Here is a 279,532-nt window from a genome sequence, read left to right on the forward strand (position 1 = left end):
GAATTTTTGCACTCTGCTGGTCATATTCTAAAATTCCTTAGATTTTTTTACTACTTTAGGACTGTTTCTGTAGAAAAACAAATTTTTCATTTGTTATTCAGACTATAAGTCCCTCCTCCCACTCTACTTAAAATTATTTAGCGTGGATAAATTTTCTGTAAATGATTACGTATACAATATTATTACACTATACATAAAAATTGAAACGAGTTTTTGTTCATTTCTTTACTCGTATTATAACTCTGTGTAATAAGGATAGTAGGTAATATAAAGGAATTGTTGTGATTTGAAAATAATTACTGTAGCAATAAATATTTAAATACTAATTATATAGGTACTGAATAATTTTTAAAAAAAAATTGTCAGTATAGATTCCTACTAGGTTTTATATTACATATATTATTTTATATGTTTGCTAAATATTTTTAATGACAATTTATCTTTGGCATAAGCAATTTAATTAGTAATTAATGAAAAAACTAACTTTTTCGAATTTTAAGTTTAATAGGTACATCAAGATTTTAAAAAAAAAAAATAGTAAAAATAAATAGTAGTTTGTGTCTACACAGGACTAAATTATTTATGAAAGAAAAAAATGAGAGCGAGTATTCATGGTAAATCACCGTGTATATCAAACTATAGTATATAAAAATATTTTATCAAAAAAATACCTGTACTTGTAGAAAAAACGCCTACACATAGGCGGCCTGTCCGCTTCAGAACTTTTTACGTCTACTCGTGCAGATATATAGGTCATTCTAGCTAAAACCGAAACGAGTTAACATTTTATTATTTTACAAGCTCGAAAAACATTTACGATACACACCTACGGTAATATAATGTCATATTGGGAAAATTTGTTTTGTGTACCATATACAACTCGATGGAGTCTCATCGTTTTGGTCCACCACGTCATTAAAGGTGTTTTTTTTACATACCTATAGTCGTCAAATTCAATGCTCGCCCACGTGACAAATGTTACTTCTTCCCTTTTCTCCGCGTTTTCCATTATTGCCGTCATCAATATATTATGTTATGTACAAGAGTGTGTGTATGTGTATATAAGTCACGACGTATAACCTTTTTTTCCTCCCTTCGCTCTTACACGCTTATACACCCTTAAATTACTTTATTTTTACCACTTGGTGGCAAACGCCCACGCAAATATTATTTTTCACTCTAAGTTATATACAGCGCGCGGTGTATTGTGTCGTAACTTTTAAATCACTTTTCGTCTATACTCACTCTCTCTCTCTCTTTCACACGTACATACAATTAATCTATATACTTATATATTATATATAAAGAGTGATTTTTCAAGAATACTTATTTTTAATTTTACTTAAATAAAACATGGATTTGAATTCTGATTCAGGGAATTTTTTATTATTATTATTAATAATACCCTGGACAACATGGGCCATTGGGCTTACATTGAGAAAATTATAAATTACAAAAATTATATATATATATATATATATAAGTTAGGTACATTAAATTTTGGATATAAGATTGGCAGCTGTGATGAATTTAATGATGTTGGTAACGAATTGAGGGTGATCGCATAGAGTTTCTGATAGTAATTCGGGTAGGTTGTGGCTTCTTTGGGTACTGTCGTAGGATCGGCATTCCGTGAGTATGTGCAGGTTGATAGGGACTTGGACACCGCAGGTTGTGCATATTGGGAGTTCTTCTTTGGACATTAGGAAACTGTGAAAGATTTTCGTGTGTCAAATTCTTAGTCATCTGGTTATCATTACTTCGAATTTTCTGTGAATTTCAAAGGGAAATGTGCATTATGAGCATTCGTATGTCACTGGAGGAAATTATTTGTGTGGACGATGATAGTGAAAATGTGATACCATTTTTGGCTGCAAGATTAGCGAGTTCATTTTCTTTTATGTTAGAATGTCCAAGGATCCAATAGAGTTTGATTTTGAAGTCATTATGGTATTGTAAGGTGTAGATTTTATTTTGAATATATAGGCCAATGTCTGAAGGATTATATGTGTTTTTATATTGTTGATCGAACTAAGGGAGTTGGTAAAGATAATAGCGTCTTGTAAGTGATAATCGGATATTAGCTCGAGCGCTTTTAATATGGCAATTGACTCAGCTGTGAATACTGAGCAGGAGTAGGGAAGTTTATACATGAATTTCGCATTATTCCAAATTACTGCAGCGCTGACACGCCGTTTTGGCTTTTGGAAGCCTCTGTGTACATTTTTTCACTTGTGATGTTTTGCATTATGTGAAAATATTGATTTTTTTTGTAGATATAAGAGGGTGTGTCATCTTTTTTGGATATGGAAAGTCCAGTGCTGGTCTCGATGAGATTTTTCCATGGGGGGGGGGGAGTCAGGGAGGGTGTAATGTAAGTATTTTGGACATATCAAGATAGTTCTCATGGAGTAGTGATGGTAGTATTTGAAATATTAGTTTGAAGTCGAGAGTGAGAAGAGTAGTATTTGCTAATTTTATTCTTTGAATTTTTAACATACGTAATGAAGTTATTTCTAAATAAGCACTTACATTTTGTATATTATTATAAGTGTTCTGTTTTTTTTTTTTGTGGCGATACAAACTTTTTTTTTAAAATGACAATCATAATATTTTTTGTACATTATTAAGTAAATGATTTTTTTGAAAATATTGATGTATCTATTCAAATCGAAATTCGTATGAGTAGTTTTTGCGATATTTTGAATAACTTTGTGTACACAAGAATTATTTTAGACCCATGACGATTTGAAAATTAGAGTACCTTATTAATATAAATCAAATATCAAAATTGTATATTTTTCAAAGTTGTCAGCAAAGGTGGATTAGGCAGTGTAGGGGCCCCTGTTACCTAGGGTAGCAAAATGTAGAGCCTGCAAATTTTGTAGAACTTTATTCAAATATATATATATAAATATAACAATATAACAAAAATGGAAAATTAATTATTACTGAATATTTACAAAAAAATAAATTTATAATATATTTTTGTATATATATTAATTGTATGTATATTGTTATGGTATATATATATATATATATTGATTCCTTATAATTTACAGTTGTAATAATTCGTAAAAATAATCCACAAGCCGTATGTGCATTGTACACATAGAAATGGGATAGTTGTCTTAACTACCTACAAACCATGTTCTCAAGCATTATAATTGAAGTAACCTGCAGTTGTTAGTTAAATCAACTGCAATAGAGCGTTGATATAAATGTAAAATTTCAACTATTTGAAGGTATTGAAATAACTCATTAAAATTGTTATTTTGAGAATCCAGGTTATTCAATTTAACATGTTTTGAGGATTATAATGAAGGTTAGTTATTAATGAGTTATTCTGAATTATTCTTACTCTGAAAATAAATATCAATGAACGTTGTTGTGACTAGCCATCTAGTTGATTTGACTGCTATGGTTTGAAGTTATTTTTACTATTTACGTTTATCAATATTATTATTATATTATATTATTTTAATACCTTTATATTTTTCAATCAATATCACAAACCCGACAACAATTATGTCAAATATAGCCATATAAGTATGAGAATATCACATGTTTATGTGTTGGTATCGATATTATCAACCGATTGCCACACGGATGAAAAGTCTAAAAATATATGTTAACATGGATCAGACAAACAAGCCCCCTAAAATATGATCAATAATTATCTACCTATGTTCATTACTCATTATTGAATTACCTGCATCAATTTTTTTTATAATATCTTATAATTTACACGGGTAAATTGTTGATATTTTTCTATTTAGATAACAGTGTTTCTACTAACATCATCAAGTTAGGTAGTGGCTAAGTAGGTTAGGCGTTAGGTTAGGAAACAGTAGGTAAATCCCGAATGATGTTTAAATCCTTCACTGGTACTAATATTTTTTGCATTTTAAATGTGTAAAATAAAATTGATTATAACTCCTTAAAATAGTTGAGATAACATTAATGATGTAGTTATACTGATAATTATTAGGAAGAAAATTAGAACTGAAACTCGAGTTGTATTAACTAACCAGATAGTTGAATTAACATATAATGATATAGTTGTAACGATATTTTTATGAAATGAATTTAAACTACAACTTTAAGTTGTATTAACTAACATAGATAAGTTAAACCAAGTGGTTATTATTAACTATACATAGATACATAGTGTAGTCAAATCAATACTTTTTCATCCCTAGCGAAATCTAACGCTCGAATGTGCACGGAATTGACTTATTTGGTGATCAAAACAACTCCACAGTTTTTTTAAATATATATTTAAAGCAGTTTTTGATGATAACTAAATTTAACACTTTGACTGCTATAACTTATAAGGGTCATTTTTGACCATCAGTAGAATTTTTAAGTGAGCCAGAGGAGTGATTTTTGCCTTTCATTGCTATGTTGCCTTTGTGGATTCATGTGGCCAAATAGCACTTCAGTAACCGTTTATATAAATACCATATTATCAGATTCTTTGTTATCTGTTGATAAAAACACTTAAATTAACATTCAAATATTTGCATTATTTTATTATAAGTGATTTATTAAATTAATGTTTGGTTATAATTATTTTTTATAAATATTAATGTAAAATTTATATAATATTTTTTTGGATATAATTATAGTAATATAATATTATTGATAAATATAATACATCAGCTGAATCTTCTTACTACATTTGCTATCAAAATTATATGTTATCAATAATATTTTGATGTTTTAAGTAGATATAAGTATAATTAAAAGTCTGTATATTTGATTAAGTTTATTATTAAAGGAAAAATAGGATTGAGAATGTTTTGTGAATCACTCTGTATAATGACGGGTATTCGCGAATATTTATTTCAAACCTTTGTTTACCTTAATGGCTTATATTATATAAATCGATGATTGATTTGACATTTCATCCTCTACACCTTAACATCAAACTTGTACCTAAATTTAAAACAAAAAGTTTTGTGCAATACAGCTGCTACTATTTTCTACTCTACGAACTCTTATCGGCCAAAGTAGGTTAACTGCGTCTGTGTAGTGTGTGGTAAGGTTTGTGATCGTTTAGTCATGACGTTCACCATATAATATCGTACCTGCCTACACGAGTATCATATCCGTCGTACCTCAAAATAAAAAACGAATAAATCAATTTCTGCAGTTTTGTTGGCGATTATAAATAAAAAATGAAAAAGTTACCTTAAAGGTAAATTCAAAATTGACAGTTTTCGTACCAGTGCACGTGCGATTTACGTCTGCAAAGTTTCTGGGTTTTTATTTGTATTCCTTATTTAACCATCTACAATAGCATTACATCATTTTACATATTCAACGAACTCCATTATATTAAGCATGTATCAGTGGCGTAACACGTGGAGATGGAAATAAGGGGATGCATCTTCCCAGAAATCTAAAGAAAATTTAAAAATACTTTCATTGTTCTGTAATATTCTATTGCATGAGACATAACTAAACGTGTTAAAATTGTATGAAAATTGCTGCAAAATTCCAAAATTTCAAATGGCTACATCATCGCAAAGTAGCAAGTTCTATTTAAGTCTCTCCGATAGTTCTATTTGCATCTCTAATGTAATAAAATGATAATATGTATTATTATAAAGTGTCAGCACGCCACTAAATTATAAATTATAATAATATGTAGATATTCATGACTTAAATCTTCTTGTTATCTATATTTTGAATAACTTAATTATCCAACATTAAGTCTAGAGATGTTTTCAATTTGTCTAAGTCTAACGCTCAATTGACGAAATGTGGTCAGTTCCTAGCGAGCAGTTGATAAATACCTACCTACTTGAATTGGTGTAAAATAATAATAATGAAAACCACGCAAGGCTCGCCATATCATGTCTTTGTAGTCTTTGTAGTTTCAATTTTAAAATGCAGTTGATGTGGTCGTCTTTGCTGTTTGGGAAAGCGTACTTAAAAGTCAATTTTATTGAAGTGGAAATTTTGTTTACATTTGTTTTAGTAGAGATGCAGTTACCCACTGATATTCTGGTATTTTTGTAGAGAAAAACTATCATTGTTGTTTAATTAAAATAAAAAAAACATATAAACGAATTATTAATATTCATACACATGTAATTAGATAGGTAGGATGTGTTATAAATTATATTACCTACCTACCTACATACACTACTTATATACATAATACAATATTATAAATTATTTCTGTATTGAATGTATAAAAAAAAACAAAAGGTTTTATTTCACAATATCAAATTGTTTCAGAAAGAAATATAAACTATTTTTAATTTGAAATTGCATTATATTTTTTCGAAATAAACGATTTTTAATATTAAGCACGTATAATAATTATTCAAATAGTTGTTCTGGATATAAACACTAGGAATTCGTTTGTGTTTGTTTACCTTGTCAAAATTTAATGTAAGAACAAAACAAAAATGTTTTACATTTCCGATGAGAGCCAAAAAGTCCTTCAGATAGAACCTTTTGGTTGTTAATACATTTTACTTCACTTAGTGAGAAGTATTCCGTTTTGAATTAAATCTATGTTTTTACAAAGACATTACTAACATCAAAATAATAATTAATTTACCGTTGACTTTTCATTTAAATGGAAACCTTATTATAAGACAGAACCCGGAGAGAGTGTAACTAAATGGATCAACCGACCCCTTACCCGAAATTTTCTCGGATGATGTAATCTTATCGATAATTATTGGGTATACTGGTATACATTTAAGCAATCAAATATTCGTATTAAAGTTATATGGTTTTAATATTCATCACCCCCTTACTAAAATTTGTTCTGACTTTCTGAGAATGGATATTTGAAAAAAGGCTTTTTTAAATCTTTGTTTTGTTGATAACTGTACAGTAATTAATAATATTGTACCCTCATTATTGTTGCATAGTTGATATAATGTATATGATATAGTACTTTTTGGTTTTCACTAATTTATTTTTTCATGTATAGTGTTAAAACCAAACGATACTGTTTAGGTTGCTATCAAATAAAAAATGTGTAAATCTGATTTATTTAGCCTCTTTTAGTTTTAGATAACTATTTAAATAATAGACGTACAAGGTTGGATGTGAGTTCGGACTATAATATTATATTGATCATTAAACCAATGTGTATTATATAAAATTAGATTTTCAACAAAATCGACTTAGCTCATTTTCGTTTTGAGCCCACGAATTTATTTGTCTGTATGAATAGATGTAACTATATAAGACTATATTTATAGTATAAATTAAAAATAAACATTTTTTATGAAGAAATGTCATATATATATATATATATATATATATAGAACTGCATGTGTGATTATGACTACGGTATACAGATCAGTGTTGTGAATTTGAGTGAAATATAGTAATCAAATATTGTGGCTTGGCGTGGGGCGTTGGCTGCTACCAATCGCGGAATGTGACTAGGAGTAAGTAACAGCCACAGCTACTAGCTCTCGGATTGGTGACCACCCGGGTTCATTGTAGTTAAAAACCTTATCAAACATACACGTGTTTGCTACCTACCGTAACAACCGTAAAAACAACCTACTGTACCAAAAACTTACCCCTAGTCCCTACCACAGTTCATAACTCCTACAACAGCCAATGGCCTTAGTCGCCGAGCTTAAGATCAATAAAAAAAAAAGCAATCAAATACTTAAAAAAAAAAACTTTCAGCGTCGATTCGATAAAAGTATTTTAAATATATTTTTTACAACACTTCCACAAAAATACACATACCTACTATAAATGTGCTTGTAAAATATTAATATACGAGTAGAACGTGTTACGTCAGAACTACCCATATAATTTATCAGATTTTTGGACGTTGGTTATTGCACCACGAATGTTGCACCTTGGAGTCCTTGATTATACTTGGACGTCTACATCTTCACATATTAAAATGGTTCCATCATTATGTATTTGTTGTGTATGTATTTGAATTTTAAGTTCAACGTCACAACCAAACTTTGAGACATTTCATATTACGAGTAAAATAACTCGTCCAATATTCTGCAAGAGCCAGTGAGTGTGCGGCGGAGCATCGAGGTCATCGTGTAATCCTAGTCGAAATAATGATATCATTTTGGCAGCCGTTCGTAAAAGGTGTGTTATTTACACACGTCTTTCGAATTACGAGTTTAAGTATATACAGCGAGCGGCAACATATCGGGTAGACGGTGGAAAATAAATCTTCGAAATGTTATTGGAAATGTTGGAAAAACACGTACTTATTACTTATGGGGTTTTATTCGAATTTCCCATCACGTATTTGGCCACCAATATAGTTCACACGGATACACGTAAATGCTGTAAATGTATACAAACAAACACAATGTGGTCTGTTGTTAACACGCTGAAACATATAATAATATATTATGTAATACCACCGTGCTGCTGCTGTCCAAAGAAATACGAACAATATTACATCATTAGTCTGTGCATTTTAATTTTTGTTTTGTTTTACTGGAATATAATAATGATAATTATTGTTATTATCTGCCTGATAGAAATGCGTTCGGATTACCGCGGTCCGTCAGTCATATACTTATGTCGTTTTATACACATGATAATAACTGTGTGTGTGTGATTTGTTATAATATTTAAGTTACTATGTATTATAATAACACGTCTAATTTGTTTCCTTTATTAACGATCAAATTTGGATTTTTAAAATATTACACTAAGAAAAATATTTTCAAATTGTTGAAATTTGTTGTACTTCTAATGTACTGTGGTGAATGGCGATACAAACTTTTGATTTTCAAACAAGAATAACGATTAATAATATTGTTACTTTAAATTATTTAGACATAGATTTATAGACCTAATTCACAAATTGAACGAGTAACTTATAGTTATTAAAATGTTTGTACTAGAATGATTGTTGTTCTTAAGAATTTTTGAAAAAATATAATCTAGACGTAATTTTTAACGTGTAATATTTATTATACTTGGACCATTTTACATAATATAAATTTTGTTTAACTTACTAATTTCCAAATTATCATAACTCTCATAACATCTAAATCAATTATAATGGACCTATCATTTATAAAAACAAAAATTTAAACAACTCAAAAACTACCAATTGATTTGCACTTTCATTTTGCTTCGATAATAATTTAAAAAAAAGTATCTTTTAAATAATTTATTGCTGAAAGAGGAGAGGGTTCTCGCTTGAAAAACACAGTCTGTATCTCTATGCAGGATACTCTTTAAGTAGTTTAAAACATCGCAAGAATTTTTAAATATTATGGTCTAATTTAAAATTCAAAAAATAAAATAATTATAGATAATTTAACTAAATTTAACGTGTATTATCAGAATTTACAGTGATTAAAAGCTTATCACAAGTAAACTAAATTTAGTACATACTAGACATCATTAAATTTTTCAATTATTTATATGCATACGATTATATCGGTTGAAATATCAGATATATCATCGTAGAGTATTTTAGATTAGCACCTAACCTAACCTAAGCGAACACTACGATTTGCTTGTTGTTTGACTGTAGTGTGTGTTTGTGGGTTTAATTTATGTTCGTCGTTTATGTATAATACAAAACGTATTAGTGATGCTGAAAATATAATGCAATTTCACGATATGATCAATGAACCATTAAATTTGAAAATTAAAAAAATGCATGGTATTATAAATTTCAATTCAGATATTTACCATCGTTTTTATTACAATTTATCAAAATATTAATTTTTCTTTTTGTTGATACAATGAGAACACATTTCGAAATTTTTAGCACATATTTTTATTGTGTGAATACATACTTTGGTTATAGATATGCGTATAAACCAGAGCTTTTAAACTTACCACTTATAAAGTTCATAAGACAATCCGGATTTTCAATAATATATTAAGCTCAAATATAATTTATAACGTAATTCAATTAGTGTTTTTATAATAATATAATTTAAACTTAATAATTTCATTTTCGATAATGCTGATGAATTCAGTTTTAGGTTTTCTTCCTCTATTTTCACCTGTCATTTCTAGTAAACAAACTACTTACTAAACATGCATATTTAATAAGTAATATTTTGATGTAATTGACAATTAACTTACTTTTTAAATTAAAACTGCAACAAGGAAAAATAATAAAAACGATTTTATAAAAATACTGTTGTCAGTATGCACAATATTTCACTGTAAGCTAAGCTATACTAAACCAAAAATAAATAGTTTTTATAAAAATCATGATGTGCGGTGGAAATCACAAATATTTAATACTATACAGTTATATATATATACATAATATATAACTGGTATAAAAATAAACATCGGTTAATATTATATTCTATATATGATATACCTAGGTATATGGTATTCGTATGATGATAATAATCTGTATTTCAATAATAAGCTATTCTTAATAATCTATAAATACCAAAGACATGGTCAAATGATCATTGATTAAGGAGTGCATAATAAAGGTTGAGGAATGTTTCAAAACTAATAATTGCATAAAATTATTATGACTATTAAGTAGGTAAAAGGTACCTATCAAAAATCTCCAATTTTCTCGGAGAACAAATAACTAAGTTTACGACGACCTATAAAACAGTATCACTCAGCCAAAACCATTACAAAATGTTTTTAAATAATATACACTTTAAAAATATCAATAATACAATTTTTATACTTATAAATAGACCATATTATTCAAAAGCAACGAAAACAAATAATAAACATTTATTTTCGAAAAGTGTAAAATATATTTAATAACATTAATTACCATTTACCATTGTACACATTTTGTAGACTAAATGTGAATATTGGTTTTTGCAGTGAATAATTATTTTACCTACAGCAAAACCTACTTACTTTATTGTAGCACGGACATGGTAAAATCGCGTTTTCTCGGGTTCGGGGAGGTGTACAAAATTTAATTTTGGTTGTACAAAATTGTACAAAATAAAGTACATAATACTGAATAAGTTTGAATTTCAATTTCAAACATGGCAGTGCTGGGGTAACGGAGCTGTTAATGTTTTGTTTTTCATGATGGACGTCTAACAAACAATGTGTTATTTGACGTAGTAGATGGTTCAGAATTGTCGTCTTCGGTCGCTAGTAAGGCAAACCAATTTAGTGAGCAAAAACTGTTAGGTTTTTTTGTCCACATGAGTTGGAATCATTGGCGAGTTTGATGATCAAAACAATCGTTTGTTTAAACAGAGAATGGCAACCAGTCTGAGACGCACCGTGACTTTTATTAACACTCGGCATGACCTTATATAACACTTGTTATAAACGTATGTAGCGCACACTAATAATATAGAAATGATTTAAGAAATGACGTTATAACGAAATTTGAAATAACGGAACGTTTACTGTGGTCGAACATGCAATCACGCAGAAAGTCAACGCTGAACTATAAATTGAGTACAATTTAACATTATGTACTCGTTTAGTTATTAGATAATACTACATAATTTTTCATACTTTTGTAATGATGTGCGCTTAAGCCATCATATCTTTTTAAATTTAATATATATATATAATAAAATAATTATAATAATTGTTAGTCATTAAGAATAAGATAAAATAGATAATACACACGCATGCGCGCACACACACACACACACAAAATTAGATATAAGGAGCTCCGTCTTTAGTCACTGCACAGACGCGTTATTATTGTCTATTTGTATCGACGGTCAAAAGCGAGCATTAAAAGACTACGCAGATTGTTTATACAAAAAGATATATTAGTTGTAAATGTATAAAATATATGTACGTTAATGTATGTTAAAAAGGTTTAATTAATTAATAAGTATTATTGTAAATTAAAGAAAAAAGTGTTTTTATTGGTCATCTCATTTAATACCTCAGATATTGACTACGGTTTCAACAGGCAAGGATCAGAGAAGTAATATCATTTAATTTATAATATAATAGTTAATGAGTAATTGATTTAAGGACATATAACAATCCACAGTTATTTAAGACTTTAAGAGTCTGTTAAATTCATTACACTTTATATTAGGACTAGAGGTCTTAACTATTTAATATTCATTTTAGCTCATCGTCACACAGGTTGCTGAAAATAAAAAGTCTACGCATAACTTACTTTAAAATGTATTAATAATTATAGATTAATTAATAAATATAGTTGATTAACTAATTTAACTAAATTAAACTATTAAAAAACATATTTTTGTAAGTAATAATTTATATATTTTGAGTATTTTAAACGATATGCACTTATTCGTCGAAAAGTGTAAAGTATTTGATAATATTAATTTTTTTCGTATAATCTAAAAACATGTTAAGAAGACATTAATAATACATTTTAAGTAGTTACTTACTTTTTTGGTGACACATTTTTAATTTCTAATGCAGTGTACTTCTTGAACATATTGATTGGTATTTCAAAATTGGATTTCAAAACAGTATTTAATTTGTTATAGCCATAATAGTGGTTAAATTAACTCGGCAAATTATGGAACAAAAAATCATACTTATTTTAATTTTAATGTATGTTTATAGATTTTATTAATAAATATATCGACGAATACAAGATATTAATAAACATGGCATTTTTAATTACCAAATTTTAGCGTGTAAGTCTCGCAGTATTTGAACACAATATTACACAATATTTTTCTCATTATGAGATACTATGAAAATAAACGACGACCTGGGTGTAGCCGAATTGCCTATGCAGGAAGCCGTGTCATAATATACATTATATTATTATAGTTTTATTTCGTTTGAGGAGACAATTAATTATTAAGTCTAAGACAAATCGTTTTTAACACGTATTATACAAACCTATAAGTTCGAAAAATTTAATGTCGACTGTTGAGTACATGTTTCTTCTCGTTCAGGACATCCATAATCATGTTACCACTAAACTGTTGGAAAATAATTAATAGTAAAATACTTTTTTTTCGGTCGTGTGTTGACAGATATATCCGCATGTGTCATTTATAATAATGAAATATCGTAAATATTATACATTAAATATCTAAACAAACCTTTAATGATAATTGTATTATTCCCATTTCCTATAAAAAAATTAATCTTTAGTTAAAATAATTTTTATATAAGTGATTTAAAGCACTAGTCGATAATATTATAGAACGCGATCGCCCGCTACTTATTATACAAAAATAAAAAAGTCAGCTCCATAGTTGACTAATTCATTAACACATATCTTTTAATTCCGGAAATATTATGGCGTGCCATTGTGTCTTGTGTAGGTGAAGGTTTGTACGGTTAGGTCTCATATTTTTATGTAGGGAAAGGATTCTTCACAATGAACCCGTTTGGTCAAGTCTCCGGGATTTTTGGAGCCAACCACCACGCCAAACTAGGAGAGTTTTAAATATTATTTATGCAACATTGATGTCAATCAATAAATACCTAGCATGTATTTTGTAGTCCTATACCTCTAGGTTTACAATAATTTGTAATTCATGCTACACGAGAGTACGAGACCATCCCGCAATATGCACCCGCAATTTTATAATAATTATACAGTACGCATTTGTTTCAACATTAACAAATTATATACTTAAATTTTTTTTTTTTACTTAAGTGGTAGTTTTAAGGACTAACAAGTTTTTTCTGCATCTAAATACACGCTAAATACAGGTAGTTGATGCATAGTATATGACGTTCAGTGCCACCCTTTGAAAATATCGTAGGAGTGACCTTACGCCTTATTGTTATAAAATTGTTGGGTGGGTTGGTCGTAAGTTTAAGGTCAGTTGTGTTGTAGTATCATATGAGGTATTGAGGTCATACCAATTAATCCAGACGATATAATTAAAAGTATTGTATCGTAACATGGTACCAAATCTAAATTGCTTAAAGTTTAAGTATAATAAATGTATATGATATATTTTATTTACGTCTTGAATACATATCAAATATCAATCTTTATATGTATTGACCAGACATTGTAGAGATTATATACTATATATAATGACCGTAAATTTTGGGAAATTTGAAAATTATTCAAGAATTTTTTGTTTGGGCATTATTTTAATGACCAATTCATAAAAAGCCCGATTGACTATATATATAGTGGATATTCTGGAATAACCACACAGCGAATATAAATATTTCATTTTATTGTATCAATATTATTTAAAAAAAAATATGTTTTACGTAGACCATTAATATTACAGAAACATGATATGAATTGGCGTATGTATTATTGAATATTTTTACAACTTTTGGTATGCCTTCAATTTTACAAAGTGATATTGGCCGAGCATTAATTGTGAATAAAGTGGCGACTGAACTTTGTGCCATATTATGGCCAGAACACAGCAAGTTCATGATCATGATAAAACAAATCATTCACAAAGCCAAAGTTCAATCGAAAAAGCCTACCAAAATGTATAAAATATCTTAGTTATTCGATGGTTACAGGATAACCTTATTACCAAAAAATGATAGGAAGGAATGAAGTTTGTGCAGTTTATGAAGAACCGTGAATTACATCAGACAATAAAATGTTCATCTTATGAAGCCATGTTTGGTATTCCAGCTAAAATTTTACAAAAAAGTGCAATTTTACCGGGTAATATAATTTGTAGTTTAAAAAATGAAGAAGACTTAGAAATAGCTTTTAATTCTATTACAATTACAGATGACTGAAATGATAATGAAATAGAAAATGATAAAAGTGAAATACAATATTATTATTTTGTATAAATAATATTAAAAATAATAATAATAAGTTTATTACATGTCTTCTATAATATTAGATTTTATTTTTAGCATATTTTTAAGCATACCGGAAGAAATACAAAGTATTAAAAACAAGAAAAATAAATCCGTCAAAAACTTGAAATTTCAAGCGTCAAAAATGAAACCAGGCTTCGGAAAATTGTTTTAGTGGAGTTAAACCGTATATGATCAATGTTCATGTTTAAAAAATGCTAGAAAACAAATAAAATTAAAATGCAAAGCTGCAGAAAAACTTTTTACATCAAAATACAATGGTAGTAATCCATGATCTAAATATCTAATAAATTATAATAAAATATAAAATCTTTTTTGTTTTTAAGAAATATGTTAAATGTATATGATAATTTTGTTTTTATAAATTATAGTTATCTTTACATAAAACACAAAACATTGCATATTTCATATTGCCTGCTAACTAAAGTTCATTGTATAGAACGTTCAGACCAAGCATAGTATTATCTATATTGCCTGGACATTTAATAAAATATTATATTTCCTACATTACCCGTAACATGTATAATATAAGGTAGGTAGGTATAATGATTATTATATAAAAATATGCGTCTTATAACGCCCTGCATATTTTTAATATGTGTGATATTTAAATACAAAGTAATTTTTAACATTATCTTGCCTAGAAAAAGGTTTAATATGAAACTAAATATATACCTCTATAGATAGTGCATTAGGTACCATATTCTGGTATATTCATTGTATAAAATAAAAAAAAAGGTACAAGGAAATCGTTTTTAATGAATAAACTGAATAAGTTTGATGCTTGTCAGAAATTATCTACTTATTCACCATACGACATGAATCAGTAACATACACGAATTATTTTGTATATATTATAGTTCTAGTTTTGAACTTTTCATAATTACCTAACTAATATCAATTACTGAGTGATGCTAACTTTTTTTTAGTAATTTACAAAATAAAACAATATATCATCTACTCATAGTATATATTGTATACATTGTTAAATTTTCCATAATAAATCATCTAAATTGTCCATATTATAATACATGCAATTAATTACGAATAATTAGATAACTATTAAAAAAAGTTGATAATGATTTTTATATAGGATGCTATAAAAAAAACATTGCATTGTAAATAGGCCGTTGTTTTAACTTTAATTTGTATACGAAAATTTTAAACATTGTACATAAAACACATTACACTATATTTTGACTAAACAATACTAGCAATGCGATCTCGAAGTAGTCTCTCATTTAGGTGACACAGAAAGTCCTGCGGAGCCAAAGACTGACACTAATGTTGTGTACAATAGAGTGCGTGAGCGAACGTCAGGCTTTCGGAACACCGGTCACGCCCAAAAAAAACATCATCGTAAGAACAAAGGTTGTAATATTGTTGACGAGATTCACGTGTCTGTAATTTTTATTCTAAAGCCATTCTAATACGAGCAGGCACAAACGCACATAGCTAACATTTTTGTAGTGCAACAAACAACGAATCTTAAATTACGACTGGTTCGCAACAAACGTCTATTGCAACCCCGGGAACATAATATAAAACGGCACCACTAATCAGACCATTCAAATCCTAGTATCGCCCCCGAGCCCACGACATCCGAATGGGTGGGCTGCGTCGCGGAATACACGAGTCACGACTAGTTTAAGCCCCGTCGTATAATAATATACTACTGTGGGATACGGTAAAGCTGAGGCCAGTGTTGTAGGTAGCGTATACGACTCGATTGTCTTCCGAGATCGCCAGATCACAGCTAGTATCGTAGTTAAAAAAGTAGAGTTGTTGGTAAAATTATTGTATATCATAAGTTTAACCTTTGTCTCGGGTCATTTGACCAACACCATCTGCCCAGCTACTACTGATACTGTCTCCGTTGCGGTTACAACCAGTCGAGGACAACATAATATATCACTACGAGCACATATAATGATATATTATGGACTCAAAGTGTATATTATATATATTTAATATTATAATATGTATTATTTATTTATGATTATTTTTTTTTTTATTGGTACAGCACCAACATCGTGGTTATTAGCTTACAATTGATTAGGTTACATATTATATGGATTTTTTACATGATTGTTAAGAGAAGCAAGAAAGAGAGCATTATTCATTGTAAATATGAAATTGTCGTTTTTATTGTAAGCTCCAAGAGCATTAATATATTAAAGGAAAATAATGGATTTTTAATTGAATAATTTAAATTTAAATAGAGTAATAAATTATAACTACTAGTGTTGGCCAACGATACGTTTTTATTAAGCAATATCGTATTTATTTTTCCGATATCGTATCGCGATAAGATTTTTTTTTAGTCAGTTAACATTTATATGTAGTCAATTTTATACACAAATAAAATAATTATACATACATGACATTTTAATTGAATATTTATATTAGTATTATTCTATACATGATATTGTTTTAGTAGGTTCAAAAGTAAATTTAGTAATTTTTTTGTAATTCAAAGATATGATACTTGAAACTTTTAAAATAAATAAATATATAAATACCATTATATAGGCATTATAGCTGAGTTGTACTCACCTACCCACTTTTTTTTATACGAATTAAATTCGTTACTAAACAATATACTAATATATAAATAATTTATTTTTATTAATTTTCATTAAATTTTGTCTAAAACTGTTATACTATCAAGTATCATAATTTTCTATTTAATATTAACTATAATCATAACTTAAATTATTAATAATTTAAATAGGAATAAACACTAGGTTTATACATAATATATTCAAATTCGATTAAATAATAACCTAATAATTAAAAAAATCAATGTAAAACTTTACTTAATTTAAAATGAACATGAACAACATTATTCCATTATTTTTTTTATATAATTTATTAAAACAGGAATAACTGAATAGCAATTACTCGTGGTGGATGATAAAAAAAAAAAAAAAATAAATAAATAGGTAATTATTTTGTAAAAACCTATATATCTTTTTTCTAGTTGCTCATGAAATAATTTAAAAATGTAATTCATTTTTTTAAATATATATTTATGTGCATAGGAAAAATAAAAAAAGTACTTATTACTCATCCACTCTCTCTCTTTTAGCCATTATATCGATGTCGTAAAGGTCGTGCTCTAAAGGTTCTAAGTTTTGATAATCGTAATAGAAATCTTTTCTTCTCCTTTAATTGTCTCCGTTCATTGTATTTTGCTCTTGTTTGACCCATACTCGATTATGTGATAATTGTCTGGCACCTTCATTTTGCTAAGGATCAATTACTTACTTCATTTCATAATAATGTTGAACATATTTATCGTACACTGCTTTTATACTTACCTTCTCTGATTCATGAATATTCCGATATTAGCCACATCCTGAATACACCTTCCTTATCTTCACAACGTAATAAATTATTCTGATTCTCAGATTATTTATGCACCTGACCTTTTATCTCAAGTTTGATTTGAAGTGGCGTCACACAATATTCATAATCATAATCCTTTATATATTCCACTCACTCAATTTCATTCTGCAACAACCACCCAAAACACAGAATGTTTAGGCCTAACAATTAGGTTTGATCTTTGTCCTCAATTGATATTGCTTTAACTCGTTATATATACTTATATATTTATATTAATACTAGTTATCTATATTTTCACTCTGCTATAAAAGATAGTCAGCGTATATAAAATAAAATAAATAAATATAAGCATTTTTCTACTGTAAAAACATCAATCTGTGTGACGTAAGGGTTCATTTTGAGATCCTATAGATGTTAATTCTATTTTCGTCTTTATAACCTACTAACCTAGTAGCTATTGTGAAAAAATAAAAAAAAGGAAACATGAACACAAAAGATCAAACAAAAGAATCAAAAATCCACAATAATTTGAAAATGTGAATTATCCGTTCAGAGGGGTACATTATACAAGTCTTTCTAAAGTTTTATGAATTAAGTCAATAGACACTTAAACCGTCGCTATAAATATTATAAATATATTATTATCCGATAAAATTATAAAAATTTGTAAAGAAAAAAAAATGGAAATGGAATCCACGTATCTAAAGTCGATGTCAACAAATGTGATAATATTATAAAAAATTATTTTAATAGTTATATATTATTATATTCTACCAACTAAAACCTAAAGAAGACACGCCAATCTCAGATTCTGACCTACAGTTATAACTTTATAAGCTAACAAAAATTAAAAAAATCATTGTAATAATGTAAATATTGTTGTAACCATAATAGTGTATAATCATATTAATCGTATATATAGTAGGTACCTACCTAACATTGTAAAAATACCTGGTGTATTGACACAATTGAATTAATAAATAATTATATGGTGCACTTCGTGATGAAATGTATTGCACTTGTCCCAATAAATTATTTATTGAACTTCATTTAAATTTGAATAAAGCAATTAAATAGTAGATACCATCATGCGTACCTACTTACAAATAATTAAGACATTATTCTACATTCACAATTATTGCATGATTAGGTACCTGAAACGATTACCTGATATATGTATGTCATGAGTGCAGCAATGTTTAATAAATCATCATAAATGGTATCCAATTAGTGATGGTCAAAACAAGATCAAGAGCGAAACTTTTAAAATCTTGGTCTTGGTCTTGCGCAAAACTCTTGTAAGACTCTTTCAATTTCCACAAATTTTATAAGAAAAAAATAAATACCTGTTATAGATGTGTGTGAGTTTTTTGTTAAAAACCACTAACATGAAACTTAAGTCCAACATATATAATATATTAATAATTTAAAAATTAACATAAAAGTTAATGAAATCTCTAGATATACTAATAAGTTTACGGTTTAATGGTCTTGTTTTGGTCTTGATCTTGGAGCAAAAGTCTTACGAAAAAACAAGATTTATTTTGATTCACAATTCAGAAAGGTTTATGCTGTAAAAGATGGCATGCAACGATTCAAATTATATTAATTTATTTAGCATATATTTCAGATGCACCGGCTTAAAAATGTACAGCCGACTCTTTTTCATATTGTTGATTTTTTTTTTTTATATAAATACGTTTGCAGTGAGACAGTTATTTATTGTTAATACATACAATTAACAAACAAAAGGTATAGATGTCCACAGTATAAATATTAAAATTACGATTATATAATTTAAGAGTACCGAACACGAAATAACGAGAATAAACAGTAAAAATACTGCGGAATATTTGATTTACTTTCATGGCAATAAATATTTTAAGCTTTAACCATCATGTACAAGTAGGTCGAAGAGTTCCACAGTCACAGAAGATTCAAACGAACAGCAAGGTGGACAGTATTACACTCGTCGAACTCGCAATTGAAGATAATTCAACTGAGGTGCACAACCATATTTTCTATATTATCAACATAATATTATTTGTTTCTCATTTAACATTTTAGTACAATAAAAATTTTTTTTTTTTGATGGATATTCGACACAAGGAAAACTACGTTTCAAATACAATATTGGAAAAACTTATATGCTTATATACAGTTTGGAAACCAGCAATTACTACAATATGTCGTGGGAAAAGCGTCTATCACATTTTTGTCGCAATCGTTGTGATCTATTCGTTTATAATTACGACGATGTTGACCGTTAGCGGTGTGTACTATGGGACGGACAATATGATGTTAAGTATAGATTATTATTGGAAAAGTTTCTACACTTGGAACATTTTCTGCCAGTTGTGTGTTCTAGTCTACCACTCCAACGGCATATGGAACTGTTTAACTATCACTCGGTACGGTTTTACATGTCACAGCCACCGGAACCGACACATACTGGATCGTTGGAGAAAACTTTCTACGAGGTTAACTACTGCAATTTTAGTGACGTATTTTATTTCACTGATAATTTACGTCGGTAGTTCCATAGTACTGTCGAACGATATTTTACTGATCAAAAATCACAATGGTTCGGTTAGCAATTACCGACAAAATTTAATAAATTTGTATTTATTTGTATCTGATGAAACATACAATGCACACTACAATGGGTTTTACATTGTCGAGGCATTATGTATCTTCATTTCCTTACTGACAAAAATCGTATTTGACATTTTTCTGATTACATTATGCTTAGCTATAAGGTGTCAGATGCAAATGATTTGCCACGCATTATCGAATCGGTCGGACATAAATCGCCTCAAGACTCTCATTTCCTAATTATTGGTGAGTACAAACTTTTAGGTATATGCCTACTTAGGCACATTGTGTAATGCATTGATACATTTTATATCTACATAAAAAACTAAAAAATTACCCGAGGAAGAGTTCCTACACTACCAATAACAAATTGGGAGGGAATATCCGCGATTCATTTATAATATTAAATGAGCTGCGCCTGAATGAAGTAGAGAAGTAAGAGGTGAGACCACCTATTACATACAATCCACACACATCCATGTGTATAATTGTCATCATCATGTACAGTCAAGTTAACTACCAGTTTAACTATTTACTTACTAAACTTACCAAATCTTGTTTTTTTTTTTACTCGTCACTCGCTTTAAAATAAAAATAGAATACAAATTCCAAGATATTCTCTTGATAATAATATTACCTTTAATTCTTATGAGAGGTCAGTTCAGTCTAAATTTTAAATTAACAGAAGTAAACGTAAGTCGTAAATGCTGAGCGTAAAATTTGCTGTCATGCACTTGTTATACGGACACAGCACTTGCGGGAATGTGGAGTTCTCTTAAAGATATACTATTAAGACAAACTTTTATTTTAATTTTATAATTATAAATTATTTAATTAACCTTATAAGGAACCTCATATTACATTTTGAAGGTTTTGTAATGAAAAATTTAGTATCAACAATAATTTAAAAATAAAATTAGTTTTACGTAAAAATTACAATTTTGCTTGACATTTTTTGTTTTTCCTGACGCTTATGAGAATTTCAATTTTAACCTTTTGAGCGTACCAAATAGATTCTGTTAAAGAAAACCGGAGCTTGTGGCATCAGCTTCTGATGATAAACTAAACAATTTTAAATTCCTTTCGTATACAACCATACAAATTGAAATGTACACAATTATTTTTTAAATGAAAACAATATTGAATATTGTTCTGTTTACTTGTAGATCAAACAAGTGAAAAAATAAATAAATGTAATAACGAACACAGTTTAATATTTTATGAAGAATTAAAAACAATTATAATGGATCATCAAGCAGTTATGAAGTAAGAGCAAACACCTATGAATAACAAACTATTAAAAAAACCAATTTTAAAAAATATTTCAGTAATGAAATCTTTTATGTGATGGGGGACATCATCAAATATTACCCCAGATTTCTCAAGTTTTCCAAATTTACACTTAAATGGTTACCACAAATTCTGAAAATCACCCAAATTAGTTTTAATATCAAAATGATTGTTTGAAATACAAAATAAATAAAGATAAATGTACTTTTTCTGAAACGTGGGAGTTTACAATAATTCGCCTCTCAAAACACGAAATATAATATTGATATTGAGGAGAGGGGGTGATTCTCAATGTCTTCACATATACATAAAATGATTATTTTATTTTATTTTTTTTTTTTCAGAAAATACGTTGAATTTTTAACTATATTCAAACCAGCTGTGTTGTTACATGTTGTCATCATGTCGATTTCGGTTATCGTACTTTGTTTTTGTTCCATAATAGTAAGACAATTGCGTAATAATATTAAATTTGATTTTGTCCGCTTTCATAAAGAATTAATATCATGTTCAATTCACGTGTGCTTAGTATTATTTGTAACCTAACTTAGGTACTTATGAAATGTTTACTTATCTAGAATAAAATGGTTTCAGAGTTTCTCCGACGATGTTAAAATTAAGACTTCCGAAGCTTCTACGTTAAAAATATTTTGTGCAATTCCTATAACCTTGTTTCAAATATTTATGGTGTGTTATTTATTTGGAAATTTACACGATCAAGTAATTTATTATGCATTATTTTTATATTATTATAAATTATAATACATATTTCGCATCAGACATGTTGGTACCTTTAAGCTTATTTTAGTATTGAATGCAATTATTTTTTTTTTCAAATGATCATATTTGAGATTTGAATTGCATTGTTCAATTAAGTATAAATAAAAAATAAGTGAAAGTCATAATTATGCAGGTATTATGAACTTGCGTGTAATGTTATCTATACTTACATACTTTTTAAAGTTTAAACATTTTGCTAGCTCTACAAAAATGAATAATATATTATACTGAGCAAAAAATAATTGAATTCAACGATTAATACAGTTATAGGTTTACAAGTATGTTAGGTAGTGAATTTGACTGTCCAACACTTTCCCCCATAATTCATATTTGGTCATTATTCAGTAAGTAAGTTATTTCAGTTACTTGTAACTACTGACCAAAACGAAAAACTAAGAAAACACATAATTGTAATATAATATTACAATGTGTTCATTGCATGGCTTTGAATCTATAAAAACATATAATCTATCTACACGCCAAATAACCATAGCGTCCATAGGTGAATCTAGGAATTCATAGCGGGGTGTACCTTTAAATCAAAAAGGCCTTCTGTAGTTCAAAATACCTCTCAGTTATCACACGTTTAAAATATGTTTCCCATATGAAATAAAATTAATAATATTATTAAGATTAATTTTTATGCCCTAGTTTAGATCTTAGATGCTATTTTTCATGCTGTAAAATACACATGTAATGTTTCAAAATTATTCAATTTAATAAACTACAATTATTGCAAAGTTTAATATATTATGTTAATCATTATTTTTTTTTGGACATACCTACTTACAACCAACGATTAAATTGTTCGCATGTAGTTATCATAATTCATAATACTTTATATTATCATAGATATACATATACCTGGTTTGAAGATAAATCGTTATCATTACGCGATTTCATAAAAATTTAAAACTCAAACGCTCAAAACATTTTTCCTATAATGACGCTTCAAATTTTCTCTATAGCTATTTGAAGCAAAACTTGTGGAAAACTTGGTGTTAAATTTTATGACCTTAGATATAAATACAAACAATATTATGAATTTTGACTACAAAATAATTTGCAAATATTCATTGTTTTGACGAATTTTTGTCAATATGTTCAAATGCTAATAAAAATTTAATTTGAATTTCCGGTGGACATTTTTTTTGTGATAAAGATTGACAAATTTGTAAGGAATCTTGTATTAAATTTTCAAATCTTAGATTTAAAAAGAAAATTTTTTATGAATTCCTAGCTTAAAACAATTTGCGAATTTTTGTGATTATTACGTATTATGTCAAAATTCAAAATTGGAATGCTTAAAAAAAAAAATTGTGACTATGAATTTATTTTATTTTTCAACTGCTATTGTAACAATATATTAAGAGCCTTAATAAAATAAAATTACATCGGTGTATTGATGGCACGCCTTAGATATAAACACAAAGTTTTCTAATCTGAAACTCTGAACAAAACTAATTTTTACCAATATCTCGAACGCTGGGTATATATCTACCTTTTCTCAACATTTGTTTCCTTGTGGAATCACTGCAATTTTTCGACGTCTACTTTTATCAATTTATGTACCAAACACACACGATTACAGTCATCGGGCGTAACTAGAAATTCATCATAGAGGGGGGCAAGCTTATTTAATTGTTCCTCAATTTTAGATTTCATTAAACATTGATATATTTGTTAGCTATTTACGGGAGGGGACAATCCGTTCCCCTCATTGGCTATTGAAATGCTTCAACTGAATGAAATACCCACAAAGTTATGTATTGACGTATGTTTACAGACAGGACGTAGATTAGCGTGTTTACGCAAAAAAATAAAGCAATACTAATATATTGAATTGGCGATAAACGTTGTTCGCATAGGCGTGTCCACGGGGGGTGTAGGGTATGCACCTGCACCCTCTGCGATTTCAAATGGCACCATGAATTAAGAAAAATTGTTCAAAAAAGAGGACAAAGGCCCATTATAGTCCCTTGGGTTCGCACCAGGTTGCACCCTCTGCGTCAAAGGTCTAGACACGCCTATGGTTGTTCGACATGCGATTTAGCTCATTTTATATTGACGTGTGACTTAACAAAAAACAATATATGTCTGACAAGTTACACCCGCATGTTCATCATATTACATCGTTAGATGAGACATAGATGTAAAATAATTTATAATTACCGATTTTAAATAGTTAAACTTTAATTTTAATGACACTTAGTGTGAGATAAATACTGATAATAATTGACAATGATTCGGACATCTGGTGAAACTGAAGAGTAGGTAGGGGGCATGAGTGTTATATGATAAACTTTTGTTCTTTATTTAATTTTCGCAAAACCGGTACAGTAAATTAATTCCCTTTTTTCACTTTTTATTAGATACGCATGTAACGACAGATAACATGTGATCATAATTATATGATAATTAGTAAAAAAATATTTGTATATTAAAAACATGTTTAAAAAAACAACAGTTTACCACATGCCTGAAATAAAATTATACAAATTAATCAATATACATATTTATATTGTGATAGAGATATGTCCAAACATACCTAACCACCTAACAACCTAACCAAACAATTTAAATGTTTTTCACAGTAGATATGTCATAAAATATATATTTTCGAAAACTTTATGTGATATTTAAAGCCTTAAAGTTTTGTTTGCATTATCTAAACACACGACTATTTTCAAAGTATCTATATTATAGTACTTAATAAAATAAAAATTGTTTTTTTCAAGAACTTTACTTGAAAAGGGTTTGTATCAGTGTATACTTGTCTAATGTCTAAGATTTCGGTTGCATATTCTTTATTAATTTATTTTTAATGCTAACTTAGAGGCAACATTTTTTAACAAGTCAAAATCATCAATTTCTAATAAATTGTAGGTACTAAAGAACAATGTTTTTCAAAAACTAATTGTCATACAAATGTTTCTAATTATACTCATTTATGCATAGATTTTAGGTAATATTTCTTTTGTTGTAGTTTATACGAAAACCGTGACTTTCACAAACCCTGTATTATCATAAGTTATTACAAATTATCACCACTCATATGTACGAATAATTTCATCGTATGGATAAAGTTATGCATCAACCATAACCGTTTAAAGTTTTCGTATATACAAATGATGTTACAAAGTATGCCGAATTAGAATTTCATGCAAAAAATGTCCAATTTGTCATATACGAAATACATTATTTTACCGTATACAATATACAAAACCTGTAGAATATAGACAATATTTTCACAAACCGCATACATTAATGCTGTAATAGTTTGACGCGTATATCAATAATACACATAGGTAATATCATAAAATAAATACCAATCAAATAACACAACGAATCGTTTATTCGTCTAAACGTACATTGAACTCCTACGAGTAATGTGGTATAGACATTTTATTATTTAGAGGTATAATTGTTTTACTAAGACTTGTCCTCAAAAATATTATCTGTTAATAATAAAATGGCTATACTGCATTAATTCCAGGAATTCTATGAACATTTATACGAATAACCGATTATTTGTATGTTATTTAATTGGTTTTAATTTAAATACTACTTATGTATCGTTAATAAACTCGGCAAACTGGAATATATGTATGTGATTTGTGAAAATATTGTATATATTTTACAGGTAGTCTATTTTGTATTCGGTACATAAATTTTGATATGAAATTCTAATAATTTTATTGTCTTTTTTTTAAATTAATGTTTAGTAATATCTTTCGTATATGAACACTTTAAAAATGTATAGTTAATTTTTAACTTAAATCATACTATGAAATTATTGAAATTATTCGTAATAATTGCAACGTATGATAGTACAGGGTTTGTGAAAGTCACGGTTTTCGTATAAACTACAACAGAAGAAATATTACCTAGAATCTATGCATAAATGAGTATAATTAGAAACATTTGTATGACAATTAGTTTTTGAAAAACATTGTTCTTTAGTACCTACAATTTATTAGAAATTGATGATTTTGACTTGTTAAAAAATGTTGCCTCTAAGTTAGCATTAAAAATAAATTAATAAAGAATATACAACCGAAATCTTAGACATTAGACAAGTATACACTGATGCAAATCCTTTTCAAGTGAAGTTCTTGAAAAAAAACAATTTTTATTAAGTACTATAATATAGATACTTTGAAAATAGTCGTGTGTTTAGATAATGCAAACAAAACTTTAAGGCTTTAAATATCACATAAAGTTTTCGAAAATATATATTTTATGACATATCTCTATCACAATATAAATATGTATATTGATTAATTTATGATAATAATAAAAAAAAATGTTTTAACGATTAAATTGATAATATTATTAAAATATACATTGAATCATATATTATGATGTAAAATAATTAACATTTAATTAAGGGGCATATTACTAGAGCCACAACAAATCATTAGTAAGAAGAATTTTTTTGTCCTACTCCATAATGATTTACGTCGCCTTGCAATAACCGGGGTTATCGTTGGCTCCTTTCCAGCACCATCACTACCACCGACGTCGGTTATCAGTTCCAAGGAACTAACCGATTCAGACCGTTTTGACAAGCCGCCTACAGATTCCGAGTCGACCTCACCAAACTGTATAGCAATGTTGGGCATCGATACTGCTCGAATGCCTCGAGTGCGAGGTATCAAATCCTCGAGACCATCGATCTCAGACGGCTGAACCAATAGCGTAGACGGGGCAAGTTCGATCTCGTATTTTTCTGAAATAACAGGCGTTATTATTTTCGTATTCATCAATGGAGTATCGTAACAAAACGTCGTACTCTCATAGAATATCGGGATTGGTCCTGCAAGTGGCTCGCCTGCAGTCGAGACTGAATCCTCCACCGTCGTCCACGAGTCACTGGACAGTGTATCCATCGCGACATCCTCGGGGTGGTCCTCGGTGACAGAAGATTTATGCATCACTGGCATATTGGGCATTGAGTTACATCTTCTGCTTAGCGATAAATCCACGGGTCCATGACTTTCCACTATTTTTGGCTGATTTGTACGGAGATCTGAGAAGACCTGCGACATACGATCGGTCGTGGATAGCACGAGCGGATCGCCGGCTGAAGATCTCTCCATCTCCGGAACTGAGCTAAGAGTTCCGGACGTCTGCAAATCATCTATACTTTCCAAAATGTTCTGTTTAATTCCCCGAAGATCGTCGAAAACTTGTTGCATCACATCATTTTTGGACGATGCAATTTCCGAATTATCTCCTTTCAACATCTTCAATTCGCTGATAATTGACATGATCGTTATATATTAATCAAAATGTACGTTTATTTTTGATTAATAAAATTAAGTAACACTTAATGAAGCTCGATAGTTCTATAAGTACAAGAATATAAATAGACTTTATAACTTTTAATTGCAAAAGAACGATATATGTATAATATGACGTGACCGTTACAATACTATAATAAATTATGAATGACGAACATTTTGAATGTTTATATTTCAACACTTATTTTTACCATGACAACAATATTTTTATTTATTATATAAATAAAATAAATAAATAAATACTAAAACTAAATAAATAAATACTAAAATTAAATAAATAAATACTAAAACTCTTTTTAATTTTAAAATGATTAGGCTCGTATCAGTATTTATATAATATTGTTTCTAGAATATTTTGTCGTACTTTTTACATTTTTTTTTTTCAATTTGTCTTTATTTTTAATCGTTTTAATGTCTTTAGGGCGTTTTAAAGTGCATATTTTAGTTATATTTAGTGCTTTAAAAGCTAAACCCTACTGATAACACATGTCTTAAATATTTAGGAATGAATGTTAAACATTTTATTTAAAATTAATAAAAATTAATACCTACATTGATTATATGATACTTGTATAAATCAAAAATTTCCATTTAAGGAGATGTGCAATCAATTATCACTTGTAATTATACTTAAATGTTTGCCTTATTTCATCAAGAGACCTACATTGATTATATGATACTTGTATAAATCAAAAATTTCCATTTAAGGAGATGTGCAATCAATTATCACTTGTAATTATACTTAAATGTTTGCCTTATTTCATCAAGAGAATGTCGTAACAGCATGTGTTATCTCCGTTTTACAAATGTACTATACATATCAAATTGTCATTCACTAGTTTCAATATTGTGCTGTTTATTATGATATTTGAGCGATTATTTTAGCATTATTGAACTCTTATAGGTAAGAAAATTATCTAGTTTCTGTTGTTGATTGTTTACAATATATTAATTTTTAAGTGAGTTACGGAACTCATGTGCAATTTTCAATTATTATTAATTTACATACTCATAACTCATTTAAAAATAAGAATATTGTAAAAAACCAACGAGAGAACACAGATAATGTTCTTACTTAAATGTTCAACAATGGGTCAATTTGCTTTATCAAAATTACAGCACATTATTGAAACTAGTAAACGAAACTTTGTTATCTAGTAGATGTGTACATACACAAGATGGAGACAACACATGTGGATGAGACGTCCTCTTAAAACTTCGACATAATACTATAAAAACCCTTAAGGTCTATTCACACTACAACGGAACGGAGACGGACCGGAATCCGTCCGGAACCCGTCCGTGCCTGGAAAAAATATTGTTCCTGTATTTTTAAATATAAACGTTCATATTAGTCCGGAGCGACGACGGAACGGGGAAACGGGCCGTAGACGGGCGCTAAAAATATTCTTCTCGACGATTCTTTCACGGGTATCCGTCCGGGTTTTTCTTTGAATCGTTGTAGTGGGAATGTGTGGCCGGGCCGGATATGGGTAGAATCACATTTTGTTTTCGCATTTTGCTAAATATTACTTCAGTTATTAGTTCAGTTACTACACTACAGATCAGTAACCAAGTGCAGTACTTGAGGTTAAAAGGTGTGTATCAGTTGTCAGTTTTTTACTATAAATTTAAAATGAACGCTGAAAAATTAATTGAATGTGTGCGAGCACACTCTGGGCTGTACGATCTTGGTGATAAAAAATATAGCGATAGCAGTTGGAAAGATCGTACTTGGAGAATTATAGGCGAAGAATTAAACCAACCAGGTATATTTAAAACATTTATATAAACAGTTATAATGCATACACTATACCTATGTCCTATATAGTAATAGTTAAGTACCTACCTATTTATTTCATATAACTTAATACCAATACTGTGCTGAAATAACGTATATTATTACAAAATGACATTTTTAAATTTTAAAACAAATTATTAAATTGTTTTCCTAATTTTATTATTAATAACAAACTGTAGTTTTTCTAAGTCTATAGATTTTTAATATATAATATAATAATATACTTAGGAGGTATCTGCTTAGTTAGTTACCTATATTAAATATATACATAATAATTAATTATAATAACTACAAGTCTTTATTTATATTTAAGATAAAAATTAAAATTAAATGTACTCATTTTGCCACGAAACTGTTCCACTAGGTGAATTGAAAAAATCTGTAAAAAGCTCCCTCACATGAAATGCTTCTTGAGTCGCATTTCCGCCTTGAGATTGTATAGTATTTAGCGTAGTTTCATTTAACGGTGTACCTTCAGTAACGTTCCGACTATACGAAGATTTACCATCGTATATTTTTATAAAGTTATGTAAGACACATGATGCTAGCACAATAAGATCGGCGTTTTCTGGGTTAGCTTGTATTCTCCTATTAAATATTCGAAATTTTTAAGTTAAAATCCCAAACGCATTTTCAACAACTCTTCTCGTGCGGCAATGTCGATAATTATAAATCCTCTTTTTTTCACAATCCAATTGTTTTCCGGGATAGGGTCGGAGTAAGTAGCTTTTAAGAGGAAATGCTTCATCGCCTAATATTACAAATGGCGCAGTATATGATGTTCCTGGAAGTGTAGAGCTGGATGGTACATTCATATTGTTTGTATCAAGCATTTTACCTAACTTTGAGTTTATAAGTATTCAATGTAAACGAAAAATGATTCTGAGCAAAGACTGTCAGTCAGCCTATGATATTACTAGGCTAAGTATGTATATGTTATATGATATTATTGTGATTAAAATAATTTATTTTACTACTTATGAAGCATTAATACTTCAGTAGGTTAAATTAGTTTTAGCAGAAAAAAATTTAATTTAAAAATGACATAGTGTCTATAAAATATACTAATACATTTTAAAAGTTCCAAGTACCCAGGAATAATATTTTGAAAATATACAACAAAACAACTATAATCGCTTATCTTCATCCAAATTTGAACTTTAAATAATTATAAAAAGTAAATGGTGTCAATGTGCCTATTTTAAATATTTTTAAACTGATGCTAATGTAACAATGTGTGAAGAGCTTTAAATTATATTTTCAAAGTTTTTTTTCCAACAAATGAATTTGTATCGACATTTATAAAAAAAAATAAATGAAAATTTAAAATGTTACTTGCTATTGATTTGATGGTTTTTGATTATTTACTGAATCAAAACGTTTCCAGGTTCTATTAAAATAACTAAATAACATGTAACAACCAAACCGTTTTGAAATTAATTATTTATTTGTATTATGTATTAATTATAAATCAGACTATGCCACCGAAATCACAAACTAATAAACTATAATACCTATCTATTCTATGAACATTTCACTTTTTTACCAAAAAAAGTAACACTATAAGTTAGAACTGCACTTTTTCACATCATTCCATATTTTCATACGATAATCAATAAAATCAATCTATAAAAGCTTCTTAGTTCTGATGACATTCATATTTATACATTTTGTCATTTTATATTACATAATGGTTATGATAATTGACCCCGAAAAAAATTCAGGGGCTCTTGCCCCTAATCCCCGTTGTGTAAGCCCTGGAATATATATAATATATATGTATAATTGAATTATAGAATAAAGAGTGTAATACAGTGGTTATAAAATCCGTTCCGCTAAGTGTGAACAGTTGACGCCAACGGATAAAATTCCGACCCGGGTCCGTCCCGTCACCGTTCCGTCGTAGTGTGAATAGACCTTTACTGTGCAACGTTGTTTTCAATTTTTCGATATCACAAATAGAAAAAAAGTTCTTATTGTTTCAAAATGCATTATTTTTGCATTTTTCAAAATCGAATAACTTTTTTTTCAGTTCTAATATCAAAAAAATAAAAACAACGTTGCACAGTCGAAATTCCCTTTTATCTGTGGTGAGAATTTCGTTTTTTAGTTATGACTGTAGCCTTCTCGGTTCTTTCCCGCGCGAAACAGTTTTTGCAATGTTACGTACTTGTAAGACGGAGAAAACACATGCGGGTGTAGCGTCCTCTTTAGCAAAGTATAATTTGTGTTTTGTCTGATGCTTGTTTTTAATGTGTAAAATTTTATATTAGACCTACTTATATTATACTTATATTTATCAGTAATCTAATCGCGGGTTTTCTGATGATTAGCCTCCGATAGAATATTATGATCGTTTGTCGCCCGTATCCGGACCGGTCGTATATTATTATTATTATTATTATTAGAGTAATATCTTGTTTTGTATTGTGTGTGTGTGTGTGTCTGTACACCGATCGAACGGACGACATGCGTATTCATTTTTGTCAGTCGTTCAGTAGTATAATTTACGTGGTAGCGGTGACTCTGTCTCGCGACGCCAAAGAGAAAATAAAGATATTGTCATAACGAAGATTAGCATTTTTTTGTTTTACCATGGTTTCTCCCCTTACAAATGTTTGTAATTTAATCATTTTATAACTAAGAAAGTATAAGTTGGATATTTAAAAATCAAAATCAAAAATAATGGATAAAAGAAGAATAGAGTTGCTCCGGCAGCGTCAACTCATAATATTATTTGCAACATCGACGTATGCATTCCATTATGGTTCATATACTGCATATAACAGAGATGACGAACCTATGATACGCGCGTGTTACTCTGTGAGACTGTGACACTATTTTATTGACATACACAACAATGATGCCCTTATATTTATTTGATTTTTGTTAAATGTTAGATATAAGAGAAAATAAAGAATGACAAAAATAAAATATTCAATTTTCGTCATTAATCAAAATATAAATACTTAAACTTTATTTAAACATTATTTAAATATTATTTAAACAATGTTTTATAGTGATTTATTAACATTTAAAAACGTATAAAATGTTAAAAAAAAAAACAAATATTAATAATTTTTCAGCAATCGATTTGGAATTCGTGAACTATGATATTTTAATTTTATTAGTATTATACCATGGCATCTGTCAATACATATATACGCAAGGTATGCACAAATTTAATGTTTCTCATTATAGTGAAAGTTTGAATTAAAAACTATTTAATGCTGCAGTTTCTGAATTACCAAATTCTCATCCCTCTTTCTCATGTTTGTCATCCATAAATTAAAATGAATTTCAGCTGCAGTATATTTTATCGTATTCAATTATGTACGTAAGCTTAAAAGATCACAGTACCTGCCTTATAAAATACAATCGAATTAAATGCTATTTATTCGACAACACCTTGTTTTTCACATTCTATTAAAACCTCCACACAGAATGGTGTAATTATTTTCTCATAGGCAATAAGACCAGGTGTTCTTCAAGAAGATTTCTACGTTTAAGAGCAATAACATTTCTTCATCGGTTGTACTGTAAATAATCGCACTGCACAATTTAATCGTGGAAATTAATTTAACTTGGTTTTGTTTAATTTCATAATCTAATTATTAAGTATTTGTACAAAACTGAGCTGCGTCCATTGCGCTCATACCATATAATAATATGATCTAGCGAAATGCGAATCTCATAAGATTGCTATATAGGTACCTAGTAATTAGTATGATAATAACTCTTTTGTTGGAAACTTTTGAATGCACCAGATTCAATTCATCACATATTATAATTGATTTATTAAAATGCGATATCGACCTTATGCGTTAAAGAAGTAAAGGCATAGGTCTTTTGGAAGAACCGTTTCGTTGAAATTGCCTAATCTATGAAGTCTTGTGCCAATCAACGTCCAGCGAGGTTGTGTCTTCGGATTCTATGAAAAAGCTTTTTTTCAAATACATACCCAATGACCAATGGTTGAGTTATTTATGGTCACGAATAGTTGGTGTCTATATAATACGATTATACCTACTTGTTTTTCGTTAAATTTTTATCTAATATTCTAATTATTTATGCATATATATGCAATTGTTTTGAAAGTGTCATGCGGGTATCATGTCCTTGTAAAGATTTTTAATTAATATCTTAAATGTCATTATATCTTTAATTACCTACACCTACTTGTTTCACTACACTAATACTCACCTATATACGTATAAGTCATTTGGATTACTGGCATCTTCTTGTGTTTACAGTAAGTGAAAGGAAAATTTTTTTGAATAATGTATAATTTTTAATAATAAATAAGAATATTTTTACATGCCAACCTAAATAAAACAATATACATTCATACTTTTGAGTTAAATTAAATTTAAGTAAACATACATGTAGTTATAACTACATAACTTAATACTTACAATAACATAAGTTAACAATGGCGATAAAACGGTTGTTCCGATATCGGATATGCTGCTGCTACATTATATATTCTATTGCATAGTAAAATAATTTATGGTGGACATTTTAAATACTCTTTTTGATCCGTTATAGAAGGTTAGGTATAGAAGATTATAAAATTACCAATTGATGAAAATTTAAAGTATCTACGGCTATTGAATTATGCCGAAAACTGATTTAATTATACGAGTGCATCCCCTTTTATCGTTTTTATGATTATTTTAGAGTTTTGTGAATTTTAAATTGATATATTTTAAAAGTGCAATCTAGATTCAATTATCTTTATCAGAAACCATGCTCAAAGTTGAAAATCGTATTAAATAGTAAACTTTGTTTTCAAAGATATATAATATACATTTACAAGAAATACTGAAGTTGTAAGTATTTGTAAGCACACTATCAGATAATATCAGATATCAGATTTAAAGAATTTAGACTTATCTTTGAAAGTTTGATTAGCTGTGCTACTTTTAATTTTCCATCAAATTCGTAAGTGTTTGTAAATAAAATTTGAAACATTAAAGTTGATATTTTCAAAGTTTCGGTAGGTAGCTTACAGTGTTTACGTATGAATGTGAAGATGGCCATCCCATTTTCTCTCAAATCAATCTATACCATATTAAAATTTAGTATAGAATTAGCAAGAATTAGCCAGTATCTAAGATTTTAAAATTCACAAGTAATTATTTTCATAACAAAAATAAACAAAGGCGGTCAAACTTTACTTAAACTACCCATTTTAATCCACACGTTCAAAACTGGTATCGTCCGATTCCTTATAATTAACAAGTAATTGCAAGGCCACCCTACCATCTTTGCAAATCTTACAAGTTTTCAGCTGGCCAATTTTGTCCAGTCGGTTAAAAAAGTATTCTAATATTTATAAAATTAATTGCAAAATTGCATTAGGATAATTAATTCTAATTAGAGCAAAAAATTCTAAGGTCAGGTGAATAAAAGATTCTAAATTGAATGAAAAATAGCCAATTTGAATGAAAAGAGATAATTTGAATAAAAAATTGAAATTGAATAGTTAAGCAATAGGCTTTTTTTAATTTATTTTGGAATTTTTATCCAATTAAGATTTTTTATTCAATTTTATTCTTTTTCTATTTATATTTTTTTATTCAAATTAGATTTATATCTGAAACCCGTTTTGAAATTAATTTGCACAATTTCGGGGAGCTGGTAAGAAATACTCGTAAAACTCACTCAGTTTTTATTTTTGTTCAGACATGAAAATGACTAGAAAATTTAGGTACGTGCTAATCCTGTTCTAAATATTCATAGGATTGGTTGACAATCTTTACAGCCATAAACACTTTGGTACTGAAAATTTATTATAAAATATGGTTTTTAAAGTTTCGAATTTGATCTTACAAATACTTATAAAACACAATACAGGAATGGAATAAAAATCCAGAAAAGTAAAAATGGCTTGGCTCAGCCAAGTTGGCTGACTAAACTTTCTAAATTTTCTGGGATAAGTCAAATGTTGTTGATTCACAGTAGGTATCTGATATTGTGTTAACAAATACTTACAAGTAATTTACTAAACTTAGGTTTTTTCAGATGCGGAGGTAAAAAAGAACGCCCAACTTTCGAGAACTTAGCCGGAGTTAAATGTTTCTTGGATAATCTCAGTAGTGTATACTTAAAAATTACTAACTAGATTATAACCAAATATAAATTGTGGATAACAATGTTAGACAGCCAAATTCACAGACATTTAAAATTTCTTAACGAATGTTCATATTTTCACATTTTTTTTTTAAAGAATGATTCAGTAATATTCGCATTGTATAGTAGCAATTGGACCGAAATGGACATGAAGTGCAAAAAATTGATATTGTTAACAATGAGAATGAATAATGCTAACCAGAAAAAATTAAAATTTACTGGAACGAATATTGTGAACTTAGAAATGTTTTTTAAGGTGAGTTATTAAAAAAGTTATCTACTATTTTACCAATATTATAACAATTTAGTCAAATATAGTAGTTATTGGTTAAATATTGACATTAATCCTAACTAGTTGATTTAAAAATCTGATGATTAATAATTTAAAGTTTATTTTTACATTTTAAATATGTTGGAATCTTAATCAATTAATTGGTTTTGAAGATACCTATTAATTATTATCTTTTCATTGAGTAGACAACTACCTACATGTTAAACTATAAATCAACACTAAATCGTTATTAAAAAAAACTATTAGAGTAAACAGAGGTCACTAGTCACCTACTATTTCTGTAGACATTTTATACCACATTCAGGAATCTAATTTGATATTATCATTTATCAATATTGGATACTTTACATATTATGTGAAATGTTACATACAAGTGTACATACATTACTTTTAAATATTTGTTTTACATGTACAAAATTAATATGAAAATATAAATTTTATTGAAAATTTTATTATAATTATTACTAATTTATTGATTAATGTTTCAACTTTTTGTAAACCTAGAGTACAGGTCCTATATTGAAAGGACTACAAATCTTTGAGTGAAATCTGCAGTATTTGAACTTCAAAAGTTTTTAAGAATATAAATTATAATATAATAAATATTTTTGATTTTTGTCGATTGCAATAAGAAAAACATATACCTGGTATAGAAGTGTGGCGCTGTGTTTGACGCCAGTAATTAATGTATTCTGAAATCAAGCATTAACCGGTGTCACTAGTTCCAGGATGGGTGACCACCGTGTTTTAAATCTTCGCCATATAGACTCGTGTTATCACTAACCGTAACTTCTCTCATAATAATGAACATACTAAAATAAACCCATGCTCAAGACATAAAATGCATTTTACTTGAACTTTAAAGCCTTAATTCAATACATAAGAAAAAAACTTATACCTACTAATTTCATGTAGTTTTGAAAAAATTATCAAATTCTCATGATCGTTTAAAAATCACAATATATACACACAAAACAATTATGAATTTTAATTTTTAATTTTTGTTACAGAATATGCGTGATTGCTACACAGTTATATCGGTTTTAATAAATTATACGAAATCAAGGTTTGAATAACCTTATATGATTTTATTAAATTTAGTGAGATTATACTTTGATTGCACTAATTCAATTGTCGACTGATCGACTGATGTCTACACGACTCTAAATAAATTAGTATAAACGTACTTAAAAACAGATTCAGAGTGTTACTAAGCTTCTTACCCTCAACCGCTTAATGACATAATATGAGCGATATGTCTATAAATGGATGCTATCAATTACTATAAATACTATACAGTATACATATTGTACATACTGTATTTATAAGCGATGTACCTATATATTATATTTGTGCTGTAAAAATGATTGTCCTCCCCTTCCCAAAATCCAATATTATGTGCTCTGGATCCGTGGCTGAACATAATATTATAGTTAATCTATGCCAGATGAATAAATTACTCTCAACCAATGACACATTAATATACATAATTATGTTAGTTTAACACTTAATATAGATCATATTATTAATTTTTAAAATAAAATAGTAATTACTTATTACTTTATTAGTATAATTTATTGTTTTTAATTAACTATGTTTAATCATGAGAAAAAAAAATGTTTTCAAAAACGTTAGAACTACACAGTTTTTTTTATTAACTAACCTAGTTTGTTGAATTAAGTTCATACTTCAGTTAATTAAAACGGTTTTTTGTTGATAATGTTAGTAGTATTTAATTGGTTATCAATGAAAACAGATGATAACGAATCAATTTTGTATGCTACATAAGTCAACAATTTTGAGAAAATTCCGCGTCCTCGAGTCGACTAAAACAGATTCAAGATGACCGTGCAGTATGAATAACTATACAAACATACCTACACTAGTATAGTGTTATTACAGTGATGTGAATTAATGTTTCAAGTTAATTTGTTGACTTGTCATTAAGGATCAATAATATAGATTTGTAGATTGAAGTGTATTCATAAACAATCTTCTTTTTTTAAATTCAAAATATTGATAAGCCATTAGGTAGGTACTTTTAAACACGACTATTCTTCACAGTGTAATTATAGCAGAAAAAAAACCATATGATAATTCATGAACAGCTTTAAGAGAGTATGTTGGAAGTAATTCTATAAATAAAAATGACTATTTTCCCTTCATTAAATTACGGTAATACCAGTAGTATATATTATCGGGAGGCTAGAAATAATAGTGTTAGGTACATTACAAATAAGTTGCCATTAAAAAGATGATGAATTATGTATCTACAAAAATAATTATAAATTAAACATTACACCAAAATTAAGTGGATTTGGATCATTTGAAAAATTGACGCTTCAGTGCATTTGTCTACATGCTAATTCACTTCTGGAGGTATATGTCATATGATTATATATACAGGGTGTCCCGCGAGAATTTACCCATTGCGATATCTCACGAAATAATGGAGATATCAAAACTCTGGTTTTATAATAAGATTCACAGGGATAAGAACTACAATTATTTCATTTTTAGATTTATTTTAATGTTTTTGTAAAAAAATTTAAAAAATATATTTATTTATTTAATTTTTTCCAAAAAAAATAAAGATAGCCATTTTGTAGTTTGTTTTTATGAGAATATTGACGTTTCAAAATGTTATTTTCATTAATTTTCTGATTTTTAAATATTTTTTCTAGTTTTGAAGAAATAAAATATTATGATTATAACTATTAGGAACACGGAAAGTATTTTTCCGGTCGTATGGGAATGTACGCAGCGCGGTGGGTGATATATTTAATAACATTACGGTGTTAAATAATTCGCAATTTTTCTCAAAACGAAAAAAAAAAATTAAAAATCAAGAAATTAATGAAGATAACATTTTGAAACGTCAATATTTTCAGAAAAATAAACTACAAAATTGCTATGGTTAATTTTGTTGGAAATAATCAAATTAAAAAATATATTTTTTAACTTTTTTAGCAAAACATTAGAATAAATTAAAATTTGAAATAATTGTAGATCTCTGTGAGTCTTAAATACAAAACCAGAATTTCTATATCACCATTATTTCGGGAGATATCGCAATGGGTAAATCCTCATGGGACACCCTGTATATACAACACAATGGCCTTAAAGAGTCTTTGAGTGTACTGTACAAATTATATTTACACTTAGACATAGGCCAATTTATCATACTATGTTCTCAACAACTTCCAAAATAATGATGAATGATAATAATCATAAAAAATTAAATACCTGATTATTGAAATGATGGCCTCTTGTGGTCTGTTTAATTCTGCAATTTTAACCAATGTGTGAATGTCCATAATAAACATAGCATATACATTGTGTATCGACATAGATTAAACAAACATATGTTTAATCTATGGTATTGTTAAAGTCAATGAAAAGTATACTGATATGTTCGATTTTATGCAATATACTAATAATCTTTGTTAATTCATAGGTAATATTCTAAACACAAAAATACAATACTAATAGCACAACGTTTTCGTTTATTAGAGTAAAAATGTGATGTTTAGTCTGTTAAGCACAAAAAAACAAAACAAAATAGTTTTGTTTTCATTAAAAATATATATATAAAAAAAAAAAAAAACAATTACATAGATACAATAAACTTTGGGATGAAATAAACTTGTGAACATCCATAATTAGAAATCAAAATTAGTTTGGCGGATAAAAAATAAACAAGAATAAAAATGAAAACAGTAAAATTTTTTTTAAGGAGGCATTCAAAATGAAAAATTGAACACATTTCTTATCAGACTCCAATTTGTATAAATTCGAATTGTAACAACTTATTAAAATGAAAATAATGAATTGTTACAGGATAAAATGGTGTTTTATAATTAATATACATGCTAAAAGGGGCTGCAAACCCTGCTAATAATGGCAGTCGGCTATCAATGGCCACATAAGTACCTCATCGAGACAATAAAATTAATTTTTCATTCATTTATTTTTTTAACAATATTAATTGGATTTTGTACAACCACTTGGTAACATAATTTTCAGGCTAATTTTATATAATATTATAACACCTAAAGTTACTAGTCTTTTGCATTCGTGCGTATTCAACGAGTATTTGCTAAAAATTAAACTTTGTAAATTGATGGCATTATAAGCCCAAATTAAAATACTTAAATAAAAAAAAAATAGTTATGTTATATTAGCATTAAATTAAGACCGTAAATAATGAAATGTATTTCATTTTATAATAATATAGTAGATATATTGTTATATTGTATGGACCCCGTAGTGCAAGCACAACGAATAATAGTGTGGCACATAATAATTCAAATGCTATGAATATATTTATTGTCATGAGTCAATACGCTTCTTAATTTGTGAATCATTTCTATGCAATTGATGGTCTGGGGTAGCTTTTAATATGTCAGGCTGCATATTGCGACTAAGTGTTCCACTAAGTGATGCACCATTTTGAGCTAATGCATTCATGTAGTCAGCAATCAACAATGTTATTTCGAGGATCTATGAATCGTAAAGTACTTATTAAAAAACAATTTACAATTAAGGATTTTGAATTTACCTTTGGTTTGCTTAGAGAAAATAAAAGTTTATGGGATTCTATGATAGCAGAATCAGATGCTATAACCAACATGAAATCGTCTTGACAACCACCAAATGTTAGAACTTGCCCAAACATATATGTTTCAATAAGTTGCATTGAACGCAATTCCAACAAGCTAATACTGTCTTCAGATACAGCTAACCATACAACAGTGCCTGGCAATACAGTATTCTCTCCATGCTTCATCTGTTGGGAAAAAAATGTAGTATGGATAATAAGAATCCATTCTGTGGTAATTTCAGTAATTTGTTATCATTCAATACTTACTTTGGCTTGGAAAAGAGTGCATCCAAAATATGGCCACTTTCTGGTACAAGTCAAGTATATTCTAACACAATCAACTAAATTTCGTCCTTTTAGAGACATCCATTTATCTTGAAGACCAGTTTGGAGGTGTCTAAAATAATAATATAATAATATAATAATATAATAATATAATAATAATTACAATTTATTTGAATTAAAACAAAAAAAAAAAAATGTTATTCAACATATTGTATTTAGTTTAAAATATTAGTTAATTTGTATACTTTATTGCTTCTTGGGAAGCCCCATCACGGTACCGGAGTGGATAAAATTTGTCAAGCGCTTGAAGTACTTGTAATTCTTTAGTAGTACCGCCACTACCACGATTTTTATCACAATTGAACTCACCAAAATCGATCTAAATTCATAAAAGTAGATACCGTTTTTTAAGTTGTTTAAGAAATATATTAACTTCAAGTATCTTGTTGATGCGTCATACCTGCGCCATTAAAGCAGCTAGCTCCAATGCAAGCTCTTTAGTAAGTGGGAATCTGCCTTGGACCACCTGTTGATTTACTTGATAACAAAGCAATAATCTCTCTCGATCAGTTTCCTTTTTCACAAATGATTTGAAGTACAGTCTGTTCTTGAAAATCAGTCGTATGACTCTAGTGTTTTCAAATTTTCCAGAACCCTTTTCACGCAATGCTGTTTCCCACTTGGATATCACATCACACAACTATAAAATAATAGATAATTGTATATTTATTACTTAAGTGACTCAAATAATAGTATCTAACCTTGGCTTGGGATTCAATATAGTGTTCCAGGTCTTTTTCAATAGGATCATCGCTAAACAATGTGAAACCTGAATGTTGACTATCTCGGCATCCAGTTTCTTGATTAAGCGTGCACAAAAACTCTTCAATAGTTGTTGATCCATCGAAACCAACAACCTTCAAAACCAAAATAATTATTAATAAAATACTGAGGTAATAAAAATGCATTACTATTTGATCATAATTCATTCGTTTTCTATACCTGGTAAGTCCCATTGAGCATATGAACGGGTATGGAGTGGGGCAATGAATGGTGATAAGGATTTTTCAATAAAATTGACAGTACTTCCATTCTGGATGGTTTCACTTCTCGTGTGCCATTCAATATTGTTCGTTCAAGGGCGCGTTCACAGTATGCAGCATATTTTCCACATTCAGTCCTAGACAAGATAAATAATCATTCCAACTCCACGCCACTATTATTAAATGTTTACATACTTGTTATCAATATTGCGTTTCAGATGCAATTTGAGAAACCAAAGAAGTTTGGTGTTTTTTGGTACAAATAGAGACACAGCCAATGCTAATAATTGCCAACCCTGAACAAATACGTAGGTAGGAGGATTGGCTTTGCAGTGGTCTAGTAATGATGAAGTGGCTGGACTTGAGGGTGCAGTAATGCTGTGGTTTGGTGATCCAGGCACCACTGACTGAGTTGTGCTGATGGTGGGAGACGATGCCAGGGCAGCATCACACGTGAACAGCGACTGTGTGGCGCACAATAAAAGTTGCTGAAAAAACAGTGGACACGCGGTGCCTAAATGCCTAAACCTCTAAACTAGTGTATGTTTGCAATAATAATAAATCCCCCTCCACAATTTAAGAAATAACCCACAAACTGCAGCTTTCGTTTGAGTTAGTTATCATAATTTTTAGTCAGATCACATATTAAACAATGTGTGTTTCGAAATCATGCGATTACATGCATATTAATAAAAAAATATAAAAAATAAAATAAAAATTAGGATATCGCAAATAAACTTTTAAATTGAGCAAATACAAATACAAAATACAAATTACATTTGAAATATAAATTGATATGATACTGCTTTATTAATGGAAAATTTAAAGGGTTTGAAACAGGTTAAGAACTGAAGGATAATTAAATAATATTACATTATTTAATAATGAATTATTAAAATAAAATAATAAAATATATAACTAATGTTCAAACTAAATATAACAATAAAAACCAATATAAAATACAGTTATCTGCTCAAACTAGATAACTGTGAATTGCGATAAAACTAAATAAACAACAAAAATTCAAACAAATTTGCAACAGCACATTGAAAATAAAATATTGATTTATTGCTTGTTATACAGTTAATCCATACAATACATTTTTTATGTTTAATTAATTAATTATTTGTATTATTATTGTAAATAAAAGAAAATTTAATTTTAATGATGTTTTCCCTTTAAGTTTAGACAATATCTCAAGGGTTGAAGAATAATAAAATAGACTTATAATCAAACCAGTTTCAAAACCCTGTGGTACAAATATTAGATATAAATGTTTTATGAGTGGACACCACGTATGCAATGTTTTTCATTTAATTACAATTTAAAATGATGGTTGACTGCAGAAGTAGTTTAATAGCTATGCTGGGTTGCATAAAATAGTTAGTTATTGGTCTTTTAAACATGATTCAGAGGTCAATGATTGGTCCATTAAATTTTAGCGAACCATTAAATTAATCACTTTAGTACACAACCCAGCATTAGTCACAATATCACATAACTAAATTTGTGTTAATAAATATAAATTTTTAATTTATACAATTTTTTTAGTGAATCAGACCATGAAAAGTATATTAAAATTATAGAAAATAATGTTATTACATTATTAGAGATTATAGTTATTTAAGAATATTTATAGCCTTGGAGTAATACTGCGATCTACAGTAGCCATCATTAAAAATACATAGCAAATAAACATACACTGAGTAGTTAAAAATAAGTAAATAATAATATTTATAAAAGCTAGAAATTAAAAAAACAGCCAATGAACATAGTATAATTATGATGTTTATGTATAAATTTTAATTATTTAATAAATGCACTATGCACTAAAATTATTGGCAATTTGAAAGGTTTGAATAAAAAAATTATGATCACATGACTGGTTTTTCAATTTCAAAAAAAGCAATGGGAAGGGGAACTTACACGATGCCGCAGTTTGGAGAATACCTGGACTCCATGTTTGTGGGACGCGTGCCTAGATGTCTGTTTGACTAGGGCACATAATAACTCAGCCTGCAGTTCCCAGTTGTCCAAGCACAACTGTAATGCGTTTTGTGCTAATACTACATGATAATCAATACCAGCGTTTTCGATTGCTACTGACATGAATAACTGACAACTCTAATAGAAACAAAAATCATAAAATAATGTTAAAACGATGACATGGATACTGGATTATTTATTTACACATACCTTGAATAATTTAATAGCTTCGTATTGTAACGATTCAATAGATAAAGTAGTCAATGGCGTACTAATTGCTTCCTTGGAGTGTAAAAGAGTCGGATGTTTCCACAGCACACAATCTGTAAGAAATGATTTATTATTAATGATGAACTTTTGTTCTAGAAAAAATTATAAATTAATAATCATGAATTTACTTGGATCCCCTGAGGCTTCCATTAGTTTTTGAATGAGTTGTTCAAACTGTGATCCAGATTGTGATCCACTTCCCGAAACTACTGTAAGGTGGTATAACCATGAATCCTGTAATCACAAGAATATTAAAAACCATGCTAATATTAACTGAGTAAATAAAAATTAAAATAAATATAAACAATATTTATTTTAATCAAACCTTTTCTTGTTTAGAAGACATCAATAAATAAGTCGGAGGACCTTGATGTGATGGGTGCAAAGCTATTGTCGGTGGCTGATTGGAATCTCTCTCTTCACTATCAGAGTCTGAAACATGGTCAACGGTTTCTACACGGCAATCACGCATGTTTATTTGTCCAAATGCACTCTAAAATGGTTTTTTTGTTAAAGTGTAAAATAATTAAACAATTAAACAAAACACTATTTATTAGTATTTAATTTACCGTATCTGTAGATGATTTGAAATATAAAAATGTCTTTCCTACGAGTACACACCAGCACCGTTTGGCATGTCCATTTCTCACTTTGGTTAACCACCCTTGTATAGTAGGTTTATTGTTTTCGTTGTTCAGTAGCAACTTGGTAGCATTGTGTCTTTGAACATTCTACATGAAATGTGACAAATATGGATTAATAATCATTATACCTAAATGCTGAGATTGAAAATCAAATGGAAATTACTTGTAAAACTTTAACCCAATCTTCCATGGCTGCAATTGAATCTGCTGTTAGATAAAATGTCTTTTTGGCTGTCGATATTTCGAATGTAGCAGCTCCATCCGCTCGGGTTATACGACATAGATCATCGATCGTGATTTCACGTTGTGGTTTTCGTGCTACATCGTTCTGTAGAGGAAAATTCAATTTGCAAACTCAAAATCAAACCATCGATAAAAATATGATTTAAGCATTAGCTGTTGCCTATAGCTTATAACAGTGGTGGCGAACTCACAGCACGCGTGTCAAAAGTGGCACGTTTGTCATATTTTAATGGCATGCGAAAAAATCAGAATTGTAAAAAATTATGCAGTTCATAAAATTGATTATGTTTCTATAATATTATTATCATACTATATTTATTATGTTCAATTTGGTATTTACAATTCAAACCTTTGACTAAAAAAAATTGGCACCATATCCAAAAAAGGTTTGTCATCTCTAGCATATAACGTTAAAATAAACAACGAAAGCCATACGAGGGTAATATAGCGCCTAGTCAAAACTCGGATTGAGGTTAGGTTAGGTTATATATTTACTTGTGTTTTCCAATAACGCAGTTTGCCGTTGCTCAGCACGAAGAATCGTCGTCTCCAGGTCTTCAACTTGCCACCGAGCTTGGCTAAATGTCCGGATTTGTCGAGTATACCCGTTTTGGCACACCTGTTCGGGCTGTCGGCCACAATCGCGGCACCGTTCAAGTTCAACCTGAGCACCAACGACGACCACTCCGTCGAATCTTCGCCGCACGACATGGCGTCGGGCGGGATCGCGTAGTCGTCCGATATTCCCGACTCCATCGAAGTATCTGCGGCAAACGTGGAACCGTTATTAATTACACAAGTCTCAAGTACATCACCCCCCCCCCTCCCATCGCCAGGATATGTTTTGGCGTTAAACGTGTATTCGAACACGTACTTTTCGATGGCGACCCGGAAGAGTTGTGTTTGACCGGCGAGAATGTCGACGCGGTCTTGTGACTCTTGCTGGGACTGGAACTGGACAGCGAGGTGTCCGTGTTGTCGGTGCTACTGCTGTTCGTGATCCTGGTGGCCACGCTGTGCGTGTTCACCGTGTTGGTGTGCTCCCCTTCGCCGTCACTCGAGTCGTCCGACGAGTCACCGGTGAACGGGCTAGACCTGATCTGACTGGCTCTCTGCACACACACACACACACACACACACACATAGAAACAAATCATAAAATAAACCAAACGACCGATTGCCGACTGCAAATCGAAAATATTCTTATAAAAATATACGAATTGCACATGTGAGTTACCATATCTTCCACCGCCAAAATAAAAAAAAAGTAGGAAATATCGTGAATAAAAATTAGACATTGTTTATTGGGTGAACAATTTTAGGAAATTTTATCTCATTAGAAATCATCCCTTTCTCAGACGTTGACCCGTAGACCCCGTTGAGCGATTGATGATGAGTAGTGAGAAATGAAAGGCACTCTAGAACACTGATCGCAGCAGGTTAATGCTAGATTCATATCACTCCTCTATAAACATTTAAAGGCACATATAATGGCATAAAGAGACAACAACTGAATGTTCGACAAAACATTTTTAGTCTTCGCAAGTTGTATTTTACCATGCATCGACCTGTGATTTGTTTCCTATTTGCTTCTATCTTTTAGGTGAAGTATACGGTGACACACTGCACAAGTACTTGTCATACGAATTTATACTCACGCCTTTCACAGTGGCGTACACCGGGACGCTTATATCGCAATACCCTTGCGACGTCACCACTCGGGTCGGATGTACAACGGTGGCGCCGGTGGAGGAGGCAGCGGCTACAGCGTTCAAGGTCGGTTCCGCGGGCGCCGCCGAAAGGCCTTCGTTGGCCACTTGGTAGATCCGAGATTCCCAGGACGGGAACCTGTGCAAAGGCGGCGTCGGTGGCTTGTTGCACGCCTTGTCCCACGGCAGGTTTTCGCGGCTAGGCGTGTAAATCTCCGCGTAGTCGTGAGCGATGTCCGACTCGATGCACACGGATTTCGCTGTAAACATGAAATCGCCAAAACCGGTGTCACTAACGTGTAGTTATATATTTACACATTACATTATGGTAATATTATCAGTCACTTATAGAACGCGCACATTATTCGCAGAGGCGCCGAATGTGGTTTAAACCCACGGAACAAACGTGTCATATCTATAGAAACACAAGTTTTCCTACACCAACTATCATATTCTAATACTATTTTATATACATCAAAACCGTTCAATAACATACGTTGGACGTTCACGGGGAATACACACATCCCATCACAAGTCAGACTGATCAAACCACGTTAACAGCCCCCCCCCTCCGTGGTTTGAATGCAAATATGTTGCAACGCTCCAATCATGCCCCATTGACCTGAGAAACAGTAAAAAAATTACCTATAAAAAAATTCTATTCAGCAAAACTCCTTTAATTTAACTTTGCAGAACACATCAGTAACCTCGGTCCTTCTATAGAAAATCACACGGAAAATAAGAATACATGACCTGTGTGGAGTACAAGCCAAAACTCTAACAAGCAATTGCTGTAACAATTTGAAATATGGCAACACCTAAAAAACCTTTTTGCTGCACGTTGTAAGGTTTTGGCGGTCGTGTTGATAATATGTTTCTATCTGGTCAGATAGTGCAGGTAAACGTTGTTATCTTTTATGTTTTCTCAAAACATGTGTTATGTGTATCTACATAATTTTAGGAAGTTGGTGGGCGCCTCAGCTCGTACTCATGATTTTGTGGTTTTATACTTGGGAAAATTTAACACACAGTTCAACGCGATTAAAAATCACCAAAAGTATATAGGTAGACGTGAAAAAATAACATACCCAATACTCAAATTAACGTGAACTGACTTAACAAATGTTCAGTTGTTCGACTTGAAAAATCAGTTTAAAAACAAAAGAAAATTAAGTTTTGGATTAAGTAGGTAATAACTGTATTCATATATTTTTCATATAAGTAATAATAATATAAAAATAATAAAAATCAAAGTTATAATTAATTGAGTATATAAAAATCAAATTTAAAATTTAAAGTTCTGAGTTGATCATATGGTAATTCTCTACCAGTCCAAGTATACTACGGGTTTTAATATTATACCCAAAGATTTCACGCTTTTTCTCCCCTTGCAGTTAAGGCAGTTAAGGCATAAAAGTGAAAATCAGCTTTTCGATTTCGGGCACGATCATCCTCGGTAATATAAGTACCACTGATAGTGACTAATATGAAAATATTCGTCGTGTAAACATACAAAATAATATATTAGGTATATCAAATCGTATTTTATGGAACTCACGTCTAATCGCGGAGTTGAGGTTGAGCGAATCGGCGGCGGAAGTCAAATCGTTGACCAACTGTTCGTGGACAGGCATGTCCGGGCCGTCGGCGGACTCGGTGGTCGGCACTTGGACGCAAGCGGACATGTGTCGGCGGTGGGTCCGCTGCGACCGTTCGGGCGTCCGGCTTTTTTGGTGCCGGTCCACCTGAGCGTAAACCGGTTCGTTGTCGGACAGGGCGCTAAATACACGGAAGACAGGCACTATTATTATTATATACAGCAATCTAATCGCACAAGAATCATTAATAAACATTTTTGAAGGGCCCCTTGACGAATTCAAGAAGTTATTGAGGGCCGTAAAAATTGGATGTATATTATATTATTATGATTATCCAAAGAAAGGAAAAAGAAAAGACTAAGTTTAAAAAAAAAAAATTCTCGAATACGGGCCAGACAAAGTTCGTCCACAGGCAGCCATTGGGTGGCCCCTGACATGACATATTACATTATGTTGTTATTAATTAGTGGCGGACGCTTTTCACTCACTGTGTCGAGCCAGTACTGTTGGCCCTGTGCAAGGACGACGTGCTGGTGCGCGGCGACGACGTCCCAGCGCAAGCACTCATGGCCATTTTGTCAGCGCTCAGTTGGGCCATGTGCCGCCTGAGCAACTCCAGCTGCTGGTTGCACTTGTGATTCTGCTCTCTAAGGTGCTGGTTTTGAGCCTCCAGGTCTCTCAGCTTGTTGGTCACCCATTCCTTGATGCGTGCCGCTTTTGCTTCGACCATTTTGGCATCCTGGAGCCTCAGCTGACGCTATATAAGCACAATTGTCAATCATACGGTATTAATAATACTAAAATTATTAATTTTTGGTACCAAATCATACCTGTTCCTCAACCTGGGTCGCCAGCTTGCTAATGGCTTGTTCCTTTTCCGCCTGATCGGGTTGATGAGTAGTCCATTCGGCTTGTAGCCGTTCCTCCATAACACGCACCTGAAAGCAGAAAAACGCAAATAATTATGAATGAAACCAAAAATGTGTCTCGAAATTAACACACGTCCCGCCACCATCTCCCACCCAACGAAAACTGATAACACCGTGTGGTGCATAGTATAGGTATTAATATAAGGTACCTGCACCAGTAGTAGAGTTCATTGGCTGCAATGACGACGATAACTATTATATCAGAAACGTATACGGCGAGAGGTTAGACCGAAATGACGAATATTGTGTATAATAGTATAGTATTAGGTATTAAAAACTATGACGAAGCTGACTCATGCATACGACGCAACGGCGACACAATGCATTGTGTAGTCGAATAGACTAGCCGTCTGGCGTGCGTATATCCCTCCCCACCGCAGACGCAGTTCCCATGAACACTTCACACACCCCTAACCAGGTCAATACAAATAGGGGGTACACTGCACAAATACACACACACACACACACACACACACACACACACACACACACACAATGTCACAATGGATCAGGGTCATGCACCCCTCGCGTCCAGTATAAACGATATATCTATAATATACATTATACGTTTATCGATTTGTTGAATAACGAAATGATTACATATATATATATATATATATATGCATCGTAAACTATGAAACTATATGGTCATATTATTTTGTTGATTCCATTGAACTTTCCCAGCAAAAATAACAGCAATTTTATATTTATAATACGCCTATCGGCTGTCGTCTCTAAAATCTGCGTAGTCAGAAAGTATAGGTAAGCACGAGAGGGGGTAAGCTGGTTGGCTGAGACCTTGCAGCAGTATTATAATCCTCGGGGACAGAAGAAATAAAACAAAATTCTTTATACATTTCGTCGAGATGAAAAGCTACAGCGATTAATATAAATATATATATAGTTAGGCATAGAATATATATTATATACCCAATATAATATATATACAAGACATGTAATATATTCATGATGTAAACAGTGCCTCTACGTATAAAATAATATATAAAACCATGTACGCGTATTGCGTCGAGGATTAGCCACGCGCTGCACGATGACTTAAAGACTATTTTTTTAATGTATTCATTCACGTATATATAGAGGTTTATATACAATAGACAGTAAGAACCCGATATTACATAATATTATTGATTTTACCATAAATGTACATGATATATGATATATTAATATTATGTTTAAGAATGTTCAGGCGCCGTAATATGATACCGAGTAAAAATATATATATATATGATCACCGACCCCGATGCTGCAGAACGCATAAAATTGACGAGCGGAAAACGAGTGTACATACGATAGTGTGTACCTTCCGGCTGAAATATACCGTCTAATACACGCTGTGTGCATCCGACTTGCAACATAGATCCGTTCGTAATGAAATTATATATAATATATGTAGGTATATATGAACCGCGGTAGGAACAAAAAAGAAAACCTATAAACACCGCCTAGGTATATTTTGGACGTGCGCCAGTGCATTTTTTCCATTTCGATCGGATCACGCGTTCGCCGTTCGTAATTAATTTTTCGATTATACACATAATATTGTCACTACGGAACAGCCACAGTGTCGTCATCCTAGTGAAACGTGTTTAATGTACCCACCGTATTTTATTACGTGCATAGTCTCGCATTGTTTCCTCCGCTGTAATAGTTTTTCGCAAGGAATCGGCCGGTGTACAGGTAATGATTTAACACATTTAAATTAAATATATGGGTAATATGAACACGTTACGGATTGACTATCTACAAATATATTCGTCACGAGAACTATATATGCCACATTCGTACGATATAAATTATTATAACGTTCGATTATCAAACATAATGCATGTCGATACTTCACGCCGCTGCTGTTCTACAATAATATTATTATCGATCGATATTCGCGAAACAGTCGTGCGCACAAGCGTAAATAGGAGGGGGGCTAGGGATTAGAAGGTATTAGCATCCCGTTAGTGCTTATGTGCAGTCAAAAACTAAAAATGAGAAAATTCATTGCTCTTAATTTTTTTTTTTTTTTTTTTTGAAATCGCGCCTGTGGTCGTGCGATCTACGACTCGCGGGTATTCTTCACACTATTGCGAATACCTATATCATCTAATACCATCATATTATTATATGCAAGGTACACATGATATATCACGATTACATCATCTGGACGTGCACGTGCGTATCATCATATCATATGTATAATAATATTATTATATTACAACTACGCGTATAATATAGAGTGATGCGTATAATACATGCTGCAGCAGAACGTGCAGGTAAAGCACAAAAAAATTCGCCTACCTTATCGTTTCGTGCGGCGGTGGCGGCTATGACGTGTGGCTGTCGGTAAACGGACGACGTCAGAGCGGGACGAGACGAGCGACCGCGGCCGGCGATCGGACATGCGACGAAAATCGAGCGCTGCCGTCGGGGGTGGCGACACGACGCGACACGCGACGTTAGCGGTATACAGACGACGCGAAAAAATTGGATAAAACGCCGGAAAAAAATTTTGAAAAAAAAAAAATAATAATAATAATTACTACGCGCGCGATAACAGAGGCGCGCCACATGAGATATCACATGATGTGTATATCGTAACGAATATATTATGATAGAGAGATACGTTTTCGGGGGTTGGTGCGCAGGCGCGACCGCCGGAGCGGCGCATGTCGCGTGTGCGGAAGAGGGGCGGCGGCGGCAGGTTCTGTAGTACGGAAACATGTGACCGGACGAGGAAAGGGGTGGCCGCCCCCCCACCCCAACGATAGTGTACGCGCCATATACCTACTGCACACTACGTGGGGTTGGATGTGGATGAGGTGCGCGAGAGGAATTAAAAAATCAATGCCCCCCTCGGAAACCCGCCACGTTGCCAACGGCAACACGCGCGCCGTCTGTGCCAAAACCATACACGTAATGTTACATATTATTACGATATAATTGCTATATTATTATTAAAATTATTACTATTATATTGTTGTTGACTTTTTTTTATAGCAGGTAGGTTATGTATAAAAAACAATATAGAATTGCATTCATAATTTAACGTGCACGCGGATTTGTGTATGCGCACACGTAATACATATGAGATACAATATATATATATATATAGTATGCACGTCCACACGTGTTTGCGTTGTTGGATACAATACGACATTTATTTATATGGGAGGCAGCCACAAACGAGTTGTGTCCGGTAATTGTTCTTGGGTTACAACTCTACAAGAGTAAATTGTGTCCAGTATTTAATTCTCAGGATTTCATACATTTTGTCAGCTAACAGGTAGTTTTTTTCAGTCTTGTATTTTTTACCAGAACTCCTCAATATTATGAAATTCATTTTGTTCATTATCTTTTTTTATAACCTATGTATATTATACTCTAATTTTGAAAATTTATTTTTATTTGTATTACTATTAATATTAATATAAGCCAATAAATATAGATAATTATTAAAACAAAAATGGTCATATGTAATTAACAATATAATTATGTAGATATACTAAAAATTAAAAAAATCATATTAAATTATATTATAAAAACGGATATGCAATTTTGTTTTATGAGTCGTTTTTTTTTTTTTTTTTAATAAAATTTGTTCTTTAGCAGAATTGTTTAACCATTTTCAAACTAGAGATAGTTAGAAATACATTTTTGTATGATTATGATTGTTAAGTGATGTTTAAAATAATTCCGAAATTCTAAAATTTTCGACTTCTCTTAATGAATAACTCGTGTTATGTTTTCGTCAGAACACGATTTGTGTATCCAATTTTTTTTTGTGGGGACACAACTATTAACAGCGGTAGATACGAAGAGGTTAGTGTTCACACCCTCCTCTCATCCCATACAAGGGTCCGTTTACCGGTATCGCGTTTAATCACTTCTCCCTTCAGTAATAGTTTTTGCAATAAATAATGATATTATTACATCGTAAACCAAACGGTTTAAAACCGGCTTGGTGTCTCCTCGTCCTGATTTCATAGGGATTATAAATAATAATCTACAGACAAAATACACAACCCCGTCGCATAAGACACGCGATTATAGACTGCAGCGGCTCAGAGGATATAATGTTATGGAATATTAGAGGCCGCCTAAACGTGCGCATAGTCTACATACAGTGAGTTAAATACGACGTGGACATTGAATTTCTGAATACAAAAATCAGAATGACCAAGGCATGTCGGGGGGTCATACGGGAAATCCGGAATATTTCTGTTCGTGATATTATATACAATCAGACATTATATATTTATACTAAACATTCATGGATAAGAAATAATATATAAATTTTTATCGGACTCGGTGCATACACATACCATTAGAAAAGTCACGAATCGCGTCTATATCGCGACCCCTGCAGCGATGATCTATGGGGCGCAAGTTCAGTGGAATATTATGTATCTATAGTTTACCACACGCCGTGATTCAGTATCCCCCCCCCCCCAAAAAAAAAAAAAAATCATAAGTCCATAGACCACCATTATAGTAAAATATAATAAGAAACAATAAATCATTTTTTCGTCTGTACCGATTTCCACGAATATTAATTCTATGCAGAACTGCATGTCTGAAATGCGCGACCAGGTGTCTACGAGGATTTTGCACAATTGGGATGCGACCACCGTGGTCGACGTGTAGATGCCGCTGCAGTATTGATACCAAGTCTATCGTCGTATTTTCGTGGTATAATACGCGTCATATTATATTATAATATTATTTACACGCAGGATATTTTCCTACACTGACGATAAAATATACGTCGTCGTCGAGGTAGTAACATGTCAGTAGCGATCGTGGTATAGTTTAGTTGTGCACGGCTATTTTGCAATGGCAGATGGAGGGGGCGAAGGGGTTGAATACATTTATAGAGATAACAACAAATATGATGATAATATAACTATAATGCGGGGATCTCTTTTTTTTTTTTTGAACTCATCAAATAGTTTTTAGGACGGGAAAATCTCGGGAGTCATCGCACTACAAGTAAACCGATAACGAAGAGATGATGACCAATATGTATTATATAGGTATAGCCAAATAGATAGCATATTTATGTACACAATACACATAATACACGCGACTACACGTAATTCGTTTTTCGTCGGGTGACAGCAGCCCGTTGTCAAAACTGCGCAAATCGATAAACGGAAGAACAAAATGTAAATGCGATTTTATTATTATAAAATAAAATTCAACAAACCCCTTTTCATCCCAACTGCTGTCGAGGTGTAAGAGTATATATATATATATATATATTTGCATATAATTATTTACGGATTTCACACAATAAAGCGCAAAGACTTTTTAATACTTTAACCTAAATCTGGGTACGGGTATAACAGTGTCTACATGTGTATTGTTTTTGTGTTTCAACAAACAAAAAGGATTTGATGCAACACATCTCGTTTTGGGAAATTAAAAGGTGGTGTGACAACTGATAAGTACACCGCATACACATCCGGCACTAATTGCCAATTACTTCTTAATAACTTCTATACGTGGCTACGCATTGGAATTCGTATCAGAAATGTTTTTAGGGTGACTGGAGGAGGGTTGAAGGTGATTGTATACTATACTGTTTTATATAGACATAGTAATCGCGTTTATCGTTATTAAATTCCGTTCAGGCCAAAGAAAAATTTTAAAACGTGTTTCCGACAATGTGGTCGACTATGTTTCTGATTTTTAGTTTTAAGCGGTAACATAAATATTTATTGACGATAATGAGATAATGTTGAGGAATAATGAGTGTTTCCGACAAATGTTTTTTGGTCTGGGTCGGGTTTTTAGACTTTAAAAGTTAAAATAAAAGCTACCTATAACAATTATTTGACCATTGTTTTGATCAGAGGTTACTTTCTAATTTTTAAAAATTAATAATTAATACATATTATGTATTGAAAATAGAATTTATATTTTATATTTAGTAATTAGTAACAGTTGAATTTCTTTGTCTAGATTGTTTTACTATTCAATTATTCAACAATAAATACAATTTGTGTTTATTTATTATATTTCGAATGTACATAGTGACATTTATCATTAAGAGGCGGTGCAAAAACATTTTTTTTTTTTAAATAAGCACTTGATTACGAAAATGCATTAGTTATCGTAACCGGTTACAGCAGTTTACAATGTTTACATGCGCTAGTTCTCCATATCTATTTATATAATAGGAACATAATATACGGTGAATAATATATTATAATATCTTCACATAGTATAATAATGTATAGGACGTATAGGTATTATGCGTCTTATACATTGACGTACTGTCATCGGATCGTAGTCTGTATGTTACCCTCGGGAAATGGGCCACGCAAGAATGTCTGCAACACCGTGGACCGAAAACCACTAACGATCATCATCATGCACCACGTTCCGATTGAATTTCAGAACTCTATAACACACCAATATTATATCAATACGCCAACTCGCGGATTACGACGCGAAAACGCTGTTTGATCGAAACGTGGGCTGACATGATGACTGATGATGGAAAATATCACAGTCATCCGATTGCGAGAGTATATATTTTTATTATGTGTTATACCGTTTATAAAGAGGACGACCACGGTAACCCAATTTTCACCACTATCGAGTTTAACCATACTATTTGAAACTCACGAACGGGTAACCACGATATACGTATACATATATACAGTGGCGTATCCCGGGAGGCCACAGGGACATGGCCTTCCTCTTTGACCGTATTTACTATTTTTTTCTTTTTTTTTTTTTTTTACATTTATTCGTCTACACGAACGCATAGCAAAATATGTCTTACCAATGAATATTCCGTGCTTATACCAGTATTCACTATTTTAGCACTAGTTTTATACAATTACTATTTCATATTTGTATACCCTTATAATTTTTTAATATAACTGAAACATCCGTTTTTATAATTAAATTACTACTAAATGACTGACTAAAAATATAAATAAATTATTTTCATTAAAAACATCAAATATAGTAGGTGGATTTAATTGTTGGTAGAAGGTAGTGTGAATACAATTTAGACAATGCCCCTCCCTGAATACATAAATATGCATTTGTACACTTGTACAGTCTAAATGCGGAAAACTTTGGCCGTCAATCGTTTTATCAACGTCTGCAGTCGTCTAGGGCAAATCATTTTCCCGTGGCCACATTTGCGAGTGCGTAAAGTGCACTGCAACACGATGACATTTCGGTGAAACGAGTTTTGGCATCATCACATCCGGTCAGGCAAAACGTGTAGCACGTTTCCTGAAGATTATACGAAGTACATGCAGGGATGTGCGTCAAAGTAAGACATATATAGCTAGGCGGTACCTACATCAGTCATCTAAATGTATTATATCGTTCACTATAGTTTCTCATCGTACCTAAAAGGATGATGACTCTACGACCGTTATTTAGAATTTATTACAGTCGCATTATATTATAATGCAGTGCGCGTTAACATATATAATTTGGTAAGATCTAAATAAAACCCCTACATACCTATTAAATAATATAGTAGTCGTGCGTATAGGTCACAAAATCTCTAAATGCACCTCCACCATTCATATACCACTGACAACATTAAAATTTAAACACATATGTTTATGCCATGCATAAGTTAACTTTAAAGTTATAATATTTATGCTGTTTTTTAAAAATGCTAACGTAAGTAAATTTATGCACACCACATTGAAATTATTATTAAAAAATAATTTATTGGGCATAGAATGTGAAGCATACAGGTATTTGTTAATATAAAGTGTCATCTATACTATATAATATATGCATATATTATTACCTTCACCGTTCGACTACCTATATATGTAAATTGTAAAATACTCGACATTTCCGTATAGTGCAAAAACGTCATCACAAAATATACACAATACCATTGATGATACTATTGATATTTGAAATATCATACGTATTTTGTATGCGTGGGTACTGTGCAACTGTGAATGCAAATGTCGATTGAAATTAAAGTGATATTTTAAATTAACAATTTATACGCAACCAATATGAGCGATGGCTGCTTCAGTCGATCGCATAATAATATATATACGATCTATATACCTACCATAGAATAAGTTATAATCGCATAGATTCGTAGTAAGACATCGATACAATAATTTTAAAAGCTCGTGTTCTCATTTATGAATATGGTTCAATATTTATTTATTTTATATTTTTTATACAAAAAAATATGATTGGGTTATAGAAATTAACAGTATATCATTTGACAGTGGTTTCTTTCACTAGGTACTCGGGGAGTTTATTTGTTTAAATTATATGAAATGTTGGATGATAAATTTAAAAGTAATGACGAAAGTTAATCATTGCAACCCTATGGTATTTTTTCAAACTTTAAACGTTCACAAGGTAGTTTTGAGATGAGAAATCAAAAAGTATATATTGCTATATAGATTCTTATTTCAGCTTATCAGCATTACATTTTTCTAATCTTTAAAATCAATATATAAAGTATAAACTTTATTAATTTTTTTCGTATCGTAATCTAAATTATTAATATTCATAAATTAAAATACAAAATATCATCGTAAAAGTTAAAAGTCTAAAATGTCAAACTGCAGATAAATATAATATACACGCAAGCTTAAAAAAAATAGTATTTCTATATAGGAAGACAGACAAATAGCAGCTAAAATAAGTTTGTATTAACATTTGCATTTCTAAGAATTATCTATTCGAAGGAAAAAACAGACTCAGATTTATAAAGGGGTTATATTCGGGTCAACAGTCTGTAATCGAAAGAACTTAAATTTAATACCCTTCGTTATTTTCAACTAATTTACAATTCCCTCTATATACATTTACAATCCCTCTAGGTTTTCAGTGTATAATTTAACGAACCTTTCACAACTATAATAAAAGCTTTAACCAATTTAATTAACAACTAAATCTTTAGAAAATGAATTTCAGTTTGAATGGTAGCTAGTGAAACGAAAATTTAAAGAGTTCAAATTCAAATGAAAAATGTAATTAATTTATCATACTTGCTACAAATAATACATTTCTATTTGAGCAGTTTTGTTCAGAAATATTACATTTAGCTTCAATAGAGATACTTAAAAGTATTGTACAAAGCACTATAAAAGGTATAACGTTTAAAAAAATATAAAAGAAATATAACTCTATATCTACTTATACTTACAATAAACAGGGAGAAACCACGAAAATACGACACCGCAGTGTTTTTTTCAGTTAAATAAAAAAAAAAATAATAATTCCACCCTTATTTGGTTTTGGGTTTCAGTGAAATAGGAATGGTGTACCAACGCAGATATTTTGTATTTTGTACGTAATAAAATACCATCTAACAATAGAAGAGAAACTATTACAGCATACCCATAAAAATTAAAATTTAAAATGTATACAAATTAGTTTCTGTACGTATTATGAGATTATATACATATGTACAAAAACAAATATATACATATATATTTTAAACAAATTAGAATCGAATAAATCAATGTGAAAAATCTAATTATAGTTAGAAGTACACGATATACAGAGAAAAATAACAATCAGCGGATACAGTTTGAGCAAACGTATCACATACACTTTTATGTATGTAATACATAACCCACGTAAATGTACATTAAAGGTGTTGTAATCAACTATAAATAAATATACATTCTATAAACCATAATATATTATACATTATAAATAATCAGACGAAATCAAAATAATATTAACAATACTAATTTTTAAGTATCCGGACAATTTCCCCCCGGACATTCCCCCCCTCGGACTGTTTTTGGCGTAGTAGGACATTTTCCCCTCAATGTATTTTCGATGCGGACATTTCCCCCCCTTTTTTTTAAGTTTATTATTGAATAATATAATATTATTTATTATTTAATAAGAAATTATTTTTTTTCATAAATATAATCAATTATACTATGATTATATTTATGAAAAAAATAATATTTTATTAAAAAAAAAAAATTGGGAGGAAAATGTCAGCATCGAAAATATATTGGTGGGAAAATGTCCTACTACGCCAAAAACAGTCGGGGGGGAAATTGTCCACCATTCTAATTTTTACGCATAATTCAGAATGCATTTTTTGAATGTACCTATATATTATCCTCAATTTTAATAAATATAGGTACTTATATTTCGTTAAAAATGTTTAGTCACTGACAGTGACACTTCTTAGTGACAAGGCCAAGTATCACTTTCTACCATAGTTTAATAAAACAGGTAAAAATAATATAATAATTATTATGTAATATAAGTATCTATATTGATATAATATCATTCTTAGATAAATCGCTGTTTAATGATTTGCGATTAGGTGGGAAATTTGTTGAAATACAGCTGACACGAATTAATATACTTAGTTTCTAAATTTTTAAATCAGTTATATGCTTATTGAAATTTGATATTGTTGATTAAAAATGTAAAAAAAAAAAAATTAAATTATAACAAAATGAAAGTAAATTCGTGGACATTGTATGAAAATAACATTATGAGATATGTACGTATATAAAGTTTAGGTACTCTATACGGATACTGGGTATTGGCCAATCATATAGCTTATTTTACCTTGGTGTTCCATTATTATAGTTTAATATAATCAGATAAAATGATATAACTTTATAATTCTGTTAAAGTAATAAAATGTCATTAATATAACCAGTGAAAATGTAGAGCTTTTTTAATGAAGTAGCAGTTTTTATAACCTGATATGTGTTTTAATTGTTGGGGTTAAGATGTTCGTTTTTAAAAATCATCAATTTAGAAAATTTCAATAATTATCTGAATATGAAAGTTCATTGACAATAATTATAAATCAAAACATTTTATGGAAGTGTTCAACAAAGCGAGTTTGGATTAAATCTATCAATTTGTATAATGTAGATATACATTATGCATTAAGTATCTAGGTCGAGGATTACATATTTAATATATGTCCTAGCTAATCCATTTAATACAAGGAAAATAGGAAATCACAACGCGGCAGATCCACTCTGTGCATGTCAGACGGGAGTAATTTTAATCAAACATGTCCCAATTTATTTATTTATTTATTTATAGATATAAACGCCTTTGTAGGCTCAAGTACAGTATAGATAACTTTAATAATACAAAGTAATTTAACAAGTAATGGGCAAGTACGGAACTCTACTATCATAACTATTAAAAAAAAAAGTTAAAAAACCGTGAAATTGAGCGTATACCTATTACATAATTATATTATATTATTAAGTTCAATAAATGTTATTGAATTTAACTTAAGCAACAAATTTATGAAGGTGTATGCATAATAATTATTTAAGCACATAGGTAATTTGAATTTTAATACGGTGTACAATATATAAAATAAACATTAATATAATATATATACACAGATTTTTGTAACTGCTTTTCTGCTCGTTATTTGTGCAATAATTATAATGAATAAATGATGGACGGAAAATGAATTATTTATACTACCAATTATTGAAACATATTAGTATAAAATGGTATTTCAAAATCAGATTAAGTACTATATGGTAGACGGTAGTACAGAATCCGCTAGTATTGCGTTCAGACATTCTTATAATAAGCCAATCAATGAAATGTCATCAAACTGTAATTACAGCAGAATACGGACAAACTGGGTTTATGGCCCGAGGGGATCGAGGGTATGGAAACAGGGTTTTGTATAGAATTATATACGGGATAGAGCTTATATATTTGAATAAAATATAAAAACGGTAGCATGCAATATAGATAAACATATATAATATTATATACAAAGTAGTAGTAATCATTAAAAGTATGGAAGACAGAAGCGAAATAGAATATGATGAGAACAAATTGTTTGGTAAAAGTTTTTTATTTTTTTAAAAGCATTCAAATGTCTTTTCCTCTTACTAAGTATTGTTTACTTATTGTTCACATATTTTATATTCGCGGGTAACAAACCCAATATTTTTTTATACAATCCAGTTATGAATGAAATTTAAAAATACGTAGAGTAATAAGTGGGTACCTAAGCTATATAATTATTATTTTGTACAATATCTACAAACTATAAAAAGAAAAAGAATAAGAATATTACAGCGTAGGTAGTATTAAAGTATAAAACGGATAAATATTCCGTACAAAGAGAAATATTAAATAATATTCAGACCTTTTTTTTTCTCCCGTCGATAATTTCAAACGAACCCACAAACTAAATAAAAATGTTTAAACCGTCAATACAATGAGAAACCGTATAATATAATAATCGCCGTATGACCTAGATCGAAAAATACAATTTTTTTTTTAATAATGTAGGTAATTTTATATGGTTTGCATAATTGTATGCTGTGAGTGGCACGTGAAAAGCATCTCACACTTTTATGATATCTTAGCAATTATAATGGCGACTTTAAATTGTTATGTTAAACTGTCATATTATGTTCGAGATACTGCGGTGATATGATATCGACTGTAGCAGGTATAAGCTGAAAATGACCAATTAGGTATAACTATGTGGAGACGCAGTACCGATATACGCGAGTCATAAAATATACGTATATTGTTTTATCACCGAATTCCACGCAAAAATCAAATTGCAATTTGTTTATTTATCGTATACGATAAAAAAAAAAAAAAAACTATTAGCGGATTTAGATAAATAGATTGGGACGATTGGGTTACTCCTTACATATAGCCCATATAGGTACCATCATACAGGCATTTTATTTTTTCATCCATACCTATGCACTGTATAAAATATGGTTTAAATTTAAGGCAATGATTTATTAAGTCTCGCTGTTTCGTTACTTAAAAAGTTTTATGCTTTTTATTTTAAATTATCTGATGTTCATTGCAAAACAAAATTGTTGAAAAAAATATATTATATTTATACATTTTCTAATTTTATATTCCGAAGTAGAATATTTTTTGTAGCACCTACTAATAATAAATATAATTAAGTATCTGTAAATTTAACAACCAGTTAATTAATTAATAAGGGAATAACCGTTAAAACAAATAATATTTGTCAATTATTTTTATACTAATTTCGTGTAACAATAATATGCACTATTGGAGTCTTAAATCAATATAATATCACTTTCTAAAATATATGAATTAAACTACCTGACCATTAAATTTTACTAGTTTGTAAAATTAAATTACTGATAGAAAGTATTAGGGTATCCGAATATTTATTATACATTTTTTATTTACCAAATTATTTCATCTAATTTTTACTTAACATAATTCGTATTTATATATTTTAACGAACTAAATATGATTTATTATGAGTCTTATTATTATGCGTATTGTGTATAATGTATTGCACTACACCTACCAAACATATAACAAAGTTATTTGATTATATGGACTTAAAAAAGATTTTTTAAAATAGGTATAAATCCAGTTATAGGAAATTTTGAAGTCATAATATTTCATTTAATGTATCATTTAAAATCAAGTCTATATTATTAAAGGTGGAACGTTTTACGTCGGGACTTTTTTTTCCTAGTGTGGGACTTTTTTTTCCGTTTACCTATTTTCCCTAGTACTACCTACATAGAAATACGTAGGCGGTTCCATTTTTCTCCAAAAACAAGTTGTCGTTTTCCACCGCTATCCTTTTTCCTCCACAATATTTTCGACTTAAATTATGTCTATTTTCCTCCAATATTTTAGCTACTGTTTTAGTATTAAGTTCCGAATTATAAAGATAGAGATGAAGGCTAGGATCACATTTTTTGCCTATCGGTTGATGATTATACATTTTGGTATCGGCTTTATAAATCAGCTATCGAAAAACGCAAGCCCGAGTGATTACAAAAAAATATAATATATTAATATTATTATTATCATTATATCTAATTTTTCTTTTCTTAAAACGGGTATTTATTTATTGCTGAAATGTCTAATAATTATAAAAAAATATAATCAATTTATTATTATTATTATTATTATTATTATTTTGTTATGCATTAATTATTCATATTAACTATTTTATTATTTATTGGAGGAAAATGGCCAAATATGTATTATTGCAGTTAAAAAGAATGCATATATTTTTATCGTTTGTTTATGTGCTCTTTGTTCATCGGTTATAGTTCATTAAGATTTTATAACAATTACTGTTGATTGTGTTATTTATTTGTTTACAATTTATTAGTCATTACTCATAACTAATAAATTATTAATTAAAAACAACAAAGTTAACGATTAATTAAAACGATAAATCAATGGAAATTTTATAATCTTAAACATTTAAATAAAATGGATGTTATGATAATATGCAGTATTGATATGCAATTTTAAATACACTGCAGTGTACCTAACTAAATAGTATATGAGTAAGAGGGTTGCATATCTGTTAATTCAACTACTCGTATTCTATGAATAGTATGAATAAATCATAATGGCTATACAATATACATATATATTATTCATATAGCTTTTGAGTTATATAGCATAATTAAAAAGACATTAAAAAAAAATCGATAAAGAATCGTAAATTAGCCCTGCGTACACGCCTTTAATAAAGATACTTTTTTTAAAGCAGAAACAATCAATTGTAGATCACGATTCAAATTTTCGCATGATACTCTACAAAATGTATACCCACGCACCATAATCTCTCATTTAAAAACGATCTTATCCGATGTGGTACTTAACAAATAAACCTATTATACGGCAATTACAAAATAAATAGATTAAAACACGTATTATCCTTAGAATGAAACCTGGCTGCGATCGCTAAACGATACGTGATCGTAATAAATATCGTATACGGTATTACGGTTTCAATGGAATCGGTTCTTATGTTCATGTGGATTGTGGATGTATTATATATGTAGTTTTATGACGACCTATTAACCTGAAAATGAGAGTTGAGTAGCAGATAATATAATATCATGTTACAACTTTGACGATCTATATACGTATACCTAATACAAAGTAAAGTATGACATGACTAAACGCGTCGTCAATCGCCCATAAACAGGAGTGCTTACGTATGATGGAAAACTATAACTGCGTCGGTCCATCATCAATTATATAATGCCATCGTCTATTGCGGTTCACCATGTTGAAAACGATAGTTTTGTAACTATATAATAATATATAATATTTTAAAACTATATATATATATATATATATTATATTCAGAGAGAAAGAGAGATAGCAGGGCTTTAGTATTGATTTTATAATAAACTCATATTGTGGCCAACCCAGATAACAAAGTTGAGTTTAATATTAATACATGGTTGAAGTCTCATTGCGTTAAAATGTGATACAAATAATATTACATACATTTTATTTTATTGTAGTGTACTTTTTTTTTACCAAAGGGTTGTCCGAAAAACTACATAGAAAAAGCGACAATTTAAAATAGAATAAAAAAAAAAAAAATAATAAGTATAATAATAATGTTTGTTTGGTTTTATTTGTATGTTTTTTCCGACTTGCTTGTTCTATATAGTATGAATTATATTATACACACCTAATGGAAATTTCATCATAAAATAATAATAGTAATACGAACATTATAATATCAGGCTTTAACCTATACGTTGTTATTTTACTGAGTAGAAATAATATTTGGTTTGTATATTTGACATGGGAAAACGTCGAGGGACGATATATATATATACATTTCGGAAACGTCGACCCAACTATATAACATGACGTTGGCACCGACGACCCACGCCGCCGTATATTACGGAATTAAATAAATATCACATAAGTACTCCACGCTGTAGCTGCACGAATCGAACCTAATTATATAATTAATAACTATATATATAAACGTTGGATGTTTTCGACATAAATTGTGTACCCGCCAAATATAATAATAATACACGTTCAGTAAAACAAAATAAATCGCTGTCTCGCAAACCTATTGGAAGACACATATATATATATGTATATATTATAATTTATATTTTGGTCTACTCTTCGCTACATAATATTATTATCGAACTCGGAAAACTGACCGGGAACATAAATGGCGTAATCGTAGAAGTCTCCATAGATTTATGAAAAAATTACAAGTATATAGGTATCTACTTATATTGTATTATGATAATGATGTACACGATAAGTGTTCGGTCGTAGAAAAATGGGAAATCATGCATATTATATAGGTATTTAAATCCAATATAACACATGGGCAGTTTTTGCGTGTACTTTTAAATCAAACTCGTTTGATAATGCACCATATAATAATATACAGAATAAGTAAGGTGCCTATACAATATACATCGATAACAGAGATAAACACTTTGTCTGTTTATTATATTAATCAAGTTTGACTGCGCAACTCACTTTTCCTTCCGCTTCCACGGCTCTCGTTTCCGCTTCCAGCACACGTTTTTCCAACTCCGACAACTGAAAACAATAATAATACATTTTTATTTCTATATGAACAACATCAATACATATCATATTAATTGTATTACGGTTATCAAAGTGTATATTTTCGTGTACACGACACATCTGAAAAATGTTATTTCCAGGTTCTCCTGCAATATTATATGCTTTACCGTGATTTATCAATTATTATATGGTTTTTATTATATAACTGAAAATAATCTTTATTAAATTATGAATATGCGTTTAAACTTATTGGGATGTATTATGTTTTGAATATAAAAAACCCTTTTTACTCGTTATCAACAATAATATAATACGCAACAAAACATAAAAGCGTATTGTACGATTTCACAGGAGCTGGAAATGCAGTGGTAACTCACTGTGGTCTGTCACACATCAAACAATCATTAACTCAGAAAATAAATTCAAAGAAAATTACGTACATGGCGATGACAAAGCGTCAAAGCATGACTACGCAATGTATATAGGTTCATAATAATATTAATAATAATAATAAAAAAAAATAAAAAACATTTTCATCGTTAAAAATATCGATTTGACAATTGAATGTATAGTATACTATATAATATAAATATATATTATATAACATGTCATGGTAGTAAAAAAAGGAAAAATGATCTAAAATGATTTTTAATAATAAATTCCATGAAAACGTTTATTGAATATTTAATAGCAAAATAAAAATATCGTGAAATAAAAAAACTGTGAAATAATATATAGGGCATGATATCTATACATTGACGATTATAATTATATCTTAATTTGACGGTTTTGTCAGAAGTGTAAATGTAGCAAATTAAGTATTTCTAACGACATATACTATTATATAAATTAATATTGTTGTCAAATGTCAAAAAGAAATATCTATTTTTAAATGACAATTGTTTATAATTGGCAATGGGCGAATAATTGTTTTAAGTAGTTTACCACAGAAATACTTCAGAAAGTGAGGGGAAATTAAAATGACTTTTTAATGGAATAAATAAACGTTGTAATACACACAATATCTTGAAAATAACTCTACAGAAAACTTTCAATATAAAAAAAACTCTACTCGGACAAAAACATTTTACATAATATATATACATATATATAGATAGATATTCAAAGTTTAAAAAATAATGTCTCTTTTTCCCTCAATGGTTGAATCATGTAAATTAAACTTTTTCTCGATAAAGATCTACTTATTCAGGGTAAATAAAGTTAAAAGTCGTTTACTAAGATGAATAAAATTATGTTAATAATATAGATACATATTTGCAGATGAATAATAAAAAGTGTAAATCTTGGATAACTTAAATAAAAAATTGTAGTAGTACGGCGTAATAACGTTTCGCATTTGTAATGAGATAAAAACCTTAAAAACTACGGTGGCGGGATAACATCATTTAAAAATGACGTTTCAATGAGTTAAATAAAAAAAAAATTAAGTATAATAATAACAACAATTTTCTTCTAGTCCAGCAACTGTGTTGTCCACATTGGTACTGTCACACACCACTATCCGAGTTCTGGAATATTGATTATTATTTTTAACACTGTGGTTTATTACGAGCTCGCGGGGTTCTCATTAATAATGCGCTTAATGAACAATGTAAAGGTTTGGGTAAACACAAAATAAAAAATGAAATAAACTACAGAAATTTATTATTATATTGTACGTCATAATAAACGCAAGGCAGCTATTCGATTATATCACGGCGTACTTGTATTATCAATTAATTATTAATTATATTTAATTTCCTGTACGCACATACTGTATTTTGATAAAATATTTTAAATTTAATTATTAATAATTATTCACAAAATAATAAACAATGATTAAAATAGTATTACAAGTGCACTCCAAAATGAAAACTAAAAAGGTTTTCGGCTAAGTGTGCAGTCGCAAGCTTGCAGTTAATATATTATAATATTAACAATAAAATGTATCGACAGTCGAACGTATACGATAACATAATTTTGTTTTGTATCGGCTTTTTTTTTTTTTTGGGGGGGGGGGGAGTGATTGTTGTAAGTGAGTTTAGTGGGTTAAGAAATATATTGCATTAAACTATCGCCTCGGGTGCCTTTACACCACCACACAACACATAATATATAATAAATAATAATAATAATAAATGCATGTAGCGTCGCTCCGACTCGCGTCGTTTAACCGGAAGATGGGGTTGGTGTATTGCATACAAATCTCGGATGGTAAAAACAATATTTTATCCTCTTTGTGTTTTTGTTTTTACAATTTACTCTCACAGTTTTCGTACGATTACCTCACAATAATATATTGGAGTATACACGTATTGAGATACCACTCTACCGTGCGATAAATATCAATATGCCAATCACGTAACCTACTTGGAAATCTGTTAAAACCTCTTTTTTATTTAATGTATATATTCGTTTTAGGTCCTTGTATAATCCAGTATATAAGTGTATACATCTAAGGCAGGCAATAATATATAAATATATTACGTATGTGTTCACGACGAGTTTCTGTGGTACGGTGTCGACACAGTGGCTAAAACCCCCTTCCCCCATCCCGCGAAACACAAAGCAAAATTCGAGACTGGTCGTTTACTGACAATTAAACACGGTCCATATTACAATAACGTATTTGTTTCAGTTAATTTGAGTTCCTATTATTATTTTTTGTTTCTGTTTTTCGTGCTTTTCCGAGACAGATGTAACACACAAAAAATAAACATCCACTCGGTTTCATTCGGCGCCACTAATTGGACCGCCGAAAATAAAATATTACCCTTCGCATCACGAGAAAAAACCCATATATATATATATATATACATATACAAAGTTTATGAAAAAAACCAAGTGGTGGTTCTATATAATTTAATTGCCAGTTTTTCGTCGCTATTCGGCCGTGTTTTCTATCCAGCGCGCGGTGACGGGGTGACGGAATTAAAAACGAAAATTACAACAAAAAAAAAAAAAAGAATAACTATTATATGCAAGCGGAGAAAGGGAAATGTCTAAATGATGCTGTATACGAATTTCCGGTAAACCGTACGACTACCACGGCGTCTGTTAAAAAAAAAATGTATATTTTTTTAATTTACAAATTAACAGTAAAAAAATCACGTCCAACGAGTCACGCGCGCGCTGCAAACTGATGTTTATGTGCCAGGATGACGAGGAAAGTATATAAGGTATATTTTACTTGGGATGTAAAGGCGAAGAACGTGTGTCAAAAATAAGAAATAAGTGCGGGACTATCGTATGTGTGTGTGTGTATACATATAGTGGCAATGAACTAAAGAGAGAGAGATTTACATTGTATATATATATATATATATAGTATGAGTGTGTGTGTGTTTATGGGAATGGGACGTTCCGAGAAGAACGAAAAACACATACGAAATGATAAATTACTAGGCGATTTTTGGGCTATTTGCCAGTTTTTCACTGCCGTCCGAGATGGACGACGGCGGCGGTAGCCCTATAATCACATTGTTATTTTTAGTTTATGTACCTGCACGTCACACGTGTAATATATAATTATTATAATGTGGGTAATAGTGTATGTGTTTTTTATTATTATTTTTTAAATGTGCTCTGCGTCCGTATCGTCACCCACCGCGAAAACGACGACGATGATCTAATAGTCATAAAATATTACAATAGGAGATGTAAGATACACATTACACGCAGAGATATTATATTATTCTAAGTAGGTAGGTTTAATACACCGCGAGTTGTGGCGAGGGAACGGATTTCCTTAAAACAAGTCGTCATCGTCACCGTCACCGTCATCGTCGCACAACCGACTCGACAGTTTGATTTCCCCCTCGACTTCCGCCACCACCGGATCGATTGCCGTATCGCGCACCGCCTTCGAATATTATTATAATATTACTATGCTCAGGTGTTATGCACGCTTGTTAGTTGTGGGTAGTAAATAATTATCCCCAATATTCCCATAGTAATACTCGTATATATAATATATTGTAATAAATTGTTGCAGTTGTGTCGTCAACATTCGCAGGAACAAACGTTTTTTTTTTTTTTTATTATCATTATTATTCGATGGGAACGACATGTGGGAAACCTGCAACTACTTATATATTGTAATGTTATTTATAGAAAACTCGACCATCGTGTCACGAACCGATCGAATTAATAAGTCTTATAAGCCACGCGCGTGTATACAGGGTGTTTTTCCGGTTTCGAGCATATTACGAGAAAAATCGAGAAATTGCTGTAAAAATGCCTAAAATCTAACCGAAATATAAATATACTACTTGAGAAACACATCACAGACGAACATCGGGAGAAAGTTCTCGGTTTGTTTGGATTCAACAAATTTTAACTCAATACGTCACATAATATTGCATTTTATTAAAAAAATCTGTTTTCAATATAAAGTGTAAATAATAAAAATACTAAAATGGCCGTTATGTTACACGAACTTTAATTTCAGCGAAATGTGTTTATTGTAAAAGGACATTAGAGTTATCGTTAAAACCAAAACTGAAAGTGGTAACTCGTTTATCCCGCCACAAGCTTAATAGTTATATTGGGGCAAATTAAAAAAATCTGCAAACGCATTCTAGTTTAATGTACACACAATACGCACATACTACATGCAGCTACTTAATAATTATAATATATAATGAGGAAGTGTTAATTGCTCGGTTTTGTATATAAATTCATCGAGACACGTGTAGATACGTGTGAGACAAGGCCTTGACACGGTCTCAGGTCCCGACGAGGGGCGGTCGGTGGCTGAGAACGAGGACGGGAAATGGGGCAAGTGTAAAGTGTATTCGGTGGCGGTGGTGTACGGCAGTATGACGTATATAAAAGCGAAAAACCTGACGGCCACCCGAACGCACTCATCAGTCCGTGGTCACGCGCAATCCGTCATCATCCAGGCCGCCGCACGATGGACGCCGTAAACGTCATGTTCGTCGGCATGACGTTTGTGTTTGTGGCCGTGCCGCTGGTGCTCAAGTCGATGGACGCGACTCGGTTGCCGGTCGCCGTGGCCCAGTTTTACGCGTACGGCAAGATCACGGGCGGCGCGAAGCCGACGGGTGTGCTGAGCGTGCCGAAGCGGTGGTACAAGCACTTTTACGCGTTCTCGTTAGCCCTGTCGCTGATGGCAGCGCTGGCCCTGTCAGATGAGTACGCGGCGAGCACCCCGTGGCCGTCGGCCGCCGCGTGGTGCCGCCGGTGGCTGTGGGACCCTGTCCGGCGGCCGGAGTCGTCGTACAGCTCGGCCGCCGCGTCCACGGCCGTCGGCATGTTCGTGCTCCAGTGCGCCAAGCGGACGTACGAAACGTACCGCGTAAACGTGTTCTCGGACACGGCGATCGGGCTGTGGTACTACGCGTCCGGTTACATGCACTACGCAGGCGCCATCGTCACCGTGCTGGCCGAGGCGCCGGTCGCAGCGACGGCGGGCAAGCAACAGTCCAGCGCCTTGGAGTCTGTCCGGCTGGTTGGGGCCCTGCTGGTATTCGCCTGGGCGTACCGCGAACAGTGGAGGGCCAACGTGGCGCTGGCCGAGGCCAGGAAGCGCGGCGGTCGGGTGGTTACGCACGAGCACATCATGATCACCGGTGGACTGTTCGACCTCGTCTCTAGTCCACAGATGCTCACCGAGGTGGTCATGTACGGCGCCTGGTACGTCGTGCTGTGGGGCGGCACCGGATGGAAGTACGTGATTGCGTTCGTGTGGGGCAATCAGTTCGAGATAGCGCTTATCAGCCACCGGTGGTATCAAGAAAAGTTCCGGGACTACCCCCGAGAAAGGAAAGCCATCATACCGTACGTGCTGTGATCGATGCAGTTGCATCGACGTGCACAGGACGAAGCGCATTGTCCGCTCATTAGAACCTCATAATATGATATTTATATGTATATAGGAAATTTGCATACATTTGCGTTGTATAATATTAAAATCTTTCGTTGATTTTTACATGATTTTTTTGACCTATATTAATACCTATATATTATTAACCCATTTAATAATGTCACGCGAGTACCTATAAGCTATATGAACAATAACCATTTTTTACGTATTATTGTCTATATACCTATATAGATAAAATAAAATTTACAATGCTTAAAAATAATAATAAATTTCATATAAAGTTTCATGATAAAAAATTGTATAAACAAAAATCAGAAACAAGGGCCGATGAAAGTTCGATTTTTTAATTAAATCGATAAGGACAGCAAAGCCTTAAAATATATGAATAGAGGTGAAATTGATCAGATATAATTAGAGAAAGATGCAGGGACATGAAAAAGAGGAGTGTTTCTGCAGGTTAGGTCAGGTTAGGCATGTTATTGGAACCCTGAAAAATATATTATTATGTAACAATGCGATATATAGCATCTAGCAACATTGGTTTGGGGCAATCAGTTGGAGATAACATATATAGTTCATTAGGTATCGCCGGGACCACCACAAGTTTAGGGGACTTATATATCTATACAACATGTGACAGAAGTTTCATAGTCGTGTATAGCAGCTGCATATCGTACTCTTAGAGTTGCATAATATCAAATAATATGATATATACGCATACATAAAAGCAATGTATTTACAATGTATACAGAATCATTCTTTAATATAAATACGTTTCGTTGGTTTTGACGGATTTTTTATTCTATTATTTTCATATTATTATTATGTAATAATATACAATGTATAGCTTTTGTCCCTCGGATAGTATATATGACATCTAGTTAAGGATTTTTCATTTTTAAAATACTTATTTTTCTCTTTTTAATATCTGTATGAAACACATAACAATAGGTACTTGAATCATTATTACTATACACAATAAAACGAATAAATATTATATTGCTTAGATGCATAAGGAGACGTCAAGTTTATTTCACATGAAGGCAAAATACTTTTTCTGAATATAATAATACATTTAAATCTCAATATTAATTTAAGACAAAAATAACACATTTGTTTTGGTTACATAGATACATAAAAAAAAATATCACTTCGAAATAACGAATAACAAAATTAAATCCTACTTAATGCGACTTTTATACTCTTACTAACAGACTAAACCCAAATAGACGGCGTGAAAGTGTATTAAGAGCAATTAAACATATTGTAAAAATAAATTCAATGCAAATGGACGGTAAACTACGACACATCACGAGATTAAATCCGTCGACTACCCGAAAAAAAAAAAAGAAATCGGTTCCCAAAATTCGACGAGGAAAAATTAATATTACGATAGCGTTTGCACAGAGCTCACCGCTGCCGCCGGTGGCGACAGCTTTTCGGAATTCCATTACGCGCACATAACGAATAGCTTTTTGCGTTTTAATAAATTACGTTTTAATCATTTTTCCCGTTTTATTTACCCATTTCATTATTTTCCGCGCGAGCATAATGTTACGCGAGTGTTTTGTAGGTCCTTTGCGGGCGCCGTTCGATTTTTTACGAAAATATATTATATACCACACTGCATGATGGCGAACGGAGCATAATATTAGTATATAACCGTGGCGAACAGGATGTATAATAATAATACCTACTGCGTTGGCCCGGCCTGTCGTATCTGTTTGGCGCTGCTTTTATACACTAAATTGATATATACAAGATCATTTTTTTTTCCTAAGTAAGATTACACTCATATTTTCTCGGTCAATTTATTATATCTCTTTTTGGAAGAACAAAAATGTTTTCAAACAACTTGAAGTATATCCACTATTATTCATAATTAAAACTCTGAGTAATCGCAAAATTGTTTACTATATGTAAATATTTTTAAACATGGTACATTTTTAGGTTTTATAATTATTTTAAAATGCTGCCCACATTTTAATTTTCTATTCAGTGACAAAATATTTTTATCTTTAGATAGATTAAAATTAATTTAAATATCAATCATATCAATCGATACTACTTTGGTATAACTAACCATGTAATATCATCGGTTAAACATATAGTATATTAGCATTTAAATTTTTGATACCGAAAAAATTATACGTTAGGTACTAATCCTTACATTCTATTTCAATAGACTTGTGATTTATAAAATATTTCAGAGGTTTTCCAAAATTAATTAACTCGTAGCGTTTTTTATCAATATTAAATATGGCCCATTTTAATCAAAATTTGAATAATATAACAACAATAATAATATGAAGCTACCGTCATATTTAGGTTTCCGATTAATTTTTAGACTTAAATAATGTCCTACGGAACCACCGTAAAGACAAAGCGGTTACTCAGGACCCTGCAGGGCACCCAGGGAGCCCACTTTGGAACCCACTATTTTACATGATATCAATCAATATTTTCAGAAAAAATATATTGTTTAAATTAAAAGCGTGTACTGCAGTGATAGAGAGTAAAGATTTTTTTAAAAATATTTTCACGTTGATAGTTGTAATCAGACAGCTTAGACATACAGATATACTACTCAAATTGTAAGCATAAATATGTTCTTAAAGACTACCATTCAAAGAACAGTGTCTCACTCACGTTACAATATCACGTGTTAAATACATAATATTTATTCGATTTCCTAAGTCTCAACTCGTATTAAACTTCAATGACATGTCGTTGGTCACATTAGGTATTAACTGACAACGCACCGTGTCGTCAAATATTACCAACCATCACTATCTTACACATCACTGCCGTACAACAAAATCTAATATAACATATACATACATATATATATATATTATATAAAAGGTTTACACATGACAGCGGCTGTGTCAAAATATATTTTGAAAACGTGTAAAAAAAAAAACACTATATATGCAGTTACCATTATTAGATTTTGAAATCGACAAAATACATTTTATGTAGGTACATAATATATAACCCACTTAAAGAACGTGGATTTAGAAAAATTCGATGGTAAAAAATTATATAAAAATAAATAATTATTATTGATACTAACACGATATTTAACAACTAATAGTATATATTTTAGGAACACAAATTAATTATTCTGATAGTTTAAATCAATACCTATATATTAAGTAACCCTTTTTGTTTTAACATTCAGTACATAAATTACCATTTTATCGTATAAAAAGGCTTTAATTAATTAATCAAGTGGGAATGAATGTAATTTAGTCTAAAAAAGATTTCAGCTTATTTTCGTATAAAATAAAATTTATTATTAATCGCACCATCAAGCAGCATTTTCGAAAATGATTATAAATAATAACGAATAATATTACATGTGCCTATATTATTATATTATATATTATAACAAAGAAAAGGTATAGGACCATGGCTGTCTGCTAATTAAAAATAAAAAGATTAGAAAAATATAAATATATTTTTGCCTTTGAATATTCAAGCCACAAAATGTAGTATCCCATTGCAGTAATCCAGAGGTGATCAGACGCTGGATATTTATTGTTAAGACATTTATTGGAAATGCATTTTCGTAAAGAATATTAGTATATTACCAAATATATTTTAATGTTTGCGTTGCGGCACATAACACCATTCGTCGATCATTTTCACCGTAAAGCTGCAAAGGGGACGAACACTTAAAAACATTTTTTAAGCTGACTTTTGAACAAAATATTTGCTGCCGGTCGATTACCGAAAAAAAATCAACCCTCCCACGCTGCTGTAAGCGATAAAATATTTATATATATTATACAGGTGTACATGAATAAGAATAAAACCCTATTCTAACGTTATTTATTCTTATCTACTTCTTGGTGAATGCGGACAGACTTTCAAATATATATATATATATATATATATATATATGTATTATACATACATATACACTGTTCGGTAATCGAATAGTCAACACCGATTTGTTGATACGCTTCTATAAAAAATTGTCACCACATTGTAACGGTTACAATAATAATAATAAAAAAAAAAAAAACTATATCTACGTTACACCTTCTAAATTTGTGTGCTTTTCTGAAGAAGGTAAAAAAATATAGGACTACTATTATGGGTGAATGGTTTTTTCTTTTCCTTTACGTTTAGCCGGCATGTCTCGAGAGGCCCATTGGTATTTACGAGAACGGGGAGGATTTGAATACACATTCCTGAAAGCATAACTTATTATTACTGTTATATAAGCTGGGGGAAAAAATCGGTTGAGCGACTGGAAAAAAACTTTGTCACCGAATATTTTGATTATAAACGCAATATCATTTAATATATAATTTCATACACATAAACATACGAATATGTGTATGATGGCGACGCGTTAGCATAAAACATTCATTTTCCACTTTCTTTATTATGCTGGAACCCATAAAACCCGTCAACTACACACTTTATATACTTAGTATATAGTTGGATTGATACTTATTATGTATATAAGTCATATGTGTATATAAGACACAATGTACTGTAGGTTGATTCACGCTCACTACCATGTTTTCCTGTGATTCATTGATTTATTGAAATTTTACTTGAGAATCTTAATTATTTCAATAAAATACTTTTTACGCCATTATTAAGGAGTGTCCAGTGACACGGGATAAACTATCATTAACGGGCTTTCCTATGTACAAACAATGAAACAGACGATTTTATTGAAAATATTCACGAATATTTAAATCAAAATGCAAACGAATAGTTTCAGAAATATTTTAACTATACACTAAAGGACTAAAAATTGGTTTTTCTAACATTTTCAAATTATAAAATATTCATAAATTCATGTTAATCACTATAAACGTATGTATGTAATTGTAAAACCATCATTGCGCCCTCCCCCCGCCATATTTTCTAAAAGTCTTCCATATTATGGACCTATTATAATACTTTTACAACACGACGTAACTCTGAAACTATAAGTTCAAATTTTGATTTAGTTACAGGAAGTTTAATGAAAATCAGTCCGATTAACAATTTACAGAAAAAAATTAGTCTGTATATTGTTCTCATATGACGCTCCTTATATCTAAGATGATTTTTGATAAAAATAGTTAAGTATAAGTATAGGTGTGTATACGTACTTAAAAATTTCAAAAAATTAATAATTTAAGGCAAAGATATGAGGATAAGCATGCTTGATGTATCACTTTGTATATACTTAAGTATACCAAATACATACTCTTGAACCAATAGCGGTATTGTCGAATACTGCTGAACAATAAGGCGATGCCGATCGAAAACAAATGCCTTTGTAATTAAAATAATGTTTAAGTATTTTCTCAATAGCGACGTTCCTCTCTAGTAAACTTGTCCAAGAACAACTTTCCAAAGAAACATTTATCTCTATAAGTTTTCGATTCTATCTAAAGTTTACATCTATTATTTAACATAGTATAGCAGCAGAAGCGTGTGTGTGTGTGTGTGCGGGGGCGCGCGCGCGCGTTTCCAATATTTACTCATTTATTTTCTTCAATCAATGTCAAAATAAATTAATTTTCAAAACTCCAACATCATCAAATATATATTTTTTATTTTTTTATACTTATACACCACTGCGAGTGAGAGAAAAAATACCAGTTATTACAGTAGTTATACGCTTGTACCGTGAGGCCGAAACGAGTGAATACAAATTAGTAAATTTGTGTAATCACCTGAAAATTTAATCAAGCACCTAAGCAACATATAATTAAAACACAGGTAGTAGGTACTACCAGTTAAACAATTTAAAACAGAAAAAATAACAAAAACGCATAAAACGTATTTTAATTACAGTTTATATAGGTGCACGTTTCACGATAAACTTTTATTATGATTATTAAATTTAAAAAATAATCGTATTGTAGATAGAGTCTAATGGGTTGTTTTTCTACGGTTTTATTATTATTTTTAACGACACGTTTAGTTCACTTTTTATTTTTTATGGATAATATCACTTATTACCATAATAATACGATAACATTGAGCATAAGTGACAATTGACAGACCTGTTCTCGAAAACAAATGCAAACTAAATTATTGAATTTTTTAAAACACTCCAAATTGTACAATCATATATTTTAAAAATGTACGTTCCATTTTATTTATAACTCATCTTTGTAAATATCGTTGTAAACACTTATTCATACATATCTTTTAACTTTCTGTAACTAATGGCCTTTGCTGTCGATGTTTTTTTGTGATCAATAAAAAAAAAAAAAAATTACTAAACCTATCATATATTCATAACTATAACTATTCCAAAGAAATTTATTTCAACCAAAATATAATAATACGTAAGTCGCACTGAACGATTACAAAAAACAATATTTTTATAATATTTTATTGTAATGAATATACCTATTAAATATACATAAAAGTTCATTATTTTTTAGTAAGACTAGAATATTTTTAAATTATTTATTAATATTCATTTTAACTGAAGTAAAATTGAAGAGAATTACAGAAATCGGTAAATTTTCTTTTGCAATAAAAAGAAAATTCTTTAGATAAGTAAATACATTTTTGTTTAATTTAAATACATTTTTAGTCTCATTTATAAAATAACTTCGATGCATAATGTTATATTAAGTAAATAATTGTAATGCTAAGTAAAATAATAAAGTAAAACGCTTTCATAATTTCAGTAATTTAAAATACTTTTTATGCTGAAAAAATATCCCTTTGTACAAATTAAAACAGAAAAACAAACACGTTTTATACTAGGGTCATTTTTATAAATATGTGTACTTTATCTAAATATTTAAAAAAAAAATTGAAATCTGAGTGTCATTTTTTCGAAACATAAAACACAAAACAACAATGACTAAAATCGATCGATATTTACTGCAATAAATAATATGCGATCGTCACGTGCCTCTTGCGAATAGCAGCTAAAACGCCCGCGGTCGTTTTCCGACCGTAATATTATTCCGAATAACTGTTTTCGTCCCGCAAACAAAACGTTTCGTTCGCAGGCATGCTCACACTCCCTTTAAAACGAAAAACAAATTATGTACGTCTTGTTATAATATTTACAAGAGCCGTCGACGGTTAAAAAATGCCGTTCGTTTATGATACATTTCGATTATTGTATTTTTCTTTTAGCCGAGTATAGAAATTTCGTATATCTAGTATATATAAAAAAAAACAATAATAATAATATATCAACGCGTTTCATTGTGTTATATATAACGAAAGTTCCATTATAGAACGCGACTCGCTCGCAATATCATCATCAGTTCAGGTGTTTTATTTTGAAAAGCCGCAAAATAATAATAAGAATAAAAAAAAAGATGATGAAAAAGAGCTACAAAAAGATAAATAAAATACGACTGCACCACAGTCGTGGTGACGTATTTCGCCATGACCGTATAATAATAATATTACGGTCGCAGACCGCTGTCGCATCCGAACACACACATACATATATATATTGTATAGTATTTTATATATATATATATAATATATTTTGTCACACGCGCGCGTTACAGCCGGTACAGCGTTGACGCCATTCCGGTATTTATAGATCCGGACGACACGCGCTAGAGTACAGCAATATATATATGATATCTACTTCCGGCTAAGTCTAAAACCGACATCTCATATAATAATTATTCTGGGCGTTAAGTAGTGTAGTCGTATACCAGACAGCAAACGGAGACAGTTATATATATTAATATATTTAAACTGCATTACGACCTACTGCTACGATTCGACCAAAGACAGATCATAAGGTACTCATTGAGTAAAGACATAATACATAATTATAGAATCGATTACAGTTAATTTTAAACATTTAGAAGTTTTACCTGCAGTCTACCTGCAGAGGTAATGTGTAAAAAAAAATAGTTACCTCTTATATTAAGTGCAATATATATGGAAAAATATTATGAATTATGATTACGTAGACGATAAAAATAAATAAAGCTATAAAAGAGAAAACCACAGGGCTCATTATTCGAAAATAAATTACTAATAAAAACATTTGGTCAAAAATTCGATGAATATCTCGATTATAAGTTTACAGTTCTATGCTAAAAAGAAATTTTCATATTAAATTAACATTGTAGAGACCGCGTAATTTGACGGGTAAAATATTTACATAATATTAGTACTTACAATTGTAATTGATTATAAATACTAGTATTATAAAACGTTGTTAATTTGTTTTAGATCGTTTAAGAATTATTATAAGGATTAAGAATGTTTTGATTAAAAAAAAAAAATAAAAAATATATAGGTTATAGAACATAAAACCCAGACTCTAGGCACCGTCGTAAAAGTGTCATCGCCAACGGTTGAAAAATATAAAAATATATATGTAATACAATAATAAATGTACCTATACGGGCTATACGCGTGAGAGAACAAAATACTATATATTAAAATATTGTTTCCTCTTTATACAAACGCCTATATTTTTTGTATATGAGTCACAAATTATCAGGAATAAAAAAAATTGATTGCACAAATGAGATCTTTTAAAGGAGTCAAAGGGGAGGGGGGTAATTCGTTTTGATTTTCGATAAATTTGACACACTTTAACAGGGAATTTTTGGATCTGGAGTCCACCACTTCAGAGCATCACTAACACTTTTCATTGAGCTAATTGTCCGATTAAAAATGTCGAACAAATCTGTAAACCTTAACAACTTATACTCGATAATACGTCTCATTCTTATTATTTTTGGCAAAAACACGACTATATAATTCTACACAGACGCACAATTATAATTAAATGACAGTTGACATTATCCATGTTAAACCAACACGATCTTTGATGTTACTTAATTGTTCGTTACTTAGACGGGGAAAAATACTAAACAACATTAGAGCAGAATGCGTATAGACAAATAACACAGGCGTATACATTGTATACAAATGTTGGTTTTGTTTCATATAATATATTATCAAATACTATAACTTGTGTAAGTACGAGATATTTTATACGTCCATGTAATCATAGAATTTCAATTTACAAGAACTTTTGTCGTACCTAAAAATTATTATTACCTTTTATAGTTCTTTATACGTGTGCCTGTGATTTATGAAATCTTTAAGCACATTTTTACATTTATCAGCACGACAAATATTATATGGTGTTTGTAATAATATTCAGTTATTTTTTATTATACGAAAGAAAATTTATTGAAAAAATCTAGACACATTGTGTGTTTGAATTCGAAGTATGATAAATATAAGATAAGCTGCTATAAAAATGTTTTGCGTGAATTTGTCATTTTATTAATTTAACTCAATGGTAGATGCGATCTGGAGTTGACATGCACATTTCGTGGAATAATAATATAAAAAGAGAGAGAAAATATAACAAGAAATAGCAAGTTAATAATATATATATGTATATGTATGTCGATTAAAATATTGTTTTACAAATATTTTTCGACACGAACACGCGCCTGTAACGCGTTTATAAAAAGTTTTGCTAATTCTAACGTTGAAACGCTGCAGCACCGGCACGCACAAATGTAGACCAACTAGCTATAATACATATATAATATACCGACGGTGTTCGACAGTTGCTCGAAATGTCAAAACTATACTGCACCTATGTATAGTGGCAGGGAAATAAATATGACAACACAGGCAGCTGTTGCGAATAAGCATATCGGAAGTGAATTTTGCTAATAGCATTGTGTGCGCATTATAAATCCCGTTTCACGCGGGCCAGGATCATGCGATTGAAATCCAAAAGATTCGAGTCCTGGCCGGGTATATATGGGTGGGTAAGTAAAGAAAGTGTGCGGTTGCTATGGAAATCACTAAGATCCGGAAAGGTCGGAAAAATGAGAATGTATAAACAAAAAGGTATAAATGGGAGTTGCGGAAAGAACGGTGTATAACTATATTATTATTATTTTAACACTGTGAGCACTGATGACGAACTCTTATAATAATATGTAATAACACGTAGACGCTTGGTGTTCAATGTTCAACAGGTAAGTTTATTTCCAGAATATTCTGAAACCTCGCTTTGTATTATATGTTCTGTCGGAATAAGTTGCCAAAAAACCTTGAGAAAATTGTTGTTCTAGTAACATTAAAAAAAAAAAAAAAAACAAAACAAAAATTAGGTATAGCAGAGGCACAATATATATATATTATATTTTTATACCTAATAATATAACGATATACTGTTTATTTTCGTTTGGCCGGACTTCAAATAATAAATATTGCAATGAAATGAATTGTGAACCTTCTTAAGAAATATTGTGACGTTGAGAGTATAATTTATATAATTTTACGTTCAAAATTTTCAAAGAGAATACAACACATGTAATCAAGTAAAAAACAACTATTATTAATAACCGAATAAACCATATTATATACTTTACTAAATGAAACTTGACTACAAGAAATAAACACAACATTAATACAAAATAGTCAAATGATAAAAAATCAATAAAAGTTATAACGTAATATGTTAATAGAATATGATGAAATCAAATTAAAAAAAAAAAAAATTATGTTGGTAAAATGCATGAAATCAGATTATTTTTGAAAACGGAATATCGTTGCGGAATGATTGTTAAAGGTAAAACAAAACAAACTTGTAAGTTGATAAACATCATTCAAGAGATTTATATGACCAAAAAAAAAATTTTAACACCGAGAAAATAATGTTATAATCTTACCGATGTGTACTTACCTATATAGCACATATTTTGTTACAGAAGTTAATTAAAAAGGAACTCTGCGCAGTTTGTGTTTATCGATGCAACGGGACCGTATAAATAAACGCGTTGAACGTATTTTTCGTTAAATTTTGTCGCTCGACATAAAAGCTTTTGCAAAACATCCGAGGGCATCCACCCCCTCTATTGATTCAGAGCCTTTTGTAGATAGGAGATGCATTCGAGTAGAGGTGGGTTGAAAAAACACACACACACTAAGGTAAAGGTACACCAAGGACAATCTACTTTTAATCAAGTTTCCGCCTGAATTCGAGCTTTCAATTTTTGGACGCACCTTTATCAAACGAAAACGTTTTTTATATAAACTCATAAATAATAATAAATTAATAAAAAAAATTTAAAAAAAAATTGAAGGTGTGTTGAAGGTGAAAATAAGAAAGAAAGGCATGACAATCATAATCCGTAATTCAAAGAAACTTGGGATGTGGGCTAAGTCTTTTAAAGTATTTTTAAAGCACTATCAAATATTCCAATTGAAAAAAAAAGAATGGTCACGAAAACTATTCGGAAAAAAATTTGCTAAGAACGACGAGTATGCTGAATGAATACTATTTCTAAGATTTGGCTATCCTTCATATTGAAATAAATAGATGTTGTCAATTTATTAAAGATACACGATTTACTGAAAATAAATTTAAAAAAATATAAAATTGTAATTTGTATATTATAGTGTAAATAATAAAATATTAATGTAAATTCATATCTATAATAAGCCACTTGTGACTATAATGTACAAACTATATGGAGAACGTGTGCGTAGAGGAAATTATCACACCAATAATTATGCCCTAGTGGCCTAGTAACACCTTAGATGATAAGTTGGAGGTAAATATCCGACATACATGTAATAAATTTATTGCAATACGCCAGGTCGATATGTCAATATTCGTAGATCGAAAACATTAATTTTCAAAGCTCGAATCAGATAACAACAGATATTTTATTCTCAATGTATCGTGCAGGTACGCGAGGGACGACAAAACAACGAACAAGAACTTTATAGTTCATAACAGTTTTGACAGTTGTTATCTCATAAATCGTACCCATCAGTGTCATCGGTTCAAGATCATGCGACCGTAAAAGAAAATCGTTATAAACTATATGACTCTCAAACGACAAAAAATGTTAAACGAAATATGCACGCAAAATTATATTTATTATCTAACCTACCCATTCATTTTCAACATATCCCGTGATTATAGTGAGTGGTAACTGGTAAATGGTAAATAATAGTTTTTTTTTTTTTAATCATTCTATTAATGCCGTATTATCCTTATGAATAAAACACAAATTGTATAGTGTATTAAATTTATCTACCGTATTGAGTACAAACTTTCCGATAAAGTAATAATACAGAGTGACAAGAACAAAATAATCATTAAACCAAGAAAAAGGGTACCAACAACGATAAATAATTTTACAAGATAATTAAAAAAAATTCACTTCGATGTAAGGCGGTCATTTACACAAAACAAATAAATAATATTTCTGTATAATGCACAGCAGCTATTGCAATCGATAAGATTCAAACATGAAAAACTATGGAAGCTATACAATATGCATTTCCTCCGATTCGTGCGCAGAAAACGTTACGATCAAAGAGTTATGTTGTGCACAACGCGTTTATGAAAATTACATTGCTAGTTATAAACTATCTCCGACACATGAAACCACGATGATAAACCAAATTAAATTACACATCGATCATTCTGCATCGCGTTAATTCAATCACTCGCACACAACCACAGACGCACGACCACCCAAATCAGTCAAAACAAAATGTTACCAGCGTGCAAATAGTCTGAAATTCCACCCTCAATATGTATTGTGAGGGTGGCAATGTTCTGGGGTTGAGGACTGTATGGAAGTGGAAAAACAACACTCAAATTATACATCTATATATCTATATATACATCTATATATCTATATACATACATATATATATATATATATATATGTATACATGTTCATCAACCCATCCCCATAGGGACGATCGGTCATAACGACCATCATTGAACAATAGCAAATTTAACGACTATATATATAATATATACCTATATATAATATGAGTACACTTTTGTACAATATACAAACATTGTATTATTTCACGCCGAATTCGTATTGTTTCTCGGAAACAATAATGCATAAAGAAAACTTCTAAGTTCACAATTATCTATTAAAATTAATTCTGCGGTTGAAACGTATAAATAGATACTCTGTTAGAACACGGCAATTTCAAAACGGTTAAACTACCACTAAGTTTTAATGCACATGATAGGTATATATTAATAAGTTATCATATCAAAACGTGGCGATATAGCGCGGAATAATCCATAGTTTTTAATAGAATTCTCGATACGTCCAAAACAAACTTTGAAACATAAACTCACGAACGAGTAATTAAATTTATTCTTTTGTGCGAAAACCATTGACGATGAATTGATACCATACGCCTATCGACGTGTAACGACTTCACAAAATTATGATTCCTTTTGTCTACCACCCCAATATAGGGATGATAGCAGGCTTTCATGGTGTCTGTGTATATGTTTCTATATAAATATTGCCGTGTAACACGGAAAATCCGAAATTCACTAGCACATCCAATATAATATCAGTTCCTCTCTGCATGTCCATTCTCTTCTCGCTCTGTTCACACTCTTTCGTCTTGTCCGCTCACCCGCTCCCTCCTCGATAAAAGCTCTACGTTTATTGTGCGTGTGTGGAAAACAAAAGCTATCGTACCAGAGCCACTACCTACCGTCCTCCTATGTCAATACTGCGATGGGGATTATTTATATCCCGTGTAAAACACGACTTTCCTTCTAAGGGATTATTGCTATTGTGGCAAAGCAATACGACGAACAGAAAAAAAATAATAACATGTATGTATATACATACATATGGGTATAAGTATGAATGTAAATATAAATCATATACAGTGACGATTTCAGTATATAAATCAAGTGGCGTGCAATTATAGTTAAGGGTCCCTCATATCAGTAGTATAATAGTTACGGAAGAAACGCTTGCACGCAGAAGAACTTATTATATATATATATATATATATAGGTAACAGAAACAGTTATTTCAAATGCGCTTCACTTAAAGTAAAATTATTTAAATGCGTTCATTAAAATATACAATTATGAAAATTAGGCACTATATTAAGTATATTTGCATTATAATATGAAAATAAATTATGATTATTTCATGCACTGTTATTTTAATAATTTATTATTTCTAGTTAGTAAAAATATATGGCATCAGCCAAATGTACACAATTTCAATCACTATAAGTACAAATGATTGATTTAATACAATATTTTTGATTAGGTTAATATTTATAATTTATCATTATTTAACTACCACTAATTACAATCATAATTTATATCTGTATTTTAGCAATAATTACATGCATCAATGGATAATATAATTATATTGGTACGTATAGAAACTATAACTTATCCGTTTATTTGATAAAAATTTTATTTAACATATTTATCGCAGCGACACATATAAGCTGTCACATAAAACAAATAATTTAAACATTATATCGACATTATATCGACATTAAATATTTCATTTAAAATACCTTTGTAAATACAGAATAGAATTTAAGAGTAACTAACCTACCTAATCATTTAAAAGGTTAAAAGGTATAATATATTATTAATAATGATTTTAATGCTTGAAAACAACAAAAACTGATTAATAAATTATTCTTTTATTATGCCCTTGTATTTTGAAGTTAAGTGCAATTAAGTTAACAGATTTATACGTGAGCAATAGTGTTTGCGTTTGTTCTTAAAATTTTATTTTTTGAGCAACAGCAAATAGAGAAAACAAAAATAATAGCACGGCGACACGGTTACTAAGAATAGTACCAGATCATACATAGCTGTTATGGGTTTTATATTTTTAAAAATATATATGTAAAATAAAATCTTAATTTAATCATTCCTTAAAATGCACAAATTTTTATTACTGCAGTCATTATTTAAGATTTGCATGTTCATTATCTTTTACGCTTAAACTTTGCGCTGTAATTTTCGATTATTGCAGTGAAAAGAAAAAAAATTACACGAACTTTATCGGTATATTATCATGGCAGGATTAAGAATAAAACGATGTCACAAGATCTGATGATTAAAAATACGGCATCTCATCTACCATACAAAGTTTACGACAAAATACTGGATTATAATAATACACATAATATGGTCACAGTTTGGTTTTGAAGTATCCACCACCGACCCAGACACGCGGCGGGGTGGTTGATTCTTCTTTTTTTTTAAAGTCTTCCGTTGAGGAAACTTTTTCGAACTTTATCGTTCAAAAAGTTTCACAAACGCGTACATCTTTTTATACAGTGCCGCGAAGCCGACAGACGGCGATACACGGCCTACGAGTAAATATAATTTAATATGCCATCGAGTGGTGTTTAAAATTGATACGTTGGTATACATTACAATATTATGTGATATATATATATATACAGGGTGATTATTTTATTAAACAACACTCATTATTTCAAAAACTATTGACTTTTTTTTTTCAAAATTTTAAATCCATCTTGTTCAAGAACTATATATATTTTTAAATATTTTCACCCTTATATTTATCAGGTAAACAATTATCAACTTTTGATTTTCAAATGACAGCCTATACTTACTTAAAATTTCATAAACTAAAAAGGCTATTTTTTTCAATGAATTTTGACATTTCATTTTTCATTTTTCGTTCATCCGTTTACAAGATATAGCCTCCCAAAATTGGGCGGTTTTGAGTGGTGTTTGTGTATTATAGTTGTATGTTAGGTGGTATTTACTATTTACACACAAACACCATACGAGTATTGAAAAGAATCACCCTGTATATATATATTATATATAGTATAGTTGACGGCAGTGGCAATATCTGAATTGCACTTACAACATAATGTGGGCGAGGGGACTGAATATACGAGTGGTATATTATAGAAGTATATCACACATTACAACTACGGCGAAACGGCTGATTTGAAAAATAAGTTTTCAAATGGTTTATAAACAATATATTGTATCAACTAAAAATCAAATTTGATACAAAATCATCTTTAACTAAGTGATAAACCGTGTAGTGAAAAACAAACGAGGAATATGTGCTTAAGGTGAGATTGCGGCCCTCAAGCAAAAATAATTTTTTAAATATAAACGAAATGTTAAGTAGAACCAAGATATACCTCATTCTAATAATTTGCCATCGTTTTTTTTATTTTATAGTAAAACTTTTAAAAAACATTAATTCTTTAGTGTCCTTACCGTATAACGGCGAGTTCAATCTGAAGTAAGGCTCTCATTACTTCAAGAAACACTAACTTTAAAAAATACTTATTTTATATAAATATAAAAGCCATTATAAGACTAAATTTTTGGAATACAATAATTATATATTTTATTGGTTTTAATGGATATCATTTTTAATTTCCTACTCTGGAGCAGAATATATTATTTGGAGTACTCGATTTTCAAAAATTTAATTTCAAAAAATAATAGTTAATTAGCTATATGTATAAGTATTTAAAGCTTTAGACGAGCCGAGTTGTAGACCAACTTTTTGCTTTGCAAGGTTCTTAGAAACTACTCCACTTCACTCCGGTCTTCAAAACTAAACTTAAGTAAATACTCATTACTCAAAAACAATTCGTCCAAAATTTGTATGTGCCCAAAAAAATTCTGTACTGGAATGTTATAATTAAAAAATGTATAATGTTTTTGAAATATGAGTGTCTTATGTTAAACGGATCATCTTTAATATATACACTATACATACATATACAAACGGACACTATCAAAACGTTCGGTTCGTACTTTATTTATGCTCCGGAACTGTATACGCGACGGGTGGGTGGTTTTTGTTTATTAGCACTCTCTGGGCAGGTGGTTTACAATTGCGGTCAGTCGGTTACGACAACAACGATACATAATTTGTGGAGGGGTGATGGTGGAGGGTGGAGTTCATCCGGAAGAAGACCGAAAAAACCCACGACGGTCCACAAAAAGTCCGCCTAGGGTTACTCCCCTCTTACCTTAAGAAACAGAATTTGGTCTTCTGCGGACGACGCATCGTGTTCGGCTGCTGCAGCGACTGTGGACACGGATACTGTGCCGCTGCAGCTTTCGCTATCGTCGTCCGTGACGTTTGCGCTAGACATCGCACTAACAATCATCACCACCGCCAACACCATCGAGGCGAAGCCACGCAGTCCGTCGTCGACATTTCGGTGGCAGCGGCTGCGGCACAACGATTCTTTAAAACGCATGTACAATACGATATGATAAAAAAATATTAGTATTCGCCGACCAAGAGAAACTCTTATATAGAAATATAGTATATGAGTTATTATATTAAAATGTTTATACACTCTCAGACGAACGACCTTTGCCAAGATGCTTCACGCCATTATATTATTTTATAGAAAAACGGCTTGGTTGTATAAATATATATATATATACGCGGCTATATCATGGTAAACATAACGCGTCACTATTAATTATTAAACAAAAAACGCAAAGTTGCAAAAAAAAGATTAAAAAAAAAAGAAGCAATGTAGGTATACGCCACTGAAGCGCAGCTGGTCGAATAATAAATTACACGGAATTAGTTTAAATTATTCATTTATAAGTATATAGTTTCCACTGAATGACCGCAAATTACTTTTTATCTTTTCAAATATTAAAACAGTTTCTATATATATATATAAGAATAACTTTAAAAATATATATATAAAAAAAAAATATGTAGTCCATGATAGAATATATATACACATAGTTAGTGAAAATAACACAAACCAAACATCAACATTTATTTATATTGTAATATTTTCGATCGCCGTCGTTATTATAACACATAAAAATATATCAGTATTATGATCAAACTTACATCTTGAATCTATAAAATATGTACACTCGCATATACACAATGCATCATAGATAAACACAAAGGTAGTAGGTATAAATTTATTTACAAAACAAATTTCTATAACACAATAACAAAAAGGACGCTGCGAGTACTATACCAATATTTATTTACTATTTATTTCACATAAAACAATACACACGATGAATTTGAAAAAAGTTTTTTTTTCTTTTGCATCCTAAAAGAAACATACAACAAACCGTGTCATAAAATATTTCACAAGATAAATAATCTAAAGATTTACACGTTTGAGAAACTATTCTGCGAGAAAAATTACAAAAGACGTGTCCGAAAGAAAACACACATATCTATCTCGAGTTTATTTTAACATTTTTTCCCAGAAGGTTTAAAAAGTGTATCACGCATTCAATCATACAAAAAAAAAAATTAAAAAACGTCAACAGTCAACATTGATAATCGATTGCAAGTTGTAATTTATAGAAACAACGTCCACATAGTATACTAACAATCGACCATTACAAGTTTCAAAATTTTACATCCAAGTAATTTTATTAATCTGATTTTGATATTTAAGTATAAGAAAAAAGAACTTTGAAAATAATTTTAAAACCCACAAAGTTGATATTTTAATTAAAACTGGGATTAAAGCCATTATTCACCAAAAAGTTTAAAAAAAGTTATGTAAACATACAGCATATTTTTAATACTACCATGACATGGTCGACTCGATTTATTTGAATCAATTTCACTATGGAACTATTGTCATATTTCTGAATTTCTGACAGGTATAAAACATTTTAATTAATGATATTATTATGGCATACCTACCAGATAAAAATTAATATTACAATGATTAAAAAGTTTAAATAGAATACATAAAATCGTACTCTTGTTGAATTATTATTTATTTATTAACATTTTATATTTTTATTCAACCCATAAATAGAAAGAAAGATTTGTTTTGCTTTGTTCTTATATAAAATTCACTATATACAGGGTGATTTATCAAGCATGCTCACCCCTTTTTTAATTTTTCTTTAATAATGAAGTTATTCAAAATCTGATATTTGGAATCTTTAAATATACTCAAAGACTATATTTTCAAATGCATGTGATTTTTGTACCACTTAAGGAGTTTCCGGCAGCGATACTCACTTTTGTTTTTCAAATGAGAATCTCATTTTTTACTGTAAATTATTTAGCGGATAACTGTTTTTAGAATTTTGATGTATTGAGCAGTTTCCAATTTATTGTACTAAGAATAATAGTTCTTAAAAATTGTTTTACAAAAGTGTAAAATACATTTACTATTGGAACTAGTATTTATGACACTTAGATCGTTTTTACAAATTTATTTATGTTGATGGATTAATATTAATGACAATTTCTTTCATATTCACCATAGTCCACATATCTCATAAGAGCCTAAGCCATGGACCTTTTATCCATAGAATACAATGTTAAATACCTCAAAAACTACCGATTAGAATTTTGATTTATTGAAATAAAAATTATCCACTAAATAATTTACAGTAAAAAATTGGGGTTCTCATTTGAAATACAAAAGTTTGTATCGCCACAGGACACTCTTTAGGTGATAATAAAATCTCAAGAATTTTAAAATATGGTCTTTGAGTATATTTGAAGAATCCAAAAATCAGATTTTGAACAGCTTCATTATTAAAGAAAGGGGGTGAGTATAAATCGCCCTGTATACTGTATGCGTGTACAAAAACTTAAGTTTGACATTTAATAACATTTGTATTTATTTTAATTGACATTTCCGTAGAAAAGGAACAATAGTCAAACACGTAAGACGATAAAAATAATAATATTGAATTATAGTAGCAGAGTTGAATTCACATGTAATATTCAAACAAATTACTACTGTTTGTGTTGAATTTAAAATTAGGTAGATAGGTACTTTAATTATTATACGAACGCAATGATGATTAAGGGACACGATGGAAAGATTTAACAATACGTTCAGTAATTGTGTTTTCTTAAAAAATAAAAATGAAAAAGAGTAGGGAGCGGAAAATCTTGTTTAAGGGACATTAGTCCAAGGTGTCACCCTCACCGATCTACCACAACCAACACAGTCATCTCTCTCTCTCTCTATATATATATATATATATATATATATATATATATAAATATATATGTACAGTGATAGAGAGTGGAGTGAAACGAAAAGAGGAAAAATGTTCGGTTCGTTTCTCCGATTGTTTTTCACGTCACGACCGGCGAAAGGGAAGAGCAGACACACAGGCGAAATATGGTGTCCGTTCAAAGTGGATTACTGCACCGCATCGACCAATTTCGCTGTCTATTTATCAAACAGATGGTCCTCCTGTATTTATATATATAACGCACATTCACTGTGCCCAGGACGTCGATACGACGGTAGAATACTATAATGAAACGAGGGGTAGTTTTCCAGTGTTTTTTAATCCTCGCGCAGATACGTGCGAGACATCTCTCTCTATATATAATATACACATTACATATAGACACAAACAAACATATTGAGTTTATATATGTGTAAATACGCTCGTATAGGTATATAAATCGAAGTTCACGAAGTGTTTGGACATACCCCCTTCGGGATGTAATCCTGACACGCAATCTATATATATATATATATATATATATATATATACATCTATATTTATATTATATACAACTATATACGGGACGATATTTCGAGAAGATGAGTTTTGCACACGGAATCCGTTTTCGCGGCTTAGCGCCTTTTATTAAGTAATCTGCAGCCCCCGCAACAGACAAGGCAGTGCTGCAACTGCTTCAGGGTTGATTTACACGGACTTGAGCAATGCGCGAAGCTGCAGCAATGAGCGGATAGATACATGCGGAAAGGTCGCAACGTGTTGTTTGCCAAACGCCAAGTGTTCGCACGTGGAACGCATACAAATTAGGACTTTTGCAACAGTCCCGCGCTGTCCAAATGTCCTGACTTCATTGCAAATGCGCACGGGATGGGTTAGGATGGGGGGTAGGCGTGGCGGACGAATAAGGGATGAAATGACCGTCGCGTGTGGGACGTGCGTTAAGCTCATTGAAACGGACGTAACTTCTCCACCGGATCGTCAGCGTGCGGCCGACCTGCGAAGCGTCTTAAATGAAACCCGCGGTAAACACGGTGATAATGATATTACCCACCGAAATTGAACGACCGTTACCGGCAACAGTGACGATGAGCGCAGATCGTATACCGTTCCAATTAAAAGAAGGTCGTAACCTACCTCGTATAATGTAGGTACCTATATATAGTGCAGCACTACACGCCCGCAACTTTATATTCTATATATAGAGGTATACAATGTCATGCAACTATATATATATATATACTTTATAATATAATACATACTACACAATTCAAGTAGGTATGGTTCACATTTATATAATACTATGTTTGCCAAAGGTACTCCAAAAACAGCGCGTCAAGTTTGAGCGTTTTAAGAGTAAGGTATACACAAAACTCGTTGCATGTTTGCGATACGAGTTTTTCTTTGTTTTTCACTCAATTGTATACAACTAGGTAGTAAATATATAACTTCACTTCACATCACATACTGGTTAACATTATATCTTGAGAACTCATAATAGTTACAATATGTCCATACTTTTTTTATATTCATTAACTGCCAGAAATCAGGGGTACGATCAATATCTGAGTTGCTGGTAATTAAGACATTAAAAAAATTATCTGAAACAACTTTGGTAGGTAGTGACGAAAAAAAATATGATTTTCTAACAAAGGGAAAATACAATTTATTGTATTATTTTAAACTCAGCAATGAAAAATTACAAATATAAGTTTGACATGAAAATATATAAATCAATTATAGGTTAACTGTTAACATATTATTTATAATAGTATGTAGGTACATGAAGAATAATACACAATAAATATGTATGTATGTAATAACTAATATATAGATAATTATACAAAGTGGTATGATATACGTATTTAAATTACCATGAAAAATTGTTCACGTTTTTAAACAATTACAAAGCATTAAAACATATTCATAACATTATAGGCAACAGTGACAGTGTTAAAATAATTGGTTTGACGTAAAGATAAATTTAAAAACATAACCAATTTCCATCGTCGATCAATATGAACGTACGTTTCTAACAATACTTAATCACAATCATTCTAAAACACTAAGTTAAATTATATTATCCACATCTATTATTTTATTTCATATTTTTTGTCAATTCACAATGTGATCACTAAGGCATGGATGTTGTAGCATGAAAAAGCTACTAAAATTTATCGTAGTACTACACAAAAAAATATAACAACGTGTTGTTATAATTATAAGCACTGTTATAAATTGAAATATAAAATTCTACAATAATAATAATAATAATAAAACATATAATGTGTATATCGATGACACGCATTTAATACGTACTTAGCAATAAATTGGAACTATAGAAGAAAAGTTGTAAATGCAACAATACCCGCGCCCTAATCATCACATCAAAAACGTTACTTTTATGATACTAATATTGTACTAATACAGTACAGTAGCTTTAGTAGTAATGTTATTATTGTCGTTTATTACATTTTCAAACGAAAAACACACGGGAGCAGGTGAATTGCCTATACGACACGCCGTGGAATAACATCCAACGGCTACAAAGTGTCCCATTTATATAAATTCCCCACACAATATCCTTCAATATACCCAATACCACGCTCAGATCTAATAATAATGACAAACAATATGACTATTTTTGTTACGCCATATACATTTCAGTTGGTATCTATTTCAACATTGCAAACCGGAGTATTGTACTCCATAAGGCCAGCCCTCGACAATAAATTCTTACACCAGTATTATAGCACCAAAGGTATTATATTAGTGGTATAATTCTGCAATATTGAAACAATATTTATAATATTTATTAAGATCAATCAAAAAAAAAAAAAAGTTTGTTATTAATAAATAAAGTTTATTTTAATTATTGTTACGCATATAAACAACTGACATTTAAATAATTATACATGTTAAGGATGAAAATCATATTTGATTGAATAACTAATAACTACATGTACAGAATAACAGATGTCGTAAACACATTTGCATTAACAATCAAAAAGAAAAAGAGTTAAAAAAAATTGGCGTGGTTATAGTAAATAATAAAAGTATATTAATGCAAAAAAAAAACTTAAAACTACTATCATTCCTGCAAAAGCAAGTTTTTGGAATTTCAACGCTAACTTAATTTGTCTTTTAAACATCCATGTAACAAAATAAAAAAAATTATAAATCAAACACAGCCATTTTAATTCAAATTTTAATTTTAATTTCTTGTAAGAAAAATAATGATCATACAACAATTATATTTATATGCTTCGAATATACAGTGTCCCACGGAGATCTGACATTATGACAAATTAAATAACTTTTGTTCTAATCAATATTTAAAAAAGTCTTTTTAAATATAATTACATTTTTAAATTTTTTTTTTAATACCTTAAAAATTGATTTTAAAAAATGTAGCTCAAGTGTCTATGCATTATGTTAAAAAACGAAAATGTTTAAAAATATTGATTAGAACAAAAGTTATTTCATTTGTTGGTATGCCAGATCTTCGTGGGTCATCCCATATATATATATATATAATAATTATACAAGTATTTTCAAGTTGAAATAGTTACTATTTCTCTGTCAACCATTTACGATTTTTCAGATTAAGAATTTTAGTATCAGACGTGTTTATCTAACTCACTTATATCATACGCTACACTTATTGGGTTCTTTACACAACACACAGTCGTAGTAGGAAATTCAATACATCCACAACGTTAATTAAACTTGAAAAACCGTAAAAAATTTTACAGCGAAAACTTTTACCAGTGTAGAAAAACCCTTTAAGTTCCTTTGGTAATAAACCTCCCTACGACAGTCAACCCATAAATCAATGCATCCCCTGGAAACCCGTATAAAAACCCTAAGGCTAACCCAGTGAGAGAATACTTTTATCATATTATTATCTTCTGGAGTTTTTTTAGTTATTTACCGAAAAAGATTATATGGAATAAAAAAATAATCTTAAAATATTACATTTATCAGTTTAAGTACACAAGCATAATATTGTATATAAAATGTACAGACTTACACCCAAAGCCATTTTTATTATATAAATTATTAACTTCTTTATTTTAATTAGAATTGGTGATAATAAATAAATAAAAATAGATGTGGAATGTAATTAATATGATTAATTTCCACCGAGCAATGATTTAAAACTTGAGAAGTTTCTTAATGTGTATACGATCACAAAAGATTTTACGATATTGAACTAAAAATATTTACAATATATTGAAACATAGTTTATGTTTATTAAATTAATTAAATTGAATTTGGATATTTTTATCATTTATATTTTTACTTTTAACTACATCAATTACGCCAATTTATTGTATATTAAAAAAAAATACTTCAATTTATAAACTTTAAGATATTTTTGATTGCATCAAAATCAAATACCTACTATAAAGCAACACATTTGTAATTTGAAAAAAAATAGCATACCTATATAGTATTATAATAATACCTACTTTTTCAAAAAAATATCACAAGATAAATAAAGGATTAACCAGAATATTAATTAAGTTATTTTTTACCGATGAATTCGATTTTTGGCGACTTCCAAGTATTAATTTTCTGACGTATGTGCATACATTATGTCTAATAATAATTAAAGTATATTAAATTTAAGATTTGACGAATTTTACAGTGCCTAAGCTTCTCTCTGTTACTTTATGTAAAATGTTATATTATAAAACGTATCCAATGTATATGGAAAATACAAATTACATACTGACATACTTGTACCATCGTTGTTGTTATTGTTGGGATCAAATATAAAATGATACATTTTAGTTCAGTTAATTTTTTTTATGAAAACAATGAGCTAATTCTATTAAAATTCAATAAACGTAAAATTTTTAAAATAATATTTTTGTTTTTGTGGAAATTTTTTTCAGAACCAAATTAAAGGTTACCGGTGAACAATTGGTTTTACCATCTAATAAGTGTTTTTCAAAACGTTTCATGCATTACCTCATTTGACATAAAATGTATCAGTTAAAAATGCTCTGTATATATATATATATATGTCCACCATATCTTTTACAGATATAATAAATCCACTTTTATTGACCAACCAATTCCCATGTCCCAGTATTTTTTTAAATATTGTGTTAACATTTTAACATAATATGATTAGTATTATGTTATTTAGTATAGGTCACATATTGAGAATTTATCGCATAGTATGTGATGAGTATATTTTTACATATTAACACAAAAAAAAAAAAAAAACATTCTAGAATATATGTCTGGTAATACATTTTTTGGCATAACACGATTCTAGGTCAAGTGTATAAAGGGATGGAAAAATAGGGAAGTTGAACATTAATTTTCAATTTGAAGTTCACATTGGAACTAAAAATACATGATTTCTGTACACAAGCTTTTTCTAAGATTGGATATTTATCACGTATTCAAGTATGTACAAAACACGAATGAAAAATTGAGAAAAACTTTTTGGAGCCTGTGTACAATATGATATACCGATTTTTTCAGCAATAGTGATATTAAATAAAACGTGTCAAAACAAAACAATACATCATAATTCACAATATGTTGATAACCTATATTTTAATATGGCGTATGTTGTAAAGTGTATACATTTCAATGAAACATCAACAACAACAAAAAACTGTATTCGAATATGACGTTAGTAGTAAAGTCATAGCTGTATAATAAAATATGACATACCTAGACGGTAAACATAATCGTAAAGATTATAATATATTATACACCACTGATATATAAGTTATAATATATTAAATTATACATAAATGATAAACACAATATAAATTATAACATAATACATTGGTTGTTTCAATTCAACTAATTTTAACAAAATCAGGACTAGAAATCGTTTTTACTCAAGTTAAAGTCCGAAGAGACAAAAGATAAAGTACAACAAAAAACAATAGTGTAATTTATTTCTCCTTAGGGCCAAATAACCCAAGTGGAAAACAACACGAAAACAGTAATAAACATAAGTCTTTTGAAAACGAAACGTTTGTCACTTTTTAAAAGCTTTCTTAATGATATTGTTAATGGAACCATAAGAGCACTTATTAAGTCATTATAAATAGGTATCACTATTGAATATTGATACTGAATACGCATTAATTATGTAAGTTTAAATTTGTTGAGGTCGTTTGGATATTAAAGTAGGTACGGGTCTTATAAGTACGAAATGTGTATATCATACTTCTATATTAATTAAAAATTAGGTACCTATTTTCAACTATCTCGTTCACAAAATACTAAACAAACAGGATAAAAAAAAATCATCTAGAAATAACAAAAACAATAAAGTATCAGTAAATAGAATCGAGGGGTAAAGTATTGAAAGGTATTGAATACAAAGAGGAAATTATTTTTCCAAAAAGATTTTATTTTAAACGAATTTCTTCAACGCCCATATTTTTATCATAATAATATTGTATTGAAATAAATTTATGAATATTTTAGTTTTATACAATATTTTCATAATAGTAAGTTGTAGCTTAATACAATTAAATCGATTTATTTGAAGTCTACAATGAGTAATCTAATCGCTAGGAATGTTTTTTATATTTTGGTAAAAGTTTCAAAAATAACCGGAAATTCACGGTAAACGAGTGAAGCAACTCAAGTCGTTTATACAGTCTAAAAGTTTTTTGGGCACGTGTTAAATTAATTAACTTCCGTTTTTAGCCTTCAGGCCTTTGAAAGCAAAGGAAAAGTTCGTTCAATCATAGTTCCTGTACTCGCTTGCAGCATTTTATATACTTACAGCGTCGTCAAATAACAACTCACATTCCAACATATAACTTGTTTGAAAACATTTGCAGGTTTGATATTCTGATGAAAATGTGCACAGCCTACTAACCAAGAGATGACCGACCTTAGCTGGAATGGACTAATATCGTGTTCACTCAACCGCGTTTGTTCGCAATAGGCTTTTAGAAATGACCAGAGGCGACTATTTTACACAAAATGCATTTACACGCCAAGTTCAAAGATTGGATTAAGGTAAGGTCTATTGCTGATAATAATGATATGAAATTTACAATGGCCATAAAATATAAAATAATAATTGAAATTATGTTAACGACCTAACTATTTCTGTCGATGTAAGAATGATATATTTTTTTTAAATAACAAAAAAATGAAAATGATGTATATAAAATTGCACCCGAAGGTGAGAATCCATGAGTACATTAGATTATGCATGAACGCGTGCGCGTATGCGACGACCTAAAAAAAAAGTCTTACGCGGATCTTTTGAAACCTTAAACCACAGCCAAAGAAACCGTATACAACTTACCATGAGGTTTAAAAACATTTATATTTTCAGCTAAGATCACGTAGACAAGTCAGCAAGTTAATTTCTCCTGAGACTGATTCCGGTCGAAGACCTGACGGATTCAATTTCCGACAAATCTCAGATTTTTAATGAAAAATACAATATCATTTTTTGCTAACCATAATTTATTTTTAAAAATGAACAAATCAGGTATTTATACTAATCTATAATTTTTATTATCAATAATAAATAAATAAAAACGTTTTTAATTATCTATTCTTCGAAAATCAAGAAGTAAAATACGATAATTTCAAAACGTCTTAGTAATAGTCAATTTTATTAATTTTTTTTATGTATACATTTTTTTTTAAATCAAACAAGACAATTAAAGATCGGAAAGTAACGTAAAATCGGTATTATTATTATACCTTAATCTAAATTTGTAATTTCGTATACAGCATTGTTATCTATCATAAATGTACCGACATATAAAAAGTGCTTAGCCTGTATCAAAATCAATGAATAAAATTGATTAGGTATAGTTAGATGTTAAAGTACATCGTATAATGAACACTATATAATATATGCATAAACTAAATTTTTTATTCAAACAATAATGATGTGTACCTAATAATACAAAATAAACTTAAGTTCAAATCTTTTAATTCTAATAAATTTAAATAAATTTAAAATCTATTTTAGTAATATGTATGATGTATAAATAAAAAATATTGAAATTTAAGACTATTTATTTATAAGTCTACAAAAAATCTGATTTTTTAATTAAATGTTATTTTTAAATATTAATTTTGCATAGTATAAATCGTTATAAATTGTTTTATTATTGATTATAAGATTCTAACGAATATATATCGGCATTCGTAAAGCATCTTGACAAAAGTAAAATAAATGCCAAACTCGTTAAAATCGATTTAAAATAATTGTTTGTTAATTTTACCATATATTCATGTTTTGAAGATAGTGGTTGTCCCATGATGGTGTAATTATAATGTCATACAGTGATAAAATTAATTTTATAATTACAAGTCTTCATATTTACAACAAGAAAATATAATTTTTACAAACTTAAACTGCGATATCATTCATGAATAATGAAAACTAAAAAGTACGAGAGTTGATGTTGTTCAACAGCACCACACGCTTAAGAACGGGCGAACGACTGTGGCCGTTCCGGGACGGTGACGTTTTAGCGGTTGCCTGTCTGTCTGCGTGGACGGCGCAAAATCCGAGCCGCTCAGTTTCCGCCCACTAAACCTCTTTTTCTCTCTCTCCCAAAAACCTCACAGTGTACATATAAATAAATGTTTCGAACGAAAACCTTCACAGTTATTACTACCATTTAAATATCGTCACATACTGGTTTTATTAGTATAATATAAAAATATTTTTGTAATTGGCGTGTATTATAAATATTATGATGTAAATATGATCCCAAATGTTCAATTACCTACTTATTAATCTGATGATCAATTATTTAAAGGTAGGATTCATAAAATGTATTATTATTATTATTCCGTTAAAAACTTAAATAATATAAATATTCATGTAACAAACTTAATTACAATTATTACTCACGTAATAACTCCAGGCAAGTAAATAATTATGAATATTATAATCTCAAGTAATGTCTTTATTGAACTTAAGTCCAGTTATTAATGTTTGATTATTATAAATGAATCAAATATTATGTACGTTGCATAAATTAGATCTGAATGAAGTTTAAAACGATAGTTATTTATATGGATATATAGTTGGTTATACACCATATTACATTTAAATATAACATTACCTTATGTGTCATATAACATTATTTAAAATAGAAAAAATATAAATACTATATATTTTATATCATATAATTTCTAATAACACGAATATGGGTGTATAAAATCTACTAAACAAAAACTTCAGTGGTATTATTGTCACTTCAACAATTCAACTACATCAATAAAATTATAAAATGTAATTATTCATAATCGTAGGTTAATAGATTTATATTTTAGTTATACAATAATATTTAAGGAATAACAACAGTTATTTACAAATATGTATAAATAAATAAATAAATATTAATTATTATACAAACTTAATAAAATTAAGTTAATTACAACAACCATTTTATAAGATATATTATTTATTTATTTATTTATTCGTATGGCATGAGATATATTATATAAGGTATAAAAAGGTATGATGTATTAAGGTTTATTAAATAGGTTTTAGAAAATCAATGAACTTAACAAAACTTGATGTTATATACATTATTCAAATATTGTAATGAGATTCATGGCAGTTTGAATAATGTTAATAGTATTAAGAAATTCAAAGTAAAATGAAAACATGGCAAATATATTATTAATTTATCATAATAGATAAACAAAAAATGTAGGTCGTTGACTTTTTTATTACATTCAATTTGACTTCAATAATGGATATTTTAAAGTTTTTAATTTTTACACGCCCATTATCTTCACAATAAATTAAGTAGGTAACTTAAAAAAAACCAACATAAAAGTACAGATAATGTTTATAACTTTAAATTTGATAAGTGCTCAATTCACTCCTATAGTGAAGTTAACAACTAAATATTAGCCTACTGAATCAAATAAGAAAGAAAACAAATTATGCGCAGACATACTCATAAGTTAACTTTAAAACGATTGACTGCTTTAATGGATAACTCACTCAATACAATATTTAAGCTATAATTTAAACTATATTAAATATGTAAGTACCCGCTAAATTTCGATTTTTTTTCAGCATACAATTTAAAGTTAGTTAAATTCTATACAATTTATAGCTTCACCAAATGTCTATATTTTTTTATAGCACATAATATGTATATTATATAACAAATATTTCTTACATACGATAATTTAGTGGTAAAATTAGTAATTCTATTACATATTATATTTAGTGTACTTGCTATTTTAAAGGTCAATTAATATATTTAAATGAAAACCCACATTATGTTTACTTGGATTGCACAGAAGACATGTAAACATGTATGTTCTTATTTTATAATTTGTGGAAAATCACAATCTTTCAACAAAAGCGTTAATACTTAATCACGCGAATAATATTTATGTTTACAAAACGTTACTAGAAAACTATTATTAATGCAATGCAATAGAAGCATAATAATATCATGTGATGCACTAGCCAATTCAGTTTGGAACAACGACCCGTATAGAAGTTATACAGGCACGCAATGTTGTCTGGCCGTACGATTTGAGGAAGCTTGACATTCAATTAAAAGTAATTATTATAATTTTACGTAGGTCTACTGTAACTATCGTTTAATTTGCACTAGTTAAGCGTAATAAAACAGACTAGGTTAAGAAAACAATTTTACAAAATTAACTTGGTGCATCAACTTAGAAGGTTATTAGCAATTTATTACTTTTACTTATGCATGTAATGTTTAGTAAGGTAATATAGTACCTAAGTATATTATATTCATGCTGAATAACACGAATTTATATTAGATCATTAATATTTAGTCAAAACTAATTACAAACAGATTTTGAAAAAGCAAAGAACAAACATTAAACTCAAAGTTTACAATCAAACCTATCTTTAAATTGTGATTTATTTATTTTTATTAGTGGTTTATTGTGATTTCATTTTTATTTTATATTTATGCAGGAATTAACCATTTAACAACCAAAATTAACACAGCATATACCTAAGCAACAATATTAATTTTAAAAGGTAAAATAGTATTCAGTTTTTCAAAAATAATGCATTTAAATTAAAATATGATACCTGCTGAAAATCAATGGTGCGTTCCAAAATTTATAATATTTAGACCGTCCATCAGAATGGACCGCAATAAACTTTCTATACATTACATAGCGCTTTATATGTATGTGCTGCAACAGCATAATGTCACTGCCATGGAATACCATGGGAGTTGAGGTATTATCCAAATGATTTATTAAAGGCACTACTAGTATAGTAACTTTTGGTAGGTCTTGGTTATAGTTTTTTTTCTTTTCCCCTCTATTATGTTTTATAGCTATATATAAATCAACCAATCATATACGCATTACTCCGTTGGTAACTCAGGAATAAGGTTTTATCAATAAAAAATTCTTCACACAATAGTTTTTTTAAATAGTACCTTTTAATTTAGGTATTATTAGTTAGTTTTTATTATTTTATAATTATCATTAGCATTAATTTCAACTAAAATTGATTATATACGTTTATTAATAAGTTAAAATGATAAGTACTGGTAAAAATGTATTCCTTTTTTTTAAATGTATGTTATTATATTATATTTTTGATATACGGGCGTTATAAAGAAGTATTAAGTAAATGTTCTACTTTTATACCAAAATAACTACTATCCTAAACAGATTAAAAAAAATACATTAATATACCTAAACCATTTAAATTTGTAATCAGTAATTAGGTAGTTGGTTAAGATATTACAGTTAACTAGTTCAGTTTGATATACAATATTCTTGTATGAAGTAGCAGTATCTATGTTTGAATATTATTACGATAAACTCAAAAATGTTCTGGTGTTTTATAAACACCGTTTGTATATTATGTACAAACTTTTTCACAATTAAGATGAAATGACCGTCAAAAAGCCTATTGACAGATGATTGCGAGCGTGGCGTTTTGTAGGAGGGGACGAATTGGTAATGAGAAATAATGAAGACGGATATCTAGTGGAAAATCGGCAGTAGTTAATCCATTAGGCCGACTATGGTTTTTCCTGAAATAACGATGTTTAAATTCAATCTTCTGTGTATATCTTTTAAAACATTCAGTCACATCAATCTTCCGAATGACGCGGCTTTCTGACAAATCTCAAATCCTATCAACAACCGAGCATGATGTTTGCCGATGAGTTGTAACAATGAATGACAATAATAGTATATTGTTTATTACAGTAGGTATATGCGGTATAGTTAAGTACTAAAAATAAAAACCGTATCATATATACATCTATAAATAATATAATGGAGTATATTATAACCATTTTACATAATATATAAGTCAGGGCAATAAATTTAAATAACAACTGTAGCGCATTATATACTGATGAGTAACAAAAAAAATCAGCATTTATGTTTTATTTATCAAAGACATGGCAATGTTTTATCCATTCATACAACATAACTATTACCTCTAAATATTAGAACTGAAATTTAAAAAAAAAAAATGTAATGTAAGTAGACATTGAAGGGAAAAAGTAAACAATAAAAAAAAAATAGCTGAATGTTTTAAGAATACAAGAAATCTGATTAAACATGCCACAATTTGGTTTTCTTGAGTTAGACATATTGAACATACCTTACGTAACCTTAAAATCCTATATAAAAGGAAAATTATGTCCTTTCTTCAATGATACAACTTTAATATGATCAAAAATTATTTTAAAAAATTCATTTTTATAAAGAATTTAAACACTATATCACTTATTCCAAACAAAATTAAAATATCTGTACCTATATACTTATAAAATACATCAAATGTTTGACATAATGATATTAATATATTAAAATAACATAAAAAAAACAATGGTTACTTAAACCAAACCAACATTTTAATAATTTCAAACCTTAACTAAATAAATTTTCTAAACTATTCTATTTTCTAATACAAAACTAAACATACTACTTAACAACTACCAATAGGTATCATTATATTTACAAAGCCGTCTCCTAAAGGATATATTAGGTAAAGTACTTATAATATTATCATTCATCTTATATTCTATTAAGCTCTTATATTTATTTAAACTATTTTGCAGTAAATTAATAATAATGTATAAACATGAAATTAATCTTGAAAGTGCAGCTTAACTAATTGCAGTTTGAAATATAATTGAGATTTCTAACAGCTGTGCATTAATTTTTTAAGTGACCACTCACACTCATTTCAACTACAACAAGAAAATTATTAAAACACATTCAATTCTAAGAAATGTGATAAACAGTCGTCATATTTACAAAAAAAAAAAAGGAAAATAAAACTTTATAATCAATTATTAGTTATATTACGTACCTGTATATGCATTGGACTATTGTAAATCATTTACAAAAAATATAAAAAATTGTATGCATTATACTTATTAGACATTTTGGCGTTAAACCAAGTTAAAAAAAAAAAACTCTGGAATTTTGAAAGAAAACAATTATCAATGAAAATTCAAAATTAATTCTTTACGAGTATCACAGTATTACATGTCCCTAGAATTGAATACTAGGTTAACTTCATGGTTAATTCTTGATTAACCATGAAATCGAGCAAATTTATAAATAATAAGGATGTTATTCAAATAAAGAATATACAATTCTATTAGGAATTTTAGCCACCTTATGCATGTTTATTTTATTTTTTAAATAATTACTAAACATAATATTTAATTGCTGGTATTGTATACTTATTGTTAACAATAGTTAAGATGTTTATTATAAATATGATTATATTTTAATAACTTATAATTTAATTCAGGTTTTTGATTACATTGTAGTATTTTAAAGTTTAATATATATTAATAAATAAAAACAGATGTCAGAAAAATCTTGGATAGTATTTGATTTTATTCAAGATATGGAAATTTTATCTGTAATACTATTTTCTAGAAATACCTTATTTTAGTTTATGAATATATAATGCAGTTAAGCATAAGATACTCAGCAAAATACAACATTTTCGATTAACTATGATTATATTAAGTTAAAGAAAATATGTCAACAATACTTTTATACAACTTATGCTAACTATTTTGGGAAAATATGAAATATTTTTTTTACAGTTATATCCAAAGTTTTATATTTTCATAATTTGAGTTTTTAAAGTCATCGCGAACAATAGAACACACAAAGAACTATAAATTTTCAAAAACAAAGGGTAAGCAATAATTTTCTGCAGACTTTTACACTTCTATAAATCGACGCCTAAAGCCAATAAGTCCGTCAATAGCCATAAATATCACCATTTCGTGGTACTCGGAAAACGAATATATCTATATACTTATGTATAATATATATTATACGTGGTATCACAGCACGCGCACTGTTCGTATACTTTCATTTTGAAAACACTTAGCGAGAAAAACTTCTCAAAACGTAGGGAAGAACCAGATGGGTTTTATCGACTTGGACTAACGCGTTCAAGGAAAATATAATATGCGAATTCATAATAACCGATAGGAGTTATTCACCTAAAAGAAATAAAACATGAAAAAAAAACAAAGATGAGAAAATACTTGGGCTGTCACCGAGGTGGAATATATTGTAATATTATGTGCATTTTTGGAAGACTTCCAAGTAACTGAAAGAATACACATCATCCATATGCCAGTTATGTGTATCCGACAGGATGGAAGAGAATTGTAAGAAGTAGCAACCGACAAGTATTTTATTTATGATTAAACAAATACACAGTAGCTATACTTTAATAATTATGTTACTATTCACAAAGCCCAAAACAACACAGTACGTAAGAAAAATACAATGTTAGTATAGCAAGAAAAATCCAATTAAGCCTTAATTTTAAATTTACAAGCTAACAACACCAAATAATAAGTTTTAGTTATTTCCAATATAAAACTTTATAATTAAGTAGGTACTTACTTTAAATCAAACAACAACTCATAACTTATTGGAAAACTTAATAGAAAACCATTTAATAAATAGTAAATTTTTAAAAAATGTAATGAAGTACTAATGGTTAATTAAAACAATTAATTAAGTACTATATAGAGGATATTATATTATACAAAATTATAACTCAACACCGCAGAATAATTAAAAGTTTTTAATGCTTTTTGTGATCTTATTTTTATTTTTTTATAAAAATTGGTTTTTAATAAATAAAAACAGCTCGAAAAAAAGTGATAGGAACCATATTAAAAATCTGTTTAGACAATGTGTATAAGACTTACTACTTATATACTATGCATTATAGTAGGAATAATATAATTTAAATATTTAACAATATTTTTTTTTAATTATTGTAATTTTGTTTGCTAGGAATTTCTTTAGTTTAAAAAAGAAACATAAATCTTATAATATGTTATATTAAAAATTATTAAATGTGAAAACATAATTAATAAATATTAATATTAATAAAAACATATTTTAATCGCTGTTTGATTCTAAAGCGAGTGGGAAACTATTGATTTTACAACAATGAATTTTTGTGATGAACACTTTTACAGCAATAAAAAGCCCAAACATTCCATCAATCGACCCTAAGTAGAATACACAATACATTAAAAAGAGGTAACTTTTCAGACACATAAGATTTTTGATATAGATTAAAGTAAAAGAATAAAAGAGAAGTGCGTCAAAAATGAAAATAGACAATAAAAATTCAATAAAATCTGGAACAATTAATCAATGTTATCTTAATTCATAATATTTTTATTTGAATGATAATTTTTTACGATTAATGCAAATTATTAATTTATAATTAAAAAATAAAAGTGTTAGCAAGTCAATTTCAACGAATCATAAGGGTGAATATTTTGAAAGTAATTTCATATTATAGTACCCGGTCCCTATGATTACGTGTGTTCATCCGAGTTTTGGGTACCGTAAACTTTCACCCCTTTAATCCTATGACTGCACCCCAGGTTTGCTGCCATTATACGACCTCTATGCAGGCTAGTAATTAATAGACGACATTTCGGACCCCGAGATAAAGTCCCTTTGGTGCGCATTGCAGACGTCGTTGATGTTTTTCCTCCTTTAGTCTTTCTTCCCCAGAGGACTCACAAATACAAGACTAAACTTTGACACACACACAATCAAAACTAACCTAGTTATGGAATCTTATACAAAACATTTACTTAGCAAACAATACTAAAGTTTATGTACACAAGATTAGCAATCATTGTTTATGTACATTATTTCTGAACAGTAACTATACTTTACTTAAATACCAAATCATTTTTGCAGTAAATGAAATGACATATTCACAGCGAAAGTATTTTATTGTAATAACAAGAAAGGAATAGTAAATATTATTGTAATTTAACATATTATTATATTATAATATAAGATAATAAATAAATCTAAAAAAAAATTATTAATTTTTACGTGGAGTTTTATGGCAACCTTTAAAAACATTATGGTTGTATTTAAGTGCCTTTATTAGGTATGGGCGGTGTTGTGAGAAAAACATAATCATAATTTATAACAGCATACTATGTACTATTGTATCTTGCAGATACCACTCGGACGACATTTTCTTCTCCCCAAATTTATGTCACTTATACTCTGTTGAACGAGCTTCTTGTTATACTTTGGTAATAATAACCTTATTTTTCTGAGCAAACCAACCGACGTCATAAAATTAAAATAAACTCAATATATCTCCGTCATTTCTAGTAATTCTCAAGAACTATAGGAAATAAATATTTAAATAAAGGCAAAACGTTTTGAAAAAATAAAAGTAATAAAATATTAGTTTATTTATTAAGTATAAGCAATAATTTATACCTCTCTTGACATAAATTCAATAAAATCATCATAGTTAAAAATGTTAGGTCTAATATAAAACACCTATAATAACAGGTTAATGTTATTAACGATTGTATTTAGTTAAATTCTAATTTAATTAACTGTCATCGGCACTCAAATTATACACACAATTTTAGATCATTAAAAATATGTAACGGCATGCTGTTAAAACAAAGTTATAATATTATTTATTTTATAAACATAGAATTATGATAAAATATATTAATGTATATATTTATAACAAATTTTATTCATAATCTTCCATAATACTACACCAACTTTTTTGCTATTTATTTTTGTTATGGTATGCAATAGTTAATGATTAATGAATAAAATAATTTATAATGTATTAATAAATAAGTTACCAAGCCAATTATAGTCATATCTCATCTTATCATAAGAATTAAGTCTACTCATAAAATAATATACTTGTTTACTAATGACATACATATATATGCCACGGGTTTGAAATTAATAATAATAAAAAAATAATAAGTTAAATAAATTTGATATGTATGATACTTGAATTGTTTAGCATTTACAGCATTTTAACAACAGACGTATATATTTCAATACCTATACGATTTTAATCCATTATACTTAGAATATTGCACAGGGTCTTACCCGTCGGGATAAATGTCAATTCATATCAGGTTTACTATTTGTTCACGTTGTTCTGTATTAATCTTAAATGAATAAGCCAATAAGTGTGTAGCATTTTACCGGAATGATAGAAATAGGCCTAACAAGGTAAATCGCATTACTGTTATTGAAAATCGTTCCCTAGTGGTTAGCAATCAAAACTGAATTGAAACAAACGTGTTTAAGAAAAGAAAAAATACATCTCATACACCCTATAGTATAGTTTACTAGTCCTGAACTATGCGTCTTTGCCTGAAAGCTTTTTATCTAAATTAGTCAAGAGTATAAAATAAAAAATAAATATAGTAAATATTACAACCTTTATATTCTTTCTCTCTTTACACTGCGATTTGTCTAACCATGAAACCCTAAAAAAAATACACACACACACGTACTAAGCACCACCTTCGTCTATGGGATCGAAGCCAGTCATTTGTTCTTCCGTTTTTTACGAGGTCTTGTATAGGCTTTACGTATGCCTCTAGGGATTCAAGAACTGTCACGTTTATGCAACAAGACAAGTCCTAAATCTAACTTGACGCTACCTAGGTATATATATGAGATAAATATATATATAATATAATATGTATATACACACACAAACTTTTGTAGTTATGTAGATTTGTTATGAAAATTATTTCACCAGAAACTTAAAAAAAACTAATATGAAGTTAAGGAACGTTTTTTTAAATTAAAAATAATTATTTTATTTACATATAGTTAACTTCACCTTTGTTTTAAACCTATCACAAAGGTACAGTAAACAAGTTTTAGAAAAAATTCAAATTTATTACATTCAATTTAGGTAATTTAATTAAGTTGTTAAAAATGTTGGTATAGTTGCATATATACCTACTATTACACATGTATATAATTTCACAAGAAAAAAATTTAGACTAACAATTTAAATTATGGAAACACGCTGAACCTATCAGATGGCATATCATAGAAATAGTTTCAAAACTAGGTAAGAAAGAAATAAAGTAAAATTCGCCAGACGTTTATAAAAGCGAACAGTATTGAGTATTATATATACTTTGGCAACATTCCAAACTGTTTGTGGAGATTGTTAATCCCTCAGGTGTACAGTATACAGATGATGTCTAAATCTGTACATAAGTTAAGTTTTCTAGGACATATTTACTTACTAAAATACCTAATTTTAATAAAATGTTGAACCCTTTAAAAATATATTTTAGGAATATTTTTATAAAAGTAAACAGAAATTTGAAGTTTAACAATCGAATTTAACTTTAAAAACAACATATACAATTCATCAATTTAACAAAAAAAGTCGGTAAGCTTAAGTAACAAATTTCTGCACAATAAGTGTCTAGTCATTGTAATAGATGATGAGTTAAATTTGAATTCAATTATATAAAATCATAGTACCTATACGAAAAACAATTCTGAGAGAAGGCGGTCAGTAAGTTTATAATATTATCTTAGTAAATATAAAATTTTATGATATTATTGTGATTAAAATAATTTAATTTACTATTAGGCATTAATTCTACAGCAGGTTAAATTAATTTTGCCAAAAGAAAATAACATTTGAAAATGTCATGGTGTTTTAAAATATAAAAATGCATTTAAAGTGTTAAGGTGTCCAAGAATAATATTTTTGAATTACAAGAAAATAACTAAACTCGTTATTTTTGATTTTAATATGGAATCTTGTAATTTCATTAGTGCAATAGTATATAAGCATTAAACCAAATCAACGACAGCATACAACATCACATATTTTAATCAAATTTAAAAAGAACAAAAAAATTGTTATTTTTCTAGTTTTATAGCCAAACTAAATAAATTACACCAACTTTAAAATAACTGAGTATTTTAATGACAAATGACATAATTTTGTTAAAAATACAAAATCTTGAAAAAATATATATAAATTGCCTACTAGAATTCAGACGCAATTATTTTTATAATCATAAATGTATTAAAAGAAAGTAAGAAACCTAAGTGAGAATATGCATAAAAGTTAAAAGGATACTCAAGTCAACGAAAACGGTTAAAAGTACTACTGGACGGGAGGTGCATGAAACCAAATCGAGATAAATGGTTCCCAAGAGACGAATTGTACAACAAAGTAGCGAGACACCGGGTATGATGCGAAATTAAATAAAAAATAAGTCCCTGGTGGTGTTTTCTTATCGCCAGATCCGAGTTGTTTTTGCATAATGTGCAAGACTCTATTCATACATATTTTTGTGTACAAATCTATACCCATGAAAAATGATGTGTTTTTATTCATAAAGCGAGATGTTCCACCTTACGATAAATTATTCTAGAATATAAAAGACATCAAAAACATCATATCATCAACAAAGTTTAAAATAAAACTACGAAATAAATATTCATACATTTTAAATGTAAAATATTCTAAATAATAAAAATTACCAATAGATCATTAGATAGGTACATAAACTATATCACAGGAGAATTTGTTCTAAATATCTTAAATTTTTTTAACAACAATAATTAAGTGGCTTGATGTGGCGGAGGTTGCTTCAATCTGCAGTCACGAACGTAATTGAGAGTATGCAACACCCGCTGTCACTAGTTCCCGGATTGGTGACCACCGAATTCTTAGTAGCAAAAACCTCGCTACATATACGTTTATACATGTTATAACATGTATTTACTACACGTATTTTCAACCTACTTTACTAATCCCAAAAGTTAAAACCTACAATAAGCTGTCTGTAGCATGTTTTCTGCGGGTTAATTAATTTATATAAATTAAAATAAATAATAACTAAGCTATTTAATATTTTATGTACATATAAATATATATATTATATAATATTACGTAATATGTATATATATTCACAAGGAAAAAATTATGTTCTTTATGATTGATAATGTAGCTGGTAGTTATACTATGGTCTACGAACAAAATCATTTTCTCTTTATGCTATAATAGCCAACAAAGTTAACCTTTTATCTAGTCTTATTTTATAACACAACATATAACCGTAATAATTATGTACAAAACAATGATTAATAAAGTAAATATACCGTAGCACTTACACGAACTGCAAAAGCAAAATAACTCTACAAACTTTAAGAGCGTGGATATGTTTAATTAACATGGACGAATAAGTTATCGTTTTAGTAAAGAGTTTAATTTATTCTGTTAAAAGTTATTTTTTTGATAGTGAAATAACTGCTTAAAGAAATAAAACACTGGAGTAATGTATGAGCAGAGTAACAATATTTGTTAACAATAAATGTAATGCAAAAATGATTTTTACTAAAATAACATCTATTTTATGTAGGTAACATGAAACTACGAATAATATGTTTTTCAAATAGTTATGTAATGAATGTATTCATTATTTATAGGATGTTCGGTAGTCATCAATATTATTAAAATAAATGAATAGAAAATATAAATTATATCCTATTTAATTAATAATTGAGGGTTTCAAAAACTGTTAGTGATTTAGAAACCAGCAAATGATTAAAATACTGATTACTATAACCTATATGGGAAGACAAATAAGAGTTATTAACAATAAGCGTATTATAGTTAAAAATTCAATACTAACGAACCATCATCGGTCATTCCTTGAAAATTGGAAATACATATACAAGCACGCAGTGGTGATGTAGGCATAATAAAGTGAACACACACACAAGGACTTGGGAAAATCACAATTTAATCAGATACGTACTTGATTTACCACCTATGATCTAAGTCTATTGTACAACATCAACCCCACTACCTACTAGTAGTATTCACTTCCTTTGTTGATTTCTAGTAATATTTCAAAAGACATCCATTGGTCGTAATGAATTTCCAGTTTACTGCAACAACCATTGGTCCCCTTCGTAAGAGTACGAACAAGATAATGTCATCGAGAAATTGTAGCTCATCATAGCGGTGACGTGTAATAAGCACGACGTATACAACTAGTCGCCTTGGGGAAAGTTTTGCAGTTCCCTGTTCTAATGGCTATCTAAGGATACATACCTACAATGACAGAAACGCGTATCCCGCTGTAAACGACCCTCGGGATATTTACTGTTATCGTTTAAGTCCAATACATTACATCAAAACTAATCAACAGTTCGAGGAGACCAACAATGGCCATGACTATTACATCCTTCGCGATGAAACATTAGTAATGTATAATAAAGAAAATGTAATCAAAATAATTTTAGATTAACTTGTTTGAAGTTCAAAATTAATAACGTAAGTATATATTTCTTATTTAAACAGCACAAAAAATGGATTACATCTACTTAGTAAATTGATAAAAACTTCAAAAATATATATTATAAAGTATGAAAATTAATTCAAATATTCAATATTTTATTTTTACATTAAAACACAAAACGAAACCTTAAATTTTATTATTTCAACAATTACACATGTCTATGCGATTGAAGCATTAATTCGTTATCTCAAACTTCATTGATTACAATTTATTATAAATTAAAATTAACTAACGATTAAAATCTTATCAAATTTTCTATAAAATAAATGTATGTAAATAAAGCATGCATCTTTTCATTATATAATATATATTAATAAATGCAATTTTTTTCTTTTGGAGTATGATATATAAGGGTTAGTAGCTAACCTAAATCATTCAATAGGATTATACAAGTAGAAAAAAATATACCCCTTCATCAAGTACGTGATGGAACGGAAGTCGGAGAGTAATAAAATTCAAACTTAAATGAAATGCCATTTAATATACCATATTATTATCATACATCCTAAGGGTATTTGAATCACCCTCACAAATTCTATCGCCAATCTATTTTTTTGAACGTGACCAAATTAAAACTATTTTTATTTTACCACTTGTTTATACATACCTAGTACATACGTACGATAAGATAAAATATATACAAATATATTATAACTGTTGGCAAATCTAAGATTAATTATTTATTTATTTCATAGACATAGTCATTTATAAATGTGTCTATAAAATAATTTGTGAAAACATTTCTTAGAAAAATATAAAACAAGTTTTAAAATACTTTGACACAGAAAAATATTAAATTAACATTATTTCTACCTCAAAATATTCATAATTGGTCAATAATTGCCCTGTGTTATTTAGAAATCATGGCGTTTATAGTTTTAAAACAGGCGCAAATGTCTCATCACAATATTATTACAACTAACCTAACCTGTTACCGGATTTTACCAAAAACCAGTAATTCCCCCAATTTCGGGAAGGAATCCTAAAACCATTTACCGTTATTATAAACCTACTTTAATTCCCGGTTATTGATTGTGGGTAAGCGTGACAATTTTTCAGTTTAGCTACATAAAAGGTTATAAATTTATAATAATATAATATGTTTTAACTGGGGTTAAGAACCGATAACCAATATTTATATACGAGTATATCAAGTACAAAATACGTGTTACTTATGAATTATATGTTTGACGCACATACTCCTCACTCATTAACGTTCATAAGAATGTCAGCACCTTTTACACCAATGTATGGGAATCCGAATGGCGGCGTATACCTAATAATAAATTAAGGGGAAAAAAATACTACCGTATACTGGCCCTAACCCCATACATCAAATCGTAAAGACGAAGTAGTTATCAACAGACTACGTAGTATTGGTCACTCAAAGATGTCCCATAAACATCTTATGTGCAGAGAAGAACCTGCAATGTGCTAAACCTGAAGAGCGCCTCTCACAGTCAAGCACCTCCTTGTCCAATGTCGTAACCAAATATAGGAAAAATGAGCCCCGGAAAAAAAGCCAAGAAAAAAAATCCAGGGAAAAAAAAGCCACGGGAAAAATAAGCCACAGAAAAAAAAGTCAAATTACAATAATTAAATATATAACAGTTTAAATTAAATTATTAAATACACATATATATAATTATTAATACACAGGTTATATGTTATTATTTATTATTCATAGTAATAAAAATATTTTAGGTTCTAAACAGCAAATGAATGTATGTATTGATTTTATTAAACAAAAAATTTAAATTAAAAATATACATTTATTTATTTATTTCAAGATAACATGTAGTTTATACTGCAACATGTACATTTAAAAAAGAATCACTCTGTACAAAGTATATACATTATACTTATACAATATACATATCTAGGGTGTAAGAAATAAATCAATTGATTTCAAGATAATATCCACAAAATATTATGTTATTTTTATTCAATGTATATTATAATATTAACAATTTTATTTTTATATATGAATACAGACAATACAGTATAATCAACTGTGTTAAAATTGTAAATATATTAACATATAACCTGTGTATTAATAATTGTATGTGTATATATGTATACAATATAACCAATGTTTAAAAATTTTGAATAATACTTTAAATTTTGATAAATTTTAAATATATTTAATTATAATTATTTTTTATATATTTAACCAATAATGTGTAAACAATTTTTAAATAATACCTTATTTAATACTTTAATTTTAATTATTGTAATTTGACTTATTTTTCCTATGGCTTTTTTTTCTGTGGATTATTTTTCCCGTGGCTTTTTTTCTGACTACTGTCGTAACCATATGGATACTAGAAAAAGACTAGAAATACCTGATAACCTCTTATGACCTCTGATAAGCCCTCAGCCCAACCCATGACAATACAAACAAAATAATTTAATTTATTAAACAAATTGATATGTACAACCTAATTTAATGAGCTATTGTATATTTTTAAGTAACAAAAAAATAATTTATATGTAATACTAATTTTAGAAACTATTGTATCATTTATATTTAACTAAATGCCTTCATTTTTGTTGCAAGCTAATAATCTTAGCAGTTGAAAGTATACCATGAATAAAAACAAAATAATATGTTTGATTTATTTTAGCTACATAAATAATGATAAACCCGAAGCTACTATAATAGTTCAATAATTAATAACCTCTTAAAACTAAACTAAAATTAAGGATCAGACACACTAGCTGCAGCGGTGGCGACAAAATGAAGCCGGACACATTTCACCGGCACTGGCCACACAAAAGAATTTTACCGCCACCGCTGCAGTGTGTGGTGACCTTTATACTATATGACATATAGGTATAAAACAATATTTTTAGAAAACCAATATTCAATTGGTTACCGGAAATCAAAATTACGATTATCGCTTAATCGGTAACCTGCAATCTTGAATATAGTAACTATCTGTAATAGGGTACCACTAACAACAGCGGTTTTAAAACTGGTAATCGGATTAAATTTTTTTTTGGTTATAGCTTAAGCAGAAACCGACAATTTCGATAAATTTTTAAGCTCTGCATTGGAAGTTATAAGATTTTAATTTTAATTATATTCTCTGAGATTTCATTAAGAGATTTCTTGTGACTTCAGAGTGTAATAAAAATAATATATAGAAATAATTTGATAAAACGATAAATCGATTTCTATGTGAATTAATGTGCCAATTTGTACTTATTTAAAATAATGTAACACTAGCATTTGTCTCTCTCATAGAAATTCGTAACATAGACAATTTACGCTCAGCAGATCACGTGTATCTTCTTCGTTAGTTCAAAAATTAGAATGAATACGGGATCTCCTATGAAACTTTATGACAAGAATATTATCTGTGTTTATATCATTTTACAATAGTATAATTCTAAGCAAATGTTGCGTGTATAAAATACCATAAATTAGACTCACTCTAATTTTTAATTTAACTAAAGGTGCACGTGTGATCTGCTGAGGGTAAATTTGGAAAATTTGGCAAATGTAAAATAAAAACAACAAATGTCAGTGTTACGTCATATTAACAACTACTCAGTATTCTACAACTGTCAAATAAGAGAACCTAGTTACATCACTTGGAAATTATTATCGACGACATAATCTAAAAATGCCCATTAATTAGGGTGCTGATTGGGTAGTAATAATATTCACAAAACATGCAGTTTCAGTATAGGTGCAATATATTATTATTCTAAATTCTATGATACCTAATAAATATGTAATTGCGTGACATACCGATGTTTATTATTTTATCGATATTATTGATATTATCGACAAAGGATATAATAATTTTAATGTACCTATTCATCATTAAGTTCTTAAAGTAGTACAAACGATAAATATTCTAATTGAATAATACGTCAATAAATATAAATACGAGTAAATACCTGCATCTATCTAAGCTAAAAATTGCTTTACTTTAAATTTCAAATGAAGTGAAAAAGTTGTTTAACTTGTTTTACTGCATACTACACAGTAGCAATCGTATTAAAAACTTTTGTCTGCATACGACAATTTCATTACACACTGTATATATTATTATATACCTACTGGACAATTCGTTTATCAAATAAGTTATCCATTACACAACAGTGAAGTATTGAACTACATTTAGCCATTAGTCATATAAAGAAAAAAATACATAATAAGTATTGTGACGATAAGCTGTGCATATTCGAATGATACTTATAACATTTTCTTATTTAAAAAAAAATATGTCAAAAACAAATTTTGCTACACAATTAATAATACGTCACATGACAAGAAAACAAAGTCTTATTCTACATATCTATTACTTATTTAACTAATAATAATATCAACATTTAATCATAAAATTATAACTCCTATAAAACATATTATAAGCATATAATATATGTCTAAATACCTAGTATATAGTTGAATTAAATTAAATACAAAATATATCACTATTATATTACGCTTCTATAGGTACATAGAAATTAACATTTAGGTACATAAAAAATATTACTTAAAGATCTAAAACATTTTCTTAAAAAACTTTTTTTACAAACATTATTATTATTATTATTTTTTTTTTTTTTTTGAAGTTACGTAAAAATATTCAGAGGTCTTAAAACCTTGATCGAGGCGAGTAAATATACACTGACGTTTTACATCCATCAAAAAATAAATAAATAACTGACTAAAACCTACACAACATGAGGATTACATAACATGATTGATGCTGTAGCGCCTGTACTGCTCGAAGGTAAAAAAATCATCCGTTATTTAAAAAAAAAGGTATCTTTCCTCGTCAATAAAATAGAACAAGTCAGGCCAATTTAAATTTCATAATAAATTATATTAAATTTTATCAATTAAATATAATTTGATAGGAGTATATGATACATATAATAGGTAAGTGGGAAATCGTTATTTGTTTGTTTTAGTTGCTATGCTTTACAAACTTTTCTTCGTTCTTGTCAACCATAAAAAGATCGAAGAAAGTCCCTTTACCACGATGGTCTCTAGAGAATATCAAAATGGTTAAAACCTTCTACATACATTTCACGTATTTTCGATATAAAACATAGAGAATATTCTCTTTGCAGAAGATGAATACAGAAATAAATTATAGCCAGAGACGTTTTATGACTTAAACCATAAATTTGTCGATTTGTCCTATCACACTGTAGGGTTTTTACGCTTTCGTTTTCAATTATATTTTCCTCTATATTAGTTTATCTTACCTCGTATTTACTGACATGTTTGACAGTATCACCATTCTGCATCAATGGAGGATCGATGTACCACCGCAACTCATCCACATGGTGCCGCCATTCGTCCTCGCTGTTCTCAGCTGCTGAACTACTCCACGACGACCGAACCGAAGTAGATGAACAGTCAGACAAACCACACAATGGATCAGCCTCCATCTCTAAGCTTTAACTACCGGAGTCGAAGATAATAATTAATTTTGAACATCTATAATAAAAAATAATAATCAAAATAATATTTACTGAAAATAAGAAGAAAATACTAAAAAAAAAACGGGTTAGTATCACTCTACTATGTATATAAAGTAATATAGTCACGACTTCACGAGTATACATCGACATTAAAGGCTGAATATATTAAATTTTAATTCAAAGGTAAATATTTGTTTAATTCTAAAAAAGTTTCATAGCATATATAGTGTTATACTTTAGTGTATTTTATAATTATATAATATAATAATATATTATATGAGTAATTTATTACACAAAATATTGTAAAATAAAACAATTATTACAAAATCCATATTGGTATTAGAACCTACCAGCTATATGGCAATACAAATTGACACAAACAGAACTAAAAAATTATTATTATTCTATTTAACTACAGTCTCCATTAATACTAATACTCACTATTAATTTAAATACCTAAATCTTAAGCTAATAGGCAAGTGTTATATAATAGATAGTTTATGATAAAACCATTATTATTTATTAAATATTCTTATAAAATAGTATTAATTCCGCATTACCTAAATACAAAATATTTTAATAATAATACTCAGTTAAAAACAAAACCATGTTTACTAGTAAATTACAATAAGTATAATATTCCATTTATCTGCATAATGCAGTTAAATATTATGACTAACTGTACTTAAATAAATCATGTATAATGAATTTAGAATCCCCTCCATCATATACAGGACAAACTTGCAAATGGAGGGTCTTGAATTCGAGAGACGAAAAGAGGGAACGACATTAGGGTAGTTTGACAGTGAAAAATGTTGTGGTTTCGGTGAAAATTAACCAACTATACCAATAACTACAGTACACTACCAACAACATTTAGACAAAAACAAAGTTGCATAATAATGAAATGACGAATAATATGCGAACGTATAAAAGCAGGGACAATAATTATGTGGAAACACCTGTTATTTAAATATGTAGCAAAAATTGCATATGTATATATTTATTCCAATTGTGTTATATATATATATATATATATATATATATATACATGTCTAACTTAACATCTTTCAACTCAAATAAAACGAAATTTAATAGTTAATATTTACAATCATTATACATTTAATGTGATTGGTAACAATATATAGATTTTACTATTATAGGTAGACTTTTATTTCTAATTTACGACAGTAAAAAAATTTTTAATGTCTAAATTATTTTTACTTTTTTTATATTATTGGCTTCAAATACATAGTTCATCAGCTTGCAATTGTTTCATACATGTTATTACATTTAACTATAATTTAACTTTTGAACATTCTTTTAGATTCTGAGCGGAGCGATGAATGTATTGATTTTACCATGATGTGTGTTTTTTTTTTTTTTTTTTTGTGTCTGTCATCACGTTTTGGGGCAGTAAAAATGCTTCGATTTTAGACTTCAGTACCTCGTTCGATCAGAAAGTGAATCTTGTTGGTACTTTGGGGAGTCAAAAGTAAAAAATTCTTAATACTTTTCTAAATAATTGAGAAAAACAAACTAAAAATTAAGGGAAAAACGGGAAATTTTACGCACACTCATTTTTCGACAAAATCGATTTTGGTTTTTGATGTAACTTTAAAACAAATGATCATAGATACATGAAATTTTCACCTAATGTTTATATAAGTATATTCTATCCACCATGCAATTTTCAAAAAATTTCGACTTAAGTTGAACTATTCATAGGCATTTCAAATTTTCGATCATTATTAGTTTTTTTTAAATTAATATCCATAAAAATTTATTTGTTAGGCAGAAAAGCTTGAAAATTTAATACAAGGCTCTTAACATAATATTGTTACAATAGCAGTTGAAAAATAAAAGAAATTCATAGTCACAATTTTTTTTATAAGCATTCAAAGTTTTGATATCGACCAGAGTATAAGTTTAAAATACATTTTAACACCTTTTAAACGTTTTTGTTGAAAAAAAAACTAAACAATCTGTCAAAAACGTGTAATAGAGTAGCAGCTGATGTCTCAATGGTAATCAAAATGTTTAAATTAAATAAAATTTATTTAAAAAAATATATATATATTTCATGTATTTTCTGTGACATCAGCTCATAGAATTTTGTTTATAGCTAATAATTAATAATTAGGTAAATAAGCCACTATATAGTTATATACGATAATTATTATTAAAATCCAATAAATGGCTTATTTACCTAATTATTAATTATTAGCTATAAACAAAATTCTATGAACTGATGTTACAGAATACATGAAATATATATTTTTTTGTTTCATATGTTCTGCGCTGATATAATTCTAAGGCTAATATTTATATTTGCAACAACACAATCAAGGTTATACATCCGTAAATTTACAATCCTTCGCATTCTACAAAGTTTTGTATAAAGTAATTATTATTTTGTCACCAAAGTCGATAAAATGCTACCATAAATTAATTTCAACAAACCCGTGGCGACGAAAAGATGAGCAAGAGAGAACGTGCATTTAGTGCGTCAGTGACTTTATGGTAATGAGAAAAGGTAGGCTACACTAACCGTTGTGCTTTTGAAGCCAGTGTGTGTGTATGTGTGTAGGGGCTATGGGGTTATAACTGCCGAAATATCCGGAATCTCGACCTGGACGACGGCAACGGCAGCGGTGGTCACATAAAAGATATAGGGAGGAGGGGTCACGTCCGTATCGTCCTCGCCGGTTTAATATTCATGAGAGTTTTCTGCCGTTTTATCGCCCTCTTAGTGCAAATATTCGTCGCCTAAACACACACGTAATAATAATAACACAGCACAACCGTCATAAAAAGCTCTAACCACCTGGAACGATATTGCACGTTTGCGTTTGACGTACATAATACTATATACAAAATATGTACGTGCGTGTATATATTTAGGCACTATAAATATTTTATATTTAAAAAATAAGATACAAACTGTCTAAACACATTCGATAAAAATCATTGCTTGATTTTATATGTATATACTTAACGCTAATCTTACAAATGACGTCTGGCAGAAGTGATTTAATTAAATCTGACTTACTAGCTGCGTCTATAAATCAAAATATTAGTGACTTTGAGTATTATGTAAGTTGTATGATACATATATATCTGTATATACGATATAATATCCTTAGGAGTTAGGGGTAAAAACTTCAGAAATGTTTATTAAATTCTATAGAAACGAATTAAAAATATACCAACTTTCTTATATTATATGTGCTTAATCCTAGATATTCCCGATAATGTTGTGACTATAACATTAAGTTTGTTGGACTTAGTAAGCTAATCAGAACTTAATAAAAAATTTTAAAAAGAAAACACCACACGAAAATGTATTACTAACCAATAGGTAGGCAGTGAAACAAAATTTACAAGATCTGTTTTAACAGCATTGGATCAATATTCCTATTCTCTTTCCCGGCTTGCTCGTTGAATTATCAGTTATCACTAACAATATTTATGGATAATGATTTGTTTCATAAATGTTTGATACAATCATTAAAATAAACATTATCCAGTCAAACATATTTTAAATATTTAAACTTGTAATAGCATGTGATATGCTGACACGTTTTAATATATTAAATAAAAAAATAAATGAAATATTGTATTCTTACTTTTAAACTAAGATATCGTTGAAACCATTTAAAAATCAAGACTAACTAAAACTACCTATCATAAATAATTTGACTGTCAATTAACTAAAAATTTTCAACGATTAAAGAGAGGAATTAATCAATTTCAATTTTTAAAAATATTTCATACCTACATAACTTTATTGAAAACTAAATGTATTACTATACTTACTATACTCAATTATTGTGTTATTATTATTAATAATAATTAACCCACGGCAACATAGGCTATTGAATGGTTATTTTTTTAGTAGGTTTCTTAACTTTGAGGGAGGGCACAGTTTGTTTGGAACACATGTATGTGTGCTAATTGTTTTGCCACTAAGAACTCGAGTACTGGTAGTCACCCATCCGGGAACTAGTGGCAGCAGATAGTGCGTACATTCAATCACGTTTCGTGAATAAGTGTAGCAACCACTTCCGCAAGCCATACTTAACTCATTTAATTTTGGTTTAACAACTAAAACACATAAACTTATTAATATATTTTGTATTTATTATGCATTATGTAGTATAAAGTATTATTTCCATAATAATATATTAAAATTACTAAACGATTAATCAATTCTGAAAATCTTAAACTTAATTTTAAATTTTAATTTTAATGATCATAAAATGTCTTCAATTAAATTGAAAATAATTACTAGGTACTAATTTATTTTCAACAAAAAATACTGGCCGAAAGTCAAAATGTACTAGGACATCTCATTTGTCCTTCACTAATTTATTTGATTATTTTTTTTATGGTAGGCAATAACTAGTAAACAACTATATATAATGTTAACAGATAGACGTATTTAAAATGTAATTATGATAAAAATACCAAGCACTTTAAATTCAAACTGTAGAATAAAACTAGAACTCTGTCTAAAGCCAATAATATATAAAAAAAAACACTGCGAGCATTGTTAAGATACCGAGAATAACTATAGATGTTGGAAAAATTGCATGTAAATGGTAATATATTATATTGTTTAAATAACAATCTAAATAAATCAATAAACTTTAAGAACGATATATACGAATTACGAGGTACGTGGTGATAAGGAACAAACACTCACTATTTTGAAGTGTTATAATTTTTTTTAAATGTTAGTAATTTGAAACTTGAAGATGCATACAATTTTATAATTATAGAAAAATTAAGGTTAGGAGATACCCTTTACTTTAATGTGTTTCAATGAAACTATTTGACTTATATGTTCAATATTATTTAAACCCACATTTTTAGTCAAGTATTTTCATTTACATCATACCATTAAAAATATAGGTAACTTAAAGAAATCTAAACGATTTGTGTACGTAATATATAAATAGGTATAGTCATAATAAACAAAATAAGAAATATACAACAACAAATTGCTTGTAGGTACACAGAAAAAACTTTCACTATTAAAAACAATGAATCCTTTTTATTAAAACAATAATCATCATACATAATATTTATGATATACCATATATTATCAATGTATGTATAATTTTTAATTATGTCAATGGTTAGAATTAACTATATTAATTCAAAACATTAATTTGAATCTAACAATCCGCCGAACTTAGTACCTATAGCGATTTTATAATTATTTACGTGATATTCACAAACTTATTTAATATAATTTTTATTGTAGTCCCATGGGTCAAAATCGAAATATATAGCCAATGACAATTTTTCCTTAGTAAGTGTAATTTACCCCATAACAGAACTATGAAATCGAGCCAAAAACCTTATAAATGTGTACTGCATTGCCAAACGTAAACATAAATATGACCTTTAACCAATTGGCCATTACAAATAGGCCCATTTAAAGAGGAATTCTAGATTACCAAAACTAAGACATAATATTATACACACGTAACTAAGGATTTAAGTAAATCCAAACCACGGATTCGGCATTAAAATAAATCACCCAAAGCTTAATAGGTAATTGTAATGCTAATAGAGGGTATTTGTGTATATTCTCTTAAGTAAAATATAAGGACATTGGCATCAATTTAACATTAACCAAAAGACAAAATTAAATTCTATCAAGATATAGGCACCAAATCATATTTACCTAGAGTTAGTTAAAAGATTCAGAAAAATAAAATTCTAAAATATTTTATGAAAGTATTTAAAGTAAACAAAGTAATTACTAATTCTATACTATAATATTATACATTAGGTAGATAAAATGCTATCTACCTAATATAAAAAATTACATTTATTGATGAATAAAATGATTTCTTATTTATATTTAAATTATGTTGAGCAAATACACATAAATTATGTAGTAGGTATTAAAAAATAAGTATACATTTTTATTTCACAGCATATTAATATTTCACACTTATATAGACTAGAAATTTAATTGTTATGGCGCATTACTAGATACGTCATTTTTTGATATTCATAATCTTGTAGGTTTATTAGAGCGTAAAGAAAACTACCAACAATTGATAAAAAAAAGTTTTTCATCTATTTTTAACGAAGTCTATTTGGTTTACTTTGTAGTATTCCAATTAATAATATTTCTCAATTAGGAAAATCAAAAATACAAAAAATAAAAATATCTTGTGTTCAGGGGATTGACGAAAAACCTGTAACCAACACCGTATCTTTTTGTATTATATATATATAATAAATTGAAATCCAACCTAGCTTTTTTTTAATTAACTATATTATATACAATAATTAATTTAACAGAAAACATATTTTTTTCTACATATAGGTATATTAGAATGTTCTACCAACTTGTAACAAAATGGATTAAAGAAGTTTTATTTATTCTTTAGTTTGATAAAAACAGTCACGCACTCGGAATAAATTAAAACAATAAACAAATCAGAATATATAGGTATCTTAGTTTAAAAAAAAGGTATTTTTACCATAAACAATATTCTAAGAAATTCACCAAAAACTTCAATAAGTATTTTATTAAAAACAATGATTAATAACTCAATCAATGTTAAACACCGGTCTCCCTTAATTGTATACTTCAGTTGACAATGAATAAAAAAATTTTCAGACTAAAGTATAAACTAAATTAAATAATTCAAAATTAATTTATAAAAGCCAGAAGTAAATCATATTAATCTTTACAGGGATCTTTACCTACTCTATGTAAAAAGTTACAAATTATAGGTTTGTATGCTGTACCTTACATATTATTGTCTAATCTACTGGGAATAAGAAAAAACAATAAAGTCAAATAACAATGAACAGTGAACACAAATATAAAACTTCATAATAAAGATAAAAAAAAAGTTGAAAGAATACGTTACGTTACGAATAGGTTAGGCTGATTGGAGTTACAAAATATTAAAACATAAAAAGTACATAAAATGTTAGATTTAGTTCTTTATAGCTGGTTTTTGTTTAATATCCATACGTTTTTACTCTTTAAGTCTTTTAGAACGATAGCTTTTAACGAACGGCATAAAACATTTATACATAGACTGAAGGGTCCGTGATAGCGATTGGCCTGGGGCCAAATAAGGAAATGGTCTTTAAACTTCTAGAATAAGGGTTATACTAGGTGAATTATCCAGTGAATTATTTATAGGGAATCGTCAGAGTTCAAACGATAGTGGTGATGTTGCACGAAAATCATTTAGGAAAAGAGCATTATTTAATGACATTTTAATGGACATAATGCCAAAATAAAAAAAAAAATCGAAACAACTCTATGATCACGAGATTTTGATTTGAATTGTATAAGTAGGTACATATACATTCATCTTTTTTTTATTATAAAGAAGCCTCGGTAGCGAAGGCCATTAACTGATAATTTACATTTTTTTTATTCATAATATTAGTTTTACAATAATTATAATAATAATTTTTTATACATATCTGTAATAAATTTTCTATTTCTATAAAATTTCATCTTGATATACTAGCATAGTCAAGTATAGGTATATATATATATATAAGTGGTACGAATATAATTTTGTTTCTATGTTACTATAACTATAAAGTAGTGATATTTACCTACTATGTTTTTAATATTTACAAACAGCTATGTAAACAAAAGTAAGAAATAAATAAATAAAATGGAGTTACCTAATATATTATTATTATGGAAAATCAAATAACTTAATCGGGGAATTTGCTTTTACAGTACCTATCATCGAGTACTAATTAGAATGTACCTATGCAATGAGCTGGTTACTATGAGTGTTAAATTTTAACTATCATATATAATAAATCATCGAATAAAAAAAAATGATTCTGAAATCTGCACTAAAAAGATAGACGATAATCTATTATTGATATTTAAAATTTCAGTAAGAACTTATGAAAAACTTCCTAATACGTTTGCAAACTTAGAATTAAAAATGTTATAAAAACTAAACAAATTAAAAAATTACGAATCCCTATACCCATCGTGTGAATCTAAATATAACTATTTTTCAATATTATACTTTTCGGGTATTTGAAATACTATAAAGTGTAAATTAAAAATGGTCATATCTCGTTTAAAAATTAAAATATAAATAAAAGCTGGAGCTTGAGCACAAGTAATGATCATATGTAAAAGTTTAATAATATGTCAATTCACTCTAATATAAAAACTAACAGCTAACTATTGGAACTAATAAACGAACATTAATTTGCTATATTTAGGTACATATTATGTAATACATATGTAATACGGAGGCAACCTAGGAAACAACAAGCCACAGACTTCTATACTATATAACTATACTAGGTAATAAAGAAGTCTGTGCAACAAATGCAATAAATGCATGGATTACATCTTCTTAATTAAATTACGATTATCAAGCAGCTGTTGTTTACAAAAAATCCATAAAATCAATAAGAGGAATTTAACATATTATTTTGAAAATAATAGAATATGTGATTGCTGGCTGGTTCTATTTATATAATTTTAATAACTTTATATTATTCACAAAATCACAACCATGACGATAGCGACTGGTACCTACATAAGTGAAGTATGTATCATTTTGCTGAAAATGAAACTGTACCAATTCAATCAAGAATAATGTCACAACTCCAAATATAAAAATATGTTTGAGTGGTGGCATTATTCAAGCGCGAAAGTGACAAAAATATCCAGGAATATTAGAGGTTTAAATCAGTTCTAGTGAATTACCAAACAAAATTTTATCACATAGAGCAAACAATTCAAACCAATCAAAATCCGAAAATCGACAATTTTGAATGTTGACAATATTCTTTAAGTAGTGCGATAATAATATATATAACCATATCCAACATTATATTCGTATTTTAATTCACGATATTTATTTAAACTTATTATTTTTCATTCATATGTGTAGGAACATCAACATTATGCTCCTAATTTATTCAAAACTGTAAAAGCATGCAATTACAATCATAATATGTTACAGTTATGATTGCCTAATTGTATAAACGAATTAAAGATTATTTTCAAAAAAGTTAACAAGCTTTTTGATCGATAGACAAAAATTTTATCAATACAAATCGAAAACATAGTAAATTGAACATAGACTAACGGCCTAACATATACCTTTCATATACCCATAACCTAACCGTTTTGTATAAGTAAATTATAGTGATGGAAAATTTCGAAAAATGTTTAATTTATTCCTACACACTAGTTTGTCTAAAAAATGCTATTATAAGAATTTGATACAAATTTAAAGTCTACAATAATTCTCTAAATATTTTGTTTTCTGAATAACACTATACTAAAACTATAAAATATTATACTTGTTATATTAAAATAGTGTTATATGCAACATTGAACTTGCTGCACGCCTGCGTCCATCACAAACAACGCACTTTGGACGACAATACGACATCATAAGTATTGTATTTACTTTTCGTTTCAGTTGTACTTTCAAGTCATCATATTATCTTATGATTTGACAAAATCAGGCAATTTAGACTAAAACAGATGACATAAATTTCTAGTTATATTATGGTTTTCTTTGTATGTTGTTTTCCTAATTACCTAGGTACTTATTACAAAAATAGAAGGAAAGTAATAATTGCTTATTTTCGACCCATGTGCATTGTACAGCATATGTTTTTACACCATAAAGACTTAAGTAACAACTAAATTAAAAATTCAACCAAACCCCATTCGTTATGATAGATTACTTAATGCAAATCTATTTGTTTTATCACTATAACTTGAATAACAACAAACAACTAGCTCATCATTGAAAACCAATACATTAAAACTCTATTCAAAGATATATTCACTACATTCCAATGAATGATCACTATATTTTGAATTCTTCAAAGAAAGTTAAAGTAACTAGATACATAGATATTGGGTTGATGATTTTTGATACATCTCATTTCTTCTATGCCTACATAAAAAATTTAATATTTAAAAGTAGGTAATGGCAAATCATTAAATTTAATTTAATATATAATTAAGCTAACTTCTCGGCTAACTTACACTCATCTACAAGCATGCCAAGTTTTGTATATCTATAAATTATAGCTATAGCCTATCTACCTATACTACATAGGTATTGGAATGTATAATTCAGAAATGAAATACAACAATATTGCTACATTATCCAATTAAAACACAATTTATTAATGAAGTACCTATCTATTAAAAATATTCATGGAGACTTGCAATAATGTAATATTTTATAAAAACTTCCAAGTATTTTAGTATCACAAATTTTAACATAGATACTAAAATTGATATTACTAAAGCAATAAATACATTCAAATTCCAAATTCTTAACAATAGATGAGAAATATTGAATGATAAAAATAAAATGCAAATGTATGCCAATACTTATGGTACCTAATAATAAAAAAAATTAAATAATAAGCCTGAGCCCTGAAGTAACCAAACAAATAAATTTCTTAATGGATACAATAGCTAAGTAATGGGTGAACATTGAATAAGTATAAAATAAATACATATTCTATGTAACCCAACTAGAAAAAAATATTATTTTATAAAAATTAAAATACTGATAACAATTATAAAATAAAAAAGTTAATGATAATAAATTAGTGGTGGTCAGGTGATTTTGTCATGAAGGGAGGGATATAACTGATTTTTTAACATGTATTATTTAATTATTAAAAATACTCGTATAATTTATGGTTATCAGAACATAAAACATTGAAAAAAATTTGATAGAGAATTCTATCTCACTTACCCTCAATGTTTGACAACCACTAATAAATACTTAATAGGTATATGGCAGTATTAATATTTTTCAAGGGTTGTTTACAGCATTATTAATTGGATAATATCAATTAGGTATTATCATTCCAAATTAGGAACATCTAATATTCTTGTCTTTTAAGAAAATCTTTTAAATTAGACATGAATTTTAATGATTTTTTTTTATTACATTTTCTAAATACTTTCAAAAAATCCTGAACCCTATAATATCAAAAATACGTACTAAGTTTGTATAATCATAAATTTTTGTTCTACAAAATCCTTCTGAAACCCATATGGACCTATGGTATTCAATTATGGGGAGTTGCATAACACATTAGTTATCTACAAAATACAAACATTCTCATCTATGGTATCATTTTGCATAATAACTAACGCACCCTTCTATGTTTCATTCCTTACTCTACTCTCTGATCTTGGACCAGAGTATCATCATGGCCAGACTGAGGGCCTGCCAGGGGCTCAAAGTATGGAGTATGAACGGGGGCGCATAATTTGATATGATTAAATTTGAAAATCTAGGGAGGGGGCGCAAATTTTTATTTTGCCAGGAGCGCCGCTATTGATCAACCCAACCCTGAGTATTATCAATATGGCCTCATTCTCTCACATTACAAACCACCATTGTCCACTTTTTCTTGCACTTTTAACTCAGAAAATATTCCTAGTAACCTACCAAAAAGACTTAAAAGGCACTGATGTTGCACTTAATTTGCTAATCTGGTAACTTAAAAATAAATAATACCAAAAAATGTATTTTATATGTATAGTAGCCTAACAAATATCTTAAGTGTAACTGCTGGGTAATCACTCCCATCAAAAATTCACTACCAATCTTTTTGCTCATATGCTTATTGTAATTATGTTTACAGATTATATATTTCTCCAATAAATGTTTAAAAAATAACTTGGTATTATTTTAAATTACTAGAGGCGCTAGTTATATGACTTTTGAAACATGTCGTCCTCCTATAAATAATAATTTACAAATAATAAAAAAAATATATATTTTAACGTAAGACAACCAACAGCTTTCTCATTTTATACTTATATTTAAAAAAATAAATATGAATTATTTAGATTTATACTTATTTTATGACATAAATTATCTTAATAGTTAAATAAAACTAACGATGTTGTTCTTGGTTGTTGGTTATTTATTTATAATCAATGGCAATTGAATAAGTATTATACCTATATAATTCAACTTTAAAGACTTAAATAAGTAATGACAGTATTACACTAATAATAAACAAAAGATAATGTTTATATTAAATAATAATCTAGTATTTCAATGGTGATATAAATTATTAAATAACAAAGTTTATAATTAATGTTATCTTTCACACAGGAAGCGCATAATACTTATTGACAATAATTTCATATATACTCATAAATGATAAGTTATAAGAAGCCATAGGTTTAGAACTTAAGAGTTAGGTAGGTACTTAGGAATTAAAAATGTTTATGGCTCTTTAAAAAAACATTTTAATAGTTATTGAAATGGTGACTAAAAACAGAATTTATAGCTTAAATTATTAATTAACTAGGTACCTATTCTAATTGATAAAATATATTTTATTGTTTGTCTTATTTTGGTATTACAAAGTTTAATATGGACTAAAAAAGGTTATAAATTAAGACAATACCACCTAGATTATCCAAATGATAAAATAATCATGGGAAACACAAAGTAGCCTATAGAATAGTTCAAAAAGCAAAACTAACTTAATAAAAGCGTGCAAACATGTGTTGATAAACCAAGAAAATACCAAATATTACTACATAGATAATGCTAGAGATGTACAATATGAGACTAATGAGTTAGACTCTTGAGTAGATTTAACTAATTAACTTAGAAGACGTTGAGATATCTTTTTAGCAAGTACATGATTATAAATACTTCAGGGTCAACATAAATAAGAAGCACAACAGGAGCTTTATACAAACTGAAATATATATCACTTTTGCTGTACCACATATTTCTAACTCAGAACAGACTACATACTGTACCTACATAGGTACCTACTTAATACTAACAAATTGTAAAATGGTGTGCAGTAAATTAAAAGTAAGTAAAAAAATTATGATCTAAACAATAACAAAATTATATTCTGAATAGTGAAGAGGTAAGTTACCCAATTTTTTTTTTTTTTCTTTACTCATTTCGTAACAACTGTTAGTGTCTATACCAGTCTAATAACAAATCTAATAGGTATAACAGTAATAATATTGTTAATTATCACTTAACTATTAGTAAATAATGATCCTAGAGGTAATCATGCATTTAATGTAAATATAGGTATACTAAAGTAGGCAGTTATGTCCAACATTACTACCTTCAAATAAACAATAGGTGATATCTATTTTTTATATAGACAAAAATGGGAGCAAAAATATATCCGTGAAGAATGAAGGATAATTAAGTATTTAATAATAAAAATAATATTTTCTTCTCAGTATAAATTAATACTTGCAGGTATTTAACATAATTTTTCAATGGCACTTACTAATTAAATGACAAGTGAAAGTCTCAAAAACACCTAATAGGTGTACGTGTACCTATTGTATACCAATGTCCTATATAGCCTTTAGACTAGACATAACTAGTAGGTATAGGTCGTTATCAATATTTGTAACTAAATCTAATGTGAATTCATGTTTTTCTGTAAGATTATCAATCTATAAGTCACATAATATTATAATATACAATATCTATAATCTATAGGTAGTACAAGGCTTTTGAAATATTGAATAGTTAGCCTACTTAAATAGTATTGTATTGTATCAAAATGATGACGTGCAGCTTAAGTATAACAGTAATTGAAAAATCAAAACGTTATTGTTTGTTATGGGGTTTGTTACGACACTCGGACGAGGATTTCGATCGCCGAAGGAACGTTTTAAAAAAAAGATAAGGAGGGAAAAGTGAAAAGTATTTTATTTTTTTATTTACTCACCACAAGCGGTATTCGGGTGCACTCGGACCCCTTGCAGAGACGTTTGGTCGACCAGATCCAAAACATAGACGAGCTTCGCGAAAAGACATGATTGTCATTGAATGCGAGTAAAAAATACACGAACCATCGAAAAAGTTTAGAATTAACGAACTTGCGACACTAATAACCGTAATAGTAATTAAAATAATGTTAATAATATTATTTTATGAGGTCCTAACGATTCGAAACGAAAAAAATGAAAAGAAGAGTGAATAAAGAGAGCGACAGTCAAAGGAAGTAAGACGACGACAACGACGACGACGACGACGCCACGACGGACTGATCGCGCGCGGTGCACACGGACGGGACGAAACGGTTGCGGGACCGAACGTGTGCGGTGTACTTGTCGCGAACCCGTTACGATTTTGTACGGCCGTGTGTGGTTAATGGTTATGTTTTGTGTACTTGTGTTTGTACGGTGCGTTGGGTGAGCCGCCAGAGCTGAGCGCAGCGCCACCAGTCGCCGCCGTGCTCAGCAGCAGCTGTGAAACAGGTTACGACGAGCAAACAAGTGGTTATCAAAGAGTGGATGACGATGACGTCACCATTTTGGCGACGGTTGAGGAGACGGACGGACCGACGGACCGACCCACCGGGGGCACAGACGCCGTCTTCGACCAGTGCAGCCACTAGCCTAGCCCCACCACCGGTGGCGACGTGCACGTGTAGGGACGTCATGGTGTAATAATAATTTCTTCAGCGATCGCAGCGACAGCTTTGTAAAAATATAAATTATAATATTGTAACAATGTCAGTTTCACTGTTGGTTACTACTTGTTACTAATTAGTATACATATGTGGTCGCGGCTATCGTGATATATTGTCATGTTTTGTATTTTTGTCACCAACACTCAACAGCGTTATTTGTTTTTTCCACTGTAAAACAGAGGTGAAAACACATTCGAATTTATATTACAATTCAGCGACATTAATAACAGATTCTATTTTTCGAAAATTCTCCACGCCGTGCCTTATGTAGAATTATATGTCGCCAAACTCCGTCCATAAGACAGTGATTACATTAGGATTTGCGAGGCTCTAAATATGCTAATAATATGCTAGGTACAAATAGTTATATTTATTGTACTTAAGTAGTTAAGTAATTGAAACATATACTAAAAAATTTTAAACACGTATAACATAAATATATTTGTCTCCCCCCCATCTCAACTGATTTCAAATTTCGGCGTTGATTCATATTTATTAAACATCATAATAGGTAATAGCACATTTCTGATTTCTACGAATGCACGATCGAAATTTCTTAATTTCTAACAAAATATTACAAATTACTAAAAGAATATTTCAATCTCAACAATCTTAACTATCTTAAGGAAAACCTAACCTAACCTAACGTAAAAATAACTTTTTATTGGTGGATTATTAAGTAGGTATGCATGAACTGTTCAAAGTTGATTAAGAAAAACGAAAAATTGATCAATTGAGACAAACATATTTTCATAAAATCTTATCATTAATAAATTATAATTTATTATTAACTAGTGTGTGTCAATTGTGTCACATAATAAGAAAAAATGTATAAAAAATAAGTACAAGTAGCTAGCCGCGAGGTCCTCACAAGAGTACGTGAGTAGTCTCGGGCAGTGCTCTTCTCGCCCCCGATTCATTCGTTCGGCACCGCAAGACGCATACCATTGTTGGTCATTATTATAGACAATGACTTATTTTGATTGTATTCTGCAGTCCACAGATTGTGTGCTGATCGTCTGAATGAAATAATTTATTAGGAAAGCTTATAGCAGTGAAGCTTTTATGGCGGTGGCAATGGGGATGGATTCACCCATGCCCTTTTTTTTGCTTTTTGCAATTCAAAAAAAAAAAAAAAAAAAATGATATTCTGATGAATATTTGTATAATACTATAGAAAAAATTTTTGTATTGATATTTCAGCACTTGTCCGTGTACATAATTTAACTGTTTTATAAAACGATACGTATATCTACATTTTATATGTAGGTATTGACAGTTACAAACTTACAACTCGTTCACGTTGCTGTGTACTACAAAGCCTGTATTTATCAAATAAATGGCCAAGGAAAAAATAAAAAATTGGGCCTATAATTTAAATAAAGAATAAATATATTATACAAATACAATATGAATATCAAAATAATAATTTATTCTTTACAAGCACTTGTCAATAAATAAAATTAAAAAAATATAAAATACAATTTTTTGTGATAAATTATTGAAAAATTTTTTTCTGGCTTTTTGTTCGGAAAATGCATTTATAATTTCATCAAATTCAATACTTGCCGTGACATCGCTTTCTATTGAAAGTATATTCCTAAGCCATCCAAATTTTCTTGACCCATTGATGACCTTAATCTGTTTTTTATTCTTTTCAGAAATGTAAACGATCGTTCACTTGTACAATTAGTTATTGGCATTGTTAAAAATATACGTAAACATGTTTCTAAATTTGGAAACGTATGTTCTATTTTCATATTTCTTATAAACTCTAATTGATCGGTTAGCGTTATTGTTGTGCTATTGTTGGTAGATGAAATCTTTGAAATTGAATAAATTCATCTACGAAGCTTTCGGCGTAGGGTTAGGGCGTAGGGTTAGGTTATGTTAGGTTTTATTATTATTCAGTAGGTACCATACGAATATTTCAAAGCTTATAGCTTATAAGAACATAATCAATAATAATATATCTTAATCTTATATCATAGGTATTATTATGAAATGAACAAATATTATTTTTATTATTCTCCCCCTATCATCTTTCTTATTACTAAATTTATTCTATCTGCTAGTTTCTTAATTCTTGCATTATTGTATATTAAACTACTATTGTATTTTTGTTTTATGTATATTTCATTATGTCATTTGCCTTAGACAAAAACAATAAAAATACATTTTTATTTCACCAAAATAATATATTAAATACCTAGTAAGCGTTAGTCACCGGTGGGCCCCTTGGCCGCGTGGGCTCAAGACAAAATATGTCTATTTTGTCCGTGCGTAAATATGGCCCTGTGTGTACATACAAATTCCTTAATATTAAAATAGTATGCTCAAAATTGTTAGTGATTTCACTTTAAACGGCGAGTAGCTAACGTCAATAATTGTAATAATAATACATTTTGATTTCGAAAAAATATATATGGAATATTCTAAATATATTTATAGTGTATTTTGTTGTAATACATTATGTATACAATGATAATGTGTAATCAAATATTATACACCTACATGGCGCCTATTCATTTTTAGAACGTTCATATACGCATATTATACTATTTATACTAATTATGTAATAATGTTCATTATTATTGTACGCTCAGTGACTATAAGTACTTCGACATTTGAATTTTAGACTTTTCACAGTTACCTATTGTTGTAAATAGTAAATTACTGTGATAGAGCGATTATATTGTAATTTCAGTACTCATAGTACTCATAGTAGCCGATTAGTAGGTATACTCGTATACTAAATAGTAAATCTAATACTATATCATTCATATTGCATACCCACATAGGTACCTAGCCAGTTATCCATTTCTTCATTAAAGTTTAATATGATGTTTAAATATCACTATTATAAGCGTGAATTATGAAATTGAAATATTTTTAATAAGCTATTATAACATACATAAGTATGTATAAAAAAAAACTTTATACCTCATAAAATAAAAATTTGAGTTTTGAACATGTTGATATAATTATAATTTAAATGCGTAGGTATTTACATATTTCAGTATATTAGAAAATCACCTTTAGGTAGTAGTAATTTATGCGCTTATTAAAGAGGATTAAATCCTTTATAATAAATATGAGGAGTGATTCTGGTCACTAAATATTTACATGATTTTTTTTTAAATAATGTTTGAATGCCGCATAATATATTTTTATATATTTGAAATAAGGATTTTGTTTTAATAAAATATTTAATCTGAATTAGGTAACTTATGCTAACATGTACCTGCTATACCTATGTTATACTTATATAATAATATATATATACAATTTATAAAATGTTTGTAACTTATTTTGTGTGGATGATGTAAAACAATTATTAAAATTTAAGTTAATATTGTGGGTGAAAGGGGGAGGGGCAATGCCCCCTCGAGTACGTGACCACTGGGTAAATTCATACCCCCCTTCAAGAAAATCCTATATACGCCTTGGGCATATAAGGTATGACTATATTATATTATCATTAATTGTAATATATACTTTTAGTATAGTATTTATAATCAATGATTGTATATTATGTTATGATAAGTAGGTGTATACCTATATATGTGTACCTATATGAGTTATGTCTTATGAACAAAAATATATAAATATATGTTTGATTGTTTGAACACGTTCAAAGCGTTTTTATGTGGGTTGAGGTGATTAAACCGACATCTGGTATCTATTATATTTATTTGGTCATTAATTTATTCATTTAAATGTATCTTGAAAATATTGTTGTAATAATTAAATTGAAGAGAAATACATCTATAACACTATTTTGTTGTATAATATATATTTTTACAATATATAAAAACAATTTTAGCATGGTTTGTTGATTTACAGCTCTCCGGATACCGGTTTATTTTGCCGCAAGCATAATATATAGGTACATCCTAAATCCACTTTTTTACAAATGTAGGGGGGTCATGGTCTAATGTCTAAATTCACCCTAGCTGTTAATAGGTACTGAATACAGTATTTCTAAAAACTTATCAGTAATAAATAATAATAATAAATTAAGCTTGGATGATAACAAAAATGTATAAGCATAAAATCTTATCAAAGCTTAATTTATATAGGTGATATTATATTATACCTACAGTTATTTTAGAATAATACTATTATGAGTTATGACACAACCTTATAGATTCAATATTATCCTAAATTCTTAAAACAGATATAACTACCTATGAATAATTAATTATTATGTGAACATGTTGCTACTTACTAGCTAATTATGTTATACCTATGTGTAGGTTATATACACTATATACAGGATGTAATAGAAAGACAAACCTAGAGCTGGGATTTATATTTAATAAAAAACCAAAAATATGTAGTATAAAATAAAAAATATGTACCTACTAAGAAAATTTTTAAAATTTTAAATTAAAATACAATTCTAAATAATTTTTGAATAATACAATTTATTGTTTTTATGTCTAATTAGTTTAATCTAAAAAATATAATAATTTGTGATACAAAATTAAAAAATATGTTGTTAAATTGAAATACGATTTATGTTTAATCAATTTAAAGTGAAACAATGACAAACTATATATTGTTTTAAATTTTCAAAATTAAATGTACTTTAGGTGAAGATGTTTTCATATCCACGTGAACACGCGAACTGATAGTCTGATAGGTACTGTTGTAAATGTCATCAAATTCTCAAAAATCATATTTTTAAAAAAATTATTGCGTTCCGAATAAATTTAACCAAAAAAAATATTGAATTTAAAAAAACCTATAAAATAAACTACTTGACTCAAATTTTTTTTATAATCAGATTCACAAATAGGCTATTTTGAATTTATCCAACATTTTTTTTAATTAAATTAATTTTTTTTTCAGTATTAAAAAATAAAACAAAAAATGTATAAGACATGTAGTGCTAGGTTCACTTAATGAACAAAAAAAAAAAAATAAAAAATATTAATGTGAAAAGAAGTTAGTCCAAAAGCCAGTTCTATCTGTTACACCTTGTATAAACTCTGTTTTTCAAACTTTATTAAATATTAAATATAGAAAATAATATACCTAAATTAAATGTAAGTTGTGTACTTTTGTAGTAGCGCAGAGAGACTACAACCATCGTTTTTTTTTATCGACATTATAAATATTATTAATATGTGGGACTTAAATTTAAATCCCTCTAAAAATGTGGGCAATTTGTGGCTTTGATTTTTACTGCAGATACGCTGCCACGTGAAATCGAGTTTATGGACATTTCAATAAAGATAGGACTTTTTTGTCCCCGGAAAATATTGGCTATTTTATTTACCATATTATATTATGTGAACTAACAAGTTTCTGTAGACGAAAAGTATTTTCAAGTGTCAAGGCAGTCAGGGACTACCAATCATTTTTTATTTTTAAAAAAACTTTAATCAATCGAGCTTATTCAATTAACTGAAAAAAAAATTGAACCACATTCATTAATGAATTTTTGGGATTATATTTGTGAGTCACGCTATAGTTTTATTCAAAGATATTAATAATAATCATAAAAACCGTACGGTGGCAGAGCAGAGGTTCCATAATAGTATATAGTCGGATGTATATCATGCAGTATATTTTTAAAAAGAGAATAAGGACTGAAGCAATATTGCCTCAGTCGACCATTTCAATAAACCAAATCCGTCACTATATAAAGGACCCCCGGCCATTAAATTCCAAAACGTGACGCTGAATACGAATAAAACTAATGCCTACGCCACGTGTGCATCAGCATCATGCACGAAAACTAAATGATAAATTAAGTTGGATAAAATAAATTACATTTATAACTCACCCAACAACGCATCTCTTGTATTTTGTCATCTGTTTTTGGCCGTTGCTGATAGTCTATCTGTATTATAACCGTTTATTATGTACATAGCTTACATAAGATTATATAAATACAATTATGGTATAATTTCCATGTATAGTTGCCTAATTTAATTGATGCAGTAAACAAGTTAACAGTAGTAAATAGTAATAGGGAGCAGGGGCGTACTGAAAGTGCATGATTTCATCAACAACTTCAGAAATTAAGTTTAACAACTGTTTCAAGTGTGCATTGAGTTTAGATTATTCAACGCTAAATGGTAGGTACAATTGAACTGATTCAAAACAAAAGCACTGCATCATATATTATATTTAAATTTATTGTGTAGTAATTATTACAATATTATTATAGTGATTAACTTGTAAGTCAATACCTAACTATAATTCGCAATGTATCGACGCGCGTAAGTGTGAATATTGCGATGATAACGTTGTGCCTAAATTGTGTATTATAGAGTATAATATTGTATTATTGCTCGAAATTAGACTAAATATATTACATTGCTTTTTAGAATTTGACTTCGAGAAAAGTGCCTATTTTCATAGCCGAAATTTAGAGGAGAGGAGGCTTAGAATCTAATCTCTTAGAAACTTATCTCTTCTAATATTAAAATTATTACTTCCGACAATTTGTGTTTCAATTGAAGTGTTAAATCCTTCTTTAGTTATTTAATCTAAATAATTTATTCAACGTCGTTTGAAGAAATTATTTTCTTATAAGTCTAAAAAACAATTCATTATCCATGTGTCTTCCATAGTAGATAATATTGGATTTATCCACTGGTCACTACCCAAAGAACAGAATATCGTAATGCTCGTTCGTCCGTTATTATTAGGTACCAGTAAGGCAGTAAATAATTGCGATTGTTTGTATCTACCTATACATACTAAATATTGTTATAACAGTAGTATCCAAAGTAAATAATTCTTACTATCAAGTATTAAAAAAATAAGAAGCTTTTGAAATAGGTAACAAAATATATAGGTCAATGATTATTTTAATTTTAATTAAACATTATATTAAAGGAGATCCAAATAAGAATGAATATTTTACAATATATTTAGAACACAGTTATAAACTAAATGTAAGTTTATATTTATTAAATATATATACATTATGTTTGTTAGAAAAAAATTAAATTTCTTGTAGAAGCTAATTATTATTATTTTGTGATATACAGTAGTATAGCTAGTATAATGATATGCTCATCACATAATATCACGAATTCATGATAGTATGTTGTTAAACTATTTAATAAAATAAATAACAGTCAAGTTGCCGCACGCAAATAACTGTTAAAAAAACTTAAAATCCAAAAAACACCATTAATCACTGAAAAAAGGAACGAGTTACATTATTTGGTCACATAAGAACTTATACGTAGTTGTGAAAATCTGGTGCAACCAGTGGCGTGCCCAAGGGGGGAGATTAGGGGTTATATCCCCCCCCATTGGCTTTTTTTTGTTAACTTCAACTTATTAGATATTATCATAGACATATATAAACATTTATATATGGATATGGATATTACTTTTAAAATTATCAGTAATAAATTATACTGATTATAGATCAGTGATTATGTATTCATGTTCATGAGCAATAAATCCTCTAAGTAATAATTAATAATTAATTATGTTTATGGTAAGATATAAGATAGAATGATGGATCATGCTTATCACGTAGACTAAAAGTATAAATATAAATGTTCGTATGGAATAACGAATAACTAGGTAAGTTGTTTTTAAGGATAGTTTTCTTTTGTATATTAATTATTTTAATAAAGGTTATAAATGTTTTTAGTTTAATGTTGTCATTTTATTTAAACAATAGTGTATAGTGTGTGGCTATTTAAATTAATTATAATTGTAGAATGATACTTAATATGCATAAATGTACATACCTATGTTTAGCAAATTTTTGTGTTTGAATAACCATGATTAATTTACATGTACCTACTTTTACTAAAAAATGTATAACAAATATCCCTCCCCATTGAAATTTCCTGTGAACGCCGCTGGGCGCAACACGTGTGATCTATATTGTGTGCCGCCAGAGACAAGGGATGGTTCAATGAGGGTATTTGTTACCGAGGACAACAAGTCTTTGGAAACACAGAGGTTCGTTGATGAGGCCGCCTTGACCGCATGTCTCCTCTCGTCAGTGCACAGTGCACGAGCATCATTCACGAGTGCATAAGCACCAATCACCACTTTAACAACCATCCACGAGTGCACGAGCACCAGCCAAATCAACCACATCGGATCGTGCTAGCGACGACTGGCCTTTTCCATTTTAACGAAAATATATCAGAGTTGTATTTACCTACTTACCAATTTTTTTTTTTACAGGACCCAGGTACGTTCTAAGAATTGTTGTGCCTTTGTATTTCATTGTGGGATCCCTTGAAGAAACTGATCCACGGGCCTTTGGTGTGCCATATAATGTACATCAGATATCAATGATCATATGTCGGATATGTAACTGCACCTGTCCGAAGTTGATATTCGCTCACTGCCCGCCGAATCGATCGCTATGCATCGAGTTTTCGACGAGTCATAAAAAATTGCCTGACCTGAAGAATCGTGTTGGCAACTAAGCCACGGTCTGGCAACTCAGTGATACAACATCAGTTCAATGTCGAACACCACGCAGCAGATTATGGCTTCTGCGGGTGATGCATCCGCTCGATATTGGATTGCCACCTCGATGGTGCTTGAACTGATCGATTCACAGTCTGCCGGCGACTCAATGCAAATGGTTTCAGTCGAGACAATATTATATATAATATAATATTAGTATTATAAATATTATTATATTTTGTATATTATACAGGGTGTCCCGTGAGGATGTACCCATTGCGATATCTCCCGAAAGAAATTGTGATATCGAAATTCTGGTTTTGTAATAAAACTCACAAAAAGAACTACAATTGTTTCATATTTTAATTTATTTTAATGTTTTGGTAAAAAATTAAAAATATTTTTTATATTTAATTATTTCCAAAAAAAATAAAGACAGCCATTTTGTAGAGTTTATTTTTCAGAAAATATTGTTTTTAATACGTTTCAAAATTTTATTTTCATCAATTTCCTGATATTTAATATTTATTTTAGTTTCAAGAAAAATTAGGAATTATTTATAACACCATATTGGGCATAATGTTATCTAACATGTGGCCCGCCCCGCCGCGCGCATTCCTATACAGTCGGCCGAATACTTTCCGTGTTCCTAATAACTAATAAGTAATAGTTATAAATTTATAACCATATTTTATTTCTTCAAAACTAGAAAAAATATCAAAAATCAAGAAATTAATAGAAATAATGGAAATAAAATTTTGAAACGTCAATATTTTCAGAAAAATAAACTCTACAAAATGGCTGTCTTTAATTTTTTTGGAAATAGTCAAATAAAAAAATATATTTTTTAAATTTTTTACGAAAACATTAAAATAAATTTAAAAATGAAATAATTGTAGTTCTTATCCCTGTGAATCTCATTATAAAACCAGAATTTTTATATCTCCATTATTTCGTGAGATATCGCGATGGGTAAATCCTCGCGGGACACCAGCTATAGTATAATATATATTTATTTATTTATATTACATATTAAAATTATTATATTATTATGTTATAATTTATATTATTATTATATTATTAGTATGGAGTCCATAGTCGAGACCGAGACACCGGCCATATCTTGTTACCGCTGCAAGTTCAGCCGACCATAGCAACCACCATCGTGGTAAAACCGCGTTCTTGTACCGGATGAGACGCGCAGTTCTATAGGCTATCGATGCCTCGAACACCATTGCAGCGTGGTAATGATAGTTCAGTCGACATTGAGTATTAATTGTTAGTTTACCTAGTTTGGATTGTTTGGAAACAACCGAACTTAAAACATTTCATGTGCAGACAGCAGTGCACTCGAGTTTGCTGCACGAGCCTGCAGCCGATGTAATCCACCGCCGGTGTGATGATGGATTAGGAGCGGATCTTCGATATTTTGATAGTGGTGGTGGGGGGGGCACTATAGACAGTGGCGTATATAGAAATTAATTTCGGGGGGTAAGGGTAACAAAAAATAATTAATACTTCAACACTCTATTAAATTCTAATTAGTTATGCCCATATCAACCATACATTTCAGGGGTTAAACTCCCCCCCTAAATAGGCCATTGCATATAGATCGTATGATTTTAATTTTAATTAATAGAGAATGGTTACAACTTACAACTTATAAATGTATAATTATAAATAGGAATAGATAAGACACTAATAAAGCTGTAAATCCTGTTTTATCAGTTTGGACGCTAATAATGATTATAATAAAATTATAAATTAATAGTTGGTAGTAAATATTATTCTTATTAGCTGCATTTATCATATTTTATATGATACTCGTAGTTACTTGAAAAATCTTCTATAGAAAATTGACGTGGGGCACGTGCCCCTGTGCTCCTCCCCTTAATCCGTGCCACTGTAGATATGTGATGACAGACCCGATAACCGTCGCGGTTAAACGCTTAAACCCAAGCGCCGCTCATTGTAGAAACGGACGAAGCGATTCGCCCGATGCTTAGGTATTTTGTTGCATTTGATAAGGCTTATAGATAAAAAAAAAATGGACCCGACTCAATAGGGTATTCGCCGAATCGGTTAGCCATTCGAACACTGCAGGTGAAAAAAATATTGCACTTAGATTATTAGATTAGGTACCTATTATAATTTATAATGCAAACCCTATATTTATGATTGATTTTTATTTGATAGTTTTATAACATAAACTATATTATTGATTATTGTTGATAATCACGTCAAGACGTTGCAGGTGGATAATTAATTTATGCCGCTTGTGAAAATCGTGACTATACTTGGTACAGATGTAATCTTGCTTTTTTTTTTCTTTTAACCGACGAATGCAGTGTAAATATCTCTTTTTTTAGCTACGCTTAAAGATAAAAAATCTACTGTACATAAATAGCTCAAAAAGATTGAAAAATTCGTTATAATGTATAGAAAATGTTAACATAAACATTTTGTGAAAATTTCAAACATCGCTATTTGAGTATCCACTCATATAGGCTAGGCATATTTTATTTTTTATTTGGGGGGGGGGGAGGAGGCTTGGAAATTTTAAATTTTAATTCAAGTATTAAACCTTTCTTTAGTTACCTAATCTACATAGTCCAATAAATGCCATTTGAAGAAATTATTTTCTACATTTAAACGACCAGGCATAATTCGTGTGTTTTCCAAAATACCTACTATACATCGAATCTAACCACAGACCATAATACAAATTATTGTACTTAATTCAATAATAGTATTACAAATGAATAGGTAATTACTTATTAGGCATTGCAATATATTATAGATACTTTTATCATATCAATTTATTTAGAATATACCGTCGTTACTAAATACTAAATAGGAGTGTTTTTTTCTCTAAAAATGTAGTTATTCTTTAATAGTCGACAGTTAAAATAGTTATAGTATACCTAACCTAACCAATAAGCACCTTAATATTGTGATTTGATCTAGTAAAAATATTTTTCATTTTCGTTATAAGGTTATAAGTTATTATAAGTGTTATAGGTAGTATATTAAATGTAGAAAAGTGGGTGAAAAAAAAATAATACATTTTAATTTATGATGTTATATTATATTACTTAGGTATATGTATTATAATATACATAAAGTATATAAAGTTTATTTCAAAGTTATTTGAACAAGGCCCCTTAACTATTTTATTTAAATATGTAAAGCTCTTTCCAGTTAAAAACTGAAATTGTGCATATGATGCCTATTTAGTTGATTTATGTTTAATATGTATAAGGTATAGGTAATTAAATACAACTCATAACAGTCATAACTTCATAAGTAATATTAAAATAATTTGTCACATAATGCGTGGCATACTTTTATATTTTCTAAGTTTAAATAATATAATAGATACTTATATTATATTACTTTAATACTTTATAGAAGTTATAATTTGGTTTTTATTTTAGACGTTATAAAATTGTAGGGTTCGGAAGTCATTACATTTGCATACTTTTTTTTTGGACTATAAGATTTATTGCTAAGTATCTAAGCATGAAATTATTTTCAAGACATTGAAAAAAACAGTTTTGGAAAACTTATCGTGCATAATATGTTTGCATATTTATAATGATTTAAAGAGTATATTTATTAATTTTATAATTTTTAGAGCATATGATTTTTGATTAAATAATGATACATTTATAATGCAATTATTTGGAAATTTGAGTATAAAAAATAATAATAAATATTGTATGGTTATTTATTTAAATTGTTTTTCACAAGATATTGTGTTTTTAAAATCCCTATAGTTGACATAAAATTTCCCCTTTTTATCAATAATAATATAGGTATTTAATCAAATCTTCCTGAACACCTGGCAGAATCACTTGGCCACAACAACTCTTTACTCGCAGTCACCTTCAACTTCATTTCATTGGCAGAACTTCAAAAAAAAATGTAAAAAAAAAAAAAAATGTACACTTATTCAAATGTAAATACTGTAAATTATAGATGTAAATAATGTAATTTCATTGTTCCCAATGGCCGATGTCGCCGAGGGCTTATTCTTAATAAAAAAAAATATATATAGGTATTTAATAAAAATTATAAAATATTTATATTTGTGAAAATTGTGAGTAAAATATATATATATAAATACTAAGCTCTTATTTTTAAAGCATATTTGTACTTTTTTGAGCGTAAGTTTAAGTGTATGTATATTTAGTATTTTATAAATGTATTAATTTCCAGTCTTTAATATTATACGTGCGGCTACATGTAATGAATCTTTTTCTTATATGAGGATATAAACTATAAACCAGCGATTCACGATTCTGCACAAAACTAATTTGCGATTTTTGACGGTGCCGATTGTATTAAAAAAATGATTTTAAACATAATAATGGTTGATATTAATATTAAATATTCGAGTATAAGTTATATTATAATATTATTTTGGTTTTCCTCAAATACTAGTTTATCTGAACACCAAATAAGCAAATACTTACAGACCTCCACATCATATTTTTGGTCCTGGTACAGAACTAAATCTTTAGTTTAAGCTCCTCTTAAATAACAATTAATTTTATCCCCCTTTTATGTAGATTTTTCTAGAACATTTTTTTGATTTGGGGCCCTCGAAAAAAGTTGTGCACTTCGCCCTAATTTTATTAAATCAGGCCTTGCATGTTTGTACGTATTTTGCGATTTCTACATCAAAAATTGAGTAAGTATTATATAATATATTTAATATTTTAAATATTTCTGCATACAAATCAAACTAAAATATTATTCACGACAGAATTTGAATACATTTTTCAATAAAATTTATTTTTAATTATTTGTTTTATTTAATATTATTGTTATAATTACTGTTTCTCATAGCTGCAACGTCGCAACAATTTTTATGCGGGATTGTGTTACATAATTACATTTGGGTTAAATAACAAAAAAATCTTTTGTATTACGAAAATGTGTGGAATAGGTGAAAAGGTATATTGTGCGGAATCGTGTGCCGCCCATATAAACACATATCAGGTCAAAACAAATGACCCTGAATGGAACTTATCGTATAGGTACATTTTATTTTAATGACGACTTGACTATCTTGGTACCTAGTTAACTTTTAATCGTGATTTTGTAAGATACCCTCTGCTTATATTGAATTTTGGTGTTCTTTACCACTCTAGTCCATGTACCTAACTATTAAGTCTTAGTCACGGCCATCAGACAGGGCGCAGTGAAGCGACATATGAACTAAATTAACAATAATTAATGGTTCATAAGTAATAAGTGTACCTGTATAATATACCTATACTTAACCATGGAGATTATTTAGGCACTTAACGAATTAAATTTTAAAATATTCCATTTCTGCATGCTCCACCCCTGTCCCCTTATATAGTTATATATGTTTGCCAAATATCGCTTATTTTCGATACAATAAAGTATTACGATAATATAGCTGTGCCATCAACCGCCATTGAATTGAACTTTGACACGTGTGCACTGAAATACTAGCGATAGTCGCTAATTTTTGTCGTAGAATGACGCTGCAGTAAGTACCAATATGATTTTTTTACACTATTATTTCAATTAATTTTCAGATTCAGTTTTTGGACTTCAGAGCAAACCAACCGACATTGACACTTTGTTATCAAACAGATTACGGATTATTCGATTTAGGTAACCCATGGCAAATACGACTTTTTATAAGCCACTTATGAATATTTATTAATTCTTATTGAATTTTTCGCTACCAACAAAATAGTCCACATGATATTTGATATATTAACTTTGTTGCTTCGTGATTTGTCATTCCCAAAGTTGAATCTTCACTAATAAACTTGTACAAGTTTTCTATTCATGCTGTCCATAATCATAGTGACATCATTTAACAGTGATAAACAATAAATATTTAGAACGAACAACAACCAACAAACTGTTTCAACAAAAAGTCGCGCTAGAAATTCATCAATACAAACCAGTGTTAAAATAAAATATACCAAAATCGTTGCACTATATTATCTATGTAGACATAGTGAAAAGATCCTGCCAGCTTGTTGAATTTTATTTCTATACAGATTGGCGAATTTTTTGACATCATCATGCCAGAACCTTGTGACTTATACATTTGTACAATGTAAATGCATTTATTTTTTTGTAGTAACCAATAATTTATTTATAAAACAAAGTAATTAGTATTTATTGGACAGTTTTAATTAATTAGCTTAGCTTAAGATACTTAAGTTTTTTTGTTATCGAATAAACATTTTTAGCGTAAGTCATGAAATTTCCAACAGTCTTTAAATTTAGGACCGTTGGTTTATGATCAGAATCAGTTGTCCATCCTTCAATTAACCATTCTTGTAGATATTTATTTATTTTCAAATTAATTGACTCTGGAGCGATATTTATTATATTATTTATTATGTTAAGTGCAAGACCTTTACGAATTTTATGTTCCTTGAATTCACTAGTGTCTCCGCCGTCAAACACTTGTCCCTGTGAAAGAAAAAGTAAATTTATATTCTATAATGATATTAAATAACTTATGAGAAACAATAATGAATGTACTTCTGGACGATCTTGAGGCAATTCTACATCGATATAAGACCAATATATTAAAGCTATAAGAACAGCAACTGGGAATTGTTCAAAATGTCCTGCAAACTTGTCAAATAATAACTCAAATGATTTGGCACAGTTTGTGTCTTTATTCACCAAACACCATACATGATTTCTTACTTCTTCACTGTTGTCTTCGGAATAATGTATTATTATATTCCATAATTTGAGAACTATAAGCAAAGCCAATTATAAAAAAAAATGTATTTAATTGTATTATGAATACCTATTGAATACTTAAATAAATTCACTTACAAACAATCATGTCTATTGAGTTGTTTCTAATAAGTAAATTATAGTGATCAACAATTATATCAATACAAGCATTTTTGCACTCATCAGATCGTTGGTTATAGTATATACTGTCGAATAAAAGTGTTAATTTTCCTACCACAGAATGATCTAAAGATGTCTAAAAATAATTTTTGTTATATTATCATTTAAATGGTAAAATATTGATATTTTATTGCTTACTTGTGAATATAAATATCCATTTATGCATGATAAAGCTTGAGCAATTTCAGAGTCTCTTCTCATATTGAACAATTTTGAAACAAAATAGTCAATTGATTCATATGTTTTGAAATACATGTGTAGAACTGGAATAAATTTTGATAAAACCAAATATTTCATATCAATTGATGTGTCTACTATAGTGCACTGTTGACAGACTAACTCCATAAGACTTTTGTTATCCATTAGTTGGTTTGTCAAAACTTTGCAGTCCCAATGCAGATTTTTAAAATGATCAAAATCATCACAAAACTCAACAGGGTTTTCAGATAAAATAACGCCTAAAATTTTAAATACTGTTTCACAATGCACATTATTGATCATAATACTGTATATAACTATTGAAAAGTCAGTTTGAGCTTTTAAGCTGATTGCAAATAACAATAATGTAGCACTTTCCAAATATTTTGATCGTCCAATGGCGTTAGACTGAACTAATTTTGTAATTGATTCTAACGTAAGTGTACAAAATTGTTTAACAGAATTATTATACTGCACATCATCAAGTTGAAGCCATAGACATGTAATACACCTTAAAAATACTTCTTGAACGATATAAGAACATTTAATAAATTGATCATAGTTTTTTATAAGATCTTCAGTTAATGAAACTAATTCATTAAAATCATCAAGTCTTGGTAGATTTTTAACCAAGCTATACATCTAAAATCAAATTTGTATTTGTCAAAAAAAATTAAGCATATTTTATCAAATTTAATCAATAAGTATAAAGGAAATAATTAAAATTACCTGTAATAAAAGTCCATGTATTGTATTTTCTTTTAAACGCTTGGTAATTAATTTGTTGTATGTTATGTAGAGATGTTCAACTAATTTATTTTGTGTAACTTGGGGTACAATTGATGTTGCAGCTAACATTCTAGTTTTCATAACTGGACTTTGAGCACATTTAAATATATATGGAATGTAAATGGCCAACTTAAAAATAATTAACATAAATGGTGTAATTAATCAACTGTATAACATATTACTAAAATAGTTTTTAAATATAATGTTTATAGATTTAAATATAATATAATTTACTTGGAAAATACAATCAGTTGCTTCGTTAAGCGTTGGGTAAAGTCTAGCAAGTATTAATAATGTTGGATACAATGAAGGTCTCATGTCCATAGGTGAAAACTTTTTAAATTCATTTAAAAATGTATCATACAACTCTGGATACCTTTGGAAGAACTCTCGACCAGTCATACGATTTTTCCAAGATATTTCAGTAGCTGATCGTGGAACACCAAATACACGATTCACCAATGAACTAAGTAATAATGTAGAAGAATTACGAATCTATAAAAATGTAAAATTATTTAAAAATTAATATTAGGATAAATAAATAAAGTTCCAAAGAGGTAACATATTGGTTGGACTAAGCTATCCAATAAAGAGGTCGTTAGACGTTAGGTATGCAATGAAATTATGAGATATCAAAAATAATGTAATTTTGATCATATTGAATATCATAAATACTTACTGGCCATGATGATGAGTTAAATAATACTATAGATATGTCAATTGCTCTGGATATGAAAGGACCAACCAGATCTCCTAGCTGTGAACATCGAAATAATGCTCTTAAAACATTCAGAGCATGAACTACCCCGACTTTTGAATCTTCATTTATATTCTTATTCTCACATATACTAATCAATGTTTCCATTGTATAGTTAACATTTATTCGTTTATCGTGGTTTGTACAGATTAGAGCCTAAAAAGGATAAATATAGAATAATATTATATAATGTTTTACAATATTACATCTATTAATAATATACTTGAATGATAAACGGCATTCCAGCACTCCTTCTTGTAACACAAAACGAATCACCCAATCCAGTTTTAATCTCTGTTAATACATCTTCAAGATATTTTAAAGGAACTTTGTGTAATGTAGGGGACCTAAAAAAAATTATAAACCTAAGTCATTTATGTTAAAAATGTTTTGATGAAGTTTTTTTTAAATGTAATTAAATTGGTAAGGATAATTTTGATTCTATTTATTGATTAATTCCATAAATATACATATACTCAGTGTTGGGTAAGTTATTTTTTAAAAGTAACTAAGTTACGTTACAAAATAAAATAGGTAACTAGATTATTTGTTAATTACTAAGTACAAAAGTGATGTGTAACATTACACTTTTTTTTTCAAAAGTAACTAGTTACAATGACGTTACTTTTATGTGATTCAAGTTTTAAATAAAAAAAGTCTATTTTTAATCAATCTCTTTTTATATTTATTTTATACAAATTTAAAAATGCTAATTTATAATCAGTTAAATTATATTAGATTATACTGGGAAAATGTTGTAATTATATAAATATCTATTTAAATAGTTTAAATAAAATTACAATATCCGATCCGGATACGAGGGCAAGAACTGCTCTGGAAGTTGAATCACAATAACCCCCCCCCCCCCAAAAAAAAAAAAAAAATTAATTTATAATGTAATGCGTTCTTCTGACAAGTTACTTGTAAATAATTAACGTAGTTACACTTGCATTACCCAAAAATAATAATAGCAAAGTTACCATAACGTTAATGAAAAATGTTACTATGTTACAGTAACGAGTAACGCACGTTACGTTACTACCCAAAACTGCATAATATACACTATTTGGAATAAGATTGTACCACGACGGCGACCAGTTTTTGTCTGCAACAATCAGACGCTTCTCCCACCAAGTTGAACAACGATATATTGTGGGGCTAGCACTACAGAATGAAGCCACGCCTGTCGCCCATGGACCGAAGCAGGTCGTCAAGGTATGATCTCATTCTGAATAGAGTATAGTCTACTATATTATGATATACATTATACTATAATTGATTATATTATAATAAAATACATTAGAACATTTTAGGAATTAAAAATTATTTTAAATTATATTTATAATACTAATAATATCCAACATTTCATGTCTATGTTATTAGTTATTAATCTTGCCACATAATTTTATTGTGCATGTGCAGAAACTATACATTGTTTATTTCTAATAAAAAATAAAAATAAAAATAGAAAGCATAACATTATAATATATTATATAAAATACATACTTCCACATAATAGAGCAAACTTTTAAGTATGCAACATATATTTGTTCAAATGCACCTCGGTGTTTGGTTTCAGAAAGTAATAAAGTTAAGCATGAACATATTTGTGTTATCAGAGCATTACTAAAGTCTGAATCTTGTGTTTCAATAATACTGACTATGTCTGCCAGCAATAATGATGATTCTTTTGCTGTACGCCAGCAGCAAAGTAAAACCATTTGTGAAGTTATTTGACAATCATCTTGATATAAATCTAATTTTTTTAAAATTTTGTAATATAAAGTTAAATTGATACAATTATGTATAAGTATACATCTATATTCTATACATTACCATCCATTGGAATAATACCCTCGGGAGATGAATCATTTACAACAATTGATACAAGTTTTTCACATTTTAAACAAGTTTTTGATAAGTTTTCAATGAAAGTGGTCCAATTATCTTTTAAAATAAGATTTCTGAAAAACATTAAATAACTAAAAGTGTACACAAACACATATATGATACAAAGTAAACAATTATTTATTTATTTTAGTTTATTTAACAGGTTTAGAAGAAAAATAAAACTTACTGCCAATCAAGAGTGTTAAGCAAATGTTTTATAGTATGAATTAATCCATACATTGGTCCTTTTCCCGATGCCAAAGTAAGATTTTCTTCAGCTAGATCAACTTCTTTTTTAAGGTCAACTAGTAAATCCAGTATAATGTCATATGTATATTTTTCATAACTAGAATATTATGAATAAAAAACATGAAATCATGGGTATTAGGGTAAAATGTTAGTTAATTAATTATATACTTAAACACAGAGTTGGATAAAATGTTATAGCAGACAGTCTAATGTTGATGATTCCTGCTGTGAATATTATTTGATTCTTAAATAGTTACAAAATAATTATCAGAGTTTGGAATCATTAATTTAATATGGATAATTATTTTTTATCTTTCTTTATTAAAAAAAATATAATATTTAATAGAAAGGCTAAGTTTTTTACCACATTAATTCATTATCATAATTTTACAAATAAATTAACCCTAATATTTATTCAGATTGTAGATCCTGCAAAAATGAAAATTGCTATGTGGACATGTGGTTCATATATAAATGAAGGATATAACAATTAATTTATCAATATGAAACTCACTTTTTATTATGTTTTAAAAACATAACTACTTCTAATAAATATCCTGCTGTAATGGAATCAGGAGGGCTGGTACTAGATGCTAATATTTTAGATGTCTCAAGCATATCTTCTATTATTATATCATCCTAAAAGTAAAAAATCAATGTTTAAGATGAATATTAATAAAATTAAGATATTAATAAGTAATTACCAATTTGATAAATTCTTGGTTGTTGCAAGTTAATATATCTTTAGCTAATACTTTATTTTGCTCAAATGTATCCCATATACAATTTAAAATTAAAGATAATTGTTTTGGTTCATTTAAGCCAATAATACCAGTTGGTACCAGATAAGTTTGAATAAGGCGTAATGATTCAAGGGAAAAATTACGTCTGAAAAAATTTGCATCAGAAAAAAGGTTTTGAAAACAAAAATTTGAAAACCAATTTTGAAATTCTGTGTAATATTTTAGTAATTTTGAACTTAAAGATTCGTCATTTCTAACTGTAACAGAAAATTTGCTTTCATTCATTCTTATAAGTGTCTGAAATAAAAAATAAAACAAAACTAATAAAACATCTATATTTTAAAATATTTTATATTTCACCAACTTTTTTAACAAAGCTCAAATTTGTTTGTCTAACTGACGGCTTTTCAGTTTTTATGTTGTAAGTAATAAAGTATTTCATTAATTCTAACTCTGTATCAGTGAATGGTTGAGTTTTCTTTTGACATTCCAAAATAAGATTTACTGCAATAAAACGTATCTATAAAAATAGTATTATTAACATTAATCATCAAAACTTAACGACCATTAGATAGTAGACTTATCAATTATTAAGTGAACTGATTAAATGTAATAATAAATATTAATATACATTTTCATTATTACTATGAAGAGCTTTTTTTATTGTTTCAATAATGGTTTGACTCATCCAATTTCTGTCATCGTTGTTTATTAAATAATGTTTTTTTTCTATGTTGAAACAAATTAAATATATTTTTAAAGGCAATTCATTTTGATTACTTAAACTAAAACATACAACAAAATATAATATTAATGATTGTTTATCAAATTATAGTAAGTGTATTTTTTTTTACATTTTTACTATCTATACAATTTATCTACACAGGAAAAAATAATTTTCAGTACAAAAGTGATGAAACACAAACTTACTTAAATATATGTTTTGAAACATCTGGAGTTAGTTCAACAGCTTTAGTAATAATATGTTCAAAATGTTTAACATCTAATTTATCTGTATTCTTGAATAATGGATGCAACCAATAGTCAAACCAAAGTTTACTTTCAGTTATTGTATAATTATTTATCATTAAATTTATAAAAACTGTTATGGCCTGTAAAAAAAAATTTAAAAAAAAAAAAAAAAAAAAAAAATAGAATAATGATTAGGTAATTTACTATTTTATAATTTGAAAAATAAAGATTTAGAAATATTTTATTTTGAAAATGTTTTTACTCACTGAATTGTTAAAAGTCATTAAATGAATTAAAGTCTTAGAGACATTTGGTAAGTATTTAATTATTGATCCAGAATCAACTTTATCTGATATTATTGATAAAACAGTAAAAAATGCTTTAGAATTTTTATCACATGTGGATAAACGATTCAATACATTGTCTAATATATACTCATCTAAAAATGAATTAAAATGAAAATAAAGATATTTTAAAAGTTGACGATTAAATGACCAACTATATAAGATATAGATATAGATATTATATATATTACATAGATAAGAACTACATACTTACCTTTAATTTTTATTATATTTATCATAGCATCTCTAGCAGAATGTCTTACACTATCTATAAAATGATCCAGATGTGTCCAAAGGAAAGTGATTAATCTTTCAATTTGATCTTCCTCTATATCGATTTTGGTTTTAGTATATAATCGTTTTGAAAATATAACCAACACTCGGCTTGAAGATATTAATATACTGCTATCATTTAAGTTTCTTGAAAAATGAACAAATAACATTGAAGATGAAATAAAATATTATGTGTAGACAATTAAAATAAAAAAACTTATTACCTAATACTGGCTTCCATTATAATGTTAAATAAATTTGTACAAATTGATTTCCCAGTGATTGGTTCAATGATTTTCAATTCGTCAGCAGTAAATGTATTTAATATTGCCATACAAAATCCTAACTTAATCAAATCTGAACGAGTTGAAAGTTTATCCAAAAACATCTAAAACATAGTCATATTATTATATTTCTTTTGTAAACTAATTACTTTACCTTCCAGCATTCTAAAATTGATTTTTCTTTGATAAGTGAATATACTATTGAAAGGCAACAGTTGAAAAGAGTTTCCATAGGTAAGTTATCACTATCTAATAAATCCATAAAACATGTATTGAATGAAAAATGCAAAGTCTCGGGAAAAACATTCTTTTTATAAGCTGTTAGAAAAAAGCGAAAACTTTCATGAACGCATCTGATAGCTGATATTTTTTGTGTAGGACAGCTTTCACATCTAAAATGCATAAAAATTGATAATAAACATTAATCTTAAATTTTCCACAAAAATATTAAATTTTGTACTATAAATAACTGGTAGAATATTATGTATAATATGTTTTTTATGAAATCATTAAGAACTGCTTAACATTGTTTTAATATTAATTTCTGATCAACCCATGTAAGTGTTAATAATGTTAAATATTATAAAAGAACATATTTAGGCACTTAATATTATATACATAACAGTCCTAATAACATGAAGTTAGTCTATACTATTACAATTAGTATGTTAAATAAAAGTATTTTTATTTTTGTCTCCATTAGTTTAAATTATTAAGACTGCTTGATACTTTTAACTAGAAAAGTGATTTTTAAATCTTTACTTACACTAATATTTCATATGATCGACGGAGATTAACTTCAAAAAATACCATGACCTTGTCAATGCAATTTGAAATATAATCTGGAAATTTTTCGCAACATTCATTTAGCGTTTTTAAGAAATATTCTGTTTCAGATAAATTCTGTTCTTTTTCCATTTTTAAAATAAATTGACATGAAATAGCAATGGATAATTCTGATTGCCATTTTAATGGACACGATTTTAAGCATCTGAAAAAATAAAATTTTGAATATCCGAGATATTTTTAGTCAATACAATTACAAAATACAATACTTACTTTGTAACAGTATTTTTCACTGCATCGTCAATACAATGTTCAGTATATACTTTGGATAGAAATGTTAAGAAATTGACAACCATTTCCTTGTTGCAAGTACTCGAATAACATATTTTGCATACCTATAGTTCAAAAATGAAATAAATTTTTAATTATCCCAACTACAAATTTAATAAACAACAATAATATTGTTCACTAATAATATTTACACGTTGAATGATGTCAATGAGCAAATGAGAATTTAGATTAATTAAGGCAGTATCATATTCTTGTCGAAGTCCTAAAACAATAATTAATAATTGACTCAATATGTTTTAATTCTTTTAGTAGTATTTTATATGACATTTTCAACTTAATCCACCTGTGGCTTCCAAAATATTTTTTAATTCGTTGATTAGACTTGGATGGCAGGCATCTGGTCGGTAATTGAGTTGAGAAAAATCTCGTTTTACATTCTTCAGATTTAACGCACTCATAATTTTGTTAAGTATCTAAAATTAAATACCTTCAAACTGTTTGGAGTACCTACGAAACGTAAGATTCAAATTACCGGTGTTAGTAATGGTATATCTTCGACATGTGTTATGTGTACCTATCATAGTATCATTGCACAATATTGTTGTTTTATTATCATGTGATATCACATTATTATCACCTAAACCATTGATTAAATATACATAGATAGTTCATATAATGATAAAATATGGCAGCGCTGAAATCACGACTATGGGAGCCAGAAATTTGGTAGTGTGGGAGCCAGACACCTGGCGCGGTGTCTACCTAGTAGTCCAATGGTCAGTGACAGGTATTACAAAACGCAGAAGCCAGGATCGAATTTGCCATGCCTATAAAAAATTTTTGCAACTTTTTTGATATATTTTTTTATTTTTTTATCGATTCTCAGTCAAGATAGAATCTGTTCTATAATTAATGGTGAAATTATAGCAGTGTGAGAGGTCGACTATTGAGTGCACTGTTATGTATTTACTATTTTGGTTTTACCATTGATTAAGTTTATACTATAATTTTCTAAATATAAATTTTACACTATTAATAAAGTATAGACATTGATTAAATATACATATTTAATCAATGGTATAGATTTAATGAGCTTGATTCAGCGATTATTTATAACTGGGTAAATTCAGTAAGAAACTAGGTTTATTATTTTTGATTATTATAATATTATATATTAATTTAACAGTTTGTTTGTGTTCGAACTTTAAAGTGAACAGATCTCCCATAATTACTGTAATAATTATTTATTGTATTAATTATCATCTTAATTGTAAATTGAGAAATTTTAAATCTAAAAAAATGTCACGGAAAAGTGGGAACGTATGTGCATATTACGGATGCGGAAAAAGTCCTAGGAATTATGATGGATTAAGGTTATTTCGTTTCCCAAAAAACCAAGAATTATGTAAAAAATGGATTCAGAATTCAGGTATAAGCTTAACTAATTTTATACATAAAATAATTGTTAAATACAGTAGTCGGATTAGATACACTGATATTGGTGAATTGTTCTTATTAATTTGAACTGAAGTTCATGATTGGAAATACAAATTGTATTACTAGAATTATATTGACTTTGTAATATTTAATGTAGAAATAATATACATTTTATAAGTACCTATAATTAAAATAATTATTAAAGTTTCTAATTTGTAACGATTTGTAATAAATTGTGACAAATTTTTCATGTTTGTCATTACGCTAATTATAAATGATATTTGTACGAAAATATAAACAATAGGTATATATATTCTTTTTCTATTCATAAATAAAAATTAACATTATACATTATTTATACAACATTTTATCTATCTATTTTAAGCAAGCTTGTGAGTTGTGATAGAGATAGAGAATAATACAAAATTGATTATTTTAAACAAATGAATAAAAAAAACTACAGATAAGTATATTCAAATAAAATATAAGAAAAAATAATTGCTTAAAACTTAATTGAATAAGTATATTAAAAATAATTTAAATGATCATATAGGGTACTTATTAAAAAAAGAATTTAAACATGTGATTACGGAAACAGAACTAAAAGCTTTAGCTAAAATCTAAAAATTACCATTAATATAAAATATTTTTAACATTACTTTGCCTAACGTGGATGTTTTATTTATACTGAATATTCATTAAGTTAAAATGAAGTTGGCCTAGATAAGGGGTTTACTGTGCTTTACTGTAATTTCCTTTTTAATAAAACGATTAACTACAAAAAATATAGCAACATTTTTTAAAAGGATTTAATTGGCAATAAGTAGGTACACTCAGATCATTATAATTTTTATTTGTAGAACCGTCTAGCGTACGTTTATTTAAACAGATTTCAACAATATTATTAAGTTAATCAGAAAAAAATAATTTAAAATAAATTTTAATTTTATTGTTTATAGGTACTTGTAATATTATTGTTTATTAAAATAAAACTAAATAATTTATTTTTTATATTTAATTTTATAAATGTATATTATTGCTGCAAATTTAATAAACTAAACATTATGTATACACATAAAAAAGTTATTTACATTTATTGGTACAATAAAGGTACAATAGTATACTAAAAAGATTTATGAGACATAAAATATAAGAAATTAAAATAGGTAATTGTTTTCCTCGATATCCTTATAATATATTTATCCCGTTACTTATTTTAATTATTACTTATTTTTAATATGTTTACAAAATACAGGTAATATTAAGCTCATAGATTTTGATCTCGAAGAGTTAAACAAAAAACATTTATGTATGTTACATTTCTCCGATACTGATTTTACTTTCAATAAACGTAATTTAATAAAATCGGCCGTTCCAAAAGTATTTGAAACTGATAATGTAACTTTAAAAGTATCAACTCCAAAAAAAACTTATATTCCGAAGCATTTTCCAAAAAGCCCCGAACAATCATCGACGTTATTTCAATCCAAAAGATCAAGAATAAATTCTCCAGATACAACTCCCACCAGTGGCAAAGATTATCATTTGAAAAATACAGATATTTTGTATTTACCAACACCAACGAAATCTTCAAAAAATCTTTCATCAAAATCGTACTTATCATCATCATCTCCAAAATCTCCAAACACTAAATCGATAATACAAACAACAATGAATTTTCCAAGTCCTTCAATCACTCCAAAAGTACTTTTTCCAAATTTAAATAGTCAAAAGAACAAAATGAATAAAAAGATACAACAATTAAAACAAGTAGTTAAAAACCAGAGTAAATTATTAAAAAACAAACGTGCTTCAATCTCAAAACTCCGTAAAAATTTGCTAATTTCAAGGTCCAATTTAAGAAACAAAAATATTTTTAATACAATACAATTTTCATCACGTGATTCTAAGGCACTAGTAAAAATGCAAGTTTTAAGATCTAAAACACAGAGAAAACCGTGGGATTTTGATGAAAAACAATTTGCATTAAGCCTATTTTATAAATCACCTTCAGCTTATAAATTTTTAAGAAACTCTAAACAAATTATTTTACCTGGATTATCTACTATACGTCGTTGGATTGGGAGTTCCAAGTTTAAAACTGGTTTCAATTTGGGAATTTTAAAACAATTAAAAATCAAAGCTGATACTATGACTGAAGAGGAACGTTTTTGTACATTAGTGTTTGACGAAATGAAAATTAAAAATTACCTTGAATATTCCAAGTTTCTTGATCTTATAGAAGGGTACGAAGATCTAGGTACTAAAGGTAGATCAAATAAATTGGCTGGTCAAGCATTATTGTTTATGATACGAGGAGTATATTCAAACTGGAAATTGCCTTTTGCGTATTTTTTACCATCAACATCAGTGAGTCATAAAATATTAAGTGAACTTTTGATAGAAGCAATTAATAAAATATTCGAGTGTGGCTTTACAGTTTTATCAATGGTATGCGATCAAGGAACAAATAATGTTTCAGCACTACAAAAAGATTTAAACATGACTAAAGATAAACCATATATTGAAATTAGAGGGAGAAAAGTATTTTCAATATTTGATGTTCCTCATTTATATAAAAATTTAAGAAACAATTTTATAAAAAATAATTTTATTTACAAAGAAAATGAAACATCTTTTCAAGATTTAAAAGACACGTATGAATTGGACAAGAATAGTGGTACAAGCCGTTCACTTTTAAAAATTACCAACAATCATATGAATCCTGGTCCATTCCAATTAATGTCCTGCAAACTTGCCATGCAACTGTTTAGTAATTCCATGTCGGCTACAATGGAATCGTGTATCCTCACTAAACAGCTAAAATCTAAAACTGCACCTCATACCATGGAAATGATAAAAGATTTAAATAATCTATTAGATGTTTTAAACAGTAATAGTTTATTCAATCCAAATCCGTTTAAGTGTGCCATTTCTCAAGAACGTCCTCAGCAATTGCAATATTTACTCGAAGCGAGAAATTGGATTGAAAAACTTGAGAAAAAAATAACAAAAAAACGACAGGATACCAGACCACCATGCTTTGACGGTTTAATTTGGACAATCAACTCAATTATGATGATATATGCTCAGCAATGTGAGTTAGGATATACCTATTTACTCACTAGTAGATTTAATTCAGATGTGATAGAAAATACTTTTTCTGTTTTCCGCCAAAGAGGTGGCTATAATAGGTAAGTGAAATTTAAGCAAATTAATAAAACCTAATATATATATATATATGTGTGCATGTGTATATTGTATGCTATACAATATAAGTAAACGGGGGACATGCTATACTATTTACTATAGCATGTCCCCCGTTTACTTCGTTGTTCGTTATATTGGTGTTAAATTTGGTTGCCATCTACGGTAGTTTTTTTTAAAAAAAAAATTAACTTATTTTTTATAACCAATGGCAACCATTTAAAAAACCAACAAAAAATTTCTATTCATTTTTTTTGATCAATGCAAAAATCATTTAAATAATGAAAAAAATATATAATTTTTTAAAAAAAAAATAGTGTCCCCTGTTTCCACCAAAAATAACGATCTTTCCATTTTCAATACATTCGTCAATACATTTTCCGACAGTCTCCATTATCAGAGATATGAAATATATTATTATATGTTTATTGTATGAACTATAAACACATATTATATTATAAGTATAACTACCAAAAACATTCTTATTTAAAATTATTTATGTTTAATTAATTAATTAATGTTTGTGTAGAAAACAATATTATATTTAGTTATACATGATATACTCAATATGTAATTACAAAATAATTAATTTTATTAGTGTTTAGTAGTAAAATATAAAAATATAGATACAATAAATAAAACAATATTATAATGATATTCAGTAAATACAAAATACCTATTTGGTTATATTAATGCTTAGTAATAAAATATAAGCAAAATAATGAGGGGTTAAAATTCTATAATTTATAACTAGTGATAAAAGAAATTCCGTTTTTTTTTTTTAATTTAGGCAAAAAAAGTATTGGTAACTGGTGACATTTAAAAAATAAATTAAATTGTGAACTACACTCTAATTATGGTACCTTTTTAGGGTTGAAACTATTAGTATAAAATAACTCAGAGAATCTATATAGTTTCTATAAACAATAAACATACTAACTTTTATTAAAATTGGTCCAGAAATTTTTGAATCTATATAGGATAAACAATTATTTATTTTTATATACATTTAAGATTATTATTAAAATATGTTTAAGGAATCCAACGGCCAGGGTATTCAGAACCACATTTAGAATGAATATAAAAATGAATTTAATGAAACCACCTGATCAGTCTAACTGCGAACCTGATGGTGATTTGAATTTAATGTACAAAACAAATATTAATTTAGAAGATGGTAATGACAGCTGCAGTTCAAGTTGCTCGTCAAATCTTTCACTTTCTTCATTGTCATCAATTGAAGTTTTCTCGGAAGAAAATGATCCACCCAATGTCACATTGGAAGACTGCTCTAATGCCTATTTTGCCGGGTATTTAGGTAAAAAGTGCGTTGATAAATTTAAATGCAGCATTTGTGAAGGCAACATGTTGAAAGATATTGAAGATGCTACTTTTAACAATCAAGAATTTTTAATATTTTGTAAAAATTATTCTTCCGAAAATTCTTTATTACATTTAAAAAGGCCAACAGTAGATTTCACAGAGTTTGTGTCCTTAGCACAGAAAATCATAAAAAAAACTGTCGAAAAAATGCCTCATAAGAAAAATATTTCAAAATTTATTTTTTCCAAAATTAAAAATGATTTATCTTCAGTTATAAATTTCAATTCTTCTTGTGAACCACACATCGATTTTCTAGTAACGCATTTAATTAATTGTAAATTGTTAAGAGATTTTAATTGGAAATCAAAAAATATTAAAAGTAATGCTAAAGACAAAAATAAAAATAAGTTAAGTATTTTAAAAAATAATTGAATCAACATAATTTATATTTATTAAAAATACAAATAAAGTAAGTTTTTATTTTAAATTGTTAAAACGTATTTATTTATTTTTTTTATGTCATATTTGTTATTTATATTATTTTATACATTTTCCCATTTAAATACGACGAATACGAAAAAAACAGCTTGTATTAATTCAACGCGTCGAGCTGTCGAACACATTGGATACTATTTCTGGAATAGAAATGGACCCACGATACTACGGTCTACGATAGTTCCTACTTGTCTTGTTGTATTCGTCATGTAGGATCAAATTGTTACTCGTTATCGCAAATTATTTATATTAAGAGGACGTTTCACCCGCATGTGTTGTCTCCGTCTTACAAGTGCGTAACATTGCAAAAACTGTTTTGCGCGGGAAAGAACCGAGAAAGATACAGTTATAACTAAGAAACGAAATTTTCACCACATAAAAAGGAGATTTTTTTCTGTGCAATATCGTTTTTATTTTTTCGATATCACTTATACAAAAAAAATTCTTATTGTTTTATAATACATTAATTTTGCGTTTTTTAAGCACGAATAACTTTTTTTGTAGTTCTGATATCGAAAAAATAAAAACGATATTGCACAGACAAAATTCTCCTTTTTATGTGATGAAAATTTCATTTCTTAGTTATAACTGTATCATTCTCGGTTCTTTCCCGCGCGAAACAGTTTTTGCAATGTTACGCACTTGTAAGACGGAGACAACACATGCGGGTGAAACGTCCTCTTAAAACCGGTATTTATAAGTGTACGACGATATGACCCCCCCGTTATTCTCTGTCTATCTAATTATAATTTTCAATGAACAATGCAACCGCGCCATCTATCGATATTTAATCAATGCCTTAATCAAGTTTCCAAATCGTTCATAGACATGGGCTATCTATGTATATTTAATCAATGCCTAAACATTTAGATATGATAAGAAAACAATGGTTACAAACTTACAAACATTTCTGCTAGCTATATTTACCAGTGACCAGATTGAGCCTCAGAATTATTTAATTAAATCCAAATCCGTAAATATCACTTTGGTCTTTGGTTGCAATAAAGTTATTACTCAGGGAAAAGGCAATATTTTTAAAAATTCTTTAATAATATTTTGAGTTAAGTTACTTTTATAATATTATAATTAAACAATAAAGGTAACGTTGAACTAGTTAAGTACATAAACACAAGAATTAATTAGGGAGGTCCCGTCTCTAAAATTTTACATAAAAAATTGTAAATAAATGCCTAGTTGTATATTTCGAGTGAAATATTAATATTCATATTTAAGAGATACCTACTTAGCATAGGCACAATTTAAGTTTTTAACTTGGAGGGGATTAACATATTTAAATGAAACAGACCCGTGGGGGACTCTATGGCTATTTCATTTTTTTCTCACCCACTTTCCCCCATTTAATATATAATAAATTATAATGCATCTATTAATAAAGCTAAAAATATTTGTATGAAAAAATAACAACATTTAGGTAAATAAATGTAATATATATTTATTTATTAAGTAGGTATATTATTATAATTGGAACCTTCGGTTAGAAATTGCAAACATATCTAATATTTTTTCGTTGGACAATAATTCACTTGATAAATCTCGTTCTATACAAATTAATGACAAATTTGTAAATCTATCTCGATTCATAGATGTTCGAAGCCAATTTTTAATCTTTCTCATTGCTGAGAATGATCTTTCACATGTTGCAGAGCTAATTGGAATTGTTAAAGATAATGATAACAGTTTATATATATAAGCCAAATAAGACACTCGACAGTAATTTTATTGTTATCGTAATACGGCGGGTAACTAAGGTCTAACATCATGTTGTTGCATTGGCTTGTTTCATGTTTTCAGATTTAACTTTAAAAAATTTTTTTTGAAACGACGGTGGACTGTATTATGTATATTAGATAAATTAATGAAGGATTCAATTTAAATATAAATTTTTGAAGGGGCTAATTTTAATACTGGAGGGGCTAAGCCCATTCAAGCCCCCCCCCCCCAAATTGCGCCTATGCTACTTAGGAGAACTTTTAGAATAATAAGAACAAAAAAAAATTATAGATACCTATATTGATTGGGTGTAAAGCTTCTCTTTGATTTGATTTTTGTTCTTATTATCCATCATAATACCTACTTAAGTATAATTATATTTAAATGGAGGTTTATACATAAGATGTAGGTATGAGATTATTTATTGTTATTACTGCTTGGTGATTACCACAGTGTAGATTAACTTACTATTTAACACTCAGAATTGTCTGAATTGTTAAATCGAATACTTTTCCATTCTCGTTTTGACAAAGTTAATAATATAAATAAATAAAATATAAAATAAAAAATAAAGTTAAAATATATTTATATATAATATTACACTATACACGTACCTATATGTATATGACCCGGTAAAACGATTGGTATTCGATTTTATTATCTGCAGGATACAAAATAATATATAGATAATATGAATTTTGTTTTTAAGAAAAAAAATGTCCTGTGTAGGTATATGCTTCTTTAATTAATTTTATAATATACAATTAAATAATTATCGCTACATATCCAATTAATTTTATCAGTTCCTATATCTATTTAATAATGGTGGAATTGGGGTGTAATAACAAAGTAATGAATTTAAATAATTATAAATTTATTTAACAGTGTATAATAATAACGTGACTTGTGCCTTTAACTTATTATAATTTACAATTCGTAGCTACTTATGAGTAGTTATGACAATTCTGTACAGTTTTTATGTTTAAATATGTGTTTGTTGTGATTGGTGCGTTACATTTTTACAATACAATTTGCAACAATATAATAAAAGTTAAAATATAAATAGAAGACGCAGTTTTGGTATCGACAGAATTGTAATTAATGGGGAGAGTGTCGTTTGCACTGTTTTTAGGCATTTGAACATTTAGAAGTGCAAAGGCTGTTGTACCACAAAACCTTTTAAATATTCTAGTATTCATTCTTTTCGAACTCGATCCATTTAAGAAATCACTGAATGCTGAAGAAATCATCCAAAAATATCCGTTTGAATCAAACGCAAAACTTGAAATCCAATCTAGTCTCACTTCTTGTATGTACAAATCTTTGATGTCGAAATTGTTTTTTAAAGTGTTCCAGGCGATTACTTTTCTAGTCAAGCCTAGATATAAGTTTCCAGTCGTATCCATGATCATAGCAGTCGATACGTCTGTTTTCAGTCCATGGTTGTTAACATAATGACTTATGTCATTGACGAAAGGTGCATTGAATACACTCAATGGAATTGTGAATAGACTGTCCATTTCTACGGTGGTGAAGTATAACATATTATCAATTGGAGATATAGTTAAAAGTGCTTCGTTGTAGTCCTTAACACTGGACAATATTTTGCATTGAAATTTTTGAAAATATCCTAAATCATATCTATAAACAATAAACCCAGAATTTGGACCTATATCAGCTATTACAGCGGTAAGTGATTTCAAGTCAATCGAAATACCACTGAGTATGCTTTGAATTGTATACATACTGCTTGGTATCACCGCTGATTGTATTATTTTTCCCGTACCAATGTCTAGTATAACTAATTTTGGATCGCAAGTATAATCCGGTTTTTCTAGATCATAAACTTTGCCTATGTCTAACACCCACAGTTGGCCTAAATGATCGATTTCGATGTCCTTGATGTTTTGCATCCCAATGCAGTTGCCTACTTCCTGAATATTTATTGATGGAAATGGTTTTATAGTACCTCTGTAACTTTTGCATAATGTGGCCGGCACGCCTGGCTTAAACCTGGGTATGGCCATATACAACGTGTTGTTCCAAATTTTCATTCTGTGCACAAGATTATTTTCTGGAATATAGGCATGTTCCGTTTCCTGTAGGTGATTTTCATGATTTGTCAAATCTATTTTGTCCCACTGGTACACCACATTTAGCTCACATAAACAAACACTCAAATAAATATTGACCACTAGATATATTATCATATTGGTTTAAAAGCGATGATTGCGCGACTGAAGAACTTATAATAGCTAACTAAATGTATACAATCGTTAGGAATTTTAACAAAATGTAATTATATTCGTTTATATTATTTAATATTCTCGTATAATATATTTAACAGTAATCTGCATATTTAGTTTTAAAAATTAAAAACACAATCACTTCAAATAATGGTTAAGTAATTCAATGCCACATTTCGAGTGGCATATACAAAAAAATACTATTGTCTGTAGATACACAAGTATTTGCACAATAATGATTAATGATGCTACAGTGACTTGGTGACCACAAATGGGTACAGATCACTATGCTATTTTAGTATAAGGTCTAACATTTTTCATAGTACTTATTGATAATTCGAATTGAATAATAAGATTTTAGTGTAAACGTGGTTGCATTTGATTAGAAATTCCTAGTTACACTAATTATGTTAAATTAAAACTACATAATATATATAATAATAATTTAAAAATAAAACAAGATCTAAAATTTAGGTACATATAATAACCGAAATCATTTCCTAATTATTATTATATATATATTATATAGTATATAGGTATTTTTAATTAGAATGTCAATTACTATTTATTATAATATAGTATATTATAATAAATAACAATTTATTTGTTAAATAAAAATTCCTATTTAAAAAAATATATTTTCCTAATATTATCAGTCATTACTTACATATTAGGGAACATAAATAAAATTAATTTTATTTTTATTTTTAAAAGTATATACACAATTTATACAATTAAGCACAATAAGCACAATAAGCACAATATGAGAGATTTGAATTACAAAAACATAAGGTTACGTGAATAAGGAGCCACTCATTATAGTAGCACTTGGCTTGGAAGTTGTGTTATTATAGGATTAAATTAGATGATTCTACACCTAATAAAATAAATTAACTCTTAAATTAAATTTCTTAAGAAATCCCCAAATTTTAAATAATAAAAATTAAACAAAATACTTCTAATTTTACACTCACTTGTTTGCCTAACAGTCAACAGAGCAAAATTACATTTAACGAATTATTGCACTTAATTTCGTTAGTTTAATAAATTTTAATTTTACAACAGATTGATTCACTCTAATAATTATATCTAAGCTAACTAAAATAAACGTGAACTGCTTAGAGTAAATTTTTGTGTAATGCGTTTGTGACTGTAAGACGCGGTCTTACGCCAATTCCACTACCTAATTCTTGATGCCCACTGGACGCGTACTATATAAATAATTTACTATGCATTCATTTGAAAATGTTGCTTAAAATATATTTAATTTATTTAAAAGTTGTATTTGTATATTAATATTGAATAATACTGAAAGTTTTATTTTCAAAATATATTTTTTAAGTTCTAAATGTGTTATATCATTGGTTACAATGTTATGTTTGTATTATAATGTGCATTTTTTCATTTTAAAATGTGTGTTTATTGGAGTTTTATGAAATGATTAGTATAAAGAATAAACATACATGTTGACGCGTTTGTTTTTAAAAATTAAATTTTTATACGATTTCTTTATCTTTTATAACTTATAAGACAAATCAAAGCTATTGGTACGTCATATAATATAATAAACATAGTTCAATCATGTAAAATCGTTGGTTATCCAAAAAACGATTGCATGCATAGAGTGTATATACCTATACCAAAATATAATTTATTATATAGTTAAACATAAAAGGTAACCAATGAACGCATACTCTAATATAGGTTAGTATACTTAGATTAGTTGTATTGTTTTGAGCGGTACCTATGTATATGTATATCAAAATCGTATAATATTATGCCATTCAAGCAAATGTCATATTCTATAGTTATACTTACAGCTTGATTTAATATAGTCGTCCTAATTGGCTATACTGTACATAATACGTTGGAGTTCGAAAAATAAACGAATAATGTCGTGTCGATATGTTAACGTGCCGTACTAAATGCAGTATCTCGGAGAGTTTTTTTAAATACTAGATCTATAGTAAATAAATAAAAGATTAAAGAATCAATATATAATGATCTCTGTAAATTTATTTATTTGTTTGAAACGATGTGTGTATTTACGAGTACACCATTGCAGTTTTTGGCTAAGTCAATCTCAATCTCAATAAATATTTTTTTTGTATAAATTACAGTAATAGATACTTGAAATGTTCATAATATTAGTATTTTCAGACATAATATAATGTTCAAAATATTTTGGTACTTTTTGAACTATTTATACATTTTAAATTTTCAACTATTTAAAATTTTTTTACTACTTAATGTTAATTCTATTTTTTTTCAAGTTAAAAAGATTTAACATTTTCTACGTTTCTCAATATTTTTTTTTTTTTTGGTACTTAATAAATATCAAAAATATATCTTTACTATTTTATTTAGTAATAGGTTTTATTTTAAGATAGCATTTTGACAACATTTTTTATTCAAACAAAAAATAACAATTTTATTTTAATTTAAAATATATTATAGTCGTAGGGGATTGAAATTTGTCACCATTGAGTACCTATATATTATAATTTTCTTTGCGTAATTCAATAAAAAAAAAAAATTCACATTATTAACGCAGTACACATTAGTATTGACTTATAAATTTACATCAATTTAATATAATATTTTAATCATTAGGTACTGTAATATAAAATATTTATGATTATAGCTTTTTGAAAAAATTAGTTCTGCATTTAGCCTACCTTATTACTATAATAATACCTAATCATAATACATCATTTTAGCTGCATATGAAATATGACTTTTATGTTTACAAATATAATTTTTTACTATAACATCTCAAAATATGTTGTACATTTACTTAAAATAACAAAAAATACCACAAGTCTAACTTTTTAGGTTTATAAGAGTAGTTCATAATATTTGAAAAAGTCATATAATAAAGAACTATTTTCAAATATTTAAGTTTTCAGATACAAACGCGAGGGTAATAAGAACTATTTAAAATATCTTAGACATAAATTTCAAATTATTCTTTCTCAAAACTAAAAAAATTGAGATGTGGCAAAATAATTGTTCTTAAGCTGATATAAAAAATCCTTAGAGACTGGTTAATAATGGTAACATATAGTGATACACCACTGCGACTATTTCTGCTCACAATCTTTTTTCATACCCAACGATTTATAATTTAATTACAATCTAATACATCTTTTAGGCGTACACTGATCTAGCTAATGACCAAGTAGATGCACTCAAAATATTATTGTTGTATGGTACAACAGTCAACACAACAAGTTCACAGTTTTGTTTATTTTCATTAATGCTGTGGTCTGTGGGTTTTCTAGTACAATAATATATAATAATACAGCTATATATTATTATAATACTCACTACCCGCATCATAATAACTATGATATTATATATTACGAATTGTTGACTCAATATTTTGAACGTATAGTTCTTTTATTTTTTAAACATCTGAGTTACTGATGAAAGTGAGCTTATTTTCACGAGTGTGAATGAATAATATGTGTATGCTTAAGTCGGTAAAACATTACCTTTTGAAGTATATTCTCCGGTGTACATTGTTATTTAGGTATTTCTTTAAGATAGAATATAGATAATATTCTATTTACATCGATTGTTCAAATGTTACGGAAATAATGGCCTTGTGTATTCCCTCTAATTATTGTTGTTTATAGAAACTATTACCTTTTATGCACTTTCAAACAGAGTTATATTATTTTTATTTTCCCAGCAGAAAACGGTAACTATGTAGGTATTTGAAATGTGTTGGCTATTCATTTTAACACGACTATTATAATATTTTTCACATTTACGTTTTCAAATATTGACTAATGATTTTATTTGTTCATATAGGTGTTAATTTATAACAGATAGCATGGTAAAATACTAAATAGTAAATGCCATATGAAAAGGTGTACAAGAGATGTTACAGTATAAGTAATAACTTAACGAATAAAATAACTTTTATTATAATCAATATTTCAATATTTTTTTCTTTCATATATAATTTATAAGCGCTTACGCCAACTAAACAATTTTTATTTAAATTGTATAAAGGTGAAAATTTTAAATTAAATTAAATTATTTTTGAAAAAAATCAATATCGCCAACTTCTAATTATAATTGTTGGAAATGTCTATTTAAATCAAGTAGTTAATTTTTTAAAGTTTCGAATGATGTAGACACATATTTTTTTTGTAATCTAATTTGAAATAAAATACATTTTTTTTTAATATTATTTTTTGGGAATTTTCAGTCATAAGTATTCATATCATGATTTTTATATTTTTATTCTTACATTTAAGTAGTCTTTATTTTGAATTTTGATCTGACAGTTCTTTCTATTAGGTGCTCCTAGTAAACTACTTCATATATTATTTGATTCTAGGTGTCAATCATTTCAAAGTTAAGTATTCACCAAATATAACTTATAATGTTATAATAATGGTTATAAAACTTACAATATTGTTTTTAATGTACTGATATTAATATAAAATAGTATATAGCTTAATACATTTATCCGTATTAAAATATTATATAGGCAATTAATAAATAAAAAAAGCGGTAAAGTGGAAATTGCTCTGTTGTACAATAGGTTACAATTGGGTTACTGTAATGGATGGAATTAAATTTGACTCCAATGATGTTATATCATTGTATACGAAAAACGATTCTGAGCGAGACGGTTTATCTGTCTAGGATATATTATAGATTATTAAAAATTTTCAAATCTTAGATTTAAAAAAAATTTTTTCTTATGAATTTCTAGCTTAAAATAATTTACGAATTTTCGTGATTTTTAAGTATTTTGTCAAAATTCAAACTATGAATGCTTAAATTGTGACTATGAATTTATTTTATTTTTTAACTGCTATTGTAACAATATGTTAGGAGCCTTGTATTAAATTTTCAAGCTTTTCAACCCAACAAATAAATTTTTATCGATATTAATTTAAAAGAAAACTAACAATGATCGAAAATTGCATATGCTCATAAATAGCTCAACTTAAATCAAAATTTTTTGAAAATTACATGGTGGATAGAATATACTTATATAAAAATTTGGTGAAAATTTCATGTATCTACGGTAATTTGTTTTAAAGTTACATCAAAAACCAAAATCGATTTTGTCGAAAATTGACTGTGTGTAAAAATTCCAGTTTTTTCCTTAATTTTTAGTTTGTGTATCCCGATTATTTAGAAAAAATATTGAGAATTTTCAAAGTATCAACTAGATTAACTTTCTGTTCGATCGAGGTACTGAAGACGAAAATCTAAGCACTTTTACAGCCCCAAAATGTGATGACAGATACAAAAAAAAAGCACCCATCAAAAATAGGTATAAGTAGTCAATTTTTATATGAAAATGTTAAATTATTATAGATATCATATCTTAATTATTTTAATCTTTTAATTTAAATTCTTAATTTCATATCATCATATCATGTTTATTATATTTATATATTTATAGCAAGTATAAAACAAATGTGGTGTAATATGTTTTAAGAGACGTGTTAATTATTCAATAAATTAATGGTTAATGAATATAATACATTTACGTTATTATCATTTTACAGCGTATACATACTATCTATGGAAGTAAAAATGTTTTATGATTATACTATGGCACTTGACATTAAAATCGTAATTTAAATCGCATGTAATATCTTCGCATACTCATTTGCACCTATTGAAATGAGTAAATTGAATAAGACCATGTATAAATGATTCAAACGATCTGTAAGCATAAGATGTAAATAATATACATTTTTTCTTCCATTTTACCACATGTTAAGGGTGACAGCATGGAGACCAGCGCTCCACGGACCTTGCGAAAATCAATACCGAAGTCCTTACCCCGGTAAAATCTACTGACACAGAGTAGGACATCCGACCGAACTTGACGTTATGGCTTTTACATTTTAATATAACACAGTTATGTAAACAAATCGGTTTCGACTCTGTTTACCTGTCGACTAAATGATTCGATTTGCAGTAATCGTGTTAGTGCTGTTAACTGATGTTCCGTTTTCAACAGAAGAAGACGATAATGTTTTACACATCGGAGGTATATTCCCGATTGGTGGTAAAGGTGGATGGCAAGGAGGTCAAGCTTGTGAACCTGCGGTTAGGCTAGCACTGGAAGATGTGAACAAGCATAGCATTCTATCCGGATATCAATTGAAATTGCATTGGAATGACAGCGAAGTAAGTAAACTACCAAGTATTTTATATTAGGAATTTTTACTATTTTTGTTATCAATACAGTAAATTCGATTTAAGATTTTAATGAATTTAATCTTCTGTAAGAACAATACAAATTAGATCTGACATTTTAATTTAATAAATCTTTAATTTATTATTTGATCTTGTATTTATTAAAAACTTGAGTTTATTTATTTTTTAAATCATAACTTCAAGGTACGTTTAAAATAAATGTAGAAAATCAAAATTTACCTATTGGAAGTATGAAACAATTACATTTTTAACAAACTATTAACACGGTTCTTAACTAGTATATTCAAACAGTTTTAGTGAACAAAATACATGCTTAAGACAATACCTATTATTATATTATATTTAGAACTAACGAATTTAAGTTTATTCTTATTTAGGCTATATATCATCGCTACATAATATATCTAATCTAAACAATTGCGGAACATTTTTGTTATAAATTAATTAATTACTAGTAATTACTAGTAATTAGTAATTAGTACCTTTTTAAAGTTAAACATTTATTTTAGTTGATTTTAAAATTAATTGAATTTGGTTTTTTACTGTTTAAATTTAATGTTCACTTTATAGACAAAAAGTTATCTTGTCATTTAATTTATAATGTTAACCGTATATGCGTAACGTAATAAAAATAAGAAAAAAATGGTAATTTGTTCGTTTTATAGTGTGATCCAGGACTTGGTGCATCGGTAATGTACGATCTTCTGTATAACAAGCCTCAAAAACTCATGTTATTAGCAGGATGCAGTACTGTATGTACAACTGTTGCCGAAGCGGCAAAAATGTGGAATTTAGTTGTTGTAAGTAAATTTAAACAAATAAATAGCTTTTTTTTTTTTTAACCGAGTGACCAAATTATAATTCAGTTATCGAGTACTGGCACCTTTACAATGTATATACCTAAATACCAAATAATCATTTTTGCCAAATATGAAATATATAATATACATGTAAATACGTTGTAAGTTTCAGATGACAAATAATTTTGTAGATCCGACAACTATATTATACTAACATATTTTTATGTATATACATAATTGTTTTTTATCATAATATACTTATGTATTAATACAAAATTAATAAAACCCACTTATTTACCCCACCATCTATTGCGCTTATCATAACAATATTATACAGATTAAACAAGATGAAAATATACATGAAAAAAAAAATTAAACCCCTTAATTCGATGTTCTTACGATATAAATTCTACTTTTTTGAAAATACCTGTATATATTTATTTTATTTATTAATTTGTTTTCAATTTTTTGTATTTTGTTTCGTGGTTTATTCATTATTTGTTCCATGGTATGATTTTTCAGTTATGTTATGGTGCCAGTTCGCCAGCATTGTCAGATCGAAACCGTTTTCCTACATTGTTTAGAACGCATCCTTCAGCAACTGTCCATAGTCCAACAAGAATCACATTAATGAAAAAGTTTGAATGGTATAGAATTGCGATTCTTCAGCAAACTGAAGAAGTATTTATTTCTGTAAGTTTTTTTGAAGTTAAATTTTTATTCGGTAATTAGATATTTGAATTCAAATTTTATTTGTAGACAGTGGAAGATATTGAGACTCGATGCAAACAAAATGGCATTGAAATAATTACTAGACAAAGTTTTGTTAGTGATCCAGCTGACGCTGTTAAAAATTTACGCAGACAAGACGCCAGGATCATTGTTGGTTTATTTTACGTTGTTGCTGCCAGAAAAGTATTATGTGAGATGTACAAACAGCAGTTATATGGAAAAGCCTACGTGTGGTTTTTTATTGGTAAGCAATTTGAATCGTTTTAAATTACTATGGATATAAAATATGCGTGCATAAATATGTAGGGTGGTACGAAGACAATTGGTTTGAAGACAACTTGGAAAATGAAGGAATTCAATGTACGAAAAAAGAAATGAGAATTGCAGCCGAAGGTCACATCACCACTGAAGCTCTTATGTGGAATCAAAACATTAATCAAAAGACTATTTCTGGCATGGTAATATTTTGTTTTAAAAATAATACTCGTTACAGAATGATTTTATAAATGTGTTGGACGTTGGTTCATAAATTAATATTTTTTATGAATTGCAATGTCATAATATTTAATATTAAAAGGAAAGGTAGTCAAGATTTTCGATCTAACGAAACTAGGAATGTATAAACTACTAAATATTTAACATAAAACTAAGTAGGTTTATGAATATCGGTTAAAATTTGTATATTTACATAGGAAACATTAATTTTGAATCTAATTTACACACCAAATTTGCAGTTTAAAAAAGTCTAACAATATTTAACTAATTTATAATGTTTTTAATTAATACGTTAATAATTACTATGTTACCAGATACTACTAGAAGTAGTAAATTAATTTAATTCGTTATGGGCGACACCGTAAAAGATCAGATTATACATACGTATAGGCACAAATTCTAGGAGTGTTAAGGGTGCTTATTAACCTCGAAATAAAAATTACAAATGTACAACCCCTATATAATAAATAATATAATTTAATAATGTATGCGATATGTTATATCGTTTTCAATACTTAAAACATATAAAATAATTTTTCAAGTATTTAAATAAAAAGTATTTACTAGTGAATCTATGAATATATTTTTTATTGATGTATATCTTATATACAGAAAAAAAGTTAAAAAAAAAAAAAAATTGTACAATTAATTTTAATACAAATTAATTACATTATGATTTACAAAAACAATTTCTGTTACATTATTATTACATAGTTTTCAAACAATTATAACTTTCTTTTTTATATTTGTTTTAAATATGTTGTAGAGTATTTTTTTTATTTTTTTTTTGGAGTGTGAGAGGTCACTGATAAATTGATTTTGGGGGGACTTGAGCACCTCCTGAGTACTAAGTAGATTTGCACCTATGATAACACATAACATACAAAACAGTTTGAATTTTTATATATAATACATGTTGAAAATAATAAACACAATATTGTTATATTATTATTTTAGACATCTGAAGACTTTCGTAAAAGGCTTGAAAATGTTTTAAGATCAGAAGGTTATGCAATTGATCGACACCGTTATCCCGAAGGATATCAAGAAGCACCATTAGCATATGACGCGGTCTGGGCTGTAGCGTTGGGTATTTAACAGATTTAAATTATTTTTCATTACTCCTGTGTAAATAGGTACTAATATATTATTTATTATGAAACAATAGCTTTTAATAAAACTATGAGTATCCTGGAAAAACAGGGGAAATCAATTACCAGTTTTAACTACAATAATAAAGAAATCGCTGACCATATTTATTCAGCTATTAATTCAACTCAGTTTCTCGGGATATCAGTGAGTTTATAAATAGCAATAAAATAAAAAATGTATAATCAAGATAAAATTTTAGGGTTACGTAGCTTTTAGTTCGCAAGGTGATCGTATAGCATTAACGCAGATTGAACAAGTTATTGAAGGAAAATACGTTAAGCTTGGATACTATGACACACAGTCTGACAACTTAACATGGTTCGATAAAGAGAAATGGATAGGTCAGTATTATAACTGTACCTATTATTTATTAATTCTATATTAATTGTATTCTATATTTTTTGAAAATTAAATTAGTTTTTTTCACGTTTGTCCATTTAAACAATTTAAATATACATATGACTAAAACATTAAGTTGTATATACGTACTTCAGTTTGATTTTTAATTTTCATACACTTAAATGCACTTTTTTTAATACCTACGTAGTTATATTTGTACTTTTATATTTATTATCTATATATACTATCCATTTTAGTTGATCATTTTATACATAAAACTATATGTCTATTTTATATATTTTAAATAGGTGGTAAAGTTCCACAAGACAGAACTGTGATTCGCCGTGTATTGCGCACGTTATCAATACCATTACTGATATGTATGTGGGTAATTACAACCATCGGGATACTTGGAGCAGTTAGTCTTATTATATTCAATGTTCTCAATCATCATAGAAGGTATGTACCGAATGAAAATTGTCCAGACGTCTATAAAGTATTATATTTATAGGTACAAAGTGATTCACCAAGCATTCTCACCTCCTTTTTTCTCTAATAATGCAGTTATTTTGAAATCCGATTTTTGGAATTTTTAAATATACTTGAGAGTTTTCGTATCACTTAATAAGTGTCTTGTAGTGATACATACTTTTGTTTTTCAAAGAGAACCCTCCTAATAATATATTTTGAGAATTTTGACGTATTTAAATAAAATTACAATTAGTAGTTTTTGAGTTATTTAGCTTTGTGTTCTAAGGATAAAAATTCCATAGTTTACGTTTATAAGATATGTGGTCTATAGTGGATTTAAAAATATTAGTCATCATTTCATCTATCATGATGATTAATCTATCAGCATAAATTATTTTGTAAAAACGACCTAAGTATCATAAATACCAATTCCAATAGTATACGTGAATTTTATACTTCTGTTAAATGATTTTTAAGAACTATTATCCTTAGTACAAACAATTTAATAACTAAGAAACTACGTATTCGAATTTTTAATTAGGTATCTCAAAATTTTCAAAAAAATTATTTACTAAATAATCAACAGTAAAAAAAGGGGAGGTTCTTATTTGTAAAACAGAAGTTTGTAACGGCACAGGATGATCTTTAAGTAATACAAAAAATTTCAAGAATTTGAAAATATGGTCTTCGAGTATATTTGAAAATCCCAAAATTAAGAATTTGAATTAATTTATTATTAAAGGAAAAAATGTAGATGAGCATGATACCATAATTGGTGAATCACCGTGTGGCGTGTATATAATTATATAAAACTTTCAATTGAATATCGATTAATATTATTTATTATTTGTTGATAACATCTTCTCAGAGTTATTGCTCAATCGTATCCAGCTTGCAATACAATTATGTTGTCCGGCTGTGTATTGAGCTTGAGCAGTATTTATTTATTTGGCTTGGATGGTCAGATTATATCACCGGCGGTTTTTCCAAACATATGCCAAATAAAAACTTGGGTGTTGTCAATCGGATTTACTTTGGGTTATGGAGCTATGTATAGTAAGGTGTGGAGAGTGCACAGACTGCATACGAGTCAAAAGAAAAACGCAATCAGGGTAATATTAATATAACGTTTTTGTAGTTTTTTTTATTCTTATTAATTACAAGTTCATTTCACTAATTTCCGTCATGTGAATCCCAGCGGGATACGACAAACTTACTACTCACTATATATGTATATTATCAATGATTTATTTGTTTGAGTGTTTTACGACGTTTCTCTGTTTTTATGTCATATTATTGACGCGTCTATATTTTTAATAAAACAATAATTATAATGAAATCAGTACTTATATCCATGTATATTCCGAAATTATTATGTATAGATTATCTCAATGATATTATATAATACTATGGGTGTTATTGAATTCTGTGACCTACTTACCGGGCTGTTACACTTTTGAGTGTTGATCAAATGAAAATAGAAAAGAATCAATGTTTAAAAAAAATAAAAAAAATGAATTTGATTTATACGAATTATTGTTACTCAATTTAAGTAAAATTAGGACGGCAAGGTTCGCAATCCGGTAATAATTTAATAATATAAAGAACTATATTAATATATTGCCAACTGTAGCAACAAGTAGTAATGAGAAATGACTTTACAGAATAATTTGTTTAAATCTTTTTTTTAATTGTATATTTTTATATTAGATGAAAATAATAACCGATTTGTTAAAAAAACAAACACAACACGCATTTAAATAAAATATAAATTTAAACTATCAAAAACATAAATAATTTTATTAATAATTTATTTCATTTTAAAACCGAATTACGAATATGAACGATTTATTTAAAAGTTCATCGTACATATTATTAATTCGTATGTGTAGGTATAATAATGTTAAGCGCATTTTATACCCACGACTCGCAGAATATTATTCGAAACTTTTATTGCATGGTTCAATCTAGTGCATCATAATTTATATTATAGCCAATATACTATTCTAACCGTTAAGTTAACTTTTTATGGAAAAGCGCACAAACGCAATGTAATTGCATCTGCTGCACTCTTTACCCGCCTGATTAATCGTTATAATGTCATACACATATGCACACGACGGTTGCACACTTATAACAATATTATGTTGTTAATATATACTATATTATAGGTAGTATTATTATATCACTGAAGAATAATTTAACTGCTAACTGCAGTAAGGAAAAAAGTCTATTTCTATAATTTTTTTTAGTAACGTTTTTTTTTATTTTAGAGACGAGAGAAAAATGCTGTGTACCATGTCTCTATTCTGTATTAATTCCGAGCGCTTTTTAATTTTTCAGACAGTAGGATTTATCTTTTTTTTTTTTTTCGGAAAAATGATGGATTTACATGTGATAAGTACAAAATTATCTTAAAATTAAAATTGTTTAAAATTGACTTGCTTCCGTTCAACAATTAGGAATTTATTTATTTCTCGGTCTAGTCATAAAGTTATACAAAATCTTCAATCCGCTGAACTTTTTTACATATTGATTACGTTGGAAGCTGAATATTTGCAAATTACAAATTTGCACTCGTAACAAAATAAGTTAAAGTAGAATATATGAAATATATGATCGAATATGACGAATAGATTCTCTTGTATAAAACTGGCTTTAAACCACTATTTTTTTTTTTACCATATTGTATATATATTTTACTTATATAGATATTATTATTTACGATAATTATATATGATCATTTAAATTACACGAAATTAACTGTATTTTTTATTATTTTGAATATTTTACTATATACATTTTCAAAAACACTTTCTTATCGAATGCCTACATCATATAATAGGTATCTTTATGTCAAATTTTAGCTCGATCCGTCCAATAATTTGAGCTGTGCATTGATAGATCAGTCAGTCAGCTTACGGTTTTATATATACTCATTTTACAATAATTTACGATTCTAGAAAGCATTGCAACCGTGGAAAATGTATTCAATTGTGATATTTTTACTGGCTGTCGATGTTGCGATTCTTTTCTTATGGCAATGTATGGATCCGTTGAAGCGTGACATACAAGTATTTCCTATGGAAAACCCTTTAAATAGCAACGATGACATAAAAATAAGACCAGAACTTGAGCATTGCAAGAGTGAAAATCACAATTTTTGGCTAAGTAAGTTTTATGTCTACATTGTATTTAATATTTTGGAATTATTGTATGATTATTTTTTTAAATGTTTACAATATATACAACAAAACTGTTTGAGAATTTGATACGTACCTTTGTCGCCAATCATGATCAATGATCAACGATCATAAGTTATTTTTTATAAGCGCCTAATGTTCTATACACGAACTAAAAACAGTAAACACCAATAGTCTTATTTCACGGTTTTTTTTAGGTTTAACATTAAGTTACAAAGGGTTACTTTTACTCTTCGGACTTTTTGTCTCGTATGAAACTAGAAGTGTCAAACTGAGACAGATAAACGATTCGCGGTACGTAGGAATGTCAATTTACAACGTGGTTGTTACATGCTTAATAACTACACCTGTAATTATGGTGACGGCATCACAGCAAGACGCTAGTTTCGCTTTTGTGGCGTTATCTGTTATTTTCTGTTGCTTCCTTTCCATGGCCCTGATATTCGTACCAAAAGTAAGAAACAATGGACATTGAATTATGGTGGATGAATAAAATACGTGCATTTTAGGTAATCGAAGTGATTCGGGATCCCCATGACAAACCGGAATCTAAATACAATCCCGATGCTGGAATGTCAAAAGAAGACGAAGATAAATATAAGAGACTTATAGATGAAAATAAACAACTTGCTGCTAAAATAAAAGAGGTATATTGATAATGATAATAAACATTATATAACGTTTTAATTCAGTAATGTTTGCAAACAATGTTCACACATTTTAAAACTAAGACAGTGCTTAATTTATTATATTGGCATTTTTTTTAAATATAATTGAAAATTGATGAACGATTATAGTTTAAGAAAATATTTTGGGTTACATGTTATACACGTTTTTTAGATACATACTATATTCAACATTGATATAATTGATTTTATAACTACATAATCCAAGGATTAATTAGCTGAATATTTTTAGTCAAATTAATTATAAAATATAGAGCATAATATCTAATGCACAGGTAATAATAAAAATATTTTACGACTGGGAAACATATTTTCAAGTAAAAACTAGATTTAAAAAAAATGCTCGTTTAATTTAAATATAAATATATTGAATACTTAATGGTAATAAACTAATAAAGAAAAAGCTATTGGGTTTTCAATCGTGTATTTTATTTTTTTGGGAAAAAAGTTAAGCAAAAAAAAAAAACCCAAATATTGCATACAATAATATAATACTACCTATATACACGATGTAGTTTAGAAATTCAATACAATTACTAGTTGAAGTGTCGCTAATTTTTTTTTTTTTACAAGCATAAAAAGTTAATTCTGTAATAAAATTTTAAAAGTTTATTTTATTAAACTTTTAATTAAACTTATTTTTTTCATTTTTGAATACAATGCATTGTTTATTATTGCTTTTTAAAATTAGTATTAAATATAAAAATTCAACCTAATTAAATTAGTAAACCATTAAGCCTCTGTTATCATCACTTTAAGTTATTATTTTTATTTTTACTTTTACTTTTTCAGAAAGAGGAGCGTTTAAAACAATTAAAGTCTGACCTATTCAGTCTAAGAGGCGATACCGATAAGACTGAACTAAAATGGAACGATGAGTCGCAGTTAACTGAACACTCGTTCTTATCGCAGTCGGTAAATAAAGATACTTTAATTGTAGCTGATTTCATAACTGGCGAAGGTACATCGGACTCAGCATTCATTGCTGGTACAGCCACTTCTTATTCTAGAGCTAGTGCTTCAGATATGGAATTCTCTGAATCTTATTTGTGAATTCTTATACAATGTATTAACAATAATTTACCTGAAAACAATCGACCAACAACCAATTTAATCATTTTACTTCATACAGGGTGACTAAAAAAGCTGTTTCTTCGAAAAATAATTTTTTAAGTCAATAGATAAAAGATATAATAACTATACAATCATCTAAGTCAAAGAAATTGTACCGAATATACTATATAATAATATATGTATGAAGTAGGTATGAGGAAAACAATTTTCAAATATTTATCAATATTATTTATGTTTTACATAAAAGTAAATTTAAAAATACATGTTAAATACATTTAAATCGCACAATACGTTTATTAGTTTAATATTTAAATCTGCTATACTGAGGCCATTAAAATTCATTTAAAAATAGAGTTTAATAAATTCAATATTTTACAGATTAATAATTGGCGTGAAAAAGTTTTTAAAGATCACTTTATTTATGTTTTAAAATTGAGTTCACCGGAAACCATTTAATGAAAATTTTCAGAATATTAAATTACAAATCCATAACTATACTTTTTTTTTTTCAAAATACCATTTATGAGATTTAAATGTTGTACATGGATTTTTGACCTGGTATATTTTTATTATTTTCTATACCTTATAATATAATTTAATTTTTTTACAGTTCAATAAGTCTTATAGGTTAGGTTAGTATTAGGATAGGTTTAAGTGACTTATTTATCCATGATTAAATATTTTAGATGTAGGTGTACTTATTTTTTGAAAACTTATGAATAATTGTTATGAAATTAAATGTATTTTCTTTTTACAATTTTACATCTGATTCAATTACAAATAACAAAAACTATTTGGTTTCTATATTTCTTGAATAATTGAAGTGGTTGTACTAGGTTTAAAATGAACGCCAGTAAATGTTTTTTTCTCTTATTTGAGCTACCTTTCTACACAAATTACACACGTCATCATACCTATTATTAAAATTTAAGCCGTAAATAATTTACTTTCTCATTGTAAAAATAAAATATAAATCAGCTTACAAATCATTAAAGCTACATATTATTTTTTATTATAATTCAGTTGTACCTATGTTTACATTTTAAAGAACAAACATTGATGATTTTTTGTGCATTTATATAACTATTTGAATCAAATTCACCATAAATCATTCGGCATTGAATTTTTACTGGTATAATTTAAATCATATTTACCACATTTTGTGTTAATTTTGAAAACATATCGGATTCCTTTGATAAAATGTTACCATGTTAAAATTAAACGGTTTGTTGTCCTTTAGATATTATAAAAATTTATGAATAATAATCATTTTTTCTGTAAAAAAAAAAAAAAATACTTTGTTACAAATATTAGTCAACTGTAGTATTGAAATGTGATTATTAAAAAAAAAAAATCAAATCTTACAAAAACTATGGGTTTATTATTTTGATTTTAAAACTACTGTTTTGCGTAGCTATCAAGAATTGACGAGAACAGTCAAATGTAACCTACAGAATGAGGAGCAGGACACCATCTTTAACGCATTATTTGACTCTACAATTAGACGAAAACGAATTTTACATAACTAAAATAAACACCATCTGCTGTAAAAGTTAATGCATTTTGGTTCATATTATGTTATCTTTTAAATTTTTTTCTCGATTATTTAATGGAGAACATCATACCTGTATTTAGAGGGATTATGTACCATGTTAAGTGTTATTCATTAGATGTTTTGTTTTTTGATAAATGAGAATTTTCTAATCGGATGGTGTGATTTTTTTTAACAGAATGGATGTACTTTTTTTGATAATGTATGCATATTGAGTAAGTCTCAGTGATGTAGAAATGGTAGAATAAGGTAAACAGCTGTTGTTGGTGATATTATAATCACCATTTGTTAATTATTATTTTAATTTCTACGTAAGTATGGTACATAGGTATATAATGCAAACTTTACGTTAAAACATTCCTATTAATTATTTATAGTATAACGTATAATATGTTAAGTTTTTCTCTTATCGTAATAAAGCTATCGTTATTTTTTTTAAATAAAAATCGTATTTAATAATTATTTTTAGTTTTCTGAACAAACATTTAATTATTTAGATCAATGGCCAATTAATGTTTGAAGACGATAGTAAACATTTATAATAGACACTGAATTCGTTAACGCAACACATTTTAGCTATCCTATCATTTCCTTCATCATTGTGTAATGCTTATATTATTATTATTATCTTTTAACCATTTTTGGTTAAACATAATACTATGTTGAACGAGTCAATTAAGTTTCAGAAATCTAAAGGTTTAATTACCTGTATCAAGTACCTATCCAACCGAAGAGGTATACTCGAGGTATCTTAATTTTATCATCGCTAAAGACTTTTCATATAAAATAATAAAGGTAACCGATCATGATTCAACTCTACACTATCTGAGAATTAAAATAATTCAATAGCATATTAAGGTAACTATAACAATTTCTAAAACAACCTAGGTATTCAAATATAAATAAATATAATATTTATATTAAAATACACATAAATAATGTAGAACTTTTTAATATATTAAATTAAGTTATATTAGCAGTCATTGATTAATCTTATCTTTGCGAGGTAGGTACGAATATAGTTGCTTGCTATATTTTATTTTATTTTTGAATACTTTAGTTTCTTTAAACAATTTGATATTAAGTCCTAAATTTTCTTGATTTTTTTTTCGTGGTTTCTAATAATAAAGTTATTTTCACAAATTAAGAAGTCAATAATAATCTAAAAAAAAGTAAGTAATATACGAATGTAAAAAATGTAAAAATCAAATTGTCAGTAAAGTTGAAGCTGTAGTTTATCATAACATATCAAAGCCACTAATATATTTTAAATATACCTACGGTTGTTAAATTAACTTTAAATTAGTTTACAAATAAATAAATTGTACATGTAGTACCTATTTTAAATTAATTAAAGATCATGTTATCAGACATATTATACTACATCAAGATATTAATATGTACTACTAAAGTTCTAAATTATAAAGTGATTATGTGTTAATATTGTGTTTAAGTGAAGAAAAGTATTACCTTTAGCACTGTTATTGTTTATTTTCCATAAAAAGTTATAATTAATAAACCCAGTAGACTGAAGGTAAGGACAGGGCTGAAACATTCATACTAAACTCTAAAGGAAAATAGAAAATAATTTAAAAACATATATATACATAGACTTACTATTTAATATATTATATTAATGTAAATTGTCACAATTTTAAATCTAAGCTCACCTATCAACATTATGACTATGATATGAACCTCCTACATATTACTAAAAAAATATCTCACCTAAAATTTTGGGGGGAGTGGGGCTTAAGTCAAAAAGTCCCCCCCCCTGGATATGGCACTGTCAGTAGATTTTCATACAATAATAAAATATAAAAATTGTTTAATTATTTTTTTAATCTACAGAGAATAAATAGTCTAACGGGTATAATATGATGTACAAATAAATATACACATTACACATATACTATTTTACCCCTCGTTAGGTTAGTCAGGATATGTAAATTTAATCGTTAGTAGTCGTGTGTATCTTGACATTGAGTACTGGCAGTAATGAATCGTAGGTGGATGAAATTCAGTCTGAAACTTGGAAGTGCTAAAATGTTTTACACTCAAAGTGACCAGTGTGATCCCTTTGACTCCTCATCTCTTATCAAGGTATACATACATTTCAAATAAAATTATAAAAGAAAATTGAATTGAAGAATTTGGTTTTCAATAAAAAAAACTTTATGTCCAATTTATTATAATTAGAAAAATAAAGTTGTATTAAAATTAATGCATTTCCAATATTATACTGGAATAAATTCATCCTTATATAAACGCAAAATTACACGTGTAACAATAATATAACAATATTCTTAGCTTAAAATTATTTTTTTTGGGTGGGGGGTATTAATATAAGACTTGGGGGTGTGATATGCACTCTCTAGTACCACAGTATGTACGCCAATGTGATTAATGTGTTTAATTAGAATTCAATGACGATTTATTGTATATAACTAATACATATGAGGAAAAATCAATTCTAAGCGAACGCAATCAAAGTTTTGTGTTACAAAGGTTACCAAACAATTCATTTAATTATGTATAACAATGGTAATACATTTCTGTTTTTTGTTTTTCCAGAGTATAAAATGCTTAGAATTTTCAATTTTGACCTCCCAAAATTACCAAAAGAAACTAGATCCTATTATTTAAAAGTGATGATCAGAGCATTTTGCTCTACTAGAAAAATTGTCTCCAGACACAAAAACACTCAACACACACAATATTATAAAATTAATATCATATTCTTCAATCCGTTCAGCATGTAACACATTCCATTATTACGTACAATTCGTGTAGGTACTCTATATTTTATAATTACTGACTATAAATTAATCATTAATGCCCATAATTTATATTTATCTTTTATGTTTGAAGTTAAAAAAAATTTGCATGATAATTTGTGTTGCTATGCATATCACCATTATCATTACATTGCTATTTTTTAATTTTAATCAGTTGTTGATGTTATTAATGTCATTGACTTTGGGAATAAATTTGAAGATTTCTGCTTAATATTAGCCATCGTAAATATTAATAAACCGTATAAAAATTCAAGTAATTTATTATGCTGCAAGTATTTTGCAAGTATAAATGAATTCATGAATAGTAACCATAATATTATTAATAATAATAATTTTTTCTCAGTACTGTTTTGGGTAAACTTTATACATCATCTGCCGCGACAAAATGAAAATAATGATGTTATTCATTTTTAAGGAATAAAATACCGAATATTTTGTTTTGAAATGAAATTAGAACGTTGAAAATACCATACAATATGCTGTTGAAATATTCAAGCATAAAATAAGAATGTTTCTCTGGAGCAACATGTTTGCATATTATTATATTATTTTAAAATGTTTGCCCGCCATGACTAACAGATGTCACGAGCAAGCGGAATATCATTATAATTATTACGAGACTAAGTTAGTGTTATAAACTTGGTCACAACAATCGTATTCGAATTCATTAGATTCTGAATAAATCACCGTATTAAACACTTATCCTCCACTGTTCGGCTGTAACACACCCAATTTTCATAACACATTGCTCTAACATACAAAATATGCCGAAAGTAGGTATAAAATATATATAGGCATAGTGGTATGCATTTGTATGTTCACAGCTTTTTCGCGGTATCTAAAATTTTTCAAGTGAGAATGACCCACTCGGAAGTCACCAATTTACCACATGGCACAATACGGTGTTACACAAAAATATTCACTGTATCAGAGTTATTTTTGCCCACCAAGTCGTTCCATTACACAAAATATTTCTAGTGTAAATAAATTTAATTTTTTCCATCAAACCTCACTAACAAATTAAAAATAACATTTCAAGTAAAGACTTTGATATTCGTCACTTAACCGGCTAAAATTACAACATCGTTAGATACGTGGTAAAGGGGTGACCAGTGAAATCTATAAGATATACAAGGAGTTGTTATGGACATGATGAGTACGTGTAGTTAGGAATGCGAGAGATAAGTATGATTCAATAAGATGCATAACTTCAATGTTAGTTTTTTCTGTAAACACACTTTATTCTTTTTTTTTTTTACTGAACGAAATATACCCTCGGCAACATAGGCCATTGGGTTACAAAATTTGTATTTCATTGGGTTAAGATTACATTATTAACAACTATATTATTTACAATTTTTATATTTTATTTTGTAGTTCTGCCTCTGTGATAAACTTGATGGTAGCTGAAAGTAAAGAACTGTTTTGACCGAGTGACTCCGATAAATGTTCTTCAAAGTTCGTCAAATACTATGCGAATTAAACACTTTCGATTTAATTCACAGATTTTAATATAGGTATGCGTTTGTAGAATTATAATCCATAAATACTTTAATTACGCTTTAATAATTGTATTATATTATAACCTTATACATTTGTATAAAAGAATTTAAAAGTTTAATATCTATAAAAATTTAAACTATATGGTTACTAAAATGTCCACTATAGAATACAGTTTAATAAATTATAAATATAAATATTTGTAGGTTAAAATTTACGTGAAGATTAATTTTGGATAAAATATATTTTGAATTTAATGAATTTATAGATGGATCGCACATTATAAGTTACATTTAAAAAGCGTTAGATTTTCTCTTTTATCAAGTCAGTTTCTCTCGACTTAAGCGTTCCTGTTACTTAATTACATAATTTAATCAATTTTTTTTTTATATTGGTTATAAATAAATATTTTTAATTTATTTTCATTTACTTAAAATTTAATGGAAATATTATATATTTTGTTTATTGTATGTAATGTTAAGACTCTCATAGGTAGATAATTTACTTTCATGTTTATTATTATTATTTCATCGTATTGTTTATATATTTACATTGTTATAGTGTCAAACAAGTAGAATATTAAATTTACAATTTAGCTTTAACAGATGTTACTCATTCTTGTAGACAATTTATACTGAGCCAATAAAAACATACGCGATACTATAAAGTATAAATTACATGACGATGACATTACGTTATAATATATTTTATTTTATATTAATTTTAATTCTAGACATGAATTTTTAGAACTATTTCAATGGAAGCAAAAATACGTAGGTACGTTATAGAGTTATTATACCACAGATATTTAAACTTGGCGTGGAATAAAGAAAATATTTTACATAACATTATGCTATACACGTTATTTCGATACTAGGAAGGTTTCATTCGGATTCTGAAACCTGTAAAACTATTTATCACGATCTTGTGCATTGAATAAAAAATTGCGCCACTTTGATTTCAGTGCAGTGAGAAACGGTGAAGAGGGGTTGGGGGTCAGTTGGTTCGGGTTCGGTGTACCTAACTTTTGTCGGCGACTCGTTATTATATTACATGCTGCATGTATATACAATGCGCGCGCACACATCCACACACACACACACACACGAAATGACACCGGGAATTATGTATAATAATATTAATTATATCATAATTTTAAACGAATTGCTTGGCGATTTATTGCGTATATTGTATTAACCGCGCGCGCTGGGCAGAACCGTCGTCGTCCGCAGAGAGGCGGTGGCGCACGTACACCCAAATCCATCGGCCGTCCAAAAACGAGCGCCCCAGTTGTTTATCATGCAAATTGTGACCAGTAAACAATGGCTGGTCACAATATCGGTTCGGGGAAATTACTATATACTATATACGACTATGCACTGCACTACCGATGGCGCTGAGGCCGCGGCGTTAGGAGTGCGAGCGCGGTAACGCGTCGCACGCCCATTGTTGTCGTCTACGTCCCGCGCCGCTGGACGACAATATTATGGATAGAGAGATAGATACAGAGAGACACAGACAGAGGGATAGAGAGAATGAGAGAGAGAGAGAGATAGCGTGATAAGGAAAGTGAGGGTGAGAGGAAGTGAGAGTGAGAGCGAATGGGAGAGAGACTTGCCGCTGCTGCTGCAGTCTCCACGTAATATCATTATAATTATTGTTGTGTTCATATTATATACATATTTCGGCATGTAAATTTTCGTCGCTGAAGCTTCGGAAACCGCGTTCCAAATACGACCCACCCGAGGTTTATCACCTTAAAATTAAATACCCTTTCTTCTCTCTTGTACGCCTTTTCGCGTCGTCCTCGTCGCCGTCGCGTATATATAATCGTCTAGTGATTTATATATTATATACGCACTGCCGTGTAGTCCACGCGAGCCGTTGTGTGCACGCAAAGATATAGAGAGACGCGCAACCGGAAGGACGGAAGGACGGAAGTCACGAACTCGGACTCTGTACAACGTACCCACACACACTACAGCGAGTGGCTTTCGAGAAAATGAATAATAAACGATGTTCGGCGTTAACAGCGGTATAATATAGAAGTACGAATAACGAAAAACGAAATACGTCGTTTTTTTTCTATACATAATTATTATGCGTGCGTGTGTGTACAAACATAATATATTCATTATAATGTGTATCTGTTGATAAAATCCGTCGAGTCGTTTTAATAGCTGTTTATGTAAGCATTTAACCAAAAAGTAAACATATTACGTTTTTTTTTTTTTTTATTGAAACAAACACTGTCTACATAATACATATAATCTATGAATACACTTTACAACATACATTATAGGTGTAAGTATGTATAAATAAAATAATAGTTTAGAATTAAAATTAAAATGTGTACTTACACAATAATGTTGCATATATACTATTTATATATGTATATCCTATATAGGATGTAGACACGATTTGTTTGGGTTTAGACATATTTTTACAGCTCGATTCATCGGTCACCACGGAAAACATCAGCCATTCGTTTTATATTAATTAATTACAAAACACACTTTATATTCGCTTATAGTTTTAATTATAAGTCCTGTTAATACATCACAATAAATTGGTAATATAAATAAAAACATTTTAATTAAAACCAGAAAGTAAGCAGGATCCAGTCATCAACGATTGTCCGGTATGAGGGACATATCACAGGTGATTATAAATTATAGAACAGGCAAAGCAGTAAATGTTTATCAAAATTAAAATATTTTGAAATATTATTTCATTTAAATTGGCGATTAATATTGCAATTTTATGATTCAAAATCATAAAGTAAACTAAAAATGTTGTGATTTCCTATTTATATGATAAAATGATGTATTATTATTTTCAATGTTGTAGAGTTAGAGTTTTTTTTTTTTTAATGGTATTGTGAAACAAAAAATGTATATTTCAACAGTATAAATAAACATATTTTTTTCTATATTCCTCGCGAACCATTTTTTTTAAATGTAAATTTTAACTCTTAAGAACGTTAAAATTCATACATGCTTTTAATTCAACTTAAAAATACGATTTTTATCATAGAGCATATCTCGGTGGTGTTTTAATATTTTTATTTTTTATACTTCACTTATTACAAAAGTTCAAAACTTATTAAATTAATTAACTGTTTTAATAGTTTATGAAAATATTGCATTAAATTGATTTATAAAAATCAAAAGTCCAGTGTAACATACGAAAAATGTTTATGTTAGAAATAATAATAATGCGATTTCACAACGTTATGGAAGTATTTTATAAAATATATGTATACATATACTGCTTTATTTACTGCTTAAAATACAATTAACGAGATGAACTTTACTGTTGGTTATAATTAAAAAGTTTTCTACATCATGATTTTGTTGATATAAATCTCACGTGAAATCATTTTCAAAACTGTTAATATTTTTATGTTTCAGATATTTCGCCTAACACAATAATCTATAAAACTTTATACTGCTTTGCTAAACACTTGTGTTTGATTATAAGTGTTTAATTTTCGTTTAGACAACCATTTTTGAAAGTGACGGGAGTGAATGATATTTATTCAAATACATACCAACTCATTATTTGAAGATTATCTGAGATGATAGAACTATAATAACTGGCCGCTTCTGGGTATGTTTTCTTTACAATTTTTATTGAACGGCGTTTTGTATAGGCAATATAGGTACATAACTGCGTAGAATAATATTTTAAAATACCTTTAATAATAATTTATTTATACTATTGACTAAAAGCATAATCGTACGTAACTTTTAGTATATACATCAGTGACGTTGCAATGATTTTTGTTCTTATTTGGTGGGGGTTGGGTACTGCGAATTTCACAAGGCCAATGTGGAGGAGTTCAAATACTGCATTCATGTTGTTCATTGGCACATTGAACATTTGTATGAATGTAAAAATGTATGAAATGTATTAATTTTTTCTGTACCATTTCTCAGTAGAGACTTACAGTCATTAAAAATCTGTGCACTCATTTCGAAATGTTCTGTATTATGTTATTTATAGTTACTAGTTACTATACTCTATTATAGAAATAAAATTGATACTTTTTGATTGTTAGGAATGTAAATTGTTTCATTCAATTGGTCAATTTAAATTAATTTAGCAAATATTTAATCTAGTATAACTTATATGTATAAATACCCGCAGAATTTCAAAATGTATACGATGAGAACAATGTTTGTTAAACGTATTTTTTGAAAAGTGGGTGGTGCCCGAGTAACCATATAATAAAGTATTAATTCAATATGTAAAGTCTTTTTAGTTCGTTACTATCTTTAGCAATATTCATCACAATGGACTGATAAATATTGTAAGAGTTTTTAGAGACATTTTGCGTTTGTATTTTATGTTCTACAATATTAACGGTTTTCTTTTCCTAAAATACTGAGTCTCTTTGGTAGTTTATTGTCCATAAAATGCATGGCAACACTATTTGTCGTAACGCCAGCGGCATAACTTTTACATTTTTCTCATAACGAATACATAACTTTTATGTGGATGAAAAAAATAAAATATAAATATAAGCAATTTGAGTTCTATTACGTTCCATACATTACTCGAGCACGGTGTGTACAGAAGTATAGGTACTATGGTGCAATATCGTTACTTAAAATTTAAGAAGTACCTACCTAATAATTTATCGTCAACACATGTTCGGAACGTTGAAAAGTAATATCGTTGGGAAATTCGTTAAGATTGGTGGGTTTTTTATTAGCTTGTTAATATCAAAATATATTATATAATACATGAATGGATAGGATTACATGCCCGTCCTGTATTATAATGCCTATATCATTATTTTATTTTTTTGAGGGAGATGGATGGGTGGAGAGTGGTCGGAAGAGAAACAGATGATAATAAGTGAACAAGGGTCAGGAGGAAGAGGATATGTGTTCTGTTTTATAACCTCTTTTTATTATCGTTGGATTCTCTTGTGGTAATCCTCGGTGTCCCGATCCTTTGTTCTCTACAGGTAATACGCGCTCGCAACATAATGTTATTGTCGTTGGAATACGATAAAAACGGTCAGTTCAGTTAAATAGAACACGAGACAATGTCGAAAACATGATCGAAAGAGTGTAAAATAACTAAAAAGTTCTACAACGTAATATTGTACTCATCACGCACGCCGTTGTTTGTAAATATTTTTAATTGTATCGGTACCTATAACATTCTACCTATAACTCAGTTCTGACCGGGTTCCGGAGGAAAGATAAGGTTAAACGTACGTTAAGATAAAAGGATTTGCCCTCGTAATCCCTGGATCATGTATTTTCAAATATAGATCGACAGTGACGGGAGGGATGATGACGGTCCTCTAAAGAGGAAGGGCAGGTAAAAGCGTAAATCGGTTTAAACTCATGGCTACGAAATAATATTGTCGTCGGTAAGACCGATTTGGTCAAATCGAATTTCGTTCACTTTGATGAATCCTCAGTCAGTCACTGTGACGAGAACGGCAACGCGTCACGGGACGTCACTTTAATTAATATTAATAAGTAATATTATTAAACGCATATTTTGTACTTGCATTGTACCACAGGACTGCACCGGTGACGTCATTTCCATTTTCAAAAGACAGTTAGGTATGTGTATGTGTGTCGGAAGAGGGGGTAGAGGTAATTAAAGTTTAATTCAGAACATGAAGTAAAAAAAAACCATTATAAATCTATTTTTCTGTTCACATTATTAGCCTATCTCGATAAAATCTTTCCTTCTTCGACGTACATTGTTTTATATATTATATTATGTATTACCATCATGATATAAAGTAGCTTAATTCTGAATCGCAGACATTTTGTCCCCGCCAATTCGTCGACGTCAAAATATGTATGTCTCCACGGACTTTTCAATTATTAAAGTTAAAATTTTTAAAAGCTTTTCTAAAAATGTAAAATATCAGCATACCTAGACTTATTAAATTTAAATCAATTATAATAAAAATTTTACCAGTCAAATTTAAGTTATATAAGTAAATTATATAAAAATATAATACCTATATTGTAAATAAAGTATATTTTATAAAAATAATAAGTTATTCATTGTAATAAATTTCGATATAGTATTGACATTTAAAGTTAAAAAGAAGAATCCTGGATACGCCACTGCAGGTATAATATTATTTTCCCATACCAAACAAACACACACTCACAAACCAGATATATATTATGCCTGTGAATCTATTTATTCAAACTTAAAGCAACTTATGAGAGTTTACATTATACTTCCTACAAGATTATCGTTACATTATTTCACCAACAAACGGCACTACGGCACATCAGGTCGCTTTTGAAATCTGACGACGACGGTGCATATGAAACTCAAAGTATCCGGGCAAGGATGAACATAGAAAATAGTTTCCGGCGATGTTAAGAGAGGAGGAATGTTTTACTTAATTAAAATCAGATTTTTTTTTTATATACCAATGACATAATAATACTACTACGTATCGTAAAAATAATTAACAATATGTTCTGAAAATACTTTTTACTACCTATTATAATATATTATGCATAATAATAATTAATGCCTAACCATAAAAAACTACAAACACAAGTAGGAGGGGGACATCGAAAACACCATCCCCGCGTCGTAGTGTTATCCCCGGCAATGTTAAACACTCCCGAATAATTTGCCTCTTACTACTACTACCATCCCCCACCATGTTTATATATATATATATAGGTAGGTAACAACAACCCTCGTCACCATTTCACCGCTACACGGTCGACTTGCAGAGGTGTTTGTGTTATTAATCTACTTTGTGCGCACAGTCGTCTATTATAAATATATATATGTAAAGTACACGAGTGAGCACACACACACACACACATCTCCATGAGCAGTTTAATGTTTCACTAGTTAAAACAAACTGCGGACGCCCAGTGTTTTAATTGGCCGCGTTAATTATTACGACACGGTTTCTTATGCGATCTCTCCGGGACATATGGAGGTCGGGCCCGCAGTGGCTGTGCGTGTCGTCGTGCGTGTGGCATTCGGCCCGGTTAATGATATGTATAAATATATGTGTATGAGTGTGTATGTATACAAGTATATAATGTGTAGGTATATATATTATGTATATGATATGTCACGGGTGGTGGCTTTTTGCGATTGCTTCATCCACCACCGGTGGCGGCCGCACCTGTGTATCGTTTTTGACGTTATTTGAATAATGCGGTAATTATTACAGCCTCCGCCGAAGGTGGCAGGCGTAAGAAAATTTAATTTTAAGGTCACGGTTAAAATAGATATAGCAAGAGGTTAGTGTGATATTATTTTATAGGTAGTAGTAATAAAATATGTATAGTAATATAATCGTATTATTATTGTAACCATTTATGTAATATGGGAAAACTTGAGTTGGGTCCCGAGATATATGATCGCTTAAAATAAACAAGAGTTGGGTCAACGGTAATATTTGATAACACTCGAATTGGGTCCTCGAAAATATTTTATTATTGTTATTTTAATCAACAATTGTCTTATTTAACGACGTTTAACCGGACGGTAGTTGTCGTCGAATAAAATATTGTGTAATGTATACTTACAAAAAGATAACAAAAAAAACAAACTGTTTGAAAGACTTCCTAGCAACTCTCCACGTGGTGTCTTCTGAGGAACTTTAATATGCTGGATCTAACTCATGTACTCGATAAAATACGTCCGGACCCAATTCGTGCTATTTTTGAAATTTTGGACTCAACTCGAGGTTACCCTATTTATAAACATTGTACAAGTGTATGTAGTGGATTTTAGGTCAAAATATCTATGTTTAAAAATGTATACAAATCGTTTTTATATTTTTAATTTGAGTAGCTAGTACGTACTACGTTTATAAATAATTATAATATTATTTCAAGTACGTAACAGACATGCTGAAATGACGTTATAGTCAATAATAATATGCCTTTGACAATTTTATGATAAAATTAGTTACCTAATGGAATCTAATAAATTGAAAATATCAAAATATTCCTCGCAGATATGCTTCAAGTTATTCATTTTTTGATCCGTATTTCAATAGAATTGAATTTACATTTCATATGGTGTTTATCTCATCTCGTTAATTGCATTTTTTGTCATCTTAATGCAACAGATGTCTAAATTATGTTGTAAATTGGTAACATATCCAAATCAATCTAGACCAATTTTATTAAATTATCGACTTTATTTATAATAAATACTTTGTAAGTTAGTTAAAAAATAGAATTTTCCATCATTACAAAAATACCAGAATATCGAAAATAATATTAAAATACCTTCATATTATATTATCATTAAACGAGATTGTGCACTTACTAATTTTTTATAAATTTGGATTGTATCAAGTTCTGAGCACTATATTAGCTAAAAATATTACACATAACACATTATATATATATACACCATGAGATGGACATGGTGAACTTTGAATTTAGAATACCAAGTATATAATACCTAATATCAAATTTGTATTATTAACTAACTACTACGTAAATAAAATTTAAAATAATTGAGAACAACATTTATTTTGGTATTTTCGATATTTCGACCCAAATAGTATACGATTTACTATTAGCCTATAGTCATAAATTATTGTTTATTTACAGAAAAACGATTTTGCTAGAATGAACTAGTAAGAGAAGGTATTTTGATTTTTCAGAATATTTAATTATAAAAAAATAGCAAACTATATTGTTTTACTGGGCACTTTTTTTTTTTTTTAGTTTATTAATATAATTGTTTTAATACACCAAGTATTTTTACAATGTTTTTACAATATTATAAAGTTAATTAATTAAGGTTTACAAATAAGTTTACGGATAAATTTTAGCTAGATTATCAGCCTGGATAGTCCTTTTCTTGAGCTTCAATTGCTTCAATTATAACGTCTTGTGGTAGCCGTAACTCTAGTCTGCAGTTTTTTTTTTCCCCAATGTTAAATTGAAGGGCACCTTCTATTGTTTTTAATTTCGAATTAAATTTTTTAAATTGTTCATTGATCCATAATGTGGTTATGTATGGTATTCCAGTGTCATTGCGGAGTTATGTATTTCGCATGTACATGGTGCTTAAGAGCTATTCTGAGAAATTTGTTTTGTAGCGTTTGTAATTTTTCAATTTTTATTTGGGCTGTGGCTGTCAATATGGGAATGCATATTATGTAATTATTGGTCTTATTATTGATATGTACATTAGAAGTGAGCATTTAATCTGAAGTGTTGAACTATAATTTATTAGGTGGTACAAGATTTTCAATCGTGTATAGGCTTGGTTTAATTTTTTATTCATATGGATTTTCCATGTAACTGGGTACTTAAATGATATTAAATTGTTGTGAAGTATATTGTAATAAATGTATGGCTTACATAGTTAGCAATAAATTGAATAATAAAATAAAATATCAATGTTCAAGTTTTTGTTACCTATCGGCTTTCACAATACCTATATAATTTATTGACAACGTTTATAAAGTATGTTTATTGTTTAGTAAATTTCAGTTAAAAACCCATAACATCCAGATAACCAAAATTGATTTCCAAAATTTTGGTATACTCAAAAGTTAGATTAGTAATGCTGTGCGCTATGGGTGTCAATGAAATCAGACGTTGTTTGTTACATTAAAATTGTGTTTAATGATTGCTATTGTTTTATTAATTATTTTTACGTCTCAGCGTAACTATCACTAATATTAATGATCACTAATGTACATATTATAGATAGCAAATTCATCTTACTATTTAAATTTCTATATAAATTAATAATCATGTTCAAATTGTTAAAAATGTACTATTTTAGATATCAATAGATGTATAGCCAAGGATAAAAACATCTCATCTTATCTTTAAAAAAAAAATTCTATATTATTCTAGACAATTTATGGTACCTTTAAAATGCGTTAAACAAATGAAAACAAAATTCTCGAAATAGCAAAAACGAGTATTCTAAAAATTATAATTATTATGATAAATCAATAACAGCGTAAACAAGTCAGCAAATAATTATTGGTTTCCATGATTGTTTATTATCCTAATAATTAAAACATTTCGATAAAAAACTGCTTACTAAAGGGAAGATCTTGTTCAATACATTTTTGAATGGATTTTTAGTAATTTTTTATTGGAATCGCCTAGTGACGAATTCCCTGAAACGATAATTAAAATTTATGACAGATCTATATTGATATAATATGATATTGAATGTTGAGATTTATATCCATAATAATATGTTAATTGCTCTAAGATAGTATATCCGCGCACTATTTGTTTACTCTATCTGATCTATTTGCCAAATAGCAAATTTCAATTCTGCAAAAACAACTTTGTGATGTTTGGTTTTGGTATTAGAGTTAATTGATCTTTTATCGATTTAAATGCTAAGAACATTATCTATGTTCGTACAATCACATTTTTACGATTTATCGAATCCTATGCAAATTATTAAAATATCCGGGGAATCTGTAAAGATTAAAGAGTTCAACCAAACCACCAAACTTGAAACCAAAAGTGTCGAAATAAAAAAAAACCAACCCTTAATTTCCGTGTAAGTTGATCAAACGAACGTGACTGACCCTAGGGTCAACAAGTCATAATTGCAAATTGTGCGACTAATGCTTCGCTGACCGTACAAAGGCTTAACAATATGTATTCCACTATCATATTACCTTTTTTTATCTTGTACAAACAGTTGGCAAACGCATTATAATAAAAAAAAAAAAAATAATATTTATCCACACTGGAAGTTTATTAGTTCCTTTATTTTTACTTTGAATTTGACTTAAAAATTTTATAATGTATAATTATATATACTATTTTTTTTTATTTTATATATATTGTATATACTATATACTATATACTTTATATTATTAAATATAACCTATATCTATTGATTATTATTTATAATCTTGTTTCGACAGTATTATAATATAACAACTCTTGTACTCAAATCATTTTGATCCATTATTTTATTGTTAATGATTTGCTTGAGCTTGATGCATTTTTATTTTTCACGCTGGTCTATAATTTATTAGCGCTCGGTGCAAATGTGTCTAACAATAATAATGGTTTATGCTTAAACTTTTAAACAATTATGTTTAACACGTTTTACACTGTTCGAGATAATTTCAACACCGCTCATTGTTGTTAGTCTTTTATTTTTTATTATTATTATTGTTGTTACTACACCGTGTTTTAATTCTTTTCTCCGGCGTGAACGTAAACTAAATGAAATAATAATATCTTATATACTTTTTAAACTATTTAAATTAAAACTATCGTTGATGATAATATCTATTTAACCAAACGAAGTTGTTTGTAATTTAATTAAAAATACGAACAGAATAAAATATATGTCTATTCGACTTAAATGTTACTCGCGTTCGTGTTCCAAGTATCGGGTGGCTTAAAATGGAAAGAATGTGTGCTGTTTGTTATTAAACTATAATAATAATATATTGTAAACTTGTAGTTATTAGAGCATATAATATTAAAACACATCATCCACGCTCTCTCTGTAAGATTGCACAATAATATTACATCATATTATTATCTACATAAATATATTTTTTTTTTTTTTTTTTTTATCTCTGTATGTTGTTATTGTTATAGTTTGTCCGTAGCGTTTGAATTAATAATAATATCATATAAACGGAAATCCGTTTGCATGGGTGAAGAAAAAAACGGCCATGCGCCACGATTATAATAACATTATATTATAATATACGATGGTGAGTACTGCTGTACACCACTCCACCCCGCACTCTACGGCCACCCATTGCCTTGAATAAAATATAAAATAATAATAATAATTTATAAAATATGGACTGGCGCGAGTTCGCCAGAGGAGAAGTTCGCACAAAAAGTCTGTACGTCGCGATACCACTACAGCCGCCGCTGTCGATAGTGAACGAGATCGCTACAGTTGTAGGACAGCACTGCATGTGTGGGAGGGGAGGGGGTTCAACATTTGCAACCACGTCATGTAATTTTAAATAAATATAATAATCCATAATATTAGTAGAAAAAATATCCATTGCTATAATGAAATCCGAAATGTTTTCCCCGGATCGGACCCAAAATGCATGGAATGTCGACGACCCGCCTTAACGCTGACGAGTGTTTAATAATTTTATTTGAAATAGGTGCACAAAAAGGGTGGGCTATTCGGAATCCTTGAATCAATTCGTTGTTTGAGTTATATCGTGCAATACACACACAAAGGATGATCCAATTCCATGTGAATACAGTCTTTTTAGTTTTTTTTGCAGAAAAAAAATGTTGTACAATTTTAAAATATATACATGCATACGACTACCCTTACCTATTGTATACGTCTTTTTCACCGCCTTTTCGAAAAAAATCTATTAATTTCACTGTTCTTAACCGTAGTGCCTACTCCAACTGTTTCCTGTGGCGGAAATGCAACCAGGTAAACTAAAACTATTCTATGTGGAAATATACGTGATTATTACATATCAAATCGAACAAATATTATTTACTGTGGAAGGTAACTACTGCTTGTTGGTGTATCAAAAAAAAAAAAAAGGTTTGTTAAAATATATTGTCATTAATTTTTTATTTAGAAACGTATTTATATTAAAAAAAATAATTAAGACCTTATGAGTAAACATTAAAAAAAATCCTTAAAAACCTAAAAAAAATAATTCATTGGTTATTGCCGCTCATTTGGGTATCTTTTTTTTACGTACCAAATCAAAAAGTTCTACTCAAAAAATCAGTGTTGAAAACTAATTAAATTTGGAACACTTCATTTCCAACGTCGTACATGGTCCTGTCGGATCGTTCGTTGAGCTTTTATTGAGAGTCACCATATACACTAATAATGTTCTACATGATGCCATGATACTTTATCAGACACATTCAAGTGGCCAAATATAGATTTACATCCAATTTACATAGAAAAAAATTCGACAAAACCAATACCAACACGTCTCACTTGGCCTCCACGGATTCGTCTGCTAGTGCGGTCTGTATCAAAGCATAACCTACCGTCAACGAAAAGGCAACCGCAACACGCCTTACATACATTATTACACATTTTTAGCGTATGTATGTGAGATATATTATTATACATATATATATTATGTGTGAACCGCAGACATTCGGGTTTACAGTGATTTGTGTTTGTTTTTTTTCAAGTCAACACGTTTTCTGGTAGCACAAAAAAACTGTCGAAAAACAGAGTAACACATTCGCCGCGTAGATCGAAATTTAAACACAATATTATGTTGTGTGGTATTTGACCATGGTCGTGTTCAGTCTGTAATCGCTATTGCTTGTAAATCAATAAAAAAAAAAAAAAAAAAATAGTTTAATTAAAATTATGTGCTAGTGATAGTGTAAGCATAAACATCCTGGAAAAAGGTAAAGACTATAAGTTGATATACAATTTGATAACATTACTTCTTACAAGTAACTCTCATCATGTGCATCGGTCATATTTCTCTGATCATCGAATCATCTATTATTAGGTCATACTATTATAGTATTATGATCATTATATATTGTTTAATAGACATACCTAATATTCGTTTTGGTAATTTTTACATGCTATTAGAATTCATACCTATCAGCTCGAAACGTATTAATGTTAACTATCGTGTGTTTAATTTGAGTAATATACATATAAACTAATAGGTTGCTAATAATAATTAATCAACAAATTTGGGCTGATAATAATATAAAATGGACTGTATTATGATATTTCCTCACACGACATAACAATATAACATGAATTGAATATATATATTATAAATAATAATCACAATCACATATGCAAATAGGTGTGTAGGCGACCACCAATATGAATATTGGACCAGTCACCTATCATCCGAAAATAATAATAACAAAATAATAAAACCGTAATTGTAATGATACAATAAACGCCACAAAGGCCATAATACAAAAATATTGATATAATGTCAAAACAACGTATCTATACAAATAATAATGGGATAATATGGAATATAGATAAAAACCACGTATCAAGTATTATGATACCGCGTTACCGGTTATTGTTCGATCGCTCGACCGCTCATATGACTTCATATAAATGCATAACGAAGATTATTCCGACGTTTGCTCACCCCGTCCAGATCCCACGACCCACACGCTGATGTCTGTCCGAATGTCTGGACGTCTTTTTGGTAACCGATTAGATCGCACCCACGCACGATCACTATATTGACTCGCTCGTCACTCCTATTACGTGCACGTTTTTTAACGCTCGTTACACCCACAGAATGAAAACCACATGCCACCAACGACAACTAAATCGAACTTAATAGCGATTGTCGATTTTATTGTGCGACAATGTGGTACGCATACATATACCGCGGCAACGGCGACAACAACAATGGGTCGGTACAATTTAGGTAGTACGACAACAGACTCGACAGATACTACTAAGATATGTGACCGTAGCCATTTCCCTCCTAAAACGAGATACTGCTTTCCTCTGAAAAAATATAAAATAATTCTTGACCGTTTTCCTCCATTTTCTTTTTTCCTCCAATAAATAAAATAACAAAATAGTTACAAATAACTTATGCATAGCCAAAAAAATTTATTTGTCAGGCGTACCTATTATGTTTAATACAAATAAATCAATAAACGTCGTTTTTTTCAGACATGTTTAAATTAAAATTCGATAGAAACACAAGCATTGTGTTCGCTACTAAAAATATAGTCTTATTGATGCGAGTATATCGTATACATTCGTGTGTCCGTATCGCTCAATGGTGTAATCATTATAATCGTTAACAACTGATACACAATTTAACATAATAACATATAAGTATAATATACGTAAATGCCCGTATGTTATATGTACGTATATCTTTATTAGGCTTAATCAATAGCTGATATAGATATAGCCGATACCAGAATGTAATCATCAACCGATAAGCGCAAAATGTGATCCTAGCTTTACTCTATCTTTTTAAAACGGAACGTAATACTACAACGAAAATATTTGCTAAAATATTGGAGGAAAATAGATATAAATTTAGTCGAAAATAATGTGGTGGAAAATGGACAGTGGAGGAAAACGGTATCTCGGTTTTGGAGGAAAATGGAACCGCCCAGATATGTAACGTACTACTGACCCGAGGTGATAGACCTTTGCTCCGGTTCTTGTCGGTTCTGCACGGCATGTGAGCGGGGAGTGGAGTTCTTTTCTAGAAGATTCTGTGCCTTATTATTGGCGGAGACCGATGACCAAATAACTATTGTCACTGCTAGAGTCGGTACCGAACAATTAACGCACAACTTATCTAGGAAAAAAACAACCAGTGGTGGATTTAAGGGGGAGTCAGAGGGGCCTGGTCCCCCCTTGGCCCATAAGATGTGTAAGAATATAACTGTGACGTAAAACTTATATTCACGATTCATGAAAAATTCGGGTTTCTGATTTTTTTTTGATACTTAATATTTAATTATATTATACTTTTTATTTATAAGTCAATTGTGAAAGCTGCTGTAATATAACGTCTTATCTTGTACTGATGTAAAAAAATATTCCCCCCCCCTTCCAACAAAATCATAGGTCTGCCACTGAAAACAATTGATGTATATATAATTTTTTTGATTACTTCTCAAAAGGCCATTTCCCGTAGTCGTGCATAATATTCAATTGCAAGTTTTTAAAATCTCGAGAAGCGTATAACAATAATTTTTTGATTTTATTTGATCTTGTCACGTTAATTAGTTGAATAAATAACGAAATTGTTTATACTTTTGAAGCATTTAGTTTATACAAAAACTTGGCTAGTAATGTTTGTTTCTACAACTTGTGTAATCCAGAATCATTAATCATCTAATCTATTGTGTCAACAGCATCCTTAGTGTAACTCTAAAGTGACACTTGTTCAAGTTTTTGTGTTTAACTATCTTTATATCTTTCATGTTTAGTTTCCCACGAAAGTGTACATTGGAATTTGAAACGCACTAGAGTCTATATGACTAGTAGTTTAGGTCATGTCTCGTTGATTATTATATCATTTTTTCTATACTTATTCCTTTTAGAAGATTGTGTAAATCATAATAAAATACTCGAAAATTTACATTTTTATGCTTCTATATTTTAATAATCTGCTGAATACATTTTTTAATTCAAGGTGTATAAATATACATCAAAAATGTGTTAAATGTTTACATTTCAAATATAACGAATAATGTTTACCTGTCTATCATGTTGATAGGAACTATAATTATTTGATTACCTTCCTACGAATCAAATAATATGTTCCTATAAAGGCTATAAAGATAGGTATAATATAAATTGTGTCGTTACACATTTTGAATAGCTAGATAGCAGTTGTTCAATGTTTAGTGATATTTACAATTTAGTATTGCTAATTGCAATTGAATCTTCAAGAACCTTATCAAAACAGTTAAACTACTAAATATAATTATTTGGTATAGAAACATTAACAATAGGCGTAACATATAATAATATTATATTGCCATGAATTATTTTTGATGTATTATACGTAATAAATTATTTAAATTCGTATATAGTGCGCATCTATTTTAGTTCTGCGCATACTGTTTAATTTTAATATAATTTGCATCATGAATTTTATTTCTATTTGTATAATATTTTCAATATTACATTTTCATCATATTTCCGCGCACAAACAATATTCATATATTATCCAATTTACATGAAAGTACTATATAGAAAATTCCTGGTTCTTCAAAAAAACGTCAGCCTACGATAAAAGATTAATAATAGTGACATAATAATATTATAATACATTTCAGAGTGGCTCTTTGCGCTGTATCCAAAAACCGTTTATCACAAATGATGGTGTCCGCGGGACTCATAAATAATTTGACTATGACGTAATGGAATATGCGAGTCCAAACTCTTCAGTTCTATACCCGAAAATAATAATTAATTGTTCAGTCAATATAATAATCTTTTTCTTTTCGTCTGTGGATGTAGGAAATTTTATTTTTTAAATCAAAATTAATTTGTATTTATTTTTTAATATTTAATTACGGATGTGGGTTTGTATATTATTATTATTATTATTATTATTAATATTATTATTTTCATTGTATACCTACAGTTATTTGTTATTTAATGTACCACGTACATCTTTCTTTATATTTTTTTCTTACTGAGAAAATTGAATACGCCGAATTTGTTGATTTTATATTATGCTAAATAATCATCTACTTTAAATAAATAAAATAACATTTCGGGATTTGAATACTTCAAATATTATTTGGACACTCTAATCCAGTTATCGAAGCGCAAACGGGTACCGTATAATTGAACCACGTGAATTGCAAAAAATTCCAGCAGGTTAAGGGGTGAGGATGGTGACTAAATTATGTTGATAGAATATGTTTTCCGCTATTATAATATTATATTGCAATTTTTATTACAAAAATATTTGTTCATTGCCAGTAAAGTTCATTGCCAAATTATTAACCGTTTCAGTAGAAAAAAACATAAATGTATAATACTAATTAGTGAAACATACTATAAAATGTGTGTAGATAAATTTATCTAGATAAGTCCTAACACTGATCAAGACGATAACGCCTTGTAAATTATTATTTGGTATATATTATATAAGAGACACTACCGCCGAAACAAGAACCTACGCGTTACGTTTTTGAGCGACGTGAACATTTTGTACTTATTTGTTGTTCCTCTGAATAATATGTCATAATAATGTAATAATAATAATAGAATAAATAATATGTAACTTTGTTATGGTCTGCTTTCAATTGAAACAATAAAAAATTTTATTGAGGACTTACCATCGTCTTCTTAGCTGATCCTGAACAATTATAATGGACTCGACTAAAACATTTCGTGTAGTCTGTGCGAATGCTGTCCCCAGTGGAGACATTTTGTTTTCGTTCTCAGCTGTATAAATTATGTTGATTGTCGCTTGCGTATTATCAACGAACTGATAAACAAATAAAATCCACATAATAAATTATTTTATCGAATCGGTGTTGTAACTTATTAGGTACAAGACCATAATATTTTTACGAAAGAAACAAAAATCACCACGACACTTCCAAACGGTTGTGTCGATCGAGTATTGGCGTTTTATGTTGAAGTACAAAAGTCTTATGGGGAAAGATATAGTTGTAAATTATTACACATATTAGTTTGAGGTAAGTAAGGTACTCATGTATTTTTATCTTTTTAATCAAAAACCGATTTATCATCGTGGTTTTACCAAAAACGATTTTTAAACTCTCTGTCTTAAAAGGTCACGCGTATTGGTCATAGCTGCAAAGTATGATAATATTATATTGATATTATTTTAATATCATTGGTCGCAAAGCTTGGAGATCACTTTTTAAAAACGAACTTTTTTTTGATTTTAACTGCGAAATCGAGGATGTATAGATGATATACCCACGACGAATGCGAAGAGCACGTCGTCCGGATCTATACCTAAAATTGTGTACGTCACGCATACGCGTGGTTGTGGGTATGTTATCGAAAACAAAAAAAAAACACAACATTTGTAAGTAAAATATAATAATAAACTATCCGCTTCGTTTGTCGATTTTAAAACCGATGTCGTAAAAGGTCACGTATCAGCCACATCTGAGTATGATATTATAATATATTATTTTATCGTCGGCCGCACGACGTTTGGCGATCATTTCGATACCGTAAAAAAAAAGAAACTTTTCTGATTCAAAAAAACTCGCAAATATATATAGAATATGAAATACATTATTATGACGAATGTGTAGAGCACGTCGCTTGATTCTATACCTAAAATTGTTTTCGTCAAGCGTACGGTCGTGAGCTTTATCGAAAACAAAAACACAACATTGCAAACTCGATAATAATAAGTTGTCCGTTTCGTTTTCGAAATCAAATAGTTGATGGCAAACAGAAGGAAATACAGTCCCGGTGATGGGAAGAGGGAGGGAATATCTCGCGAATTCTGAACAAACATCCGACGCGCGTTCCATCGTGTTTCAAATGTTTCGCGTATCATCGAGCACATCGACACATTTATGGGTTTCGTTTTATGGTGGTAATTTTGTTGGAGTTATAATGTTATAGAAATTAAGCTGTATATATACTGACTCGTATCTGAGTAGGAGGAAAATAAGGGTGTAGTGGCCGGGTGGATTAAGGCGTCAGTTGCGACGCGCACCGTCACCGGTTCGAATCCTGGCCACGGGCGGCATCGCTTTCCAGACAGTTCACGCTGTCTGGAAAGAGAGCCCCCCCCCCACCCCGAGAATGGCAGAAACCTACGGATGCCCACTAGAAATTCTACCAAATAGGCGTCCGAACTAGGCCGAACTAGGCCCGGAAATAGCACCATACGAAAAACAAAACAAAAAGGAGGAAAATGCCCCTTTTTGTTCATAACTCGCGATTTTCTTCTTTACATTATTATATGGCCATTACATACCGATCGAATTTGTGTTACATCCCCTCAAAAGTGTAGCTACACCTGCAGCGTTTACCCTCAGTCCAGACCAACTCTTTTCAGTATTTTAAACGCCACAGCGACAGAACTATATGGTGCTACTAATATAAATACTATGGATTAAACTAAATTGTATCATTTATTTTGTTTAACGTTGGCGGACCGCACATAATATAGGTGGTCAGATATAATGCTATACGTTTTAATCAACTCGACAAAGTCAACATTAATTTGATTCTAAATAACCGGATTTTGTCAAGGTTGAGACCGTTACGGACCGAAATTACGTTTAGGTGCGATAAAATCGATTTCATTGCGTGTGGGCCAGGACTTTATCCTTTATTCAGTTGGATTCATTTTCAGAATCTTCAAAAGTGAAACTTATCAATGCAAAAAACGTATGGTTCTTACATATTTTTTTTCATACCTATTACACTCGGCGTGACGATTTCAAAAGTAACATAAGCTTATCACAACAAAATAAAATATTTATATTTTGTTAAATTATTAAGAGTAAAATGTTCGAGTTGTATAATTGTTTATTTACATATAGTACTCTAAAATGTTGTGGGCATGAAAATTTAATAAAATAAATCTTCGTATGAAACGGAATGTTAAGTATTGTCAAGAAAATAACTTTCTGCAAGCATAACTTTAAATCCGCTATAATGCCTTAAAGAAGGGAAAAAACTTAAACCAAGTTATATTTTTGTTTTATGATTATTTTATTTTTCTAAGATATATCTTAATGCTTGGGGAAAACAATTTTCATTTTGCCGCAAGCCACGAGCGAACCGTTCATGCGAAATTAAATCTGCTTAAAGAAATGACGAAGAACAGCTCGTTTAGATGAGACTCTACACAATTTTATAATTCTTAAAAGTTCAGTGGTTTTTCATAACATTGTTTTTGTCATCACCCTCTCCCGAAAACTAAACTAAATTGACCGCTGATATTTTATTGTGCGTGCCAAATATAAGCGTATAAACAAACTATTTGTCTGTGGACAAAGTCTAAGAGATATAAACAAACATAATAGAGATTGGGTGGTCAAGTAACTGGACCACGTGGTATCGAAATTAACTATTTAGAAGCACTTATTACTGTAGATAATTAAAATTTTAGTATAATGGTATTAAAAAGTTCTTCTTTAATAACTTAAATATTATGATAATTACATAAACAACTTAAAAGCTGTTATTTGAATTAATTTCCATCAAAATATTTGTTTTAACTTTTAAATACTGTTAACTCTGACTTTAATAAAAATAAAATTTTATTTGTTCAGTTTAAATGCCTTCACTGTAAAATGCAATATTAAAATAATCTTAAAGCTCATATTTATCACAATTTACTATTTATAATTTATTAATTTTTTCTTAAACGATTTATTTTCAGCATAAGCTAATTAATAAATTAACTTGCAAGAATATTTTTGAAAATACTTTTATTTGAAATTATTGTGACTTTCAATTTAAAACATTCATTATTTGTTTTTAAGTTTTAAATAAAAATGCTTTTGTTCTAGTATTATGTGTCATATTATACTTCCGATTTATTATATTGGCATTTATTGCAGTCGGTAAATATTTTTGAGGATTAATTTTTCAAATTTATTCTAATATCTGGCAATCGACAATGTGATATGATAATATACTTACAAATATCAAATAATTAAAGAATACATTTTTAAATAATTTGTAACACGTTTAAGTTAAATGAAATAAGTAAGTTACAACTTATAGTTGGGGGTAATTTTATTGAATAATGCAAGATAAAACATATCATTATTTCCTTAGAAACATCACTAATATGACTATCATTTCATCGATTTAAATTTATTTCACGCATCATACTGGAGTCAAGTGTGTTCCCACCGGTGATTGAAGTAAACACCGAAACTAGATAATGAGGAAACAAAAGTGTCGTATAAAAGCTTCAAATTCCCAGATACACATTACATTTAGAATTGATGTTCAAAAGCGCAAGATATACTGTCTTAAACAATAAATTTACTATAAATTTAAATGTTTTTTATTTATAACTTATAAGTCGAGGTTAATTATTATTTTTCTAATCATGAAAAATGATGTACATACTAATACACTGTTACGTCATATTGTGATATATATTGACACTAATATTACATAATTTGCGGTTCTGTCATGTATTATAAAGTATAATATTTTAGGTCACACTAGTAATCATGTTTGGCACTTATGTCATATAGGTATAGACACCAACTGTGTGTGCTGTGCCTTCGTTTAGTTATCGAGGTCAGGCTTACCCGGGTGATCCACACGAACCACTCGCAGGAGAGAACGAGATTGGTAACCAAATTCTGAAGTTACCATACATCGGCCGGAACAACAAGATCTTTTTTAATATTGTCGCGTAACCGCCATAATGATTATATTACCCATACAACAATGGCCGTCGTCGCACTTTAAGTCACCACCACCGTCATTTCGTGGTGTCATACGATGGAATGTTGGCTTGAAAAATATTTTCTCACTGTGTAGAAACACGATCGGCCGGCTGGAGTGACCGCATCGTAACGTCACGTATTCACAGACACGGTTTTAGGGTGCGGGGTGTGGAAATCGCACCCCTCGCAATTATACAACTCCGTGCCCGTCTGCGGTGGCGGCGGCTACGATTCAGATCCATACAATATATATGATATACACACACACATACACATATAAATGAGATATTTCAATATTATTATATTTACATATGTGCGCACAGGTAGTTATAAAATATATTATGTTAAACGTCGATGGGGCTACGGTGTGGGACAGACGTGACGGCGACGGTCTTTTGCCTACCGCGTTTGTGGAAAATATGCGCGTGACCCGACTACCTACGATGAAGCGGACGGCGTTATTTATTTTGCGAAGAATTCGCGTCGAGGTCGTTGTCGTTGTCGTTGTCATTGTCGTTGTCGTCGTCGTCGTCGTCGTCGTCGTTGTGTGCGCGTATAGTAGACGGCGACACGACCGGGTGAAACGGTTTTAATGGATGGATGGTGAATATAAAGCAGCAGAAGCAGCAGAACCTTCGGACTCGCGGTATGGGGGCGGTGGTCTCGGGTGGAGGCAAAACGACGAAAATAAAGAAAAGCCGCTCGTCCGCTCGCACGCATTGTTCTCTATATACCATATTATATATATTATATATATATATTGGAAGATGGCACCTACCCCGTTGCACTATGACAACACGTTCACGCGGCGGCGGTCTGATCCGGGATGACGAGGGCCAGTCTATCTCGTTCACCCTCTCCACTCTCACGGTCGATCACACTCGGTCGCTTTCTCCGTATCGCCATCATAGGTCGCGGTTATGGTTAGGTGTGGTTATACAATATATATATATACATGAAAGTCAGATGTTGGTCGGTGGTGAACGAGTATACAGTCGCTGCCGGTGCACCTATACTACGTGATGACCCGGATTTCTCTTCAGGTCCATCGTCGTCGTCATTGCGCGAATTCACAGTCAACCTTTCCTCCCCAGCATCCTAACCGGCAATCGCTCTCTCTCTCTCTCTCTCTCTCTCTTTGTATGTTCAACGACACCACTGCCCCCACCACTACCGATAACATAATTTATTGACAATATTATTCACCGTCGAACCTACACACACATTGTTACATCAAAGTTATTTAATACGTATATCGTATATGTATACAGTTGTGATGGGATTGGTTCGTGTTTAGATTAGATATTTATGTATTAAACAGGGTGATTCACCAAGCATGCTCACCCTTTTTTTTTTAATAATGAAGTTATTCAAAATCTGATTTTTGGAATATTTAAATATGCAAAAGACCATATATTTTCAAATTCTTGAAATTTATTTTATCACTTAAGGAGTGTACTGTGGTGATACAAAATTTTGTTTTTCAAATTAAAATCCCACATTTCTACTGTAAATTATTTAGCAGATAATTATTATTTAAATTCTTATGAATTGAAATTAAAATTCTAATAAGTAGTTTTTGAGTTATCTAACTTTGAGTTCTAAGGATAGTGGTTTAGGTTTATATGATATGTGGACATGTGGTCCATGGTGGTCGGTGGATTTGAAAATATTAGTCATTTAATATTAATCTATCAACATAAATAATTTGTAAAAACGTCCTAAGTATCATAAACACTAGTTCCAATAGTACGTGTACTTTATATTTTTGTAAAACGATTTTTAAGGACTATTATCCTTAGAACAAACATTTTAATAACTAGGATACATCAAAATTCTCAAAAAAATGATCTGCTAAATTGAAAAACAAACATTTTCGTCGTCACAGGATACTCCTTAAGTGGTACGAAAAATCTCAAGAATTTGAAAATATGGTTTCTGAGTATATTTAAAGATTCAAAAAATCAAATTTTAATAATTTCATTATTAAAGAAAAAAAGGGGGGGAGCATCCTTGGTGAATCATCCCGTATAAACACCATCATAGATGAAGGGCGGGAAATGGTTCGTTTACCAAATTAAGGTACCGCTGTCAACTGATGATGATATATATGAATTACAATATCATTGATTTATATATGTCACTTTATTTCCCGATCTATTTCACACACACTCTCTCTCTCTCTCTTTATGTGTCCACCTGATTCTGTCAGTATCAAAAGTATTGAAAGGGTTCTAATTTCTAAGGTACTACGTCGATCAAAGTAAACATCATATTATATTGTTATAGCCCAAGCGTATAATATACAGATTGACTTTTTAAGCACGCTCATCCCCATTTTTCCTTTTAATAGTACGTTTATTTTTAATTCTAAGTTTTAGAATTTTTAAGTAGACCTTAAGGCCATATTTTCAAACTTCTGATATTTTTATTTATTTTATTTATGCTTATAAAAGCACCCTGTTTATTATTATTTATTATTTTTCCAAGTGTCATTAAGATTATGAAGGTCACTTATATATGATAAATTTTAATAGTACCTTCGAAATTAAATAGCCATCTCCGATGAACATACAATGCTTAAAGCAGATATGCTTGGTGATTGGTTATCTGCAGTGAATATATTGGTTGTCATCATTTATTAGGTATATACAGGGTGATTCATTTATCAAACAACACTTATATGGTATTCGTTTGTAAATACCACCTAACATACACCTATAACACCCAAAACCACCCAACTTTGGGAGGCTATATCTTGTAAACGGATTAACGAAAATTGAAAATTTAAACGTGAAAATTCATTGAAAAAATAGCCTTTTAGTTTATGACATTTTAAGTATAGGTTGTCATTTGAAAATCAAAAGTTAATAATGGTTTACCTGATAAATATAAGGGTGAAAATATTTAAAAAAATATATATAGTTCTAGAACAAGATGGATCTAAAATTTTGAAAAAAAAAAAAATTGAAAAAAGTCAATAGTTTTTGAAATAATGAGTTTTTTTGATAAAATAATCACCCTGTAGAACTTAATATAGATAATACGATTACTAAATCAATCGATTTAAGTTCGATAATATTAAAGCTAAGTTTGAAACTTTGACTTTAAGGAGAAACTTTTATCAACTCAATAAAAATTTCAGTGATAATATTTCACAAACATTTTGTTTCTCGAATTTTTTTTATTACTTCCAAATGATCTTTTGCAATTTAAAAAAAAATATTATTTAAAAAAATGTTTTGGGTATACATATTATCCTATATTACTGCAATATAAAACACGTTAAAGATCATAGTTTAAAAAAAGAACAACTATCAATTAGTCCATAAATAGCTAAAATAGAATAAACGTGGCAGTATAAAATATAAAAAAAAAGTTTTAACAGAATTCCACCGATGTGAAACTGAAAGAAAAACTATTTATCAGATCTTCTTCCACGAAATTTTAGGACCTCAAAATCAAACAATTAACATAAATGTAAGTGTTAATATTAAGAAATATACAAATCATGAACAAAATTATTATAAAAATAAAAATCTGATAGATATAATAATATATCGAGTAGTAATTTTATAATATACAATATTTCTCTTTTATTTGTAAGTACCTATTTTATTTTATTATCTACCAAAACATTTTAGAATGGTCCATTATAACTATTTAAAAGTGATTGTAATTTATTTATTGATAATTTTTTTATCGGAACAGTTTCAGTTTATTTATCTTGTGATTTTATTAACATTTTTATTGTTATTATTGTTATTATTATTATTTTTTTTTTTTTACTACAATTTGAGAGGTAAAGTAATTTTAAAGTTTTAAGCATGTATATTGTAATTCTTATTTGATTAGCTGTCAATATTGCTTATATGCAACTTTCTTTGTTCATAATTAGTATTTTAACTAACCATCTTATTCGTAAAGCTTTTAGTTTCTTAAGAATGGTCGTGAACTTTGCGAAAGTTCTATTCATCAATTCTTAGTAATACGGTCAAATTTTACAAAACAAAGTAATCATGTCATATTACAAAAACCATCTATGCGTGTTCATACTCAAGTAGATTTATCTCATCGATTGAATGAAAATAGACAATTATGACGGTTGTGCATACATTTTTATCAGAACAAAAAAAAAATTCAACTACTCGGATGACCTGTTTTCAACTAAAAATGCTTTTATGATACGTAGCTTATATATATCTAGCGAATAATGAGCTATATCTACACAAAACAGAAACTGTAATAAATGTATAAAACAATATAATGAATACACTGAATAGGGATTGGAAAATATGGTTAATTTTTCCTGCTGATAATATAATAATTGAACAATTAAAACAAAAACGTAAATACGCTTGAAAGCTTCATAGATGAATATATAAATAAATTACACGTGAAAACACGAAATACCGTAAACCACAATCATTTTGTAGTTCAACCGTATGGTAATAAAATCGTACGGTAGAACCAGTAATGTACGAAGTAAATAACATAGTTGTGTATAAAATTATACTTTAAATTTATAAAAATAATTTTTAACCCATTCCTTGGAACCGTGGTAAGTGTATTATTGCTGATCCATGGTTACACGACGAAAGAGTGTAAAACATCATTTTTCACAGGCTATAACGAGAAGTTAGTGCATTAAAGTTTATAACCACTCGCACACATTTTTATAAACTACAGCACAGATCGTTAAAACTTTTCCAAACAATTCAGACATAGGCTCTAAAATTTGTTTGAACTTGTTCACCATATAGATGCTTATATATTATGTCCATTAAACTTGTATGAATTCAATTTTCAGTTTAATCGATGTCTAGTTCAGTTCGTACCTGGTTGGCTGCATATTCCTTTACACGACTTTTGTACGATTGACAACCTCGTTTACACTAATTATCTCGCAAGTGAACTACAACAGCCGCGGTAAACACAACATTTATTATTTTTAATACTTTTACGATTTCGCGAGAATATAATGTAATGCACATACTTTTTTATCGCGATAATATTAAATCATATTTTTTATCTTCACAAACTAACTGAATAAAACTTTTAACTAAATAAAATGCAATTAACTTAATACATTTTCGTTTTGAACAAATTATTATCATTAACGCGTTTATACAAAACTTTTTTACGCAGCTTACTTTAAACGTAAGCTTTAAATTACGAGCTGATAAAAAAATTTACACAGAATCGCCAAATAACCAATGAAGTTTTTTTTTGTAATTTCTGCACTGTGAATATTATTCTAAAATAAAACATTTTTTTAACTGGTGATTATTTTTTTTTTAATTAAAATTCTATGTATGGAAAACCATCTTATAGTTTTGGATTCATTTTAAACATTGAATAATGAGTACATTTGAACCGGTATAGAAGATGAAACAAAGGGTTCACCAAACATTTAAGTTAAGTACCTATATGGTATATTTATACTGTATAAATTCGGAAGTACGAATTCTTGGTATCGTAACCCAATTCACACGGCCATTGATTTCGAAAGGACAATCTACCCCGTCGAAAAGTAAAAAAGGTACTTGAACAGTGTTATAAAACATTTTGAAACAAATAGGTAGGAAAATAAGTAAAAGTATAAAAGAAATCACTAAAAAAAAAAACTTTGCTGTGTATAGTTTTATAAGGTTTTTTTTCCGGGTCATTTGTCTGAAGAACAGGGGGAGTCTTCTCTACATGGCAAAGTTGTTTTCCAACTTGCATGAACTTATCGTTAAGCACTGTCATGGCAGAAAATCTACTGACATCGTTAATGGTCAAAACTTTGGTCATCTTCTCAATAAGATTTACATAGTATGTGGACAGTTGTAACCTATACATTATGCTATTGTATTTACTATTTATTTTTACGATTATAGTTCGTATAGGCATAAATATAAACATTTAAATTTAAATAGTAATACCATAAACAAATTTATTTTATAGCTAGAAGATTGGTAAACAATTTTAATTTTTTATGCGTTTGGAAACTTAAATTGTTATTATAAAATTGTAATAAATATGTGAAATTATTATCATAAAGATACATTCTTTTATATATAATTTTATTTTCATTTTTAGCTTTTTTACGTGAAAATATACGTTTTTATTTAACATTTCTGAGCAGATTATTTTTCGAAGTATTTTAGTTCATAAATATAGAAGTTCAAACTATTAATAAATTATAACTTATAAAAGTATTTAAAGTTATGATGAGCGAAAATAATATAGTTCAAAATAATTGAATAATAATTTAGTATCTGTAACATTCCAGTGTCCAATACACTAATCTTAACTTTTAATAGTATTATAAATAATTAAGTACTCTTTCAAAATTTGATTTTAATGTATCGGAATACTTCAAATAATAATCTGCTTAGGAATATGAAATTCAAAATGTATTTTGAAATTTAAACTACATAGTAAAAATTTAAAAACTTTAACGATAGTAAGTAATATAATTAAAACTTAAAAAAAAAATTGTTAGAGAGTAAAGTGTGGAACACTTAAATAGACTGAAAATTGTAGCTGAGTTTTGCCAGAAAATTATACTTAATAAACAAAACCAATACGTTGTGTTTATGTGAAAATATAACAATTGCATTTCCAAAACCAAGTTAACATCAATACAAACTATACCTACTCTAGTCATGAAATTCATTGACACGAAATCTAACACATTTTGTAAAAAAACCTTTTGCTTTCAATATAGCATCACGTCTGTTTCTAATGGAATATGAATTCGATGATGTGTATATTGCATGACTACTAAGTAATAAACATTGCGTCAATCACGAAAAATATAAATTCACTCGACATTTGTCTTCCACCAATAAACATACGTTTTTGGTTTGGTTTCGCAACGAAAAAAATAGGTATAGCATCGCTTAGTTAATCTCAGAAAGCTGAACCCGCATAACATGTAGTCGTTGTCTCCGCTCTGAATCACACTATATAGTATAGGTACTAGGTACGAGAGCAAATTTGAGTTCAGCAGAACCAATTTTGTGTTGAATTGACCTATATTATAAAATTTAAAGGTAATACAAGTACAACTATCTAGGGTATAGGCTTTTATTATTTTTAGAATATTACAATAGTTTTAAAATGCTTACATAGTTTGCTTTTAAAGTTGAAATATTAATGGAAGCTTTTAAAGTGTTCTATATAATATTCTTACTATTAAGTATTATAGTAGTTCAATTCACTCTAATCATGGTGCCAAAAAAACTGGTTTGACAGTGACTGATATTCATAAATTTTTACGTTGTAGGTATATATGTCAATCAAGCTGCGAATTACCCATATTTATTCATAATAAATACATTAGATTTGAATTTTAAATTTTTATGCTCACAATATTATATTATATAAATATAATTACAGTTACCTATTATTTTAGGCTGGATAATAATATGCATTTTCAGAGTGGAAATAGTCTACACATGCTTAGTGGATGTGGCGTTTCACAATACAAATATAATAACTTACTGTATGTTTTTAACCTACCTAGCACAAAAAAAAGATTTTGGGTGGAATTGCCCTTTTAATTAATAATGATTAGACTTGTAAATGTATGACATTGTACGACTAGTGTAAACTTTATTCAAATATTTACACTAAGTTTAAAACTAATTCTTTGAAACAAATCAATTTCATTAGCAAAAAATGTGTATAGTCAATGAATATTAAATATTATTAAGATGACAGTTGTTGGAAATTGTTTCCGATTGATTTTTTTTTCAATCTCTATAAAAACAATTAAGTTTTTATAAAAATTATAATTATTTTAATAACTCGTCCCCTCGAGATATTTTTTAGGACTTTCAACTTTTTAAAAGATATTGAAATTCTTTTGTATCATGTTATACTCTTTTAAAAGCCCCCAGGGACCAGAATAAGAATCGAACTGGAGCTCGTTATAAAACGTTTTTAAACGATAATGTAACAATGGGAACGACGTCAAGGGAATTTCACTGGCAAGACATTTTATTGTGCTATAATAAAATACAAATATATCCTTTTTTATGACGTTTATGGCGTTTCGCGATCAGTTTTTGTCAAAACAATAGTCTTGCGTGTCAAAATAGTGTGTGAGATAATCGAGTCGGCGGACAAACGTTAAGAGAGCCGGTTCCACAAACGATGGGTAGGCAAAGGGGCGGAAGTAACATTTATTATTCACAAGCCATGAATTTTCAATTATGTCGTCAGTGCTACAAGGGAAAGTTTATTTCCAGGTCCAAAAACTCTGATAAAGAAGTCAAGGAAACAAAATCATTTTATTATTTCCAGTACTAACTGAATGAATAATGCCATTCGAGTAAAACGGTTCGAAAAGAAACTTTGTCATGTTATCCGTATAAATGAGAAATATCGAAAATATATTGATTTGTGATTGCATCTTATTATGGCTTAGATGTAAATAGACATCGAGAACCTTTATACCTATTAATTATTGTCATTAAATTTAATATGACATGGTGACGATGACTATCACTTTTTTTTCTATATTGAAATATCAGAAGATCTCCAATTTATATCTACAATTAAAACGATTATTAGATATTTCAGATAAAGTACTTACACATTTTGTAATTAAAATCGTGGAATTTTTTGGCATGAATGCTCTTCAAAATTTATCGTCATGATGTCTGTCGTTTAGTTAATATCAGGTGGCTTGTTAATTTCTAGTTAACTTTAAGTCGTTATAAAACAAGGTTTTTAAAAAACGTATACTTTTCATAATTTTGAATAATCGTTATCATTATTTTTATTTTATTTGTTTTTAATGACAACATATGTATATATTTAATTTCTCATTACCAGGGCTTGGATTTAAAAGCAATAGCATGTTTTTTTTGTGACTTCTGATTATTGACTTTGTCAGTAATGTCCATGAATCTCCTCATGGTGAGACAAATGGTGGTATTTTTACTTTGTATATTTTTGCATATTTTGGATAAAATTATTGCATATTATATTGAATAAAATTAATATTATTGCATATTTCAATTATAAGAATGCGAAAAGTGCGTGTTTTATAGAGTATTTCGTAAAACTTGGTTTTTTGTTAAACATAAATTTTATTTTTATAAATACAATCCTATTGTATAATATAGGTATGCGATAAAAGATTAAATAGTTTGACGGAGAAAGATACACACAATCAATAAAAGTAAGTAATTAAACATAAAATAGAAGATGATCGTAGCATGTAGTGAATGTGAATTATAAATTGTTTAATTTTTTTTTTATTTCTCAATTAGTCAGTTATATTATATTATATAAGTAATATATAAATTATAATTAATATTATTTTTTGTAACTATATTTTATATTAAATACATTTTGGACGAGTAATAACTTAATAACAAATTCTAATGTACCTATATTTTCAGCTAAGATAATCGAAGAAGTGCAGGATTGACATTTTGCGGGGAATCGTATGCTACTCCACTCCAATCATTTAAACTTTAAATATTTTTACAATTATTTCTGACTGAAAACTAACAAACTTAATAGAACTCACTTCTATTTAATGAAGAATTCTTCAAACCACAAGGTATATATTGTATAGTTTTATACAAATCGAAGTATATCTTTTGTTACAGCTCTAGGTTGAATTTGTTGTTTATCGTTAATGGCAATACTTTAAAGATACAATTTATAAATTGAGTTCTACCCTGTGTATTTGTAGGGATTGGGATTAATTTTGGATATTATGATTTTTGATTCAAAAATGTAATTAAAAATGTAGGTGCTATAGTTTTTTGCATCAATATTATGAAATTCAACTCATTATAATGTTATTTTTATATCGTAATTGTTTCTATATCCATAGATAAATTTATGTAGGTAAGTGCAATATCAAATAGTTTCTAGATTTTTACAAAATTCTATTGAAAAAATAATTAAAAACTTTGAACTTAAATATATTTTAAAAACAAAATTGCAATATAATTTTTCATGGCCTATTTATAGATTATAGTCGACATTTATGAACAAAGGTATTCGTTCTAGATTCGATTATATCGCCTTTTTGGTATTAAAAAAAAAAAATTTTTAATATAAATTTGAAAACTTGTATTGCAGTAAAAACTAAAAAGTATTGTGAATATCAAAGCGTAGTCGACTTTTCCTCGAACTTGTATTTGAATCAAAATAGGATTCAGAATCGATAAAAAAAGAGCCACCCATTAATTATTTATGTCTGGCTACGAAATAACAATAGTTTTAAGTATGGGTACTGTGTGGACTATGGACGTGATAATCGTAAACTATTATAATATAGTTGGCCACAATGACTTGAAAGTCCGTGGAATTAAAATTGACAGGATGAATCGGGAGACCTTTTTCGTAACATCATTAAGCGTTTAAATTTTATCGGCTGTTTCTCTTCCAGTCACTAGTTTCTCATGCTAATCAGGTAACCTAATGATGTTATATTATAAAATGTTTACCCATGTCATATTATTATATCCGTTACAGTATTTATCATAAATCAAATTCGGTTGATTTCATAACATTATATAAAAGGTATAAATTAAAGTTTAACAATAAGTATTATCTATATACAGACTTGTTTTATAAATATTATTTATTCTATTATTTACAATATATTTGTCTCCTATTAGAAACTATTGTATCTGCGTGATGAATTATAAAAATATTAATGTTTTTGAGCATATTTTTCTTAAAAAGTTTCAGATTGTTACAAAATAACGTACCTATATTCATTTAAAAATAATATTTCTTAAAATGTCTTATATAATATCTAATTTTTGGACAACTTTTTAAACTCGTATACTCAATAATTGTTTAATAATTGAATATTTAGATATTTATATAGATATTTACTTTTAAGTTATGTGTGAGTAACATATTCATATTATCTAATTATTTTTTGTGAGAGGAAATATTTTTGTTAAAAAAATTATTATTATTATCAATACCTCCTATGCTATTATAATTTCAAATTAAAATAATTTTTATTTAGATTATTATTTAGATATAATAGATTTTTTATGCTTATTATATGTAAACATGTTATATATTTTTATTTTATAATTGTCAGTAGATATTATTGTAGTTAATAAAAATACACATTTAATAGGTAAACATAAGAAAAAGGCATTATTAAAATATAAACATTGAAGCTTGAAGTATGTAGAAATTACATAAACTTCTTTAACGTTAATTACTTTTTTGAAAAATCATAGAATTTTAATAAATTAAAAACATTTTATAATTAATGAAAATTGACATTATATCTTGATAACTTTTTTATTTTATACTTAAATGATTTATTCACTTACCTAATAGATAGCATATACAGTACTCTACAGTTAGATAAAATGTATAATATAATAGATTATTATTGTTTGCTTTGTCTTCTGTTGGCAGGGGTTTTAGAAAATAAAATACAAATACCTAGATCCTATATGGTGATTGCAATTAATTAAAAAATTGAATGATTGTTATTCAAGATTATTCGCAAGTTTGAGATCTTAGGAAATTTTCAGGTTCTTAATAATTGTATTTTGAAAAATATACTGTACTTTATTTCTAGTAGTTTTTGAAACTTACAAGGTACGAATTAGTGACAATCATAGAATTATTTTTATTTTTGGGGAAAGTTGTAGTTTGTGTCTCTCACTCACTGATGAAACTCGTTTTCTCTATATGCGCCGTCCTTTTATAGTCTTTATATGTCTCTGACAGGAATTATCATCTTATAAAACGGTTAATTATGCAGACATATCTACTGTTAATACTGGCTGAGTGGCAGCCTAGTGTCTTCTCTCTTCTGTAATATGTATAGGTTAGGTAGGCATCCGCATACAAATTATGCTACTCTCGACTTCTCTCTGACTCTTAAGAATTTAGAATTACAACGAAAAACGATTTATTTACCTTACGTGAACTGTCATGAACGTGGAATAATGCCAGAAGACCATCTAATTATTCACTTTTCAAAATACTCTCTGTAAAAATAAAAATCCCTTTCTCCTAGCCCCTTATATACGCGTGTGTATATAACGTTGAATCCGTTTGAGAGTGGTATTACATGTATTATACGACACCGAAGTGTCTTGATATTTATGAAGCTGTATAGAATATACGTGTTATATATAGGGTGATTCACTTCCATTTTACCCTCTAACAATTAATTTATTTAAATCATAATTTTTGTTATTTCTTAGTATATATACATACGGATTATGTTAATATGTTATTATTTATTTTCATTTATTTTTATATCTTTTAATGAGTGCCAAATTTTGATTTTTAACGACTACGTATATGTTTATAGATGCAAGGTTTTTTCTTTCTGACTGATTTTTCGTAAGGTTTGTCATACCTAATAATTAATGAAAACATAATTTGATTCATAGAATTTTTTCGTAAAAGAAAAATATCGAGTAGCGTAAATTATAAAGCTGATGGTTTTTCTATTGCAAATGTTAATGTATCTAATACAAAATGTTAACTTGTATTTTTTGAGGTATTAATATGTTTATACTAAAGTAAATAGTCCCTTATAAGCATATATAATATACATAGTAGGTATTTGATTAGTGTCGTTTTTAATTGGACTGGACATTTAAAAAAAATATATATATATATATATATATATATATATGAAATATTGATCAATTAATATTAAAAAGGTACTTCAGATTTAAAATTATCATAGACTCCATACAATCTCGCAAATCCAATATCGATGATCCATAATTTTCTTCCTTTATTATTTAGTACACAAAGTTAAAATAAAATAACACAGCATAAATTTCTATTTAGACACATTGACATTTTCCAAAATGATTTTTGATTAACAATTTACATGAAAAAATACAGATGTGATTTGAAAACAAAAGTAGTTTGTATTGCTACAGGATACTCCTTAAGTGGCATATAAATCTAAGTACTTGAAAATATTGTCTTCGAGCATATTTATCAGAATTTGAATAAATTCATTGTTGAAATAACAAATGGCTGTGAACATCCTTGACGAATCATCCTGTATATATTATAAGCATAGTTCTAAGGTACAATATCCGAAGTGTTTATTCTTCACTGTAGGACCCCCTACATAATATACACTGTTGGAAAATAATTGTTAATTGTTTACATACTTAGTTGCATGCCATAGATTTGATTGAAGGAGGGGGTATTGCCAATTACTATTATATACAATGAATATACCTATTCAAATAGACAAATTTTTCACATGGCTTAATTTTGATTCAAATAAAAACTTCTAAACAAAAAAAGTTTCCGAATAGAACGTACAAAGTATTTTGAGTTTTTAATAAAGTTGCCAAAATTTTGTTTACCGTATAAAAACTTTTGTAAACTTTTCTACATTGTTCTTTCAGGGATAGTAGATTGTCTAGCTTTATTTATATGGCCTACGCCTTACATGATATTCTTGTAGAGTACTTAAATATATACAACTATTATTAATATTCTAAGTTAAAGAAATTAATAATTTAGTCATATGTATATAATATTATGTATAATTAATGAAATAAAACATTATTATAATGAATTTAACTGTTATAATATTATTCTCAGATAATGATTAATGATTATATATAATTATTTATTACGAATAGTTTTTATTTTAAAATTAATGTAATAACAAATTTATATTCTCCGAATGTTTTTATCGCTTTGTCTATTTTAAGGACTTAAATCTTATCCTCTTAAGTATGGTTTATCAAAGTTCATAAAAATCGAATTTGCATATCATATAACATCAAAAGATATAATTATGTATATCAAGTATCAATAAATGAAGTTACAAACATTTTTTTATTAAATTAAATATTATTATTTATTGAATTATTTGAAAAATTAACATAAAATATTACAAAAATGTTGAGTTTCATTTTCAATAAAATATTTAAATTTTTAAATTTTAGATATATTTAAATTTAGTTTATTGTTTTAAGTTTTTTAAATTAAAATGTTTAATACAAGATTTACTGAACCACATTCTAACAGTATACAGTGGCGTACTTAGAGGGGGTGCAGGAGGTGCATTGCACCAGGGCCCTTTAGCTGTGTTTTATAAATAGAGCCCTTGAGCCCCTAATCGGCCTAATCAACAAGTAGCAACTGAAACTTTATAAGGGGCCCGAAAAATTAGGTGCACCTCTATGCTTAAATACATAGATACGCCACTGACAGTATACCAAGTATCTCAAAAATTTTGATTTTTAAAACCATCTTATTAATATCATACGAGGCGTCCAGACACAAGAGATAAATGTGACATTTTTAAAAAATCTGAGTTAAGTGCACAGTTAAAATATTAATTTTCCATTTTATTTGGCGGTAAAGAAATAGAAGTGAATTATTTGTTTTGCGCTGCGATTTGGTAGCAAATCAATTTAAATTCTATACACAAATTACATCTAGATTAGAATTTTGAACTCGATTATTAAGAAATACAAATAATGTCACTTATATCCCTTATTTTCTAGGCACCCCATATCGTAGTAAACTTTACACTGGTTAGAATCAATCTTGATTATTATGATCCTGTATTATTGTTTTGAAATATATTCAAATAAATAATAATATACAACAAAGTCATCATCAAAAATAAATATAAATCTTCCGTGGTGTGTACCTTTTTTACGTTTTCATCCAAAATTTTTGATTTTATGACAGAAAGTTTTAATATTATTCAAAACAATTTCAAAATAAAAATGTTCGAGAAAAAATTGAATTCTTAATACGTTTGTATATTCCCTACTGCAGTGGTTTACAAGCTAGGTTTCTCATTTTCATATAGAAATTTTATACTTGAAAAATATTTCGATAAAAAGATTTTATAAATTTATGCCTGAAAAATGACTTAGTATACCAATTAAATTATAATAGCTTATGCATACAAATATATTTATTATAATCTTCTAATTTTCTAAACATTTTATTTTGGTTGCCTACTTGATTGGCATAATTTAAATAAAATGTATAATTATTACTTTTCAATAGTCATAACATACGTTAGATCTTAATAGCAGCTTTATTATTATTATGCATATTTTTGTACGTAATTTGTATTTTATGATTATATACTTATAAAAACATTTTATTTTATTATAGTTTATAGTTTATATTATTTTATTCTAATTATCATTATTATTATTTTCTTTTTTTTTTAATAATACAATATGATTTTCAAACACATAAACACATGCTGTAATAATTGAGCTTAATGTCCATTAATAATTTGAATAAATAATAAAATAAAATAATTATAATATTTAAAACTTTAAATGTGATACTATTTTAATGTTATAGAAGTATGAATGTTTATCGTTATAATTTATTTATGATAATATTTAATATTATTTTGCTTAAATCTAGTTTCAATGTTGAAATACGATTGAACTAAACAAAAACATCCTATCCAATCATATAAACTTGTAACATAGACTACGAGCTATTATAATATTCCCATTAGGTATACAACAAATTTGTTTAACGTTTCTATGTGGTGCTAAGAAGAAAGTTATGTGATGGATTTGAAAGCCCCACTATGTCTGTACAAATTACATACGCATGTATTAGTATAGTACATAATTACTACCTATGTGTAGTGTTCATTAGGATAGCCTAGATTATGCTTTGATGGAATGAGGTGAGGGCTAATAATTTGTTATATAGCGGAGGCTCAACTAGGATCTCTTATGACTAGAACTAGGTAAGAAGTCTAATGTACAATATTTTAAAATTTTTCTAGATTCATATTAAATAAAATAATTTAAATACATACTCATGTCATATTATTTTATATGCATTATGCATTCTTAAAACATTAAAATCGTTTTTAAATTTTCTTTAAAATTCCGGCAGTGTTGCAGAGGAGCTGTGGAGAACTCCATAAGTTCCCTCGGGCGACACCATTATTGGAAATGCTTATAAACCTAACAATGACTAGAAAATAAAAATATACCATCTTAATTACTATGGCCAAATCTAATTTTTTAGTTTTTTAAAATATTAAATTTCTTGCTTATATTCTCTAAACGCGTAAAAACAATAAGTACCATAGAATAACAATAATCTATCGGTAGTAGGTACCTATATTATAATATTATTATACTTGTATTATATTACAAGATTTTTCAGAATCCACGCTCTTCTCTTTAGTCCTATATTCACTATGTGTTTATTAATTATTAATTTATCTCATGAACCACTAAAAGCGAATTTCAAATGCTATTGTACCAAAGCAAAAATAAATAAATGTGGACCCTTATTTTAGAGTTTTAATTTATATATTTTGTTCCAATATTATGAAATATATTTTGAAATTTTAGAAAAAAAGACTGTTTTGTTGTATAATTTGGTTCATATTGTTAACTATTGATTAAATTACAACTTTTTTTTACCTGTCAAAACAATTAAATTGTATTCAAAGGTTGAGCTATTACGCATTATAAAAAATAAATATTTCAATATTAACAGCTATTTGGTAATAAGTGTGGTATACCTACATAATATCAGTTACCTACCTGCAGTTGCTACCTAAACTCTTTGATTGATTGACAATATAAACTGCTATATATATATTTTTTTCGACAATTTCTTAGACTAATTTATGTATCTACTGAAGTTGTTTTATTAACTTACGTTGACATTAGCACTAAAAACACTATATTAGGGGTTTTCAATCGGATTTGATTGAATGTTAACGGCTACTCGATATAAACACATTTATGAATATGAAATATTGTAACTGAGTGAGAATTTTATGACGAGAATTGTTGTAAATTCCTGATGATTATTCAACCAGCAAATATCAATATGAGTGATGTGAAAAAAATATTCAGAACGTCAAATCGAACGCTGTAGACTTATAAAATGGAACAATATTTTTTGTGTAACAAAAGTAACAAAATAAGTATGACAACACTTGATATTAAATTTGCATTTTCGTAAAATTTCCCATTTGTGTGAGCACAATTTATTTCAATTTACAGTATCCTGCAGATGTCGTAATTAAGAATTTCTTATTTTAGAAAGTATAAATTATAAATTTATAAATTAATACCGATGGATCTAATCGGGTGCAACAATTCGCCGGTGAATGAAAATAAACACCACCCTCCCAAGATGCACAGTATCGATATGTTATTTTCTCATTGGATGGAGAATTTATGGACTCTATAGATAGGAAGCCTATCATAAAGAATACTTGATATGTATATCTTGATCCTATATCGATTTTATTCTGACGTCCGATAATAATTAATTATATAATAATTTTTACATCATACACGTAATTTACTAATGTATACATATTTTTTATTTAATGAAAAAAACAAAGCGATGGCCAATGTTGAGGGTTGGATTATTCTACGAAACGATATGTTATAAGTTATAAGACTTTGTTTCAATATTTACATGTAATATTAATATTTTGATGAACTGACATGTCGGAATAAATTATTGTAATACTGTTTTACAATAAGTTTAGAAAGTAGGTTTATATCTATACTCGGTTTACTAAAATGTTACATAATACTACGCGTTTCGGTTTTAATTTTAAATCATAGCACAATACAAACTTTGATATTACTTTTAAAAACTATATTTAATATGATTAATTTTGATTCGACATTGATGCATGTAGCTGAAATTTAATGACAATGAACAACTAAAAATTTAAAAACTAACTGAAAAAAATAAAAATAAATAAATGTGAAATCGATCTTATCAGGATCTTATTAGGTAGTTATATTATTTTCCGTAAGTAGCATCGTTATCATTGGCACGCGATGGAAAATAGTACAAATAGGTATACTGATTTGCTTAGTCAAAACTCACATCATCGGAAATGCCCGCCGCCGTAGTAATAATATAATCTAATGAAAATTCGATGACATTATAATATAATATAATACATAGATACTTGTCAGTTGTCACAATGGCGTACACATTTGTATGCAGCAGTGGCGTGATGCATCCATAAACTCCAAAGTAACCGAGCCAAGTGGGCGCGGGTCGCGAGAACTTCGTCCATCAGAATTTAATAAATTTGAATTCCGGTGAACGGTGGGCGATATGGTAATAATAATATTGTCGGAAGAAGAAGGAGGAGGGTCTTATAATGCGTTTGGCAAACTCTGCGCGAAATCGCTGAGCGACAACAGGTGCAAGACGGGATGAGAGCAACGGTATGGAATTGCAATCGTTGTGGTGCTGACACGCAGTTCGCATCGGGAATACTATTAAAACATGCCACTCCCACATAATCACACGACATCTCGTCGAATCATTTGGTTTAGATTGAGGTATGTATATATTAGTCATGTGGGTCGAATCGTATCCGAAATTATGTACCAGAGACGATCGGGTATAATTGACGCTTGCAGGGCACAAAAAAAATCCCACACGAATGTTTATTGAACTGAGACGTTGAACGCGTATCACCTACGGATAATTTATTATTATTATTACTATTTTTTTTTTTTGTTTTCAATCGGCGTCTGTCGTTTAGAAACGACAGTCCAGCGGGATGATCTGCAGGTACATATAATATTAACAGGGATTACAGAACGGACACACGCGGTGACATTAGATTGCAGTTTCGGATCGGAAGTCGATCGTCGGTCAGACACGGAGTCGTTGATCCGCCTGACGTTTTTCGGGAGGTCGGAAAACGGAAGTCGTCTGAGAGACTTACGACGACGACATAGGCAAAGACCAGTCGGATACAACTTACGGTATCTATATAATAGGAAAATCGTAACGGAAATTAAATGGCGTATTACGGTTAGCCGTGAGGTGAGGATTCAGTTTTTTCCCGTGCTATATAATATACTAAACGATATCATGCAACGATACAGTTTAATCTAAATGTAAGGGATGGGTTACCTGCGGCTATCTCTACTTGCATTTTTGTCTCTGCTCGGGCGATTCAAAAAAAGACAAAGCTTCACATAATGGGTAACCATACATGTTGTATGATATTACAGTAATATTATACGACCGACAAGTCTATTACTATGATTTTTATCACCGGAAGTACATACTGCACTGCAGTGGACAGTAGAATCCGTGGTGCACAGCAATGAGTTACGAGTTTAACGCCCATTGTTAAGCGAAAAAACAAATTAACGACATAATGTTAATTTAAACTTTTTTTTATGATGTATAACTGTTTAAACGTATATCGCGTTTGTATATAAATACGATACAGTGCTCTCTGCTTGCAAAAAAATCGCCATCGCACAATATTATTATATGCATACGGAAGAGTGTGGTACGGGCCTGCGATCTACGAAATGCCTGAGAATGGCCGATGTTGTTTGTTTGTTACGGTCGTGGTCGGATGTCATGACTGGTGAGACTCTCATAATATTTACCGTCACAATATAAACGGCTTACTAATAGCGTTTACTTACACTGCGAGTCTTACAGGAATTAAATAAAATTGTTTGATATGATTATGATGATAAAATGTCCTACTCTGCGTACCTATACACATCTATACTGAAGGGAATTATTTCGACAAAGTTTTTCGGAAAGACTTATTGTTGCCGAAAAAAGTCATGCAGGAATTTAATATTCCTGTTTAGGACGAACCACTCACTATACCATTATAATACTATCAGCCCTCGAGTTCTAACAAATTTCACAAACGCTTTAATCATTTAAGTAAGAAATAAACTATTTATCGGAACTTATTAGCAAATATTTCTAGTTCCTATGCTATACTAATGTAAAATATATATGTGCAAAATGAAAATAGATATACAACCTATATATTATAACGTTGTCCATGTTGAGATGTTTTGAATTGGTATGAGAATTTTTTTTTTTTTATTTCAAGAAATACAGTCTGCGGCGATTGTAGCTATTGGACGCATTATTACATATTTACTATTACACATAGATTATCGGGACGTCAGGTAACAATGGGTGAGTCTGGCGAGTCTGGTGTGGCCAGAATATAAAATGCAATGCAAGCTCATTATTTCAGAAAACAGTCGAATTTTATATTTTATATTAAAAATCAAATTTTTAATAAGTGATTTGTCAGTATTAAAGTATTTAATGTATTGTGTTTACAATGAGTCCATGACTGAACGTTGAATACAGACCACTTGGTATTTTATATTATGCAATATAGACAATAATATTCATCTGAAACGTGTATGACACATTATCCCCCCGATGTTTTGTAATAAATGTGACAATGCGAGGTGTAATAATATAAATACAGAGATATACACAAGATCCGTCATCGCTATGACTGGAAAATTGACACATTTTAGATTTTTTTAGATTCTGAGCGGATCGATGAATGTATTGATTTTACATTTATGTGTTTTTTTATTATAATTATTTTTTATTTTTTGTTACTGTGTAGTTGTCGAAATAATGCTTGGATTTTCAACTTCAGTAGATTTTCCAGTTTGAATGTGAATCTAGTTAATGCGTTGGATAGGTCAAGTTTTGAAATTTCTTGTAGTTTAAAAAAAAAAAAAGAAATTAAGGAAAAATGGTAATTTTGAGGAAATCGATTTTAGATATTGGTGTAACTCTAAAACAATTACCATGAAATTTTCACTGAATGTTTATATTGGCATTTTATATACTTGATAACATTTTCAAAATATTTCAGTTATTTTTAAGTAATTTATAGACATTTTAAATTTTCATTTTTTTTTTTACAATTAATGTCAATAAAAATTTATTCGTTGAATAAAATGTTTAAAAAAGTTAATACAATACTTCTTATATATTACTACAATGGAAGTTAAAAATTATTAAAAATACATAATCACTAATTTTTAATAAGCATTTAAAGTTCAAATTTTGACAAAATACGTAAAAATCACGAACATCTGAAAATTATTTTGAGTTAAAAATTCATAATAACTTATCATTTTAAATCTAAAATTTGAAAATTCAATACAAGATTATTCGTGAGTTTGTCTACTTTTATCAAATAAAAAATGTCTACCCAAAGCACAGCTAAATAATCATAATTCTAACCTTAAAAATTCTATATATCATTATACAATTACAACTCAAGTCCTACAGATCAACGACACAACAGTGTAAGTAGAAAATATATTAAAGTGTAACCATCCATACACGCATGGAATAATTTCAATACGACTTTATACCGGACTAAAGAAGATTAGGTTCTTTGTAGATCTTGGGGCGTAGCAATTGATAACGATGACACTATATAGCAACTGATAACGTCTGTGACGTCCGGTTAAACTGAGATCAACGCCCAATCGCAGACAACTGTGGGTGGCACCCTACGCAACGCATCGGCACAAACACAATGTATGATGCCATGCCTTTAAATACAAATGTGGATCACAAAATGCATCATTACACTCGTAATAAAAAATTAGAAATTCATAAAAATGTATCTTTTTAAACCTAAGATTTGAAAATTCAATACAAGATTCTTCACGAGTTTTTCTACTCATAGGTATTATTACTTATTTTTCTACCATAAAAAATGTCTGCAGGAAAGTCAAATTAAATTTTTATGAGCATTTGAATTTCAAATTAATTCAACATTGGATTTTCACTCGATTTCTCATATACCAATATAAAATCTTCTTATTTTGTTGTTACTCAAAAACAAATAATTTTAAAAACTTGAAATTTACATAATGTTATGTTTATTTTATCAATTCCTATATTTGAAAAAATTTCAAAATATTTTAACTGTTTTTAAGTTATTTATAAACATTTGAAATTTTCCATTTTTTTTAGTGTTTTATTCTAAAAATACCAATAAAATTATTTCATTGGATCAAAAAACTTGAAAATTTAATACTAGGTTCCCCAAAAATTGATATAACAGCAGTTGGAAAATATTAAAAATACGTCTTTTTTTATATCTGTTAAAAGTTGCAATTTTGACAAAATTTATTTTATCGAAAATCTATAAAAAGTTCAACTTTTATAGATGAGGATTAAAATTTAAAACAAGGTTTGAAGTAAGTATTTTATTTTACAACAAAAAAATCTAAACTATACACACTTTTTTTATAGTTGTTATAAGTTCAAATTTGGATGAAATTATTTATTAATTGACCAAGAATAACAATAATTGTTATAATTACAAATTGTAATTTAAAAATATTATTTGTTGGTACTTAACATTTCTAAAGTATACTTTATATTTTTATTGTAATAGTTAATCTCGTTAAAATGACTTATATTTATACTTTATACTTTATTATTTACATAATATATTATGGGTTATGTTAACATTTAGATAAAGTCGGCATTAGCCGAATAATATCAACATTATCCGTTCGTTTTGGCTAATGTGTAATTTTTCGTTTGTAAACATGAAATATCAACATTATCCGGATAATGTTAACTTCAACCAGTCAATATTGGATAATGTTAAAAGTTATATATTAAATATAATTGTTATAATTCTATACAATAATAAGGCATTGGATTGCCAGAGTACAATATCTTAATTAACCTATAACCGAGCAACGAGTTAGTCAGTTATCTTACCAACAAAGTAAACAGTATAATATAATACATGGGATTAATATTTAACTTAATTACATGACATTTTCGTTATAATTTTACATGTTATACAAAACGCTATATAAAATTAAAAATAAACTCATATTAATAATTTATGCATTTTATGGTAATTATTAATTGTGTTTTAAATATATTCAATATTATTATAATAATCTAAAATGATTTTATACATTTTTATGGTTGTTAATACATTATCCAAAAGTTCTTGATTGATATCATATTATCCGGTTGATGTTAACATTAACCAACATTTAATAATATTCATGGACTAACCGTTGGCTAATGTTGTATTATACATCTTATGTCAACTTTATCCAAATTTTAACATTACTCGCATCATATATACTAAGAATGGCTGAGTGAGTCAAGTACATAATGCATCCGATTCAATTAATTTGGAATTGATTTTATAGCTACCTACTTTTATTTTTTATTTTTGAATTAATAATAATATAAAATAGTATAAAATATCTTTGACTGACAACCGTTTCCGCTCAGAATCGTTTTTTGTAGTCATTGATATCATTGAATTCAAATTTAGTACCATCCATTACAATAACCTACTGGTAACCTACTGTACAGCAGAGTGACATATACTTAGGTACCCAATTTTTTTTTTTTACTTATTATCTGAAAATATGTACAATACTATGATAATCTAATCAACTAATTTTTATTTTCAGAATTTTTTTAAGTTATAGGTTATGTTTCTACATTTTTACTCATGTCCCACTAATTTGGACTCGTGAATAACTTAGTTCTCTTTTCTTTAGCCTTTGTCGATAGAGAAGATGTAGAAAGATTTCTTTTATTCGTAATTTTGGAAGAAACCACATTAGGTGTCGGTGACATAATAACTTGAATTATATGAATTATGGTCGAAGCCGTAAAAGAGGATACGATTAGATAAAAGAGCGGCGAGCATACTGCTAATAAACTAACGTGCGCACATTACGACAATCGGAACATTCGAAACCGAACTGTCTTGGGTATTTTATAAAATTAATTTAAAACCATTATTTATAATTTTTAAGGTTATATTGACATTAATTTTTGTGTCATATTTGCATGTTTGAATTTATTTTAAGGTTATCAACGTCTGAGGTCAATTCATCGCATTTATATCATACACAAAACATATTATTTATACGATATTATACATAACAAGTACGGCTATTTAACCAATTAAAGTTATGTGTTAATTTTTTTCATACAAATAAGAAGATTTTAATACAATACAATGTGATCATTTTAACAGTAACACAATCGTGTTTAAGGTTTAGACGAATAGAGTTATGGTCTAACATTAGTTGGGCATCACTGATGTACCACTACAATTAGTAGCTCATTTAAACATTTTTAGCTAACTTATAACACTAATTGTTCGGAATTAAAATTAAAATTGTATACATTTAGGGATATTTTCTTAAAAATATTTTTCTTACTATTAGCCAACAATAAGTATGAAATCATAAGCTTTTACTACTGTATATTGTCATTCAAAAAAGTAAAAACTTAAAATAAGATAGCAGTTAAAGACAAAATCGAATAAAAAATAAATTGTTTTAAAGAAATATGTAATATATAATTAATATAAAATAGTACTTACAAAAAAATATTCTCAAAATCATTGGATGTAAAAATTATCACTCTGTATGATATATAGTCTGGTTGAAATACAATGATCTTGTTGTTAATTTATCACAAGGTATAATAATGAAAAAAAAAATGCTTATATTTGTTGTGAGTAAACTATATAAAATAAATATTAATTTCCGATTTTTTGGTCACAATTATTTTGTTGGTACATGAAATTAATCAGATAACTAACTGGTGTATGAAAAATTGCAATTAATAAATTTTACGACGAAAATACATTTTTACAAAGTAATCTAAGCATGGTTTTGTGTATTACTACGGCACATAATATCCTCGAAAAACACGGTTCAAGAAAAAACTAATGTAATATATTATTTATTGTCTTTTGAATTTTTGATATTTCTAATACATTAGAAAATAAACTATAGCTATTAATAATTTTATAACTAAGTCTATCAACGTAAAAATTAAATTAAAAGCTAAGAAAAATCAGAGTTTTCCGACAATAAAATTTAGGACTTTTTTACAATGACTATGAAGCCAAGGTCATTATAAAAATTTAACTGGAGACGCGTTGCACTGTTTTAATAATCACAATAATAAAGTAATTACTAAATAATGATATAGTTTGATAAATTTAATTCATTCGAACTTTCATTGTTTATCGTTTTATTCTAGAGTTTGAAAAGAACATTTATAATTACCTACCCAGCGTTCATTGACCTCCAGTCCAAAGTTTACTCAAACATTTTCACAATATTACTTGTTTAATTTCCACTTGCATACCGTTGCGGGTATGCGGTCGCATTTAAAAATCTCTTCTGTAATTTAGTGAGAAAATAATAATAATTGGTCCTAGACTCTAGAGCAATACATATATATATAAACACCAATAACATAACAGCTGGCATAAAAGTTCTTTGTCATTTAACCTTTAAAAGTTTGCCACAATAATCACATTGTTAAAATGTACAAAACATGTGTATAGGAAACTAAATAAAAATACTTGCATTTTGTTTTATATGCGGACAGTCATGGGCCAGAGGAAAAAGTTTTTACATAATTTAGAGAGAGGACAAAGTAATGGGAGCCCGAGAGACCGTGACGTTTGAATTATGCTCCGGGAGACCCCTAAAATAATAATTCGCTGAAAAAAATCAGTGTTGTTCGTTACACTCAGCTGGGTTATTTTTATCATAAAATATTGTCAACTTATGAGAGAAACCGAGCGAGATAAATATGTTATCAAAATTATTATTACGGGCAATGTCTTGAATATAATAATGATAATATAATACTATAATAATAATATATAATATGTACATATAAAAAAAACCCCATTTGTGACATATATTCACTATTCTGTAGTGTTACATGGAAGAACTCTGCTGAATTCTACGGACGGACGGATACTAAAACACTATTCGTTATATATTACGCAGTAATACGCACAGGGCGTGAGTTTTATAAAGACACATCGAGGTAAATCGTATCTGTAAATATCTATACGAACGAAGATCAAATCACGCTAATCGCGTAAAAATTATTTTTGTTTTTCATATCATATGATCAAAATTTCAATTCTATGTGTCAACACTAAAGTCGATGATCAAAACCTTAGTTCAAGTAATATAAATCACTCGAATAAATCTTACGCACAAGTTACAAATAAAAATACTTTACTCAATACACAATCGCCTAGTAATATCGACAATGACGTTTCAAAAAAAATTGTTTCTTTCGTTGACCAGTTAAATCTCTTTTTAATCCATTAATCTCTCTTTCAACAACAGTTATCAACAAGTTGATCCTTTAAATGACTAACAATTTATATAACTGCTACTCCAACCTTTTTACATACTCTCATCATTCCTTGAATTCAAATGGAATTTCCAACAAAAAAATGAATAAATTTAAAATAAGTTGGTAAAAAAATTAAAATATTGATCACAACATAGATTACTAAATGTTATTACTACTTTTGTAAATATGCAGTGTAATATGCACTGTAACTGGATAATTCTCCAACTCACGTTCTTCGTGTCTTTTTTTTTGTCAATATAAAATTTACTTACTTACTGCATTTTATTTATACAGATTTAAAATAAAAATAAAAAAATGTAAATAAAGTTAAAATGTATTAATTTTGTAAACAGGGGGATTTTTTAAGTATGTTCATCCTATTTTTACAATTAAATTATGCGTATTTATTAAAATATTGATTTTTGGAATTTTCAAATACACCTGGAGACCATATTGTCGAATCCTTGAAATTCGTTATACCACTTAAAGATAATGATGTGTGCTATTTTTAATAATCGCGTAGATAATATCTACTAGATATGTCTTTTGAGAATTTTGATGTGTCTAAATTAAAATTCGAGCTAATAGTTTTTGAGTTATATAACTTTGTGTATTAAGGGAATCGAAACTGTGGTTTTCTGTCTTTGTTTAACACACGTCCAACATAGGATTATAGACATGTTCTATGTCCAACGCATCGATTGCTATAATGAAGCGATAAAAATTCTAAAAACAGTTTTGAATTTTTCGTCAAGTCTTCTTGAGATTGACTTTCCTAAATTTTTGATATTATCCCTCAAAATCCTCAAAACGATACACTAAAACAGAGTAATTAAAAAAATTTACATATATTAATTTTTGGAGAAGATTAACTTACAAAATCAAAAATGTGGGAAAGTCAATCTCTAGAAGACTTGAAGACAAATTCAAATCTGTTTTATACAACTTTATCCCTTAATTTTGTTAATCGGTATGTTGGACATAGAACCCTTCTATAATCTTATGTTGTACGTGTGTTAGACAAAGATAGAAAATCGCCACTTCCCATCCCCTTAAGGTTAATATGATTAATATGTCTAGAATTTTGACTTGGATATATCAACATTTTCAAAAAAATCATCAGCTAAATAATTTTAAGTAAAAAAAGAGAGAGTTATTTGTATAATAGAAGTTTATATCACCACAGAACACACACTAAGTAGTACAAAAAATATCAGAAATTAGAAAAAATGGACATTTGGTCTAATTAAAAATTCTAAAAATCAGAACTTGAATAGATATAATTTTAAAAGGAAAATGAGAGTGAGCATGTGTAAAAAACCACTCTATACATCATATTATCATATTGATAATGCCAATTGAAATATTAAAATAATATTATATCATGGCTTTAACACTAATAAAATATTCTAAGCTGTAAGTGATTATATAATTAAAGTGAATACTTATCATATTTTATTTCCCACTATACTAAAATCATATTTTTTTTTCGTATGATAGGCTTTTTTATAATATCGTGTATTTTCAAAATACTACGAGGGTATTTGAAAGATTTAGTGGTTCGAATAATGGATTAAAGTAGTAATCGTTCCATCCACTAAAAAAACTTATACACTAAGTATATAGGTTAGGTTAGGTTAGGTTAGGTGTCTGGTTGATTTTCCAAGATGTCCACATCCATTTCTTTCCATTACATTAATAATGAATTTATTAAAATTAAGATTTTTATAATTTCAAGTATGCTTTAGGTGCAAGGATTCTGTTATTTAGATTTGTTATACCATTCAAGGAATATTCTGTGATAATGATACAAAACTTATTTTTTTTTCAAATGAGAACCAACTTTTATCACTGTAGTATTATTAAGCATATTATTTTTGCTAAAATTTCAAGGCATCCAAATCAATTTTTGAATGGTATAATTTCTGAGTTAATTGAGTATACTGAGAGTAAAAATCCTTGAAAATCGGTTATCAAAACTATATAATATAATACACATAATATTACATCTAGTATATTAATTAATTTACTCAGATGTATTTACTAATTATAAAGTATCATTAGTATCAATAGATTAATATTAATTATTTGAGTTTTAAATTAATATTTATCATACCCTTCATATTTTTCTAATCCATTATCATAAACCTATTATGCTCGATTCACAAAGTTAAAGTGAAAACTCAAAAACTACTCGTTTGAATTTTGATTCAGATATTTGTTCAATCGTTGTGTGCATTGAATATTTCGACGTGTGTATTCGTTTGGCACGTTTTGGCGTGATACAATAATATAATATAATAATAGTACACCTATATAGTAAGTTATCCAACAACACTGAATGGACTTACTAATATTCTATTGGGACTTAAGAAGTCTCCAAACATATATTTTTCTTTTTGTTATACAGATCTAATATAGATTTAAGGTCCAAATCTCTTCAAGTGCCATATTTCAACGAACAATATGTATCTATAAGCTGATAGTAAAAATCTTGTCTCCACCTAATATAATATGACTGGAGCTCCAACTACTAATGTACTAGAAGTTAAACTTATATATTATACATACTGATTTGAACAAAATATGATACTCATAAACCCATTAAATTCTGGTGTATGAATTATAAAGTATTACTTATATACATTTTTTCGTAAAAATATAAGTTTTTATAATATTTATTTTGTTTTGTTTTTAAATAATAAAATTGAATGTATTGTGTTTTTTTTATGATGAACCATTTTTTTATTTTGTACGTATTCAAATACCACTGAACAATTAAGTACAAACATATTTTGTTTGAAATTCGAAAATTACAATAGACGAACAAAAGGGAAATAATAATAACAGAACATTTAATACTTAAATAAGAATTAGGATGATACATTTAAAATTGTCTCTGATCGTTTAAAATAACACGAAAACTATAAACATTTTATAGCAATGAAAATGTATTTTAAATATTTATTCATCGTTATATTTTTTATTCATATTAACTTATTTTGGAAGAAATATTTACCAGCATTATAAATCAGACTGTGCAGATTCTTTAGAAACTCTATAAACGAAACAATAATAATAATAATAATAATCATAGTATTTTGTTCATCACGAATCCCACTATAATTTTAGCATATTATTACCACGTAGAATATAGAGGTGACGGTTGACAAACAGAGAACTCTATTTCACTACCACACAAGTATCAATCCATCCATTATCTGAACACTATCCATTAATGCAATAAATATCCATAGAGATTTACGTCGTATAGATGATATTTCTTTACTTTGAATTTGGTTTCCATCTTGAAATACTTAATATTCAGATGTAATTCTAATAAAATTGATTACCCTTTCAGAAATGTCTGTAGTTTACCTATCGGAATACAGTATAACGACAATAGTTAAGCGAATGGCGATTCCCGACAAAACCACATTTTTCTCAAACAACCGTATTATTAATTTATATCATGTATCTATTTAGCATTTATTATCAAAATCGAAGACGATAGATTTATTTCGTCAGATTCTTCTTCTTCTTTGTTGGGTTTAAGTAGCATAATATAGAGGCCTCTGGATCTCCTCCCCCTTAAATTTTAAATGTAAAAGCATAGGCTCCTATGTATAGGCAATTCATAGTACAGGCTCCTCCCAAACACCACCGAAACTAGTATAAATTAATCAATATAGGAAACCCGCAACACACATTAACCCAACTGATTCATTATCATTATTTCTGTCATAAAATATTATCATTAGTTTTTAGAATTAATTGTTAAGACATTTAAAAACTTGTAATCACGTATTGATTTACCTTATAAAATCCATTGGTATACGTTATACAATTTTATCTTACATACTATACATTAATGATTAATATCTTACACATACACATATTATATGAACGTTTTCTTAAATACAAATACATATATGCATGACACATAACAAATACCTAAATGATGCATACATTAAAGATACAATATCATACACATCCAAACATATCCGAACATATAAAATATCTTATTTTTCTATGAAAATATTTTCACATTTAATATTGTTTCTAATAAAAACATAATTAAGGTAGACTACATTTATATAAAACTTCATTTTTAATTCAAAAACCAATCTTCGCAAATCAGTTTTATAGTATATATATTATAACATGCCATGTGGACCAGTTTATCGATATTCAATCTATATAATAAGCACACATTTATTTTTATTTTTTATACACTTTTTTTTTTTTTTTTTTGATAAGCATGCATAAAATAGTAAAGTATATATGTCTATATTTTTTAAACTTCAATTCTATTTAATCGCTAAAAAAAACACGAATGGACATCGTCAATACCCATGGTTTCATTAAAATAGATTCTTAGCTCTCAAATAAAATAAATTGGTACTATATGAAAAATACAGATAATTTGACTTACTACAACAATTTTCTAGAAACATCAAAAAGAAACTTTATACAATATTACTCAAATCACTATTGGCGAAACATTCAATTAAATATAATTACAAAAACCATAAATTGCAGATCACTGCCGTTTATCAGGAAAATGTAGACAAACATTTTAATATGTAATACCTGTACCTAATCTAAAGCTGTAAAAACTAAATTTCGTCTATGTTTTCTACACAACTTAACAATTTACGACGCTCACTTTATAGTGACAGAATTAGGAAACGATATATATTCAACCACAGTCATTCCAAACAGTGAAGAAAAGTTTATCTCTTTTTCAAAACACGTTTCTAACAACTTTTCAATACGGTTTATAGACTCATGCCGTGTCATGGCATCGAAACTATATCAACAATTTCAGAAAATTTAATATCATCCTGGTTCGAAAAGTTCAGAGAAACCACAAAAGCATTCACGGGCGTGTGCGCAAAGACGAACGCAAATGATGACGACACAAAACACGGCTTCCAGTTTTAAATTATTTTGAATTTAATGTTTTGCCGATAGTGATTTGAGTTGTTTCTAGAAAACTGCTGTAGTTGGTCAAATTATCTGTATTTTTCATGTAGTACCAATTGATTTTATTTGAGAGCGAAGAACCTGTCAATGAAACTGTATTGGCCATGTTAATTCGTGTTTTTTTTTTATTATTTACTGCTTCGATCGAATTTTTTATATGATGTGCACACTTAAGATTATTACTATTAAATGAAACTGAAATTAAAAATAATATATATACTTTACTATTTTATGATTATCAAAATAAGTGTATAAAAAAGAAAAAGAAATGTAACTTATAAATATTTTATATAGATTTAATATCGATAATCTGTAGTAATGGGCTGCTCATTTACTTTCATTGTATTATTACCATCTACATAGTTTGGTTATAAATAGCTTGTGGCTTGTCTGAAACAAATGTTTTGTATGAATTTTTGAATGTTTAATCTAAAATTATACTTGTGAGCGTTTTTTTTTTTTTTTTTGTAAAAATTTTTATTATTTTAGTGATATTTTTATAAATCTCGCGTGGCCTGCAAGTATATTTTGTTTCATTAAAAGTATAATCTACAGAATTCTGTGTACACTGTTACGAGCAATTAACATCGGGACAGATTTAAATTCATATTTTTTCCACAGTGATAAATTATGTCTGGAGTTTCATTTCCATCTCATTGTCGTTATTCCTTTGTATTTTAATTTTAAATACTTACCTACATAATTTCTAGTTTTTAGTTTTTTGTTTTAAATGTTTCTTTGTGCAACAACGTCTTTTAAGTTAAATTAAAATAAATATAAAGATAATAAATTCTTCAAATTCATTACGATAAGAAGATTTATAAAGAAACTATGAGTGTGTGTGTGTGTGTATTGTAAGTTATACATATTTTATAGAATCAAAATAATTTTTCGATTTAATAATCATAACATGGTTTTATCTTTTATGTTATAATATATTATTTTAAGTCACCAATTATTAATGAGAGTTATGTCAAACAAAATTAATTAAATATCAAAATTGTTTAAACATGAACTAATAAACGTAAAGTTACACAAAGACAGACTAATAACTAAACGAGTAGTCTCTTTTATATACTATAAAAGTATCAAGTAATTACATACTTCGTTATTAACATTTGTATACTGCAACATAAAAGTTATTTAGGTATCGGTATTTTGTCAAAAAAAAAAAAGAAAAATTAATTAAATGTACAACTGTACAAGCATTCTGAATACAATAGATTTCCAATGGCTATACTTATATACATATAGTATATAGGTACCTAGTTAAGAACAATGTACCTATAATTCATTCTACGAAAGAGCGGTCCCGTTTCGTGCATATCGATTGGTGGAGCCGACAAATCATCATATTGCATATTTGTGTAAGAGATGATCAATCGAGATCGATTTTAGTCTGCGGACGGTCCTGTCTTCTCGTGAAATTGAGTATAAATAGAAAATGTTTCATAAAAATTCAATATTAACTTCCATAATAATCCATTGGCTGTTCGTTGTCTATTTGCCAGTGTGCATTAAGACGTAACACATAAATTAATAAAGTGATAGAAAAACTAATTTTAGATTCTGAGCGGAGCGATGAATGTATTGATTTTACCAAGATGTGTGTATGTTTTTTTTTTTTTGTTTTTTTTTTTTTGTGTCTGTCATCACGTTTTGGGGCAGTAAAAGTGCTTGATTTTTGACTTCAGTACCTCGTTCAATCAGAAAGTGAATCTAGTTGGTACTTTGATGGGCCAAAAGTAAAAAAATTCTTAATACTTTTCTAAATAATCGAGAAAAATAAACTAAAAATTAAGGGAAAAACGGGAAATTTTACGCACAATCAGTTTTTGACAAAATCGATTTTCGTTTTTGATGTAACTTTAAAACAAATGACCATATATACATGAAATTTTCAGAGAATGTTTATATAAGTATATTCTATCCACAAGGCAATTTCCAAAAATTTTTGACTTAAGTTGAACTATTCATAGGTATTTGCAATTTTCGATCATTATTAGTTTTTTTTTAAAATTAATATCGATAAAAATTTATTTGTTAGGCAGAAAAGCTTGTTACAATAGCAGTTGAAAAATAAATGAAATTCATTGTCACAATTTTTTTTTATAAGCATTCAAAGTTTGAATTTTGACAAAATACGTAAAAATCACAAAAATTCACAAATTATTTTAAGCTAGAAATTCATAAAAATGTTTGGTGGAAATCTAAAACAAACGACCACAGTACTTGAAATTGTCACTGAATGTCTATATAGGCATTTTATATATTATATAAAATTTTCAAAATATTTTGATTTGTTTTGAGCTGTTTACTGACATTTTAATTTTTCAACTTTTTTAGTTTTTTTTTTCTATAAATATCGATAAAAATTTATTGGTTGGGTAGTAAAGCTTGAAAATTAAATACAAGGCTTCTAACAAATTGTAACAATAGCAGTTGAAAAATATTAAAAATACATATGCACAATTTTTTTTATAAGCATTAAAGTTCAATGTTGACTAAATACGTAAAAATGACGGCAATGTTCAAATATTATCTTAGATAGAAATTCATTAAAGTTTTTCCTTTTATATCTAAGATTTGAAAATTTAATACAAAGCTCCTAATATATTTTTACAAGAGCAGTTGATAAATTAAAGAAATACATAGTCACAATTTTTTTTTATAAGCATTCAAAGTTTGAATTTTGACAACATACGTAAAAATCACGAAAATTCGCAAATTATTTTAAGCTATAAATTCATAAAAAAAATTTATTTGAAATCTAAGATTTGAAATTTTTTAATAATCTATAATATATCCTAGGCAGATAAACCGTCTTCGCTCAGAAACCTTTTTCGTATACAATGGTATAATATCATTGGATTCAAATTTAATTCCATCCATTACAGTAACCCACTTGTAATCTACTGTACAGCAGAGTGACATCCACTTTCCCGCTTTTTGTTTTTTCTTGAAGATAACTTCATCACACACAGTATGGGTACCTAATCCAAACTCGACCGAAACCAAGTACATAGTGCATATAACTTTTATAATATATATATATATATATTTTTTTTTTTATTAAACGAAATACACCCTCGGCGACATAGGCCATTGGGTTTCATATAATATTAATGTCGCATATTATCACTAAAGTAAGATTTCTGTTGGTGATTTATTTTGTGTATGTCATCGCTTTAACCAGTTCACGCGCACTACCCAAAATAGCAACAACCTCTCAATATCGAATTCTGTGATCGACAGCCTATTTTCTTTTTTGTCAAGTAATAGTTAGTGGTTTATTGCATGTTTTTTGAGAATAAAATTGTTTTTAATGAATAAAATACGAAAGTGTCAAAAATGAGTGGCTTCTTCAATCAAATTTTTCATGCTTACTATTTTTAATAGTCCATAGGTACTCTTATTGTGTCTCATGGTACAGATTGTATATACATAAAATAAGAAATGAAAATATTTTGTACAATATTATGCTACAACAGCGTAGTCTATAGGCAGTTGCAAAAGTCGGGTAAGACATTAAATTTAGAATAATAATAATCATTATACTCGTATTAATTAGGAACGTATTAAATACATATTCTCCATAATATTAATATATTATGCGGTGTATTTGATACAGTTTTCGAATACATGACTTCGAGAATCATCCAAATTCTCGGAGGAAGGTAATTGCATGATTTTAATATTTGCATCTTATATTAGTTAGCCTGACTTTATAAGTGTAGAATATTATACCGGTTGTTTACTTTAATATCCAATTCGAATATATTCAACTATTGATAAGAGATTTTTTTCATATTTGCATGTTACGTTTATGTTATTATAATAATAAATTAAACTTTTAAAGGTAACTATATTATTATAAACATTGATGAGTTTAGCATATTACATTATACCAACATTTGTTTAAGCTTGTTCAATATTATTATACTAAAGATCGTAATTTTCACCGATTAGGTAATTACCATTATAACATCACCACCATTATGATGCATCATTATGACTTCTTACCTTATACATTTTATTTATTTTGTACTAATGTACTATAAATAAATAATCTCATCGCTGGATGATTTTCCTCATCCTGTGCTTCATGTGTTATTTTTATTATGCATGTAGTGTTTGTCAGTCATCTTTTTTATTTATTGTGTTATGAAATACAGATTGTAAATTTTCAGAGTAAAAACATAAATAAATAAATAATCAACTTTTATATTATATTATAGTATTATTTAATATTTCAATATAATTTTACCGATAGAATTTCAGTAGTCGTATTTTCAGCTACTTTATTTTTTTTAAGCGTCGAAAAGGTTGTTCTTAGGTATTTTACGGTATTTTTAAAACTTTTAATATGTACTCATAGCAAAAGAAATTGAATTGAATCGACTATTCTTAATGAATTTTACAAAATGTTGAAATAGTTACAATTGCAGGGTAGTAATCAAATGATTGGGTTATGCATCCAATGAGGTAGTTCTCTCCAAACGTAGAGTTGAGCAAGATTATTCGTTTAAAAACATTTCTTTTAAATGCTGAGAAAGACTTTAATTATTGTATGTTGGTTTTTTTTTTTTTTTGCTCAAAAAATGCACCTGTGGCTAGAAGTTAATAATCTTTCGTATTCAATTATTAAGTGCTAATAATAAGTCCTAAAAATGTTATTATAAGTTTTTGCTTTATTTTGTGCAGCTGAGCTTTATTGCAATCCCTATTGCTTTATAATGATATGGCAATGTGGATTATATATAGCGTACTTAAAAATATGTTCCAGAAGCCCTCGAGACCCTAATAAAAATGTGGCATCATGCTTTAAATTGTTATTATTTTGAATACACGATATACATAATATAGACAGTAGTGTAAACGATGTCTGAATAAATTAAATTCCAATGTTCAAGATAGGTCTAAAATGCATTTGAAAATCCCTCCGGCCTTGTATGTTTTATATATTTTTACCGTGTAATCAGAAACATCTATTTTGTTTATAATTAAATCAAGCTTGTAATAGCCGTTCCAAGTTTTCGGCAATACATATTTTTTCAATTTATTTTTTCGAAAATTTAAGTGCGATGAATTTCAATAATTCGTGCAAGATAAATGCTCACATTAGTTTGATTATAGTATATTATATTATTGAAAATCCCTATACGAATTAACTATTTTTTCTTTTTCTGATGTATGTATATTGTACTGTACTTTATTACCTTTAGAACTTTAAATATTTTAGTGAAAAATGTATAGAATTTTAAATTTTAATAACCATAATTTAAGAGTTAATACAATGATTCTCATAAGATTCCCCCGCAAGAATTCAAAAACAAAAATGTTTAGCATATAGCCATATTAAAGACGTCATATAGATATTATTAATTATGAGCGTTTAAATTATAAAATTTATAATATGCAATTAGATATTTTTAAGACATATTTCATTAAATTAATTTACTTATTTTGTTGTAACTTAAAAAATAAAAACCAGAAAACATTACATTATAATTATTTTTTTTATATGGTTCCTTAACGTTAGAAACAACATTAAAAAAAAATGTATACATATAATTTTGTCCTAAACTTTTTTGAATGATAACAGACAGTTTTAATTTCATATTCCAAAGTATAGAACTACTCTGACTACTCTGCTTATCTAAACTTCAAATACTTATAAAATAATAACTCATAATTCATAATATTTTTTGACTTAGATAGAACTCTTTGTTCTAATATCAAATAAATTCAATAGATATCTTTCTATAGGTTTAAATAGTGGCATTTTTAAGTTATATACAACATTTTTGCATTGATAAACTTCTTTGATTCTTAACGTAATGACATTTTTTACTAGCTAGAAAAAAAGTGCGGTAAAATGCATAGCCTAGTATTTTATAAAAAAGTGTATTTTATAAAATATTCATATAAAACCTTTTAGATCTAACCCGACGAGTGATTGGTTGATGTCGTTCTGAACGTCATTATAAAATATGAATTCAGTAATCAATGATATTATAATTATTGGTTATAACATTTTTTATTTCATTTTAAGCTCATAAATTAGTTGCAGATACAAACTACGAATAAGGCAGTCATGTGTTTCACTATATATTCATCATATTTTTCTGACAATATTTCAGAAAGTATATAATGGCCGGTTATATTGTATCGCAATAAAAATGTTTATTATGTAATAAAACAATTTATAAAAAACGTTAACTCAGATAGATATTTTAAATGTTTCAAAAATGTTATTTGGATTATATGAACATAAAAATGTATAAATATATATTATTATATACTTATATATAATATATGAGTATACTTTGAGTTAAATTAGTCGATATAATAATAATATTATGCTTTATATCACAAAATAAACGTAAAAATCAATAAAATTTACATACGAACAATGTCACAAAAACGTTACCTATCTATTTTAAACATACCAATACATAATAATAATAGTGGTTAAGACTTCAAAGTATAACAAAATACAAACAAGTTCAATCAAGATTCTTATGTTATAGTAATAATGATAATACTCTAAAGTTAATAGCAATATGTATCACCGTTTATCTGTAGAATACCTATGTTTAGAGTTTGCGAATTGGTTTTGTTCGTGGTGTGTAAAGTTTAGCAAGTTCAAAAATTATTCGTTTCTGTCTATCTATCGATTTTAATATATACACAGAGGTGGGTGTGGTTCTATATATTACGTTTGTATATATTGATTTTTTGAAAATCATTATATGGATCCATTCAAGGGCATACTATTATTATACTCTGAATAGATCAATACTACAGTACATCATATCAGTAGGTACATTGGTTTTATGATGGCGTGGTTTTCGTTTTTTTTATTTATTTATGTGATACCACCGCTTTTGAGGTAGAACGAATATGCTTTAAAAGTTTCATGTCACTAGTTTTTTTTTTCGGAAATTTTATCTAGATGGCACTTAAAATATTTTGTTGTTATTTAAAATTATTTTTTTCCACTTCTATTTATCCAGATGTAGGTACCAATAAATTTCGAAGATTGTGAAATTTATCACACTTGTACAGTTGTAAATAATATTCGTTTTTAACTATTTTTTGTTTAATTATATTATTAGTAATATTTTATTACTAATAAATACATATATTTTTAATTCATTTAAATTAGAAAGTAATTTATAACAATTATTTTGGCATTTATTAATTATACTGAAATGCTTAGGTTTTCTCTTTTTAAGCTAGACCACTAGTATTTTTAGATTTGATATTATTATCAGGTAACACTCTGTGGAGCATTCAACATTTTTGTTTATTATTAATGATATTTATTGTTTTATTTTATTTTATACAAATCAACAAACGGCCGGATAGCTAATATTTTGTATTAGTTTAACACTACAAGTATAATACGTTGTACATAGTTATTTCGATTCATATTTAAAATAGTATCATAGATGATGACGTGTCTGGTTACAGGTTTTAAATCAATATAATATCAGACTATTGGTACGTACTTCGTTGCTTACGTAGCTTTTTATCACCCGACCATCAATTTAATAAGCATGTATCTGCGGGCAACATACTGTGTTATAGAAACACCTATATGTAGTCTTGAGTCGATATAATATAGACGGACACGATGAGAACCCTCGTTGATTTCTATTCACAGAGACTGCAAATGTACCCATAATAAACAGCCGGTAAATTTTATACAATATCGAGCATTTGGATATAATTATATAAGTACCCACTTATAAGTTATTACAAAATAGCTCTCTTTAGCCCCCTCCCTCGCTCCATCTCATGTCTCTCACTGAATCTTAGTGGCTGATAATATGGGTACAGGTATATTAATATTAACTAGTACATTATCTAGTTATATTATTGTTGTATTACATCGTAGATATGTCTTGTTAGTAGCCTGCAATAGAGATTGAAGATAATTTCGTACATCGGTACCTGTGTGAAGGTAGATAGCTGCTGGTAATACGTATTTATAGGCATACCCGATTAATATTATAAACCTATTTGTATTTTGATAATATTAAACTTACAACAGATCACTATTAATCCATCAACGATTATTTATATACATATATAGGTTCATCAACAAACCCTTCGCTTTGTTTAACATTTCATCGCATTACTAAGGAGAAACCTATATTGCAATAATAAAACTAATGGTAATGATTATAATTAAAATATATTGCACTATCGGGTAAACATATATATTTCATAATAATGTACAGATAGACGGAGAACGAGTATAATTATATATCTGATCTAGCACGAGTGTGGCGAATGTATAAGCGAGCTGTGTGTGTGCGATGGGTGGTTGATGAGGTGGGGGGGGGGGGGGATGAGCGAGATCTGTTTCTAAATTATGACATTTCAGTATTCGTACTCGAATTAGTGATCCGCTTGAATTAATTTCACATTTTCGTACGCATAATAGAAAATATCGATCTGGACATATCTGTTGTTCGCACCTCTGTGTCTCGGTAAATCGTCAGTTCGAGTAATACGCGCAGATGCCGAATGCAAATGACGGGTTTATATGCATGAAAGCCACAGAGTGAATGTAATCTGCAGGAAATACGCGTATATAATATGTGAACCGCAGAACAATAATACTTTGTAAATTGTTTTACTCTTGCAAATACTTATCCAGTTTTAATTACAAATCGATTTTCGTGGCGGCAATACACGTGTAGGTATATAAAGACACCTTTTTTTAAATTTAAACTCAACATGGCCATTTTTCCTATCTTTATTCATTGATTTAATTATTCCATTGTATTGATTTTCTTAACTATGCTTTACAGTCGCTCAACTTATCATGCATCATTCAGTCGCTGTCTATTTTGTTTTGAAATATCAGACATCAAATAAAATTGTTACATAAAAATTTACATTTAGAAAAATTGTATTTATTTTAAATGTATATTTATATTTGAAAACATTTTAATGTAAATACAAATCTGAGTGTAAAGTTAATGTCAACTCACACTAACGGCGGTATAACGGTATGTTTACGGTCTCTCGATGGGTAAAATATATCTATATTCATATTATATACATACTACATAGACCATAGATATATTTTACCCATTGACAACCATGGCCATACCGTAAATGTGAAACATTGTTTTTAATATCGATATGTTCTAATGTTTTAAATAATTATGATCAAAGTCCACGTCTTTCCAATAAAATTTCTCACAAAAATCTCACATAATATACCTAATTATTATGGCGTACCTATACATTTTAAGTTACCTACTTATATTCTAAGAAAATGCATAGTGATAGTGTGTAGCTTTTGAGATATCATTGAGTAAGTACCTACTTAATATAGTATTTCACGTATTCATGTAAAATGTAAACTGAAATATAGTTTGTTTATTCAGTTGTTGTTTATTACACGTAAATATATAATAATAATTTAAATGGAACAAAATCAATTTCTGTCTCTAAATAATATCCATATACATGTTATATGTACATAATTTGATAAATTATTTACAACAAAAATATAATAGGTATATAATAATAATAATTTATTGCAATCAATTAAAATAAACAACAGGCTTAAAATACTGACGTTAAAATATAACGATTGGAAATAAGTTCCATACTTCTAGTCACTCTAATACCCATGGATACATATTTAAATTAATAACGATTTATTACTAATAAAACAACGATACATTTTTAATGTGATTAAGTAAAACAAAAAATTGTTTTATTAATGAATATACAATTTACTAAATTAGGTATAAGACCGTTTTTATATTTATAATAAATTACGAACATCCACAAAAACACGATTTGGATACATTCGAAATGAATCGATTGATAATCTAATAAATAAAAACTAAAACATGAAGTTTAATAAATATTATTTGAGCGTTTTTTGCCCTTTATTACCTATTCAAACGTTTCAAGCGTAGATTGATAAAAGTAATATAGGTAGATACTTATTTGTTTTATTTTAATAACAAACAAGTTATTAAGCTGCAAGTATTGTGATAAATAGAATAAGTATTTTTAAGTTTCATTGAATAAAAATTATTATTTTTTTTTTATGAATACAAAAAAACTAGTTCCAATGTTGTTGTAATGAAGTTAGTCAGATAGTTATTGCAAATGTAATAACTATTATTATACTGAAGGAGTGAATACTAACCTTAAAAGATTTTTGGTTTTGATCCTTGAAGTGTTAAGGGTCTATCGAAATAAAAAAATTAATTCCATCGCGGTGGTTCGAACCAGGTCAATGGAACTAAATAGCCCTTATGGGGTGTATGTATATTTCACAATGATCCTTATCTTGTGAGCATGCAACCCTACTCTTATTTACTCTTATTTATCATATTTATTACATCATCAAAAATGTTGTCATCATTGATACATAATTATTTACAGTAATTTCATGTTCTTGTGTACAAATTAAATCTTGTTTTCATACAGAATATGCAGTGTTTAATGTATAATGTCGTATCCCTACTATTGAAAATAGCAAGAAAACGTTTAATATAAAATATACGTTTTATATTCAATAGAATTTAATTCAATAAACAATCACGCCGATGTCGGGACATGTTAAATAATAGAGTAAAATTAATAATATAGTGGACGAAAACTAACATTCAAATAAATTTATCATTTTATAAGTTTTCATTTTATTTTTCTCGGACTTAACCTAACCGAATGGTTTGAACAACGGTTTGATTTTAGAATAAATATTAATTTGGGGTTTTTTTTATCCAAAAATTCTATACATTTTTAAATTTGCAACTTTTTCGCTTCAATTTAAATTTAGAATCATAGATACGGTGTTATAAACTTAACTCATAATCATCGGTAGTTGATTGTTTTATACGTCGGTGTGAAACTCTAAAAAAGGAGACTACCCAGACAAAACCCTTTCATTTTCATCATCAGAGACTTCCATTCGACAAGCGTGTGCACAATTCAAAAGCAATCGGGAAATTCCGCTTGAGTAACCTCTCTTGTTTGTTTCGCTTACTGTGGCAAACTGGCTTATAACTTATATAGTATAAAGGTTACAACTTTTTCGGAAAATAAATATAAGTTCTCTTTTTCAAATAATATTCCTTATACACGTTAAAGATAAAATGCAATATCAAAATAAAAATAATGAATAGTACTAAAAAAAATCATTTTAGAACACGTTCAACAATTCATTATTATTTACACAACAAGTATACAACAGAGTGGGAATGAATTGTTGATCTCTGTATGTATTGCATTTAGCATATTTGTTCCACGCTTTTGTTTGTTGTTTAGGTACGTCAGAAAAGAAAATGGTAAAGTCAATTTTTAATTACTGTTGTACATTATAATGTAGACAATTGATTGATTTATAATTGACACGATGAACGCTAATAATTACACTTGGATGTTTCAAATATTTATTGAAAATCGCATGTACCCTTATTTTCGATTACCACGTACCTTATACTAGATAATAATTGTTGCGTCTTATAAATTAATTGATATAACCAAACAATCACCTATAATATATTTTTAGCTACGTCTTTGAGACAATATAATATTATAAATAACTTATACTATTAAAAAAAAAAAAAAACTAAGCTATTATTATACGTATGTTATGGCAGAAGGTGAAATTATTACAACACTTAAGGAAAATCCACCATTATATTATACGGATAATATCGTTGGTACATTTTCAAAAAAACAATTTATTGTATAATGCCATTTAATTATAAGTAATAGTTACTTACATTAAAATACCAATGTAGATTGGTCGAATTTAGGGAATCACTTCCGTGCCATGCTAAATAATATAATTTTTTATACTATAACGGCTATAGTTTACAGTAATATTTTTTCTAGAAACTATGATACCAAAATATATATCAATTATTTTAAAATTACATTCTTCGTCATTGTTTAAATCTGCGAATAAAACATTTACATCTACTCAGACGATTCAATGTGGTTTATAGTGTTTATACACATCTGATTGAATGCTCATATTTAATAAACTAATAACTATTGTATAGAAACTTAATAAATTTAGTATCTCAAATGCATATTATATTTCTTTTCATCTACAGTAAAAAAAAAAAAAAATACAAGGTTATGAATTCCATAGAATTATTATATTTAAAACACCTACTATAATATAATATATTGTGTAATGATTAATGATCGATGATCGTTTTCGTTTTTAAAAGATATCATGCTTAAGAATTCCCTTCAACTAAAAAAAATTCCAAAATTCTCCTAAATCTAGATTCTCGCGGGACTGATCTCAGCAAATGCGACCAATTCGACCCTGACAGTATCGTAGTTACGATAAGATTTAAAAATGTTTACATATTATTAAGACTCGATTTTTAGTGTATTGACTCTTTGTTTTGTTTGTCATTCCGTTTTAGTCGAACAAAAATGTATCGGATCAATTTATTATTTTTATATCGTTTTTAAAAATATCGAGTAGAAAAGTATTTAAAATGGCAAATTAGAGAGAGAGAAAAAGAGGAATGAAAATCTTTATAACGTCAATACCGTATGTTTAATATGTATGAACGCGGGTACAAGCGCAATTTGCATTATGAATGTATGGAAGTATTTTCAATTTCACGGTTCCATACATATTGAACAGCCTATAAAGCCGCATCTGCTCTGTGTTTCGGTATTTAAGATTTGAACGCACACGCATAATATGAACACAATATAAAACAATAGCTCGCTGCTGTTGACATAACAAGAGTAGGTAGGTACTTGTAAAATAAAATAAATATTACGATTTTATATTTAAAAGTCAAAATAATAATTTTTTAATTACGTTGTGACATTCCAATTGCAAATATAGGTACAGGACGATATCGGATTCTCAGTATATATCTTTATACGAATAAAAATAAATAGGATATTAATTTTAGTATGCATATACCAATTATTAATTATTAGTATATTTATTTATCATAACACGAAAATGACCATAATTAATATTAATTGCTTGAACCCTTTCAAACGCACATCGACGTACCTGTGTCCTATTGTTCTAAGATCTATTTCAATGTGTTATTATATCGCCGCCGATGATAAATACATCGTTTTTTATTCTAATCAGTTTTAATATATTGAATGATCGCACATTGTTTTTTTTTTGTCTTTATTCACAAAAAGTTCATTAAAAACGCTATGACACAGTAGTATTACAATTTAATTTTACCATTTATAAATGTGGTTGTATAAGGGAGCCAGATCACGTTGTTATTTTAACGAATTCATTTGTTACTGCAATAGGCGAACTTGTTAAATTGTGTTAGCTATAAATTTCACAATGGAAACAAGACCTAACAATTTCCCGTGTCTACGTCAGATATAGAGCTTTCAACTAACGGCTTCCGTTTTATTCGGATCTATATATTATATCATAGTATTATTTGATTTCCGTTTAATAGCTATATGCAGGAACCCCGAGTAAGAAATCAGAATTCAACACGGGTATTGTATACATACAAATTGTTATAGGTGTAATCATTAGGAAACAATATTGTTTAAAAAGTAATATTTACTAGAGAGAAAAAATATGTAGGTATTAACTATTTATTTGTTCTAAAGGTAAATAAAATAGAATTTTGTTTGTGTGAAATGAAATGGTAATCACCTCTAAGCATTCAGTTTTCTGTATTTTTGTTATTTTGTTTACATCGAATAATAAGTATAATGGCAATTATGACAACCTAACCTAACCTAACCTAACCAAAAATGGTAATTCAAATATAATGTACAAATAACAATAATAAATTACAACAAGACAATCGGTGGATCTTTGATATAACACAATAAATGACAATAGCACGTGGTGGATGGTGCTAACTTCGGCCAATGCAAGGTAAAAACTAAAAATGGTAAATTTGGTTGAACTTACGCGCTGTCAAAATGCTGTTTTTGGCACTTGCAGCGTTATATAATATTATGATGCTTGGTAGACAATAAAAATGTTGATTATGGTCAGTGGTCTACCGGTGCACCACATAACTATGACTAAATGATTGTCTTTGTCCCTTGGTAAAGGCCTCTCTGAGCGGAAGAACCGGTTTGGAAAAGAATTTTAAGGAAGATTTGTTATCTTGTTATTCAATAATATTATACTAGCTGTAAAACCCGACTTTTCGAGGGAAAAATTATCAAATTTAAAATATAGCGCTTTTTAGGCGTATCTCGGTTTTAGTTTACCTCAGTCAATATGAGTGAAATAATACAACTAAATTATAAGACTCATAACATATGTATATAACCATATAAATAAATATAAAATCAGTATGAAAGCTGACCAAACGCTAAGGCGCACAGTTTAGTGACTAGATAATACTGATCAATCTCGTCCATCCTGCATATTGTTGTAAAAGTATATATTATTTGACCAGCTGTATCTCATCTAAGGCGATGAGAGGGAGGGAGAGAGCAGTAAACAGTCAATCAACAAGAAATCATCTTCCCAAAATAGAGGTGCTCATTTAAGTAAAGAGATACAAAATACTAATACGAATATAATTTAATAATTTAATAGGTACAGTTACGTAAATCAACAAAAAACCATGATAAAAAATTACATACTTCATTAATCATAGTCCCAATTATTTACCATTCATTCATTTTTACGCGATGTGATTACTGCGATATCTAAGTAACGTAAGATAATATTCTGTGACTACTTATGAAGACAAATATAAAATGTAGAAGACAAGTGATCCCCGTCCATGAGTTGGGAACCGTCGCACTAGTACCTTACACACCCTATTTCACCAGTCATCTGCAGTATCGCTCTTTAGTGTTGCTCGAGAATTTCACCCACTTCTATTACAATTTACAAATATATAACTATATTAAACTATACAAATACCAGTGAGCGGTAATGCACGTCAAGTAATACGGTAATTGAAATTACAGAAAATTATGGGTGCACAGAAGCTGTTCGCGCCTAGAATGCAAAAATATATATGCTAACATAATATTGAATAGGTACCTAATAATATTACGTTAAGATGACGCTAAACACATATTTGTTGTCACTATCTTACAAGTGCGCAACATAGCAAATCCATGCTTTAAAGATCATGTTAAGTAACGTTAGTTTAAAAATTTGAGTGAATCGGCGTATTATGAAACCTTATGTCAAGAACATTATCTGTGTTTTTGCGTAGGTTTTTTTTCGATAGTTCAGTTTTGTAGCAAGTTATGCGTATATAAAAAAGAATGAATTAAAATTGCTCATAACTCACTTAAAAACTAAGTTATCGTAAAAAACCCACATACAAATACAGATAATGTTCTTACCTGGTAAGATTTACCATCAATTTTCATAATAGGCCAATTTAATCTAATTTTTAAACTAACGGAATTAAACATGATCTGCTGAGCGTAAATTTACTATATTACACACTTGTAAGACGGAGACAACAAATATGTATGTAGCGTCTTCTTAATAATATTATGTTAGATGAGTGTAACTAATTTATATGAACTATGATTTTAAAACAGAAACTTTTTTCTTATCTACCTATAGGGAATTTTACTAGCCAAATTATTTTACTTTAAACTATTGTTGCTATCTATCGGAAATCATCATTAAAAACGCAAGTTATACGAGTAGAAAGTACAATAAATTTCATCATATCGTAATACAATTTTAAAGAATGTAGGATAATGTTGGATCAAATTAGATAAGTAATTTTGAACATTTTTTTTAGATTTATTTAAACAAGTCAATTAATTTTTAATTTTACAAAAATATTAATATAGTATGATAATATTATATTATAAAATAAATAATATAATTGTGCGCTATTCCATATTTTTTTTTTACCCTTTTATTGTTCGATATTATGTCGTACGCAAATGGTTTAAGACAACGTTTCTTAAACTCCAGTCTGCGGCACCCTGGGAGTTAGGAGTTCATAATAATGTGTGTATACCTACCAAGTTTTCACACTCTCGAATCGATTACCAGTTTCCGTCTATTTGATTTTCTAAAAACCTTCCTATAATGAGACAAATCACGTCTATGAAGTATATGATATTATAATCATCAACTATTAAACTCCAATGAAGTTTTTCAAAATCCATCCATATAGCGCTAATTTCGTTTCAAACTAAATTCAGTAAAAGTAAGTGATGAGTAACGGTTTAATAGATATTGAAAAACATTGAAGTATAAAATCTGACAAAATGTTTTTAAATTGTTTTTAAAGCATTATTCAGTAATATTGATATTATAATGCATAACATTTTCCACAAGTACAACATTTCTTTAGATTTTCATAAAAATTCAAAATTATGATAATGATTTTAAGCTATGTAGGGTAATGAGTAATGACAAAAGTATAAACAGTTGAAAATTTAGTGATTTTTCACCTATAGCGGATATAGGTACTATTGTGCGCGATCGATGATCAGTATAATATAGTATATTAAATATACCAACTGTGACCAAGAATGAAAAAGATCACCGTATAATAATTTATAAATATCTCGTTATATTTATTTATTGCATGATCGTTTGCTGAGCACGTTTGATCTTTGATTTAATTAACTCCAAAAATTGTCATCCGGTAAATATGATAATGAAAAAAACGCCATTGTCTGCGTACGGGTTGCACTCGTTTATTAAAATATAAAACGCGTCTATTATTAGCATTATTAAAAATAAAAGCGACCGTCGTCGCCAATGGCATTATTTCTATTTTTGTGGAACCGACTTAGGGACCCGGGAACAGACTTCGGGTGCACGATAATAATAATAATAATAATAGTAATAATATAACATATTATTACATTGTTGTTGTTGGTCATTGTAGGTGGTCGTTATCCGTCACCGGACGACAGCAGTAACCTACGCCCAAAAATAATAATTCCAACTCGAAATCATTACAAACGGTGCGTTTAGTTAAAACGACAGAACAGAACGATACCGCTATTCTTTACTCTAAAGTTGTAGGTGAGTATGTTGCAACTTGTAAGTCGCACGTCAGTTAAAAGTTACGATGTACGACGCCATAAGAAATAATACGGTTGTTTCCACTCACTTAGGTAGAACCCACCAGCAGTTAACGTTTCTACGCCAGCAGTTCGGGTCGTGGCGTTTTTCGTTGTTTTAGAAATTAGTCTGGAAACACCTTCCGGACTACAGATCCATAATATTATATGTTTATTATTTCTGTTTCCTATGCGAGTTTTAGACATTTTTTTATTTCCGGGTATCTCATTTAAACAACAATATATTTATAATTACTATCGTTTTAAAAACGATGTTGGTTTTCCAACAATGTAAAACAATTCCAATGTAAACAAAAAAAAAAAATTGTATCTAAACAATTATTTTATTTTATTCGTGAATTTGGATTTATTTGTAAATCTTTTCAAATATAATATAATTTATCAAATAAGATTGAATCACGTAAACTAAAAATCCAGTGTATTTTGAAAGTTATTTATTATTAATTATCATCATCATATCCGTGTAAACAGACATCTATATAGGTTATTGTTAATATTACAAAATATTACAAAAATTCAACGTTTTATATTTAATTTTTATGAATTTGTTAATATGTATATATATATATATTTTTTTTTTTTTGATAATAAAACTAAAATAACAGTTTTATATTAAAATGTGAAAAAAATCAGTCCATCAATTTCGAGTTATTTTTAATTAATACATGATATTTTATTTTGCAGATTATTATTTTTACACTGATTGTATATATATAAAGAAGAACGGTATTATTTTAGTTCAAAAGTTGTTATGGTGTTTAAATATTTTTTTTTCTCAAACAGCTTCTTCAGTTGGTATAAATACGGTGTTGGAAGATCGATAGCGCTGAAAAAGAAGTATAGTAAAAAAATGAGAAATCATTAAGGGTGATCGTAGCCGGAAATTTTGCTCCATTTAGTACGCGGGGCAACCAACAGCTGATCTATCATTTTCCTCGTGACAGAAGAGATGCGATAATACTGTAATGGACTTCACAAACTTTCCCTCGTTGCGCGTATTCCACGTATACATAGTGTATGAAAAAGACCGATGGTAAAAATATATAAGCGTCGTTAAATTATCGATAAATGAACAGAGAAGAAAGAGAGTCCGTAAAATGTCTATAGCATATTATTAAATTACTTAAAATACTAACTTTCTTGCAGGACCTGCAATGGTTAATGCTTATACAATATACATATTTAGTTTTTCTTTGCAGACTATAGTTTCACTGTTGCGGTGGGCGGTTGAATTTAATTAGGCGATCAATTTATCGTACTCGTAAACAATATTACCAAAATCACAAAAAGAGTAATTTGATCAATTATATGATATGCAATCAACAATTAAATACAATGATCAGCAATTTTGTTTTGTAAATCAACGAAAGTCAATTGTTATTATAACTTGTCGTGACAATTTACAACTCCTGTGTAAATCTAAAAATGTCTTTGAAAACGGAACATTTTCATATTGTCTCATGTTTTTTTGTCAACTATATACATTACATGTCTATACTTATAATTATTATATACCATTAGCTCATATATATATATTTAGCATTAAAAAAAAAAAAAAAACAATTATTTGAATATGTGGTTTGAAATATCCAAGTTACGTAATGAACTAATTGGCAAAATTCTTCAAGTAGATTATTTTCATTCGGATTTTGAAAAATCTACGCATTTAGCTAAAACGCATACATTTTCTAACTGTCAGTTAATAACATGTACATTTCATTTAGGCCAAAGTTAGTGTAGGCAAATAGTAAAACATAAAAACTTATCGAAAGCGTATTTAATTAAGGATTCTGAAGTGACTGTGGCTCAAATTTTTTTTCGGTCTATTATTTTTGCCACCAGCCGAAGTAGGAGATGCATTTACTGAGTTTTTATCGATTATGCTAGCTAACAATAAATGTGTACGATTTTCCGATTATGTCTTGGACACCTACATAGACGAAAACTCAGAGTTCCCCTCTCATTTGTGGGCGTCATCACCAACATTTGGCCATCCCAGAATCACAAATGGACCAGAATCATTTCATTATCACTTTAACAAACAATTTTACACACCACACCCTCATGTACATCAATTCATTGCGGTATTATTAGAAATCAAAAATGAAAATATGATTAAAATCAATTACATTTCAAAAAATATTCCTAACGCTTAACGGAAAAAAACTAAAAAAAAAAAAGAGTTTGTACAAGAAACATGGAATGAATGAATAAATATGAAAAAGGGAACAATAGCCAATTATAATACATACATTGTTTAGGTTTAAAACATCAGGCTAATAAATTACTTTAAACTGTACTATAATAATTATATTATATGTAATTTTATTTATAATTGTTGAGTGTATATTATAAGCATTTTTATACCGCTCAAACGGTATATAGTTATTCGCCTAAACAGACTATATTTTGGGATGATTCATCCAAACGGTCTACGCCCGCTGTGGTAGTTTTTCACAGGAGCCAAACTTGTATTATATAATAATATGGTTGTGAGATAGGATGTTGTTGTTGAGGGTAGGAAATATCCCCTATGACCTTTTTTTTTTTTTTTTAAACATAATATCATAAAATAATACATATTTTAAAAGCTTATAAATTATTGCTCATCTTCGAAACAAAAAAAAAAAATTCATATTTAATTGTTACGATACATACATTATCACATATTATAGAGTAATACGGAAAAATAGCTGGAATAAATGACTTTGATACAGAACAACATTATACTCTATAATATCGGCATAACTAGGCCTTGAAAGGGGCTTGACTGTTTTAGACTCATATAAAGTAATTTGTTCATACATTTTAATACCTTTTTGACATTGTAAATGGATAAAACAAAATACCAATTTATCATGCATTGGTTAGAATTGTATGAATCAAAATCGAATTCATTTCAGTTAAATATCTACAGAGAAAATAATTCGAAATTTCGAACGAACAATAGAAAAAAAGTCGGTCGTTTCTATGTGTTATGTTTCAAGACGTATACCCATCTCTTTATTGAGTAGGTCACAGTAACTAATGCCCTAAATTTGAATTAAATCTTAGATCATTACATACGAAAAACCACGTGATTCTAAGCGGAATTATTGATCCCATCCTTTTTTTTTATATTTTATACGATATATCATAACTTTTTTATATTATTATCGTATGTCATTATTAAATTCTTTTTATATTAAAATCGGTTGGTTTAATTAATTTTCTCGGAAAAACTGTATAACCGACAAAGCAACAAATATTTATATCGATACAAAAAAAAAAAAAGCGAGTAAGTCGTGGATGTCGCTCTGCTGTAAACTAGGTTGCAAGTGGGTTACTGTAGTAATGGATGGAATTAAATTTGAATCCAATGATATTATATCATTGTATACGAAAAACGATTCTGAACGGAGACGGTTAGATTAGGATATTATATTATAGATTATTAAAAATTTTCAAATCATGTAGATTTCAAAAGAAAATTTTTTATGAATTTCTAGCTTAAAATAATTCGTGAATTCTTGAGATTGTTACGTATTTTGTCAAAATTCAAACTTTGAATGCTTAGAAAAAAAATTGTGCCTAAGTATTTTTAATATTTTTCAACTGCTATTGAAACAATATGTTAGGTGTCTTGAATTAAATTTTCAAGCTTTTCTACTCAACAAATACGTTTTTATCAATATGTATAGAAAAAAAACAAAATAAGTAGAAAAATTAAAATTTCAGTAAAAGCTCAAAAATCAGAATATTTTGAAAAATTTATCAAATATAGTAAATTACTATACAAAATATACAAATATAGTAATATACAAAATATTAGCTGTTCGGCCGTTTGTTGATTTGTATAAAAAAAAAATAAAACGATTAATATCATTAATAATAAACAAAAATGTCAAATGCTCCACAGAGTGTTACCTGATAATAATATCAAATCTAAAAAAGCGGGTAAGCCGTAGATGTCGCTCTGCTGTACAGTAGATTACAAGTGGGTTACTGTAATGGATGGAATTAAATTTGAATCCAATGATATTATATCATTGTATACAAAAAACAATTCTGAATGTAAACGGTTTCTCTGTCTAGGATATATTATAGATTATTAAAAATTTTCAAATCTTAGATTTAAAAAGAAAAAATTTTATGAATTTTCTAGCTTAAAACAATTTGCGAATTTTAGTGTAGTGATTTTTAAGTATGTTGTCAAAATTAAAATTTGAATGCTTGTAAAAAAAATTGTGACTATCAATTTCTTTTATTTTTCAACTGCTATTATAACAATATGTTATAAGCCTTGAATTAAATTTTTAAGCTTTTCTACCCAACAAATACATTTTTATCGATATTAATTTAAAAACAACTATTAATGATCGGTAATTGCATATGCCTATAAATAGTTCAACTTAGATAAAAAAATTTTAAAAATTTCTTGGTGGTAGAATATACTTATATAAACATTCGGTGAAAATTTCATGTATCCATGGTAATTTGTTAAGTTACATCAAAAACCAAAACTGATTTTATCGAAAACTGATTGTGCGTAAAAATACCCGTTTTTTCTTTAATTTTTAGTTTGATTATTCCGATTATTTAGAAAAACATTTACTTATAAGTTATAACTTTTGACCCCCCAAAGTACCCACTAGATTCACTTTCTGATCTTATAAGGTACTGAAGTCGAAAATCAAAGCATTTTTACTGCCCTAAGACGTGATGATAGACAGACACAAAAAAAAAACACACATCATTGTAAAATCAATACATTCCTCACTCCAATCAGAATCTAAAATGTTTTAAAAATTAACACAAAGAATATTTAGATCCAACTTCAATTCATATAGGTTGTGTGGTTGTGACCAGTGAAAATATTGTTAAAATTGAATTTGCATTTGTATTTTAAAACCAAAAAATAAAATTTGGATATAACTTTCATTTATAATAATATATCTCTGTTTATTTAAACATCCAAGTCTGAAGATGTCTGATTGTTGTACCTAAATAAAAACCCGATATTTCCATTTATAATAAATCTATATGTTTAATAACCGGAGATGTAGGTATTATTGTTGTTCTCAAGTTTTCATATTGTCATCACTTATCATCCTGACATATTACGCACTTTTATATCTTAAAACTGCGATGTTAAGTTAAAGGTAATATGATATTAATTATAATATTTATTTGATATCAAATTACTAATATAATTAATATAATTAATGTAATAATACATTTAGCATTGGTTCATTTTTAAAAAGCAAATATTGTGTTATATTATTAGTAAACCTACCCAAAACTAACCTGATATGTTAAAAATATTAATCCTGATAATAATAGATGATGCAATCACGATTTTTCATTTAAATCCCAATGTTCCGATTAGAAGGGGTGAAATTCTTCATATTTAAAAAAAAAATATTTTAAGAACTAAATGTATTCCATCTAATTATATATTATACATCCTAATCAATAAGACTTATAGGTATGTTCTGATACACACATTTTTCTAAAATCTATTGAATCCCCAGTGAAACCTTGTTTTATATTTTTAAATATTTATTATATTTTATTTGCATAATATGTTTTGTAACATTAGTTTAAAATTTTAGTAGACGAAATGATTCAAGAATTATTATGAAAAGTTTAAGTTTAGAAAAATGCCTATAACGCCTATATACATCATATTATTATATACTTATTTAGATATTCTTTTCATAAATATTATACATTTTTTCCAGGTATTTACAAATAATTTACAACAATGTATGCCTAATGTTATCATGTTTCTAGAAAACGGTAGTATATGGTGAGAATGTCGAGTATTTACGATTAGGTATTCAATTTCAATTTCAATTTTTGAATTGCAACCAAAAAAATATGATCAATTCGGTAGAAAACTGGTGTAACGTAAAATATTCTCGTTCGCCCCTCTTTTAGATTCTGAACGAAGTGATGAATGTATTGATTTTACAATGATGCGTGTGTGTGTGTGTTTTTTTTAGTGTGTGTACAGCATAACTTTGAGTTATTTATAGACCATTGAAATTTTCGATTTTTATGAGAACTTTTTCTAAGTGTCGGTAAAAAAATGTTGGATGACCAAAAAAACTTGAAAATTTAGGTCATTCATAAGGTTCATTATGAATTGTTCTTATTGTGGCTAAAAAAAATTAAAAATCGTAACGTGCAATGCACTACAAAACTACTGAATTGATTTTGATAAGACTCTAATAAATGTTGTCATTGGGTTCAACATTAAAAATATAAAATACCTACTTGACATTTTGATAAATAAAAAGATTAATTTTTGATTTTGATTTATTGAACATTTAAGAAATATTTTTTTGAAATTTATGATAGAAATAAAAAATATTTGCATTTATAGTTACTGCTCATAAATTATTGTAATATGATAGTATGAGATATTTGAGTCGGTAATGTTGCAGAAAGTTTAGGAAAATAAACGCGCTCGAAATTCTAATGTTGCTGGCCGATAAGAACGATTACCTATCGTACTCGCTGGCTAGTAACAAACGTTTTCGTCTAGGAGATTTTTAAATTTTTAAAAGTCTCTGTGTTGAAAGAGACGTTTTTAGTTCATTTGCAATTCTCAATTCGACCAGCGACTACATACACTCGTATACACATACGCACATTTAAAAAATGGCTGCTTACCATCGCAAAATACAAGAAGTTCAAGTCCAATTACTCCTGATCTTGCATAAAATAGTTGCGGGTATCACGGATGGTTATTATGACAAAAACGACGACATGCACAACTGGATCATAGCTCTTCTGCTTGCTATCGCTCAAGATACTATGTCAAGAACTGTCGAGCTGTCTCCAGAATCGGAACCCATGGACGTGGATGAGGTCTCCGAAGACACAACGTTCGACACAGAAGATGCAAAAGAAACCGATGACCAGTTGTCAATTTCAGTAGGCAGTAGTGCATGGTCGAGTGGCGACGCGCCGTTCTTCGAGTCGGGGCCCGTCGAAACCACTCCGATTCCCAATGACGGCCCACTCGACGATGCAGAGAAGACGTGTGAAGCTGAAAACGGAATTGAGCCGGCTCAGGGCATTGAAGAACCAGACAACGGTGAGGTCGTAGGTAGGCTAAATCCACCAGCAACAACCGGAAAATCTGACCAGCCACGAAGATACAAGACCTCGTGCTGGAAAGGCGTCAGGCGGATTTTCCGACGTCTGTGTTGCTGGCGAAGAGAAACCGTCCGCGACCCACGTTAGTCTGGCGGTCCCCTAAGGGCCGATGATGTCGTCAGGAAGACGGCGACGAATAGGAGGGGAGGATACGGGAAAGAGCCCGGAAGGTGCACGGCGGTAAGTCACCCGAACGCGTTTCCCGACCACCCACGTAGCGACGGGTTCACGATCGTAGCGCGCTCGGTAGTCGTTGACGCGCGAGACCCTCTGGCGGCTCGGCGAGCGCCCGGCAGTTACGGTCGCGTGGATCGACGGACGACGATGTCGACGGCACGGTGGTTAGTTGAGGTAACGGCGAAGGCAACGATTCCACCCCGACCGTGTACCTACGATGATAATGGCGGCGATGGCGACTCGTTACGATGGCAGTGGCGGACGCTTTGGCTCGAGGTTAGTGGTATAGAGATTTATGTGTTAGGAACACGGATGTCAGCGGCAACGAACCCGAGGAAACTATGAACGTTTCAGGGTCCGGTGGCGTGCGACTTCGTGGTGACGGTCATTGCAGGACAAAGACGCGGCTGAAGGGTCAACGCCAGGGCGAAAATTACCGATTGTCAAGGATCGCGGCACGTCGTTCGTGCGGCGGTAAACCCACATCGGCCGGGTCGGTGTCCGTATAGCGATCACCGTCCATTCCGCGGCATGCACCAAATCTCGATTCTCTCGCTTCGTGTCCAACGGTATCCGCTGCAAGTCTGTCGCTAGAGTCGTCTCACCGTCGACCATCAAAGCGCTAACATCGCGCACAAGCCGCCGTTGCTTGTCGCCGTCGACCATCGATCCCGCGGCCGTCTCGGTCTGGCCTCGCCGGCTGGGCAAGGTCGTCACGCGTCCGAGAAAACTCGCCCGTGACACTCGTCTACCCGTGGGACCGTCGTGGAACGTTGTGGAGGTGACCAGTGGCCAAAACTGTTACAAACCCGCACCCAATCGCCATCTCGTATCTTCCCCTCCTTGTTTTTGTGTCTCCTGACTGACGTATTTTTTTTTTTTAATTTTATAACTTTTTTTGTGTATATATTGTTGTTGTTTATCTCCTTCTTCGATGTTGTTTGTCTCCCCCCCTCAACTCCCCCCTCTTTTTGGCTAAATCTTGTACTGGCAGCATTTAAATTATAGTAATTTTGTGCTATTTTTTTTAATGATCTCATTTTTTTTTTAAATGTTTCCCCGTTTTGTATTTAAACCATGTGTTTCCTCCAACCCCTTTTTTGACTTTGAAAATCTTTTACTTGTAAAAATGTAATAATTTAGCCATTTTGTGCTAATTCATAAAAAATTATACATATTATATATTCAAAAATGTTTTCCTTATGATAATAGCAACTTTGCTCTATTTTTTACCAGTTATAAAATATTTTTTCAAAACTGTATGTTCATTTTTTTTAATTGAAACATGTATCTATATAAATTTATACATTTTTAACAGTTAAAAATGTATAGTTGAGGGGGGAGACAAACAACATTGAAGAAGGAGATAAACAACAACAATATATACACAAAAAAAGTTATAAAATTAAAAAAAAAAATACGTCAGTCAGGAGACAAGTTACTGAGAGAACAGTTACTATTCGTTCAATTGTTATAATATGTGAATTTTCAATTTTGTAATTGATTATAAATTTGTTAAATTAATAAAAGATAATTTTTGTATACACAAGGAATTTTAGTTCCTTCTTTTTTCGTATTGTTAAGTATGTAAAGTAGTCATGTTAATGACTAAAAAATCATTAAAAGATATATTTTCAACTGAAACCTTGTTTGTTATTTATACAGAGTTTAGAGTTTATAAATCTGTCGACATTCAGTACAACTAAGGTTACCATTAGTACTCTTTTAAGAGTACATGTACTCAGTGCCGCAACTTGGTACATATTGGTGGGTGTGCGACCAAATATATAGGGCCCATGTACAGTGGCGCAACAATGTGGGATGGCGGAGGTTAGGTTAGGCAAAGCTCCCGCAAATAAGATTCAGACCCCTGCCGTGACAAAATGACAAAAATTCGAAAATATGATATAATTCATCCCCCTGTCATTCGAAATTTCGAAATAATTATTTTCATTATTTTGATATAATTTTGCTTAGATTTTAGGACTTTGTTTTATATTATAAAAAATTATTATTATTATTATTATTCTAAGGTATTCATTAGTTTCTATTTTTTGATAAAATAATAAGATAGTAAGATACCACTTTGTGAAAAACCTTAGTACTTAATAAAATATATTAAACACTATCTTAATGAAAACACATATTATATTAACACATAATATATGATGATTTATAAAATAATAAATAATAATAAAATTGATTTCATTAAATATAGGTAGTTTTAGATTCTGAACGGAGTGATGAATGTATTGATTTTACAATGATGTATGTGTTTTTTTTGTGTGTCTGTGTACAGCATAACTAGTCCAAATAATGCTTCGATTACAAACTTTGGGGGTGGTTTCCGATATAAAAGTGAATATCCTTGTTTTATACAAGGCTCCTAAAATATTTTTACAATTGCAGTTGAAAAATAAAAGAAATGCATAGTCACTTTTTTTAGAAGCATTTTAATTTTAATTTTGACAACATACGTAAAAATCACGATAATTCGCAAATTAAATTAAATTTAAGCTAGAAATTCATAAATAATTTTCTTTTTAAATCTAAAATTTGAAAATTTGAAAATTTTTAATAATCTATAATATATCTTAGACATATAAACCGTCTCCGTTCAGAATCGTTTTTCGTATACAATGATACCTATCATTGTATTAAAATTTAATCCCATCCATTACAGTAACCTACTGTACAGCAGAGCGACATCCACGACTTACCCGCTTTTTTTTGTTTCCGTTTATATATTTATAATTTTATTTCTCAAAATAAAAAAGAGATAGAATTTTAAAAATAATTTTGTTCTCCAATAGAAAGTGATACACCTCAAACAAACCCACAAAAACCAAACCAAACAAAATAACATAAATTTGTATAAGTAATTACCTACTTTGCTCTAAATCTATAAACTTTAATAATATAAGTTATTTCAGCAGATTAAATTCCAACCAGCCGTAATTTGTGAGGTGAATTCTGGGGATGATTTAAAATTTGCAAATCGAGTTCATTTCTTCGAATTATGACGAGTGCGCGTTTTTTATTTTTTATAACACTTCCTACTAATTGGCTGCTATACGCCTTACGCGAACGCCTACAATATATACCAACTGTAATCTCTACGCGTTGCGATCAATTCGAATGTATGCAATATTTTGACATACGACATAACATTAACATTTATAAATATATATACATATGATATGATATATATATATATATATAATAGGTACGATGTGTGTTAAACAGACCATATGCCATGTTGTCGTCGTTTCATCTAGTTTAATGTATATAGGTTTTAAGCCCCCAAATTATGTATTATGGTAGGTACTGCTGGTACTAGGTACTATGGTTAGGTTAACATGTGTGTGTATGTAGATATTTTAATAATTATTATTCCATGATAAACATCACAGATTCATAGTACATATTATAATAGGAGATATCGCGTTGTGTTTAAATGTACAATATAACAATAATAACAGTAATGTTAATATTTTATCAAGGCTATCAATCAGTCACTCGGCGTGTAGGCGCATCGTTTCGGCGGGTAACAGTTATAATTTGGAGATAAACGCGCAGAAACAAAACACGACCAATTATCACAGCAGGAAATCCTCTCTAGAAGTATTCCCACCCCCTCCCCCACGCACATAAACATCTACACATTTACATAATATAACCCACCGAGTGTACGACCCACCCCACGCCATCACCAGTCACCAACTCTACTCTACCACCCATCAACCGTATCTGTGCGTGTTATTACAATACTGCGCTGGCGCTGCAATCCGTTCTAACAACCTGAACAGCAGCAGATACCGACACGGACAATGCGCAGATAAAGCTGAAATAACTTCAGTTTTGACATGGGTACAGACGCCTATGACACAAAGCGTCCCCACTACGTGGTGTACAACAGCCCAAGACTGTGTCACTACTATTGTACACTTATGCCCATACTGCACAACCGCTCAACGACTGTCTCGACAGCAATATCGTTTGCTTTGTGTGTGGCGTGAAGTACGATTTTTGAGTAATATCTCGTTTTACGGTTCTGAATGTTCCTATTATCTTATAATTGTTAATACATATACTCTCCGTATGTATGTATGTGTGTGTGTGTGTGTGTGTGTGTGTGTGTGTAATCTAACTCAACTGCAATAATGCCACTGTTGTGTCATATCTAGTGGAACATACGAGTACAACCGCGACGACGTTCTGACGGGCCTCTTACACTCGTATTGGCGAATATCAACATATTATATAATGATAGTCTGACGAGAGTGAAACAGAGAGCAGAACCTATATTAAAATATTAACATGATGCACCTATTATAGTCATCGTAAATATAATATAAAACATCAATTATATAATGTATACACTATACGTTTTAACGACGAAATTATTAGCGTTGGGTCTAAATTATCATGAAATGTAACAGTTTAAAATATAGAGCATAATTATTATTTACAAATAATATATAGTTAGATTAAACGATTAAATTTGATGAGCACCGTGTTGATTTTTAATTTTACATAAGAAGGTCACAGAGGTTGTGTGCAGTATTTAGCTCGACTGCAGTGGTATCCTGAGATCTGTGACATATTTCGGTGTAAGTATTATGTTCAATTGTAGCAGGAGTTACAGAGTGGCTGCTTTTGCCATCCAGTAACGAGGTGGGTGATCACGTATTAAATTAGCAAGTTCGATTCGGATATCTGTATCGCATTATAAATCTTGTAGCAGCCATTGTGAGATTCAATTGAAATTTTAGGGCTGTTTATATTAGATAGAATTTAAAATAATTTATGTGCATTTTTTTTTTTATGTTACAATAATATGTGTATCGTAAATATTTATACATGTCGATTGGTTATCATTGTTGATGTCACAATAGTGACAAAATAAAAGCTACAGTGAAAACAATATATTATTACACGTGCCGTGCCATTTTAACAAGTGCATAGTGTAGTTGACATGAATCATATAATATTATGTATAGCTCGCCATTGGGTGGTAACTTTACAGGTTTAGGCCATAACTTATATGGACTTAAGGTTGAAGACAACTAATACACAACACCGTGACCGCCAACAATGTGACAATTTCATGATATTCATTTAGTTAGGCTAGTAGTAAACAATTCATAACACATAATGTATAAAAAAAAATTACTCAAAAAATGTATCGAGCAGAATTTTTTTTAAACATATATTATCATCCAAATTAATTTTCCATACTGATCCCATCGCAGTAATTACATCAATACACTTGAATGGTATAATAAGTTTAATAAATTGTATTGAATGTTCTTTAACTTGTTAAGAATTATTACAATATTATTATAGATAAATAGTTAGGTGCCTACATAAAACTATACGCATTGTAAAAATTATTGATTGCTATTATAAAATTTCCAATGACTCAATAGACTTACGCTTTTCTTTTATGGAGGAAAAAATTCGATTTATGTAAGTTATTTACCCTTCTTTATAAACCGTTTAGAAAAATATAAAAAGTCTGTTGCTAAGTTTGATAAAAAATATAAATTATATACATGGACTTTAAGTGTTTGCTTTGAATATTTTAAGTTTAGAATTTATACATTTTTCAATCTAAGATTTCAACCATAAAACTGATGTCTTTAAATAATAACTGCCATACAATTACTAAACGTAATTAGAAATACTAAACTTATTGTAATACGGGCAGCGACGTTTGAGGGTAATCAGTGAATGTTATAGCAACTTAATTCTAAAATGTGTGTAATGGGAAACAACGAGAACCGATGATGACGCATTATTGTGTTAATATGGTCAGATGTTATAAGCTACACTTTGTGGTTATATTAATTCTCCTCTGCAGAATAACATATTATTATTAATTGTAGTTATACTTGGAAACGAAGAAAAGTTTTAAGTGGAGAATTATTTTGTTCGAAATTTCGAACATAGTGCTTTGTACGGTAAATATTATTATGCTAACATTTTCCGAACAATTAGATGACTAACTAAATAATTATAGTTTAATTTTCTATAGTGGGCATTTGAATTAAATGTTAATCCAATTGGTTTTCAAAACTATTTAACATTGATATGTGGATCTCACACACGATATGTACTTATATTACTATGTGCGTGTATGTACAAAAGTAATAATATTATCTATATTATATATTCTGGGAAGTTCGTTATATTATAACGAAAAATACGATTTCTGTCAGATAAAGCAGCTTATTCGTCTACAACTATCTTAGAACTATTAAAAATCTGACACATTTATCACTTCGTAAATCTCGAACCGTTTTATTTATGTTATTCTGCAGTCTTTTGTTTATTTGTTTACTCAAATATTCTGTTCAATACGACAACATAATATAAGTGCACAATACGTATAATTTTATTGAGAAAAGTATTAAATAATATAAACTAACGAAACTATTATATTCTTTGATTGATTTACATGTATATCAGTGACGTGATAATAGTTGGGGGGGGGTATATATTGTATATAACCGTTCGAAACTTAATAATTTAAAAACAGTTGGTCGCATCATATTTTCTAAAAAAAATTATAATCACGAATTTGACAGCAAGACTACACTGTACTAGCGTAATATTGGTTGTCATTCGATTTTGATCCGTAAAGATAAATCATATTAAGTATAATCCATTACAGTATAATACCAGCAATTTTCACATCAAATTAAAAAAAAAAATCTACTCAATTATTTATTTAATTTCATTGAACCGTATGACATATGGTTTATTTTCATATTTCTAAAATTTAATTTCAAATTTTGTAACACAACATCAATGTATTATAATTGCGATAAAACAAATTCTAATTAGGTATATTATTTTATGTTGCAATGTCAAAACACTCATAATTACACATTCATATTTAGTAGGTATTGCGTATGATAAAATTAGTTATATACATAATTTCCAGAAATAAATTTAATAATTGTTTACGAGAAACATATTTTAGACATCGTAAAATTATGAACCATAAACGATTAATTGTTTTGACTTAACAGCAAACTCTGTATACAATATGCACTGTAAAACTCTTGCTCGTTACTTTTCTCATTTAAACTTTAAACCGTTAAAGGTTGATATAAAAAAATCATTGTGTGTATATGACATAATGATCCGATTAAATTAAAAACGAATTGCAATTACAATTTTAAAAAATATAAATAATGCAATTAAAAGTAAAACCATGTTTATTTATACAGTTCGACTAAGTAATGGTAGAATTTGAATTTTAACACACAGCTGTTTACATTTACATTTTATTAAATCTTGTTTTCGTTATCTTAATCCTTAAATAATTGTACTCTTTGTAAGCATTTTGAACATTTTTATTCTTTTAAGACTGTTCAGCTACATTAATACCAATCATAGGTATAATACTTATGACTTACTGTCACAAGATTTTGCAAGAAGTGTAACTGAATCAGACAAATGAACATCGAATTAAATTACATGTTCGATTTATCGTAACTAAATGAAATTAAATGCAGGAATATACATTTTTGAAATAGAAAAAAACGTGAAAATTAAATATTTGACTATTCTACAGTACATTTTTTTTAAATTTTGATTAGAATATCAACACTGAATGTAAAACAAATATAAATTTTAAAACAGACATTAATATACCAAGTGGTGATCAACGATAATTTTTGATTTTGTGCTGATGAGCGAGCGATAAATATATTATTAGATTTACGATAATGTTTGTGGTTTTTTTTTTGTTTATCAATTTATCACTCTTAAGTGATGAAACAATGTCTCAGTGGTGGTTAGTTATATATAGTTTGTTTATAGTCTATAGTTTTGTATATAGTTTGTTTTTGTGGGGGAGAAGTATCAAAAGTAATTTGTGATTTTCTAATAATTTGGAAACTAGAAAAAATAAATATTTATTTTGTTGTTATTCAAAAACCGTCGAAACCTGAAATTCTCTCCAATTTGTATTTAAATTGTTTATAGACAGACATTTTAAAAATATTTTGGATATTTTCCACTCTAAAAATATTCAACTTTTCTTCTTCACCTAAATTTTGTTGAAACATTTTATAAGTGGTTAAAAAGATTGAGTTAAAAACATCTAATCGAAAGTTTCTCATAAGTTGCATATCCTTACCACAATTAAAAATCAATAAGGTTTAGTGTAACACCACAATTATTTGATTGTGAACTTTGTAAATTCAAATTATGATGCAATTGAGTATATAGGTACATGTAAAATAACGAATTCTTCTCAAACGATTTTTGTTACTTGGTCGTACATAATTTAAACACTATTGATAAATTGTGAAACATTCTATTATTACTTAAATTATTCATTTCTATATACATCGTGATTTTCAAAATATTAAGAATAATTTTAAAACATTTATTTTCATTTTAAAATTCAATACAAAGTTTCTCATCGATTAGTATTATATAAATAGCAACAATGCAACATACAAATATCAAAAATACTCAAATATATTTTTTTTTAGTGACATTTTAAGTTCTAATTTTGTCGAAATTGAATGTTTAAACAATAAATAAATTATTAGTTGAAGAAAAAATTTTACCATTATATATATAATCTATATAAATAATATATTATATGTTTTTGTATATGTATATATGCATTGTATATTTTAGTTAAGACTTAAATTATAGTGTTGGCCAACGATATATTTTTAATAATCGATATCGTATTTATTTTTCCGAAATCGCGATATGATATCGATATGAATCGATTTATATTTTTATATAATAACAGTAAGTTACTTTTATATAATTTAGTTTATTAAATGCATATTAAAAGTATATAATACATACTATATGAATATATTATGAATGTAAATTAATTATTAATTATAAATTATTTTATACTAACTGTAGTGTATTCATTGAGTATTTATTTAATAAATTGTATTTTAAATAATTATGAGGTCTCGCCGCGATTTAACAACCGGCACTGAATTTAGAGTAAATTGTTTAGTGTGGTGTACTATTTATTTGAAAAAATCGCAATATGCTATAATTATTATCTAGTAAATAAAAGTTAAAGTTTTCAACTTTATTGTTCCGAGCTGATACCGTGTTATTTTCTATAATTATTTTTAGTTATCGATATCGAAATTATTCGGAAAATACCAGAGATATCGATTTCTTTAACCAACACTATTAAATTGGGTTGTTTGGATTTAGTTTCCTTTAAGAAGTTGACATATTGATATTTGATTAGAGATTGGGCTTATTAATTAATATTAACGTTTACTATGATACACATCTATTCTATTTAATTCGTGTACATATTGTTAAATTATTTTAAATTAAATACCTAATAAAACACACATTATTAAAAATTGTTTATATAAATAAGTGTACTATATAATAATATTATACCTATCGTTCCAGTACTGATAAAATTAAAATTCACTCTAAGCTAAATACTAGAAAAAATGCTTTCAACCATTTTAATTAAATAATTGGCTGCTAAAATTTGGTATGAATTATAAATTATTCAATGAATTCTGGGTGTTTAAAAAAAAAAACCATTTTATCAGAAAATTTAATACATACTCAATCATATGAAATAGTTCAGTAAATTAGTCAAAATTGTTATCCAAACAGTGGTAACTCTGTCTTAACCCGGATTTCCTAAAATATAAATGCGATAAAAAAATTAAAAACGGCCTCTCTGTTAAAACTCCCAAAACCAAAGAAAAGTTAGTTCAATAAACAAATACTTACTACTAAATCTAGAACAAAAATTTACACAGATGTATCCGTCATTGAAGGTGGTGTCAGATATTTTGCTTTTATACATTAAAATACGAACCAAGCTTAAATTAAATAACCATACCTGTAGACACCGGCATCTAGAAGCCTGGGAAGTATGTGGCATTTCTAAAAGGATTTTAGCCTTTTACACGGTAGACAAAACAAAAATGTACTTCTGCTACGAATCACTTAGTGCTATATCCAATTTTAAAAGTAAAGTACCGACTGATCCTTCGACTTAAATGAATAGTAACCTTATTTACCAATCCAATAAAAATATACGTTTCATATTATGGACACCGGGCCATTGCAACGTAAAAGGTAAGTATAATGACTATTAGAGACTGACAAAGGAGCTCGAAAAGCAATAGACAACATAAGTGGCGATACATTTTTTTTTTTATACTCAGAAATATTGATAAATTCACTAGCAACACCCGTATTATATATATTATATATAAAACATGGATTTCAGTCTACCTGAATGTCCGCTTGTTTTTTTAGCATTTCTAAACGGCTGGACTAATAGCGACGAAATTTGGGACCTAACCTAACCCAACCCTAAGATAGGCTGAGTTAAAAAGGGATAGGCCCAACTCCGGCAAGTGCTCAGACGTTTTGAGATTTACGATGGAAATTTTTGTTTATTTATAAATGGTTGCTATTAGTACGAAGAAATAATTATCCCTGGATTTGTTATTATTATTTGTTATTATTGAAGTAAAACTTCTTTCTTGAGGTATGGATGGAGAAAAAAATCGACACGAAAAATAAAACGCCACGAAAGAATGAAACGTCACAAAAATATGAAACGGTGTATAATGCGTGTGTATGACTGCGATAGAAATCGCTTGAATGGTTAAATGGTTCAGTGTGTATTTTATGTGTTTTTTTTCGTACTGATCTTTTTCACTCCTTCCCTATCTCACTTATGATTTAACGGACCCAATACTTATGAAAGAAGTTTTACTTCCTAAGAGTGTAACTCACACACTCTAATTTTTTTATTTCTATGGCACGTACCCCTATGACATTAAATTTTTTTATTGATATTTTGAGTTTTTTTTTTCTAATAATAACGCAATTTTTTGTAGTTATGCCTCCCAAAAAAATATCGATCTGTAGCTCTACGCCTCAAACACAAAATAAAATGGCAATCCGAGATTTAGAAATAATCGACCAAAGAGATGCAAGATTGGAAATCGATATGAAATATGAAACAAATATGCGTGTACATTTACAAAATGATGCATCAGCCGATGGTTTCGCAAAACAATTGCTGGGAATAGGGAATGGGAAACTAGCTAACAATAAATCAAATAAATTCATCATATTGGCAACAAATTTCTGTAAAATAACAGCAACGACCAATGAGTTAATTGACATATTATTTTTTCCGAATCTACCACAAAATTACAAAAATCGTCAATGGCTCAGTGCACGGGATTTATTTGCAGCTAAAAACTATGATGTAAATACAATCAATATCACCATTCTGAACGAAATTCATGGCGACACGACAACTTACCAATTCATCGATACCGTAATGAATCAAGACGAAATTGTCAAATATCCAACTGAATTCTTAAATTCACTTGATTTTCCAGGCATGCCACCACACAGGCGCGTAGCCAGAGAGGGAGGGGTATTACAGGTGTAGTAACCCCCCCTCAGCCTTGGTATATTATGTTTTATGATGTAAACCGAGACACTGCATTAATTATTATTTTTTTTTATGAATAATAATATTATATGAGAGAACTATTATTCTAAACTAATATCTATTCACTTGTAAGTTGTAATACGTTTATATAATAAAGTATGCGTAAAATTAATTATTAATGGTATGTGCATGTAGCTATAGTTTTATCGATTAAGTTTGAATAACACCCCTCCCCTTTGAAATTCCTAGCTACGCGTCTGCCACCACACGTTCTAACATTGAAATTGGCGTGCCCATCATACATCTATGAAACATCAATCCCCCACGACTCTGCAATAGTAGCAGGCTTTCAGTGAAAAATATGAACATTATCAAAACTACAATTTTAAAGGCGAAAATCGGAAAATGTAGGTATGCCACGCATCCCAATGATTCCAACAGATATGCCTTTTGAACTCAAACGTTTGCAGAGTCTGGTAAGACTCGCCTTTGCAATGACCGTCGACAAAGCACTAGGACAATCGCTACAAGTGTGTGGACTGAATTTGGAAAATCCATGTTTCTCACATGGACAGCTGTATGTGGAATGTTCACGTGTTAGAAAACCTTCTGATTTATTTGTGTACGAACAAATAAAAATAATAAACATTTTTTACCAGAAGAAAAAACAAAAAATATTGTGTATCTAAATGCACTTCAATAAATATCATTCAAATGAATACTTGAATAGTCAGACTTTTCTAGATAAAACGAATAAATTTACATAATGATACACTAGATTGAATATCGTTGTAAAATATTATTACTTAAAGTATTTTAATCTATATTTATAAATATATGTATAAAAATATACTACTGGCATAATCACAGGAAAGAATTTAACACACAGCTTAAGCCATAAAAGAGGTAGGTATTTTAACGGGCTACGGAGTGCACGGGTTCAGCTAGTATATATATACATTATACATATATTATATTATATATCATATATAGTATTATTATTCAATACAGAATTTCTCTTAACACGTCTTCTTACATCATGTTATTATAATATATATGTAATTCTTCAAACGGACAGACTTACATAAAGTCTTTGTAATTTGTAATTTTTTTTTTTAAAACAATGTACCTATCACTAGAATGGACTGTAGACCAAATGGTAAAGCTGTTTTTGTTTTAATGAATATATGAATATATTCGTATAACAAAATTCAAATCTATAGGTAGATTCGTAATTTACCTAAATAAAATTAAAACGAACACAATCGTACTTGTATTAAAATAACCAAACACACAACTCGTTAAAGAGTTTATGAGTTCAACATGATCCAATCGATATTTTGTTTTAGAATAATATTATAATTTGAAATTTGATTATGAATATGCATTATTGGGGTTCGAACGCAAAATTTCCATATGATGATAGAAATGACATCGTGAATACAGCTACGAGAGCACAATTTCATATAACCATAATTCTTATTGTTTTATGTGTACCTACCCATATTCTATATACAGCTAGACGATTAAAAACTGCTGCTGCGTCGTTTGATTTTTTTGTAATAAGCTTAAAATAAACACATATTTTATTTAAATTTGTTTCGGTGTATTTCTTATCTCACCTGTACAAGTAGTTTACTTTGAAAATGCGGTGGTTTTATATTTACTAGATGGTAACGAAATTTATTCTATAGCAACAGTGACAGTTTAAAGTAATAATAAAATAAATAATGATAATAATAATAATAATAATAATAATAATAATATTAATAATAATAATAATAATAGGTAAAATATTAAGTATTCAGCTTCAATATAATTGATGTAAACAGTTTTAAATATAAGTTAAAACACAGAAAATTAAAATTAAAAACTAGTGGACGTCGACACGTCGTTAAATAATATTAGCCTAATTTTAGGTAAAAATTTGTCATTTTAAATGTCTTGGGTCGAATATTATTACTTGTTTCATAAATTATGGAATAAGTACACAATAAAAAACGTCTTCTATCGTAGTTAGCAGTCGAAAATAAATTTGTAAACATTTTATAATTATTTACAAGCAAAAGTGAAGGAAAAATAATATACAGAAAATGTATGTAATTAGTGCGAAAATGTTTAGCAGGTAGATAATATTTAAATAAGTACCTTCTATCAAAATAATGTTTTGTTCAATATTGTTGAGTACTTCTTACTCAAACAATAATTCATAAAAGTATCTGTTACAACACTGATGTCCAATAATATATTCTCGACCTAGATGGGTTTTACAATTTTAATTATATTAATTTATTTAGAAGACAATACCGCATGACACCCGGATGTTTTATCTCCGTCTTACTAACGGAAAGCACACAACACATTACATTGTTTAGAATAATCCATTTTACTCTTTTATTTTAATATTAGAGTGAATTCAAAAGTAAAGATATTCCGAAGTCTAAAGATAAAAATTATATCTATGTCACACGAAGGTTTTTTTAATTTTAAGAAAGTTATATAGGTACTTACTACTTATATGCATATACAATTTATTGTAAATTATCTTATTTATTATTTATTTCATGTAAATATTTTTTTTGTAATTTTAGACAATATTTTATCATTTTTTTTTTTTTTTTTTGTAATTTATTATGATCATTAGGATTTGACTAACAAAGATAGAAAATTTCAAATTAATTTTCTTTTAAAATATTAAAATCCTCAACTTCCAGTGAAATAATTAAAATAATGTTCTTCTTCTTTATTGTAATAATAAACAACATTAATTATAATAGTTGCGTGATAGATGACTTATCTAAGACTAAAAACCAATAAAATAAGTGGTTCTGTCAAAAACATATTGTTGAGTGTAATTCTTTTAAAACATGTATAATAATATATGAAACCAAATTTTCGATTCCAACAAATGATAATAAATAACAATAATATTATTACTTATAGTTAGTTCATATCTTTAGGATGATAATAAATTAAGTTCCCTCTTAAATAACGTCGAAAATTTTGATGTGATTTTAAGTTGGTCATTTTTTGCGGTTTTTTTTTAAACATATTACATTTTTAAACGTTGTTAAAATAATATAGTGAAATTATAATTTTATTTTTAACAAAAGGAACACCTTTAGCCTCCAAAAAACCATTCACTTATCTGTACGATGTTATAATAATAATATGTTGGTATTGCTAAACAAAAAACTAATATTTCAAAATTTTAAAAAATCAAAACTCTTTCGCAAAGAAAAAAAAAACGATATGGCAAAAACTAAAAATACAACAATA

The 279,532-nt window shown here is 28.7% G+C and overlaps 5 protein-coding genes, 2 long non-coding RNA genes and 1 pseudogene across 16 annotated transcripts; 4 read left to right on the plus strand and 4 right to left on the minus strand.

Annotated features, from left to right (window-relative positions):
* The first annotated feature begins 20,163 nt into the window (after nt 1–20,163).
* LOC149056363 (uncharacterized) lies at nt 20,164–37,347 on the plus strand (annotated as a pseudogene).
* A 2,410-nt stretch (nt 37,348–39,757) lies between these two features.
* On the minus strand, nt 39,758–132,873 carry LOC107171226 (uncharacterized protein CG43867). Of its 7 annotated transcripts, none has more exons than XM_089225679.1 (23): nt 132,452–132,873; nt 118,472–118,706; nt 65,881–65,943; nt 49,483–49,590; nt 49,141–49,409; nt 48,613–48,833; nt 47,004–47,314; nt 46,220–46,457; nt 45,841–46,109; nt 45,266–45,430; nt 45,028–45,189; nt 44,784–44,951; nt 44,587–44,692; nt 44,399–44,511; nt 44,129–44,326; nt 42,398–42,666; nt 42,162–42,339; nt 41,921–42,076; nt 41,620–41,859; nt 41,405–41,538; nt 41,142–41,271; nt 40,833–41,060; nt 39,758–40,774 (listed from the first exon to the last, which is right to left on the minus strand). In XM_089225679.1, exons 2-23 carry the CDS (start codon nt 118,655–118,657, stop codon nt 40,604–40,606), a joined length of 4,083 nt encoding a protein of 1,360 aa, XP_089081805.1. In that variant the 5' UTR covers nt 118,658–118,706; nt 132,452–132,873; the 3' UTR covers nt 39,758–40,603. The 7 variants fall into 7 exon arrangements, with proteins under 7 accessions (XP_089081805.1, XP_089081806.1, XP_089081807.1 ...); XM_089225680.1 differs by lacking the exons at nt 118,472–118,706; nt 132,452–132,873 and adding exons at nt 88,583–88,803; nt 99,809–100,027; XM_089225681.1 differs by lacking the exons at nt 118,472–118,706; nt 132,452–132,873 and adding an exon at nt 99,809–100,027.
* On the plus strand, nt 51,102–99,054 carry LOC149056364 (uncharacterized). The gene is made up of 3 exons (XR_016191397.1): nt 51,102–51,279; nt 98,396–98,576; nt 98,902–99,054. It is a non-coding gene; the product is annotated as an uncharacterized LOC149056364 (long non-coding RNA).
* On the plus strand, nt 70,804–71,816 carry LOC107171225 (polyprenal reductase-like). The gene has a single exon (XM_015521452.2). The coding sequence runs from the start codon at nt 70,847–70,849 to the stop codon at nt 71,744–71,746; it is 900 nt and encodes a 299-aa protein (XP_015376938.2). The 5' UTR covers nt 70,804–70,846; the 3' UTR covers nt 71,747–71,816.
* Nucleotides 132,874–147,719: 14,846 nt separating the features above from the next.
* Nucleotides 147,720–156,711, minus strand: THADA (Thyroid adenoma-associated protein homolog). Of its 3 annotated transcripts, none has more exons than XM_089225816.1 (24): nt 156,463–156,707; nt 156,311–156,381; nt 156,102–156,223; nt 155,809–156,033; nt 155,197–155,434; nt 154,983–155,146; nt 154,700–154,905; nt 154,408–154,580; nt 154,100–154,281; nt 153,801–153,954; nt 153,534–153,689; nt 153,131–153,466; nt 152,941–153,065; nt 152,365–152,523; nt 152,124–152,251; nt 151,794–152,043; nt 150,511–150,634; nt 150,210–150,443; nt 149,765–150,025; nt 149,471–149,659; nt 148,682–149,383; nt 148,463–148,619; nt 148,157–148,380; nt 147,720–148,084 (listed from the first exon to the last, which is right to left on the minus strand). In XM_089225816.1, the coding sequence occupies exons 1-24, from the start codon at nt 156,575–156,577 to the stop codon at nt 147,806–147,808; spliced, it is 4,974 nt and encodes a 1,657-aa protein (XP_089081942.1). In that variant the 5' UTR covers nt 156,578–156,707; the 3' UTR covers nt 147,720–147,805. The 3 variants fall into 3 exon arrangements, with proteins under 3 accessions (XP_089081942.1, XP_089081943.1, XP_089081944.1); XM_089225817.1 differs by having other exon boundaries at nt 147,722–148,084; nt 156,445–156,572; XM_089225818.1 differs by lacking the exons at nt 147,720–148,084; nt 148,157–148,380 and having other exon boundaries at nt 148,466–148,609; nt 156,463–156,711.
* A 7,343-nt stretch (nt 156,712–164,054) lies between these two features.
* LOC149056365 (uncharacterized) lies at nt 164,055–167,714 on the minus strand. The gene is made up of 2 exons (XR_016191409.1): nt 167,533–167,714; nt 164,055–164,973 (listed from the first exon to the last, which is right to left on the minus strand). It is a non-coding gene; the product is annotated as an uncharacterized LOC149056365 (long non-coding RNA).
* LOC107171941 (major royal jelly protein 6-like) lies at nt 165,170–166,585 on the minus strand. The gene has a single exon (XM_015522204.2). The coding sequence runs from the start codon at nt 166,520–166,522 to the stop codon at nt 165,332–165,334; it is 1,191 nt and encodes a 396-aa protein (XP_015377690.1). The 5' UTR covers nt 166,523–166,585; the 3' UTR covers nt 165,170–165,331.
* Nucleotides 167,715–172,383: 4,669 nt separating the features above from the next.
* GABA-B-R1 (gamma-aminobutyric acid type B receptor subunit 1) lies at nt 172,384–183,418 on the plus strand. Of its 2 annotated transcripts, XM_089226813.1 has the most exons (15): nt 172,384–172,732; nt 173,428–173,562; nt 174,085–174,255; nt 174,322–174,538; nt 174,601–174,752; nt 175,747–175,879; nt 175,958–176,085; nt 176,141–176,282; nt 176,589–176,739; nt 177,620–177,863; nt 179,715–179,922; nt 180,152–180,408; nt 180,464–180,601; nt 181,433–181,555; nt 183,129–183,418. In XM_089226813.1, exons 1-15 carry the CDS (start codon nt 172,505–172,507, stop codon nt 183,159–183,161), a joined length of 2,460 nt encoding a protein of 819 aa, XP_089082939.1. In that variant the 5' UTR covers nt 172,384–172,504; the 3' UTR covers nt 183,162–183,418. The 2 variants fall into 2 exon arrangements, with proteins under 2 accessions (XP_089082939.1, XP_089082938.1); XM_089226812.1 differs by lacking the exon at nt 183,129–183,418 and having other exon boundaries at nt 181,433–183,043.
* Nucleotides 183,419–279,532: the final 96,114 nt, after the last annotated feature.

Source organism: Diuraphis noxia, unplaced genomic scaffold (assembly GCF_037042655.1).
Source record: "Diuraphis noxia isolate RWA-SAM2 unplaced genomic scaffold, SU_Dnox_SAM2 contig0004, whole genome shotgun sequence".
NCBI classification, from domain to species: domain Eukaryota; kingdom Metazoa; phylum Arthropoda; class Insecta; order Hemiptera; family Aphididae; genus Diuraphis; species Diuraphis noxia.

Coding starts and splice junctions, on each gene's coding strand:
- LOC107171225 (XM_015521452.2), top strand. CDS start 70,847: ATGGACGCCGTAAACGTCATGTTCGTCGGCATGACGTTTGTGTTTGTG.
- LOC107171226 (XM_089225679.1), bottom strand. CDS start 118,657: ATGGAGGCTGATCCATTGTGTGGTTTGTCTGACTGTTCATCTACTTCG. Junction 46,458..47,003: donor TGTACGCCACTGTGAAAGGC/GTGAGTATAAAT, acceptor GTGTGTGTGCAG/AGAGCCAGTCAGATCAGGTC. Junction 41,272..41,404: donor GCTTCCCAAGAAGCAATAAA/GTATACAAATTA, acceptor TTATTATTTTAG/ACACCTCCAAACTGGTCTTC.
- THADA (XM_089225816.1), bottom strand. CDS start 156,577: ATGAGTGCGTTAAATCTGAAGAATGTAAAACGAGATTTTTCTCAACTC. Junction 154,581..154,699: donor AAATATAATAAAAATTAAAG/GTAAGTATGTAG, acceptor ATTCATTTTTAG/ATGAGTATATATTAGACAAT. Junction 154,282..154,407: donor TAATGACTTTTAACAATTCA/GTGAGTAAAAAC, acceptor TTTTTTTTACAG/GCCATAACAGTTTTTATAAA.
- LOC107171941 (XM_015522204.2), bottom strand. CDS start 166,522: ATGATAATATATCTAGTGGTCAATATTTATTTGAGTGTTTGTTTATGT.
- GABA-B-R1 (XM_089226812.1), top strand. CDS start 172,505: ATGATTCGATTTGCAGTAATCGTGTTAGTGCTGTTAACTGATGTTCCG. Junction 179,923..180,151: donor AAATCACAATTTTTGGCTAA/GTAAGTTTTATG, acceptor GGTTTTTTTTAG/GTTTAACATTAAGTTACAAA. Junction 180,409..180,463: donor CCCTGATATTCGTACCAAAA/GTAAGAAACAAT, acceptor CGTGCATTTTAG/GTAATCGAAGTGATTCGGGA.